A 253185-nucleotide genomic window follows, 5' to 3' on the forward strand; every position below is an offset into this window, starting at 1 on the left:
GGGTCTTTCTTCCCTCTGCATATTCTTTCCAGGGAGACAGCCCCCTGGACAAGGTCACTCTCTAGATGTGTCACACACACAAAGCTGCCCTCACAATGGCCTTCTGACTCAGGCACACCCAGGCACACCCAGCACAGGAACTCAGAGACCCAGAGACCCGGAGGAGCCCCGGGCCCCGCCAGCCCCGGGTCTGGAGAGCACTGTGAGGAGGTACAAATGAAGGAAATGGAACTCTGCCTTGCGAAACCAGCCAACAGAGCAGCTTGAAGACATCTAGGGGGGAGTGAGTGAGAGAAAATACTAGAACGGGGAAAACAACCAGATACTGACACACATCATCAGCTGTGCAAGACTATGAACGTCCAGCTCACCGATGTTGCTCGGTGAGGAGAACCCACTGGGCTTGTTTAAGAGGGCTTTGCTCTAAAGGGAAGGGAACAAACATATTAGGCACCTACTGTGTGCCAGGCGTGTTCAAATATGTGCTCTTTAGTGTCATCGCCCAACAAAGCTGTGATGTAAGTTCATCAATGCTGAGGAACAAGGCTCTGAGAGGTCAAGTAACTTGCCCGAGATCACACAGCTGGGAAGTGACAGGCCCATCTGTCTGCTTGACTATAATGCAACTCCACTCCCCACTATGTCAGACCGCTGAAATGGCAGAATTTCAGCAAAATTTCAAGGAAGAGGAAAAATATCCCAAGTTTGGGGGAAAAGGAGCAGGGGCATGGCTCAGGGAAGAGGAGTGGAGTGTTGAGTCAACTGACTTAACCAGAGCCTGGTTTGCCTACTTGGAAAACCACAATGGAGAAATAATTGCCCAGATTTGCTGATTTTTTTTTAAAAAAATCGTGACCAAGATAGTGTCTAATTCCTGCTGCCACCTCCACCTCTGGGTACCTTTCTCCTGTGCTCCCCAGTGCAAACCAACCTGTACCTGCCACAGATAGTTTCATTTGTTTCCCCCCAGATATAGACTCTGAGACAAATCCAGCAGGAAGAGAAGGCAGGGGCAACAGCACGAGCCAGCAGGTGTTTCACGCACACATGCCGCTCTGAGCACATTACCTAATTGACGACTTGCCCTGAAAGCTGCGGCTGGCACCACCATCCCCTGCCCACAGCTGGAACAAGAGAAGCATTTTGCCAGGGACACAGGGGTGACAAGTGGCAGGGACTAGAATCCAGGCAAGCTGTCTCCAGAAGCCTCTCCTAACCTCCACGCTCTGCCTCCATGGCTAACAGACATTGTCTGAGCAAGACTTGGCCTGGCACTCTGCTGGGCCTTCCGCACATTATTTCACTCCAGCAGGGAAGGAAGAGGTGGAGTCTCAGCTCCGGTGCAGCCAGGAGGCCTTTCACTAGGCCCACTCTGCGATTTGGACGCTTCACTCATGTGGACCAATATTGCCGTCTGGGGCCCCTCCGTTTTCACCCTGACTTTGCAGGACAGCATCAGAAGGTCCCTATCCACCTGCCACATTCGGCCCGCCCTGACCAGGCCTCACACTAAAGGGACTTGCTGGGGGCTCCAGCAAAATGGCAAAATTACCCCAACCCCTATACACACGATGGGGAGGAGGAGACATCTACAGAAATGTAATCGTTAGCCCTACTGAGACAATGGCGTTGCCACTGCTATTCGAAGTTTAGGGCAAGCTGGAGAGCTAAAGGGTGTGAACAAACCATCTTGATGACCCAGGAAACTGACGCCAAGGAAATCAAATGGTCTAGGGCCACAGAGGGATGTGGCCGATGGACGAGCTCTTGGAAAGATGTGCTGGTCCTCCCAGGATCCCTGCTGTTAACATGCATCAAGGGGACTGTTCTCTCTGTTTAGGGTCATCCTGAACATTAGGACACAGTGTTTAAGGGCGCTCCTCCAGGAGAACATAGCAATGACTCCATACTTCACTTTATAACCTGGTCTTAGGCTGCTGGGTGAGCACTGACCCACCCCACCCCCGCCTAAGCCACGTCACACAGCATCCCCATTATCTGACAACGTTGCTTCTGTCTGATCACCAGTCTTTCCCAGAACACAATATTCACCCTCCCAGGGGAAGGTCTGCCTGGAATGTCATCCAGTGACTGGCCTGAACTAACCTGGCCACACAGAGGGGATTCCCCCTCCTTTCTGTTTCTTTTAAGAATCTTGCAAGATTAGAGGGATAAATAGGTGCATGCTGCATTAAAATAGAGTTCCTAATTTGCCATCCTTACTTGGTCATGTGTGTAAAATGCTGTCTGTGCCCTCAAGAGGTTACAGCCTGGAGTGGGAGGTTGAACGTGGAAAAAAGGCAATAATACAAAGTGTTGCTTATTAATTACCGAACACAGGCTACAGGAAAGTGCTAAGGGAATTAGAGAAGGAAGAAGAGTTCCATGACAGGAAAATAAAATGATACCCAAAAATGAAATAACAGAAATAACGTGTTCCCCTCATTACAGTAACTCACTCCTTTACTGACACACACAGCCTGTCCAAGGCTGCTTTTAGACGGCGTTCCAGTGAGTTCTTTTACTGTTTTTTAACACTTGTAAGGCCTGGTCCGCTCCGTTACCATCTTCATGTTTAAAAAAAACAAAACAAAACAAAACACTATTTTTGAAGCAAAGCCTTCTTCCTGGGATACAACTTTCCTTCACTGGCTCTTGCTTTTGAAGCCTCAGGTACCCTTCTCTGAGCCAGCCCCCTTCTCAGGTCTCTTACAGGCTGGAGGCCTGTCGGGGGTCAGGGTGCCTTGCCAGTTTTCAGATAAACCCCTCCAGCTGAAGCGGAGTAAACGGCTTCAGCAAGTTTATCTTCCAAAGAGTCAATCTTATTTTGAACGAAAACAGAAAGCAACTCAACTGACAACACACAGAAAGTAAATAAACACATCTGTTTGTGGATTTACCTGAAAAATTACAAGGGCAAAGCAAGACGCAGAGGGCCCACAGGGCTTCCAGGGAGGCGAAGGGGATGTCTTTCAGTTTCCCCCCAGCGATGGGCAGGTGGATGTGGCGAAGAAATGGCAGCACAAACCCATGTCCTGGCCTCAGGGTGGTCAAGACTGGACTCAGGCCTGGGAAGGTTCTGCCTCTTCCGCTTCCGGGCCCAGGATTAGGGCGGGCTGATGAGAAAGCACCCATTTCACCTGCTGTCTCCTGCCTCCTCCTCCTCGCCTGCTACCCACATGGGGCCTGGAAGGGTGTCTGGCCCAAATGGTTGTGGCATCGGAGACTGGGAAGGGCGACGCTCACTCCTCAGGCCCTCGCAGGCTGACACCTCCTGGGTGGGGGTCAGCGGGTGACCCACCTGGACACTGGCACTTGCGCCTGTCCCAGCCTCATTTGCCAGCTTCACCCTCTGGGGAAGGAGCGCTCTTGAGAAGCACATCACCCCAGGGGCCAAGTCCTTATCATTGGGACTAAAGGGGCTGACACTCTGCTTGCTGTCTGGGGACTAAATTGGAGGTTATAACAGAGGGTGGCTTAAAGCCATTTTCTTTGGCCCAGGAGGTATTTTTAAAACAATTTTGTGGGTTGAAAATGGTGAAATATCAGAAGATGTCACAGAAAAATCCAGATTTACAGCTTCTCCGGAAGAGTTGGGATATCTGGTGGTACTTAGTGGCCCCGCCCATAATTCTTATCCCATGGAACAAGCCTGCTACAGACCCTCTGAAGGCTCTCGGACACCCTCCTCTCTCCTCGCCACGCCTGTGTGTCCTGGGGCGCCGCTCCGGGGGCTGCCGAGGGCATGGAACTGTCCATGGGCTCGCTCTTGCTCGTGGGGGTGTCCCTGCAGCCTCTGAAGCCCCAGCCAGACAACTCCCTGCCCTGGCCAGTCCCAAGCAGTGGCCCAGAGGGGCCTCTCTCTGACTCCGAGGGGAAGAACAAACCATTTTAATAAGAGCCAAGACAACTGAAGTTCTAGGAAGCGCAGACTTGTGGGAAAGCATGAACACTCACAATTAGCCCACCCCTTTACCGTGCTTCTGTGCAGAGCCAGAGTTCTGGGGCAGAAGGGCCAGAGAGGGGCCTCGCTGCTGAGTTGGAGACAGTGCCCTTGGCCCCGCTCAGCTGCTCCTAGCGCCTGCTGTCACTGTGCCTTCGGCCGCCATCACTCAGTGCAGGGGGAACTCCAGCGGCAAAACCCATGCACCCCCACCTATATGTAGATCACACTGTTTTGCTCATCGGTGGTCAGTGCAAACTTTGCATAGGCAAATGCCACACGGTGGTGTTCCTGGCAGACGTGACCTTGGGCCGCCCCATGGTGATGGCTCACTTGCTCGTGACTGTCCAGGATGGCCCTGGGCTATGAGCAGGAAAGGAGAGGTAGTTTTAGAGGAATAAGTAACTGAGCAGGACTCTGAGGAGAGACTCTTCGATGATGTCACATTCGTGAAGTTGGCACCCACCCAGCTCGGATGATCGTCTTCCTGGAAACATTTATGTTTCAGGTCTCCAGTCCTTAACACATTCATTCAACATGGACATTCTGAACCTTGGTACTATTAAACATATGCTCTTCTTGTCTTCGTGAATGGACTGTGAGCTCCCTGAGGACAGAGATGGTGACATATTTCTTCAGGCCTCCCTACAGCCTATAAATCTATGCTTTCCAACATCCCTGGTGACCAAAATGACTGCTTATGGACAAATGCCAAAAGTGCAAATGGTTTAATACATATAGACAGAGATAATGTAGATAATTAAATTTCTACAATCAACACTCATGAAATTCTAGGGTGTGTCTGAACTAAGTTTTTTTTTTAAAGAAGTATTTTTTTTCTTATTTTTTACTGAAGGGTGGTCGATTTACAATTTAGTTTCAGGTGTACAGTAAAGTGATTCAGTTATATATATACATTTACAAGAAATTACATTACAAGAAATTGAATATAGTTTCCTGTGCTATACATATATTGTTGTTTACATATTTTATATGTATATAATGTATGTATATCTGTTAATTGAACAAAGTTTACAAATAGTATTACTATTTTATTTCTTTGAAAAAAAAGAAAAGAAAAATCCACTTGCAATCACCTGTCTTCCTGAATGCCCTTCCCCTCCTTCCCCCGACTCCCATCCAAAGTCAGAGCATCGCAGCTACACGCTCTCCTCCAAAGGAGCCCATCACCTCCTCAGGATTCTATACGCACAAGCTCCTGCCTAGAGGCACCTACTGGGTAGGTGACAGACAGTCCAATCACTCTGGCCTACGTAAGCCATTTTGCACTCTGTAGCAGTGACCACTGAGGACAGTCCCACTTGGGAACACCCAGAAGTGTTATAAACCATCCCTGACACTACTAGCACCTTGAAGCACAGGAGAAGGCACACAGAAGACAGTGCTGGGCACGTGGCGGGTGCCGATTCTGAGTGCACAGGAGGCTGATGTATGGGGACCCAGAGGCTGCACCGGCCAGGAAACACCACTTAGATTAGAACCTAATTCTTGTGTAGACTCTTCTAACTGATGTGGATAAAAGACTGCTTTTTGGTGCAGTTAATGAATATGTGGTTTAAGATGTTGCAGGAAGGTGTCCATCTCCAGAAAAAAAAAAAAACAACTCAGAGAGGCTAAAGGGGGTCTTTACATTTCAAGTAAGAGGGGAGTCAACTCTTGAACCCAGGTCCGGCCACCCATCTGGCGTTCTCTCAGCTGCCTGGAGAAGACAGGCTGTCTGTGGTCCCAGGCCTTGTGCCAGTTGTATGGGGCTCCCCAACTCTTGCTCTAGGTCTCTGAGTTCTAGCATCCTGCACGCGTCCATTTTTCCTTTCTATTCACTGCCCTCCAGCTCACCTGCCCATGGATGTGAGCAGCCCAGCTCCCTGAGGATTCACAAGGGTGACTGTTTGCTCTGCTCCAACTTTGTCCCAAGTCATCCAGCCCTGCTGCGGTGTCTCAGGCTGCCCTGGGCTTCCCCAGGCTTCCCCCACGCCTCCCCACACCTGGCCTAGACCTGCCACCTCATGCCTTGTTTTTCCTTGTGGATCTTCTCTCTTCCCTCTCCCTGGGAGCCTGCACCCTGTGCATCCCTCACTAAGGCCCCCCCACCCACCTCTGTCTCTGCTCCCAAGTGCCCTCACCAGCAAGGGCCCTGCCCTCTGCAATTGGCCCATCCTCTCTCTCTCAGAGGTCTGGCTGGGTTCCTACCCCTCGGGGCGGCCTTCCTTGGGCTCCCCACCCCAAACCCTGTCTTTTGGGGCAGCTGTGGGGTACAGTGGAACTAGTGTGGGCTCTCGGGGGCAGATACGCCTGCATCTGGATCCTGATGCCGCTCCGCAGGCAGGTCACGCCTTACTCTCTGCATCTACAAAATGAGAAGGTAAGTCCAACCCGCATGGTTGTTACAAGAGTTATATTGAAACACATGACACCTGGAACAGCGCTCGGTACACAGTAAACGCTCAGTAGCCGTTCTCCTTCCTTCCTCTGACGCGGCAGGTGCTGCCCTTTCAAGCCTCTCAGCCTCGTAGAAGGGCTCCTGAGCCACCTGGGCCAGGCCCATCCTGGGCTCACAGGTGAGAGGCTGTGCTGATGGGGATGTAGGAACCTGGTGCTGCCAGGGTCGGAGCCCCACACCCAGTGCCAGGGTGCTAAGTCACCCCACGGAGTCTCACCAGGGCTGGTGGGGGCTGCTCAGGCTGGGGCCCTGATTCACCACCTGCCCCCCACAGACATATGAAGGGCCACCTTCTGAGGACAGAGGGTGGGGTCTGGAGCGCAGAGCCAAACCTCTGCCTCCACTGCAGCCTTCACATCACAGAAAAAAAACACTTTAGGGGGAAAGGGCTGATCCAGAAGTACCAGGAAGGACCAGGACAGGCTGGGGAGGGCCACCTCACAGCCTCACTTACCTCCACCAAGTACGTGCACACCCCTCCCTGGGGAATAACTGCTCTCAGTGGGTGAGGCAGTTTTTTTTCAAGCCTCTGAAACACCAAGGTCTTGCCCAGCTTTTGCTCCTAGGGAGCAGAGAGCCCTCCCAGGACAACGTATCCTTCGCTGGAGATCCCGGCTTTGCACACATCACATTTAGAATGAGGGAGGGTTCTCTGCGGAATGAGAAGAATCTGCCTCATTCATTCACTTAACAAATATTTATTGAGCACCTGCTAGTGCCAGACCTACTCCAAGCCCTGGGGATGCAGTAAAGAAGGAGATAGGGTGCCCGCCTCACCTGCTCCCAAGTGCCGTCACCAGCAAGGGCCCTGCCCTCTGCGATGGGCCCATCCTCTCTCCCCTAGAGGCCTATCTCCTTCTAGTGCAGGAGACTGTGTGATGTCAGGAGGTGGTAAATGCTCGGGGGAAATGCGTGGTGGAAGTTTAGAGAGTGAGTCATGGGGGGAGGGCAGTGTGTGAGCTCTTCAGGGCGCTGGGTCTCTGCCTCTACTTTTTAGGTGAAGAAAGAGCAAACACACAATGATACTTGGCAGGAAATTCCCCTGGTAGGTCTCCAGGTGAGAACAAACTCTCTTGCCTTCACCGTTTATGACGCTCTGGGTCATGTCCCACCATTACCAGCTACCTCGGCCAGACTCTCCCAGCAGCAAATCCAGCCTGGGACTAACACCTTCCTTCCTCCTTTTTCTCTCCTCCTTCCCTCTGCAGTTTACACCTGGGGCCTGGACTCCAGGTCTTTGTTTCACATGCCAGGTGGTTATTTATTTGTTTTGCCAGTCCTTTTTGGCCACCTTCTCTAGTGACAAAGTTTCCAGTCCCTTCATCATATCCAGTCCCAGAAGATGGCTTTCTATCTACAACAAGAAGAGAATATTACGGAAGTTACACACTTTCCAGTGCTTTCTCCACACTGACCAGACAGGAGGCCAGGTAGCCCCACCTCAGCTGGCCCAGCCCTCAAACAACCTCCAAACACTTTCTACTCCTCCTTGGCTTCCCCACCTTCATAAAGGAGCCTACCAGGTCTGAAATGAGATCAATTTAACTTCAGTAAGTGCTCTTTGGGGGAGTGGCTCTGCTGAGCCTGTACTCAATACACTTCCTCGGAACTCCATGCTCCTCTCCCAAAGCACTGGCCACTTTTCATTTACTGCCACAAAGGAGTTTTTAAATTTGCCGTGAGTGTTTGATTGCTGATTCGTGTCTGTGAGCTACTTGAGGGGAGGGCCCAGGTCTCTTTCGTTCATGGTGACTGTTTTGACACAGTGCAAAACCCTGCCCATCGCCTGCCAGAAAGTGGAAACTTAACAGGTGTCAGATGTGCAAATAAAATACACCCACAAGTACAATTATATTGGTATACACACAACAGTCAAAGACTAAGGAAACATGAAAAAAAGACATAGTTAAGGCTGAGTGGTAGACCCTAAACTTAAGTTCCCTTACAAACGATATCTAAGAATTTTTCCTGGTGTTCATTTATTAGGTATCTCATAAAGGTATGAAAAATGGAAACTCAGTTAATTGTAAAGAATAAAATAACATCACACATACACCTTCAGTAATTGTAAAACCTATCTCACACACACACTCTTCCCAACAAACATCTCAAACACGCACACGCACACGCACGCGCACACGCACACTCTCTTCCTCCCGCGTAGCTCAGGCGAATTTAACTGGGTGCTCTCCGTAAGACCTGCTCTGCGCACGGAAAGAAAGCAAAACCAAACCCAACCAATCAGAAGTCAGCACCTCCAAGGCCCCGCCCCTTCCACATGGGTGACAGACAGCATGCTCCGCCCTAGGCCAGCGCCACCTGGAGGTCAAGGCGAGCAAATGCGACGCCTGCCGAGAGACTTCTCCGGCAGGCGGAGCGCGCTGAGCTGGCTGGGGTCTCAGTGGCTGGTAGAGATGCGACCCCCGCCTCCGCACCATTCAGGGGGCTCCTGTGGGGTCATTGATGGAGGAGCGGCTGAGGAGTTGTCAACAGGCCTTTAACCTGTTCAGTCAAGAGATTTCCCCCACTTTCCACTACGTTCTGTTGTAACTTATCCCTTCTAGACCAGAAGAATGGGTTTGATGAGGAAAAGTGGCTCAGAAAAGTGACACAATAGTGGTTGTAAATGCTTCAATAGCATCTCTTTTGGGCTTAACCTCCCTTAAGCAGAGTGGACCCAGAGAGGGAGTGGCACCTTCTCCCTGGTCCCTACTCATTGGGGTGCAGAGGCTGCCCTCCTCCAGCTGGTGGCCTGGACATCCCAGGGGGAGCCCAGACTGCGGCACTGCACCCAGACCTCAAGGTCCGACAGCCAGCATGTCTTCAGCTCCCCTCCCCAACCATGGGCTGACTGGGTGGTGGTCAGCCCTGCCCCCCTCACCTGATCAGGGCACAGAACTAAAATAATTATTATTCATCTCATGTTCATTGTTCCTGATTGGAAAGGAGGGCTGAGTTCACAGTAAAGTAGCCTGTGCTGGGGGTAAACTGAGAGAGGGACTGCTGGTGCCCCTGAGAAATATTCTTTCCCTCTCTTGTGTAGCCTAACACCTAACTGCCTCTATTTCCCCTCCTAGTTCCAATTTCCTCCTAGTTCCCTTGTCCCTGGGAACATGCAAAACCCCAGTTTTGGTCTGAAAAATTGGCTCCCATGGCCCAGGTTCTCCCCCACTCCAAGCCTCTTTTTCCCTCTCCATGGCTCTCCCACTCCATTCATAGCCCCCAATATTCCCAGGGCCGTAGGTCATGTTCAGCTCCTGGGAATTTATTAATTGTAGAATATAAGGCTTGGTCTCCTGTAAAGAGATTTCAAGATTTCTGGGGGCAAGTGGGTTTTCTAAATGCTCTTTGAATGCTGGGAACCTGGGGTGCTGTTGGGGGAGGATACTGAGAGGGATGGACTAGGGTTAGGCCACCAGGGGACAGAGTTGTGAGCCCAAAGTCTCACACTCAGCAGATGAGGAGCCTGAGTCCACTGCCTCAACCATCCTCACGTGCTCGGAGGATCCCTGGCCCCCTGGGAATCTCCACGTGGGCACAGAGTGGGGCTGGGAGCCGAGATCTGGCCCTGCTAGGTCACTGAGCTGCCAAGAGACCTTGGAGCCTCACTGGCCTCATCCTTAAAACTGGCATAACAATCGCTGGCCTGAGTGCCCTTGGGATTGTAATTAGGATCTAACAAGAATTTGATGTGAAAGCCCATCTCAACCATTATGTCCTATTAAGGGTGTTGTCCTCATTCTTCTCTCGCCTTAGGAGGCAAGGGATAGAGAGAAGTGGGGAGGCAACTGGTAAAAGTAGTTAGCTGGCTTTGCTTGCTCACTCTGACGAAGCCAGCTGCCATCTTGTGAGCTGCCATCTTGGAGAGGCCCATGAGGCAAGGAACTGGGGACAGCCTCTGGCCAACAGCCGGCGTTGACCTGAAGCCCTCAGACCAATAACACATGAGAAATTGAATCCTGTCAGTGACCATGTGAGTAAGCATGGAAGTGGACCCTTCCCCATCAAACCTCGGGATGACTGCAGCCAGACACCTTGATCGCAGCCTATGAGAGACCCTGAGCTGGAGGACCCCACCAAGCCACCCACAGATTCCTGACACGCAGAAACTGTGAGGTAATACATGTTGTTGAAGCCAGTAAGATTTGGGTTAGTTTGTTCAGCAGTGTAGATAGCAAATATACTCCTTTCTCCTCAACCCTGTTGCCTGGTCAGTGCTGTCTCTTTGTTCTTGGCCTTCATTCACTCCTCTGGTTCTCTCCTTGCCTCCTTGAGGCTCCTCTTCCCTTTGCCATTTTTTTCTCCCACTCCCTAACTGTGGTCTCCCCCAGCATCTCTGTCTCCACTCTCTCCAGAGAGCCCCTCACTCATGGCTTCAATAATGAGTAAGTATTGTGTCTTTAGCAATATCCTTCCAGTCATTTCCCCAACCCTCCTGCTCGTCTGCATTCAGTTCCATTTCCCCTCTGGCCCCTGAATATATATTTTATCTGGATGTTACTATAACAACCCAGATCAGTTAATATGTCCCTCCTCGTCATCTCTGTTTTCAGTCAGCAATAGATGTTCCCTTGGGAAGGTGGCTCAGCGCTTCCCTGTATCCTCTGCCAAGTGCAAATCTCACTTCTGGGCTGCCTTTCTCTAATTGAGATTCACCTTCTTTACACATGACTTTCAAGACATCAGGTCATCAATCACTCTCAAGTCTCCATGCTTCCCATTGAACCTGCCTGGTGTTTCCCACCAATAGCCTTATGTGGCTCATGCAAATGGCCCAGGGCTCACACCACACACCAGTTCTCCCATATTCTGCTTGTGTGCCCCATGCAAGTTGGTTCACCTCCCTGGCCTCAGTTTTCTAGCTTGTAGCTAAAAACTAAAAATACCCGAGATGTACTTCAATAGGTAACTGGTTTAACTTGTACAGCTGTGCCATGGACTACTACTCAGTGATAAAAAAATGAAGGCACTATTGATACACACAACAGCTGGGATGAATCGCCAGAGAATTGTGTTGAGTGGGAAAAAGCCAATCCCCAAAAGTTACAATAATGTATGTCTCCATTTATAGAACACTGTTGAAATGAGAAAACTATAGAAATGAAGAACAGATGAGTAGTTGCCCAGATGAGTAGTTGGAGTGGGAAGAGGCAGCGAAGTAGGTGTGACCATGCAAAGGCATCAGGAGGAACCCTGGGCTGATGGAGATGCTCTGTACCTTGACCATGTCAGTGTCAATAACCCGGTTGTGATATTACAGTTAGGTTTTGAGAGATTGGGGAAAAGTGGTAAAGGGTGCAGGGGGTTTCTCTGTAGTAGTTCTCACAATGGCATGTGAATCTAAACTGATCTTGAAAGAAAATGTTTAGTTAAGAAAAGACACCCCATTTAATGAACTGCATGGAACTTAACTCATAACCTAGAAGGTACACGGCCTAAAAAAAGAGTATGAATGAAAAAAAATCATTGCTTTTTACCCACTGAAATGTTGGTATTTGAAAAGTAGTAACAGAACCACAGGTTTCTAATCTTGTACTTTGACCTCGAGTGGCATCCCTACAGAAAGCTTGGTGGACTGCAGGGTGGCCCTCCATGCTGCTCTGAGACCACGAGATCTGGTTCAGTAGGTGGCAGCTCCGTTCCTCTTCTCTCTGGGGGAGCATGAAAGGCAGGAAGAACTCAGGAAAGGGAGGCTGCTGCAGAGTCAGGAAAGTTCTCTAAGGCAGGGTAACTGGGTCTCAGGGTGTGGACTAGTGACAGAGGGAGAGAGATTAGGGGAAGTCACCACGGGAAGGTCAAGTTCTCACCCTCACTGTGCCTCCCCTCTCAGCCCGGGATGCCCTCGATGACCAAAACCAAACTCCAGCCCTGGCTCAGCTCCCATTTCCTCAAGGACTCCTTCGCTCCAGCCCAGAATCCTTGTTTGAGCCTCACGATTATCTGGCTAACATTGGTCTGGATTGTGTTGTGTTTAAACTTCTCACAGGCAGAGACCATCTCTCCAGGCTCCTCTACATAATGCTAGGCATAGAATACACTGTACAAAAATAACTCGGCTTGTAACACAGTCAAAGGGGCAACCTCCATAATTCGTGAAAAGGTCATCAAAATCAGGAGGAAAGAGACCCACAACCTGATAGAAAAGTCATCAAAAGACAAACTGAGAGTTCTGTTTATAAATGCAAATGGCCCTTAAATGTACAAAAAGAAGATTCAACTTCTCATAAGAAGAGAAATGCAAAACAAAAAGTATTAGAGAGATCACTGCTCACCCAACAGAAGGGGTAAAAATCCAAGAGTTTCACAACATACTCAGTTGACAACATTCTTTTTCATATGTATTCCTGGTGAGAAGACAACATGTTACAAACCCCTGGGGGTAATTTTTAAAACTTTTAATTTTAAAACAATTTTCAAACTAACAGAAAAGACGCAAGTGTGGTAAAATGAATGTATTTTTTTCCAAACCATTTGTAAATGTGTCAGCACAGTGCCCAATTACCCCCCAGAAACTTTAGTATAGGATGTATTTCTTTCTCCTATACTAGAAATATATTCTTACAAATAAGGGCAGTCTCTTTTGTAACTGCATTTCAGACATCAAAACCAGGAATGTAACATTGATCCAGTACTACCATCTAATCCTCAGAGCCCACTTTCATTTCTCTAGTTGTTCCAATAATGTCCTTTATAGCAAAAATATCCAGAATCACACATTTACTTGTCACGTCTCTAGTTTCTTTCCTTCAGTCTGAAACAGTTCCTCAACTTTCCCTGACTTTCATGATGTTGACACTCTTGGAAAATACAAGTCAGCTGTTTCATAGAATAGCCCTCATTTTGGGTTTGCCGTAGTTGTGTCGTCTCAAAATTCAGAGGTTGAAAGCTATCCCCCAAGATGATGGTATTAGGAGGTGGAGCCTTTGGGGATGATTAGGTCATTCAGGCAGAGCCCTCATGGCTGAGATTAGTGCCCTTATAAAAGAGACACCAGAAAGCTGGCTTGTCCCTTCCATCATGTGAAGACACATAGAAAAGATGGTTGGCTGTGAACCAGGAAGTGTCACCAATCATCGAGTCTGCTGGAGTCTTCATCTTGAACTTCCCAGCCTCCAGAACTGTGAGAAGTATCTGTTGTTTATAAACCACTCAGTCTATGGTAATTTGTTATTGCGGCCAAATGAATTAAGACAGGGTTTGTCTGATGTCTTCTCTAGATCAGACCCAGGTGGTACATTTTTGGCTGGAATATATATCACAGAAATGATGCCCTGCCATTCTCACTGCATCCAGTTAGGTGTTTTACCATTTCAATTTGGTCTATCACTGACATGTTAACTTTGATCACTTGATTAGAATGCTTTTCTGTAGTAAAGTTACTCTTGTTTTTTTTCTTTTTCCATCTTAACCATTTTTAAGTATACAGTTCAGTAGTGTTAAATATATTTACACTGTTGTGAAACAGATCTCCAGAGATTTTCATCTTGCAAACCGAAACCCGATACCCATTAAACAACCACACCCCTTCTCCCCTTCCCCCACCTCCCAGCCCCTGGTATCCACCATTCTACTTTTTGTTTCTGTGATTCTGACTATTCTAGGTATCTCGTATAAGTGAAATCTAAAGTTACTCCTTTCCCCCTTTGTAATTAGTAAGTATTTTGCTGGGAAGTACTTTGAGACTATATAAATATCTCATTCTTTATTTTTTCTCATTCCTTACAAAACTTACAATTTATTCATTTCTTTGTTTCTAGCACTGTGGCTCATGGATTCCTATTTTATGCAGCGGGATTATAATCTGTTGCTATCAGTATTTATTTTGGTTCTCAAATTTTCCCATATTTCACCAGCGGGAGCCCCTTCTGTGTCCCATCATTCTTTGAGCACTTCCTTAATTTTTAAATGTGACATGTTCTGGGCTCATCTTGTTCCTTGCTTGACCCAGCTCTGGAATCTGACATTTTTCCAAGAAGGTCCAGTTCCTTTTAGTAAAGAATGGTATTTAGAAACCAAGATCTGGGCATGAGGTGTACTCATCGCTCTTGAGGTTCCATTGCTTGCACGTGCTCTCAGTGGACAGGAAAAGGGAATACATATACATATATAAAAACGTAAGACACTCAAATATACACACATACATTTTACATCTATATTTATTTCTATATCTGTCACTATACAGGGTGAGGCTCATGCTGGAGTGAGAGGCAGAGGCTGAGGTGTCTCCTGGAGGAGGGGACTGAATCAGCATCTAGAAATAGGGACGATTTGGCAGTTGCTGTGGGAAATCCAATAAGAGGGTAAAAAGAATTGAACAAAAGGACTGTGTACTGGCACATGTAAAAGCATACAGAATGAATTTGTGTCTTTATGAATTTCTCCATGAGTGAGGATAATGGCATTTTACGGGTTACAAAGCACTTTTATTTCCACTCTTTGTTTTAACACTCAAAACTTGTATGGTGGGCCTGCAGAGCAGTCTACTCAGCAGCTCTGGGTCTTTACAGGGGCTAGTTGCTAGTACCTGGAGTTCCTAGGAAATGAGCTGACTGGCAGCTGGCTAAGGTTTTAAGGAAGTGATATCGCAATCCACAGACCCATGGGTTGCCCAACCTCTGAAGGAATCCCCAGGAAGCCATGACCATGCCAATGGGGAGCTGGCCTTCCCGAAAGGGGACTTCTGCCCTGTAGGCTCTAAGGCACAGCCATGGAGGACAGTGAACCAGGGAGATTCTCCCAGGAAGTCACACCAGGACTTGGCTCCATCTTGGGGAAGTGACTCCTGGCTGCCCTGCCAGCAGGGTGGACAAGCTACCCCCTGTACTCTTTCCCTTCTCTCCTCCAAAGTGAATCCTCATTGTGGATATTCTAGTGTATCTCCACTATCATCGATCTGGTGTCTTTATGGTGGTTAAATTATAACTTAGCCACTGTTCCAGGTAATAAGAAGCCACATATAGACCGTGGAGAGGAATGCACATTACCTGGATCCTGATTATCTTCCTTTGGAAAGAGGAATAAGTGGAATTTGAGTTGTAGATGGTGAGGGTTCTTAATTTTAGTAGAAACATTTTTTAAAGTAATCTCTTTATTGAGGTGAAATTCATAGAACATCAAATTAACTGTTTGAAAATATACAATTCAGTAGCATTTAGTACATTCACAATTTTGTGCCACCACCACCTCTATCAAGTAGCAAGAGCATTTTTGAAAGTGCACTGATGGGGAAAAGAAGGTGTACATGGATGCTGGGCGGCCACTGGGTGGAGCGCGGTGCGTTTGCCCCACACCCCTTGCTTTGGGGAACAACCCTGCCCCTTCTCCATGGGCTGCTGGCTGGATCAGTCAGTCCTGATAACCACCTCCTGCACCCACTTTTGGGCATATGACTCACGCTATCCCACAGGCTGTAGAACCTGGTCAAAGTGGGCTTGTGACCATAATCAGAACAACTGAAGTAACCCTCGGGACTCTTCTGCTAGGGATTGCACTGTGAGTGAGGGTGACACTGAAAAACAAAGCAGGACAATCGTGTCTCAGACCTTGAGGCTCAGGGGTTGGGGAGGGAGTGTTGTTAAAGCACATGGAGCCTCATGTTCTAGAAGCATACGGGGGCTTCTTGAAGGAAAAGAATCTATGTTCTTCCACTGGGATTCTAAGTTGGGAGAGTGTGAACCTGAGACTGCTGCCCACCATCTTGGAGTTGTTTAAAGTAGGGGAAAGTGCCAATGCAGTGGGAAGCAGGCAAGAGTCACGGAGAGAGAGCTAGCTCTGGAGCTGGCATTTGAGTCCCTGGATCTACCTATTCCTGAATCCCCAGCCCTGGTCTTCTCAATTGTCTCAACCCTAAACTAATTAATCCTTTTGTTTGTTTAAGGTGGTCTAGGTAGGATTCTGTCACTCGGTTGTTACTGCAGGATAACCTAGCATAACCTGACTGATACTTTTCCTCACCCCAGATGATCTAGGGTCAACCAGGATACCGATCAGGTCACAATGGGGCAGACACAAATGAGGGGGCTGTAGGAGCCCAAAAGCTAAATCAATCTGAGCTGGATCCAGTGTAATGTGTAGTGAGGCGGGCCCAGTAGGGTTAGTTAGCACTGACAAGTCTCTTCTCAGGACAACCTGGAGGGTGGTTCTCAGGCCAAAGACGTCAGGAACAGGCACTGGAACCAACCATGGTTGCTTCTTACTGGACATAAACAAACCCCCTAACATAGTCACCTTGGGCCTCTTGACACCAACAACACAGACACCCAAGGTCACACACATCATGGGCTCCCAGTGATTTCATCGTGAACAGTTCTACTGAATAGAAACTTAGAGCTTCCCATCTTGATTCTCAGAATTTCATCTTGTTAAGGGTAACTATAATGTTTTAAAGGAACTCTAATGATTTCCCAGTCAGATGAACCACACTTTGAATCCTAGCTCTGCCACTTCCCTACTGTGTGGCTTTGACTGAGCCTCAATTTTCTCATCTGTAGAGTGAGAATAATACAAACTACCACAGAGGGTTGGTAAGGACTGAGGGAAAAGTGCCAACCTGGTGCCTGGTGCACAAGAGACATTCAGTGAGCTGTCAATGCTATTTGGGGGCAGTATTGTATAAGCCCTTAAGGAATAGAGCCGTATGGCAGCCATCTTTCTAAACACAATCTTTCCTTTAGCCAAGCTTTAGCATGCCTGTAGATGCCCAGCTTGATGTCGAAAGCGAAGTGGCAAGAAGCCTACAATGCACAGATTCATTCAACCAAAGTTTACTGAGAACCTACTATGTGCCAAATGCTGGGCTACAGAGATGACAGAGGTGGTCTCTGTCTTCATGGAAGGATCATCATCTCTGAAACTGGCCAGGTGGAGACCATGGATAGCAGGGCCTATCATCAGTGGCATGGGGTGACCACCTGACTGAGGGTGACACTGAAAAAGACCAGGACAACTGTGTAGAGAGTGACCTCTGACCTTGAGGTACGGGGAGTGGGCAGATTGAAGGACCTGAAAGCATTAGAGGGCTTCCAGAAGGAAAATCTCTTGGATGAAAGATCAGCTCCATGTCCCAGAATTAGGTATCTCTGTTCCTGTGACCCTTGAAGGGGTGAAGTTGGAGGAGGGGGACGGAAATGTAGGACTGGTCTCAGTGGTGAGGGATTGGGTGTCCACAAAGGGATGACAGGTGCCTGGGGAAGGGAGCATACCATGTCCTGGCACAGGGAAGGTGAAGTAGGAGACGACCGGTGGAGGTACAGGTAGAATAGGGGAGCCAGGGTGGGGAGTAGGGAGCCCAGCACCAAGCCCTAGGTGTGGCAGCTGAGAGAGTGATAAGCAGAGGGTGGCTGTGCTGACGAAAGTAGATGCCCCAAGTCAGAAATCTGGAGCCCTGGGAACTCTATAGGAAATGAGAACAACCCCCACAGCAAAGGGGTGAGTAAGCATGAGGGTGGAATGTAGGTGTGCACAGAATCTTCGAGTTGGAAGGGATCTTCAGTGTCATTTAGTTCCACCTCCAACCCATGAAATCTTCCAGTCTTCCACTGACCAACTGAGGGCACTCAACTCTACTTGGACACCTCCAGGTATGGGGAGCTCACTCCCTTTAAGGGGGCTCATCCTATAGAGGTGCTCGAGCCTCCAAGACGGCCTAAGATGGGCCTGGCGCCCCGACTTTGGCTCTGCTGAGTGGACTGGCGTCCACTCGGCGGCGGCACCTGGCTGGGGTGGCGGGTGGCGTGGGGGTTGCGGCGCGGATGGGCCGGCGCTGCTGTCCCCAGCCCCAGTGCTGAGGCAGGCAGAGTGCAGTGGGCTCTGGTGGAGGTCCGGAGAACTGCAGGGCGAAGGCCGCCGGGGGCTCCGCGGGCTGCCAGGGGGGAGGCACTTGACACCGGCCCGGGGAGAGGAGGGGCCGCTGTCCCTGCGGCCAGTGCTGGATGCGGGGACCCAGCGCAGAGGCAGTGCCAGGTAGCGGGGCGCCCCGTGGAGGGGAGGGCTGTCGCAGGCCCCCGGCGGAGTGGCCCGGAGCGCGGCCGAGGCGGGGTGCCCGGGCCCAGCGCGGGGTCGGGGCGCCGCGGGTTCTGGTCCTCCGTCCCGCAGCGTGCGGGGACCCCCAGCGGGGCAGCAGGGGCCGGGAAGTCGGGCCGAGGGCGCTAGGACCGGCCGCGCGCCCAGGCCGCTCCCGCCGCGGCGCCCCGGGGCCCCCCAGTCGGCGCTGCCTCCCGGGCCGGCTCCGCAGCGCCGGGGCCGGGGCCAGCGCGGCCGCGGGGGGCGAGCAGCGGGCGGAGGCCTGGGCCCGCGGGCGGCCGGAGGGAGGGAAGGAGGAAGGCGGAGAGAAGGGGTGGGAGGGGGGGACCCGGCGGAGGAGGCGGAGAGAGGGAGCGCGACAGCGAGCGGAGGGAGGGAGCGAGCGAGCGAGGCAGGCAGGCGGGCCGGGAGGGAGGGAGGGAGGGCGCGCGGGCGGCGGCGGCGGCGGCGGCGGCGGCGGCGAGAGCAGAGGACGAGCCGGGACGCGGCGCCGCGGCACTAGGGCGCGCAGCCGGGCCGGCCCGACCCCACCGGCCACACGGTAATGAGCGCCGCTGCTGGCGGCCCGGGAGGCCGGCCCGGAGGCGGGTGGGGAGGAGGGGAGACGGGCGGGGGGCACGGCGGCGGGCAGTACCCGGCTCGGGGCACGCTCTCGGACCCCCGCAACTCGGCGACGGGCGCTCGCGGGGCCAGGGCTGCGGGCGGCGACGGCGGGCCGGGCTGGCCGGGGCGGCGCGGGGGATTTGAGGGTTTGTTTATGTCCCCGCGGGCTCGGCAGGCGCCCCCTCCCGTCCCGCCCGCTCCCGGCGCGGAGCCCCCTCCGCGCCCCCGCCCGGCTCCGGGCTCAAGTTCAAGTCTATACAATGCCGCGGGGGGCCCCCTCCGCCACCCGCCTCAGCCGCGGTGCCCGGCTCGGCGCTGCCGCAGGGGCCCCGGCCTGGCCGCCCCCGCCTTCCGGGCCCTGCCCGAGTCCCGGGGCCCCGCCTGGGGCCTGCGGCCGGGGCGCTGGAGGGCGCAGACCCCGACCCGGAATAATCGGCTCCCGCCGCGGCCCGCAGGGAGCGGGGGAGGGGGGCGGGGGCCGGGCCCCGCGCAGGCTCCGCGGCGGCGGCAGAAAATGGCAGCCTGGCACGACCCGGCCCCCCGCCCCTCCCCCCGGCTCCCGGCCCTCCTCGGCCCGGCGGGGCGGGGGACCCGGGAGGCCCCCGGGGGCGGGCCGAGGGGTGATCCGGGGGCCGGGCCGGGGAGCGCTTCGCAGCGATCCTCCTCCGGCCACCTGTGGCTGGGGGTGCGGGGTGCCAGCGGATCAGGGAGGGGCGGCGGGGGTGGGGAGAGTGCCACTTGGGGGGCACACCTATCCGCGGAGAGCCGGGCGGCGCGCGGGGGGGACATCGTGCCTGGCTCCTCCCTGCCCCCGCCGTGGGCCGTGGGAGCCGGGGCGGCGGCGGCGGCGGCGGCGGCGGTGGCGGCGCCGCAGTGTGGGGGCGGGGCGGGGGCGGGCGAAGATCCCGGGCCCGGGCCGCGGGGGCCGGAAAACGCAGGGGTGGTAGCCGCGGGGCCGGGGCCCAGAGCGGTACGGGGTTGGGGGGCGCCCGGGGTCGCCCCCTGCAGCAGCACCCAGCCTCCCCCCCGTACACACTCACACGCACGCGGACACACTCACGCACACGCACCCCCGCTGGGCCGGTGCAGACGTGTCCTTGAAAGCTTCGCATCTGCACGGTGAAGGACGAGGCCTCACCAAGGCTGCGGATGGGGGTCTTCGGCCCCATGTCCCTGCGCCCCGGGAGACCCTAAGCTTCGGAGCCGCAGGCTGCCTCGGTCCGTGTCCCGCCCTCACCCCGGCTCCCCTCCCCCAGGCCGCCCTGCCCTCCCTCCTCCTCAGCTCGGACCGAGCTGGCAGGGGTCCAGGGCCCGCCCCCGGCCTCCCCCAGCCCCCCATCGCTGGGGCCCGCGGCCCTCCGGCTGCCAAACTGCATTTCGCTTTCCTGGAGCCTCCCTTCTTGGGGGCACCCACTCCCTTCCCTGCCCCTTTCTGTTATTTCCCCCTTTTCTCTCCATCCCCTCCGTCCTTCCTCCTCTCTCTACTGCGAAGCCAGTTGAGTAGGTGTTGGCGCACTAGGTGGGGAGTGAGGGGCTCTCTGGTTCTCAGGGGCTCTCTTCCCCAGTTGGAGAGGGGAGCCCCCTGTGGCTGCACCTTGACCCAAGATGGCGTCCTGCACCCAGCTGGGCAGCTCAGGCCTGCGTCAGGCGGGGGAGGAAGGGCCTGGGCCCCAGAGCCACACAACTCGCCCCCTCCCAAACCAGCAGGGACAGGAGCTTTCGGGAGAAGAGCCTGCTGCCCTGTGACCCAGCTTGCCCCTCGCTGCCGTGCCCAGAGACTGCCATCAGCATCCCTGGGGGACTGTTCAGTCTTCATGTTTCACCCTGGGCTGCCAGCGGCTGAACCAGCCTCCTGGGCTGGCGGGCTGCGAAGGGATCCTGGGATCAGGTGCTGCTCCACTGTGCCTCCTCCCTCCCAGGCAGATGTGACAGCTGCAGCCAGGGAAGCTTTTCTCCTTAGGCGTTGCTGCAGTGTTAGGACTGGCCTGTGGGATTTGGGGAGCCCAGCTGTCAGACCCTTTTTGGGCTGTCCCCTCTGCTGGCAGGGGCCCTCTCCTGGGGGTTTCCTGAGGCTACGTGGGTTTGGAGGCATGGGTTAGGAGTTCCTGCTAAGTTTCTGGGATGAGGTGGTCCTCCTCTGCCTCCAGGTCCCATTGAAGCCCTGGTTGGGCTGTTTGACAGGCAACTCTGTGAAAGTGTGAGTCTGTGTGCATGTGTGCACATGTGCTGCACGCCGGCAGGGGCCCAGGCAAACTTGCGCAGCGGGTCTGGCACCTGCCCGCCTCCCTTCCCGGCCCCACTTCTCCGGGCCCTGGCTCCCTCTCCAGCCTCTTGTCCAGCTCCTTGGTGCTTGTCTTCAGCTACTCATGAAAAGCACGGCCCCTGGCTCCGGCGGACCAAGGCTCTCCCTCCCAGGCTTGTGGGCCTGCAGTAGGAAGCCGACCTTAAAAAAGGTGAATTCCTTCTAGACTCAAGGAGTGACAGGTCCGTGGTTTAAGGGCTGTCCCCTGAGCACCAGAGAAGCGTAGGAGAGGACAGCCACGGCCATCTGTCAGGGTGTCTGTGGACAGGATTCCTCTGTGGGGTGGGGGTTGGACTGCAGCTTCAAGTCCATTCCAACATCTAAATTCTATGGCTCTGATTCTAGTGGTGGAATTTCAGACCCAAGAATGGGGGTGGCGTGGTCTTTTTTTCACCACATAGTGATAGTCAGGAGTAGCTTCTGAGGACGGGAGGTTTGAGAGAGAGCAGGGCCTCCTGGGGGATGGGCCTTTGAAAGGAGAAGGTGGTATGAGGTCAGGGGGCCCTTCAGGAGACAAGTTTGTCACATCTGACTCCATTGAGGGTTTAAAAGTACAGCTTCCGGTTAAGCCGTCACATGTGTGTGTCCTTCTGTAGGTTTATGTGTAAATTCGAGTGTGTGCATAATTTCTGAGATTTCCTTCCCGAGTCTAATTCACAGTGAGCTCCTGAGTCTCTTAGGGATATTTTACTATCACAGTCACATGTCATTGCCGTTGGTCCTCCCAGAAAGCCCTCAAAGAAGACAGGATAAGCTATAAAATACTTTCCCTGGGTGACCTGGCTGGAAGGAAGTGGGGCCAGGCCTGCTCCCTGGGGAACTTAGACTGTCCCCTGCGACAGCTCTCCTGGGCTCCTGCACTGCATGTCAGTCTTTCCTCTCTGTGGTCTCCACAGGACAGGGACCTTGCCCTGGCCGCCTCTGGGTCCCGCATCCGACATTTAGCTCGGCTTCTGTGAGCGTCTGCTGAGTGGCGGGAAGCTGGCTGCACATCTGTGTTTTCTGTCCCTGTCCTCTTCCCAGCGGCAGGTTTAGTGGCTGGGCTCTCTTCTGCTTGCCGCTGCTGTGGCCGTCGCATACTTACAGACCAGTTCCTTAGGCTCCAGCCCTTCTGAAAGACCCAAATTCTTCCCTAGTGTGAGCCTGGACTCCATCAAGCCTCCTTTTTTTGGGAACCAGATAGAAAGGGGACTCGGGAGCAGTCTTGCCAGCTCTCTAATGGGTGAGTTAAAAATAGACCACCCTCTCCCCATCCTTGGGCCTCAAATGTTACCATTAGAATCCAAGCCCTAGAATTTAGGGTTGAAAGAGAACCTGAAGCTCTGAGAACCCCTAGCTCTGGAGCTAGGTGGGGGCTGTTTGGGTGTGGGGCCAGGCCCAGTTTCTTCCAGGGTTGGAAGTACTGCTCAGAGCCCGAGGCCAGAAAGGCCAAGTGTGTGCCTGTCACATGCTCCCCTCCCCTCGGCGCTTCCTGCCGCCTTCCACTTTCTGGAGCCTGGGGTCCCTGACTTGGTGCCTATGTCATCTTCCCTCATCCTGTGCTCCATTGATGGTGAAGTGTGTCTCTGGCCTCTAACTTGAGAACAGGCAAAAGTTAGGGCCAGAGAATGGCCCATGGGACTTGTTTCCACTTCCATTTTGGTGTCTAATGGATAGTAGAGCTGGTCAGCATCCCGCCTGCCCTTTGAGGCTGGGCGGCTCTGTGGGCCTGTGTGCTTTGCTGTGCCTGAGCAAGGCTTATTAAGTAAACAAAAGGTGCCAGATTCCTTTCCACTCAAATTTTGAGGGCTTGTCTTCAGTCATTTCCCTCCCTGACTCTTTTTCCCAAAAAAAAAAACCCTCCCAAATCTGAGATCCATGCAGTGTTGCGGATTTGCATGTGTGTCCAAGCCTGCGTCCCCTTGGCTGAGTGTGTGGGCAAGACAGGGTGTGGTGCACGTGTCTCCGTGCTGATTTCTATGTACATGGTGTGCAGTGCAGCCGCGTGGGGATAGGTGGGACTTGCTTGGATATGAGCCTTTCTCGAGGCAGCCGAAGTGAGGGCGCTGGAGTTGGAAGGAGCAGCATTCTGACCCTTCTCAGCTGTGGGATGTGGAGTGGCAAACTCAGTTTCTCTGAGCCTCCGTTTCCTCGCCTGTACCACGGAAATAAGACTAGGCTCTACTTGTAGTTTGTTGTAAGAATTAAACGGGAATGTGCCTTATCTCTTGGCGGAACGCAGATGCTCAGTGTTAGCTGGCCTGGTTATCGTCATCATTGGGACGGTTCACATGGACTGGTGCTGCAGGAAGTGCTCTGAGAAGGCTTGTCCATCTTCCTGCCTCTTTTGCAAAATCTTAGGCAGATGAGTAAAGTGCTGATTCTGATTGAGAAACCTTCAGAGGTGGGAGGCTCCTCAGCACTGCTTAGCAATCTGTCCCAGAGTTGAGCAAATCACACTGTCAACAGGTTGTCGTTGTATCCACCTTAAATCCCTCACGCTGTGGTTTCAGCTCTTAATTTGGATTCTGTCCTGAGTGCAGCCTTTTTGCTTCTATTTACCAGAGATTTGCTGAGCATTTCCTGTGGGCAAGACCCTGTGTTGTACTTTGAGGGGACACAGAGTGAGTTTAGGATGTGCCCAACTAATTAATGACCGCAGACCAAGGTTGCAGTAGAGGGAGGAATAAAACTCTTAAAAGACAGTGAGGTCACAACCCACTGAGGGGATCAGGGGAGGCTTCTTGGAGGAGGTGGCACCTGACATGGGCCTTGAAGCACAGAGATGCGGCTTCTAGGCCAAGGGAAAGAAGCCAGGCTGTCAGGGATGCCATGGCTGGAGTGTGGGGGAGACTCGGGAGAGACTCTGGGGAGGTGGAACAGGGCATCCGTGTACTGGGGACCAGCCATTGATTTGAGGAGAGCAGGCCCCTGCACTCTGTAACTCCTGTGTGGCCCGTGGAGAATTGCTCAGAATTTTCCTGCTTGTGGTGGCTGTAGGGGGTGGGGTGGGGAGAAGACAGAGGGAAGAAAGGGAGGGCAGGGAAGGGGCCAGCTGAGCTCATTTGGTATAGGATCTTGATGATTCCTTTATATTCCGTAGACTAGAGCTTAAGAGCTCAGACTTGGAGGGAAACAGAGCAGGGTTTAAATTACACCAACCCCAGGGGGTCATGGCGATTAAGGGGAACACCAGCCGGGGGCGAGGTCTCTGTCGGTGATGGCAGTCATGATGTGAATGGGCAGCAGGAGTGTCCTTGGCCTGGCCTCCCAGAGGTCTGTGTGTCCCCTTTTGCATCCCCTCCCTCAGGCTGAGGCACCCCAGCATTCAGAGAAAGTGGGAGGTGGGGCGCAGCAGACCCTGACTGCACCCTGCCCTCTCCCCTCCCTCCTCCGCGTGCAGCAGAACTGAGCCCCCACCGTGGAGGGGAGGTGCCCTGGGCTGGCCTGGCAGCTGTGCCCCCAAGTGTGGCCGCAGGTGTCTGGCAGTCCCTGGCAAGGACAGCCAGCAGGCTGGGCCGCCAGGCCGTGTCTCCCTTGCTGGTCACATCGCAGGCCTGTCTGGAGAACAGCGACAGCGGGGGAGTTGTGGGGAGGGCGGTCAGAGAGGATGCCTGGGGCTCTGCTAGCAGAATCCTAGCAGGGAGTGGAATTTTTTTTTCAACCATAGCTCTGCACTGCCCACTCCCATCCTACTGTGGTCCCCTCTGACCCCCAAGGCTTCCTAGCCTTATTTATGTCTATAACCAGGTTCCTATTTCCTCTTTCCTGCGGTCATGGCCCTGCTCACTGTCATCCCTATTGATCTTCCCTCTCTGTTTCTATTTCAAATGTCAAGGTCATTTTTAATTCTGAGCCGGTTGTTAGCTGTCCCGTCTGGGTGCACAGAGTTGGACGGAGGACCATCTCTCACAGCTAGTAACTGGAGGGCTGGAACTTGGGTCCTGACTCCTAGTCTTGTGCTCTTCCTGCTGTGCTACCATGTAGGTGGATCTGGGGATCAGTGCAGAAGATGTTCTAGACCTAATAGATCAGCTCGATCCCAGTATGCCAGCGGTCCTTACTTGAAAATGTTAAAAGATGCTCAGAGGACGATGGGGTCAGATCTGTGGTTTACTGAGCCGTAGGTTGGACGTAGGGCCTGTCTTGGTGAATGTTTGGAAATGCCTGGGCTGGGAGGCTAGGAAGCCGAGGGGCCCTGGGAGCATACCTCCCCCTCAGAGGTTCCCCAGAGGACCCTGGGAGGAGCAGGTGAGGGCGCTTGGGCCCAGGCCAGGTGACCGGGGTCCTCCAGCACTCCAGGAAACAGAACCTGTTGGCACGGGGCTTCTTGAGGGAATGGTCTTGTATGATTAATTTTACAGATTCTGAAAGGATGCCTAAAGTTATGGATAAAGAGGAATCTAATAGACGCCCATAATATGGTATGGGTTTACCCCAAAAGCAGTGTGAAGAGTGTAATCTCATTTTTTAAATTCCTTTAAAATTTATACCAATATGCACATTTATAGGTCTGTACATGCTTAGAAAAAGTCATTCTGGAAGGATAACCCAGCAAACGTGTCGGCAGAGTCTTTGCCATTTTATTCACTTTTGTAACCTTCGAAAAAATGTAAAGGTACATGCATTCCTTTCTTAATGACAACAACAAAAATAAAACTGCACTTTTTAAAGCTTCTGGATAAGAACTTGAAAAAAATTTGAGTCACCCTTGGGCTGGAAGGGTGGACTCTTTTATAATGGATATGAAATTGGCTTGAGGACTGACAGTAAAGGGTGGGGCTGTTCAGGTACTTTGGAGTCTTTTCTGGAAAGGTTGCAGGGAGATTTATTGCAGACCCTGAGGTCTCTAAGCGAAGGCCTAGGCGGGAAGGGATTGCATGAGAGTGGAAAACAGGCAGCTGGCTGCATCCTCGTACATGCTGGGGGCCGTGGACCAAGTTAGCTTTACAGGATGGTGACTGGAAACTCAGTTCTGACACAGGATGGGACACAAATCCTTGAGGATCTTCCCTGAAGGCTTTGATCTGGTCGCCCTTGTGACCTGGTACAGCCAGGGCCTAGTCCCCGCATGGAGCTCGGGTGACCCAGCCCTGGCGTAGCCTGGGAGCCATGTGCAGGGAGGACAGCATGGGGCTTTAGGAGGCCCCGCCAGGGATGGAGGGGATGCCTGCTTGTCTGGCATGTGGGCTCAAGCTGTGCCCGACTGTGATCTGGAGGCCCAGGAGCAGGTGGCAGTGACCCGGTGACAGGGCGGAGAGGTGAGGAGGGGTGATACAAATTCCTCTGTCTGTTGCTTGGCAACAGCGCCCACCTCCCATTTTCATCCGCCCATGGGTGCCCTCTTGGAGGTTGCTTTGGCTTCTGAGGCTGCCCCTGGTAAAGATGACATAAGAAAGGGCATGTGGACTTCTCCAGGCCTGCTCCGCCCCCCCCCCCCCCCCGGAGTAAGGCAGGAAGATCAAGGGCAGCAGCAAGTCCTCTGGGGACCACCCGCAGCCCCAGGCCGGTGGGGGACAGATGTGCAGGGAAAAGAAGCGACCAGGAGGTGGGTGGATCCTGATTTGTGTCTCAGCCCTACTGCTACCACAGCTACTGCAAGATCTAAAGTCTCTGAGCTGTGGGTTTTTCATCCGTGAATCAGGGATAAGAAGAGCGCCCGCACTTCACCAGTGTTGCTTGAATCCAATGAAATACTGTATGAAAACAGTCAGCACTGCACCTGGCACTTAGCAGGTGCTCAGGAGGTGTGAGTTCCTTTTCTGTAAGTGGGGTCATGACAGGGCTGCATGAGGGTGACTCTGGGGATGAGGCAAGGAGACCTCATGCAGGCCCCTTTGTGTTCTAAGACCCCCCCCCACCCCCTACAAATGTTGCTTGTCACTCTTATCACCACTTAGGGGTCGTGGGGCCTCCATTTCCTCGGCCATCTGATCTCTGGACCTTTCATTTTGATGTCCTTCCATCAGTCTCTTCAGAGCCCATGCCCACTGGGGACCCAGCAGGTCCCTCCAGCCCTGGGCCCTCTCCCTCCCTGCCCTCTGGTCTCTTTAGGCCCAGAGCAGGCAGTGGCCTTTCCTCTGGTTGCTGAGCCTGCTGGCAGGGTTGACTCTGTCCCTGGCCCACAGGCAGGGGAGGGTCTAGACCACAACCAGGCCTGGCAGCTGGCGCCCAGCAATGGTTCCTAATGGTTTGGTTACCAGCAGTGATGTGGTATTTGTTGCCATCCTCTCACAGGCCGGGATTCCCGGCTCAACTAGTGGTGGCCTGTGGGACTGCCTGGTACTGGAAGCTCAGCCAGGAAGCCCACTGAGGGAGACGATTGCCTCTGCATTTTCTTTCGTCAACACTCTCGTGCAGCCTGGACTCTGACAGTCTGGTGAGGGGCGGGGGCCCCAAGTTGGCAGGCCTGGCAGTTCTTGCGTTTTCTCTCCAGAGGACCCTTGCTTCAGAGCCACAAATAACACTTATCTCTTCATTTATTAAAGACCTACTATGTGTCGGGCACTGGCTATAAAGATAGAAGAGACTGCGCTGGTCCTTCAGGAGCCTGCAGCGGAGGTGAGAGTCTGGCAAGGTGGCCATCACACCGTAGGCGGGTGGAGAGAGCTCTGCAGTGTGTGCTTGGGGCTCCTAGGGGCTCAGAGAAGGGATATCTCATTCAAGGGAGGAGGGACAGTCGGGAAAAGTTTCTAAAAGTGAGGGTTAAGAAGAATCTCAAAGGATGGGGAGCAGTTAGCCAGGTGGTCAAAGGCGTTTCCTCACCTGGTGTGGCGGGAGTGATGGGGTCCGAGGACTGACGGGATGTGAGGCCGCAGGGCCAGGCCAGAGCTGGACCAACGAAGGCCAGGATGTTACCTGTTGACAGCTGTTGGGCTTGGAGTAACATGCCTATATTTGTATCTGACAAAAAGATCACCCTGGGGCATCAAGGAGGGGAAATTGGACAGGTGAGGCTGCGGCCAGGGAGCCCGGGCAGAAGGCAGGTGTAGAAATGGAGAGGAGCAGCCGTGTAGGCATGGAGGGGGCTGCTTTGTGAGGCATTTGGGGAGGAATGGCTGGGTGATGAGAGGGTGTGGGGAGCAGAAGTGACTGGTTTCTGGCTCAGCCAGCTGCGTGGTAGAGATGCCGTCCATTGAGAGGGCACGTGTCAGAGGGAGTCTGGAGAGATCTGGGGGCGTTTCACATGGGAGGCAGGACCGGGGCTGGGACTGAGGGTGCTTAGGATTTGCACAAGTGGGCCAGGCTTGCAGAAGGAGAGAGCACCTGTGTCACCAGGCCCAGATGTGGGGGCCCCAGGGAAGGGCAGGGTCCAGGTGATGGATTCGAAAGGTAGGCACATTTTATTCCCAAACTGGTAGCAATCCCTATAGATTTTTCAGGAGGAAAGTGACTTAACCAGGTGTTCAGACCACGTGCATTGGGGATACTGAAGTTTGGGGGCTTGAGTGGGGCTTCTGCTTCTCTGGATCTCCCCCAAAAGATGAGCCACAAGGCCAAGACCCTGTTCCTCAATTCCTCGACCACAGCACCCCAGGTCGGTCTCATCACCCTCTGACAGTGGTGTGTACATTGCAAAGCTGACATCCACCTTCCATTCAGAGGCAGGTCTCCCAAGGTAGGTGGGGATAAGCTGGGGAGAGCAGTTTGGGTAAGCAAAGAGAAAAGAAACAAAAACTGTTTCTCTAAAGTAGAAATATGAGTCTTTTGTGTGTAACAGGAAGGGCTGTTTCCAGAGAATTTCTAGAAAAATGATGTGAGCCAGGTCAGCATCGCTGAATCCAGGCAGAGGCCACGAGACTCAGTACTGAACAGACAGTGGTTTCCCCTCAGTGTTGCCACCTCCTACCCAAGTCCTCAGGCAGATAACTTAACCTCTCTTAGCCTCAGTTTTGCCACCTGCAAAATTGAGACACCTTCACAGGCTTGGGTTGTCATTTGTTTGTTTGTTTCAAACACTGCTTCTTGTCCTAAACTTGGATATTTTATGTCACTTGTGTTTTAAAAGAATCCTTCTGCCGTTGGTCTCACAGGTGTTTGAGGATTAAAATTCAGCGGAGCCTGGTCCCTGCCTGGCTCCGAGGAGACACAGACCCCCGGGCTCGCCCTTCTCCCTTCTCACTTGCTGAGCCTCTTCTTGCTCTGTGCCTCCCGGGAGGCCGGTCCTGCCTGTCCCCCTGTCAGCTTTGAGTTCCTGGTTCCTGGGAAGCTCCACTTACCATGTTCCACTGACTCCCTTGTTTCCCAAACCTGGGTCACCCCAGTGTATTTGAAGAGCATCTGCTAAGCTAAATGGGAATTGGGGTGGGGCCAGTTCCTTTTCTCATTTTAATGAAGGGAGGAGGGGGTCAGCGCAAGGTGGCCATGGCTGTGTGGGGAGCAGAGGGCGAGGGAGGGAGGGGCTCTGACCCGTCCAGGGCCTGGGCGGACCACAGCTGGGACCTTGCCCAGTAGCTGGCTCCATGTGCTAGGGAAAGGGGTGCAGGGCCCTGGTGGAGTCTGAGACATGAGTTCCGGGTGACTTTGGTCTGGATGGTGAGGCTAGCTTCCTCTGTGAGCGGGCACCCATGGTGGCCATTGGGCTGTTTCCTGGTCCCTGCGACGACATGCAGCCACACCGACGGGGAGACTTTTGAAGCATCTCTGCCTTTCAAAGGAGGCTCTGGTGGGAAGATGGCTTCTCAGCAGGGGCGTCTGTGGTGGTGACGTTGGCAAGAAAGCCTGGGCCCGAGTCAGGCTGTCTCTGGCTGGGGTGGGTGTGGTGGACGGGGACCACTGTCAACTTGAGTTTGGAAGCCAGTGTTTCTCTGGTTGCTACAGACCTGCGCATGTCCCCTGGTCACAGAGGCAGCCCTCTGGAAGCTGGGCATACGTGGACTGAGGGTGTGGGGGTGTAATCACACGAAACGTACAGCCTAATTAATCTGGCATACCCTTAATGGTATGCATAATTGTGCTGCATGGTAATTAGGTGTAAATGGCAAGCAGTTCACATAAATGTTTTTGTAATTGGTATTAATTTTGCAGAGGCAAACTAAGTTTATGTGGTTTTTCTCTTCTTGCTCTGTTAGTTTTCTAGCACAGGCGATTCCTAGCTCTTGGAGAAATTCTATTGCAAATGTTTGTTTATAGGGCAATGTTTTGTATTTTCTCTCAGAACAATGTTACGAATGGTTATGAGGTTCCCAAGCTGGTTTCCAAATGCCTCTTTGGCCCACACTTTAGGTGAAATGTGCGACGCATGTGTGGGGAGGCCTCGCCGGGAGTCCTCCTGCTCCAGGATCCCGGGGCCTGGTGTGTGAGAGAGCGTGTGTCCCCACATGTGTGAGCGCGTCTGTGTCTTTGTCTGTGAGTCTATATGTGTGTGCATACGTGCCTTTCTGTGTGTGTCTGTGTCTGTGTGAGTGCATCTGTGTGGGCCGATGTGTGTGTCTGTAGGTGCCTGACCCCTAAGGCCACTGTGGCAGGTTAAGGGTGCAGGTGAAGAGGTCCTTTATTCTGGTTGCAGAGGCCCTTGGGCTGGGGATTAGGGGAAGCCTCGCGGCATTAGCTGCAGAGAGGACACTGGGTCATGCCACAACAGCCGCACCTGGGAGCCAGTGAGAGCCATTCCTGGGTGTGGTCTTAAGCTAGAGGCTAGGTTTCCTAAGGACACTTTACCAGCCTTTCGCCCTGATTAATGATGTAATACTTTTTAAAAAAATTAATATTTTTTGAATGCCTACTATGTGCCAGGCACCATGCTAAACACATGACTCAGATTCTTTTGTATCTTAAAATAGATGTAGGAGGTAGGGCTCTTATTCACCCCATTGTACAGATTGGTAAAGTGAGTGGCAGACCCAGGGTTTGAGGTGGATTCCCTTTGAACCCTCTTAGGGCTGAAGGGGTGGATGAACTGCACCAGGGCTGCTGGGTCAGGGGCTAGTGATTCTGGGATGTGCTGCCCAGAATCCTGGGCTTTTCTCCTCTCGACCTCATCCCCACCCCCTGCAACAATAGGTTTGGTTTCGGTTGGCACAGAAGGTGAGGAGAAAGCAAACCAGGGACAAGTGGGTAGTTCTGACAGCAGTGGGCTCTTTCCTGCTTTCGTGGGTGGGGAGGGGCTGTGCTCCAGCAGCAGCTCCCAGACCCTGAAGCCCCTCTGGGGGAACCTCCTGGTTTGGACCTGGGAGGGGGTCAACTGGATGGTCTCGGAGGACTGTGAAAAAGTGCAGGTGCGGAAGCATTGTGTGAATGGTGTGGGAAGAGAGTGGTCACAGGCAAGCCGGGGACCAGCCCCGAAGGGCCCGGGCTGGTGGGAGGCCAGCTCCCCCTGCTTCCTATGGCTCACATGCACCCTGACCTAGGACCCTCATGACCCCCTTGGCCCTGAGCATCTGGGGGCTGGTGGGGCCCTCAAACCCCATAGCAGGTGTACGTCCTGGCCCAGGGAAGGTGGAACAGGGGCCTTCCCGTTGGCACAGTGCCTTGGGGAACTCTGCCAAGCGACCCCTAGAATGGGGGTTGTGGGGGGTCACTCTAGGCACCGCAGCACTGTGCTGGGGATGTTGCAGCTGCCTGGGAGTGATTTCACACAGTCCTCTCTGCCTCCAGAGTCACCCAGAACAGGGAGGAGAGAGAGGGGCGGGTGGCAGAAGAGCAAGGTGCAGGACAAGAACTCTGACGTCATCTGTTTGGGAAAACAGACGCATCCATATGCATGTGAAAAGCTAGATAACCACACAACAGACACTGATTACAGACCCCTGGATGGGTGGTGGAGGAGAAGCAATAGGGGTTAGGGGATGCTGAGAGCTGGGGAGAGGGGAGCTGGGAGGTCCTTTGGGAGGAGCTCTCCTCTTGGAGGAGAGAATGGTGTGAGTGGAGACACAAGTGTGGGAACAGGGGATGTGAGCTGGGGGCCAGTGACTGGCCCTGGAATGATGGAGTCTGCTGGGAGAGGTGGGGGCCAGGTCAGAACAATAGGCTGAGGCCATACTTTTCGAGCCATCGGTGTAGGACAGAGCAGAGTGTAGGTTTTACAGTGTGGGAAAATCACTGGCATCATAGGGATTTTTAAGATAACAGCTTTATTGAGATATAATTCACATACCATACAGTTCACTCATTTAAAGTGTGCAATTTGGCGGTTTTTAATATGTTCATGGAGTTGTGCAACCATCACAATGAATTTCAGAACATTTTCATCAGGCATCAGAGGTTTTGATTAAGAAAGCCTTGTGTAGAAGATCTTTGCTGAGAAGCTGGGGTGAGAGGTTGAGATACCAGAGGCAGGGAAACGTGTTACGGAATACCTGCCAGGGTCTAGACCTGTGGTGCTGAGAGCCTGGAGGGCAGGGGTGGAGAACAGAGGCCCGAGGATCAGGCGCCTGGTGACTGAAGTGGGGGGTGGGACCTCAGTTCTCTCCGGGGTTTGGGGCACTGGCAGCTGAGGGGAGGGTGCTGCCACTTCCACACACAGGAGCTAGAGGAAACATTCTGGTTCTAGAAGAGTAGGATTTTAGGTAACTGCAAGTCATCCAGGTGGGGATGTCCAGAGGATAAAGATGGAAGCCTTGCAATAGAAGTCTGCATTCGTTTAAGCCCAGGTGTCTGAGCAGAGAAGAACTTAGAGTACAGCTGAAGCAGCGTGCGACCAGAGAGGGGTACCCACTGTGCAGTAAGTAGTGGGAGCAAGACCCCAGTCAGCCCAGGAGACAGCGGAGGGGGCTGAGGGGTGGGAGAGGACCCAGAGCATGGTGCCAAGTAGGGAGACAGCCAGAGAATCCCCTTGCTTATGGACTTGCAAAAGCAAGGGTCACCTGTCACCCCAGTGCCCAGCTCTGCGGTGGCACTCAGTAAATGATTGCTGAGTGAGTGCTTGAAGCAGGAAATGATTAGCTGGCAAGGAGGCGGAATTGAGCTCAAGGACGGTAAGGATGGAAAAAGGCCCTTTGAGGCCGTGGGTGACTGTATCAGTCAGGGTCAATTCAGGAGACAGAAACCACATAGTGATGTGAACAGGAAAAGTTTAATATAAAGACTTATTAACGATAACGGGGGATTGGAGTATTGAGAGATTGGCTGGTAAGAAGTAAAAGAACTGTGAAGAATACAGAAATAGCATATATGAGAGCAGCCACTGCTCCTAGGGTTGCCATGGAGAGCTCAAGGAAGAGGCCCTGCGGCTGAGGTCCTGACCTTGATGGAGAGGGCTTGGTCATGGCTCCCTGGATGACAGAGAAGTCAATTGGTGCCATGTTGGCAGGAAACCTGCCTCCTGGAACTCACTGGAAATCCATCCTTTTGGGTCCCAAGGAGAGTTGTTCATCAAGAATTTTCTTGCTGGAGGCACAGTGCTACTAAACTACCCATGGGGAGTGTTGGGTGAAGCGGCTGGCTGCTGTTGACAGTCATGCACTGCTCGAGCTGGGTGCTGGAGAAGTACCTTTGCTGCAGGAGCTGGGCACTGGGAAGTTGCATGCTGCAGGAGCTGCGTGCTAGAGAAGCTGTGACAGGACAGGATTGGGCACTAGGGAAGCCAGAGGGGCAGCAGGATCTGGCTGCTGAAGTTGTATGCAGAACAATGCAGGAGTTCTTCCAGAGAGTACATCGGTTCTAGGAAAGGAAACACCACCTTCAGTGTCTCTCTGCTGCCCTCTACTGACAGAGCATGATGTCACACCACCTGGCCAAAGGAGAAATACTTAAAGGGCCTAGCTCAATTTTCACAGAGCAGGTGATGAAGGGTGAATAAATTAACTGGCACAATCTGCTACTTTGGCTACCCAGCGTCCATCTGCACCCTTTTACACACATTTGTGCTCCGCTGCAACAATATAGTTGTACTTTTACCTATCAAGACACAGCTATCCTGCTTGTTCTCACCCTTTCTTCCAAAGGAGGAGTCCCAGCACTCACTGTATCAACACTGCCTACACAGATAACATCTCAAATTCAATCTCAGCCCCATTAAGTATTCTGTTACCTAAAGACTAAATTATAAAGCTAACTTCCAACAACTTGTATGTAAAGTGATGGGAAGAAGGAGAAAAAAGAAGAAAATGGTTACCATGTACAAATAAACACACATATATATCAAGTAAACAGAAAATATACAAAACTACTACGGTTCTCATTTCTATATTTGTTCACAAGGCCACGTCTAATACCCGGCTTCCTTCTCTCGCTTCCCATCCTGTATTTCCTCTGCACTCAGCTGGAACCTCAGCAGGGCGGGCTTTCTACCTGGTGGAGTGACCCAAGCCTTGATTCTTGAAGGATCTGAATCCTTGGCTGTCCTGCCCTTTTTTTGGTTTGTTTTGTTACTGTAGTTTTTCATTAACTCTTACTTTTGGGTGTGGAAGTTCTAAGAGGTACCTGAGAGAATCCTCTGTGTTCCAGGAATTATCTTCCTGCCCTCTACTCTGTACCAGCGAGCCAGTTTCTCCTTGGCAACTAGGATCAATGACTCCAGCTCTTGGAGTAACTCCTTTTTTTTTTTTTGTCTGTTGGTTCAGTGGCATAAGGGGGTCCCCAAAAGCCAGGTAGATGACTTGTCTTCTAGTAGAATCCTTGTGGTGTCCACTTGAGGGATTACAAAATTTAGTGCCCCAAGAGTGCCTCAGGGATATGGGGAGGGGGGGAACCAAACACAGGGATCAAGGGGAGAGTGAGCGAAGAGGCTCTGGAGCTGGAAGTGTGGACCATTCTTTAGAGTAGGCTTGTAAAGCTGAGAATCACACAGGTGTGGGCCGTGGGCCCCCTGGGGTGGGGGAGGGGGAGATCACAATCAGCCAGACTCGTGGCTTCTCAGACAGCAGACCCCACCGGGGCCCACGTGGTTGATTCTCACATGGACTTGCAGCCTGGCCACCCTGCGCGCTGCCTCCCGGGGTGTGGGAAGCCCATCCGACTGCCTAGGCACACATGACCCCCAGTAGGGCTTCTTCTGACTCACCACGGTCGGAAATGCGTGCTCCTATATGGAACTCTATACCAGCTCATTTTGGCTCCCAAGAGCAACTTCAGCTCCTTACCAGCATCTATTTCAGGCACAAACCTTTTTTTTTTATCCCTGCTTTTGGGGCTGTGTCATGGTAACATGAGTATGAGCAGAGGAGTCTGATTCAACCCATCTCTGCCCATGTGGCCACCACCGTAGCAGCATTTGGGTGATCATAAATGCTCGTGCTGGTAGCACCCTGGCCTCGAGGGTGGTGTGAGAGCCGTAAGTCATCTTTTTGTGACTCCAAAAGCCAGACAGATGGGCTTTGAAGTGGGGAACAGGGTGGCAGGACTGTTGGCCTGTTGCCGCGGTGGCTTTTGGTATTCTCCGGGCAGCTGGTGGTTTGGGTGGGAGGGGTGTTTCTGGAAGTCAGAGTGATGGCATGATGACGTGCATCTCCCTCGTGTTGAAATGGAATGACCAACAGAGGGTGGCACTGGGACCTCCCCTCCTCCGGATCCAGCCCAGTCTTGTGACCCAGAGAGGCTGTAGCGGGTGGGGGGAAACTTGGCAGATAAACATCTCCGTCTAGGAGGCCGTGATGTCTCCCCCAGCTTTCTGCCGGCCCCCAGCTTACCAAGCTTATCAGCACCCTGGCAGATGATTGGGCGGGTGTGGGGCACACAAGACACTCTCCTGTCTTCTGTCACCCACAGGACTCACTTGTACCTCCTCCCGAACTCAAGTAGGAAATCCAGCCATGAGGCTGTTGTCTGTGGGCTGTGGGCTGTTATCACGGGGGCACAGATTGCTGATCGGGGGTCTGTGCTTATGCTCATCCGTGACTGGGTGTCGCCGTGTTGGTGAGGACTCTCAAATTACATGGACCTGAATTCAGAATCCTGCCCTGGGACTTTGTACCCGCGCTACCCAAGGGAGGTAATAAATGTCTCCAAGCCTCAGTTTCTTTTTCTATAAAATGGAAATAATAATAGAACTGACTTCATGGGATTGTTGATGAGGATGAGACAGGACAATGCACGGCCCTTAGCACAGTACCTGACACACAGTAGGTGCTCAGTAAACAGTGGAAGGAATAAATGAATGCATGACTCCCACATTGGGCAGGGCACTGAATATGGTGATTAGAAGGTTGCACTGCCTGCTCCCACCCCTCCCCCTGCCCTCACAGTGGACAGGCCTTACCAGGGAAGGGAGACTAACAGGAAACTTTGCTGAAAGTTAGTATGTCTGCAGCAGTCCCGTGCTAACTGGAAGAGCTCGTGTTGGAGTAGGAACCAGGGGGCTTCAGCCGGGGAAGGGTTTGTGTCTGGCTGCACCACTCACGAACTGTGTGACCTTTGGCAGCTTTGTTAACCTACACCTCATTCTTCTCATCGAGAGACTGGGGGTAAAAACAGTCTCCACTTCAAAGGGTTGGAGTGAGGCATGAGGATGAACAAGATGTTGAAACTGTAAAGTACTGTGCACAGGGCATGTTGTCAGAACACAGTCAGTTCACGCCCCGTTTGAAATCCTGTTTGAGTAAAGTACACTCATGGGATTTCAAGAAAGGAGAGAAAACTGTGGTCTGGATTAGTCAGGGACTAATAATCGTTAATGTTTATTGAGTATTTTCTTTGTGCCAGGCACTCTTGTAAGCATTTTTACCACATCTCATGTTAACTCTCACAATAGGCCCGTGAAGTGGCTACTGTTACTTTCCCCGTTTTACAGGTGAGAAAACTGAGGCACAGTGATGCCTCAGGTCAGACAGACAATACTAATAAGGCTAGGATTTGAACCCACGCAGCCGGGCCTTCCAGGGAAGACTTCTGGAGGTCGAGATTAGCATATGAGTCAGGGCTGTCAGCCGCAGGCACAGACTCACTCACACCAAAGTCAGGAAAGACTCACATTACCCGAAGGTTCAGAGATGCCCTACCTCCAGGTACAGCTGGATCCAGGGGCCCAGACGGTGACTCAGTGTTCCATCCCTCTGTCTCCATCCCTTTGTGCTCAGCCAGCAGCTCCTGACTCACATCCTATTATCTTAGCATCTTTCCTTTGCACCAAAACATTCCTGGGAGGCCTCTGATTGGCCCTGCCTGAACACATGCTCACTCTGTGACTTGGGTGAGGGGTGGGGTCAGTGCAGACACCACAAGCCCCCACTGGAAAGGAGGGAAATGTAACTAGAAAGAATGAAACCAGCAAAGCCCACCACGAGAAAAGCAGTCTTCAGATAGAGGGGTAAAGAGGGACCTGGTCCAGAGATGGTCAGATATTTTTCAGCAATTCAAGTAGAGGACTTGAGATGGAGCAGGAGGGGTTCTTATGGTGGTAACATTAGGGTTGCTTTTGATGGAGAGAGGATTTGGGTCTGTGGGCAATTACGGTTTTGTTTCTGTAAGAGGATAATTCCACATGGGCCCTTGTGGAGGTGAGACCGTGGGGTGACACTCTAGTTGGCGCTGGTTGGAGCAGGCTTGGAGGTGAGACTTTGGGGTTATTCGTTCAGGGGGTGCTGATGGGGTTGGGGTTGGGGAGGAGGGTAGGAATGGTACTGGGGATGGTGTGGTGGCAGAGGTGGGCGTTGATACAGCCGGGACGGTCTGGAGGCTCCAGGAGATGGTTGAATTGTGGGTCTTGGGTCTGAGATGTGCTGATGAGTGAGCCGGGGCTGTGGTTAGGGATGTGGGCAGTGATGGCATGGGGTACAGTTTGGGAGGAATGTAGGGGAGGCACACCACGCTGTGCATGGGCTGGACTTGGTGGAAATGATGTATTGGGAGAATTAGCATTTCGTGAGGGGCGTGGTGGGGGTGAGGAGGGAGGTACCACTTTTATAGCTGGTGATGGATGGAACTCTGTGTGGGTGTGAAGAGATGATGATGGTTATTATGTGGAACGTGATGGTTTCATAGAGTTAGAGAGATGGAGGGACTTAGCTGCACTCTTACGGAGGAGGGTGGAGGGTGCAGCCAATGGTTGCAGCTGGGATGTAAGCCCTTATTCCCAGACCCATTCTCTCTTTTTAAAAATTATTTTTTGTTTTCTCACAGTAATGCATATGATTTAAGAAGTCAGATAGGACTAACGTCTCTTCACCAAATACAGTTGTTCCTTGCCTGTTCCCACCTTCTTCTTCTAGAGGAAACCACTTTTAGCTGTTCCTTCTAGTAACTTTATATCTCATGGATCTGAGTAATGTGCGTATTTTTGACTCTTCCACTGTAGACATTTTCCATTGATTTCCTATTTAGTAAATAAGGATTTAGCTCTCTCATATGGCCGACCATGGCTCTCTGCCCAGCCACCCTCCTAAGTCATTCTCCTGGTAGGCATACTATTAACAGTACCTTACCAGGGTTTTTGGAAAATGTTTTATGCATTTAGCAATATCTGCATATGTATGCATGTAGCAGGCAGGGTAATGGCCCCCCTAAGATGGCCATGTCCTAATCCCCTGTCCCTGTGAATGTGTCACCTTCTGTAGCAAGAGAGACCTTGCAGAGGTGATTAAGTTAAGGATCTTGAGATGGGGAGGGAGGTTTATCCTGCCTGAATCATCTGGGTGGGCTCTGTGTCATCACAGGGTCCTTAGAAGTCAGTGACAGAGGCAGGAGAGTCAGAGTAACGCAATGGGAGAAAGACTGGCAAAGGGAGAAAAACTGGCCGTTGTTGGCGTTGAGGATGGAGCGGGGCCAGGAGCCCAGGAATGTGAGCAGCCTCCCGAAGCTGAAAAGTCAAGGAAATGGATTCTCCCCAGGGCTTCCAGAAAAGAACACAGCCTGCCAACACCTTGATTTCAGCCCAGTGACGAGAACCATTTTGGACTTTTGACTTCCGGAACCGCAAGACACAAATCTGTGTTGCTTTAAGCCATTAATTTGTGGTAACTCGTAACGGCAGCAATAGGAAATTAATACAGTACATAATCTATACACATCCACACGCGTACGTGTGTGTGTGTGATATATACAGCGTTATTTTTTAAATCAACGAATGCAGCTATTCACAGCTGAATCTTACGTTGTCCTAGAAAAGTTTCCTTTTTCTCCCCCCTTGAAATGAACAATTACCTCGTTTCCTCCCCTGCCTTATTTTCTTTATACCTTTCGCTAATTCCTGCCACACCTTCTAATAGCTGTCTGTGTGGCTTTCCACAAGGGCAGTCACAGCAAGTGTTATGTTTCAGTTCCATTTTTTGAGTTCTCCACTCTCTTGCTCTCTGGGCGTGGGGCACGTTGTAGCTGCCGTTCTGGGATGTCTTACGTGGGCATCCTCAGCATTCCCTTCCCCTTCCTCCTGGTTGGAGTTCTTGTTTTCTGGAGCTCACGTTGTCTTCTTGCTTGGTTAACGCTCTTGTTTGGAGCCCACTGCCTGGGACAGATACCTATCTTTATTCAAATCCATTCAGTTCCTGAGTTCAGACAGCAGACTAAGAACAGCGAGTTGACACCAGTAGTTTTGTCAGGTTCAAAAGCCGGTTGGTGGCAGAGGACCTGGCTGTGACAGCACTCCACGTGCCTGAGTCCCAAGCCCTGTGGCCATACATCTGAACAGTGACCTTCTATGACTTCACCTGGACTCTGTGCACCTCATCCCAGAGCCTCCCTTCCCTTGTCTGCTGTGTCTTAAAGGACATCTTCCCCTGCTTCTTGAGAGAGGAATATCTGAAAATACCTTTATTCTCCTCTCACACTGAAACGATCATTAGGCTGGGTTAAGAGTTCTAACTGGAGAATTGTTTTAAGAATTGAAAGGGTATTGGTCCTCTGTCTTCAGGCTTTCAGTATGAACACTGAGCAGTCTGAAGCCATTCTGATTCCTGAAACTTTATACGTCATTTTTTTCTCCCTTTAGAAACTTGTAGGATCTTCTCTTTGTCCCAGTGTTCTGCAGTTTCACTGTGATGTGTCTCGTGCGGGTCTGTTTTCGTCTGTTTGGGGGCAGTCAGGGGGCCTTTTTGATTAGGTAGCTCATGTCTTCCAGTTCTGGAAAGTTCTCTTGAATTATTATTTCATTGGTAACTTTCTCCTCTCTCTCCCTCTTTTTTTCCTTTCTGTAACTCCTATTTTACTGATGTGGAAACGTATAGACCAACTCTCTCATTCTCTTTTCTTATTTTCTATTTTTTTTTGGATATACCCCCTCTGTTGACTTGTGTATTTCTACTAGCATGATTTTTATTTCTAGGAGTTGTTTTTTTGCTCTCTGCCTTTTTTTTTTTTTTTTTAATAGCATCGCATTCGTAGTATCCTTCTCTGTGTGTAAAGTTTGTTTCCCACAGTTGTGTTTGGTTTTTATTTTGGTTGATTTGTTCTGGTCTCTGTCTTCTAAGTTCAAGGCTTCCCTTGGATGTCTAGTGGTCCTTGGTTGTCCTTTCAGGATTAAGAACAGGGAGCTAAAAAGCTGATTGGAAGCTTTGAACACGAAGGTGGGGGCTGGCTGACTTGCAGATCCACCTTGGTTGACCATTTGGACATCATTTGGATTCTGGGGTCAATATCTGTATCCTTAGGACTTTCCTCTTGCACTAATTAGATTCTCCAGAGAAGATAAAGGTCTCTGAGCCCAGTGGGGAAGATCGCCAAGGGGGCTCAACATTAGCATTTGAAATAACCTTCATCTCTTTGGGTTTGGTTTATTACTCTTGCTCATAACTGTACTAGTTGACTCTCTATGCACAGACCCTCTGGTTTGCACTCTCCAGAGAGGAAACTTTCAGACTTCTGGGGGAGGTGGACCTAGGAACTTTACTTCTTTTCTTTAAGTCCTTTTTAATTTCACACGTGCATCCTCTTCACCCCTTGTCCCAGAGACACGTGGTGCTGTCATGCCAAGTGTCCTTAAAGGACTCTGTTAGAAATCACTTTGCATGTGCTGTCTGAAATTTGCCTGTCACCAGTCTGCTTCCCAGACCCCTAAATTTTGTTGCTGGTGTCTCTTCTCTGTTCAGCACAATCTTGTGACTTTATGTCTTCTTAAAAACAAACAAACAATTTTTTGCTAAATTGGATTTAGAATGTAGCCAAATTGGGTGTATATATTCAAATCCCAGTCCTTTTGCACAACAGTTTTGTAACTGAAGCAGTGATGATGGTGACCATGTCAGTTATAATACCAGGACATTTTCATGATAGGAGTCCTCAAAAAAATTTTTTAAGTTGTTTTAAACCTCATCCATGGCCACTGTGGACGTTAGAACTATAAAGGAGAAAACAAAAGCTAGTTAAAAGTATAGAGGAAAAACTAAAAGCTGCCTGTCAAGGTGGTAGGGTTCTTGGCAAGGGTGTTTATTTGGTGGTGGTTTTGTGGTGAAGCCCTTGGCGTGGGTGAGGACGATGCCTTGGTGCCAGGAGCAGCAGGGCTGTGCTTGGCGTAGGACCGCTATGGTAGACATATGCTGCTGTGTTGGGACTGTGGGCCCAGGAGCAGGTCTCTCCCCTTGGCATGGCTGCTTGGAAGAAGAAGGATGCTTCTAAGGGCAGGCGGGAAGCACTGTGTCCAGGCCTGGACCTTGGCCATGACAGTGGGCACTGGAGCTGTGCAGTGCATGGCCTGCCTGGATGGTGCTGGATGGTTTTAGATGACGCTGGGTGACTTTGAGGGACACTTACTGACAAGTCTGATTGATTGAGTCACATACACAATGGAACCTAGAGACTGACCTGGGTCAGCTGCATTTGTTGTGAGGACAGTGCATGCTGCTCGTATCAGGGGGTAAGTGGAGGGAGGGGAGGAGGAAAGAGCATTTCCTTTCCTCTCCTTTTCTTTCCGGGGCGTCTGCCCTCAGGGTCAACACCCTGTGACGTTCTGGTTTTCCCTCCTGTTTCCTTCCTCTTCTCACTAGCAACCAGAGGTTCTCTGAAAGTGTTTTTTCCTACAGAAGCCCCTGGATGTTTCTAGGCCTCAGGGCAGCATTGAGACAAGGATCCTTATCTGCCTCTGACTTTGTGCAGGGCTCTCCAGGGGCTCCTGAAGTCGGCCCAGCCTTGTCTGCTCCTGCCCTTTGCCCTTGGGGCCTCCAAAAGTGAAAAGCTTGGCTGGGCAGAACTAGAAGACATTCTTGAGCATCATCTAGTCCAACTCTCCCATTTTATGGTTGAGGAAGCTGAGGGCCAGAGATGCCAGAGTCAGGATGAGAACTCACATCTGCTGACTCCGGCTTCAGTGTTCTTCCCAACCAGGCTCTGCCTCTCTCAGCTTCTGCATCCTTTTGAAGGTTTTGATGTGGGGGTGACCGGGGAGGTCTGTGCTCACAAATGGGGAGGGGCTTTGAGGGGGAATCGCTGACCGAGGGTGGACAGAGGCCTCGTGGAGTTCTTGGGTGGGACTGGCTCTCTGGTGGGCTCTCGGGAGTTGTCTCTGTGGGGTGGTGTGAGGGTGTAAGTCGGGGATGCTGCTTCGTAGTGACCCCCTCAGAGCTTTAGAGTTGAGAGATCTGGATTCAGCCCTCTGCTTTGACCCTGGAACATGGACAAGTCCTAGACTTTTTGAGCCTTAGATTCAACAGTAGAGAGTAGGAATGCTAGTAGCTGCCCAGAGGAGGAAGGCCCACCACATGCTTCACACAGCGGCTGACCCAGGGGGCTGCTCTCAGTCTTGCTGTCTACTCACCTGTGTATTCGGGCAACAAATTAGAAACAGCTGTGCTGAGCTTAGACGCGTGCATTACACCTGCGATTTCTGTAGGGCTCACCTGTGGGGCAGGGAGCAGCATCAGCCTGTCCCGGGCTTTAACTGATGCCCACCCCACCCCCCACCCCCCGTGTCCTGTCCCCAAGGAGGCTCCTCCCAGCTCCAGCTCCCCATCCACACCTGCGGCAGAGCTGGGACTGGGGCCCCCGCCTCTGGGGCCCCTGGGGAGGGGCCGAGCCCGTGAGAGACCCGAGCCTGTGTCTTCTCCGGCTCCTGGTTTTCCAGGGAGCCCTGGCTGGAGGGGGATGGGAGAAGAAGTCCAGGAGGGAGGGGGAGCAGGGAAGCAGAACCGGGAACTGGAAGGGGAAGGGTGTGGGTGGGCCCAGATCCAGCCTGCCTCCCTCTTTCCTCCTCCTGCCAGTCCCCTCCCCGTTCTGGCTGGCGCACTGGAGGCGGGGGCTTGGCCTGGGCTTCTCCTAGGGGGTGGGGAGCAGGAGAACTCTGTGTCTCCGAGTGACGGGGGTTGAAGCCACAACACCCCCACCCCCAGCTGAGGCCTGCGGCATGGGCTTTGTTAGTTCACTGGCTTGCGGCCCATACCTGAAGCGGGGAGGCTGAAAAGCCCCTAAAATTCAGCCCTGTGTGTACGCAGGGCCCCCTCGAGCCCACCAGGTTCCCAGGGCAGATGGGGCTGGTTCATGGGGTTGCGGAGAGAGTGGCCTGGCATCCTCTCCCGGCCAGGGCGTCCCCTCAACAGCCCTGCAAACCTAGGCCTTCAGCCCGAGTTCAGCCGCAGCCCGAGTTCAGCCGCAGCCCGAGTTCAGCCTCAGCTTTCTCTGGGCCCAGACGCTGGTCCTAAAGTGAGGTGACATTCATTTCACTACATCCTGTGACTGCGGCTCACTTCCTCCACGTGGTGGGAGCGGTGTGGGGGTGGGGGGTGTGGGGAGGACAGATTAGAAGGAAAACGTAGCTGGGCTGGGGACCTCTGGGATTTCCCAGGGGGGTGGTTGGGGTGGGAGGGAGGGTGCGGGAAGCTTTCAAAGGAAAGAACAGACGTGAATGAAGAGAAGGGAGGAGGCGGGAGGCAGCTGGAGGTCCCAGAAGTGGCGCCCACTGTGCCACAGCAACGTGGAGGCTGAGGGAGGCAGGAGGCAGCCCTGAGGGAAGCCAGGCGGGACAGTGCACCCAGCTGGCCTCAGTTTCTCCACTCCCGGGGGTGCTGGGCTGCCCGTGAGCCTGGGAAAAGGAGTCAGGTCAGAGGAGCAGGCCTCACAGGCCAGTGTGGCCCTGGGGCTGAGGGCCTGGCCCCAGGAGGGATTGGGGGGTGCCAGGTGGAGCCTGGGTTGGGGTGCTCTGCCCTGCTGACCCCTCTTCTCTTCCCCCACAGGTGGAGCCATCGGAAGCCCAACCCCACAGGCAGCCTGAGGCCGAGTTTCACCAGTTTCACTCTGCACTCACCACACTGGGATCTATGTCTAAGTTTTAACTCCTGCTGACCAAGACCACGATAATTCCTCCCCCAAAGCCAAGCAGCCCCCCAGCCCCACACAGCCCCAGCCTGCCTCCCACCGCCCAGCTGCCCGCGATGCCCGCGATGCCAGCCAGCGGCCCCGGGGACACCAGCGGCTCCGCTCCGGAGCGGGAGGAGGACCGCAAGGTGAGCAGCCGGCTCTACTGGGGACCCTCCAGCCGAGCCTGGGAAGGGAGGGGAGGGCAGGGCCCATCCCCAAGAAACACAGCTCTGGGGAGCACTGGGGGCCGTTCAGTCTTCACACAGGGCTGTAGGGAGGATGGGCCTCCTTGTGTCAATGAGCAAACTGAGGCTTGGAGAGGTTATGTCCTGGTGGTCGGGCCCCAGGACGCAGGCTTTTAACCCTTGTAGTGCTTGAGCAGAGCTTCCAACCCCAAGTCTGTGCAGTTGTTAGGGGTTGGCCTGGCAGAGTCCCCAAAACTGTCTTCCTTTCTGCGTCAGCCTCTTATTACTTGTGTATCCTTAGGTGAGTCACCTTACCTGGTTTAGCTGCCTGTTTCCCCAGGGTGTTTGGTAGCTTCTGGGAGGCCAAAGACAAGTTTGGGGGCTCTTGATGTTAGGCCCCTTGAGGGCTCCCTCTGCCGTACAGACAGGCAGGCAGGCTCACTCAGTGCTCTGTGTGCTCAGGGCTCCCCCGTCACCATCACCGTCACCGTCACCGAGGAGACGGTGATTTCCCGCCCCCACCCCAGGCTCCAAGCAAGTGTCACTTCCTGGCCATGGAGCCAGTGATCTCCGGCCCTGTCAGGGATGACCTCTTCACACTTCTGCCGAACTCCAGTATGGGCCTAAATCAGCTCAAGGAGATCACAGCAGACATAGGAGTCCCTGCCGGGTCCCAACGGGTGGCCTTGGAACCTCAACAAACAGTGTCCATCTGTAGGCGAAGGCCCTCAAATCCCCAGCACTTGGACTCTGTTTCCCCTCTGTTAGTGGAATGATAAACCCCACCTGCTGATCCTGGTCTCCACAGTTCTGTCTGCCTGCTCCCCTTTCCCTGAGCAGGGGAGTGGGGTATGATGCTTGGTGGTATCTGGGAGTAGCTGGGCATGCTCATGGGTCACACTATGTCTCTTTGGAACCAGAGTGGACCCCTGGCACCAGGTGTGGGGCCTCTGAGCACTCAGAGGAGTGTCCGCTCTGCTGACCCACCATCAGGGCAGTTCCCAGATCTGCTCCCTGCTTACCCTCCCCCAATGCATGCTCCACTCCTTTTGGGCTTGCTCATTCATAGAGCCAGTTTCTGTTTTCTGGGAGGTTTCCATCTATTTGGTCCTTGAGGACAACCCTTGAAACAAGTGGGGCAAGGACAGATGGCCATGGTTCGCAGACAAGGAAGCTGAGCCTGGCTACTCAGCAGTGGGTCCAGATGAGAGCCTGGTCTCCTGCATCAGAGCCTTTCCACTGCTCCACTTGTGTGGGTCCTGGCTTGGACACACACATACACACAGGCAGGCATGAAGGCCAGACACCTGCCTTCTCAGCCCAGAATTCTGCAGAGTGCCACGGGATGGGGGCCACTGGGCAGGGCTCCTAGGAGTTACAGGTCAGTCCCCTTCTTTCTGATCCCACAGCCCTCTGGGCTACTCCCACCTAGGACTCAGGCAGCAGCAGACCCAGACCCTGCCGCCACAGAGTCGGGGCCACCTGCAGCCGCCTGTGCTCTTGAGTGGCAGCTGTGGCTATAGATAATGCCCTCCCCTTCTTGGGCCTGGCTTTGCTCCTTTGTTAGATTAGGTGACCCTGACCCCTCTCCCCCTGTCTGATGTCCTGACTGGTGCTGACACAGCTCCGTGTTCATGCACTTGCAGTTGGTGGTCAGCTTACCCGCCTCCCCCTGGTGGGGGCGGTGAAGACAGCTGGGTCACATTCCTCCTGTTACTGAGTAGGGCTTTCCTAGGCTACAGAGCCCCCAGCTCCTCCCCTGGGGAGCAGCAGACAGGCTCTCTATCACAGCAGTTCAGGACATAGAAAAAGCACTGGACGGAGAGTCACAAGTCCCGGGCCCAAGGCCTGAGTGTGTCACTTACTGGAGATGTGACTTCAGGCCCTCCAGGCTTGCGTTTGCTCAGCTGTAAAATGGGGATAGTAACTCTAGCCATGCCTGTTTTATGGGGTGGTTGTGGAAGTCAGATGAGGTCATGGGCATGGAGTGCCCTGCAAACAGCAAAGTCTGGTCCAATTATGAGGGATTACGATTGCTATTATTATCCACCCATAGTAACTGCTCTGGCTCGAGAGGCAGCACACGCACACCCAGGCCCTGAGCTGGGTGCTGATGGAGGGAGCTGATAGACAGGGGCGGGTGCCCCTCCCCGGCCTGCACGCTGGCTCACCTGGCACACCTCCCTGGCACCTCTGGGCTGGCTCCCGCAGCTCCAGGGAGCCGCCCTGGGAGGGCGGGCAGAGGCGCTGACAGCCACCCACTGCAGCCTGCGAAAGCCAGGCCTGGGGCAGGGGTGCTGCGTGGCTGCAGAGGGGAAGATGGGCTTGGGCTGCGGCCCAAGGAGCCTGGCGGAGTTTCCCAGGGCACCTGGCACAAAGGAACTGTTGGGTGAGCCAGAGGAAGGGGTGTGGCTGCCCAGTGGCCCCTTCACCACCGGCCCCACGTGCCCTTCCCGCCGCCCTCCCGGCCACGCCTCGTGTACCTTTCACTCCAGGGCTTCCTGGAGCTGCCAGGCCTTTGTTTATGCTGCGTCCTCTGCCTGGTATGCCCTTTCCCTGATTTTCTTTCCTCCTGTCTGATCAAAGGCCTGGCTTCAGTCTGCCTTGAATCACAGAGAGAACCAGCGGTTCTCCAAATGTGATCCCTAGACCAGCAGTACCAGTGGTACCTGGAAGGGCTAGACATGCCACAGCCCGGGCCCCACCCCGGCCTGCTGAGTCAGGAACCTGGGGACAAGACCCAGCAGTCCTTGTTCTCACCGGCCCTCACAGAGACTTGAGAAGTACAGTGTGGCTAACATCCAGCCCCGTGCTGCCCCTGGAGGGCAGGGCCCCAGCCACTGCCGTCTGACTCCTCAGGCCTGACTAGCACAGAGTAGGTGCTCAGGATGTGTTTTGTGGCTTGGATAGAAAGGAAGTTGAGAGTGATAAGACCTCTCCACAGGAGGACAATCCCAGAACCCGGATCAAGCCGGCAGGGGGAGGCGGCCATGCTTGTAGCCGGGACTGTAGACGTCTGGGTATGACGTCCTCTGGTGTCGGGCCAGCATCCCTTCTCCCTGCAGCCTCCCCCACCCTACCATGCATACGTTGGGCAGGGAGGGCTGAGCTCTGGGGCTCTGGCTGGGGAGGGTCAGCTGGGTAAATGTGGCCACAGAAAAGGGAGGGGGAGCCGGGCAGGGAGGTGAGCAGCAGGGAGGCCAGGAGCCTTGGTCCTGACTCAGAGGGGATCATGGAGCTAGGGTGCCAGGCCTCGTGCGGAGGAGGGAGAGGGGAGAGGGAGCAGGAAAAGGGACCAGGAGCACTCGAAGCCTTGGGGCTGGTAGGGCGTCCTCAGATGCCCAAATGTGAATCAGTGCCTGGCCATGAGGGCAGGCCCCGGGCTGGGCCCCTGATCTTAAACTCCCCCTTCCCTCTGGCCTCAGAAACAACAGATGCAGTGAGTGCTGACTATCTGCCAGGTGCTCTTCTAAGCTCTGTATTTGCATCATCTTATTTCATCCTTACAATTTCTCCATAAGGTAGGCTCTATTATTTTTATCACTCTATCCTATCAAAGACTAAACTGATGCTCAGAGAGGTTGGGTCATTTGTCTAAGGCCACACAGCTAGCAAGTGGTGATGGTCCTGGAATTGAAACCCAGGCTTCTGTGCCTTTCAGGCTGCCTACTGTGTGGAGGGGGATAGAGTGGACGGTGCCTCCCAGCTGTGAGGTTCCATAGTCCAATCCACGTTCTTCTGCTGAAGGTTCAAGAAAGTGTATGTAAACAAAAAGTCAGGATGGTTGGAGAAAGCTTTTCTCTGCGTAGCTGTGCTCTTACATGAGGTGGAGGTTGGGAGCACTTCATCTCCAGCAGGGGTTCACGTACACCGGCTTACATGCGTGACCGTGGGTGCATGTGCACACTTGCATGCACACACACACAAGATACACACTTTTCCCTGAAGACACAGCTGGGACACATTGCTTCTTTCTCTTTCTCCTTTCCTCTCTGTACACATAGCTTCTCTTTCCTCCTCTTCAGACTTAGGTACCTTTCCAGGTACCTGGTACACAGTAGGGCTCCACAAATCTGTTGGATGAACAGAATAAACATTGCTGGAGGACCTAGTAAAGGGAAGGGGATAGGAAGATACAAGGATGAGTAAGCCATGCCTGGAGGAGGGAGGTCCTCCTTTGTGCAGGGGGAGCACAGCAAGTGTGCCCATGTGCGTGTGTGTGTGTGTGTGTACATGTGTGTATGCACCCATGTACAGCCAGCGCTGTGGCTGGGGCTCTTCCCTCTTCACCTAAGTCCAACCCAGAGGCTTGGCGTGTACTGATTTCCCTTGGGTGCCGACCACTTCCTGTGCTCTGGTTCTCAAGCTCAAGGGCATCCTTGGGTGGGTTCCCCCTGGCTCCACTCTCAGCTGTTCCTCCTGGCCCACAGATCCGGTGCCCGCCCCTGGGCATGCTCTGCCTTTAGTGCACTCAGATGCCCACACTTGGCCACTCAGGGCCTGCTCTTTGCTTTATAATCATCACTATGGGGGTCATTGAAATAGCATCCCTCTGATGCACTTAAACAGTTCCAGAAAAGGTAGTTCTGCCCTCACCTCTTCAGGAACACAGCTGGTAATAACGGCGCATCCATTTTCAGCTCAGTGGAGTCGATCACATGCTCCAGTGTGGAGAGCAGACAGTGATGTAAGTAGTGCCCACTCCCAAGCTGACCAGGACCTGTATTTTAAGCTTCAGTTTCTCTAACCTTCTCTAAGTTAGATGCTCTTACATGTCAAGTTTTACTTTGCAGTCAGTGCAGCCTTGAGTGGGGGTCACTTGGACTCTGGAGACAGACCTGTGTTTGAATATGGACTCAGCTGCATGACTGCTGAGCAGGGAAATGAGAGGTTTACCCGAGACAGCATGTGAGAGTGGTTAACACAGGGACCTGGCACAGCTGAAGTTAGTCTTAGAATTTATTTTGGACAATTAACTAGTTGTCTATCTACCAACCTATCAACACACTTGCGGTGAAGATGCACTGTGGCCCCAGAGACTGCAGGGCGTGGAGAAGAGTGGGGAAAATGCAGGTGAGAGTGCGAATGGTGTGGGTTTCAAGTCCCCTGAGAAGCTGGCATGTGGAAGAAGGTTACTCGTCCCAGTGTTTGCAGGCACAGCAGGCCTGTGGGCCCCTCTTCCCTTTACCCTCGAACAGGAGCGAAACTGAGGCCAGTTGCAAGATGACCTCACTCCTGATGGCAGGGGCTGTGGCCACCTTCAGAGGCCTGTGTGAGGGGCCACAGCTGGGCTCCAGGTCCCTCAGGTCCCTCATCCCCGACCAGGCTGGGGATGGGGCCCATCCTGGCCAGGAAGCTGGTGCCCCAGGGCCTAGGTGGGGAAGCTGAGCTCAGCTCTGCAGAGGGAACTGGGCTGGAGTGGGTGTCCCAGGACAACTGAGAAATGGGGGGATGCCCTTCCTTTCTGGCACCTGGGTTGAGCACTGGGCCAGGTCTTGCCCTGCAGCTGCCTCTGTGCGAAGCCACAGGGCAATTAGGGCTATTACTTATAATCACCCCACTTAACATCTAAGGGAGTTTCCTTTGTCCGACAGTTACCTCACGTAATCTTCACAATAACTCGAGGCACCCACTGTCATTATCCCCATTTCACAGATGAGGAGTTGAGGCTTCGAAAGGTTGAGAAACTTGGCAAAGGTCACATGGCTATGAAGTAGTTTAGTCTGGATTCTTTCCCTCTAGGTTGCCTAGTGAGGTGGGGATGAGACGTGGGGCTGCACAGAGCCTGATGGGCTGCTGAAGAAGCGAATGAGGGTGGGTTTGGGGGCCACGGAGGCGGCTGCAAGCAGAGTGGGTGTACTCTATCCCGACCCTCAGCACAGCGTCAGGCACTTGTGTGTCTCTGTGGTGTCTCTCCTTCTGAATGAAGTTCTCTATTTGCTTGTCTTTATATCCAGTACACAGTAGGTGTTCAGTAAATATTTTGGGGCATACCCGCGGGCCTGGCCTCATGGTGGACCTAGGGCCACAAAGGTGGGCACAGCTGGGCTGTGCTGGCCTGGCTGCATGCTTGGGGAACTCTGGAAGGCAGTAGGGCCCCTGCATGGTGCACAGGGCCTGGGAAAACCTACATGTGCAGGTACCTGGGAGCTGGGGGGGCCTTGGAGAGGCCGCTGCTCTTCAGGAGAGTGACCTTTTGGAAGGGATGGGAGACCTTCATCAATAATTATAATACAAAACTCACCAAGCAGTCAGTGAATACTTGTTGAATAATGTTGATTTGTTGAAACAAAGTCCTGGTGAGCTTTGGGAGGTGACGGAGAGCACAAAAGGCAGGGGCTTTGGGGGGCTGTGTGGAAGCCCCTGCATCCCCAGCGGCTCCTGGTGCCCCTGCCCCGCCCGCCTGTCTTCCTGCAGCAAGCCCTGGGGTGCAGCCCTCTGAGAGCCTGGCCTGGGTGCACCGGTCTGTGCGTGTGTGAGCGCGGTGTGGTCTGCAGGTCCTGTGTGCCCGTGCCCCTGTGTGCCTGGTGCTCAGGCGGCCCAGAGGGGGCCTCCGCCTACCAGAGAAGCCAGTTTGTTTTCACTGAATTCCACGACCACAGACAGGCCCTGGGAGGCCGGCCAGCCAGCTGGCAAAGGCTGTACGTGCTTCTTGTCCCAGGGGGCCCGGGCAAGTGGCTGACTAGATCCGGCAAGTTCATCCCCTCGACTCACACACCAACTTGAGACATCTGCTCAACGGATGCTGGGTCCGGAGCATCCGGTGTATGTTCTGAAGGGAGCACGTACGTCTAGCTGTCTGTCTCTGGGTGAGGGCCTTGGGGGACGTGTCTCTCTTAGGGGGTGGGTCCCTGTCTAGGCATGAGGCCCCTGAGACACTCTGTGTGGATGTGTGCATGTGAATGCCAGTGTAACCTTTACCGTCGCTTGCCTGCCTGCTCATGGTCTCTGTGTGTGTGTGTGTGTCTATGTCTGTGTCTACGCGTGCACACACCTATGTCAGTAGCATACGGTGTAGTGGCATGTTGCTGTGGAAAGACCCCTGGGCTAGGAATCGAAGGACTTAAAATTGGGTTCTAAAGGCCTCCCTTCCTGGCTCTCTGATCTCTGAAAGTTAGATAATCACTCTGAGTTTCAGATTTCCCGCCTGGGTAATGGGAAAAAATAATGCCAGCTCTGCTTTCTGTAAAGTGTTAAGAATGAAATGAAATAACGTATGTGAAAATGCTTTGTTAATTACCACATACTGTACAAATGAGAGATTATTATCGTCATGGCCCAGCTCATCAGAATGAGAAGTTGTATGTGGCTTAAAATAATCCATCCAGTGAGCTGTGTTAAAATGTAGGTCAAATCATAGCCTCAGAAGTTGAGAGAGGCTGATGGTAACTACCTAATCTAACAGGCCACCAAATGTGAAGGGGCTTTGAAAGCTGTAAAAAGTTACATAAATGTAAAGTGACATGATTATGTTTAAGCCTAGAAGATACATTTTAGTCATCCTGTTTCCTGATTTGGAGTTTTAAAGATCTGAGCAGCACTGGAGTCTCCTACCTGGTTGTACTGGTGCAGGTTTGTTGATTTTTACAGGTTGCCTCTCTCTGTGTGTATGGACACGTTTACTGAGCACCTACTATGTGACAGTCACTCATCAAGTATTTTGAGTGCCTGCCCTGTGCCAGAGCCTCCCTCTAGGCACTAGGGATGAATGCCAAAGTGAATAAGACATAGTCTCTTCCCTCGAGGGGCTTGTAGCCTGGCTAGAATGATCGCTGGCGGTTTCAGCACTGGATTGTGGGCACTTGGATTGTGGGCGCTACAGGAGAGGGAGGACACATGGACTCCGTCTAGGTAGGATATGGGAGGAGGGACCCAGGGGAAGGGAAGTGAGGTTGGAAAAGTCAGGGCTTGCTGGCCAACCTGAGGAGATGGTAGTCAGGGCAGAAGGAAGGGTCTATGCCAAGGTCCCAGGGAGGGAAGCAGCCTGCTTTTGCACCTGGCATGGTCAGTTTGCGATGGGTTGCAGGGCAGCCGGCCAGATCTTAGGGGCTTCCTTCACCGGGGCTAAGGAGCTTGGCTTGATCCTGCAGGGCCCTGGGAGCCCCCTCAGCAAGGGCTTAAGCTCTGCAGAGTGACATAATCAGCTTTGCATTTTGGAAAGACCATGGAGCCCCAGTGTTCCCGAGTATCTCACTGCAGCGGGACCAGCCAGATGTTGGGGTTTGTCTGTAGCCGTGAGTGATGGCTGCACATGCGGGGCGGTGAGCTGGGATCTGCCTAGGGACAGGGAGGGAGGCTGGGGAGGGAGGGAGCAGAGGAAGTTAACAATTCTTGAGTGACTCTCACGTGTCAGCTTTCCACATATTACTTCATTTAATTGTTATAGCATTACTGTGAAGTAGATATTACCCTCCCCGTTTTATAGGTGAGGAAAGCGAGACTCAGAGAGGTTCAGTAGCTGGAAGGGACTAGTGAGTAAAGAGCAGAGTGAAAGCTCAGCCTGCCCCCACCCTCTCCAAAGCCCATCTCACTAGACTTTCTGCCCCATGCCTGCCGCCACCCACTGGAAGGACTGACTAATTCAGTCCCCTCACTTGACAGATTAGGAAACCAACCTGGTCTCAAATCTGTTCCTGCTAAATTTGTTACTGTTTTCCAGCTGCTCCAAGTCACTGTGGATCAGATTCTTCCCTTTCAGAGTATTAGTGACGCCTCCTAGCTCAGTGCTACTTGCAGATTTGATAAGCATATTTTACATTCCTTTGCTCAACCCATCAGCAAAGATATTGAATGAAATAGGCCCCGTGACAGATGCGAGAATGAACCCCTCGATACGCCTCCTTGAGGGGCACGGCCCTGAGCCATCTGCTCACCCTGCTCAGTGTATCATCCCTCTCACTCATGGGTGTGAACGTAGGCAGGCCCAGAGCAGAAGGTATTGCCGCCTTCCTTCGCCCTGCATGGCACTACACCTTGGAAGAATGACATGTTGGCAAAAAAGAACGTGCATTTCACAAAGTTGTGCTTTAGGACTGGATGGAAAGTGTTGGCTGGAGTCGCTCAGACTTGGGTGCGTGTCCTGACCTGAGCTCTCATGGAGAGTTGGTTTCCTAAGCACACCCCAGGGTACCTGAGACCCGGGTGCTGAACTGGGCATTGAGTGCTGTGCCCCACACACACCCCCCAACCCCCTGGCCTGAGGAACAGGCTAAGTGTGCGGCCCTGGGGGCTCCCTGTTCTCAACTTGCCAGGACCTGGATAGGTGGTGTGGTGTCAGGGCCCTCCACCCCTTCCTCCTGAGAGTGCCGCACTGAATTAAGTTCAACAGGGAAGATGTGCTGAGCATCTCCTGTGCAGAATACATGTGTGGCTTAAGGTGAGGAATGACAGCGAGTCTCCAGATGGCACAGGGGTGGCCTATCAGGGCCCTCAAAGACTTTCTCCATATGCCAGTGGAAGATGGGGCTTGCTGGGCAGGTATCTTGGTTTTAGTGTGGCCTAATAACCATGCTTCCTTAGTGCTGATCTGTGGCTTTGATTGGCTTTCATGTCTCTGATTAGTTCAGAGTAAAAGTTAGAAAAGCAAGTGGATCTCTCTGTAAGAAATGCAGTTCATTAAAGAAATAGTTCATAGCCCAGAATTTCTGGGTGGTAGGAATCTTTCCAGACTCCATGGCTGCCCCAACTGGTCCTGACCCACCTCAGCACCCCTCTGGGCTGCAGCCCCGTGCATTATGGTCCCATGGGCCCAACCACCAGGAACAGTCAGAGGCTCAGCCAGGTCTGGCCTAGTGCTCTCTGGGCAAGCATAGGTAGGAGGTGAGCCTCCTGCCCCTGGGGAATATGTAAGTCCTCTCATCTGGGGACATGTGGAAAACCCTCTAAGTGCTGGGCCTGCTCTTGGCTCTGGGAATTCAGCAGTGAACAAAACAGACAAAGGGATAAACCATTTGTTCATCTGTCTTCTTAAAAACCTGAGAAGCAGGCAGAAAAAAAAAAAAAAATCACCTTCATACCCCCATTTTACAGATGAGGAAATTGAGGCTCCGAGAGAACAGTCCTGGATCTAGCACATGGACAAGCCAGTCTCATACCTATTTCAGTTTGCTCTAAGCCCTGTGCCTTTCCACAACTTCCCATGGCCTCCAACTGTCTTATAAATGCTGAGTTACCTGGTCAGCATGATTAAGGTGGCGTCCTTTTAGCCACGGTAGAATCAGACCAAAAGCACCATCTCAGCCTGAAATTCACCTGCACTTGTGTAGATACAGTCAGGACCTTCACAGATATTAAGCTGCATTAATTATCAGAGAAATGCAAATCAAAACTACAATGAGGTAGCCCCTAACACCAGTTAGAATGACCATCATTAAAACTTCCACAAATGACAGGACATTTTTCACAGAACTAGAACAAATAATCCTAAACTTTATATGGAATCACAAAAGATCCAGAATTGCCAAACCAATACTGAAGGAAAAAAATGAAGCTGGAGGAATGACCTTCTCAGACTTCAGACAATATTACAGAGCTACAGTAGTCAAAACAGTGTGGTATTGGCAGAATAACAGACATATTGATCAATGGAACAGAATAGGGAGCGCAGAAATAAACCCACAGACCTACAGTCAATTAATCTTCGACAAAGGAGGCAAGGATATACAATGGAGAAAAGAAAGTGTCGTTAGTAAGTGATGTTGGGAAAACTGGACAGCTGCATGTAAATTAAGTTAGAACACTCCCTCACACCATACATAAAAATAAACTCAAAATGGCTTAAAGACAAATATAAGACAAGACACTATAACCTCCTAGAAGAAAACATTGGCAAAGCATTTTCTGACAGAAATCTTAGCAGTGTTCTAGGGCAGTCTACCAAGGCAATGGAAATAAAAGTAAAAATAAACAAATGGGACCTAATCAAATTTATAAGTTTTTGTTCAGGAAAATCATAAGCAAAATGACAATTTGTGGGGAGGGTATAGCTCAGTGGTAGTGCATGCGTAGCATGCATGAGGCCCTGGGTTCAATCTCCAGGACCACCATTAAAATCAACAAACAAACAAGCAAACAAACAAACAAACCCAATCCCCCTAAAAAAAAACAATAAAATATTTTAATTAAAAAAAATGAAAACCTACGGAATGGGAGAAAATCTTTGCAAATGATCAACTGACAAATATTTAACTTCCAGAATATATAAACAGCTCATATAACTCAATAGTGAAAAAACAAACAACCCAATCCAAAAATGGGCAGAAGACCTAAACAAGCAGTTCTTCAATGAAGACACACAGATGGCCAATAGGCACATGGAAAAATGCTCAGTACTGCTAATTATCAGAGAAATGCAAATCAGAACTACAATCAATGAGGTATCACCTCACACCAGTCAGAATGGCCATCATTAAAAAGTCCATAAATAATAAATGCTGGAGAGGGTGTGGAGAAAAGGGAACCCTCCTACACTGTTGGTGGGAATGTAGTTTGGTACAGCTGTTATGGAAAACAGTACGAAGAGTCCTCAAAAAAGTAAAAATAGACTTACCATATGATCCAGCAATCCCATTCCTGGACATATACTCAGAGGGAACTCAAATTTGAAAAGATACATGCACCCCAATATTCACAGTAGCACTACTTAACAATAGCCAAGACATGGAAACAACCTAAATGACCATTGACAGAGGATTGGATAAAGAAGCTTTGGTATATATATACAATGGAATACTACTTGGCCATAAAGACAATATAATAATGCCATTTGCAGCAACACTGATGGATCTGGAGATTGTTATTCTACGTGAAGTAAGCCAGAAAGAGAAAGAAAAATACCATATGATATCACTTATATCTGGAATCTAAAAAAAAAAGAAGATACTAATGAGCTCAACTACAAAACAGAAACGGACTCACAGACAGTAAACAAACTTATTGTTACTGAGGGGAAAGGGGGTGGGAAGGGATAAATTGGGAGTTCAAGATGTGCAGATACTAACTACTATGTATAAAACAGATTAAAGACAAATTTCTTCTGTATAGCACAGGGAATTATATTCAATATCTTGTAGTAACCTATAATGAAAAATATGAAAATGAATATATGTATGTATATGTGTGACTGAAACAATTGACACGTTGTAACTGACTATACTTCAATTAAAACAAAAAAATCCACAAAGGATAAATGCTGAAGTGGGTGTGGAGTAAAGGGAACTTTCCTACACTGTTCCTGGGAACGTAATTTGGTGCAGCCACTATGGAAAACAGGATGGAGAATCCTTAAAAAACTAAAAATAGAGTTACCATATGATCTAGCAATCCCATTCCTGGGCATTTATCTGAAGAAAATTCTAATTCGAAAAGATACATGCTTCCCAATGTTCATAGCAGCACTATTTACAATAGCCAAGATATGGAAACAGCCTAAATGTCCATCAACAGATGAACAGATAAAGAAGATGTGGTATAAATATACAATGGAATATTACTCAGTGATAAAAAGAATGAAATAATGCCATTGTAGCACCATGGATGGACCTAGAAATTATCACACTAAGTGAAGTAAGTCAGAGAAAGACAAATATCATATCTTATCACTTTTATGTGGAATCTAAAAAAGTGTCACAAATATAGTTATATATGAAATAAAAACGGACTCACAGACATAGAAAACAAACCTACGGTTACCAAAGGGGAAAGGGGAGGGGAGGGTAAATTAGGAATTGGGTATTAGCAGATACAAACTACTGTATATAAAATAGATCAACAACAAGGTCCTGCTGTATAGCACAGGGAACTATATTCAATAGCTTGTAATAACCTATAATGAAAAAGAATCTATCTATATCTATAACTGAATCGCTATGCTGTACACCATAAACTAAGACAATGTTGTAAATCAACTATACTTGAATTTTAAAAAATTAAGCTGTCTTGGTAGTATTTCCTCTCTGTATGATCCCAGTGATTGTTTCTTAAATGGGGGTTATCTGTGGGGTCTCAGAAGGCAGCTCGGCACCAGCAAGCCTGGCCTTACATGGGGCGTATGGCCCTGGGCTCCCCAGGTCTCTCATGGAGGCCTCCCCACCCTTGGCTGTCCCCCACCTCAGCCTTTCTGCCCTCACAGCTTCTCTGCCGTGTCTTCCTGAAAAGAGTTTCTCAAGGGTCTCTGGTCACAGGGCAGCCTTTCTCTCTCCACCCAGGACCCTGCTCTCTTGTCCACATCCGGCTCTGGGCTCCCTGTCCTTGGCTTTTCCTTCAGACTTTTCTCAGCTGGGCTCCTTAAGTGGTCTTTTTAGCCCCTCCCCAGCCATTCGGTCCTCACTGCCATGCCATTCTGCACAGCTTATCTCTAAGGCAGACCATTTCCATCCCTAACCAAATCACTTTGTTTTCAACAACTTTGCCTCTGGGGTTGGCAGCTCCCTTTATTTCTTGCACACACAATACACTGGTGTCCTCTTCCTGCTCCTCTGAACACGCTCTCCAACTCCAACTTGACTGTAGCTTCCCCTCGGTGCTAAGGCCTTGTGCCTCTGTCTTACATGTCTTTGGAGGACTGGGAACCGCAGCTAAACCCTGAGTCTCCCTTCTGGGTGGGTGTGTCCCAGACATGCCTTGAGTGGATGGATGGACAGAGGGGGCCAGTGTTTCTCTTGCCATTGGTCTAACGTCTACAATTGGTGACAGTAGGTTTCCATCTGCGTGTCCCACCATCACTTGAAAATTAATGTGGCAAACCACAAGCTATTTTGAAATCACAAAAAATGAAAGTCGAGTGGGACTTTGAGGGCCATCGTGATTAAATCCCCTGGGAATCTGTGCACCTTCCCTGCTTTTCCATGGCACCAGCACGGCTCTGGGCTGGCCTCTCCGCAGGAGGACATGAAGCCATCTGTGGCGCCTGGCATCATGCAGGGCATGACTATGGGTCCTCTACTGGGTCAGGGTCTTTTTCTCTCTCCTTCCCCAACACGCTTTTTGCTCGTGATTAGTCATGCTGGAGCCCGCTGAGTCAGAAGCGACTTGTGGGTGGTTTGTGGCCAGGCTGGAGCAGTGAGGCACGAGGACTTTCTAGGTTTATGTGTCTGCCCCATGAGACAAGCACAGCAGAGCCCGTCCCTGGCAGGTGCCAGGTGAAATGTGGTGACAAAACCAAACTTCTGGTCCAGAATTCAATGAAGGAGGGGCATCAAGATGAACCAAGATGTGATGGTCCCTGAGATGCTCCTGTGGGGTGACAGGAACATGCAGTGTCAGCACCACATGGCAAGTGCCTCCGGGCAGATCTACATACAGCGGCTCTAACGCCCTCCAGGTCCGTGACAGGCTTCCTTCCAAGGGCTGCATGTACTTCCAACATACACCGCTAAATTTCGTATTTCCCTTCATGTGATTTTCTTTTCAATAAAAGCAATTCATTCAGTATATAATTAATTTCATTTTTGTACTTGTGTAAGTTTTTTTGTATAAATAAACTTATATTCAGAGACAAATTCTTTGTCGGAGCATGTGTTATGATTCTGTGGTTCAGAAAATGTGTCCACCAGGAGGGAGAGCTGTGTGTCCTGCTGGGGCGGGGTCGGCCCTGAAGTTCCCCGAGGCTAGACTTAAATGCGGCCCTCAGGGCGGCTCAGTTCCTCACCAGGCAGGAAGCGAGGTGGGGGGAAAACCATCCCTGCCAGGGACACCTGCGTGGCACAGCCCTGGAAGTGCGGCTGCCCCAGGGGTGGGATGGTGGGCAGGGCTCTGGGGTCCAGCCCTGGCTTCACAGGCTGTGTCTGTGCCCACAGGAGGGAGAGGAGCAGGAGGAGGCTCGTGGCAAGGAGGAGCGGCAGGAGCCCAGCACGACTGCACGGAAGGTGGGGCGGCCTGGGAGGAAGCGCAAGCACCCCCCGGTGAGTGGTGGTGTCCCCGCAGCACGCATGCGCACGCGCGTGCTCTTAAATGCCAGTGATGTGTGTCCTGCAGGGACCTGGGGACGCTAAGACCAGGTGATGTGGTGCGCCCTTCTAGCTGCAGAGCCCAGTTTATTCCCCATTCTCTAGATCCCACAAGCACCCCCACAACTTTCTATTTTCTGTATTGAACTGGAGGCCCTTAGAGGCTAGGGGTCTTGTGCTGTGGGTCTTGTGGGACTTGAACCAGACCCCTGACTCCCGGCTTCTTTCTGGAAGGGCAGCAGGAGGGCAGGACGTTTCTCCCTCGCTTGCCTGCAGGGGCTCCTCCCTCCGCAACCAGACACCCACTCTCTCTGCCCTACCTGAGAGCTTGGGGAAGGGAACTGAGAGGTCTGGGAGTCTGATCAAAGTGAACAGGCAAGAGATGCAGGCTGATGAGACCCTTTCTAAGAGAGGAGGAGGTCTGGGCGCTGTTTAGATCTAGTAGAAGTGTAGGCCCCAGGGCTGGCCCACGAGCCCCAGGCTTCTGGGGACCATTGTCTCTGAACCTGGGGAATGGGGCTCTGGGGTTGCCCACGACGGAGAGTACTCCAGAGGGCAAGGCCTGTGGGCTGTAGAAGCCTGCAGCCTTATGTCTTAAACTCAGAGGCAGAACAATAATTTGCCGGCACCAGAGACAGCTGGTCCCTTTCTTTTAAACCCTTCCAGCTGTGAATGGGAAACTTGGAGCAAGAAGGTAAGGACAAGCCAGGAGCCCTTCAAGGAAATGTTCTCAGTAAGGCAGGATTTTCTCCCTTGGGGCAGAGAGTCCAGGTGAACAGTGGCCACAGTGAAAGAGGACAGCGGAGGGCGGGAGGGAGGGCTGCACCAGCTGAAGGAGACGGGGTGGTTCTTAGAGCCAAGAGGTTTGGGAATCTGGAGGGTACTAAAGTGCACTGCTGCCAATTCTGCTTGGAGATTTGGAGGGGAAGGGGGGCAGAAGTTAAGTCATTTAACTGGTAAGTAATTTTAAGCATTTTAATATGAAAGCAAACACGGATATTTCATGGCCCGGAATGAAAAATTCACATGCAGTTGAAAGATAAAATGGGAGACTTCAAAGGAATTTCAAGCTTGCAGCAGACTCCAGGCTGCACTCCCAGATTGCCAGGGCATCCCTCCACTCTCCTCCCTGCATTGGGCAGCTTGTGGGAGAAAGTGGAGGGGCGCAGTGCAGGCTGGAGTGGGAGGGGGAGCCAGGCTGAGTCAGAGCCCACTGGTAATTCCATATCTGATCTGCATGTGTGTCCATGATCTGCAGGGCAAACTCCGCCTTCCCTGGTTTAGGTGCTAGGGACGGGAGCCACTACCTGTAGCCAGTGAGCCCTGGCAACCCTCTGACCCATCTTTTTGAGTCCCTGGAACCAGAGGGAGGGCACATCACTGAGAGGTGGTGTGAGGCCCCAGGGACAGAGGGTTCAAGGAAATTAGAGGCAGGTATGTGGAAGTGTGTCCAGAGACAGACAGATGAGAAGGAAGAGGGGCATGGCCCAGTGGGCGAAGGGTCAGTGCGTCATACACCCCTGGCCTGAAGCAGGGCCCAGCTGGAAGGAAAAGCACAGTCTTTAGAATCCAACAGAACTGGGTTTAAATCCCACCTCCAACACTGACCACCTGTGTGGCTTGAAAAAGTCATTGCCTGAACCTCGGGTTCCTCTTCTGAAAAAGAGAGATAATAAAGGAGCATTCCTCCTAGACCCCTGTGAAAATTGAATGGATGAAAACACCAAAGAGCCGGTGGTCAGCAATGACTGGCCCTGCCCTTACCCGAAACAGAAGCAGCAGCACTGGATTTACTGCTTCCCAGCTGTGTGACCTTAGCAAGTTACTGAACCTCTCTGAACTTTTGCTTCCTCATTGGTAAAATATAGCTGCCAATAATACCTGCCCTGTCCACCTCCAGGGGTGCTTTGCAAACAGCAAAGAGGAGTCTAAATGCACAGGGCTGGCAGTGTCATAAACCTGCCCCCCTATAGGGGCCAGTGGACCAGGGTCTATAAGGCCTTTCAATGAGAGTTTGGCATCAGCCTCTCATCAGCTCCAGTGGGAGTGCACATCCCATGCAGGTCAGTCTGGATGTGGTCCAGCCCATGTCCTAAGTGACACCTGAAGCCACCTGGACTTTTGAGAGAGGTCCTGGGTTGGGAGAGAGAGCATGGGGAAGGCAGTGCTGACTGGGGAGGCAGGGGGCCGAGACAACTGTTGTGAAAGGAACCCCTTGCACACTGAGGGGAACAGAGAAAACAGCCTGCAGGTCTTCTCTGGCAGCAGGCTCCCAGGCCCCTAAGGGAGCCCATGGGGGAGGGAGGGTGGGACGTCGTGCTGCAGCTCAGGGCCAGCCCACAGTCCCCCGGGCCTCAGGCCACCTGGTTTACTCGTGGAACAGGTGCTTGCCCAGGCCTCCTCCCTTCCCCAGCAGAGGAGAACAGCAGGGAGGGCTTCTGGGGACTTGGTCCAGCTGTGGCCCTGGGAACAGATTGACCAGGGAGCTTTAAAGCAGCTGAGTGTGTGTCATCGAGCTAAGCCTGGAAAGGCGAGGAGCTTGGCTCAGATCCTGGCAGGTGGAACAGAGGGGGCAGCCCTGGGAAGCAAGAGAGGAAAACCTGGCTGCAGTCCGGGCTCTTGATTTGTGCAAACGTTGCACATCTCATGCTGGACGAGGAGGGACAAGGTACATCCAGTGGTGTCCTCACCACCCCCTGGCCCAAGGCTATGAAATCGTCTCTCTGCAACTTTTGCTTCCAAGGCCTGTCTGTCCCTGGGTACCTTTCACTTGCTCCTGCATCAGCCTCCTGGCTGCACCCTCACCCAGACCAGATCCCACCTGCCCCCAGCATCTCTCTAGACTCCCACCCCAGCCCTTCTTTTTTCAATGATAAACACATTACACCTACTGAGCACCTGCCAAATAAATAAGACTTATTTCAACCTGGTGTGCTAGAGAGGAGGCCACAATAATTATACTAAATACAGCCCATGGCATGTCTCTGCTCAAGGATCTCCAGGGGTTCCATTTCTCATGGGACGAGACCGGGAACACTCCATTTGGCTCCTCACCACATGCTGTCTCCTGCCTCTGCACTGGTGCTCAGTGTCATCTCTTTACCAAAGAAACCTCGTCTTCTTGCTGCTCCCTGAATACCACAAGCATGTTTGTCCTACTGCCTCATAAGCTGTTCTGCTGCCTTCGCATCTCTCTGCCTACCCAGTGTCACAGCCCACCAAAGCCTGTCTTGCAAGTGAAGCCTAGTGCAGCCATCGTGACCCACACTGGCTCTCCCTTTTGAACTGTTTGTAAAATTAAAATGAACACTAAGCGGGGAGGCTGCAGCTCAGTGGTAGACTGCATGCTTAACATGCATGAGGTCCTGGGTTCAATCCCTAGGACCTTCATTTAAATAAACAAACCTAATTACTACCCCCCAAATATTTTTTTAGTTAAAAAAAAATAACATGAACACTGAGAAGTAAGACAGGATATCAGCCCACCAGTCCCGGGCTTGGGTCTTCACACCTGACCTTGAGAAGCACCAGTCTGCGAACTGTTTGTTACTCATCTGTGTAGAACTTGTGAATAAGTATTTAGAAACTTTTATATCAATTTGATACTGTTGCCGCATCCATGTGCATGATTTTGTATTTTACAAAAGTATCATTTCCTGGTGGATTGAGAATCTAAAAAACTAAAACCAGAGCCTGGCTTTTCACCCAGATAGTAGGAAAAGCCAGTGGAGAGAGCATGTCTCCTCCATTAGATCTGCTGTTTATGCCACCCTACATTGCGCTGTCCACCCACTCGCTGAGGACAGAGACCGTGAAGAAAGGCTGAGAGTGGTGCAGCACTCGATTGCCTGCAGAGGTCTTCTACAACCATGACTTCATTTGATGCTGACAATAAACTTGTGTGGGGTAGATGGGGGCTGCTGTCATTGCCGTCCTCACATTCAGATGAAGAGACTGAGGTTCAGAGAGGACTGGGCTTGGACTCCATGCCTCCCAACTGCAAAGCCCACAGTGCTCATTGCTCCTTGCCATTCCAGCAGCACCATCTGGAAGACTGGGTATCTAAAATTCCCTTTAAGTTAATACATGAATGCAAGGCTGTTGGAAAGTGTGTGGACCTGGTCCAGAAAGCATCTAGAGAAAATAGAACTGAACAGGGTGACTGACCCAAATACCAGGGAGCCTGTGGGTAAGTGGGGAAGGCTGCGGTCTGAGGAGTGAGAGGTGGGCCCGTTTAAACCCGGCGGCAGCGTGTTGGCCTGCGGCACTGGCCTCAGAGCCAGGATGCTCACAGCCAGAGCCGGCAACAGGAAACAGGAAGCTGGCTGCAGGGCTGGGCGGGGCCTAGGAGGGGAGCTGGCACCTGGGCTCAGGGCCTGTGGGCTGGCCAGTGCCCATGGCCGGAGGAGGGGACAGTGGCGTGCCGGGCTGGTCTCTGCTGGCTGGAGGGTGTGAGCCTGTGTGTGGGTGTGAGTGTCAGGCTGGGAGGAAGAGGCATCTTCCTGTTCACCAGCTCTGAGGACGTTGCAGAGTAACAAGTGAGGGTGTCCAAAGCTGGTTCCTGCCTGGTCACAGGCCCAGAAAACCCTGCGACTGCCTTTGTCCTTCGCGCTGGTTGTAGCTGGGGCTCTAGGAGGGACAGTTTCTGCCCTTGTTCACCAGACCCTGGGGGGGACCAGCCCTTTAGGACTCCCTGCCCTGTTTACTAGGTATATGTCTTTATTCATTGAAGATTTATACTCATCAACTTCCTCCAGGGTTATTTTTGCTCAGTGGGAGCACTTTGAGGTCACCTCTTGCTAAGAATAACCCAGAAAGGGAGGGAGGGGGAGGGGGAGGAGGGGGCTGGGAGCAGGCGCTGAGCTCAGCCAGACCGGCCCAAAGCCAGCGTTACTCACTCCACGTTGGAGGCTGAACCTCCAACGCATTGCATGAGTGAGTGAGTTCACGAGGGCGAAAGTGCCCCACTTCAGAGCAAAAGACTCGGGGTGTAAGCTGTGTGAAACTGGGGAACCTTCTGCTGAAGCTTAAGCCAGCTGGGTACCGTTTAACTCAGCTGTTGGGAATTTGCAGTATTGCCTCATTTGATTTTTTGATTCTTAAGACAGAGCTCAAATTCCCTCTTTGGGTCCCGGTCAGAAGGGCTCCTTCACTAACTCTTGGAATCTTGACTCAGTGTCCCCTTGTTTTTATGTGCAGAACTTCCTGGAAGGGTATCTCCCATTCCTGGGCCCCAGCCCCTCTGGGAGCTTCCTGCCTGTGAGCCTGCATCCACACCCTGCTGCCCGCACCCCAGGCTTCTCATGCTTTTGAAGGTGTGAGGAAAACAGGGCTGTCATACCTCTCATGAGAATAGAGACTTTCCTTGTAACTCTGCCCAGCAGACTTACGTGTAGTGGGGAGACCGGGCTGTGGGCAGACTGGCTTGGCTGAGTGGATGAGGGTTTCATTTAAGAATGCATGTGATCTTGGTTGGAGAGGTGGCTTGCAGGAAACCTGAGGATTTATACCTTATTCTCTCAAAAATGTGCTGTGTTCATCTGGAAGGTTTTGGAGAGGGTAGGGGGCGTGAAGTGATGGGAGTCGTGTTCTGGGAAGCTTGCTCTGGCATCTGGGAGCATGACTGTTGAACGCAGGGAGATAGGGTAGGGTGGGTGGTGCCAGAAGATACCCCAAAGCCTATTAGGGGGCGGCTGTGGTGGGACAGGATTGGCAGGGCCTACACTGCTTGCTGCCATAGACCAGGGAGAGGAAGGAAGGTGCTGCAGGCCCCAGGGACGGCGGCAGTGTTATTGTCAGAGACTGAGACTTCTGGACAGGAGCTAGAAGGGTTTGGCAGGGGCCCTTTCAGAGGCTGCTCGGATAGCTGCTCTTATTGGGGGAGCATCTAAATGAAATCCCAGAACCTCCATTTTGTTTTTCCAAAAATCCATTTATTTTCATCCCTCCCTGGCCGCTTCCCCAGAGCCACATGTTCCAGGCCACCTCCAGTGAGAGGCCTTCACTCCCTCTGGTGCCGGCCCCCATAGGCTTCCTAGGACCCAGTGGGCTTCTCCGGAGCCCGAGCTGCACCTGCACCACTCCTGCCCCTGCAGGGACCCGCCACACACACATCTGGGCAGAGTTGTTGACGTTGGTCTGCTTTCATCATCCTCACCTAGAGAATTTTGTGCGTTTCATTTTGGCCACCCCAAGAAAGATTTAACCGGCTGGAAATGCTCCAGAGGAGGGCAGCTGAACAGATCAAGGGGAAGGCCAGGCTGCCAAATGAGGACAGACTAAAGAGATTACGGCTCCTCAGTCTAGAGAGACAAAGACTGAGAGGGGATGTGATTAAAGCTGTGAAATCACCTCGTAGGGTGGGGCAGGGTGAGCACGCCCCAGCGGGGGTGGGTGGGGGCGGGGAGACACCCATCAGAAACTTTAGAAAGGTACATGAAGCACAGACAAGAAAGCACCGTTTTCTACAGTGGGCCCCCAGCTCACCAAACCTGTCACTCTGGGCCTGGATGGTGGAGGTTGAAAACAGAAATAACTTCAAAAGAGGTTTACTTAAATGCTACATGGGTCTTCTCTACATAATGGCTTTTTCAAGGGAGCCTCCAGCTCACCCTGAAATCCTTTGAGGTTGACTTCAAAGAGCACCGCCAGGCCTTCTTCCAGGGGGACAGGTATCCCTGCTGGAAGTGGAGCCCTGGTGGGCTGGTCACTCACCAGGAATGTTCGTTCTTGCATCCATTTGCCACAGCCAGCAGGAGCCCCGACCGAGTGACCTCTAAGACTTCACCAAGCCCTGAGGTTCTGTCCTCAGTCTCAAGTCACACACACACACACACACACACACACACACACACACACACACACATCCTGGAGAGATCTCTGGTGTGAGGGAGACGGTGGGACCTAGAAGTTGTACCCAAGCTGGGGTCAGACTTTCCATAGTTGGCCGTCTTTGGTCTCTGGTCCTCCTGTCCCCTGACCCCACTAGTGGCACTTTTAGCCACTCCATAAGGAATAAGGAAATTGGAAGGGTCAGAGTCCCAGTTTCAATGTCTTGGGGCCTGACTCCATTCACACCAAGAAGGCTGAGCAGGGAGGCATGTGGGGCCTCTCTCGGGAGTGGGCTCCCTGCCTCAAGGCCACTTCTAGCCAATCAGATCAGAAGGCTGCCCAGGGAAGGGGCTGCAGGAAGGCCTGGAGCAGAGGAGTAGGGGAGCCTGGGCCCAGTGCCAACACTTAGGGGACAGGGCTGCCCTGCTTACGTGAACATTCAGCTGTTTCCTGAAACTGGAATCAACCTGGGAAAATTCAAGGCTTGGTAGGGAGCTTGATGGACTTGCAGGAGCGGAGGGACTGGAATGAATGGCAGGGGTGGGTGGAGGGGGACTGTGTGTGTGTAGTTGTTATTGACATCACTGTGCGGCATCTGAGCACATCTCTGGCCGGTGAGCGGATGTCTCTGGGCCGTGTGCACCGCTTGTGTGTCTGCCCATGTGATTGTGTCTGTGTGTCTTTAACCAAGAGTCCATAGCTGGCCGGATGCCAGGGTTCCCGGCTGGCACAGAGCTGAGTGCTGCCAAGGGCCTTAAAGGCACAACGGCAGTGGGGGGCTGGGGGTGGGGAAGGCTGAGGAGGCTGAGGTAAGGCCTGGGGGAAGGGGAGGCCACTCCCACATCTGCCAGCCTCTGGTCCTCCCCAGAGGTGCCCTGGGATCTAGGGGAGCAGACCCCTTTCAGTAGCAGCTCCTGGCATGGGAGGAGAGGTTGAGTCAGGTGCCCAGAGCCAGGCAGGGACCTGGCTCTGACCCCCAGGGGATTCTAGTGGGAGAGGCAGGGTCCCCGGGTCTCACCCCTCCACACCTGGGCCCAGGTAAACCTGCATACAGGGCTGCCCTGGAGTGCTGGGCCCTGGGCCCTATCTCCTTTGTATCATTTCCTTCATCTCTTATTTGCCAGGTTTTTATTTTTTGTGTGTAAATACTATAACTAAAAAAAAAAAAAGGCCTCAAAAATCACTTCCCTATTTGGAGCCTCAGCACTCTGCCCCACCTTGGGAGACAAGACCTCACCTCCTAAGGAAGGATGAGAGTTCTGGAGTCTAGTCCAGGCTTCCAGAAAAGGGGGAGGGTGATGCGGGGGGGGGGGGGGCTGGGGAATTGGCTTTGGCCCGGACAGGTTCCCTGCAGAAGGTTCCTTCTTGCTTTGCCTCTGGCTTTTCGTTGTGGTGGCTGCTGCCAGGGAAACAGCCTCGGCCTTTCCCTGGCCCTGCTGAGGCACATCAAAGCCTCCTTTTCCTCCTTGGAACCCTAGGGATTTGAGGTTGGGCTTTTCCGGAGACTCAACCCAGAGGGGGAGCCAGCTTTCAAATGCCTCTCCGATACCTGGGTCATTCTGGAAGCTTCACCACTTAGAAGGTGTATGACCTGAGGCAAGCCTTGTAGCCCTTTTCCTTGGAAAAGTGAGAGTAGCACGACCCATCGGGATAATTGTGATAATTAAGTTTATTAATGGTATAAGCATATTTAGGCTGGGTCCTGTGCTTGGTACTAGGGAGCTGTCGGTGGAGTGGTTGGAAGGAAGAGAAATAAAAAGATAAGTAAGGCAAAGCTCACAGTCTAGGAGGGAGACACATAGTAAACAAATAATTAGGTACCGTGTGAGGAGTGCTCTAATGAGATAGGGTGTGAAAGCGCTTTGTAAACAAATGTGGAGTGTGGTGGGCTGAGGGGGTGTGAGTGAACGCTGGAGTGGACTTCACCCTCACTCCTCGCGGCCAGGCCAGACCAGCTGCCTGCCAGCGCCACAGGGGCTTCTGGGGTGGGGGTGGGTTGCGGGGATCGGGGTGGGGACAAGGCTGAGAGCTCCAAAGACCAGGGCCTGGCACAAATACCTGCCAGGAGTGTGTGTGTGTGTGACAGACAGACAGACAGACTTTAGGAGACAGAAAGTGGAATAGTGGTTGCCAGGGACTGGGAGAGAGGAAGGGGGAGTTTTTGTTTAATAAGTACAAAGTTTCAGTTTGGGATGATGAAAGTTTTGAGGATGGATGGTGGTGATGACTGTACAACAATGTGAGTGCGCTTAATGTCGCTGACTGGTACACTTGAAAGTGGTAAAAATGGGAAATTACCACAATTAAAAAAAAAATTTGTTTTTAAATCATCGTTAGAGAAAGACAGTCCCTGGTCAGTGCCCATGCCCTCAGCCCAGGGCTTTTCAACAACAGCACCATCCACATTTGGGCTGAACAATTCTGTGCCGTGGGCCTTGTCCTGCAGCGTGTAGGGTGTTTAGCAGCATCCTGGGCCCCTACCCACTAGAAGCCAGCATTCTGCCCCCCTCACCCCACAGTGCAGCGATCAGAAATGTCTCAGACACATTGCCAAATGTCCTCTGGGGGCAAAATCGCCCCAGTGGAGAACCACTGCCTTCACTGCTTGGAATAAGCCGCTCCCAGGAGAGGCCCAAGGAGCAGGTGGGCAACAGAGAAGCAGGCAGTTGTCCTGGAGTGGAGGGGTCTTACCAGGAAGGAAAGCAAAGGTCAGCAAACTCTGAGGGACCCCAGGAGGTGGTGGGCAGGATTTGAAGACCAAGAGTGAGGCATACTGGGCGGGGGCAGGTGCACAGTGCAGTTAGGCTATACTCAAATCTGTTGCACCCACCCACCCTGGGGGGAGAAATGAGGGGGCTCACAGCTGCCATTCCCATTCTGCCACCAATCCTGGCCCCTCCCCCATCCCCACAGGTGAGACGCAGAGGAAGCGGAAATTGTCACTACAGCTGTTGGTGGTGCCTTCTAAAAGGGCTGGGGGCTCCTGCTGCTACTCCCCCCACCACCATGGGAAAAATGAGTGTCTCAGGGCACACTGTCTCCTTTCAAGGCAACTGTAAAGAATAAAAGCAAATAGAAACAGAATTTTTAACAGTTACATCTAACATGCGACAAAGTTGAAAGTCCCCCTTGAATGGGATGCTCTCACTATTAACCTAGTCTTTGGCATTAAGGAATCGATTATGGATACTGAACACCTGCCAGGTGCCCTACTCCATGCTGAGTCTAACACAATAAAGCAAAGTCCCTGCCTCCAGGAAGCCACAGGCTGGTGGTGACAGGGGAGAGGAGGGAGCTGGAAGGAAGGTGTGGAGGTGGAGGCAGAAGGTGCAGGCCTGGCTGGGGTAGCCTCTTCTAGTGGCTTCCAGGTGTGGATTACACTGCTCTCACCCGAGATGCCCTTTTAGGGAGCATCCAGCTCCTTCCTGGTGATTTAAAGTTGCTTCAGTCCACTTGCCTATGGGCCTCCTTCCTTCCTCTCGGTGGTTTCTTCTAGGTGGGTATGACCCTGGGCCCCAGAGAGAGGGCCAGTGAGGGGCCACTACTGGCTTTGGGTGGGAGTTCTTGATGGGTAAGATAGATCAAGAGTTGACCGTGGTAAGAGTCAGTGGCTCCCCTAAGCCTAGAGCCTTGGGTGCCTCAGGCTCATGCAGGACCAGAGAGGGTGGGCAATGGAGGGTGGCCTGGTCGGGAAGAGAGGAGGGTGAGGACTGGTGAGAACAGGGCAGATTTCAGCCTGCTGAGCTAGCCCCGGGGTGCAGTGCTCCCCCACCCCCCCTCCACCCACCTCTGGAAGGATGGTGCACCTCACGCTTCTGCTGCCACCGCTGCAGACCAGGATCGTCAGGGGCCAGCCTTGGAGGGGTGCTCGATCAGGGGGTGTCGGGACCCTGGGGCTGGGTTGGGTCTCAGAGCAGGTCCTCCTTGTTCTCTATGCTATGGAGCTGGCAGTCAACAGGAAGTGAGTCCCAGGGTGAGAAGAGGTTGTGTGGTCCCAGGGCAGGAAGTGAGTGACAGCCCAGTTGTCTGAGCAGCTTTGTGGGGCTGGGAGCCTGCCCTAACTTGAAGTGTCTGTGGGGAAGCAAGTAGCTAGAGGAAAGGAGGACATGGCCATGGTAAGAAATTAGTGTTTACCTAACCCTCTCAGCCCAAGTGGGCCAGCCAGACCCCCACACCCACCTCCCTGGGAGTGCCATGTTTGGGGTTCTGTGGCGCCTGGCAGAGCTAGACCTGAGGGTGGCAGTGGGGGCCCAGGTGCACCCCACTCTGCAGGCTGCCTGGGCCATGTGACTCTCATGCACACGAGCCTTGAGGGGTGAGAGGATTTACACCAGGGAGGGCACTCTAGGCCAGGGAGCTCACTGGCTTGAGAGGGAGGTAGCAAAGAGCTTCTGAGTCCTGGACAGAGTGTGTGGGTCCTGACACATGGGCCTGCTTGCTCCACTGGATGGCCTGTGTTTGGCCTCCGGGCTCTGCTGGCTTCGGCCCCAAGCGCCCAGGCCTCGTGGAGGATGTCTCCCTTCCGCCGGAGGCCAGGGGCCTCCTCTTCCTCTTGCTGCGGCCCCCGCCCCCGCTGCTGGGGAGCACGCACACTTGTAGCTTTCAGTGGGCGGTTTTCTTCCTGGAAGCAGGCCTGCCCCAAGCCGCCCCGCGCAGCCAGGGGCAGCAGCTTGGCAAGGCCTCTGGAGTCCCCTCTGCTCACCCTCGGGCTGTTCTGCGGAGGGAGCTTCACCCAGGGAGGTCTGGTTTTTATTTTTGTTTTCTCCTAAGGCTCCCATCCCTGTTTGCCACCTCTAGGGGTTCCTCACCATACGTAAAAGTTGAGATCGTAAAAGTTGAGATCCGCAGACTCTTGGAGCAGAAGCAGCCTTGGGGGTTGCTGGGCTGTGTGACAAGGATCTGGGGAAAGAAGCACTCTCTCAGGCTTTGGGGTATGCTTCAAGGGTACGACTTTCTGGAGGAAATTTGGCAGGGTCTACTTACGCTTAGAGGGCCAAGTCCACTTCTGGGACTCTGGCCTGCAGAAATCCACACGTGCACAGCACTATCAATGCAAGGGGGTCAATGCAGCAAAAAGCAAACCAGCCCAAAGGCCCACCATTAGGGAACGGGTTGAATAAATTCTGGACTGTCCATTCAGTAGACATTGAATGAGACACAGAATGAGCCAAAATGAGCCAGATCCACATGGAGAGATGCCCGCTGTGCTTGTTAAGTGAAAAAGCAAGATGCAGAACAGTATGAGTAGTATGAGCCCCCTTTAAGGAGAAAAGAAAATGAGGATCTGGATGTGCGTATAAATACATATGTGTAAACATGGAACTTACACGTGATTGTAGATACATAAAGAAAAAGTCTAGAAAAGATACTCGTCAAGCTATTAATAATGATTCACCTGCAGGGAGTGATTTTGGATATAAGGAATTGAAGTAGGAGCTTTAACCTTTTAACACTACATTTTTGTGTGGTTTGGGTTTTTTGTTTGTTTTTGAGGGAGGAGGTAATTAGGTTTATTTATTTATTTATGTTTAGAGGAGGTACTGGGGATCAGACCCAGGACCTCGTGCGTGCAAAGCATGCGCTCTACCACTTGAGCTATTCCCTCCCCTCCATTTTTGTGTGGTTTGAATTTTTACTTGTGTTTGACTTTTTAAATAGGAAAAAAAAAAAAAAGCACTTAAACAGAAAGAAACCCTCCTTTGGTCTTGCCTAGTCATCTGGCCTCACAGGTGGGGAAACTGAGGCGCCCTCTTGAATGGCACCTTCCTGAGGTGTTTGCTGAGCGCATGCAGCTCCCGCCCTTCTCCAGGCAGGCATTCTGCAGGGGAGCTGGCGGGCAGGTTGCTGGGGATGGCCTGGTGCCCACAGGGGTGGCAGAGCTCCAAGCACGATGTCTCTTGCCTTTTTTCACCCCAAGCAGACACCTCTGTTCCTTCTGAGATGTCCTGGCCTAACTGTCCCCAGATGGCCAAGGACCAAGTGCTCCTTGGATTCTGTCTTTACAGAGTATGTGACCTCAAGGAAGTCACAGAACTCCCCAAGGAGGTGGAGCCACTCTGAAGGGGCAATGCGTGAGAAGTTTTGCCCACCGTGCAGTGACACGTAGGAAGGACAGTCGTGACTACTCTCAATGTGATTCTGGTAGCAAGCTCAGTTCTGAGGCTCCTGAGGACAAAGCAGTACACTCCCTCTTAGAGGGGGATTGTGGGACCACGTGCTGGGGAGGGCTGGCTACAGAGACTGCGGGTTGCTGGCTGGGGCCTTGGCTCTCCTGGGGTCTGAGCGCCCTGAAGAGGTTGTGGGGTCAAAGCTGAGGGACCGAATGGCACTAGGCTTTGGGGCCCAGAGGAGGCCCCCTTTCATCCTCACACTCCACTCACCAGGCAGCAGCCCAGGAGACCAAGAGGATAGCCAGGAGGGCTCCAACAGAGAAGTCAGATCAGCCCGGTATTACTAGTCTTCTGAGGAGGGGTGCTGGCTGTGAGGAGGGCTAGCGTGAGGAGTATTTGTTTTCAGCAGGGGCCACAGAGGAGGCTTGGGGACCCTATGTCACCTCAGTGAGTGGGAATTGCGTGGGGGTGAGTGCAGCTGGCAGTGGAACCAGGCTGTCAAACCTGCTTGGATTTTTCTCCTGTTTCTGAAGCTGGAGCCCACAGACCCCTTGACTTGAGGGGGTCAGGCCCAGGAACTTATAATCTGAGAGAAAAACCGTGAGTGTATTTGCCTACATGAACCTTCGTGAACAATCTTCTGGACAGAGGGTGTGTAAGTCTCACCAGAATCTCAGACAGGTCAGTGATCCTAAAGCAGCTAAAACCACTGGTCTAAGGCTCCCTTTGTGTTTCTTTCTCTTTCCAGGTGGAAAGCGGTGACACTCCAAAGGACCCTGCGGTGACCTCCAAGTCCCCGGCCATGGCCCAAGACTCAGGGCCCTCAGAACTGTTACCCAATGGGGACTTGGAGAAGCGGAGTGAGCCTCAGCCAGAGGAGGGGAGCCCCGCTGGGGGGCAGAAGGGCGGGGCCCCAGCAGAGGGAGAGGGTGCAGCTGAGACCCCGCCTGAAGCCTCCAGAGCCGTGGAGAATGGCTGCTGCACCCCGAAGGATGGCCGGGGAGCCCCCGCGGAAGAGGGTGAGTCCCAGGCACACGGGGTAGCCTCTGCTGGGCTGGTGGGGACTCCCCTGAGGGCTGGACCCTCCCGGCCCAGCAGGTCCCAGGAGGCCCCGGCCGGGCGTGGTCTCTGAAGGTCTCCTTGCTAAGGCTGTGCCCTGCAGGCTCCTGGCTAGATACAGCCTGCACACATGCTTTATTTGGCCCACATAGTGCTTTAAACATTTAAAAAAATTAGTTGCCAGTATTTAAAAATCAAGAAATTTCACATAAAAATCTGGAGTTTTGGCTTCTCACGGAAAAAAAAAAAGCTGTATCTGGCAACAGTGGGTTTGCAGAGTGCCAGTGGTTGCTGGACTGGGGTGATGACTGTCCCCCCACAGGCTGGTTGTACGCCTCGTTTCCCTCAGCCTTTACCTGGCCTGCTTACTCTTCCACAAGATCTATGGCTCTTAGAGGTCGATGCGTTGGTAGCCCCTGGCCTGGGCAGCAGATGTCCTGTGGCTGTTAAAAGCCCAGTCAGCCTTCCCCAGTGCAGATGTCCTGAGCGCACTACAGTTTAGTGGACTTGACTAAAGTTTGGTGGTGACAGAGTTGGGGAGAGGAGGGGCAGGCGGGGGTGGCTGTACGCAGCTCAGCCCAGGCCTTGTCCTCTGGGGACTTTTTGGCCTAGCCCTGGGGTCCTGGAAAGTTGCCCACTTTTCTCTTTCAGGTTAAGCCAGGGATTTCAGGGCCAACTGAGCTGTAAACATGTTAGTAATGAGGACAACTAGCATTTGTACAGGGCTTCACAGTTTACAAAGCGCTTCCTCATACATTATCACGTTTGATCCTCCCAGGGCCCTGCCAGCTTGTTTTACATATGTGCATTTTAATTTCAGAAATTCCTCCTTCCAAGTGTACATGATGGAATGAGTCAATCGATTAATTGGTGTAACTTAACTTCACATGCATCCAAACCTAATATTTGTGCAGAGAGCATCTCCAGAAAAGAGATTTCCAAATTTATTTAAAAATACATTTCATTCATTTATTACTCAACTAATATTCACAACGCTCCCACCATGTGCAAAGTGCTTTCTGAGATACTCTGCATTCGTTGTTTTATTTACTCTTCCAAACAATCTTCTTCAAGAGGTATTATTATCCCTGTTATAAAGTAGAAAAAAAGTGAGGCTTAATGAGATGAAGTGACGTCCTCAGGGACCCCAAACCTGTAAGTGACAGATCCAGGATTCATTCTGCCTCATTCTGTCTTGGTCTCTAGCTTCAGAGTCTGTGTGCCCTTCCAATATCCCCTGCTGTTCTGGAATGGGGCTTGGGGCCGGCTGGTCCTGAACTGAGCACTTCCGGGGGTGTGTCCTGACTCTTGGTGGGAGTGGCCAAGGGGCCTGAGTGGAGTGAAACAGGAGGAGAGGGAGAAGGCGCCATCCTTCTGTTACCGAGGCCACATGTGCAGGAGAGGAACCTGAGAACCCGTCAGCTCTTCCCACCAAATAGGCAGCTCCTGGGACCCAACCATGGCTGGCACCCAGTTGCTGCCCAAGGCCTGGGCAGCCCTTCCTGCCTGGCGGGATGGAGCAGCGCTCCAAGGCTGCTCTTAACCCATGCGGGTTTGCTTTCAGTTTGGCATTTCCCTGTCTCCCTTTCTGTCCGTTCTCAGGAGTGACTCCTTCAGTCAGTCAACAGGGGCTTATTAAACACCCATGTGGTGTGTGCCAGGATCTGGGGAACAAAAACCTGGTTCTTGCCTTGGAGGACCTCACAGTCTGCTGGAAAGGCAGACATTAATGAGAAACGCACACTTAAAAAGTGTGTGATTCCTCACGGAGATAAGTTCTCTAAGGAAAAATAAACAAGTTTCTCTGAGGAGATGTAACAGAGGGACCCCAGCCAGCCTGTTCCGCCTCAGCTGAAGGATGAGCTCGGGTTCACCGGGGTGGGGAGGTACAGGGAGGGGTGAGAGCGGGGCATCCAGGGACCCGGCAGAAACCCATGAGTCAGGAGTGGGGGGAGGAAGGGAGAAGGGCATGAGGTAGCAACCAGCACAGCTCCAAGGCTGCCCTCTCAGGGGGTGACATGATCCGCTTTGCGTTTTGAAAAGATCCCTTTGCCATCTGGATCCTGGAATGGAACCGAGGGGCCGGGAAGCAGGATGAGCGGTTAGGAGGGAGGATCTGGAGAGCGGTGAGTGAGTGCCAGGGACATGAGGGGGTGGGGAGAGATGGTTCAAGGGTGACTCCTGGGTTTGGGACTTTCACACATTGAGTGGATCTTTCTCAGAATCTAGTGCAAAGTGCAGCAGGCAAAAACACTTCAAGCATCCTTGATTTCCAAAATTTGGCCTTGGAGCATTCCTGTGTGGCCCCAGCTATCCGGGCAGTGGAGATGCTGGCAGGGATCAGAGCTGGGATCCCTGAAGGTCGCCGTGAATCTCCTGGATGCTGAGACTGGTGAGGTGTTACCTTGAGGGGTGGGCAGTGGCCTTTTGGAGGCTTGGCCACTGGTCCAGCAGTCAGCCGCACAGAACGCATACTCAGCTGCTTGGTTCCAAGGAGAAAGGAGACTTGGCCCCGGGGGAGGAAGTGACTTGGCCGTGGTCTCCTTTCAGTTCCTCTCGTTCCAGAGCTCTTTTCAGAGGCCCCGCACATCTCTCCCGGAACCCCTCTCATTCATTCCTATGCAGGAAAAATGGAGGACTTTAAGGCAGCCTTGGCCTGGGCACCTTTCTGTGTACACGTAGGAGCCCCAGATTCTGATAGTACAGCCAGGAGAAAGGAGGGACAGGGGAGATGATGAGTAATAAGGGCAAGAGCCACCTGGACAGGCAGGTGGCGGCCTTGGAACTGCTCCTACACTCCTAGCATTAGGGCCATCATGATGAGGGTAGTAACGATGGTAATGTGGCCTTCTTTTACTGAATATTGACTACGCGTTGAGTGTTCTATATCCTTGCTACTCAAAATGGTCCATCAACCAGCAGCATCACCTGGCATCACCTGGGATGTTAGAAATGCAGAATCTCAGGCCCCATCCTAGACCTACTGAGTTAGAACGTGCATTTGAAAGAGATCCTCATGATTTCGATGCACATTAAACTTTGAGAAGTCCTGCTCTTTATGTAACTCTCTTATTTAATCCTTGTAATCATTTGAGAAAGACATATTATCCCCATTTTTCAGATGGGACTGAGGGTTCAGAGAGGTTAAGTTATTCACCCAAGACTGTACAAATAGTGAAGGACCAGATTAGGATCAACACAAATCCCCTCTCTGCTCAGACTGAGCACACAGTACTGGGCTAGTGACTGTCCTCTGGGATAAGCCTGGCCTCCGCCCTGTCATTGAGATCTGGGTTCATTTTAGAGGGAATCCGGGGTGACCCCTGAAGGAGTATAGCCTCAGACCAACAGGTAAGTGTTAGAAGCACCCTGGCCTGGCCTGCCCTGCCCCCAGGACCTGAGATGCCCTAGGGTCATGTCCAAGCCTGCCAGGGCCACCCTGGAAGGCACATAGCCACCTGGCCAGCCTGTGACCCTGGGTCTGGGCCAGGAGCAGATGGACCACAGAGGGAGTGTCGAGAGAGCAGCTGACCCTCCTTGACTCATGACAAAGTGCTGCATTCTGAGGCAGCCCAGTTTGTTGTTTTGCTGGGCCTGGCTGGAAAGTGTGTGTGTGATGTCACTCAAGTGGGCTTGCGCAGAGTCTGTCTGGAAGAAAATTCCAGAAGGATGCTAGTTAGAAACCACACGAGGAAAAGTAATTCTGTTTGGGGGAATATGGGGGCCGGGTATAAGGAAGGGGTTGGGGACATCAGGGTGGTGCAGTGTAAAATGAGTTAGCTGCCTGGGGAGTCAGGTGCCCTGGAATCTGCTCTCAGCTCTGGTAGTAAGTCACACGGCACCCCAGCCTCTATTTCTCTGTCAAAGGGCTGGACAAATACCCCATCAGCAAAACTTAAGGGCTGGACGAGTACTCTGTCCTCGCCACAGTTCCCTTCATCCCTGATATTCTTTCATTCTAATGAATAAATGAATCCCCATAAACCAACTGCCTGTAGGTCCCCTGTAGGAAACGGCTGAGGTCCAGGAGACCTCTGGGCTGCTGCGTGATCTGAGGGTGGGCGCCCCCTCCTGGCAGCCCAAAGCCTCACCGGGTGGAACGTGGGGGTCTGAGAGGAGGGAGGACCCCCGGGAAGGAGGGAGGCCCTGAGAGGGCAGGAGGGGGAGTCGGGCTCCAGGGGGCCGGAGAAAAAGTTGGGAGCTGGCTGTAGTGAATCAAGAGGACCTAAAGGAAGCTCAAAGGAAGAGACAAAGTCCGGTGAGACATACCTTAAAAGGCATGTCGCGTACACAGCGTTGGCGAGTATGCACCCCCACTTCCTCCCTGCCCGCGGGGTCCACACCTCCCTGCCGACCATCCTGCAGCTGCTGGCCCTGCCTTCTCCGACCCCACTCCGGGGCTCCGGGTCGCAAAAACCCAGTGCAGAGCCCCAGGTGAGAGAGGAGAAAGAAACATCCTCTCTGGGGGCTGAGGATTCAGAGACCTTCAATGCTGTGGCTGGTTTCCGCCTCAGAGCCAGGAGATGCAGGAGGGGCTGTTTTTTCCGTTCTGGGCTCTTTGTCTCCCCCTCACACCCCCACCCCCACCCCCAAAGCTACCCTGAGCCAGCCTTAGTGACCTTCCTGCTTTGGGCCCAAGCTCAATACTCTTGGCTTCAGACAAAAGAGTTCTGGGGCCCAGGTGAGAGGAGGTTCACCCGCCCTGTCCTCCAACAGAAAGCTTGAAGGTCTAATTAACCCAACCCACAGGCCAGGCCAGGGCTGTGTTGGGCCTGGGAGGGGCATCCAAGAGATGAGGACCCTGAGATGCAGAGGACCCTGGTAGGAGCGCGGGAGTGTTCTGGAGTGTGACTGCCCTCCTGCTTGGGGCCTGGAGAAGGATGGAGAGTTCAGGCCCCCTTTAAAGGCAGTACTGCTGGGGCTCAGCCCCCAGGGGAGCCTTCCCTTCCAGGAACTGGAATCAGGGCCCATTAAGGAGCTATTGGGAAAAGGAGCAGGGAGATGCTGTCTTAGGGAAGGGGAACAAAACTCACTATATGCCAAGCCCTGCTCTGGGCACTTAATGTTCTCAGTAACCTTAAGATTTTAGAAGGGTTATCTACATTGAGTCAGTGAGGAAAAGACCAGGGGAAGTTACCCAGGTCACATGGAGACGGCTGGAATCCAAGTCTTCTAGGATAAAGGCTGAACTCAGGGACCTGAGAATGGGGTGCAGAGGCAGATAATTCATGCTAGAACCACAGCTCCAGCAGCACTTTAGACACCATCTCCAGCATCTTTATTTTCGAGATGAGGAGACAGTCTCCTGGAAACGAAGTTGTTTCAGCAGAGTCCTACTCCAGTCGCCTGATGCCCCACCGCCCCCCAGATCATCTTGGCCACACCCCACACATAGAAGGCAGCACTCCCTTCCAGGGCTGGAAGGGCTGTGCAGTCTGGCCTCTCCTCTGGGAAGGGGGTTCTGTTGACTGGGAGCAGCCGAGAGGGGCTATGTCTAGACCTCCTTCTGTGTGGCTGAGGCACTCAGTGGGCCAGCAACCACAGCCTTGGCTTTTCTGTTCTTTCGGATTCGGGCCTCCAACCCTGCCCTCGTCCTGTCTCTGCCCTGGCTGTGCTCTTGAGTCCTCAGGGCCAGCGTGGTGTCTGGCGTGCGGTGGGCATCAGGTTTGACTCAGGGACAGCTCAAAACAGTTGGAGAAGCTCTGTCCCTGAGACAGGGAGCCCAGGCACCAGGCGAGGCCCCCGAGCCATCCCTGTAACTCTGCGACGGTCCCTTTGTTCTTCCCTCTCCACAGGCAAAGAGCAGAAGGAGACCAACATCGAGTCCATGAAAATGGAGGCAAGTGTTTTCCTCAACCCCCAGGGGCTCTGTGGATCCTGATTCTAGGAGAAGAAAGCCACCGCTCTGACCGACTGTGGCGAGTGTGTGTGTGTGTGAGGGGAGCCCGAGGTGGCCCCCGTCCCCTTCTTTATGTGTCATGCTGTGAGGAGCAGAGGAAGTGGGTGTGGAGGTTGGAAGTACCCCAGCAAGGCAGCTGGCTTGGTCCCCCTCCAGGACCGAGCACCTCCCCTTCTGGTTTATGTCCTGCCCCCCGTCCCACCATCCATCCCTCACTTTTCCAGCCCAGACAGGGGCCTGGCCCTCACTTGCAGGGCTGGCATCTCTGGCCAGGAGTCAGAGCTCCTGTGTTCTGTTCGAGGTGAGTGCCTCCTCAGTTTCCCCTCCAGGAGGAGCAAACCCTGCAGCGGGCTGTCTGTGCCCACCTTAATGCTGGTGTGTCTCTGTGATCTCTGTCCTAGGGCTCCCGGGGCCGGCTGCGGGGTGGCCTGGGCTGGGAGTCCAGCCTCCGCCAGCGGCCCATGCCGCGGCTCACCTTCCAGGCGGGGGACCCCTACTACATCAGCAAGCGCAAGCGGGACGAGTGGCTGGCACGCTGGAAAAGGGAGGTGAGGTGCCTTCTGGCCTGGGCCCCAGCCCGTCCCATGGACCCAAAAAACTGGAAGTTAGCTTCAGCCGCTGTCTGCGGCTGTTGTCAGGCCCTGGCTGGGCCTCGGTTTCCCCTTCAGTTTCACCTTTCGCACTTACAGGGAACTGCTGGATCAGTTTCCAGCAGTAACTAGTTCCTTTGTTCTTTCAACAAACATTTATTGAACACTTACTGTGTAACCAGACAGTGTCCCAGGCTCTGTGCATGTATAATCCCTGCCCTCATGGAGCTGACATTCTTATGGGGAAGACAGATAGAAAACAAGTCAACAAGGGGCTGAAATAGAGGGTAACAGAGGCCTGCTTTAGGTAGGGTGGTCAGGAGAGGCTTCTTGGAGGAGGTGGCATTTAAGTTGAGACCTACAGAAATAGAAGAGCTGGCTCTGTGAATTGTAGGGTCGGGGAGACTATTTGAGGCAGAGGAAACAGCACAAGCAAGGCCCTGAGTTCAGTCTGAGATGCTGAGGTGCCTGGAGCTTGGGGCACAGGGAGGTCCAGGCTACAGATACAAAAGTGGGAGGGCGTCAGAAGCAGAACCTGGCTTGTAAAGTCCACGAACACTGCTGAGCTCACCTAGGAGACAGGGATAGAGCAGAGACAGAGTCCCAGGATTACATCCACAGAAACCAAACATTTATGGCTAAGTGGAGAGAGGGAGCAGCAGCAGTGGGACTGAGAAAGGGCCTGGGAGGAAGATGAGGGAAGAAGAGCCATGTCTCAGAAAGGAGAGAGTGGCCACCCAGCCATGCATGTGGAGGCTGAATTGAGACATGCTATTGTACCTGGAGGTAGCACGCTTCCGTGTGGATCTGGAGGGAGGGTGGATGCCAGCCCGTGGAGGGCTTCAGCAGTGAGAGGAGGTCGGTGAAACCAGTCCATTGAGCACCATTGTGGGGCTGCTCGCCTGTATGTTTGACTAGTAGAGAGAAGGCATGTTGACCTACTGGCACCAGGAAGGGAGGGCGACGAGGTCACTGTCTGTTGCCACCACCTGGGGCATTCCACCTTCACTCTCACTTGTCTCTACCCCAGGCCTGCAGAGGAAGGCGTTACCCTGTTTGCATTGTGTGAGAGCTTGCTCTAGAGAAAGTTCAGAACAAGGCAGGGGTTTGGCTACTTGATTGTTCCCAGTTCCTTTGGGATCTAGGAAAGCAGAAATTTCTCTCCTGGAAGAGCCTGGAAAAGGGACAGCCTGTCCAAGGTCTAGGAGAAGAGAGGCACTTGACTCTGAGCATTAAGTGTGGTCTTTGGGATGGAAATAAGATGACCTGGGGCTGTTCTCTCCTTCCTCTGCCCCTGTTTCGCTCACTCTCTGCACCTCCTTCCCCTGTAGCCTGTGGGAAGGGCTTTGCTTTTTGACCTCTTGTTAATGTGTGGTCTGTGTTTCTGCTCTCCCTTAGCCAGAAGTTAGATGTAATGACTTTTAACCTTGAAAAGCTTCTAGAAATCTGGTGATCCTCAGACTGTGCTCCCTTGAAGAAGCAATAGGGAGGACTACCCTCAGCTGCAATAAAAAAAGAGCAGTCTTTTCTCAGCTTACAGGGAAAAGTAAGATAATAGGTACATTTTCTCAATTTAAAATTTAAAAAGACTTAAAAAAAAAAAAGTAAACCCATTCTGACACAGACTGACAGACTAGTATAGTGAACCACCAGCTACCTATTGCCAAGCTTCAACAACCATTAAAAGCTTTTCTAGGGAAAAAAAAAACCTTTATGAGGGAAGGGTGTAGCTCAAGTGGTAGGGCGCATGCTTAGCATGCATGAGGTCCTGGGTTCAATCCCCAGTACCTCCTCTAAGAATAAATAAAAAAACCTAATTACTCCTCCCCCCCCCAAAAGAAAAGAAAAGAAAAAAGATACCTTTGGTATCTGCTTCCCCCAACCAATAAAAGTCATCAATGAGCATGAGAACAGGAAAAAAAATTTTAAGGTGATTTAGTTAAAATGTTTTAGGGATGTGTGACTTGAGATGTAGAGACTTGTACACGGAATATATTTTCTGCTAGTAGACTGTTCCTTATTCGCATGATACAACTCAAGAATTCCACGGCTTCTGGTACAATCACTACAACCCCTGAGCCTCTTACTTCAGACTCAGGGGCTGGGGCCGCTGAGTCACGTTCTGGCCTCGAGCTCACCCAGGGAACAGGAAAGGGGCTGGAATGGGATTTGAATTCAGACTCCTACTGCCATGTGGGGCCTGGCCCCAAAGACCACAGTCACCTCTCTTGGGCTCTGCTAAGGTGCTAGGGAGGACTAGCTGCACGTAAACAGAATATTGGATAAACGCAGGTGGCTTTCAAGATTCCCAAGTCCCCATCAGGCTAAAGAGCAGTAACCTTCGTCATCAGGCTGTTTTCTAGGTGGCTTACCAAGGGGACAGAAATCCGTCCTCCTTTTGCAGTCTCCTGTTAGTTGCCTTCAGCGGCCTTCCTGAGCTTGTCCCCAAGGTTCTTCCCCATTTCCTCCAACTGCATCTTCTCAGGATCCTCCTCTGTCCCTTAACTGTGTCACTCCCAGATCTCTGCCCCCGGCCCTCGGTCAGTCTTGATCCCCTTAACCACTTACGTGTTCTCATAGATCCTACTGCCCGCCCTCCTCCCAAAAAAGACACGTCCTCTTCTGCCGAATCCAAGCTGTTTCCCAGGCAATGCTACTGGGAGGTCCTCCCAGCATTTCCAAACCTCAGAATGTAAGACCTGCCCTTTAAAGTTGCTGCAGGCATGTCACTGAGCTGACTGCCAGAACCCTCCCTGCCTGAGCACCATATAAGAAACTAGAGCTACCGGAAGCCTAGGGGATTCCCGGTTGTCCCATGATAGGGCAAAGAGTTGGGCACCTCCCGAAGATCATCACCAAGGAGTTTAGAATAATTCTGCCTGGGGTCATCTGCACATCAGCAAGGAGTGACTTTTGGCTTTTAAGGGATGAACTTGAATTTAGGAAAAGGGGGAAGGGCATTACAGAAAGAGACACACAGCATGTGCAAAGGTTTGGAGGCACAAGAAAACATGGCCTTTTCATGAATGGAAGTTCATGGTGGCAGATGATGGAGCGCAGGGTGTGAGTGCAGCCCTCAGAGCAGCAGGAAGGTGGCTGGGAGGGTGCGTGGGGCCAGGGCGGGGCCTGAGGGCTTGTGTGCCCTGCTGTGGGGCTTCACCAGACTCCAGTCTGCACCTTTCCCTTCCCTGGTCCACATGCCTCACCTGTCTTCCCTCAAAACCTCCCCCTCAGCTTAATTCCCTTTTCCTGTGACCACCTTGTCAGTCAGTCCACAGTTACTGAGTGAGGTCTGCTCTTTACGCTTCTGTCCATCTGAGATTACCTCCCTCCCCAGGCTTTTCAAAAAAAAAAAAATTAAGAAGACTTAGAATATCATAAAATAGATGAAATTTAAAATAAGTGGATGAGGAAATAGGGCATTTCCTCCTTCTCCGAGGCTGAAGTGAGAATTCCTGCTGCAGCTGGGACGCTATCATGAGTCTGTTCCATCTCCTATTCTCTGCGCCTCTTTACTAGTCCTTTTAAGGATTAAACTCTGCTTCAGTCATGACCAGGCCCTGCTATAGAACCAGCAATAGCTCTAAATTGTCTCCCCATCATGTCAGAAATCCTCTGTTTCTCAAGGCTTTGACCCTCACTGTGACTTCCACAATGGCCCCACCCCACTTCTCTACCATCCTCTAATAGGAAGGTCCCCTGTGAGGTACCAGTTTCCCTTTATACTTCCTTCCTCCCTGCCTTTGTTCTTGATATGCTTTCCCCTATCCATTCTTCGAGGTTGAATCTAAGAGCTGCTGCCTCCTCCAGGAAGCTCTCCAGAATTTCTCCAGGCCACATTGCCCTCTTCCCTTCTCTGCACCCCTTTAGTCCTTACTATTAACATTGTTAGGTTTAGCACTCAATTATATTTTGTAGAATATTTTCCACAAACTCTTTATTACACATTATGTCTTCTCCCATGATACCCAGTATGATACTGGGCAGGGAGAGCAGGCTCAACAAATACCTGTTGGTTGGCTAAGCAGTTGGGAGGTAGGTGAATATGGGATCCCTTCTCAGGGAGCTTGGGCCCAAGCCCTTGGTTTCCAGGGGTGCTGACAGGCGTACCTGGAGAATAGCATGGGGCCGGGGAACTGGGCAAGCTCCTCTGGGTAAGGCAGTGCTCGAGTCTTCTCTACCCTGTTCTCCTGCTGCTCCCACTGGGCCTCTGCTGTGCTTGAGCCAAGGAGAACCTTACTTGGTCTGGCAGGGCTGGCCCAGGCCTGGGTGGCGGGGATGGCAGAGGCGAGGCATCTCTCCTGCCAAAGGAGGGCAGTTCCAGCTCCTCTTTCTAACTATTTTCAGAACAAAATGACCCTGTGGGAGCACTTTAGGCTTAGGAGGGGTTTCTCACGGGTGTTATTGCATTAACCCTCAGCATGGCGAGGCAGAAGGCAAGGCAGAAGAAGGCGTGCGGAGGCCAAACAGCTGAAACAGTCATGGAGCCAGACGGCCTGCAGATTCCCAGTGTGTATCACTGCTTGTGGTTTTAGGACTCAGTTATGGCTGGGTGATGTTATGACTCTCATTAATCTCTTCACCCAACCGAGTGTAAATTACTTCAGGGCAAGGGTCCCATGTCCTGCTGGTCCTTTTCCTGGCTCCCAACCCAAAGGGAGGGACTTATGCATCCTTAGACTTATTAGATGCTCCATACATCTGATAACTGATAAATACTGATAACAAGTAATCTGAGGTCCAAATATCACAGCCTCTCCTTCCCTCCACTCTCCCTCCTGCACTCAGACCCCCTCCCCTCCCCAGAGGCTGCCCAGCAGACAGCATAGCCTTCTCTTAATTGGTAGTGAGATGCTGACTCAATCACTTGCTGGTTATGGCCCCTTCGGCATCACTTACCCTCCCCAAGCTGAGGTCCCTGCACTGTGGCTAGACCTGGCTGTGCTCTGCTCTCCTGTGCGTGTCTCATCTTCATGAGAGTAGCACTCACCAGTTCATTTTCTGCTTCTGCCCAACCTGAGCTTGTTCAGTGCAGGCCCTCTAGACACCTCCTCAATGGCAATTCAGGAGGTACTTGGTAAAGGTTTGCTGAATGAATGAATGAATAATTCTAATCTCAGAGTTGTGTGGGTTAATAAGGTATACGTAACATTTAGAGCACAGGGCTAGCATGTAAGAGGACATGGATGCTTTTTTTCCTTTTTTTTAACTTTTCTTTGGTTGGGGGGAGGTAATTAGGTTTACTTGTTTATTTGTTTATTTTTAGAGGAGGTACTGGGAATTGAACCCAGGGCCTTGTATATGCTAAGCATGTGCTCTACCACTTGAGCTATACCCTCCCCCAAGACATGGATACTTTCTGAAAACTGATTTTACACAAATACGTTCTGGAAAAAAAACCCAAAACATAAACTATCCCTCCCTCAATGATCTTAATTCCTCCACCGGAGGTACCTGATGCTGTCAGTTTGGTGTATATACAACATGGTTTTCTCTATCCATCTATGTGTGTGTGTAAAGATATAATTTTGCTTCACAGTTGCTTTTTTTTTCTTTTCCTTTTTTATATAAATAGAACCACACTGTAGTTTTATTTTACAGCTTGGTTTTTCACTTACAATAAGTCTGGGCAATCAAGCCACGTAATTACTGTTTTATTCTACCATATGGATTACCACAATTTTATTTAACCATTCTCTTATTGGTGGACATTTGTGTGGTTTACAGTATTTTACTGCACAAGCACTGCACAGCGAACATCCTTGGTCATGCCTCTTTGTACATCTGTTTCTCTAAGATAGATACCTAGAAAGAGAAACACTGTGTTGAAAAGAATGCGTATTTTGCATTTTATACAACCTGCCAAATTGCCCTCCAAAAAAGGCAGCGCCAATTTAGGCTCCCATGAACGGGGTATGAGATTTCCACCTTTGCCAACATCAATATTGTGCTAATGTAATGGGTGGGAAACGGTACCTTGTTATGATTTTAAGTGACATTTCCCAGATAATAAGTGAGGCTGGACATCTTTTCATATGTTTGTTGGCCGTTTGTGCTGCTGCTTCTGTGAGATGAGCAAATGTTGCTTCCTCTTGCTCTATAACCCTGCAGTCTCTACAGCCCATGCTTCCTGTCAGCCTGGGAAGGACAGCCTGTAAATGTCCGGAGGGTCATCTCCTGCTGCGCTAAATTCCTTCCATTAAACAAGCAATCCCTAAGCACCTACTGTGTCAGGGGGCCTTGTGCTGGGGGTTTTGGGAAGAAGGAGATGAATTAAGCGTGATCTCCTGGGTTTTAAGTACAGGAGACGTGAGAAACGGCAACGCAAAGTAGACCAATGAGGACTAAAACCAAATTATTAGCAAACTATCTGCGTAGCAATTTTCGGGGATTCCAACTGGCAGACATTCCTTGTTTATTCACCATATATAAACTAATGAAAACCTGAACTCTTGCAGGACAGCGTCAGTAACAACATCCCCCTTCAAGGAAATGATGCCATTTGGAGCAGGCACAACAAGTTTACTTTGCCAAAAGGCTGAACACATTTTAAAGGGACTCCTCTGACAGCCTGTAATCAGCAGTGACTTCCAGGGCTGGTAGTTAGGACAGGCTGTGAAATTGTCATCATAGAGGTGCCCCATTGTCTCTCAAATGGACTGGCTGTTTGCACACTCCATCTTGGGGGTGCAGAGAGAACAACTCTTACTTCAACCCCAACTTTTTAGCAGTGAGAAAATGGTGGCGGGCTGGGCGGTAGTAACTTGCCCTGAATTCAGCAGCAGCCATGGCCAAGCCTGGACTAGGCCAAAGTGGTGGGACTTTACTGAGCACCAGGCACTGTGCTGGGAGCATTTACTTTCACCGCAATCCTAAGAGATGATAAATTTGTGTTATCAGGATTCACAAAATGGAGGCCACCCCAGTGGCCCGGCCCACATCACAAATCTAAACCTAGGTCAGTCTGCAGTATAGGAATCCTGCCAAGGAATCCTAACATCCATCAGTCATGATCCTCCAACTCTGTGTAGTTAGCTCATCTTCCCCTAGGAAACAGGACCTGCTGCCTTATAAGGAAACCCCATATCTCCTAGCCAGTCACGGCCTGTTTCTGCAGTGCGTCTTCTAGCATTCTCTGTAGCTCACTCTTGCCCAAAATCCCTGGAGCCCAAAGAGTGCTCCTCTGCCTGTGAGGCACTATACTCCCCAGTCCATGGATTGTTCTCCCTTGAATAAATGACATCAAACTTGTTACTAAATTATTTTTGTCATTTGACAGGTGTATTATCCACAGTTCCTATGACAACTACTTTTTATCCCTATTTTATTACTAGGAAGCTAAGATACCCCTAGGTAAGCAGGTAAGAGCCATGTGGATATCCTTGTAGAGAAACCTTTGGGCAAAACTGGACTCCAGATCCCATGCTGCTTCTGTTTTGCACCTAAATGGCTCCACTAGAACCGGGTCTTCCTGGTTTCCAGTTTTGGCTTCCCCTGGAAATACAGTATAGGGTGGGAGGGAGCCGGCTGGCCCAGCCCTCAGCCAGGCCAGCGCCACCTTGCCCCACCTCTGCGGCTGCAGGTGTTCAGGCTTCTGGTCTTGCCAGGTTTGGGTCCTTTTCACCGTGGGGACCCTTCCCCCACTTCCTCCCGCTCCACTCATCTGGTCCTGAGCCCTTGCCCTTGAATTACTGTTTTCTCATGATCGTACGTTTGATGTTGTGAAATTGGATTAAATGAAAGGAATGAGATTCAGGAGGCCTGCTTGCTGGGCTCAGCCTCTGCCCCTGATCAATTTGAGGAGGCCTTTCTCCTCTCTACGCTTAAGTTTCCTTGTTCATAATGTGACACAAATAGACCAGACGACCCCCAAAATTCTGAAATTTCATGATTTGGGGGAAGGAGGACTGGAACCATGATCTGTAGCTCCTTTTGTCTCCTATACGACCTCCTACGTTCATTCTACAGTAAATATTTGAATGCATTCTCAGGCTTCCCATATATACTTTTTTTTTAAGAGGCACATACATAAAGCATCCTGATAAAGATTCTTTAAAAAAAAAACTTTCATAAAATTCACATGTCTTGTGCTTGAGTCTAGCTTTCATTTCCTCTCCATGATGGCCCCCTTTTCTTCCTCTGTCATTTTCTGCCAGGATCAGAAAGATGGTTGCTCATCTTTAGACACGAGGCCTAGGTGAGTGAGGGGCTTGAATTCATCTCTAAAAAGATGATATTGCAAATACACCCCAGTCTGACATGCACGTCTTCCTGGGGCATTTCCTTAGCTCAGGAACTCACTTCCCTGCCGTGGTTTCATCATCTTCCTAGGTCTGCTCTTTACCACCGGTTTCCTTTTCATCAATCACATACTCATTTGTTCATTATTTTAGAGAGTTACAAAGTATTTGCTCAGTCTTTCAGAAAACTCCCTATGCATCTGGGTCTCTACTGTGTACCTACATTTTCTAGAAACTAAAAAAACACATCTAAAGGAAAGTCAGAGTCCCACCCTGGGATGCCACCCTCCTCTGCGAGAGGTAGGCAGGTGAGTGCTGCAACCCAGTAAGAGCTGTGATAAAAATATGAGGAGAGGGGCCGTGGGAGCAGTGAACTAGCCCTGCCCAAGGACCCCAGGAAGGCTGGCCAAAGAAGGGACATCTTGCAGGCCCACCACCACTGGGACAGGAGTTTGTCCAACAGGGACAGTAGAGGAAGGGCATTGAGTGGGATCCTGAGGTAGGTGGTCCAAGAAATCCTCTGGGAGCTTGAGGTCTAGAGCACATCAAGATTTCCTGCATATTTAATTCAACTTTTAGAGGCCCTTGTGTTCTCAAAGCCCTTGGCTGAGGCAGACAGAGAAGATACAATGGTGCTGTTCTCTCTGCTTCATGTGTTAAGGAGGTCCCAGGGTTGCTCAGGCACGGGGGGTCAGCTGGATTCTGCGACTCTGTGACTCTGTTAAGGAGCCAGTGCTCTAGATGGAGGAGTTCACAGGCTTGAACTAGTATTTACTAAATACACACAGCACCGTGCTGGTGCTGGAGGAGACAGCTGGACATAGTCCCTGTTCCAGGGGCACACATGGTCTAGTGGAGGAGGCGGGGGGATTCCTGTGACCTTTCATGCCACTGGAGCATGGGGCTTGTTCTGGGCTCCCGGCATCAAGAGTCTGGTGAGCACAAAGGAGGGCGAGGGAATTTCTGGGGGAACTCCTGGAAATGTTCCTGGAGGAGGTGTCCTTTGAGAAACCCAGTAGGGATAAATAAGGAAGGTATTTCAGGGAAAAGAACCACTGAGGGCCAAGTGAAGGAGGCATGAAGCTTCTGGATTGTTTAGGGAACAGCAAGAGATCTGGTCACCATGTATGGGAGTTGGGGAGGAAGTGTAAAAAGAGAGAAAACTGCAAAGGAAGGTGGTCCGATCAGATCATCCAAGGCCTTCCTGTCATAGTGAGAAATGGAGGCTTCATTGTGCTGTAGGGAGCTGGAATATGAGAGACTTGGATGTGTATCTTGGGAAAATAACCCTGGCAGCATTGTCAGGGGGCCCAGAGCTGGGAGGGTTAGAAGGACCAATTAGGAGGGCATTACATCTGGTTTCGATGGAGGGTCCAAGTCATGCAAGGCAGACTTGATAGAGCTGATGCAGCTTGTGTCTGGTTGGAGGCAAGGGAGACACCTGCCCGGTATTTGGGGGGAGGGCTCATTATCAGAGGTAGGGAATCCTGGAGGAAGAGCAGGTTTGGGGCAGGAAGGTGGTATGGACTTTCGATCTTCTTAAGGATGTATTTTGATGAGCAGAAGCTTTTGATTTTAATAAAGTCCAATTTAACCGCATTTTTCTTTTATTGGTTAGTGTGTGTGATCTCTAATAGTTCTCTGCCTACCTCAAGGACATGGACATATTCTCTTCAGAGGAATGGACATTTGAGTTAGGTTTTGGACAAGCTGCTTTTGAGAAGGCAGCAAGGTGGCTGTCCTTGAGGACAGGGTTAGTGGGCATGCAGGAGTCATCCACCAGGAGGGCAAGTGCAGGCTGGAGAGCAGGGAGGGAAGAGCCCAAGGCATGGAGGGCAGCCCTGGATTGAAAGGACCAGGGCAGGGAGGGACAGGGACGTAGGGCTTCTGGGAGCAGCTGGCAACCAGGAAGGAGTTCCAGAACCAACTGGAGGACCACTAAAGGCCCCCTTTTCACCTATTTCTGGAGCCCTTTCTAACTCCCATCAGGTCTCTGGCCACCCTGGTCCTCCATGTCTCAATTTACACTCTCCCATGCCAACTGCATGCCATGTGTTTGTGTGTGTGTGTGTGTGTGTGTGTGTGTTTTACTATTTTTCTGACTTGCCATTCTTGAATAACAACTTTTCACAGATGCCATTTGACTCTTTAGTCAATGAATGGGGGGGCAGTATATTTTAATTTTTCACATCCAACTCTGATGGATTAAACAAAAATAGGGATAAAACAGTGCAGTCTCCTGTATATTTGAATCTAGATACTGTTTAAAAGGCAACTTTATGGGGCAAACAAAAAACAAATTGAGTTGGACCTGCTTCATACATACTAAGGATGCTATTAGAGTTCAGTTTCTTATTGGGTGGGTTTGTATATTACTCCATTAGAATCACCAGTGCATTGAAAAGGCACCTTCCCAGGTCCTATTCTGAACCTAAAGGCAGAAACTTTGGGGTGATCTCTAAGAAATCTGATTTTCTAGTCAGGTCCCCAGATGGTTCTGGGGCTTGTGAAAATTTGAGAACCACTAAGCTTTGGATGATTCGAAGTAAACCAAATCTGACACAGAAGAGATACCCCCAAAGATGCATTTATCGTATCACCTACCACCTCGTCACCCACATCCAGGGTCTCCCTGCACATTCGGATCACCTGGGTGTTTTGTTTTTAACCTCCGCTGCCTGGGCCCCTCGCTCTGGATTCATTACATCTGGAATTTAGTGATGGGTCATTTTTAAAGCTCTCCAAGTGATTCTAAAATACAGCGTTGAGGGGTTGAGACTCTCAGATCTTGAACACAGAGCTGAGGAAGAGGCCAGGGCTCTAAGGCTGGCTGAGCTAAAGGACCATTTCCAAACATGGGTGGGGGGAGAAGACCGGAAAGGACTTGGTACAGGAATTCAAATTTTTCCTTTGGGATGGAGATGGTAGGCGTTCCTGCTGTTTTCAGCAATGGTTTATGGCAATGCTTGTCCGCTGGGCTCCTCCTGGGTCTTCTCTTTGGACCCTGAAACTTGAGAGGGTCTGCATGCCTGAATCTGAATGGTGGTCCCTGAGGCCCCTCCCTTTGACCCCTGGAGCCTGGAGATGGGGTGGGGGAGGAGGGGAGAAAGCAACCCTGGCCGTTCAGGTTTACCTGGTTCCTTCTGACCCACACCCCCTAGGTATAAAATTAACATTTCTCTCCAGAGTCAAGTTTCTAAAGCAGAGTGACAATATAGACATGTGCTTAAGCAAACTTGCCATAAGGTTCTTTCCACCTCTCAAATGATACGCCCTCCTGACTTCCTTTGATCTTATCTGTAATATTCAGCAGATATTTGTGGTCCCATTAGACTGATTAAGAAACTAAGATCCAAAGAAGCTAGGCGCTTACTGAAAGTCTTGTCATCAGCTGTGATCCTCGACTCACATCCTGCCCCTTCTGTTCTTTTTCCTGGCAAGGGGCAAGTGAGGTCTGGGAACCTGCAGCCACCGCCACCACCACCCTTGCTCCCTGCCCAGACCCCGCACACTACTCACAGGTGGAGCTGGGCACCCGGCAGCCCGGGGTTAGGGGATGAAAGTGATGAGGGGAGGGGGAGGGAGATGGGTTTGTGAAGAAGCCTTCCCCTTAGGAGCAGACCCGGAGCTGCAGGGAAAGAGAAGGCAGATAAGCGCAGTCAGGAAGGAGATAGCAGCTCAACCTGCAGGAGCCTAAATGGCAGATCTGGCAGGGTAGGGCTTCCAAGCATACCCCATAACGGAAGTGTAACAAGGACGGGGAGAGAATGGCAGAGCCAGGGAGGAACAAGGGCTGCTTGACATAGAGGCTTGCAGAGATGGAGAAACGAAGCGGCAGCTAGGAGGTGGCTCCTGGAGCCTGCATTTTACTCTCTGGGTCAGAAGAATGTTTGTGAGTGAGTGGATCATAGAGCAGGCCGCAGGCAGCGCCCCTCCCTAACAAGTGTGCGTGCAGCTGTGCTTGTGCTTCTGTTGGGAAGCTAATGCGATTGCAGATGCCCCCAAAGAGCTGGCCATTCCCGCCTGAGAAACCCGGGAGGTTGGGCCCAGTGCTGGTTCACCCTCGCTCAGCCTCCCTCGTGTCTTCCTGTCTTTACTGATCCCGCCACCTCGGATTTCCTTCAGCACGTGGAGAAAGCATCTCTACCACATAATTTACCATCTAATTGCATGCTGTCTTGAATGAGGGCTGTGGTTTCGTGTGCGGTGGGTCTTGGGCACACGATTAGGCTGTGCGTAACAGAAGGGTGGAGGCCATCTCCTCCACCATCTCCTCCCCCTCCTCAATGTCCTCCCCAGCCTCGTGCTGCAGGTGCTCAGGACTCCGAGTGCGCCTGGATCCAAGGGTGGAAGTGTGTTTCAGGCAGACTCAGAGGTCGGCTTCAGGGTAAAGCACAGCTTCTTTACAGTTCTCAAACCAGACTGGCGGCAGTTGGGGCTGGGGGGGCTGCCCCTGCCCCATGACGTTTGCCTAAAGCTACGCCTCTCTTGGGCCCAGGTTTGGGGATGGCACAGAGCCCAAGCGGGCTGGCATGCTGCAGTTGCCATGGTGACCCTTTTGCTTTCCTTCCAAAGGAGGATGGATTTCTCTTTCAGCCCAGATCATCTGCCTGGGCTGCCACCATTCTGCACACTCCGGGCAACAGACTGCCCAGCCCCACTACCTTCCGCTTTCTGCCGTCTGTTGAGAGGCTCCGTTTTCAATCATAGTCCAGTATCAGAAACAGCGTGTTCTGGTTTGAAGGGGAAGCAGGAGATGAGGCAGCTCACCGCAGACATGTGCGCTGAGGAGCTCCCTCTGTGTCTCCTTCTACCTTCTCCTCCTCCTCCCTCCAGAAGACTTCCTCTTCAGTCAGTGGCTCTGACATTTTGGGTGGGCTCAGACCCCTGTAGGCCTGTTTCCTCATTTGTAACAGGGACAGCCAGGGCCCCTGGTGGTCTCCACACCTGGCTGGTATCAGAATTACCTAGGGAGGTTTTAACTGGTTCCCGGGCCCTACCCTAAGTCAGCTGATCTCCATAGGTGGAGCCCAAGAATCTGTATTTTTAAAAACCTCTTTGGGTGATCCTGATACAAATGAACTCAAGTGAATTTGGGATTCTCCTGGCAAGATGACCTGTGAGGCCCTTAGGGGGAGGAAAGGAAGCTCTACCCTGTGCTTAGGACTGACTGCCCTTCTGGGGTCCCGGGAGCTTCCGAAGAGCCCCGTGTAGGTCACTCTTGTCAGGAAGCCGGTGTTTCCTGGTCATGCTGCCTAAGCCAAGACCTGGCCCCCACCTTTTCCCCACAGGAGAAGCCAGGAGAGAGAGAATGACAGGGTGGGGGGGGGATGTTGCCATAACAACCAGCTCCAGGCAGAGGCCTCCCTTCCAGGGGCTGGTACTTCACCCCAGCAATGGTGGTTTCCATGGAGATGGGTTACTGAGGGACGGGGGAACATTTGCCCCACTTAGAGCATTAGTCAGGAGCTGCCAGAAGGCAGAACATCTCTAGGTGGGATCCTTGGACCCCTGTCAACTTTGAGGGCCCCCCTCCCACCATGGCCTCTGCTCTCTGGGTGCAGGTCTGACGCTTTCTCCCTGCTTGGTTGCTCTCTCTGCGACGGTCTCCCTAGCAACAAGTCCTGCTAACTCCTTTCTGTTGGCTCCATGGCTATTTTTAGCTTCACTGCCAGCAGCCCAGTCCTGGTCATTTGCTTGCAACCTCCATGTGGATTGCAGGGGAATAGGAAAACAAAGATTCTGGCCTCTTTCAGGAACCTTAGACCTGGACCTCTTAGCACCTATTAGAATTTTGCTGTGGAAAGTTATGTGTCCCCATCTGGGAACTTGGTCAGTGGACTCTGGACGAAGCTCCTGAGACACTGTTGAATTCAGTTCAGCAACCACAGCTTTCTTTAATCCTCTACAGTGTGCGAGGGGCTCTGGTCCACACGGCTTCCATGTGAACCTGAGTAAGATGCAGGCCATGCCCTCTAGGGGTTTTTAATGCCATGGAGGAGAAAGATGAGTACATGATCACCTAGGTACAGGCAGGGTGCTAAGAGAAGATTACAAAGTGCTGTGGGACTGTGAAGGATGAGGAGGTACGGGGTGATTTTTCAGTGGGGAAAGATAAGGGCGAGGGGCTGCAGCAGCATGTCTGGTAGAATGTTCTGTAATGACAGAAATGTTCTACAAGCTGCCGTTCAGGACAGTGGCCCCTAACCCACTTGGGCTCTTGGACACTTGGGATGTGACCAGTACAAGTGAGGAACTGAATTTTACTTTGAACTTGATTTTAATGAATTAAATGGCACACGCAGCCAGTGGCTACCTGATTGGCCAGTTCAGGTCCAGAGAAACCTTCATGGTGGAGGTGACTGGTGAACTGGGCCTAGAAGGATAGGTAGGATTTGGGCCGGTGGAAGTTGAAGGGGAGGAACAAGGGACAGCATGAGCAAAGGCCCCAGAAGCAGGGAAAGGGCGTATCTGGGGAATAGCAAGTAGGCGGCAGATTGTGGGCCGTGTGATGTAAGCGCTGCAGATTGCGGGGGGCCTTGAACGCCACGCAAGGAGCACGACTGCAAGCAGCAGGCAGGCAGAGGTCTGTGTAGCACTGAGGCTTTCGAGCTGTAGGTATACGGGCAGGATCAGAAGAGACATCCATCTTGATCTCATGGCCTCTGTCTGGATAAGGTCTCACTGGTCTTGGGGTTAGTGGGAATGTTTGTGTGGCAGGAAATGCGCAGCGTCCTCCCAATATATGGCTTTGTAGATGGCTTCCTAGGGACTGTGGCTTCTCTGATTTTGAGTAAAGGGACTCAGGTGGTAAATGTCCTGTTTGATTGAAGCAACGTGACCTCCCCACATCCCGCCAGCACTGGATTTTCTGACAGAGCATGCCACAGAACACTCAACTTTGAGTTAAAATCAATCAGGCAGGCGTGGCATTCCCACCTGGGCCTGTGGGAGTTACTGCTCTTGGGTGGAGAATCACGACTTAGTGTCTCATCTCAGTTCCCTGAGCTGGAAAGTCAAATTAACAGCACTTCTTGTGATCATGGTCTTCAGGGACACAGGAGGGTGATGTGTACCAGGATGTTAAATGTACAGATTTGTAATAGGACTTGTCCTTTCAATGCAGATCCCAGTGCTTGTCCTGATGCTTTCTGGTAACTTCCTGGTATCAGAGTCAGTGGAAAATGTAATTAAAATTAGAAGTTTGCTTGATGAATACAGGATCAGTCCTGAGAGAGTCAGCTGTCCTTAAGAGGTGTTTTCATCAGGCCTATTGGAACACTGCTATGTGCCTGCCAAACAGGAAATGTGCCCTCTTTTTTAGGTCAGCCCTGTCTTTTGGACCATGTTGGATACTTCCTCGCTAACACTTCTTTTAGGCTCTTGACATCCACCAGATCTTCTTTTCATCCAGGGGTTCCTCCTTTCAACATACTTTTAGAACGTTTCCAAGAACCTGGCTCATTTTACGTGACCCTGCTATTTTAGATTGACTATCTTTATCTTAATCAAAAGACCTATCCCAGTAACCACCTTGGGAGGGTTACTTTGGAAGGTCGAGGACATATATGACCTGAGGATCCTCGAAGGCGGCCCTAGTTTTTTCCTGACCTTTGGCTAAAGTCACCTCTTTTCCTAGATCTTGGGGTCTCTTTTGCTTTGAGGTCTCTCTCTGCCTACTGAGTACAAAGAAGACATGAATCTCTGTCCGAGTGACTCACGGTATAAAAAGGGTAAACTTTCCTGTCTGTACAGCTATAGGAGAGGGGCAGTGCCCTAGGTAGCGAGGGGACAACTTTGAGTTTGGGCTTCTTTTTGCTTAAGTTGGGAGCTATGTGGAAGAGGTAAGCTTTAAGCTTAATTTTATTTTGAATTTTTTTATTGAGGTATAGCTGATTTATAATATTATATAAGTTTCAGGTGTACCACATAGTGATTCACAATTTTTAAAGATCATATTCCATTTATAGTTATTATAAAATATTGGGTATATTCCTCGTGCTATACACTACATCCTTGTAGCTTATTTATACGTAGTAGTTTATACCTCTTAGTCCCCTACACTTACCTTGTCCCTCCCCCCAACTTGAGCTTAATTTTAAAGAATGGGAATTAGGAATTTGGGCAGCCACAGGGAGAGGCTACTTTATAAGTAGGCCAAGAGAAAGTGAAACTGATGGCCCTGGTCTGTTCTGACACTTTGAATCCTGGCTGCATGCAGAGGCATCATTACCTACTGAACAAGTCCCAAGACCACAGAGTGTAGAGTCTAAGGTATTTAGCCATCTAATAATGGAAAAGGAGATGTCATAGATGAGAGAGAGTGTCTCTTTAAAAAGAGCCAGCCAAGCCAGATCAGAAACTTCATTTTGAGAAGAGGCCTGGGGTAAGGTCTAAAGCGGCCTGTTAACAGGGCCTGGGCCTGGATGCCGGGGAGGCATCAGTGAGAGAAGCCAAGCAAGTCATATTACATTCCTTAAAGGGTGGAAGCAGGCAAGAGGTATAAACTCATGGCTTCTCAGCTCTACTTGGGGAAGTCCTGAAAAACTATACCAAGCAGATACCTTCACTGGTTTGAAAGATGGGTTGGAGCAGAACAGGGCCTGTGTTTTGTAGAATGGCTCCTTCTCCTTGGTGTATGGATTCTGGGTCTCAGTTGGTGTTGGGAGAGGAAGTTTGTACTCTCTAATGGCTCTCTGATTTGGAGTCCTCTCCCCTTTTTAGGGCCCGCTTGTTCTTATGGCCCCCAGAAGGGTGCTGAGCCCAGGAAGGATGGTGGGCTCTCCTTCACAGCACATCTTTTGACCTCATTATACCAGCACCTGTTCCAGCTGGTTTGTTCCCACTGACTGGCTGGAAGCCAGGCATCTGGGGCATTATCTCCTTAAGAGATGCTGGTATTCAGGGGCCTAAGAGGGCAGATGTCATCACTCCTGTTTTGCAAGTGAAAAAACAGACTTTTTGGAGTTAAGTGGCTTGTTCAAGGTCACGCTGATAGAACTAGAACCCCAGTTCAAATCGTCCAATGAGTGCTGCTGGTCAAACAGCCCTCCCCCTGCTGGGAGCATTTACCCTCAGTTCCTATGCTCTTCTTTCTAATTCATCTTGCAAACTGAAACCAGGCTAATCTTTCCAAAATACTCATTCACCTCATCTTGTCAGAAAACCTACGGTTATTCATCACCATGATGGATGTATCCACTGACATCTCTCATTGCACCCTTTAGCTTTAGTTGTATTGGGGGTTGGGAGGTGGAGATGGATAAGGGTTTTCCTCCCTCTCCAGCCTAACATCTCTTATTTTCTACTTATCCAGCCTCATTCCCAGTCTGATGCATCCTCCAGGTTCAATCTCTGCTCCTCACTAACCTCCTTAACCTCACTTACCACTCATACTACCCATTTTTGGTTGGCTTCTAAGCCATCCTGGCCCATCTGGCTTGGTATCTGTGATAGAGATGTTATCTTTAAAGACGTTTTTCAATGATCTTTTCCAATCTCTCCAAGTCTAGTTGAATTTGTCAGCTCCTTGAGGGCAGGGCCAACAGTGTCTGTTTCTCCATCTGAAGTGGGTATTGACACACGTGTGTGTGTGTGTGTGTGTGTGTGTGTGTGTTCTCTTTGGGGGAGGGGCCTCTGCTCAGGAGGAGGGAGCTTGAAATGGTTGAAGCTGCACCTGGAGGCTCCACCTGGAGGCTCCAGAGGAGGAACGTAGTCTTCTTGAGCTGCAGATGTTTGCGCCTGGGAATGAAGGAACTGCTACTTTTGTACAACTCCTCCTCACCCCCGCCCCACCGGGCACCTCGCAAACAGGAAAACAGACATCTAAGGCAGACCCAGAGTGACCTAGAGGACCCAGGGACTTGGCCAGGAAGAGATTTTCAAAGCCCGAACTCCTCAAGCCAGGCTGTTTAAGGCACCGCTCTCTATCCACCTGTAGTGAGAAGAGGAGAGCCCCCCCACCCCCTCGCCCCGTTCTCGGTCTGGAGCGCTCCCAGTTCTGTGCGGGTGCCTTCTGTCCATCTCTGTGCTTAGCGTTTTCCTGCAGCCTCCCGGGCCTCATCGCTCATCTGTAAGCTTTTTCTTTCTTCCTTTTTTTTTTTTTTTTTTTCTTTTTTGGCTGTGCTGCCGAGAGACTCACTTTTAACAACTTTCTCCTGGCTCTCCCAGACGGTCCGAGAGCTCCTCTCTCCTTCTGACTGCTCCCCTGGCTCTCTCGGCGCTTGCAGCTCACCTCCGCAGCTGGGGAACAGCCCCTTGCCTCCCGGCTCCCCGCCTGCCCTCCCTGCGCTGCCCGCGGGGTCCCCGCCTCGCCCACCGGCTCTGCGCGGCGCTCTGGCCCAGTTGGGGGAGAAGGGGCGGGGAAGGCTGCCCGGTTGGAGGGGGCGGGCGCCGCCTCCAGCCTGGCCTGGGCGGGGCCCTGGGAACGGGCGGAGGCCCAGCCGCGCCCCCAGGCCCCAGCGCCGGCCCGCGCCCCTCGGACCGGAGGAGAGGGGCTGGCCCACTGCCAGCGTCTGAGAGCCGGCCCCCTCCCCCGGCCCGCTTGCAGCCAACCAGGCACTCCAGCGGGGCCCACGTGACCTGGAGTTCTAGACAAAGAAAATGTTCAATCCCTCCCCCCCACATCCCCCTCCCCCTCTCTCTGGCCCCCTCCGCCCCCCAGCCCCATCGCCCCCTTCCCCTCCCCCAAGACGGGCAGCTACTTACAGAGCTTCAGGGCCGGGGCTCACACCTGAGCCGGACCACAGAGGGGCTGCACCTGGCCTTATGGGTAGGTTCCTGGACGGAGCCCTGGGGAAACTGGGGGCGGGGAGGCGGCAGGGGCCGGTGGGAGGATCTCTGGGCCTGCAGCCCTCTGGGTTTCAGAAGAGTCAAGTCTGCCTACCCGGCCCGCAGGAGCTGGCTCCTCTGCCCGGCCTGAGTTCTGGAGATGCTGAGTTACTGCTGTCCCACCCACTCCCTCCTCTGGAACCCCAAGCCCCACTCCTCCCTGCGCTCAGGTGGGACCTGGCCGTTCAGGGACCTGGTGGAGCAGCCCTGGTGTGAGCCTGGGGCAGTGGTCAATGAAGGCTGGGGGGCAGGCCCCGGCAGTGGAGTTGGGCTGGAAGCAGCAGTTTTGCTGAGCTGGTTGGCAGATGGGTTTTTGGCATTTCCTTGCTGACCTGTGTTCCTGGCTGGTGGACTACGCTGTCCTCAGGCCGTGCCAACCTTGCGGCTTCTTGAGAGGGACAGTTTCCTCTCCTGCGTGTTCCTGGGAACCACCATCAGGCCACCAGAAAGAAGCGGTGTTGGGGTAGAAGGGAGCAGTGCAACCCTGACAGGGGGCTGTGGCACTTAAGCGGGTGCCGTGGGGCACAGCCTGATGCCGGCCTGTGATGGGAGAGATGCCTGGGACAGCCCGAGATCTGCTGCACCAGCGGGAGTCCGCGTGGGTCCCTGGACCTCTGACCTTTGGAACGGGAAGCAGCCTGAGTCGCAGAGGGAGGTGGAGGCGGGACAGCTGCCTAAAGAGATGAGACTGGATGGGAAGGCCTTGCCTCCATCAGAGTGGAGTTACCAGTGGCTTTCCAATCTGAACAAACTGCAGACCAAGTGGCCTCCTTGAGCCGCCGTAGTGGGGGCTGGTGTAGTGTCTTCCCGATCCTGCCCAATCTCTTGGCTCCTGTGGGGTGGGACCTTCTGAACTGAGATAGGGGGTAAGAGCCTTTAGCCCAAAAGCCCAAGCCCAGAGTTAACCCTTTCTTCTCCTATTGTCTGCCCAGGGAGGAGGGTTGGCGTGAAAGTGGAAAAAGGCTTTCCCGCACTGCCCTAGGCAAGACTATTCTAATGAGCCCCTCCCCCACCCAGCCACCCTCTCTGCCCCTTCTTCCCCTTTCCTCTTGCCTCCTGCTGCTAACCCACCCCCTTCTTCCTTCCCCCACCCCTGCTGGCCTAGTCCCGATGGAGGCCCCTTCCTCCTCCTCCGCCTGCCAAAACCGTGCTGGGTGCGTGTTCTCTTGCACCTACTGGGTTGGGGGTGCTTAACAGCCATCAGCAGCAGCACCTGACAAGCTGGGGAAAGTTGTGGGGGAAGAATAATGTTCAGGAACTCACTGTGGAGGGGTTGAGAAGAGAGACAAAGGGGCTGAGGGGGAGTAAGGAGGGTGGTGTCAAGCACGACTCCCTCCTAGACTGAGGGAGGCTGGGGGGAGCCCGGCACCCACCTGATGCTGCTTGCTGTGGAAGTGACTTCAACTCCTTTCCCCAGAAGGCTCCTCGCCCCCTCTGCCCTCTGCCACCTACACACCTTGCTCTGGCTGCAGGGGCGCATCACCCTTGGAGATGGAGTCTTTGGGTCATCCAGAGCAACACCCTGGTCTCTATCCTTAACCATGCCTGAAGTTCGCAGAGGCATGGTGGAAGGAAGGGAGCAGAGACTGCTAGGCATGGCGTGTCTCTGAGTGGGTCTGGCACTGAGACAGTGCTGCTGCAGCTGACAACCCTCCTCTCCTCTACGGGGTAGAGTGGACACCTAGACGCACCTAGGGAGGAGGTGGTAGATAATTGATTTTAGGAAGGGGTGGAGCATAGTCCCCCAGGTGAGAGTGGGGCTTGGAAGGAGGAGCAATTACTCTGCATTCTTCCGCTCCCGGCCTCCCTGGCCTCCTGGAGCTCATTCTCCCAGCTGTTTGTGGGCTGGGGGAAAAGAATGTATTAACCCATTTTAGAATTTGTTGATTCAGAGAAAGAACTGGGACTTCCATCCTCAGTGTTTTAGGAATCGGCTCAAGAAGTAGATTTGGTCTGCGGCTAGGATGCAGACTTGAAGATTGAACAAAGTAAAATGAAGCTACAAGACAGGAGACCATTGAGCTTAAAGGTTCTTAACCTGGGACCCTGGGATCCGAGGGCGCATTGACAGGCTTTGTAAAGTCCTTGGAATTCTTGGAACGTATATACATTAGATTCTTAAACCAGTCAGAAAAAGTTAACAGAAATCCTTCAGATCAAACACCTTTTTAGGTTGGAGCAACTTGGAAGAGAGGGGACTGCTCCAAAGTCAGCAGTAATTAGTTGCAAGACTAAGACAGGAATGTAGTTTAATTTTGAGGTTGGGTTTATAGTCACGGTTGTAGGCTCCAGGGGAAAACTTCATGCTGAAAGGCATGTTGAAGGTGAGACTTTTCTCCCCTCTGAATCTGGTGTGCTGCAAACCGCTGCGGAGCCTTGAAGTTTGAGGGCCATGGGTCCTCAATTCAGTAGCCGGGGTGAAATGAGGGTGAGATTAGGTTGAATGGCCCTCTGAGCTACGTATCAAGGCTTTTATTCTCCTCAGTAGGGTGATAGCAATTCTGGAGCAAGTTTTGAGAAGGAATGGGCATGCGGGTCATAGTCATAGACTGAAAGATGAGGGGGAGGTGTGAAAGGATGGAGGCTGTTCAGGTGGGAGCATGCTTGGGTCTAAATTAATTTGTCAGTGGGATGGCAGAGAGGATGCTTGGCTATACCATGGCCTTAGTAAATAACTGTTGAGAGAATAAATGTATTTATGGGTCTGGAAGATGCACGTAGAAAGAAGGAGTTTAATCTGGGGACAGCTTACGTTAGATATGATCCTAAGAACTCCAAAACGGCACATGAGCATGGGAGCAGGCAAGCTCTTGTGGGGCGTTTGGTGGTGGTTGAGCAGGTGGGGAAGGAACTGTGCTCTTTAAATACAAAATAGTGATTTCATCATTAGGTATCACAACAAAACTAGAATTGTGGTCCGGAACTTAGGAATAGAAAGGGTTGATTGCCCAGGGAAACTGGAGAAACAGATGAGAGGATCCATTTCTAGAATGGGGAGTAAGACAGGACAGGATAGAGCCAAGGTCTGTGTCTAACCTAGGGTGCGTGACTAGTGTCTGGATAGAATGAATCTTTCCTTATCAGAGGGTGGGCAACTGATGATGCTGACAATTAAGGAAGATTACCTAAGAGGCAGAAGAGAAGGCTGGAACTGAGCCAAGTGATTTGAGTTCACCTCTCAACTTCAAATCTTTCTGTTTTCTGAGGCAAGCACTTGGGTTGATGAGGGAAGAATTCTTCTCTCCAGCCCCTTACCTTCTCTCACTGTCTCCAACCACAGAGAGACTGAGAAGAGCCCCCTGAGTGTCAGGCCAAGGTAACTTCTGTTCCTTGTTTCCCCAGGCTGAGAAGAAAGCCAAGGTGATTGCAGTAATGAATGCTGTTGAAGAAAACCAGGGGTCCACCGAGTCTCAGAAGGTGGAGGAGGCCAGTCCTCCCGCTGTGCAGCAGCCCACCGACCCTGCGTCCCCCACTGTGGCCACCACACCTGAGCCCGTGGGGGCCGATGCCGGGGACAAGAATGCCACCAAAGCAGCTGACGATGAGCCAGAGTACGAGGTGAGCAGCTGGCTTCTGCAACTGCCTCGTCCAGCTCCTCCCGACCCCAGGCCTCTTTTTCTCTCCAGTCTTGCTCTGTCTGTGCAGATGGAGCCCCCTCCCGGCTGTCCTGACCCTCAGATGCCCAGGGCTGGGGTTGCTTTGGGGGGAATCCGGGCGGCAGGGTCTCGTGACCACCGTGTAATGACTTCTGCTCCTTGGGGCTCCAGGACGGCCGGGGCTTTGGCATTGGGGAGCTGGTGTGGGGGAAACTGCGGGGCTTCTCCTGGTGGCCAGGCCGCATCGTGTCTTGGTGGATGACGGGCCGGAGCCGAGCAGCGGAAGGCACCCGATGGGTCATGTGGTTCGGAGACGGCAAGTTCTCAGTGGTGAGTTATGGGGGTTTGGCGATAGCTTGACATGGGGAGGAAGGGGTTCTGGTCCCAGGGCCTCTGGTTTCGGCTGGGGGCAGGTTTAGAATTGGGCTGGTAGAAAGGGGCTCCGCTTGCCCCCACTCTGTGTATGTGTGATTGGAAGAAGCCCTGGAGAGAATGAGGTTCCGCTCAGAGAGTTAGGATGCCTGCCGAGTTAGTTTTGCCTTCTGGGAGCCCCATACTCAGAAACCCTTCCCACCTGCGTGCAGGTCCTCCCCCACACTTGGGCAGGACTCCTTCTTTGCATTATATAATTATGTATCAGTGTGTCCGGTTTTCTCAAGGGCATAGGCTGGGTCTTAATGCCCTGGCCCCTGACCGTGCCAGGCCTGTGGTGGGTGCTTGATGTGTGTGGAAGGAGGCGCAAACGAGGGTGGGGTTGTGCCTCCAGGTGTGTGTGGAGAAGCTGATGCCGCTGAGCTCCTTCTGCAGTGCTTTCCACCAGGCCACCTACAACAAGCAGCCCATGTACCGCAAGGCCATCTACGAAGTCCTGCAGGTGAGTGCCCCTCTGAGGGACTCAGAAGCGGGAGCTTAGATGGAAGGGACCACTGTTGGTCTTATAGCTGGAGTGCAGGGGTTAGGCCTGGGCAGAGGATCTGCCTGCAAGGCCCTTTGCCTCCTTTTCCCCTTACTTGACCCCTTCCTGCACCTTCTCCCACCTCCTGCCTGAGCCCACCTTTGCTCCTCTTGGAGTCTGCCCTCTGGCCTGTCCTGACAGCCTCCATGTGTCGCCCTCCAGGTGGCCAGCAGCCGCGCGGGGAAGCTGTTCCCGGTGTGCCATGACAACGACGAGAGCGACACTGCCAAGGCCGTGGAGGTGCAGAACAAACAGATGATCGAGTGGGCCCTGGGGGGGTTCCAGCCCTCTGGCCCCAAGGGCCTGGAGCCACCAGAAGGTAAATGCAGGTGCACCAGCAGCTCCGTGCCCGGGCTGGGAGAGCCATGCTGACCGAGAGCTGCCACGGCCTCCAGCCAGGTGCCCAGTGGGGTTGGCCTCAGTCTCCTTCTCCCTGGGGTCGCGGTAGGGGCAGTGCACCTCTGGGACTCTGAATAACCTGCTCCCCGTTGGCGTGCTGGCACCGGAGAGGTGGGCGCTAGGAACAAGTTGGGCACCCGGCCGCACCCTGTTGTAGGTAGATGGTACGGGGGAGGGAGCTGGGATTCCTTGTCAACCGGTAACTGTGACCTCATCACCTGCTTTCCTGATCCAGAGGAGAAGAACCCCTACAAAGAAGTTTACACAGACATGTGGGTTGAACCCGAGGCAGCTGCCTATGCACCACCCCCACCAGCCAAAAAGCCCCGAAAGAGCACAACTGAGAAGCCCAAGGTCAAGGAGATCATTGATGAACGCACAAGAGGTAGTTGGCCTGGCTCTGGAGAGAGTGGCAGGCGAGACCAGCATTCAGAGGACAGGGCGTGACCCTTGAGGCCTCCTCTGATGCTGGGCTCTCCTCCCCCCGCAGAGCGGCTGGTGTACGAGGTGCGGCAGAAGTGCCGGAACATCGAGGGTGAGTCCCGAGGGGGCAGCTGGGCGTTGACCCTGGGAAGTCAGTAGTCTTGCCCATAGGGCGGGTGTGAGGGCTTGGCCCCTAATGTGGTGGCTGGCAGAGGAGTACAGGTACTGAGAAAGGTGTGATGATGTGGGACGTCAGTACCCGGTGACAGGGCCTGCCCTGCATGTCCCACCACCTCCAGCTGGCTTCACGCACATCTGTCTTGCTCGTGCCACTATCTTCCCTAACAATGGTGTGGGCTCTCAGTAGGGTTTGGGACACTCCAGTGGGTCAGAGAAGGGTGGCCCCTTTTGGATTTGATAGAACTTGGCCTTTTACCTTTCCTCACCTGCCCTCATTTGGTGGTCCTTACCTCATCCCATGTGTCTCCCTTACCCGGTGATGGTGTGTCCAGCTCAGGGCTTTCTGGGCCGGGAAGGATGGGGGCAGGGGCCCAGGACTTAAGGGCTGTCTGCCCAGGGACATCTCCAGAGTAACTCAGGGTCAGGGCCCCATTCTTACCGCGGGTTCCTGTCCTTGGATCAGGCCTTTCCTGGCAGGCTTCATTGCCGCTCTGGGAGATGAGTGGGCTCCTGAGAAGGGGGCCAGGCTGCCTCCCTGTTCCTTGGGGCGCCTCCCAGACTCCTTCCCACCTTCTCTTCTGGCTGCTTCTCCAGCAGGCCCCTTTTTATAACTTTTCTGAAGCTGGCCTTTGGCCTGAGGTGGTGGTGGGGGCCTTGAGTGACACTCTGCTTCTTCTGCTTTCCAGACATCTGTATCTCTTGTGGCAGCCTCAATGTCACCCTGGAACACCCTCTTTTCATCGGAGGAATGTGCCAAAACTGCAAGGTAGGGGCACACCCAGCGCCCCTGGAGACAAGGCTGAGGGTGAACCTGGGCCCTGGGTGACCATACCTCCTGGCCTCTGGGCTTCAGGCACCTGGGGTAGCTGTGAGGTTGACTCCAAGGTTTGCTCTTGAAGCAAAGTCCGATAAAATGGACCCTTGGGTTCCAAGCATTTGGCTTGCTGTTATTTCTCCTCTGAGAGATCCTTGCCCCCTTCTCGTCACCAGGGGTGGGCTCACAACGTCACGGCCAGTAGTGTGAAGTGAGGGGAGACAGGCTGCCTGATGGGTGGGTTGCTGTGCTCTGGGTGCGGGGGGGGGGGTCACCAGGTGGCGCAGGCCACCTCAGTTCTATCCACGGCAGTGGGTCGGGGGACATGGTGTCCCCTTCCCAGATCCGTGGTCTGGGCTGTACCCTGGCTGGATGGGTGGCAATGTCGTGTTACCAGGGCTGTGTCAAGGTCCCAAGGCGAGAGCCCAGAAGCTGGGTTCAAAGCCTGCCTTCACCCTGGCAGGCCTGGGTGCTGCCTGGTGGTCTCTGAGCCTCCGCCCTGCTCCCTAGAACTGCTTCCTGGAGTGTGCGTACCAGTATGATGACGACGGCTACCAGTCCTACTGCACCATCTGCTGCGGGGGGCGCGAGGTGCTCATGTGCGGGAACAACAATTGCTGCAGGTGAGGGGCCCCACCCTGGAGCACAGCCGCCCACCCTCCTTGCCCAGTTCCGGGGTTCTCGCTGCCCGTTCAGCCCTGTGCTGTGGCCGCAGCCTTGCTCCATCCAGACTGACCCAGGACTGAGAGGCCCCTCTGCTCTGCTGGGCTTCCTTCCAGGTGCTTTTGCGTGGAGTGTGTGGATCTCTTGGTGGGGCCGGGAGCTGCCCAGGCAGCCATTAAGGAAGACCCCTGGAACTGCTACATGTGCGGGCACAAGGGTACCTATGGGCTGCTGCGGCGGCGGGACGACTGGCCCTCTCGGCTCCAGATGTTCTTCGCCAATAACCACGACCAGGAATTTGTGAGTGCTGGGTGCCGGGCCCAGAGCATCTTTCCAGAACCAGAGAAGAGTGTCCCCAGAAGTGGGAGTGCTTCAGTTGGTCGGGGGCCCAGACCAGGGACGGCAGGGCCTGAGCTGCGGGTGGGGTGTGCACTCACAGGTGGATGGGAGGCCGGCTCCGGGTGCAGGTCTGGAGGACACTCCTGCACACTCACCCGGCCTGTTGTGCTCCCTGCCCAGGACCCTCCGAAGGTTTACCCACCTGTCCCAGCCGAGAAGAGGAAGCCTATCCGGGTGCTGTCTCTATTTGATGGAATCGCTACAGGTGAGAGTCACTGACATCCTGTCCTGGGACGTGGGAGCTCTGTTTGGGGGGCTGTGTGTGCATGACTCTGGCAAAGCAAAACAACAGTTAACATTGCAACTATTAAAATATCACCCCAAGAAGGAAACTTTTGTGTTCAATGAAAAGTAAAATAAGTGGTAAACCAGCACGTCCAGTGGGCACTTTCGTTAATGGGGTCGCACGGGAGGTGGTGGGGAGGCTTTCCAGCAGCGGATGGAGCGGTCCGTAGTCAGAGATTACTGAAGATTTTCACAAAACCTCAAAGGACAGACTTGGCAACCAAGACAAAAACATAGGCAGTTCTAAGTCGCAGTGAAAAACAAACTATAAACAAGAGAGTTTAAAGAATATTTAAATCACCCATAATCCTATAATTAGTGTTTTGGTGTATGTCTTTTTACATTTTTAAATTTTAGATTTTTTTTCTGTGCGCTTGTGTTTAATCATACGTAGATAAATAAAAGAATAGTAAAATGCATACTGTCTTATAACTTGCCTTTTCATTTATGATATTATGGGTACTTTTTCATGTCAATCAACATAGAATTACATTATTTATAAATGCTGCATAGGATTCTGTGGCGTGAAAGCACCATAATGTATTTAATGAACCCCCTATTGGGTTGTTTACTTTTCCCCCACTGTTACGAGCAGTGCTGTGACAAGCATCCTTACATTCATCTTAGTGTACTTAAACCATCAGCTTTTAGAGAATACTGGATCACTGTGTAGCCAGTTTTTTTTAACTTCATGTAGTTCTTGACGTGAATACTGACTTACGTCCACCCCTCTGCCCTACCCTGAGGCTGAGGCTTCTCAGTCCTTAGGAAAGGAGTAGCCTTCCTCAGAACTTGTCTCCAGGAGACCAGAGGGAGATGGGCAGGCTGGGCCTGGAGACCTTGGTCCAAGGGCCAGGGTGGGGATGGCACCCGGGCCAGAGGTCTGTCTTCTGTTCCCAGCTCAGTGCTAATGCCCTAGAGAAGTTAACGTACAGCTTTGGTTTCCCAGGCTAGAACCTCAAAGCCTTCTTAAGCCACTTCACACCCCAAGAAGCCGTACAAGCTCCTTGTTGGGAGGTCTGTTGGGAGCAGTGGGAATGGCTCTCTCAGGGTTTGTTCTGTTTCCTTGACTCAATTCAGCAAGCGTTCGTGGAGGGGTCTTGGTCAGGAAGGGTGAGTAGTTAGCTTAGGAGGAAACACATTGAATGTGACCACCCACTCTGTCCTGAAGACATTTGCAACCCAGGAGAAGGGCTGGGTTAGGCCTGCGTGCTGCTCTGAGGTGGAGTGGGTGCTGAGTGTTGGGGTTCTCAGAGGAGGGGAGGCCATCTTAGAGGTGGTGGGCTGAGGTGGGGTGGGCACTGATGGAACCTTTTTAGAGCAGGCGGCATTTACATTGAGTCTTGATGGATGATGGTTGAGTTGCAGCAGGAGGTGACATAAGGGGTAACGGAAGGACGAGTGTATTCAAGATGTAGAAAGAGCAAAAGTCACCTGTTCTCCCTGCCTCCAGAAACCCCCTGCTATCCTGTCTTGACCACCTTCTGAGTAGATCAAACTAGGTGTGAAACAGCCTAGATGTAACAACCTTGATGTCTTTGTTACTGATATTCCAGTTTATCCAGAAGTTTCCTGCAGCTTTCTAGGCAGGGTAGGGCTTGGGCCTGTCACTGACCCATGTGTCCAGCTGGCCAGAGGGATCCCCTGCAAAGACCAGGGTGCCGGGGAGGTGACCCAGTGACTGTGCTTTTTGCTGGCTGGCACAGGGCTTCTGGTGCTGAAGGACTTGGGCATTCAGGTGGATCGCTACATCGCCTCCGAGGTGTGCGAGGACTCCATCACCGTGGGCATGGTGCGGCACCAGGGGAAGATCATGTACGTCGGGGACGTCCGCAGCGTCACGCAGAAGCATGTATGTCAGCGCTGCGGGCCCCATCCCACCCTCTATTCTTCCCTCCCTTCCATTTCCCTGCTTGTTTCGAGAGGGTCGGGACAGATTCCAGCGGGAACTGGGGAGCCAGGCTTTTCGGGCTCAGGCTGCTCCCTGGCTGGTTTCCAGGCCCTCTTGAGTGGAGGGCCATGGGCTACAGTGAGGTTCCCATCTGCCCCCCAGTACTGCTGGCAACAGCTTTGCCAGCCTCCATTTCTGGGGTGCTCTGGCGGGGTCCGACCTGAGGGGCCTCTTGCCCTTCCAGTTATCCACGTCTGCGCCAAGGGCATTTGGAGAGGTTCAGATGGCACAGACGCCCCGCCCAAGGTGCACAGGGCACGAAATACCTTCCATTTAGCTGCCCAGCCTGGGCCGCTGTTCCCCTGAGTGGCTGTTTTTCCTGCTGGGAGCACACTGGTTTCTCTGCTGGCCTCAGAGTGTCCAGTTCAGGCCCTTCACTTTATTATTTAGGAAGCTGAGCCCAGGGAGCCTCGGTGACTCGCCCGTGGCCACACAGTGTGTGTGTAGCATGGATGTCTGGATACACATGTGAAAGTGTGTGTGGTGAGCGTACAGAGCAGCTGGGTCTCTCCCATGCCAAAGTACTTTTTTTGCCAAATTCACAGATAATTTCTCTCTTCCTTTCTGCCTGTCCCTGGACGTCAGGCCCATCACATTACCTTTGTCCTCCCAGATCCAGGAGTGGGGCCCGTTCGATCTGGTGATTGGGGGCAGTCCCTGCAACGATCTCTCCATCGTCAACCCTGCCCGCAAAGGGCTCTATGGTAGGTGCTGTGCTTGCCCCTCCGCCTGCTGAGCTGGTGCTTCCGCACGTCAGTTTCCTACTTGGATATTTCTGCCCTGGGACGGCTACTCCCCATGACCCTGTCCTCCCTTGCCCTCCCCATGCCCGAGCCACACCACTGTCTCGTGCAGACAGCCCCAGCTGATGGCTTTCTCTTCCGACCTCTCAGAGGGCACTGGCCGGCTCTTCTTTGAGTTCTACCGCCTCCTGCATGATGCGCGGCCCAAGGAGGGAGATGATCGCCCCTTCTTCTGGCTCTTTGAGAATGTGGTGGCCATGGGCGTTAGTGACAAGAGGGACATCTCGCGATTTCTCGAGGTATAGCCGGCAACCTTGGTTTGGCCAGCTCACTAATGGCTTCTACCTTGGACTGCTGCTTTATCCCTGTCTCATCTGCATTGTGGAGCTGGGGACTGGTGACTTCTGCTTTGCAAGGGGCCCGTTTGGGAAGCTCTGAACTTCCCAAGTAGACAGGGAGGAAGCCCACCCCGGAAAAAACCCATGGCCTCACTCTAAGAGGTGGTATGTGGTTGTGGGCCTCAGCGCCGGGAGGACCTGACTGTCACAAATAGCGTGGAGTGCCAGACTCCTGGGCCTGGGCTTCTGTGTGGTGTTTTGCTGGGGGAACCTTTGAGATGCCAAAATCAATTTTCCCAACCAGAATGGCTTGTCCTCGCTCCCTGGCACCGTGATGGATGCCTTATGGCACCTGGGAAGAAAACATGGCTTATCTCAGTTCTTATTCCCTGTGCTGTGGGTCCCAACTTGGCTCTGAGCCTGGTTTGGGCCATGCACAGAGGATTTCTGCAGCCAGAGTCATGCTCGGGGTGGGCGATCTGGAAGCCCCAGCCTGTTCTCCTGAGTCTTGAGGTCAGTAACACCTCAAGCTGGTGTTCTGGCTAAATTCAAGCAGGCGTCTATTTGGCTCATAATCTGGATATACAGTGAGGATATCCACACTCGTTGGAACTTTCTCAAAGCCTCCAGGTGAGCTAGAGTCGTGTTATCCAGTGTGGTGGGCATCCACCACATACAGTATTTAAATTAACATTCCTCAGGAACACCAGCCTCCTTTCAAGTACTCGTCAGCCATCTGCAGCTGGTGGGCTGGCGGCTTCTACATGGAACGGTGCAGACAGAACATTTCCATCATTGCAGCGTGTTCAGTTGGATTGTGCTGGTCTAGAATGTTCCAGTGAGAGCATGTGGAAGTAGCTAGGTTTAATTCTGGCTTTTCTTGGGGGCTTCAGGCTGTCCCAGTGTGCGGCCTCCTGAGAGAGAAGTAAGAGGCTTTAAGGCTCTGACCTAAAGCATTTCCTGGCACGCTAATATTCCTCTCTCGCTCATCTTCAATCTCTCTCCTGTTTTATAGTCCAACCCTGTGATGATTGATGCCAAAGAAGTGTCAGCTGCACACAGGGCCCGCTACTTCTGGGGGAACCTTCCTGGTATGAACAGGTTGGTGAGAGCTCCGTGCCCGGGGTGGCGGCGAGTTGGTGTCTGCAGGCAGGATGGCTGGAAGAGGGGGACCAGCCCCCCCCCGCCCCCCACTGGCCAGCTTGCTGTGTTGCCGTGTTCTTTGTTTCCTTTTCCTTGGGAAGAAGGGGAATCAAGGTGTAGAAAATACTTGTCTGAGAAGCTGAGAACTAGTGGTCCGAAATAGGACCTTTAAAAAGTACTCTCTTTCCACGGAAAGACTCATCAAGCCGCTGAGTTATATAGTTGGTTCTCCTATATTGGTGATGTATCTAGAGTCAGCTGGTCCTCAGTCTCCTGAGGTAAAGCTGTGGAGGATGTGTCTGGGGATGGGAAAGAGGGTGGAGGCCGGACCACATCCTGCTCCAGGAGAGAGGACCTTGAAGCAGCGGGCACCGTGCAGGTTTGAGGGTGCTGCTCCACTTACTTTCCACACACCTGTTGGCTTCAGGTCCTTTTTTAGAAGGATGCTCTTTGTTTAAGTGATACGGGAGATTTTTAAGTCCAAGAATGAGGAAAATTTTATTTCTTCAGTGTAGTAATTGCACTATAAAAAGGTCGATGAGGAGAAAGGAATTCTGGTTGAGAGTTAGCAGTTCAGAAGCAGGGGGCGACCCTCCCAATCTAGACATCCACTATGAAGAGGAATATTTTCCAGAATGTTTCGAGCGTGTATTTTTAAACCTTGGTAGACCCTTAATTAGGAACATCATGTAATTTGGCTTCAGTCATCTAATCTGCCCCCCTGCCATTAGCAGGAAGTTTCAGGAACTTCCCCAGCATCATACCTGTTTGGCAAAGCTGCTGTCTTTTGCGAGGGCTTGTTGATGGGAAGGAGATGGGTCAGTGGAGTAGCTGACCTGGAAACTGTCAGTATCCCCCTAATGTTCCCCAAATGTCTGTGCATATTGTAAAAATGGACTGGCGAGTATTTTCATGGAGCCACTGACTCAGTGTCTCCTGACAGACCTTGGTCCTGTGGGATTGTTCTTAACTATTTCTTCTAACTCTAAAATTCTAGACCTCCGAGCTTCTAGGAAGAGCAAAGTTACCTGGTGGGACCAATTAGTGTGTCTGTCTATGTGCGTAAACAGGCAAGAGTCTGGAGGTGTGATTTGACCACGGGCCCAGGTGGTTCCCTCGCAGAGACGGTAGACTGCTATGTGAAACCTTTCTTCAGTAGTCCTAAATGTCAGAAAAGGCCAGCACAGAGGGTGGTATTTCGTGATCTCGTCTGCCCACTGAGAAGTGTGACACGTTTAGTGTCACAAAATTTTAGTCTTCTGGGGACTGTGCAGAATTTAAGTCTTGTTAACTGTACATTTAAGGTGTACAGTTCAGTGAATTTCATCCAGTGTATACATCCATGTAACCATCACCATAGTTGAAATACAGAACATTCTGTCATGCCAAAACTCACTTTGTCAATTTTTAAGTAAAAGATATAAAAATAATTGGATTTTCCCCTTTCTCAGCATATGTTATCTGTTTATTTGTAGCTTGAGACCATGTTTGAATTTACCTTTAAGGATTAATGCTGGGTGGACTTATGTCTGTGTACGGCTGCAGTGTATGTGCGTGTGTTTGAAGGGGTTTTCAATGTGTGTGGGTGACAGGGGGCCTCTTTTTGCTTCCCGATGTGAGGCAGAGGGCTGCTGGGTCAGTGCCCTGGGAGCATCTCTGCTCTTCTGGTTTGTTGTTACCCTCTCTCTTCTGCCTCCTAGGCCGTTGGCATCCACTGTGAATGATAAGCTGGAGCTGCAGGAGTGTCTGGAGCATGGCAGAATAGCCAAGGTTAGCCCCAGCGTCAAAGCCCTCTGCTGGGGGTAAGGAGAAAGGGCAGAGGCAGGATGAGCTGGAGCAGCCCTGGGGCTGTGTCCCACCTGTGGTGAATGCAACTTAGGGGGTTGTGCATCCAGTTAGCCAGAAGGGGAGGGTCCAAGGGAAAGCCTGGAGGGCAGGGAGAGGGGTCAGGAATCCTTGCTGGCCTGCAGCCCTTCCTGGTTGAAAATTGTCTGCTGGTCCTGTGGGAGGCAGACACTAAGAAGTCTTTCCCAAGGTCCCTGGGATCTTTTAGGGCTTTTGAATTATTTGGCCGGGACCTACTGCATGAGTCTTCAGAGCAGAGATTTTCCTGTGATTTGCAAGCTCCTTTTCTCTCTGGAGAAATCTCCCAGGACTGCTGGCACCCCAGAGGTGTCTTTGCACCCCTGAGTAAGTTGGCATCCTTTTGCCTGCAAGTCACTACACCTGGGGAACAAACAGTTCTTAGAAGACTTAGGATGGACAGTGGCTGGAGCTGCTATCTCTCAAGTCCTTGGCCAGTGGGATTGGACCAAGGATGGCCAGGTGACCTCAAAGTAGGAAGGAGAGCAAAGCAGTGGGGTCTGTGGGAGGCTCACGACTGGAGCCTGACCCCGGTCCCTGGCAGGTGCCTGGCAGGAGCGGATGGCTGCTCATTTCTCTTTTCCTCTCCTCATCTTCTAGTTCAGCAAAGTGAGGACCATTACTACTAGGTCGAACTCCATAAAGCAGGGCAAAGACCAGCATTTCCCCGTCTTCATGAATGAGAAAGAGGACATCTTATGGTGCACTGAAATGGAAAGGTACCCATTCGTGCTGGTGTTGGGGCTGTGTGCTGCGTTCTGATTGCCGTCTTGGAGGAGGGATCTCTGCCTCTCCGTACCAGGCTCGGATTCCCTGCAGATACCCCATGAGCAGTGGGTTTTCCCAAACATTTCCCAAGATGGCAGATTCCTGGGGAGGATTCCTGTGCATTATAAGGCTGGTTTAAATTAAGAGATATCTAGGAACCAACCCATGATGCCTTGGCTCCCCATGGTCCTGCTAAACTCCAAGGAAACATTGCAGTTACTCATTTTAGGTACTTTGCAAACCAGGTCAGTGTGGGGCCAGGTGGGCCTTACAGCCTCAGCTCCCTGACTTGGTGCAGACTGGACTCACAGGCTAGATAGACTCTTCATTCTCGGGGTGACTGCGATTTAGCCAGACAAAGGGACTGTTCACACAAATAGCTGGCACAAGCAGGAACTTCTGACGTCAGGCAAGAGTCAGGCCCTCTTGCAGACAGAGTTCTCCCTCCTCTTAGGCGGAAGATGCTAGGGATGTATATTTATTACACACAGACTCGAAATGCCGCTGTGGGTCTCAGTCTCAGGCAGACTGTGTCGTGGGGGTGTTTTTCCACAAACGCTAACTTTGCTTCTACTGTGTGGTACGTCTCTAGGCAGCGGTCATGTTAACTTACCTTCAAACCCACAGAAAGTAGCTGGGCGCCCGAGCCTGGACTTTGTTATTAAGGACAGAAGATGCGGCGGATTCGCCGGGGCCAGCGTTCACCCCTGCCCTCTGCCTTTTCTCCCCAGGGTGTTTGGCTTCCCTGTCCACTATACCGATGTCTCCAACATGAGCCGCTTGGCGAGGCAGAGACTGCTGGGCCGGTCGTGGAGCGTGCCGGTCATCCGCCACCTCTTCGCTCCGCTGAAGGAATATTTTGCTTGTGTGTAAGGGACATGAGGGCAAACCGAGGTAGTGACGCAAAGCTAAACAAACAAACAAACAAACAAAACACAGCAAAACACATGAGGATGGAGAGAAGTATCAGCACCCAGAAGAGAAAAAGGAATTTAAAACAACAAAAAAACCCACAGAGGCGGATATTCCGGAGGGCTTTGCCTTGCAAAAAGGGTTGGACATCATCTCCTGATTTTTCAATGTTAATCTTCAGTCCTATTTAAAAACAAAACCATGCTCCCCCCCACCCTCCCCACCCCCTTTTTTTCGGTCAAACCTTTTGTTTTCTACTCTTTTCAGAGGGGTTTTCTGTTTGTTTGGGTTTTTGTTTCTTGCTGTGACTGAAACAAGAGGGTTTATTGCAGCAAAAAAAAAAAATCAGTAACAAAAAATAGTAACCATACCTTGCAGAGGAAAGATGGGAGAGAAGGAAAAAAGGAAATTCTATAGAAATCTATATATTGGATTTTTTTTTTTTTTTTTTTTTTTTTTTTTACTATGTATCTTTTTTTGTTGTTGTCTCTAGCCTGATCAGATAGGAGCACAAACAGGGGACAGAATATAGACACTCAGGTGGCAGAGTTCCCTCCCAGCCACTGAGCTGTCTTGCCAGCACCATTCCTGGTCATGCAAAACACAACCCAACTAGCAGCAGAGAGACGAGAACACCACACAAGACCCTTTTATACAGTATTCAGGTGCCTACCACACAGGAAACCTTGAAGAAAATCAGTTTCTAGAAGCCGCTGTTACCTCTTGTTTACAGTTTATATATATATGATAGATATGAGATATATATATAAAAGGTACTGTTAACTACTGTACAACCCGACTTCATAATGGTGCTTTACAACAGCGAGATGAGTAAAAACATCAGCTTCCACGTTGCCTTATGTGCAAAGGGTTTTAACCAAGGATGGAGAAAGGGAGACAGCTTGGAGGTGAACGGTGACCATGGTGGAGTATTTTCTTCCCCTTGGTGTTTAACCAGGTGAAGGAGGGGAATTTGGGAAGAGCGTGCTCCCGCTTCTCCCTGCCAAAAAAGGGGGTGAGATTCGGTGGTCGGGACCGTGGAAAGCTGAGAGTGGGGTCCATCCAGGCTCACGCAATAACCTTTTGATTTTTTTTTCGAAAAGGAGACTCCCTCGGCAAGATGGCAGGATGAGGGGTCTTCATTCCCAATTTCTCACATTAGCCGATTCGAGGGCTCCTTGCGGTGGGATCAGAAAAAAATCCAGAGTGCGGGCAAGTGACAGTTCAAACCCCACCTGGAGCAAATAAAAAAACATACAAAACGTACTGGTGCTTTCCTGTCTAAGTCGCTTTTTGTGTGTTCTTTTATGAGGCCCCCACCATCCACCCTCTGTGCACAAGGCGGCTTCCGGCCCCTGGAACGTGATGTTTTTGGTCATCTCCAAAGGCTGCAGTTTTATACTGGGAGGCTGATGACACCTTTTGTTATAATTATTCTTATGGTTCTGGTTATAATTATGTTTGTTTTCAGATTTTCTTTAAGAAAACAAAAACCCAACCCCCCCTCCCTTTAGGTTTCAAACCAAGGTGCGGGGAGCAGGGTGCTTCTAAGTTAGTGGTGGCCCTGGTGCCCTGGCTCCCCACCCCTCGGGCCAGGTGGGCCACCGGGCGCAGCGGACAGCTGGAGTCCCCAAGGCCGGCCTTCCGGACGCGTCCCTCTTCTCTTCTGCTTCCCTCCTCTCGAGTCACGTGTGTCAGGGCTAGAGGGAGGACCAGGCCGTCTCTCTCCTCGTGTGTGTGATTGGAGTGGTGTGTATTTCTTTTCTAGTACTTGGTCTGATGATAGCTGTGCTCTTACCTCGAGTCAGCAGCACCTGGAGCCCCAAGTGCACGACACTTGGTTCCGCTTCCCACTGAGGCAGGCAGCCTGACGTTGGCGGTAGGCAAGGGCAGCGTGGGTGGCTCCAGGGTGAGGGCCCAACGGGCAGATGCCTGCCTGGACAGATGGGGTGTAGATATGTGGCATATAGAGATATATATTTTATAATGGGAGGGGGGAATGGCACCTCCTGGGACTGGCAGGGCTGGGAGGTGTGCTGTCAAGCACATGGTCCCACGTTCGCATCCCTAGAAAGATAGGGCCTATGGTGATAGGCACTATATAAATACATAGATAGGGTTATGTATAAGAAATATTATGGAGTGGGGAGCGGGGGAAGGAGGCTCAGAATACTGAGTCTTGGACCCCACCGCAGACAAGCCCCACACCAATCAATCAATCCCACACACACACACAGGAACATGTTTCTCTACGATGCATAACAGATGCGTGTGCGTGCACACACACATACACGCACACACACACGCACACATACACAGACACAGCCAGGGAGCTCCCAGCGCTATTCTCCCCAGGATCCAGGACTTTGCGGAGTCGGCCCTGCAGCTCTTTACCTCTGTTGCCCTGATTGCAGGTAGACTGTCAATCCCAGAAGTTGCTAGGTGCTGAAGGCAGGAAAAGGAGGAGGTTTTCTTTTAGCAGGTGCTCTCCTCTAGCAGGTAGCGTTCTATCTCTTTTGCCCCTGGTGATGTCACAAGATTCTTCTGTTAGCAACCTGTGACACTGACCTGCAACCCTAGGCACCGTCAAGTCCGCCCTCGACTCCCCCTACCTATTCTCCCCCGACCAAAATGAAATTGATGTCCAGGGCTGTCTTGGCTAGGGGGCTTCCATTGGAAAAAGAAATGGGACAGTGAACCTCACCTTTTGAATAAATCAAATTGGTAATTGTGACAAAACTAAACCAAGCTTTGAATCCCTTGCTCATTGCTCAGGAATAAGTTCACAGCTGGTGGCCATGGTCTCCTGCTCCTGTTAAGGGGGCTTAGTCCCAGATCCCAAGCTTCTCATTTCCTTGTCAGATTGGTTTTTAAGATCATACCCAGTTGCTTCCTGCCAGCTCCGTGCTGTGATGGCAGGTGGTGCCGGTGGGCCCCCCAGGGTTGGAGCAGCTTGGGGGATCCCGCTACCCCTCCCTTGTTGGAGTCTGTACCTAATTGTGGTGCTCACCCTGCCCCCTCCTCCAGCCCAGCTCCATCTTCCTGGGGAGCCCACTGGCACCACTCTAGGAGGGCTGGGGGAGGAGGACTGCCACAGGCAGTCCAAGGTGCTCCCTCCCCTGCCGGCCAGCGCTAAGGTCTTCCCAGCCCCAGTGTCAGGACAGAGCCTCTTCCTCTGCAAACAGACCTCCCAGCTCTTCTGGCTCTCCTAGGCCTTTGTCCACTGCATGTGTGCAGGAGTTTGTCTTTCCCCGTGGCCCAAGCTCCACCCAGGGGGTTGGTGTGGGGAAGAAACTTGGTAGCCAAGGATGTGGTAAGCCTGAGGGGTCAGTGTGGGTCTGCCAGCTTGCTCAGAGGAGGCCTGGTTGTTGGCGACTAATACACGTTCCTCCAGGTCCAGCAACCTGACTAGGCCCCAGAACGGACCAGATGCACCCTCGTAGGGATGAGAGTTAACAATCACCAGCTTTTCCTCCAGCCACACCCGTGGGCTTGGTCCCACAGTGGAACTTGGTAGGGTGCAGGGGGCCTCGGGAATGTGCCAGCGTGGCCATGCTGGGGTGTTCTTAACCTACTTCCAACCCTGGGGGGCTTCTGGGGACAGGAATCTGGTCACCTTCTAAAAGGGAGCTGTGCTTCAACAGGCTGAGGCAAGATCGTGCTAAGATTCAGGTGGAAGATTCTGTGTGTGAGGCTGAAGGTAGAGGCAGTGGGGCAGGAGAAACCAAGAAGGCCTAGGGAAAAATCAGGAGTGTGTTCCCAGTGGGGCGTTCTTTCTAAAGAGCAGGCCCATTTACAAATCCCTGAGAATGAGGGCCTGAGGATGATGCCCCCATCTGCCTACAGGTGCCAAGTGGAGTTCGGTGCCAAAGAGATCTGTGGCTCTTGTCTGGGGGAGGTAGCCGGGGGCTCAGGTGGGTTGCACAGCCCTGGGTCACCTGCCCGAGGAGGAAGCTAGTCTCCAGCTGGCTGGTGCTGACCCCCTTCCCCAGCGAATGACTGAAGAGCAGTAGGCTGGGAGGCAGCGGGTGACGACGGTCTTGCAGTTGGTGGATGACAGCCTGGGTGTGCACTGTCCGCTTTTCTTTCTAGACCCCAGAACCTTCCTGCTATTGAACGTTCTACCAGGAAGCAAACTTCCCAAAAGAGCATCCAGGACTGCTTAGCTTTTGAGACAGGCCTGGGAGTGGCTGGCTGGCAAAGGTGCCTGTGTGAGTTTTTGGTGAGTCACTAGGGTGCAGATTGGGACAGGCAGACCCGGCAGGGAGGTGGTGGGCTGGTGGACACTGAACTTGTCTAATGAGGACCAGCTCCCCATACTTGCCACTTAGCCGGCAATTCTGGGGACGTCTTGATGGGGATAACTCACCATATCCAGCGTGGGAAGGTCTGTAACAGGAGCAAGGGAGGGACCATCTCAGCAGAGCCATCTGGGGAAGGTTCTTTGGGAAAACTGCCATGGGTAGTCTTCGTCTCTCTGATGATACAAGTATATAAAGTGGGTCTCAAAGGCAGTTTTGAATTCCTGTTGCTGCTCCGCTTTGTGCAGAGATGCTGTGGCACTGGTGTCGTTCAGAGGTGTCGTTCTCAGGAAGCTTGCATGGTTAGGGCCATGGGGCCTGCCTGGCACCATGAGGGCTGGTCGTTTCCTGTGGTCAAAGTAGCAGCCGAGCCAAGGTGCTGGTGAGAACTGGGTTTCTAGCCAGGCCCCGTTTCGATCCCAGGAGGGGAGGAATCTGAACTGGTCATCAGGTTTGGTCTCATCTGGACGTGTCCAGCACTTGTGATTAGAGGTGACACTGGAGTTGTCCTGCCCTCTGGCAGGAGGCAGCTGAAGCCTTTCTTCCACCTCTGGAGGGATGGCGTGGAGCTGGGATGGCCTTCCCGGCCGTTCCCTGCTGAGACAGGGACTAACCGCGAGTGTTTGGAGGAAACGATAGATTTCTATCAAGGATGGACTCCGCCGTTGTAGCAGAAGCTCTCAAATCTTTACGTTTTGGTAAAGGAAGGCTGGGGTCTTCGGGAAGTGAGGGCAGCCCCTCCTGTCCCTGTTTCAGAGATCCACCCAGCTGAGTGGGGCTGTGGTTGGTGACCACCTGCTCACCGCTGACTCTTGGCAGTAGCGTTTGGGGAGAGGGAGAAACAAGCAGGTCAAAAGCAGGGAGGACAAGGATGGAAGGTCCCTTGGCTAGTGACCGGCTAAATTGCCCAGACGGATGCCCGCAGACTCCTGTAACTCCAGTAACTGGAAAACTCCCCCAATCTCTCCCCCGCAAGGGACGTGGGAGGGCGGCTTCCTCAACCTCCAGTCTCTGGCCTCCAGCCCCGGCTTGAGGACATGAGCAGGGATCCGAAAGCATCACCCGAGTCCCATTTCACTTCACAGACTGATTTGGTTGCACAGCCCTAGAATCCAACCAACCACAAAAATGCCGAAATTCCTTAGAATACGCAGAGGGAGGAGGTGACTCAACAAGGTGCTAAAACATTTTATTAAAAATATATATTGTTAAATTAAGTCTGCTGTCTGGACAATGACTGTTTGTTTTGTTTTCTTGTAGTGGAGTTTAAAAGAGACTATTATTTTACTCTGATATATTATTATTAAAAAGGCATTTTAACTTTGTACTTGAAAACTAAATGAGCGATTTCATGTGTTTTAGCTGAGGCATTGAAGTAGCGGGTGCTTACTTATTTGTGGGAAATCATGTATTCATACTGAAGAATAAACTCCGTAGCTGATTTGGTAATAACTTTTACTGTTACAGACGATTTCGCTTTGACCCCGGCGGGAGAACACTTTTACTGCACATTCCACGCAGCTAAATGCAGGACTTACTCCCCGGACCCTTCCCTCCCCAGCCCTCTTTCCTTTCTCTTCAGTTCCTCTTCTCTTTGTTGTTGCTGGGTTGTTTTTTTTTTTGTTTGTTTGTTTGTTTTTTTTCCTTCCTGGTTCCAGCATCCTTTCACCACTGTATTTTTTTTAGGGTTGCTTCTCTATTTATTGACAATAATAATGTACATTTCACAGTCTGGTTCTGGGACATCAGGGAGGGGCGTGTGCGAGAGGGCCCTGCGCGGGTCCCCACCCCTGTGCCCCGGTGCTCTGTTGTATCTCTGTGTAAGTGATGCTTGTGACATAGCTGTTTATGAAATAATTATAAAGAGGTCAATGCGTACAGCAGATGTAGAAAGTCTGTCAGTTCCGCCTTCATCACATTTTTTTTTTTTTTTGTGCCCAGAAGAATATAATAAAGCTCCTTTCTAATGTACTTGTGCTGGAGAACACTTGAATAAATGGACTGTTTTTGTGCAAAAAGAAAAACGGAAAAAAGCACCGTAATAATGTCCTTTTGTCTTGCGTCTCCTTTCCCCTGACATGACTGTCTGCAGCCTTCTTCAGAGGGGGTAAGTGCCCAGATCGGGTCTAGACAACGCGGTTCCTCCCTTAAGACATCACCTGCCTGAACATTCAACAGGGACTGTGAAGTGGGAGGGTGGTTTATTGGCTTGAAACTCACAGATCAGTCAGAGTGCGGCAAGGTTGCTGGAAAAGCAGATTCTGTCCAGGGCTGAGCAAGAGAAACGTACAGACTAGAGCGGAGAGAGGAGAGGGCTGGGTGCCAGTGTCAGACGAGCCAGAGGGCTTTCATTATGGGCACAGTTCCCCTCTGTAGGGGGAGGTTTCTCCAACACAAGAAGGACATCCAGAGGAGAGCAGCAGGGTGGTGGGCAGCCTGGACTGTGCAAGGGACCCAGGCATTTGGCCGAAAAAAGGGAGACTTGATAGATGTTTGCAGACAGTGACAGGGTGAGCCCAAAGGGCGGGGACGATTCTAAGTAGTTCCATGTGGCAGGCGGAAGGGGGCCAGGTGGCAGAAGGTGGCCTGTTTCAGCTCCACAAAAGGAAGTCCCTTTTCCGCCCCTGACCAGCAGTGCAGGTGCCACCCTGAGGACAGGGGAGTCCTGGTCAGTTAGAGGCACTGGACAACTACTGCTAACCCTCCTCTGAACCCCAGGTCTGCCGCCTGCTGGCTGACCTGCCCCTCCTTGGTACCATCTTGCAAGTGGACGGTGCCTTGTGGTTGAAAGAGCCCATTTACACACCACATCCCCTTTGTCCTCGTAATTCTTGGCCAGAAAGTCACTAGTTCCCTGTCCTCCCATCTAAGAGACTGATCCGAACACAGAAGAGTTGGGCTTTTCCCATCACGTCTCCTCTCTGAGCCCCCCGGCATTCCACGCTACGTTTCCACTTCCTAAGTGCCAAGCGGGTCCGGCCAATGGTGTTTTATCTTCAGGGAGGGTTATTCAAGGCTTCTTTCGTACATTAGACTTTGGGGGAGGTTTAGGGCTACATCACTTTGCTGGCAGCTTTGGAAGAAATTATAAGGGGAAATTTTGAGAAAAAGGAGAAAATAACAGGCTTCTTTTTTTTCCCCATGGGCACTTTTAATTTTCTTTACAAAATTGTAAATGTATATTTAACTTTTATCCTACTTTTTTCTCAGTACTTTTCAGTGTTGATGTAGAATTCTTTTTTAAAAAAATGGCTGCATGGCATTTTCTTGTTGGATGTTTGTTTCTATATATATGCATTTTATTTTAGCTATAAATAGAGCTGCAATAAATATCTTTATGTGTTGGCTTTCCCCCCTATATTTCGTATTTTTTTCCTTAAGATACGTTCCCAGAAATGATACTTACTGGGGCAAAGTGCATGAACATTTTGATCGGGTCCTGACGTACTTGCCTGATTTCCTCCCAGAGGTTGGCAGACAGAACTTCAGCTCTGAGGCTCTCAGTTCAGAAGGAAACAAATGGCATCTTTAGTTTACCAGTTCAGAAATGTGTTCATCTCAGTGGGAAAGTAAAGACTCAAGACATTTTATGTGTGTGTGAAGCTAGAAATCTGTATCAAGAAGCCAGAGGTAGAAGCAGCACTGGTCCCTGAATTTTGAAAATTAGCTCACCTGGAGTCCATACCTGGAGTGAGCCTGGTTGGGGGTAGAATCCAGACGGAATCTCTGAGACTCTAGCTCCCAGGCTAAGGAGAAATGGGAGGGTGTCTTTGGTGCCCTCTGGCTCTGAAAGCCAAGGCTGAACACCCAGTGTCATCAGAGCTGGGGGTGGGGGTTCTGGCCGGAGCTTATGGAAGGGAGCTACTGGGGCCATCTTGTTAATGAAAACCATCCTGTGAAGTTCCTGGATTTAAACATTTGATGGTGGAGTGGTTGGGAGAGACAGGGAAGAGTCAGGGCTGGGCAGGGGTCAAGGTAGTAGGGAAATGAGAGGATCCGCAGCCCACTAGGACTGCCCTGGGGGGTGGGCTCCGGTGGGGGGGAAGGAGATGACACACACCCCCGGGCCCAGGCTTACTGGTTCAAGAGAAACTTTCTTGGCTTAAAAACTTCAGCTCGGTGGATTTGGAGTGGAATAGAGGAGGGAGGGCAAGGAGAGGCTGCCTGGGGGCTGGCTGGTTGTGGAGCCAAAGCCGCATACAGCAGGGCCAGAGGTGCAGGTGTGGGCAGTGGGTATACTTCCTGGGGGTGTGGGTGTTAGGGGAGGGGTTGCAGTGAGGGGAAGAAAGTATGTGTTGGAGGTGGGGGCACAGGGAAGTCACATCCAAGGGGACAGGGCTCCCCTAGGACAGTCTCCTGGCATCACCCTCAAAGCTCCCTTTCTCTTTAGTTCCAGCACATTTTAAAAGGTCATGGCCCACCCATTGCAGTGGTACCTTTTCCTCCCCTCACACATCCTGTGAGGGTGTGCGGCTGGGTTGAGAAGAAGTGCCTGGGGGTTTGGGAGCCAAGTCCTCTGAGAGGTAGGCAACTAAAACAGCAATTTTCGGAGTTGATTCAAATCTCAGAGAGCAAGACTGCCAATCCCTGCCCGTCAACCCCAAAGTCCTAGGTGCCCTGAACTGTGTCAGAAAAAGGCCACCATTTTAGAACCTGCAGTTCTGGACCCTGTGTGAACTCAGGCAGGTTAGCTTAAGCTTGGGTCTTCCCATTGGAAACCTGGGTTTTGTCTTCTCATCAAGCCCGTGGCCTCCGGTGCCCCCACCCCCAGCCCAGGTGTGGGGATAGCGGTGAGCACCAGGGCAGGGAGGGTCCCTGCCTTTGGAGACACGCCACCGCATGGCCCCCCTGAGCCCAAGGCTTTAGCCAAAGTTGGTGGACTTTGGTTGAGGGAGGGAGCCCAGAGCCTCCAGGAAGCTTTGATCCTGATGGAATCACAAGGCCTGGACTCCGCCCGAGAAAAGGGAAAAAACAGCATTGAGAAATATACCCCCAGCTCTCAGGTAGTGTCCATCCCTTGCCTGGCCCTGACATGGCCCCTATAACAGCGGCGTGAGCCTTATCCATCACCTAAATCTTGCCTGGCCCAGGGTGAGGACTTCATTCTCTCCCTGTCCTTCTCCCCACACCTGCCCCTTTGGACTGTCTCCAGAGAGAGCTGCCCTGCCCTGCTCCACCACCTCCCTCCACCCGGCTCCAAATCCCACTCTGCCCTCTTCTCCTGCCATGGTTCCCTCTGTCTTCTCCTTTTCTTTAATGGCCCCTCATCCACCTCAAATACACACACACACACTGTCCTCTGCCCCCCATCCAGATGCCCTAATTCTCTGCTCTATTTTACAGCAAACATTGAAAGCACTCCAGCATTTGCCAGCTCTGCTTTCTCACTCCCTGTTCCCCTCCACCCACTGGCAGCGGTGGTGGGGCCTTCACCCGCCCCAGCAACCCCCACCCCATTCCCCTGACCTGTCAGGAGCTGGAACCCATTCTCCCAGGGCTCCTGACATCACACTCCGTGTCTTCCCACCGGACTGAGCCCTTTCCTCTTCCTGTTCTCTGCATGTGCGAGGGGTCTGAGGCTCCCACATCCCCCTTACCCCACCCAATGACTTCTCTCAGGCCCAGGTTCTCATATCCAACTGTCTGCTCAACCCCTTCCCCAACCTGGAGGTTAAACAGGCACCTCGAAAGTGACCTGTCAACACTCGGAATTCTTGGTCTCCTCCCAGCTGGCTCCTAGTCTTCTACGTCTTAGTAATGGCACTTAATTGGCGTCAAAACCTTGGGTCTTCTCCTTTCTTTCACTTCCTACATCCAAGTCACAGCTTGTTCTAACAGGCCTCACCTTTCACTAGATCCTCTATTCAGCCACCTTTCACTATCTTACTTCTGCAGCTTTAGCCCAAGTCCCTGTCATCTTTTCCCTAACTGGCCTCTGTCCCCATCATACCACAAGTCTTGTTGCCTCTGATTCTGTCCCTTCCAGCCTATTCAATACACAGAATGATCTCATTAAAAATCAAACCCTTAAAAAAAGACCCATCAGTTTTGATTTTGCAACAAGAACAAACCCTTCTCACTCTGGCCTCCAAAGTCGTCAGCCTCTGATGGCACTCCAGCCACACTGGCCTTCTCTGTGAACATGCCAAGCTCTTTATCATCACAGGGCCTTTGCACAAGCTGCACCCTCTACTGGGAAAGCTTGATCATCTCCCTCCTTTGTCTGTTTCCCCTTATTCAGGTCTCAGTGCAGAGGAACACTCCCTAATTTCTCTCTATCTCAAGAAGTCTTGTTCCCACTCCTTCCTATTTTCTTCATTATCTTCATAGCTATCACCCTCTGAAATTCTTACTCATTATTTTGGCTTCCCTATTTATTGTCTATCTTCCCCACTATGATGAAAGCTCTGCAAGAGCAGGGACTTGTCCTTGTCTCTGCAGTATCCGCAGGGCCCATTCTGTAGTTATTATAATCAGTTATCACTAACATGCATTGAGTGCTCACTATGTACCAGAAATCATTCTGTACTAATTTGTCTTCACAACCCTCTGTGCTAGGTATTGTTATTCCATTTTACAGATGGGACACATACTCTGCCATGATCAAAAGGCTCATAATGACAACACCCGAATTTCGAAACCCGTCTGCACACACTTCAAGGCTGCAGGTTGCAGCCCGTTACCTGCCCCCACTTCACCTCTCACATGTCTTGGGCTGGTCTCCGAAGGTCTCCATGGCAGATCCCCGCTCCCTCCTCCAGGGTGTGTAGGCATGGCCCCTCACCCTTCCCTGCTCCTTCTCCATTCACCACCCCAGGGGGCTGGCTCTTTGGAGTTGGGGGGGCATGCAGGAGCTGGAAACCAGGGCACAGGAGAACCCCAGTAAGAGATTTCCTATTTTGTAGCTCCTACTGTGTGCAGACACTTTCACTGGTACCGCTTCCCCAAGAAAGGCTACCCTGGATCAGATTTGGATCCCCTCCCTGTTAATTTTCTGTTCAGCCCCTTGTTTGTTTCCATTGTGGTTCTTATCATACACAATGGATAATCATTTTGTTTACTCATTTATTGTGTCTCCCTCACTAAGATGGAAATCCAGGAGGATAAGCACAGACTCCGTCTTGTCCTTTACTGTATCCCCAGAAGCACAGTACATGTTTGTAGAATGAGTAACAACACCCAGCCCGACACATGTGGGGACCTCACAGTCTCAGAAGTCTCTTGCTGGGCTGAGCAGGTTCAGGGAGTTATTCCCAATGTCTGGGGCCTCTGTTAGTTGCAATTCAGCTGCATAAATGCCCAGGTTATGTCGAGAAGAGAAGCAATGTTCATTACTGAGTCCACTATATACAAGGAAACCCACCCTGCAGTTGCCAACGGTGACTGAAATTCCCATGGCTCCAGCTTTGTGCCAAGTCCTTTACATGCATTATCTCATTTAATTTCCACACAAAGACTTTGCACCCAGGTCATTTTGCCCATTTTACAGATGTGAAAATTGAGGCTTACAAAAAACCTCCCTGTAACTTCCCAGGTAGAAGATGGACAGAGGTGCTGTCTGACATCCCAGCCCACCAGACTGTTTCCACCCTCCAGGCTTGCTTAGAAGCAGCACCTGCCCAATGAAAGGGTCACCTGTGCCCTCAGAGCAACCTCTATCTCTACCCCTAGAGAGTGGACCGTGGGCTTTTTAAAAAATTAATACAACACGATCCTTTTTCTCCTCCAGCCCTAAAGTTATGCTGATTGAACCAAATTTTTAAATAACCAAAAAAGGGGAAAAGCAAAAAATCATTCATCAACCCACCTCCCAGAGATAACTGCTGTTGGAGTTTGTTTCTCTATTTTTCTTTTGCATTAGATACATACGCATTTTACTAATTTAAAACTGTATTATTCACTAACATACTGTTTTGTAGTAATTACTAACATTTATTGAGAACTCACTGTGTGCCAGATTTTATTTTTCTGTTAACATTCTATTGTGAACATTTTCCCACAATGCTAAATATTCTTTGAAAACATCATTTTTAATGGCTACATACTATTCCACCCCATCGTCGTAGCATGATTTATTTAACCCATCCTCTGGGGACATTTAGATTATTTTCTTGTCTTTATTTTGGAGGGTGCTAATTATCAAACTATATTGAAGTGAGCAAGAGGTCTATCGTGTTCCTTCACTAATCATCGTTCTTTTACATATATTTTTGTAAAGCAAACAAAAAACAGCATAGGAGAAAAGCAGCAGAGAAGAGTATGATGGAAAGGGTGCGGTGTGCTCAGGTATTCACAGCTTGGCTGGATTGGGGGGGGGGGTCCTCAGGGTCTCACAACAGACTGGCAGCTTTGCCTCCAGAGGGTCCCGGCCGCCTCCCCCAGCAGCCTGGGGACTTGGGGGAGGGGTTGGCCTCCGCCCTGCGCGCATGCGCGCACGTCCTCCATCCGCTGCCCTAGCGGCGCTGTCCTTTCCTCGCTGGGGTTTCCTTGGGCGCAGGGAGGTCCCTTCGTACCTGCGCGGGGCCTGGCCTCCTCATCTGCTCTGACGACCTGGGTCCCCCTATGACCGAGACACACTTCTGCCTGGAAGGGGCACACAGTCTGGTGGGATTGTGTTCAGCCTGGTGTCCATACCTGGCCGTTTTCCAGCGAAACGTCTGAAGTGTAATTTCAGGTGAAAGGGCTCTGGTCTTATATTAGCGAACTGGCCCCTGAAAGATTGTAGGCTCCCACCTGAGGAGAGTCGGGGTGCGAGAGGGCTAGCCTCGGGATTTGTGTGACGGGCTGAGAGCAGCTGAGGAAAGGGCAGAGGCGTCAGGGGCCCCCTTTCCCTGGGGAACCTTGGAGGTGTCTCTACGCAGTTCTCCGAGGAAGCACTCTTGGATGACGCAGCGTGAGGTGGTGGGGACTGGGACTGTTGGGTGGTGGCCAGTGGCAGGAGTGTAGTGAGTAGGGGCCCTGGAGGATCTGGGTTGCAACCCTGGTCCTAGGAAAGTAATTTCACACTCTGAGCCTCAGTTTCCTCTCTTAGGAAAATGGGGGCAATAATGAGGTTATTGTGAGAATTACAGGTGACACTGTTGTGTAAATGGTCAGCACAGGGCTGGGCTGGCCTACACTGGAGCACAATAAATGCTGTATATACCAGTGGGGTGTGTGTGTGTGTGTGCATGTGTGCATGTGTGCGTGTGTGTGTGTGTGTGGTAGGGTCCAGGAATGGACACAGGTTTGGGATACGCACAAGGTCGCCCTGGCCCACAGCCTCCTCCCAGGGTAGACTGAGGCTGTGAATAGCCTCACGTTTTTGGTGCATTTTCCTCTGCATTTGTCCTCAACACCTGCGTTTCCAGGTTAACTGAGTCAGAGGAGGGGGCCTTGATGACTCCTGGGAGTGCAGCACCCCCAGGACTCAGCTGTGGTGGGATCTCTCCCTGGAAGTGGAGAGGGCATGTGGGGTGGGGGGCTGAGGGGTGCTGCTCTCCCTGTCCTAGCTCACCATGGAGCAGAGTTCTGGCAGCGCTGGGGACCAGGGCAGGAGGTGGGTCCTGCTGGTAGGTGCTCACCCTTTCTGATTGTGGGTGAGGCGCTGGTAGTTCCCAGAAAGAGTAGGCCTCCTGATACGGGCCAGCTTTCACCATCCCCCTCCTGAGTCAAATTGGTAGCTAGAGGGAAGGGGCTGTTGTCCTTGAGGGCTGGGCTTTCGGGCTGCTGTGCCTAACCAGGCCGCTGCACTGCCTGTAGCTCGGAGGAGCCAGGGACCCCTGGACACCTGGAGGAGGTTCAGTTGGGCTCCCCACACCTAGCTGAGTATGACGCATGGAAAGAGGGCTGGACTCCGGGTCTGAGACCATCCCTTACTGGTTCTGACTCTTCACTTAGTGGACTTGTTACTTGACCTCTCTGAGCTTCAGTTTATTCATCCAAAATTGTCTTAATGTTCTGCTTTAACCAGATCCTCAGGGAGTGGCTGTGGGGAGCCCTCGGGGGTGATGGTTATTGAAACCCACGGTCAACTTACCCTAAGGACTGGCCTCAGCAAGCGTGCAGGACCAGAGACCTAGGACTCCTTTCTCTTTCTCTCCCTCCCTCTCTGTCTCCCTCCCTCTCTCTCTCTCACAGTACATGCTTTTATCCAATTACTCAAGCCACACTTGTCCACTGAATTAAAAACATTAGAAATTAAAGGCACAAGGGAGAAAATTGAAATATCATTTGGCAATTACATGGATGTATATTTTTGTTAAAACTCATTTAACTGTACTCTTAAATACAGTGCAGTTTCTTGTATGTAAACTACATCTCAATAAAGTTTTTATTTTTAAAAATCCCACCATTATTGGCATTTTAGTATATTTACTTCTAAATTTTTATTTGTATATAGTAAATATTCTATTATATATACATATGTAAACGTGTGTGTATAAATGTATGTATACAAACTCTAAACAACTCTCAAAGTATATGTGCGTGTATGTGTGTGTGTGTATTTGCTTTTTAAATAAAAATGGACCATGAAGTGTGTGTCCTTCATGAAGAGCAGCTTTCGTGGACGTGGCCAGCAGCGTGCGCTTTCCACCTTTGGGAGGTCTTACCTACCGTCGCTATGGAACTGGGTAGGCTGTGCACACTGGGGCCCCAGCCATGCCACAGAGCTTCGGGAACCAGAGTCCCTCCAGGTGGGGAGAGCCTGCCTGCTGAGAGCAGCATGCCCTGGGCTCAGCCAGGCCTCTCTCGTCAATGTCTCTGGAAGGGGCTCTCAGGCCCTGTGAGCCCCCACAGAGGAGGCACTAGGCCTGTGGACCAGCCTAGGGAAGGAGGGACTTTGAGGTGAGAACGTCCAGGAACGTGGGGAGGGCATGGGCAGGGAGGGAGGCCCACTTGAGGGAGGAGGGGTAGTGATGGCGTGGGCTAGGTCACAAGAGGTGTGAGAAGGAACACAGAGCCCTATCTGGCTGACAGAAGGGGGCTGGCAGAGCTTGGAGGAGGTATGAGGGTTGAGGGATGGGAGGGGAAATGCCTGGATCGATGTGGGGTTTATGAGAGAGGCAGGGCCCCAAGAACTGCAGTCCAGATTTCTGTATGGCTGGGGCCTACACTGGGAAGGTCTGATAGGTGTGCAGGGTCTCCAGGCCTGGCTGTGTAGGACATACCATCCAGCCCAAGGGGCAGAAAGAGTGGGCAGACTGAACAACGGGGCAGTGCCACAGGGGCTGTCTTGATTCCAACAAGGAGATGTGGCCAGCTGTCACCCAGAGAGAAGACTTTCTAATCAGCTCATCCTCCACCCCCTTGAACCCCATGTGGTAAATCTTACTGTCTCTGTCAGGGTGACATATTACAGAATCACATGCTTAACAAAAAGGAAACAGGCCCTCTCAGAGTGAGGAAGGATGCGGGGTTGATTATTCACAGAATTGAACAGACCTCAGGACCCAGCCCCAGGCCTTGGTGCCTCGGCTCTCTCTCCCTCTTCTGGTCTCTCTCTTTTGCTTTCTCTCTCCTTGACACTCTGGCTCTCTCAAGCTCTCTCCACTTCTATCTTTTCTTTTCGTCTGGCTCTGTCTGGCTTCCTTCTGTAAACAGACTGATTTCAATGAGGGGAAAGATGGCCACTGACAGCCCTGAATTTACATGTTTTTGGCTGACAGCCCCAGTGGAATTCTCCCAAAAGCCTTATATCTAGCTCAGGGAAGAATTCTGATTGGTCCTGCTTACTCTGGTACCATCTCATTACCGGGTACAGTCGCTGTCTCCAAAGAAGCTGGGTACCCTGATTGGTCAGGCCAGAGTGATACAGCTAAAGGGTGGTGATGGAGTGGGGCAGCCCCTGCTTCCAGAATGAAATGCAGTTGAAAGGGGCTGGTCAACCCAAAACAATAGCAACCAGATGCCATCACACATGGTTTCCAGGATGAAGACAGCAGAGGGCCTGCATCACAGAGCACACAGTCTATTCAGGGAGACCGGAACACAGCAGAGGTCAATAAAAAATACTCGTGACTGGTGATCCTCAGACCCTGGGAGGCTGCTCAGCTTTTGGAAAAATTAGAATAGAAATGCTGACACCCCTGTCCTGCAACTGACTGACTCATATTTCCAGGGCCACAGCAGCTTGAGGAATCAACTCTAGAAATATGGATCTAATATAGTAAGTGTGCAGTGTGGCAAAGCAGAAGCAGCAGGCAGACCAGAGTTTGAATCCAGCTCTCTACTAGCTGTGTGATCATCAACTTAACTTCAAAGGCTCCATTTCCACACCTGTAAAAGGGGAACAACCAATAGCCAACTTCCTAGGGTTGTTGTGAGGATTAAGACATGTAGGTCAGGTGTGCAACAGAGCACACACATGCGTACTCAGTCAACAAGTGCTCACATTATGGTACTAGTCTTTGGCCCATGCTGCCACCAGTGAAATTGCTGGAATCCCAGCTCCCTCCTTCTCATCTGGGGGATCCTTCCTTCCCAGAAGTCACCCCAGGTGCCTTCCTTGGGCAGAAGTAAGGCCTCTGAGCCCTAGATGGCAGGTGGGACCTCCTTGGATGGGAGAAAGTACTTTGAAGACCTACTTTGGGTTGGTCCGTCCTGCCTTCCTGGTGAGTCTGCCCCTGGGCAGCTGCTTTGGCTGCAAGGCCCAGAAACCCTAAGCTACTTATACCAAGGAGGGCTTGGCATCAGCAGTCACGCACTTCAGGACACTCAGCTGGAGGAGGCAGAGCAGGGGTCACAGTAAGGAGGGACACCCAGACAGCTGCTCGCTCCAGCATGCCATCTCTGGGGCCATGTGCATGCTGCCTGTGGCTCTTCTTGATCATCTGTCCCTTTCCCTTGCCTCTGCCATGGCCCCTCTAAAGGGCTTGTGTCCCAGCCTTCCTAACCTGCTGTCCAGGGACCTGCCCCAGCTGACCCAGCCTCTCACGCCACACCAGGTTTCTGAGACAGAATCTGATTGGCCAGTGTGGATGGGGGTCACCGCCAGTCCAATGAGCTGGGATGGAGAATGGCTCTTGTGGTGCTGAAGCCTTTCTTTCTCTCTTTCTCTCTTTCTTCCTTTCTTTCTTTCTTTCCTTTCTTTCCTTTCTTTCTGGTGTGGCCAGCTCTCAGAGGCACTGGCAGCAGGGAGGTCTGGTCCCTGGGGGAAAAGTCCAGACAGCCCTTGCCCCAGGCTCCCGACTCAGTCACCTACTCATGTCTGTGCTAAACCCCAAGCCTGCCTTGTGTTCTAGCTTCACTAATGACTCATGAAGAAGTATTTGGTGACACATGAGCACCATATGAAATTCAAATGTCAGCACAATATTAGCTTCCTAGGGCTGCCATAAGAAAGTGCCACAAACTGGGTGGCTTACAACCACCCAAACTTACTGCCTCATGTCCCGGAGACTTAGGTGCTGGCAGCACCACACTCCCTCTGAAGCCTTTAAGGGGGATCCTTGTGTCTTCCAGCTTCTGGTAGCCCTAGGCATTCCTTGGCTTGTGGCAGCATCACTCCGTCTCTGCCTCCCTATTCACATGGTCATCTTCTCTCTGTGTCTTCAAATGGCACTCTCTGTGTATGTGTCTGTATCCAATGTTCCTCTTCTTATAAGGACACCAGTCACTGGATTAGGGCCCACCTTAACGACCTCAACTTAACCTAATGGTATCTGCAAAGACGCTATTTCTAAATAAGGTCATATTCACAGATACTGGGACAGTGGGGGTGGGTGGTTAGGACTTCAACCTACCTTGTGAGGGATACAGTTCAACCCGTAACAATCATCTGTAAATAAAAATGTAATGGGCTCACCACCGCATGCATTCTGTGGCTAGCTGTGACAGAGACCATATTTGAAGGGTAAAATACTTACTATCTGGCCCTTTACAGAAAATATTTTCTGTCCCGTGACTTAAAGGATAGGATAAGAATTCAAAGGAGGAGAAGGCTGGGGGTGGGGGTGGGGGGGTGCATCCTGGGCTGAGGGGACAGCAAGGCTAACCACAGTGACGGTCGGGATGTATCTGAGGAACTATGACCCTGGGGTTCTCTCAAACAAGGCATTTCATGAGCTAGACTTAAAACACAGAGCATCTTGTGTTGAAACACCGTCAGAAGCACACCTTGGGGTTTTCTTCCAGGTGGAGAGTCCTATTCTAGACACAAGGCCTCTTCAGCTGGAAACATCTGGAAAGCCCTTTGTCATGTCTCTTGCCTGGTGGAGAGAGGGAGGGCGGCGAGGTCTCCCCTTTTGGTAGCAGCAGGGCTCCCCACCCCAGGGCTCATCTTCCCGCCAGGCTGGGGAACTGACTGTGCTCAGGGCCTGGATGACACTGCCCAAGTTCAGCAAAAGCGACATTGAAGCAGCCCCGTTAGAGAGAGAGGGCCGGCAATGAGCCCTACCTGACCATTGAAGACTGCACCTCAAGGGATTGTCCTTGATTTGCTAAGATCACTCAGCTAGGCCGGGCCCGGCTGGGCGGGCCCCTCGGCCTTCTGCGGCCGTGGTCTGGGCCCCTCTCCTCTCTTGACCTGCCTCTGTTGCCCATGCCTTCCTCCTCTTCTAATTGATAACACAGCAATATTAAAGAGAAACATTTAAAAGAAAATCTCTCAAATCCTACCAACTTAACACATTTCTACACACACACATGAGTTCTTTAAAAAACCATTCCAATGAGATAAAATTGTACAGAACTAAACACACACAGAGAGGAGTGTAATAAAACTGGGAGAAATCTGAATGAGGTCAGTGGATTTTATCACTGTCAATATCCTTGTTTTGCAAGATGTTAACCATCAGGGATACAGTAAAAGTGGGAGCTCTCTGTATTATTTCTTACAACTGCATGTGAAGCCACAATTAGCTAAATAAAACAGCAATTTAAAAAAAGCAATCTAAGGAGCTGTAAGCCATGAGTATGTACCATTTCATTTTAAACCATTTTACACTAAGATGATATTGTAAACATTCCCTGTGTTTCTGCAGCTCTGGCAATAGTCACTTACCTGCTACACAGCGCTCCATCTTGGGGGTGTGAAATCGTTTACGTAACCATTCTCCTTACTAGATCTTTTGAGCCATTGTCAATAATGCCATAAATGAACATTATTATGCATATAGCACTTTTTTCTTTTGAACTATTTCATTAGAATAAATTCCCAGGGAGTGGGAGTACTGGGCGTAAGGTTGGAGCACTGTAGCTATATTGTGTGTTATTAATTTAATGTTATGATACCTTTATTATGGCCTTTTCCAGCGTAGACTGGCTTTTCCCGAACCTAGCGAAAATTGTCTGCTGTGCCTTTCAGCATTCAGATCTGTAGGAAAAACCAAGGACACCCCCACCTGTTTCTACCTACACAATGTCACCTGGGATTTGAGTGGCAGAACGCAAGGGCAGCAAAGTTCAGCGAGAGGCGCTGTCAACCGCGTCACCCTCCCCCGAGCCTTGGCGGGCGTCCCGGGACCTCGCTGCCCCGGCGGGCGCCCACGACCTTCTCCCCAGCGAGACAAGGCGGCAGAGGCGAGGAGGGGCGTGCGACTTTCCGGGAAACAGAGCGGCACTTGCTCACTCTTCGGCGCTCCTTTCGGAGCGGCAGAAAGCCGTTTCTAGAACACACTGGATTCGGTTTAAAAAGCGCCTGACAAAGCGCGGCGTCCTTCGGGCGCCGGGTGGGGAGGGCCCTGGGTGATAGGCCCCCACTTCTCCGGGGAGATCGCCGCCCGGGAGGCGCGGCAGGGTGGTCCCGGGGCAGCGGCTCTTCCAGAGCTTTCTGCAGGCCCCGGGCCACTGTCCCGGAGTGAGCGGCCGCCGCGCGGAGCCTCAGGTGAGCGCTTCCAGGGCCGGAGACGCCACCGCCGGCCGGCTGGACGGCCTGCGGGCGCTAGGGGCCGCCTTCGCCCGCCGGGGGTGTAGTGTTTTATATTTTATTTTATTCTGTTTGTATCTTATTTTATTAATTTATTTTATTATTAAAAAAACCTTAACGTTTACTTTTATTTTTTGTTTTATATTTTTATCAATTTTTATTTTGCATTTTATTTTTTATTCCAAATTCTATCATTTTTTCAAGTGTTTTTTTTCTGTTTTTACGCTTATCTTTTTTTAAAAACTCTTTTTTGGAGGGGAGGTAATTAGGTTTATTTATTTATTTTTATTATTATTATTTTTTAATGGAGGTGCAGGAGCTTGAACCCAGGACCTCATTCGTTCATGCTAAGCATGCACTCTACCACTGAGCTATACCCTCCCCCTGTATTTTAAATTTTTACATCTTATTTTATATTATTTAAAAAATAATTTTATTTTACTTTGATATTTTAATTTTTTGTTTAATTTTATTCTTAATTTAACTAAAATTTTTATTTAATTTCATTAAAACTTTTTTTTTTTTTTGCAGTTAAGATGTCCAGATAATGTACAGGATGCCCAGTTAAATTTGAGGTTCAGATAAGCAACAGGTAATTTTTCAGCATATGTATATACCCTGTTTGGTATGTCCTGTTTAGTATATGTATGTCCCAAATATTGTCTTGCATTTTAATTTAAATCTGGCAACTCTATTTGTGGTTGAATGCCTTTCTTTGGAGGAAATCTGACTGAGAACCCCAGTATCTAGCAGACAAAGCAAGGTGGTTCGTGTCAACTGGGAGTAGGCAGGAGTGTGTGTCACCCAGTCTCCCAGGTACTGAGCAGGCTCCTACCAGGTGTTGCGGCTTGTACCTGTGAAGGTGTCTTGTACCTGGACAACCAAATGTCTCTCCACAAGCCACTGACAGCCCCTGCGGTCAGTTCACTCCACTGCAGCCCGAGTGATCTTAAAACAACAACAACAACAACAACAGCAAGGACACAATTTGGCACTATTGCAAAAGTTAATACACGCTTATTATAAAACCTCAAATCGTGAAGGTGGACATAAGGTGAAAAGTCCGAGACAGAACCCTCTCTCCCTCATTGGCACCCACCAGGCCTACTTCCCAGAGGTAACCAATTTTTCTGCCTACTTCCATTTTTTTTTCAAAGCATATCAGTGCTTTTACATATATGTGTGTGTATATAGTTGCATATACATATACGTGTGTATGTGTGCAACCTCAAGAAACAAACAACGCAGACATCGGCACATGCACTTTTCACTTGCAAGTGTGCACTGGAGCTCTTTCCCTACTGCCAGAGCCAGCGCCCAGCGCCCTGCGCCCTGGTGTTCCCAGTGATTTGCTCTTGTAAATAATGCTGCAGTGCAATCAATTCCTAGACGTGGAATTGCTGGTTTAATGGGGACGTGCAATTAATATGTTGATAGCTGCCGGCAGTGCCTCTCAGAAAGGCCTTCCAATTTCCATTTCCACAGTCTGCTCGTTCTCCTTGCCCTCACCAACACGGCCTGTCTCTTTGTCACTCTGATAGGTAAAAACTGGCAACTTATTTTGATTTGTATCTTTTAAATTATGCGTTAGGCTGAGTTTTGAATATAGCTGTTATCCACACACATCTCTTTTTTCTTCTGAGTTGCTCTGCCTTCTCTTTCTGCGGGATTCTTTATCTTTGGCTTTTGAATTCTGAGCATTCTTTGTGTTTAAGGAAATTGGAACATTGTCTCTCATATTGTTGCAAATACTTCTCCCAATTTTCCAGTTGTCCTTAGACTTTCTATATTTTTGCCATGAGAGAGTTTTATGCTTTTTAGAATCAAATTAATTAATCTTATCCTTCTTGGCTTATGGAATTATTATCATAATTTTCTACTCTACAGTTACAAAAGAAATATGTTCATGCTTTCATGGTTCGATTTTTGCCTTTAGAGCTTTGAATCACCTGCAGTTTATTTTGATGTGAAGGAGAAAAGTATGGATCCGCATTTGTTTTCCAAGTGGCTAGCCATTTTCCTAGTACTGTTTACCAAGTAATCCGTTTCCCCAACTCGTGGAATGCCACCTTCATCACAGTCTACATTTCCACATATAGTTGGGTGTATTTCTGGATTCTCTATTGTGTTCTATTGATCTTTCTGCCTATTCTTCTATGTGTGCCAAGTCACTTTATTTACTCCAGCTTTATAATATATATATTGTTACCTTTTAAGATTATTTTCAGAAACTTACTATTTTCACTTATATATTTTACCAGTAATAGGTAGGCAGCCTGAAATATGTAATCACAAAAATAATTTAATCAGTTTTTTTTTTTAACTTGTTTTGTTCACAGCCATTGCCTGGAACGGTGCCTGGGACAAGGTGGGCACTCTGATAAAACTTGATTGAATGAAAGAACTAGGCATAAAACTGGCATAAGAGTGGAAGTTCTAGTAGCATCAAGTGTATTACTTTTTATTCCCTTATTTTCTGTCTTCCCTGTTGTCTCTTGTGGAGTCAGGCAACTTGTAGAATGAAAAAAATGTTTTCCTTAAGTTTTTGGTTAGTTTTTCCATGATGGCACTGCACTAAGTGGCCACCAGAGGGCAGGGCTGCCCTACTGTAGGGGATTGCAACCACCAAACCAGTTTTCTTCTGAAGACTTTGTCACATGGAGGTTTAGTTACATGCTTGGGGACCTTCCCGGTGACAGGAATCAATCCCATTTCTCCCTCACCCAGATCTCAGCTCCCCAGATTGAAGGCAACAGCTTTTGTGTGAAGAACACAACCCGTCCCATTGGGCTGTGCACCTTCTCTGAACCAACTTTTTATTTATTGAGTACTGAGCCCCTTCTGAGTACCTTCTCAGTGAATGGGACTCGGTTCCCATCCTCACAGAGTTTGTGCCAGACCTGCTAACCTTCAGAGTCACACAGGCAAACTCAGGCCTAGAAAGATGCCTAGCTTGGCAGCAACAACAACAACAAAATTTAAATTTAGCTTGATTTCAGAACCTGTCTTATTTATTTGTCTATTCAGAAAGCAAGCGGTCCTGGTCTGTGTGGCTGGGGCTTATGGGAGGATCCATCCATTCTCCCCAGATATGCACCAAGGGCCTCTTCTGCACAGGCATTGCTCCAGGCACTGGGAAAACAGCAGACCCTATCCTCGTGAAGCTCACAGTTCGGTGGTGGTGATGACTGAGTGGAGTAGAGGAGACAAATAAGTACAGCATGAAGGTGTTGATGAGCTCTGTGAAGAAAAACAAGCAGGATAAGGGGATTAGGAGTGACGGACCGTGGTGCTATTTTGTATAAAGAGGTCAGGGAAATCTCCAATGAGGTTAATTTTGAGCAGAGATCTTAGTAAAGTGAAGGAGCAGAACTATTGGTCATCTGGGAGAAAGCAGAGGGGACAGGATGTGCCAAGGACCTGAGGCAAGAGTGTGCTCAGTTGGGAATGTATGTGTGTAGTTGGGGGTGTGGGTCCCTTAGGGATGCAAGATCCCACAGACCCTATGGGAGGTGATAGGCTTTGCCTTTTGCTCTGAATTGCTGCATTGAGACTAGTCTGTAGAGGTGCAAGGTGGCTGCAGGGAGACAGGTCATCCAGGTAAATTGATGGTGGTCTTACACCTGGGACCCTCAGTTAATGCTTGCTGAATTGATCTAAGCTGTTCTGGTCAGAACCTGCTTGAAATCATGACCACCTGACCCATGACAGAGATTGGCAAAAGTACCACAGGAACAAAACTTCCAAAGGAAAAACTGCCCTGATTTTGGTGGTTGGGATAAAAAGGAAGATTTATTCTTATTCTTCAACAGGAACGAGAGTTCTAAAGAGGGAAAGGCTCCTGGATAGACATTGAACTTGGCAGAAGAGCTGTCTGAAGCCCAGGATGGCGAGGTGACTCATCCAAGGTCACACAGCAGCTTGGTGGCCACCTGGGATTCCGGAGTGAGGACTCTTGCCCTGCATTGTGTATCTCTTGCTGCTTTGTTCCTTTCCCCGGGATCTCAGTTGGGCCGTCTCTGTCCCCACAGTACAAATCACCCCTTGCCTAGGGTTCTGCCGAGCTCCTTGAGTAACTCTGGCTACTTGCCAGCTCCGTCAGGTCACGCCCAGCAACCACAACCTTGCGGTGTTCTCCCGGGACCCTGAGCCAGCTCCGGTCCTCTTTCCATTTGGCAGGCTCCCTGGTTCTCTCACTCCTGATTCAGGACAGAAAGAGATTTGGTCTGTGACTGATGCTTTCATGCAGTGTTAGTGAGAGGGAGAATTTGAAGTATCCATCACAGTTACAAATGCCTATGCCCTTTGACCTAGAAGTTCCACCTCTAGGATCTTTCTTGTAGAGACACACAGAATCACTGCCGAGGGCACCGTGGTTTAAAATAGCCAGATTTGAAGGGACCCTGCAGCCTGGGGCTCTACCCTGTCCTGGTTCCCTCCCTCTCTGGCCCCTCCTCTGCCACCCAAGCTTTAAATGTGGCTCTTTCTCCAGGCACTAGGCCTCCACTGCCTCTCCCCTCTGTGTGCTGTCTGGGTGTGACTCTTCGTTTCCTTGGTTTTAAACGTCGTCTCTATGCTGACTCTCCCTCCATTAAGCCTGCAGCTCTGACCCCTCAATGGCTCCAGTCTCATTCAGCCAACTCCTTTTTTTATTTGTAAGATATAGTTCACGTACCATAAAATTTGCCATTTTAAAGTGTGTATGTCAGTGGTTTTTAGTATATTCACAAGGTTGCACACCTATCACCACTGTGTAATTCTAGAATGTTTTCATCACTCCCAAAAAGGCACCCTGTACCCATGAGCAGTCACTCCCTGTTACCCTCTCCCCTCAGCCCTTGGCAGCCACTAATCTATTTTCTGTCTGTTTGGATTTGCCTATTCTGTACATTTCCTGTGAATGGAATCATACAGCAGATAGCCTTTTGTGTCTGACTTCTTTCATGTAGCATCGTGTTTTTCAGGTGCATCCATGTTATAGTGTGTATCAGTATGTCATTCCTTTTTGTGTCCAAATAAAATTTCATTGTATACCATAAATATAAACCACATTTTGTTTATCACTGGATGGATATTTCATCAATGGACGGACATTTGGATTATTTTCATTTTGGGGCTATTATGAGTGATGTTGCTGTGAACATTCGTGTGTAAGTGTTTGTATGACTATGTTTTCACTTCCCCTGGATATGTACTTAGGATTGGAATTACTGGGTCATTTGGTAACTCTCTGCTTTGTTTTTTGAGCAACTACCAAACTGTTTTCCAAGGCAGCTGCACCATTTTACATTCTAGCAGTGTGTGAGGATTTCAACCCATGGTCTCTTGAGGTTCCCCCCAAGGGGCTCAGAGGGCTCTCACACTCAATGTGTCAATATCTGAGCACACGCTCTCCTTTGTTGTAATAAATGGCACACCATTGTGCAGGCCAGACACTCGGGGACCACACATCAAGCTGTCTACGTTCTTGACCCCTTCAGCCAATAAGTGCTCTCAATTCTACCCCCTAAATAAATCTCAGGCCTGACAGTCTCTCAACTGCCCACACCCTGTCCACCAACATTACTCACTTGAATGGCCTACATAGTCTCCTGTTGAGGTCCCCACCTCCAGTCTTTTCTCTAGCAGAGTTATTTCTTTAAAATAAATTTTAAAAATAGAAGTAAAAGTTATACAGATACATGGTAAAAAGAATCAACTATTACCAGAAGATACAATGACCCACAAGGCCCTCCCTGATCTGACTGCCAGTTATCTGCCTGGCCTCATCTTCCACTTCTCTCCCCTGGCACACTCCAGTCCAGCCTCGCAAGTCTCCTTTCTGTTCTTCAGACCCACCAGGAACACTCCTACGACAGGGCCTTTGCACTTGCTGTTCCCACTGCTTGGTAAATTCTCTCCTTTGCCTCCTTCACCACTTTAGCCGTGTCACTAAGTGACGTCATCTCTGGCTCATCTGTCTAAAACTGTAACCTTCCCACCCTCATCCCATCTTTCTCTTCTGCTTTTTTTTTTTTTCTCCTAGCACATACCACTCTGTATCCTACTTTGGATTTTACTTATTTTATTTTTTCTTACTTATTTTACTTTTTTTTTCTCTCTTTCTAGAATACAAACTCCATTTTTCGGTTGTTTTGTGTACTTCTGTATCCCTAATGCCTTGGAAAAGGCCTGGCATCAAAGTAGCTCAGTAAAAAAGTGTTGACTAAATCAATGAATGAAAATCAATGAAGGAAAAACAATGGTTTCTCATCTCTTTCCCCACCTCCAGCCCTCTAACCCAGGGGCAACCCCTCTCCACTGCTTTCTCTGGTAGTTAACTCAGTTTCTCTAAATAAGATGCCTCTGATGCTGTTTTTGATTAATCTAATTTTTAAACATCTACCGACTCCCTCTGACCCTACTACCTCTTTGGGGATAATGGAATCCCCAAACTGATACTTTACAGTTAGTTAAATCATTAGGACTATGGCAATGTTGTTCACTGAGAAGACAAATTTGCACTCTAATTATATTTCCTTCCTCAAACAGCCTTTTGCTTTTCCTCGAGCTTCTAATTGCCTGTGTCATTCCCTGTGATGTTTATTATTATCATCATCATAATCCTGATAATTTTTGTGTTGCCCCAAATTAGAGATTCTTAGGAATTTTTCTTTTCCTCCATGGTACTTACCACAATTTGCAGTTATGCATTTACGTGATTGCTTACTTTCTTAAATAACTGTCTCTCTTTGGAACAAAAGCTTCTAGAACAAAGGCTGCTCTGTTTACCAGAGCATTTCCAGCACCTGGCACCTTGCTCTGTGCCTGGCACATAATAGATCCTCAATACATATTTATTGAATAAATGAGCAGTAGAAACTGCAACATATACAGCCATTGGTAGCTGGGTAGTCAGGCGAATTGTGGATTATCTCTATAATGGAACAGTATTCACCGTTTGGAAACAATGAACTATAAAGCCTGAATACTCCTCTCTAGCATCATTGTTTGGGTTCTTACTGCTGAGTCCTCCAAAGTTTGCAATGGCAAAGTAACCACATTATTATGCTCAAGGATTCCATAGGTCAGGAATTTACCTCCGCGTTAATTGTTGTTAAAACTTAACTTTGTGTTTTGTCTTATAAGATGTACATGGTTATCACAGAAAAGTCAGAAAATGTAAAAAATGCAAATAGAAGAGCCTCCATCATCTAACTCATCTAGCAGTCAGCACTATGAATATCTCCAGCGGGTTCTTTACAGACCTTTTGTATTTCTTTTCTTATAAACCCTCCCAGACTTAAACAAATGCATATGCAAATCCATCGTGCTGGGCTGTGACCCGTGTTTTCTACTCAGCAATATACTGTAACTGCCTCTGGATACTCGGAGTACCAGACCTCAGCCTCTTTCCTCCAGAATGCTTTACCACATCATTTTATGTTTGTTTATTTGTACCTTCCTTCAGTGAACAAACACCTGCCACGTGCCGGACTCCGTCCTGCATGTCGGGTGTTCAGGGTTGACGCAGCAGATGCTGGCTCTGCCCTCTTGGGGCTTATCATCACTCGAGCACAGGGAAGCACCGTGACTTAATCAGCCAACCTCTAGTTGATGGGTATTTAGGTTGCTTCTATTTTTTAACTCTTACAAACACAAAAGCCTTCCTTCGTATATCTTCGTGCATCTTTTCGTGCATTTTCTTAGGATAAAATCCTAGAAACGAGGCTGCTGTGGTAAAGGGCAGGCACATTGACAATATGGAGATGAAAATTCAGGGGGTGGGTAGAGCTCAGTGTTAGAGAACATACTGAGCATGCACGAGGTCCTGGGTTCAATCCTCAGTACCCTCATTAAAAAAAAAAAAGAAAAGAAAATTCAGATTGCTGCTCACTCATTCCAAGCTGCAAATGAGAGTCAACTTCTTAGCATCCCCCCAGCCCTGGGTATCAGCACACTTACACATCTCTGTGGATCTGAAAGGAGGGAAATGATTATCGTTGACATAAACAAATTTTTTTTAATTGTTCCCATTGTGTCCTGCGTGGGATGCTGGGATGTGGTGGCCAGGACTCCTGAGGCATTTTATTTTGGATGCGGTAGGTATGTTTTGTTACGGTTTTTGTTTCTTGTTTCCTTCTTGCTGGTGCCCCCCGGTGCTTTGGTCTCTCTGAATGGAGTTAACCATCCGGCCCTGCTGGGGAACAGGCTGTCTCTCCGACCCCTTTCCTGGTCTTTACAGAGAGAGAGCCTGACAGCGTTAAACATGCAGCTCCTTCTTTGCATCGGACTCCCCTCTGCCCTTCTGTCCTCCCTGCTCTGCATTTGTCACCAGCAAGTCAGAATTTCACCTTCCTGTAGGGCTTAGTGTCACCTCTAGCCTTGAAGGGCTGATATCATTTGGTGCCCTCTTTTCAAGGTCATAGATGAGAGTGTTTCCAGAGACCAGTCCTTGCTCAGACCTCTGAGCCTGACCACCGAGGCGAAGTCTTTCTTGCTGTCACGCCGGGTTCCTGTCTTGTCTGTAACCCCACACTGCCTCTCACACGGTGACACATTTTCTCTGAAGCACCTCTGGTGGAGAAGCCACACGTCAAAGTCCCAAAGTATGACGAGATGGGACTCAACTCACCTACATGGTACCCTCAAGGCCCCATCCTTTACTCCTTAAGACAAGGCCTTGACCGAAAGGGTTATTTTGCGATAGGACGGTTTCAGATACCATGGCAGGATGTAAAAGAGGGAGCTTTGTATTTATTTTGTTATCATTCATTTAAAATTTATTATTAATAAAATTGTTTTCTTGCAGAGGGACTACGTACTTATTTTAGAGCATTTGGAAAATTTAGAGACAAATGGAAAAGAAAAAAACAAAAATTCCCGGGACCCCCTGGGTAAGCATTGTTAGAATGTGGCACACTTGCTCCAGGGCTACTAATCTCTTCTGTATGCTCTGTTACAACTGTGAAAATGGGGTCAGACCTTAGATACTGATTTACCACTTGCTGTTTATCACTTGATAAACAGCGTGAACATCTTTCCACGTCATTACACATTTTTCAACTTAATTTGGTCAATTACTAGATCTTCCCTGAGGGAGAGACTGCTGGGTGCTCAGGTCCACAGTGACCCTCTCATCCCCGTGGGCGCCCTGGCCCTGCCTTGCCCTCTGGGGGTGGCAGAGAGGAGAACCCTTCTGGGCCGTAGGCTCCAGCTAGTCTCAGGATGGGGGTGGGGGCGGGGGGGGGACGGGGTGCGTCCTTGCCCTCCTTTGTCACATGGGCGAGCCCTGGGGCTTTGAGTCTGTTATTTCAGATGGCCCAGCTGGCCCCTGAGTGGACAGCAGTGGAGGTCAGTTGTGGAAGAGAGACTCCAGGGCCCCTGAGAACTTCTGAGAGCACCCCCAGCCCCATCTCCCTCCTCCTGCGCACACCCCACACACCCCCCATTCCCCGACACCACCCCCCCCCGGCTGTTCACATCCCATTACCCCTGGCTGACCGTCATTAGTGTCTAAAAACGTATGTGGGGCCGAGAGTCACTGGGCTCTGGGGCCTTTGTCATCTGCCCACTTCAGCGGAGTGCCGTGGGCTGAAGGCCGTGGGCACAATGGCAGATAGCTCCCAGCCTGGGCTGGCCTGAAAGCCTCTCCCCTCCCCAGCTCATTTCCCCACCGGCGCCATCTGCTAACCTTGCCTTTTCAACCCGAGATGCTTTTTAAAAGCAGAAAGGGAAGATGGAGATGTGACTGCCCCTTTTGTCTCCCCTCCCCACCATCCCCCTCCCCAGTTAGGCCTGTGGAAGGGAGGCGGCAGTGGCCCAACTAGAGGCTAGGGCTTTGTTAGGGGAAGAGGGGCCAGCAGACCCTCTCCCACTGGCTGCAGCTGAAAAGCCAGGGTCCCCTGATGACATTTGTTTCCTTTTAATGACTGTCCCAGGGTTCTCAAGTCCAGGCCACCAGCAGCCCTGGGGACCAGTCATCACAGATGGAGCTGGGGCAGGGGCCGTAGCACGTGCCACTGGAGCGGCTGGATGTGTGGGGACAGCTGCCCTGCTCTGTCGGACCGCTGAAGAAATTCATAGACTCCTTCGGGGCAAACGTAGCCACCATTCTCTCCTCTTTTTTCAATCGGGATATAGTCTACCTAGAGTGAGTTGTGTGTGTGCAGTGAGAATACCTTCTGTTCGCTTTTGACAAATGCATACACCTTTGTAACCCATGAGCATTTTCTCACCCCAGAAAGTTCCCTCTGGTCTCTTCCTAGTCAACCCTCTCACCACCCCCAGGGGCAACTGCTCATCCGATTTCTCTCACCCTAGATGAGCTTTGTTATCATCAACAGAACCATACATACTGTGAAAACTCTCCTGGAGTATTTCACTCAATATAACGATTTTGAGGTTCATCCATGTTGTTACATTTATCAGTAGTTTGTTCCTTTTTTATTGCTGAGTGGTATTTCGTTCTATGACTATATCACAAGTTTTAATTGATTTTCCTCACAAATCACCCCATCCTTTTTTTTTTTTTGATGTATGTTTCTTTATACAGCACCAAATTGTTTTCTAAAAATTTATTTATTTTATTTTAATTTATTTTTTAAAGGGGGGAGGTAATTAGGTTTATTTCTTTACTTACTTATTATTATTATTATTTTTTAACGGAGGTAATGGAGATTGAACTGAGGACCTTATGCATGCTAAACACGCGCTCTACCACTGAGCTGTGCCCTCCCCACCACCAAATTGTTTTTTTAACCTTGAAAATATTTTCATTTTTTTAATTTTATTTTTTATTTATTTGTTGGAGGGGGAGGTAATTAGGTTTACCTAATTATTTACTTTTAGAGGGACTACTGGGGATTGAACCCAGGACCTCATGCATGCTAAGCATGCGCTCTACCACTGGAGCTATACCCTCCCACCGAAATATTTTTCTTTATAGATGATTTAAGTCCACTTACACATATGAATATGATTTACTTGGTCCTGGTTTGTCAAATTGCTTTGCATTTCACACATTACATTAAATACATACTATTTGCCAATCCATTTTTTCACTAGACGGACTCTTTTTGTTCTTTTTCTTCTTGTGGCATTTTGGAAGATGCATAGTATGGTTCTAGTGATTATTACTGATGGGTACTTTTATTGCAGAATACCTTTAGTTATCTCTCTATTTAGATATTTAAATATTGTCTCCTAACTTCCTAATATGATCCCATACTGACATTAGTTATGAATTACTTCTCTCTCTCTCCTTTGCCCATTAATTTGTTGCTCAGGGTTTTACCTCTGTAATCTGAAATAAGCATCATTTGATTTTTCAATTTCAAGTGACACTGTTTATTGTCACCTCATAACCAGAGGCCGTCAGAGACCTTATTCTATTTTGTGCTATTGCCTTTCTGGTTCTCCCATGTTTAGTTAGTTGAATTATTTCTACCCTGTCACAGCATCTGACACTATATAGCTTCGTCTCTCTTTGCTCATCTTTTATAGTTTTCAGTTCTTTACATTTAATGTCAACCCTCCCCCTGCCCACCACAGCCACAGACTTATGCTGAAGCTTCAGAACAATTCTGTAATTGCCTTAAACTTGGTCTGTGGTAAGTGCCTGCATGTTCAAATCTGGTTGTGGCCTTTCTACTCGAACAGTAGTTTAGCTAAAGATTAAATCCTTGGTTCACAATTTTCCGTGAGGGTGATGCTTCAATTAAAATATTGCTGCCAAGAAGTCTGATGCCAGTCTGATTTTCTATTGCTTTTTTTTGATTCATACTGGATTTGGACTTTTTGCATTATGCTCAAAGAATATTTTCCTTGTAATTAGAGCCCAATGATTGTATTGGAATATTTGTCAGTATTTAACATTTTGAGTCAATTTTTCAAGTTATGGAATGCCCTTTTAATGTAAGCATTACAACATATGGATATCCATATTTTAAAGCCTTTTATTACAGCAGTGTTTCCTTGAATTACGGTTTTAAATATTCATTTGTTCCATTGCCTTGGTATTCTTTTCTGGAGACGTCAATAAAACATGTCTCTGATCTCCCTTGTCTAGCTTCTTTATCATTTTCTCTAGAACCCTTTTCTTTCTTTTTTTCTATGTGATTTTTCTTTTACCTATGTCTTTTCACACTTTATTCTTTCGCTATGTTTGTAATTATGTGTTTGTGTTAACTTGTTCTTGTATTTCTTCTGGCTTAGTCTTTATCTCTGAAACATCACCTTTTCCTAATACATTTTTAAATTCAATAAGCATTCTTTCACATCTTCCTGTCCCTAACACCCACCCCCACCCCCACCCCCTGAAATGACTCCTTAAGGTGTTATATCATACCCCCTTATTCTTTCGCCTGTTTAGATGGGATGGGGTTTCCTAGACCACCATAGGAGGGGCCCATGGAACGGTGTGAGATAGTAGAAAAAATACGTATGTTGGCTTCTGCCCCTGTTCCTGGCACAGAGCTCCTGAAACCCTTGTAATTTCCTAAGTGATAAGAACACTAAGAACATCCCTTGTTCCACCGAGGTGACTCTGGGTGGGCTCCTGGATAGGGCTGGTCCCCAGAAAGACCAAGCCCTGATGAGAAGCTAGGAATTTTCAGCCCCACCCTTCATCCTCCATAGAGGGGAGAGGCGCTGGAAATGCAGTTTCCTGCCTACGTGAGGAAACCTCTGTAAAAACCCAACAGTGCAGGGTTTGGGGAGCTCCCTTCCAAGTGGGTGAGCACATTCACACCGGGAGGGGGTGCACCCCAACTCCGCCGGGACAGAGGCTCCTGCGCTCAGGACCCTCCCAGACCCCACCCTACGTATCCCTTCCCCTGGCTGTGCTTCTGTGGCCTTTACCTTATCCTTTAATAAAGTGGCAAATGTTAGTGTTTCCCTGAGTTCTGTGAGTGGCTCTAGCAAATTAATCACACCTGAGGAGGAGGTCATGGGAACCTGACCAATTTTTAGCCAAATTGGACAGAAGTTGTGGGAAACCTGGGGACCTAAGGCTTGTAACTAATCTGAAGTGGGGAGCAGCAGTCTGGTGGGACTGAGCCCATAGCCTGTGGGATCTGACACTGTCTCCAGGTAGATAGTGTCAGAACTGAATTACTTTGTAGGACACCCAGCTGGTGCCGTAGAGAATTCCTGGGGTGGGGAAAACCCCACATGTGTTCAGTGAGCAGAAGCATTGGAAGTGAAATGTCCAGTGTGAACATTAAAGAAGACACACAGGAAAGGAAGAGATGGGAGGAAGAACTGGGTGGCATTTCTTGCACAAAGGGGTAAAAGGTCACATCCTTGTGTCTGGAGGACTCTCTCCTCTTTTGTTACGCTGAAAGACACACATGGCTTTCTCTCTAGTCATTTCTTTCTCAAAAAATCACCCCTTTTTAAATAACAGTCATATTGAAAATGATGCGTATACCATACAATTCATCCATTTAAAGTATACAAGAAAATGAGGGGAGAGGGTACAGTTCAAGTGACAGAGTGAATGCTTAGCATACACAAGTCCTGGGTTCAGTCCCCAGCACCTCCTCCAAAAATAAATGAATAGTAAACCTGATTACTCCCCCTTCCAAATTTTTTTTTTAAATTAAAGAAAATAAAATGTACAAGAAAATGACACTTGTAATATTCACAGAGCTGTGCACCCATCACCACAATCAATCTTGGAACCTTTTCATCACTCTAAAAAGAACTTCATACCCATTAGTGGTCACTCCCCTTTTTCCCCAACACCCCTGGCCCCTGGCAACCAGGAATCTACTTTCTGTCTCTAGGGATTTGCCTCTTCTGGGCATTTCATATAAGTGGAATCATATAGGATGTAGCCTTTTGAGTCTGGCTTCTTCCAATTAGTGTAATGTTTTAAGTATTCATCCATGTTGTAGCATCTGTCTGTACTTCATTATTTTATTGCTGAATAATATTCCATTGTATGGATATATCGCATTTTGCTTTTTTACTCATCAATTGATGGACATTTGGGTTGTTTCCACTTTTGGGTATTATAAATAATGCTGTGATGGACATTCATGTAGAAGTTTTGGGGAATACACCTAGGAGTGGACTTGCTGGGTCATATGGTAACTCTATGTTGTTAAAAGATAAACTGAGGCATAGTAAAATTTTTAAGAGTTTATGTGCACAAAATTGATTCAATCAGGCAGAATTCAATCTAGCAGACAGAGAAGTACTCCGAGGAGCTGTCCAAAATGAAAGAATTTTATAGGCAGAAAGGACTGGGAACAAGGAAGTTACATTAGCAAAAAGCAGGTTGGTTATTGCAAAGTTACTTTCCTTTAGGGGATGACAGGGGTCTGTCAGATTATCTAACTAGAGCTGATTAGGCCATTCCTGATTTCCTGCCTGACTGGTTTAAGATCCCATTTCTGGGAGAGCCAAAACTAATTAAGCCTTGGTTTGGTGACATGGGGCTTAGCATAAGCAACTCCATGTTGTGCCTGTTGTCTTGTTTTTAACAATTTTAACTTTTTGAAGAGCTGCAAACTATTTTCCAAAGCAGATACATTATTTTACATCCCAATCAGCTGCAAATCTCCCCTTTAAGAGCAGCTGTTCTCCAAGATCTTATTTACTATCTTGAAATGAAATTTATACATAAGATAAACTCCCCACACCCATCATGAATAGAAAATATTTCAGTATAAAGATCTAACTATAGTATAAAGGAGAACTAAAAGGAACATAATTGACACAGTTTTTAAAAAATGTGACCCTGGAGTCAGAAGACTGGCCTCCTCAAATGACTTAGAAACTGGTCTTAGAGGCGGCTCTCCCAGAGGGGTCTGTCGAATGTTGCAGCTCCGGCCCCACCACTGGCACCAATGATGCCTGCCCAGGGGGCGCTTTGAAGGACGTCACTTTCATCTGACATAAAGGTTTTGGCCATTTTGTTAAAAACCAAACTACTTTCCAGATGTCCTTGCACCGCTCACATCACATGCACACACGCGTGCCAGGCGCATACGCAGAGGAATGGGCTTTGGAGCTGCTGCACAGCAGGTCACTGTGCACCGGCTGCCCAGGCCAGGGCAACAGGACATGAGGGCACGGCATGGGCTCTCTGGGCCTCAGGTCGGCTGCTGGGTTTCGCTGTCCGAGCCGCTCTGAGGAAGGCATGAAAATGGAAGTCAGGCACCCAACAGGCGGGGGTCAGAGATGGCACTGAGCTGAGTGCCTGTAAAAAGGCCACTTCAGGTCCCCTCCATGCAGTCATTGTTGGGTCTGGAGGAAGGAGGACCATTCCGGGGCTTCTGAATGCCTCTCCTGCGATGCACTAATGGATGTACATTATCAGCGTCCTTCCTGGCCCCCACGTCACTCTTCCCCACCTCCACCCCTGGCTGGAGAACTCTGCATTCTTTTGGAAAAGCGGCTGTCATGCCGGAGGTTCTAACAAAGGCATTTCCCCACAGAAAGACCATTATGATAACAACTGCATCAGACGGTGGCTGCTGGTGCCTGGACTCTGGAGAGTCTGCTATGTTCTTAATGTCCATGACATCTTCAGCAAGATCCCACCTCCAGGAATTCTGTTCTGATTACACAGGAATAAACCCTCCATTTGAAAAAGAGGAATTAGGATAAGGCAGTGGCTCTGAATGAACACTCACTTGGTTCCATGTGGCCACACACACATACAGAGCACAAAGGCGGAGAGCCTGTCATTTCTGATGCAGGACTGTAAGCACCAACTCACAGGCCTCTCACCTGGGGTGTTGCACCCAAATTGGACCTGTGTGGCGAAGCAATCACAGGGGCTCTTTGCCTGGGATTGGCCTCCTTCAGGCCTCCTGGACCCCCGAGGTAGCTGCCTGCAAGATTCTTCTCAGTAGAAAAAAAGACAATTAGTCAAGCGACCCCATTGGCTTCCTCTGGAATTTGGAGGGGAGAGAACAGAGAACTGGCTGGCCCAAGAGAGGGGCCTCAAGCAGAAAATTCAGAGAAAAACAGGGCATGAGAAAGGCCCAAGAGACTGATGGACAGAGAGGGCATAGCTCCTCAGCCCAGTGGGCTCTGCTGTCCCCAGTCCAGGTCACACTCTGTGAGACTAGTTATTTTCTACCACAGAGTTTGACTCCAGATCCGATCTTCAAACCATAGGACATCAGGCTTGGAAGGGACCCAGGGGCCATCTAGTCTACATCCCCTCTCCCATCCACTGTCCGGATGAGGAGACTGAGGCCTGGGGGGGGCGGTGCTGGCTGGGGTCCCAAGGCCACCCAGCAACAGGGCAGGGTCTGGGGCTGGAACCCAGGTCGGCTCTTCCTGCTCTCTTGACTCTGCTTTGGACCCTAAGGGGGCTGCAGACCAGTTCCTGGGAGGGGCGTGGACTTGGGTTCCTGGGCCCTTCTGCACCCCCTCCCACCCCACCCCGCCTCCAGGGCATGCAGATGGAGGCAGGGTTGTTGCACTGGGGCCCGCATTAGCGGATAAAAGCAGCCTCAAGGGTCTCTTCATAAGGCCCCTTTGGCTGTAATAAAGCAAATTAAAACCCTATTCAAAGGTCAGTTGAAATCTCTTCCATTTCAACTCTGCACAAATTGATTCCTCTTTGCCCTTGGGGTCAAACTGAAGGCTGTTGAAGTGGCCCAGCCACTGTGCTGAATGGAGCCAGCAGTGAAAGAAACCGCAAATGGGAGTGTGTGTTGCAGGGGATAGAGGAGGGCAGGGGTGCCCTCCCCCATTTCATGGGCCGTCTGGGGAGCCACAGACCTTTGCCTCCATGGTGCTCCAGGTTTCAGGGTCCCTTTTTGGAGACTAGCTCTACCTCTGTCACCCAACGCCCATCAGGCTCCCCTTCAGAGGAATTCATAACTGCTGTTTCTATTGACAAGAATCTAATGGTAGTTAGGGTTTCTCGCACCTTCTCCTGAGTCTTAACAAGAATCCTCTTAAGCACTGTCAGCTGGGGCTTTGGCGGTCCCCAGAGGAACTCAGAGAAATTAGGTAACTTGCCCAAGGTCACAGAGCTCATGGTTTCCTCCTCCAAACCCAGCTGCCTCCCCAACCTCCAGTCTTCCCCAGACCACTGACTGGCACCCGCCCCACCCCCAGCTGCTCAAACCAGAACTCCAGAACCATCCTTAACCACCCCTCATTTTGCTTCACTTCCACATCTTCAAGTCCTATTGATTCTGACTCCTAAAAAGAGGCTGTTGGTTGCTTGCCCTCTGATTGGTTCTCCAGACAGCAGCCAGAGCCCCTTTTCAAGGGATTGGATCCTGTTACTCCATTGCTTAAAACCCAGCAATGACTTCCCTCTGCACTTGGCATAAAATCTAAACTGTCGTCTAACAACCTTCTCAGCCTCCAAGGCCTGGTCCCTCTTGTCCCTCAAATCAAGGACTGCTCCCCGGCCACCTGCTTCCACTCCAGCAGTCCCTGGAACCTCTTATCTTCTCTGCCCCAGGGCCTTTGCACTTTCTCCCTTCTGCTAAGAAGCCTTTCCCCTCCCCTCTCCCACTCTGTTTCCTTCATTGTATTTATCACAACTTGTAATTATTTGCTGACTACTTTTAGCAGTTTCCCTAGAGCTGAAGGAAGCCCCCTTGGGAGCACAGACCAGATCTGACCTGGCACATGTAGGGTCAATAAGCATTTGTTGAGTGAGTGAGTGAGTGAGTGAGTGGGTGATAGAACCAGATCTTCGCCCTACAAACCTGCCCCTCCCCTTCCCTGCACCTAGCAGCCTCCGGGCAAGTCCTGAGTGAGCAGCCCCCCTGGGGTCCTGGCACTGGGCAGAAGGCACACTGAACTGCAGCTGCTTCAAAGTCAATGTGTCTCAGCAATTCCCCAACCCCCCTTTCTAGTCCTCCCTTCTAGTCCTCCCAGTCTGTCCCCCTAGCCCCACGCCTAAATCCTGCCCGAGTTCTCTCTCTCTCCCCCCAGCATCCAGTCAGACCCCAAAGCCTGAGCATGGCCCTTTATTGACCCATCATCCTCCCCAGGTCCCTCAGCTTGTCTGCCCCCCCCCCCAGTCTCCACACCTGCTCTGCTCTCTTACTGGGATGCCCTTCTCCCTGGCACCCACATCACATTGGTCAGGAGGCTCCCCCTGTAGAAGGACACTCAGCATCCTCTCTTCTTACCTCTGGAAAGGGAGGTGCCTGGAAGGGGAGAAGCCTGCAGTGACTTAGGTTGGGGTCGTGGGGGCTAGCACCACTCCAAAGCTGCCTGTAGCCCCTGGGCTGCTGCAATCAGGTTGGGTTGAGCTTCTCCCCATCCCATCCCCGCCATCCCCACCAGACACACACATACAGGAGCAGGTGCTGGGCTATTTCTAATTCAGACACAGGAGGAGGAAGATCACCTCTTTGTTTTAGCTTCATATATCCTACAGAGGAGGTTTAGAGTTTTAGAGGATCACGAGCTTCTGCAAACTGAGGCTTCAGAGGGGCTCCCTTCCTCAGTTACTCCCTCCAATCCTCTCTCTGTAAATACTTCTCGAGCACGAGTTCTGTACCAGGCACCTTGCCAGAACTTCTCATACACTGACTTGGAAACTGTCCCCTTGCAGATGAGGTGCATCATCTGAGCAGCCCTGAGGCCCCCGTGACACAGACACTATCAGAAATGAAGTGCTCCCTCCAGCAGAAGCCCAGGCTCTGCCCAAGGAGCTCTGAGAAGGGACAGTTGTTCTGACCTGAAGCAGGGCTGGCAGCCTCCCCAGCTTGTCCACAAAGACTTGGAGCATAAGCTAAGAAGGGCGGCCAGGATGGGGCTGGGATTCCCTCCCACCATCCCTCACACCGACCCTCAAGGCCTAAGTTGGTGCTTGTCCCAGAGTCTGCGAAAATGCAGGCAGATGGCAGCCTCGTCCCTAAGTCGTCTCTTCCCCCAGTGAAATGTCCCCCGTGGTCTGGCCCCAGGGCTTGGAGGCTGAGGGCAAGGCTGCCCTCCTTGTGTTCCCCCACCCCACCCCCACAACAGGTTCTCAGCACCTCGTCCTTGTTGCTGTCCGCCCAGCACTTCCTCCCCTCGCAGAGGCTGCCTCCACACCTGTCTTCCTAACGCGCTCACACCCTGGTGACATCGCTTTTCCAATTAAACCCTCAAAGGTGAAAAGCTGGGGTGACGAGAGCGGCCCTGGCCCAGCACCCACAGCCAGGTGTGAGTGCGTCACCTCAGCCCCAGGATTCCTCACAGTCAACCCCCCACCCCACCAACGAAGCATCAGCTCTCTGTCCAAAGATTCCTGTCTGTTCCCGTCTTCTCCTTCCCCTTCTTCCCTCCCTCCCTCCTCTCCTTCCCACCTTCCTTCCACTCCAGGAGGCTCTCTTGGGACCAGCACTTCCGTCACCGTCACCGTAAGGATAAGGGCTAACCAGAGGCCAGGCCCTGCTCTAAGATCTTTACAGTTTCACCTCCCTTCCTCCACCCGGCAGCCACGTAGACTGGTGCAGTCGTTTCCCTCATCTCACAGATGGGACGACTCATACAGAGAAGCTGGGAATCTGTGCAGAGTCACACAGCAGGGCAGTGGTTGAGCAAGGTTAGGACCAGGCTGTCTGGCCCCAGAGCTGTGCTCCTAACCGTGACGCCACGTTGTGCCAGCCATGCAGCCATGTCTACCTCAGACTGGGGCATGTCCGTGACTCCTTCCCCAACACTGATGCTGCCTCTTTAGTATTTCATGAAACTGCCTCTGTCTCGTCTTCCATGTCACTGCTCCCACCGCTGGCTGGACTGGCCTCCAGGCCCTGGAGCAGAGCACTGGGCCTCTGACCACCCCTGCTGTCTCCAGGCTCCACCTCTGATCATCCTCCTCACTGCCGCAGAAAGCTGGTCCTGGGGCTCCTCTAACTCAGTCCCTAAATGGTCCCCACCTCCTCCCCTCTTCCCTTGACTCTTTCCAGTCTTCTTTCTCCCCTTCTACCACCTGCACCAGCATTCCATGAACATAAGGTTTTTCCTGTCTTGAGCCCTTTGCAAATGCTGTTCCTTCTGCCTGGAATGCCTTTCCTCTCTTCCTCCTGGTGCCCTTTTTTATCAAGGCTCAGCCCAACTCAGCATCCCCTTCTCTGGGAAGCCCTTGTTAACCACCCACCCCCTCCACCTGGCAGAGCTAATCACCCCCAGATGGAAGCGTGCGAGGCCTAAGCCTGTGTGTAAGCTGTCTAGCTCCCCTAAGGCCACCATGCTGAAGAGGTCACGTGGCAAGGCTGCACAGAGATACAAGCATCTGAGGACAAGTGTCCCAGTCTTCTTGCCCCCAGCTGAGTCTTCCCAGACCAGGAACCAGTCATGTGAGTGAGTGGCTTCAGATAATTAAAGGTGCCAGCCTTTGAGCTGCCCGAGCTGATGCTAAGTAGGGCAGGGATGTGTTGGCTCTGCCAAACCTTGCCTGTACTGCAGGTGCATGAGCAAAACAAGTGTTGTTTAGGATTTCTGGTCAAGATGGCGGAGCAGTAGGACCACGAGCTCGCCTCTCCTCGCAGCTACAACAAAACCACAATTGACTCCTGCACAACCATTGAAAAAAAGACTGGAATCTAGCAAAATAAGTGCTATTGTTTAAAACCACCACGTTTCTGGGGTAGTCTGTGATAGTATTAAATAACCAGAACAGCCATTATTAACACTTTGGTATCTTTTTTCCTCTATTCTTATTTCTCTCTCTATCTGCATTTACAGTCATCCCTCTGAATATGCGGAAGATTGGTTTCAAGGCTCATCACAGATACTAGAATTCCCAGATGCTCAAGACCCACAGTTGGTGGGCCTTCCCTATCCTCAGTCCCACACCCATGGTCTAACCATGATCACATAGTACTGTACCACACATTTATTGAAAAAACTCCGAGTATAAGTGGTTCCATGCAGTTCAAGGGTTAACTGTGTATCTATGTTTTATCATATTTCCTTCCTTTAACAAACACAGTGGACATTTTTTTATGTCAAAAAATAAACATTTACATTATTTTGAATGGCTGCAAAGTATTCTGTTGATTAGCTTTATCATAATTTTAATAAGTACACTCTATTGCTTTTATAATTACACCCTAGATGTTTAGTGGATTTCATTTTACTGCTACTATAAACAATGTTGTATGAGTGATCTTGAACTATGTTTATAATAACTGCTAAATATTTCCTCAGGATAATCCCCAGAAAATTCTGGGTTTAAAGTTAAAGGCTTTGGTACAGACAGAAGTCACTCATCTTACCATGGCTTATCCTACAAGTCTCCTGTGTCTGCACCTCCTTTATTGGAAGAGGAAGGCCCTCCACTGTTTGGAAGCCAGGTTCTTCCTCTGGACCCCATTTCAGTTCTAAAGACTTGGGTTATTTGGTTTTTCCCACTCCCATCTGCAACATCGATTTCCCCTCTTCCACTGGATTATTCCCGTCAGCATCCTATTCCCATCATGCTCCAGCACCATTCTGCTGTCTTTATCCTGGGTCCTCTGTTACCTTCCACCACTGCCCTACATTTACCGTTGGATTTCTGTAAAGAGTTATTTTTATGCCAGAACCAAAGTGAGGAGTAGCTAAATTCACAAAATAATGTGGAAATTTAAAAAACGTACATCTATATTAGTAACTAATAGAATAAGATGACAATCAGAGAGGATATAGGTATAGAAAATATACAGAATATTTGAGCAATCATAGAATATATATTCTTTTGACATGTACTTAAAACATTAATCAAAATGGACCATATGTTCATCCTTTAAACAGTCCCTCAAAATTTCAAAGGACTAAAATCAAAAAGAGTGTGTTCAACAAACTTATTTACAAAACAAAAACAGACTCACAGACATAGAAAACAAACTTACGGTTACCAGGGGAGGAAGAGGATGGGAAGGGATAGACTGGGAGTTTGAGATTTTCAGACTAACTAATATATATAAAATAGATAAACAATAAATTTATAGTATATAGCACAGGGAACTATATCCAGTATCTTGTAGTAACTTATGGTGAAAAAGAATATGAAAACAAATATATGTATGTTCCTACGTGACTGATGTATTGTGCTGTACACCAGAAATTGACACAGTGTAAACTGACTATACTTAAATTAAAAAAAAGAGAGTATGTTCTTTGACCACAGAGGAATTATGCTAAACTTTAGTTTCAAAACATAACTAGAAAATCCCCAAAGTTTGAAAATAGAACACTTCCCAATAACCCACAGGTCAATGAAGGCATCTCAATGAAAACAAGAAGATAATTTAAACTAAATGATAAAAAAATATATATAACATATCAAAACTTATGAGATGCAACTGGAACTATATTTAGAAAGGAATTTATAGCATTAAATACACATGTCAAAAGGATAAAGGTCAAATATTAATTATCTGAGTAAAAGCATTTACTTAATATCCAACTCAAGAGAATAGAAGAATAGCTAATGAGAAATTAGAAGGCAAGAAATAATAATAAGAGTAGAAATTTAAGAAATAGAAAAAAGTGTGCATGCTGTAAAGAAAAATCAACAAAATCAAAATTCTTTTTTAATTGAAGTATAGCCAGTTGTGTCAATTTCTGGTGTACAGCATAAGAGTTCAGGCATATATATATACATATATACATATATTCGTTTTCATATTCTTTTTCACTATAGGTATGTATGCTACATTTCATATTCTATTTCATTGTAGTATATCATTACTACAAGATATTGAATATAGTTTCCTGTGCTATACAGTGTAAACTTGTTGTTTATCTATTTTATATATAGTAGATAATATCTGCAAATCTGGAACTCCAATTTATCCCTTCCCACCTTCTTCTTCCCCTGGTAACCATAAGTTTTTTTTCTATGTCTGAGTCTGTTTCTGTTTTATAAATAAGTTCATTTGTCTTTTTTTTAGATTCCATATATAAGGGATATCATATGGTATTTTTCTTTCTCTTTCTGGATTACTTCATTTAGAATGACAATCTCCAGGTCCATCCATGTTGCTGCAAAATGGCATTGTTTTATTATTTTTTGTGACTGACTAGTTTTCAATTGTACACATATACCATAAATGCTTTATCCAGTCATCTGTCGATGGACATTTTGGTTGTCTCCATGCCTGGCTATTGCATATAGTGCTGCTATGAACATTGGAGTACATGTATCTTTTCGAATTCAAAATTCATTTTTAAAAAAATATTAATAAAACTGATAAACCCCTGAGAAAAACTAGTCAAGAAAAAAGAGAGAGAACATAAACTACCAACATCAGAGATACAAGAGGACCATACATACAGATTCCACAGATGCTAAGAAGATAAGATATAATAAACAATTTTAAGCCAATAAATTGAAAAATTGAGATAAAATGGACAAATTCCTAGAAATATATATCTTACTAAAATTGACACAAGAAGAAATAGACAATTGAAATAGTGCTATTAAGTAACTGAATCTGTAATTTAAAACCATTAACAAGCAAACAACCATAAAGACCAAATGGCATCGCTAACGTATCATCTTAAACATTTAAGGAAGCAATAAACACCACTGCATACAAATTCTTCTACTAAATTATGAAAAAAAAAAATAGGATTAGGCAGAAGGATTTCAAACTTGTTTTATGAAGACAGCATAATTTTGATACCAAAATCTAACAGGAATTCTACAAGAAAGGAAAATTACAGGCCGAGTTCATAAGCATGGATGCAAAAATATTAAATATTAGCAAATCGAACCCAATGCTATATAATGATAGCATATCACAATCAAATCGGGCTCAATTCAGGAATGCATGGTAGCTGTAACACTAAAAATCAGCAGTGTATTTCACCACATTATCAGAATAAAGGGGAAAATCATATTATCATGTCAGACAATCAGAGGCACCGGCTCCAAGCTTTCAAAGAGGAGCTAGTGATACAAGGAAGCAAGGGCAGTGGTCAGTCCTTTCTGGTGATATTAGCCAAAGTGGGAACGGCAACCTCCCAACCTGGGGATAGAAGTGACATCTATGTCCAGTGCCTGTGGTGTTGACAGTGTGACTTGTGACCTCTTGTTCCCAGTGGTGGTTTGGTTTTCTTTCTCATTGAATCCAATCAGTGATTTGATTTTGGCCATGATTCCAGCCACCTTTTATTTCTGCCCACTTTTGGATCCTGGTTGCCAACCTGCCCAGTGATTCTAAATGTGATCAATGGCTTTTCAGTTCACACTGGCCCAAGTTGGTTCTACTGCATATAACTAAGAACTCAGCTGACAGAAGAGGACAGAAGCTGGGTCAGTCTGAGCTTTTCCTGGTGGGGCTTTTCTGGTACCATCAGCTGCCTCTTAGAGTTATACAAATAATACAGAGAAAAATGAGATAAAATCACAATCTGATTGAGAGGGCTCTTAAGCCTGGTAGTGGTAGAGGCAGGAGTGAGTGGAAGAGGGAAGATGGAAGACAGAGTGGAATTGGTTCCAGCAGTGAACATCATGTAAACAGATAAGATGGGAATGGGGTTCCTGGCAAAACAGAGAAGGATGAGTTTTATGCCCTGGTAGGACCAGTGACCAAAAAGGGCATTGGGGAACAGGTGATGACAGATGAGCCAAATCTTAATGTAAGAGTTTAATTTTCCCAGGTGCCTGGAAGGAGGAAGGGTGTTTTTGTTGGTGGAATAACATAGACAAAGAGATGGAGACTCTAGAAAATAGTGTTCATGGGAATGTGAATGTTGTGGATGGTTGAAATGCCAGGATGCAAGACAGAGAGGTGGGAGATGACCCTGGAGAGAGGCAAGGCCAGGTAGTAAAGTACCTTGTTTGCTGTTAAGGAGCTTGAATTTCTCCTGTGGCCCGAAAGGAAAGGATTGCTGAATATAAAGCCAATGTCACCAATCAGAAATTCTCAAGGGAGTCTTGGAGTCCAAAAGAACTTCTGATTGGGAATAAGGAAAGTTCCTGCAAGTGATAGATTAAACAAGAACCTTGATTTGAAGTTCAGTTTAGTGCCAGCACTCCCTCCCACCCCCACCACTCGTCACAATTTACTTTTGCTTCTTTACTCTTCCATTGCAGGTATGAGTCCTGTCCTCTCCTCCCTGTCCTGACATGTGGGACTAGAGCCAAGCCAGAACTCCAAGAGCAGACTTGGAGAAGATTGAGAGTCCCCACACCACTCTGCCAGCTCACTGGCACAGGGAGGGATCAGAGGCCCCAGGCAAAATACTTCAGCTGCTCTACACAGAGGACTCCCTCTTCCCCCCATTAATATGCTAAGGTTAACAGCACTTTTTCCTTGGGGTGTGCAGCAGAGGAGGGAGCCTGCCGTGGACTAGGCCCTTCACACCCTCAAGAAGGCAATCTGTCCTTGCCCTCAACTGAATGACTCCTGACCTTCTCTGCCCCCGGCCCCTTCAACCTGTAACAGAGGGATTATGATTCCCTGTGACATTTTCACATCACAATTTCCAGACATTGGGGAAATCTGAGGCATTACAGGTGTACTCCGTTGGCAGCGATATTTACGGACAAATGTGAAGGAGGCAGATGCCAGCTCAAGTTCACACATAGGTAACTTCACTCTCTCCTCAACGACCTCAGCAGACGTACTAGGCCTGCCCCACACAGGGGTGCTAAGACTCCCGCTCGTCCTAACTGGAGTCCCCAAATCATCCTTAATTAAATTCTTTCCAGATGGCTACCAGGTGTGCCCTTCAGCAGGACAGTGTTAATTCCAGCCTCCGGGGGCATAGATTCAGCCTCTTTCCGGGCATGTCTGCCCTTGCGCTCAGCCCCTACCTGGAAACCCCCCTCCTGCGCCCCACGGCCCCCCTTTCCACGGACGGGGGAGTTGCCTGTCACGCTGCAGCTGCCGGGAACTTCACGTCCAGCGCCCCTCAAGTATATAAGGACCGAGGAGAGGGAGCAGGACAAGGCAGCGCGAAGGAAGAGAAAGAGGGAAGGAAAAGTGACCGAGAGGTCACCGAGAATCCTCACCCTGGTGCAGCGGGAATCGCCCCGAGAGCAGCCTCCCCGCGAAAGGTAAGGGCGCAACGGCGCGGAACCTCGTCTTATCTCCGGAATCCCTGCTCCAGGGCCTCGGGATGCTCTTCCCCAGCTTCCATCGCTGACTTGAGGCGCCTTTGGCTAGTGCGGTCTTTAGTTCTTTGAAAACTCTGTACTGGAGAAGAAGCCGGCAGCGGAGCGCCGAGCGCCAGCCTCCGGACGGTGGGAGAGCGTCTGTGACCGTGAAAGTGATGCCTTCCAGGGGCTGGCGGCCGCATCTCCCCGGGGAAGGGCGGCTGCTAGGACCCCTGAGAGTCCTATCGCCTTCTGGGGAGATCTCGGGAGACCGTCTTTCGGGTCTTCTTCTGATTTTCTGGGTAGATGTCACTTCTTAAAAGATACCGTATACTCTAGCTTAAATTAATGTTGGAAATGGGGGCAGAAGAGAAAAGGCTAAAAGTCACAATAAACTCCCTGCTTTCCAGACTTTTTTGGATTCAGATCCCCGAATCCTCGTTTCCCTGACCACCTTAGCGCACCCGACCTGGCTGCGCTGTGATACTGACAGTCTCCATTACGAGACCAGCGGGTGTTAAAAAGAGGTAGCCCGCATGGGAACTGTCCACGGTCCTGAACCACCCTGACACTGCCCTCCATAGGACCGCAGAATGAACTTTCTGTCCCACAGACCCTAGACAGCAGGTCAGAAGCAGCTGCAGGAGCTGATGGAGGCTCAGGCGAAGTAGGGGTGGGGTGAGTTCCCAGTAAGGCAGGGAGAGTCAGCAGAGCATGTAGATCTCCCAAATTCTTCATGTATAAATGGGGAAGTGGCTCTCACAGAACAGTTGGAAGAAGCAAGGAAAGTAAAAGTGTGCATTTGTTGTGTCCATTGTTAAGATATGTACAGATTATGGCTTATTTAATGACTTAATATTCCTTTGACATTTTGTTTTGGGACTTGATGCATGTGTATCATGGTGCAAGGACAAAACCCTGCACCTCTGCTCTTCTAATCTTTATGGAAGGGCATGGTCGATGTGTAATTTTAGAGTAACAAACAAAACGTTTTGTTTAGCTCATAGAGAATTCACCTACACATATGAAGTTCTAATAAGTGTATATAAAGTTAATGTCAAGATTGGCAAATAACAAATTTCTATTTATTTTTCCAGTCTTTCAATTATTGGTCACTCTACTTACAAAAAGCACACTTGACATCTCCCCATTACTTTATTGCTTTAAAAAAAAAAAGACACAAGGTAATATTTGTTTATTGTAGAAAAATAGAAAATACACATAAGCAGAAAGAAAACAAGTTACTTTCAGGAAGCTATCTAGCTTTTTAGCAGGAGAATGCAGCTCTAAGAGGGAGGGGAGTAAGAATGTTACCATGTTGTACAACTTAGCCAATGGGGAGGAGAGAAAATGCTCTCTGAGGCTTTTCAGGAAGGCCTGAAATCATGAGGTAGGTTTTTAGGAAATGGAAATCATTCCAGAATGGCCAACTTTGAGGAGAATTGAAATATAGTTGAGGGGACTGTCAGACCTGTATGATTTTACTACTTTCTCTAGTAATATGTTAGTTTACACTTGCCTACAGTGATAAAAAGCTACCCTTCTTCTGCTTCTCTTGAAAATCTTGGCTTTTTTTTTTTTCTCACTGAAATGTGCTGTGTGGTCTCAGAGCTTTAATATAAATTGCTTTGGCCACCAAATTCATGCTTCATACTTGAACTGGAGCACTTAAAGTCTACAACGGGAGCAGCCTCTCCCTGGTCACTAGGTTGACCAATGCTCCCCCAGTGGCCCCTTCGAGATGCTGATGGGCTGGCTCCCTGGCTGCCAGCACCACCTAATGGCTGCTCCAAAAACAGACAGTGCCTGGCAACCATTCAGAAGGGAGCCTTGAGCTGGCAAAGGAGTGGGGTGGGACAGAGAGAAGGAAGTGACTTCCTGAAGTAAACAATGAGAGCCAGGGGAAACTTTCACTTCCAAAGCCTTCCCTATAAAACAGATTTGGCCCCTGCTTCCACAAATATGAGACTTCTTTAGGCAAATATTTTTAAACTAGGAGAGACAATTAGTCATCTACACCTTAATGTGAATTACTTTTCTTATCTAATTAGATTTCTTCCTAACAGCTGGTTGAAAAGATCTTAAATCCAAAATGATTGTGGGGTTGGTTGTGAGGGGATGACAGAACTCAGGGTCATTTCAGAGGGCTGATCTGCACGAGGGTAGACATGGCAGTGTGACAGCTGAAGGGCTGGGGAAAGGGTTGGGCACAGGGTGCAAAAGGCAGCATTTATCTTCCCCTCTTTACTGTATCCTGACGTCTTGAGCTCAGTATCTGTCCACAGGTACTTCCTGACTTCTCTGAGAAAGTATTTTTGGTAGGTGTCCACAGTGAGAGGTACTTTCCTTCTGCTCTGTGTGACCATCACTTCCTTTCCATCCCTTCAAGTCCAGCTATTTCAGACTACATTTGAGTGACTTAGAGAACAAGAGGAGGTCTGACATGTAATGTGTTCAGAAGATGAGCCAGTTTTAAAAGAATAGGGATCTGCTTTAAAAATAAGTATCTCCAAGGTTACAGGGGTCTGGGAAATAGTGATCTCCTGAGTGATTTGTGTACAGGACATCAAGCTGGGGTTGGCTGATGTTTTGGCTAAATTGGCCAGAGGTTTTATTTGCCTTTACACAAAACTACAATTCATAGGAAATGAATTTCTGAGGAATAATAGAATCATGGTAGAGGAGAAGCAGATCATCTTGAGCAGGAGTTTCAGAGTCCTTTGTCTTTCCCAAGTTATTCCTTAGATCTAGAGTGTTAGAACTATAGCTTCCTGAAGATGATGAAATGGAAAAGCTCTGTGCTGGAAACAGGAGAACTTAGCCTACCTCATCATAAACACCCAAGTCATTGTCTCTCTCTGGGCCTCAGTTTCCTCATCTCTCAATTAGGCGGCCAGAGCAAATGACCCCTAAAATAGTCTTCAGCCCTAATATCCTTTGGGGTCTGATTTTTCATAGGTGATAAAGGGGGAAATTGGACATAATTTACCCAGGTCCCACTGCCCTCCTCTCTACCACAACTCACACAACCACCCTGCACACCAAGCTGCTCCTTGAGCCGCTCTTGTCCTCAAAAACCCTTGAGCTCCACAAGTGAGTGTATTGTTAATGTTGGCTCAGGGTCCTTCCTGATGAGTGGCCAACATTGTTCTGCTCCTAGCAGGGGTCCCACTAATCTTGTTTGCCTCTGTAGAGCCTCAGCCTGCCTGGAAGATGCTGAGATTGTGCAGGAGCCGCTCGGGGGCCCTGCTGCTGACTTTGCTGCTTCAGGCCTCCATGGAAGTGCGTGGCTGGTGCCTGGAGAGCAGCCAGTGTCAGGACCTCACCACGGAAAGTAACCTGCTGGTATGTGGGCCATGGCCGCCATCTTGGTTTGGGCATAAGATGGGACTGGGGCTGGGGCTGGGGCAGCACAAAGAAAGAGGTATGGGGAAGGGGAACTTCATTCCCAGAGATAAGGGTAACTCAACCCAGGGCAGGAAAAGGCCTCTAGTCTGAATTCAGAATTGGGCTGAGGAAGGGAGGAAGCAGCTTCAGGGAGATGGGTCTGGACCTCAATTTCTGCTTGATTATCTTTACTTCCTGCCCTGTCTTCTTGTATAGAGACCCACTCCATTTAACCTATTTAGAGATAATCCTATTAAAATAAACACTAATAATTGCTCTCTCAATTGATCCTACATTTTCAATCTTTTCGCCCCCATATTATTTGTTTTAAAATAACTTCATATCACTTGCCATATCCATTCCATTTTTTCTTCCCTTTCTCCCTCCTACCAGTTACAAAGCCAGCTAGGTAGTACCAAAAACCCTCTTTAAAGGGAGAAGGAAAAACCCAGGTGCCACGTTCCTCTGACTGGTGCCCAATGTCTCATGCTTCTTTTGGAGGACTGACCTTCTGCAGCCTTTCCAGAAGCATATAAAGGCCCTTGTGCCAGGCTGGAACTCCCTCCCGGTCACCACTGTGTGTGTATGTGTGTGTATTTGTATTAGAAGGCATAAATGAGAAACAATACCAACTCAAGGCTGAGAGACACACTGCGGGAGCCCAGGACTGAGTTCCATCCTGCTGCCTGTATCTGCCTGATGAGGGTGGAATATAAGTCACTACATTCTGTGTGTTTTGTCAGTAGAGAAGCTGAGTTAAGGTGAAGAGAGAGACTTTCTCAAAAACAGAACAGATTGCATGTGGAATATAATATAGAAACAAAGAACCCAGGGAATTCTGTGAGCCCTAGAGCAGAGAGACCCAACAGGCTTTTTTTAAAAAAAACTTTTTCAGTAACTAGGTTTATTTATTTATCTTTTTTTTTTTTTAATAGAGGTACTGGGGATTGAACCTAGGACCTTGTACATGCTAGAAACATACTCTACCACTGAGCTATACGCTCCCCCTCCAAGAGACTCCTAAATAGAGACACCCACTGCCCAGCCTTTCCTGTTGAAAGCTCACCAGGGAAGGAGCACTGGCCATGGTGAGAGATCATGGGTTCTAGTCCCAGCTCTGACACCAATAGGCTGTGGAACCTTGTCAAGTTCCTTTGTCCTCTCTGAGCTCTTGTTTCATCATATGCCCAGGGGAGAGGAGTATGAGATAATTTATTCCCACTGTTAATATTCTGCAATGTTATACTTCTAAATTCCCGGAGTATGAAATTCCAACTCAACAGAGTGAGTGGGATCCTTCTGTTTCCTTCTTTGCTGTCCCAAGTAACTGAAAACTAAGGCTGCAGCCTAGAGGTCATTTTCCTAAGCAAATGTGTACCACAGTTGAGTTGTCTAGTTACAGGGAGCAGAGGCACAGGTTCCATGATCCCTACAATGGAAATAATCCCGACTTTCTGCCCTTCCACGCAGTTAGAATGAGGTGACAGGGAAGTGAACCACTCCCTCTCAAAGCTCACTCATTGGGGAAAGTACAGGATTAGCTCAGAAGACTTGAAAGAACCAGAGAAAGTACCAGATGTGTGAAGTTTTGAGGGAGATGGCTGGGGTAGGGCATGAGACAGGTCTGCAGACCACTGGGGGAAGGCTGAGGCATTATTGAAAATACAGGCCCTAAAACTCAGACTTCTACTTTTCTCACCTGTGGAGATTCTCCCCTAAATTTCAACCCAGTGCTCTTCCCAGACTCGAACTGAACCCTATTTATGTATTCAGTATTCATTATTGCCACCCACCTGCCATTTATTGATGAATTCCTTTATATCTGGCATATAATGATTAAGACGTTGGCCCTGCCCACAAAGCCACGAGACAAGTAAACCGCCAAGTGGAAAGGGGATTTTGTTGTAGCTGCCGGGCACAGAAATCAGGGGTCCAGGAGACAAAACAGGCGCTGGCCGAGCTGTGTCCGGGACGTCTGTGGGTGCCAAGGAGCGGGGGTGGACGGACGTCCTCGGCAGGGAAGCTACAGCGCAGAGGCGCCGCGTTCGCGGTCCGCACGTGCGGAGGGCGCGGAAGGCAGACGCGCCGCGGGGAGGGGGCGGCGGGCCGCGGGGCCTGATGTGATCGCCGCTCTCCCGCAGGCGTGCATCCTGGCCTGCAAGCCCGACCTATCGGCCGAGACGCCCGTGTTCCCCGGCAACGGCGACGAGCAGCCGCTGACCGAGAACGCCCGGAAGTACGTCATGGGCCACTTCCGCTGGGACCGCTTCGGCAATCGGAACGGCAGCAGCGGCGGCGGCGCAGGCCAGAAGCGCGAGGAGGAAGTGGCGGCGGGCGCCGGCCCCGGGCCCCGCGGCGATGGCGCCGAGCCGGGCCCGCGCGAGGGCAAGCGCTCCTACTCCATGGAGCACTTCCGCTGGGGCAAGCCGGTGGGCAAGAAGCGGCGCCCGGTGAAGGTGTATCCCAACGGCGTCGAGGACGAGTCAGCCGAGGCCTTCCCCCTCGAGTTCAAGAGGGAGCTGGCCGGGGAGCGGCCCGAGGCGGCGCTCGGCCCCGAGGCCCCGGCCGAGGGCGCGACCGCCCAGGCCGAGCTGGAGTATGGCCTGGTGGCGGAGGCCGAGGGGGCCGAGAAGAAGGACGGGGGCCCCTATAAGATGCAGCACTTCCGCTGGGGCAGCCCGCCCAAGGACAAACGCTACGGGGGCTTCATGACCTCGGAGAAGAGCCAGACGCCCCTGGTGACCCTGTTCAAAAACGCCATCATCAAGAACGCCCACAAGAAGGGCCAGTGAGGGCGCCGCGGGCCAGGGGCTTCTCTTCCTGGGAAGTCAACCCTAAAGCTCCTCTCCTTTCCTTCCTTCCTGCCACGTCGCAGCCTAGGTGTGGAGTTGCCCAGGCGGTGATGGTGGCAGGTATTCTGTCTCTTAAAGCTGTCTGTAGCTAGGAAATAAAACCTTTCAAGTTTCACTTCCTACTCCGACTTTGAATATTGATTGGGTGAATAAAATAGAAAAACATATCCATCAAAGAGCAGCACACATTGGAGGAGAGCTCGTGGTTTCCATGTGACCAAGTGGTAGTATGTTTCATAGGATATAGGGGAAATGAAAAGAAAATGTACTTTCTTCCCCACTCCTAATAAATGGGTCTTCAAGGGACCAAACGGTTTGGGTGATGCCTCAAGGTGGCTGCACTTCCCCTTCTCCACTGGATGGGAAAAGACTGCTCAGTTAGCAGGTGCGTCAAAAGGCAGGATTTCTCCAAGGTGAGAAGCTGTGGAAATGCCTCCCATACGGCTTCTAGCTATCTGTGGGGCCTTAGGCAAGTCTCTGAACTTTTCCAAGATTTAGTTCTCTCATTTACCCTTTCCTTCCTACTGTAAGAGCTATCGTGAGGATTAATGAGAAAATGGGTATGATCTTTTTATCACCGAGAGGCTTAAGTGTGAGAGCTGAGGGTTGGTATCCCTTCATATTTGACTGCCCTCCCAGCCTACACACACACATACTCTCCTACACAGGGTCTCATCCACATAGATACACACCCATGGAGCCACGTCTGCATAAATACAATGCAATATGCACGGATGCTTCTTCCAGTCGCTGGGGCTCAAGCTATGAGGTTTATCTTTCACCAGTGTCGTGGTCATGCCCAAGCTCTCTCCTCCCCATGTGGCCCAGCCGCAGCCTTCTCTTCATCCTCGGTGCTCCTAGCTCAGGCCTTGACTATCCTAACGGCTTCCTAACCAACTGGTGTCCTCGTCTCCAGTTGTCTTCCTCCCCAACCCATTGTACAAATTCTTCACATCAGTGTATACAAAAACTTGCTTTTTCCACACTCCCTGACCCAAGAGACAAAAAAGTCGCCCCATCCCACTTTTCCATCAATTCCAAACTACTGGGCATGGCACATGCAGGGCCATTGTGGGTCAGGTTCGCTCTCCTTATCAAACCCCATTTCTGTGGTGTTCTCACTCTTCTCCCGATCTCTGTCACCCTCTGCTGGGAATTCCCCACCATCCCCTGCCGTTTTGAACGTTACCTTTTTTTTCACATGAACCCAGGCTCAAGTCCACTTCTGCTGGGAAAGTTGGGATCTCTTCCAGCCAAGCCTGCTCATTTTCAGCATTGCTGCAGTCAGCCAGCCCCCCTGTACTGGAGGGAATTCAGTCCAGCTCAGATGGCAAGTTTCTTCCTGCACGTATGTCTTGTGCTCTTTTCCCAGGGAAACTCTAAGCTCCACAAGGGTGGAGGCCAGGGGTTGTGCTTCTTCTGTATGTCCCCATGGTGTTTTCACAATGTTGGGGCCACAGGTTTGTAGCCACACACATTTACAATTCACAAGAGACTCATGGACACTTGATACACAGACAGGCACACTTCCACGTCAACTGCATCAGACCCACCAGTGGATGATACAGATCAAAGCCGGCTGGGGAATATTTCTGTATGGCCCTCCCATATTTTGATGCTCTAGGGGTTCACAATTAAAGAAAACTGGAATGCAGCTGGGGAGTCCTGGTATAAGGGGAAACAGAAAGCCAGAATCTCCCCCCAGTGTGGGTTACACGCAATGGGACTAGATTCTAGTCACTAATGAAGAAATGGCCCTGGCCTTCCCATCTGAGGATGCTCCCTTTTTGGGAATCCTGGGCCTTGTGTGTACATCTTGATAGCACACTCTCCTTTACCCTCCTTCCTTTTGAGGCAAGTAATGGTAGGTGGGAGTGGTTAATGCTGGCGATATTTTCAGATCCTGTTCGCATCTCAAAAAACCATTTACTTTAAAGAAATCAAATAGACAACCGTGGAGTGACAACATTAACATTTATTTGAAAAGGGCATTGTGACGGCTCATTGGGAAACCACGACTAATAGTCCTAAAGAATAATCTTGCTAAGAGTCCTTCTTCCTCCACCCTCCCCCCACTCTTCCTTCCCCTTCCTTAAAATTAAACTAATTTGATTCAATGAGTTTAAAATACAGAAAACTGCCACAGACACTAAATCTGCACTCACATATAAATACATCAGCTATTATATACACACATCGTCAGCTATGAACTACATTACACACACATGCACACACATGGGCACACACACCCTCAGCCAGGTTGTGAAGGTCTGGATGGACATGGACATGTTACAATGTCCGTGTAATGCTGCAGCATTTATGGATTTACAACTCTGCACTCTATAGGCCAGAACCAACAGCCACAGAGGAAGAGCCCAAAAGGGGAAGGTGATGGGCTAAAACCCCAAAGTCCCCTGAAGGAGAAAAGACCTGGTCAACCTGGCTGGTGCTAAAGGAGAACACAGAAAACTGCCTTCTGGCCCTAACAGGCCACAGAGCCCCTCCCACAAGCCTGTGTCCCCTCCTCACTTCCCCAGCTGGCAGGCCCCATCATGACCATTCTTCTGCCAGCTTCAAACATAGGCCAGATTTGGGATAAGGGGTACTTTAACTAGAAGATTTCTAGGGCTCGTGAAATGAAGAAGTATCACACTGCTTTAAGCCTTCTCCCCAGATGTAAGGAAGATGCCTTGTTTCAGCACAAAATTAGATTTCAGCTTAATTTACCATTTAATTGTCTGTTCCAGTTAAGGCTCACCTTAAACTTTCTGATTCTGAAGCATATTTGGCCAGAATCTAGATTCTACTCCATGTCACTAGGCAACCTCATATTCTACTGAGTTTAACTTTAAACTGAAACTGTGAAGAGGGGCACTCAAAATTTGGCCAGGTCTCCAAAAGAAGCACATGTTTGCTAGGGAGTGGTGATGTAAAGAGAAAGCTGCTTTGGACAGGCACAGAGGAAACAGCACTGGAGTGTATGAAGAATGGGAATCCTGCACCTTTTTCTTCCCTCTAGTCCCCGGGTGGGGATGAGGGAGAGACAGCTGAGTGGCCCTGGAGGTCTCTGGTTCTAGTGCGGGCTCTAACAAGAGGCTTCAGGAATGACTTCCAAGTCCCAGAACCAGGGCCCTCGGGCAGTGCTCAGGCTGCAGGTGCCATGGGGTGGACCCTAAAGTCAGACAGACACGAGGGAGAAACAGGGTTTCTCACCCAATCTAAGTAGGGGAGAAAGACAGGACAATCCAGTGAATAAAGACATATTTGTGGCTCAAGATTTAGATTTTCTGTAAAGTTTCTTCCAAAGGTTATTGGTCTTTACGCTTGTTTCTAGTTATTTTAAATTTGCTTTCTTAATAAACAGATATTAAGGTAAAGAGAAATCTCAGTTCATGCTTATAAAGTTGAGTTGGCATTAGCCAAAAGCCATAGAGCAGAGCCAAAGCCGTGGGGGGGGCAGAAGCCCTGCAATCGTGTAGCCCATCCAGAAGCCACAGGCTCACAGCACAGAGGCAGTGACCAAGGGGGGAAACTATAGGAACGAGGGTCAGACAGCCCCCCTGCCCAAGAAATGTATTGCACATGTAATGGGAAAGTACATATGTTGAGATACTCCTGCTTTGGGCAAATACACCTCTCTGTCCTGATAAGCAGGCTCTCAGTGCATCTGTGCAGGGCCACGTATGTGGGTGTGACCCGAGGGTGTCCCGAGAAGACTGCCCTCCCTGTAGCAGAAACAGCCTGCTTCCAACCCTACCCGATGCTGCGTAAAGTTGTGCCCTACAAAGGGGTTCCTTTGGATCAAGAAATCTACTCACCCTCCCTCTTTTCAAAAGCAAATTCTCCAGGGAGGAGACCATTCTCACTTCACTGTGAGTCATATTGGCTCAGGAAAGTCAAGGGAAGTTTTGACTGGAAAAGAAGAAAAGGGCTATTTTGGGTCACAGGTGCTGCCACAGGCAGAGGCCCAGGTGAGGCTGGGCCAGAGGTGGCTCTGGAGGCACAAAGGCCCCGGAGGGAGGGAAGGGACTGGGAGTGGGTAGAGTGGGGGATGGAGAACACAGCAAACTTGGCCGTCAAGCTCTGCACTAGCTCCTGCCCCACACAGATGTGCAGGTGGCACTCAGGGAAAACAGAAACTCAGAACCCAAAGGGGTCTACACTGCCTCTCCCCAGGCCTCCAGCTTTGCTAGCTGCGCTGACGTCCAGACTCTGTGACTGGAGTGAAAAAATCACTCCAGTATTAGGTGCTGGATCCTTCTTTCCCCGAATGAAACATCTAAAAGGTTGACTTCTGATATCCTTGAGCCCCAAAGAGCTACTCCCTCCACTCACCTCCCTTCCCATCCTCCCAGCCAGGCTGGGAGCCTCCTCTAGAGGAGGTGATGTAGGCAGGCCTAGAGCCCCCACTGTCCCTCCTCCTTTTGAGTCGTCTAGAACCAAATTATATTGTTCTGCCCTCCCCTAGCCCCAGAGGCTGTAGAAACACATTGGGATCCTCAGGAAGAAAGGCATCAAAGAGAAAGAACTCAACTCAGAAGAACATCCAGAAGAGAGAGAACCACGGGAGGGCCAAGCAAGCTCCCTCAGTACAGAGGAGGGGAGATGCTACAGATGGCCGTGGATGTGCCCACTTCTGCCTGCTACTGCTCTACAGGAGAGGGGACCATGCTTCTGCTCCCTGGTCCTGCCACCCAGCCTGTGGAGAGCAGCCCCCTCTATCAGTGGGCTGCTGGCCCTTCATTTACCCTTAGTTGCCCCCCATGGTGTCTCTACCCCAGCCCCTGCTATAAGAACTCAATATTACTTAATGATAGAATCATGGAGAAGCAACCGGTAGGGTGAGCAGGAGAGTGGAAGAGACACCAGAGTGTCAAGGGCCTTAGAATCCTCAAATGGGGAAGGAGGAAGGGGATGCTCTGAAGGAGATCAGGGCCCCTCTTCTGGCTGGCTCCCTGCCGCTTTACAGGAGGAGCCAGCCTTGCTTCCTCTTTATTGTAGTCTAAGGCTTCCTTTGAACAACGGTGTCTCCATCTGGTTCCCTCCTGGGGAACTGGCAGCTGTGCCCCACCCAGGCCCACCCCCATGAAAGCCCTTCACTTACTACACAAGCAGGAGCTTCCTGGGATCTCAGCCTCTCTCTGGAGACCCCCACAACTCTCAGTCCCAGGCGGACACAAAGGAGGAGACAAAGGGCACAGGTGAGATGCTTATTGGCCCCAGAGGAGCAGGTAGCCGGAGCTCCCTCGGGGAAGACAAAGAGGAAGCATGGAGGCTGAGAGGGGGCAAGACGGGATCCGCCTTGCTCAGCTGGGGAAGTGCCTTTTCTCTGAGAGCCCAGTTAGATTTCCGTGCTGTAGGGGTAGGTGTGAAGGCAAGCCCCTCCTTCTAACCCCATCCCTCAGAGAAGCCTGTGTCTTGGAATTCAGTATACACACAGATCAGGAAACTTCATCTCATAGACAGGGATGGAGTGGTTCTGAGGCTGGCCGTAGGCTGCAGTGATGGTTCCTGAAGGGCTTGGTGGGGGCCTGGGGCAGAAACACATGGAGGAGAGGGCATGAGGAGGGGGTTCTGGGGTTCCTCCCATGCAACCAACAGAGCAGCTGATTGGGATTTCTCTTTGAATAGGGACCAGTGACTTTGTCACCCCATGGGGTCCCAGGTTTCAAGCCGTTCTAGAATCTACAGCTTGAAATCAAGCTTCATTGCAGCTTCTACAGTGACTCTGTTGCTTTCGAAAGTGAAGTACCAGCCTGGGACACAAGGACTCCCAGCTCTTTTCCAGGGTTCACTGAACTGTCTCTTTCTCCCTTCAGTCTCTGTCTCCTTTTCTGGAGAGAGTTGGTACAACTCCAGCCCTGGAGACAGAGGCTGAAGTCAGGGAGGGCTGAAAACAGGTGCGAGAGTAGGACTTGGGGGAAGGGGGGAGTCCCTATGCTGAGCCACAGAGGTGGGGGTCCCTTGCCCAGGGCTGCCACTTACCGGATGGTGATTTCAAAGATCTGATTGAGTTTGCTCTGCAGCAGTGATGCCTAGACATAAACAGAGGGAACGTGAGCTGGGGTCTCCCCGCATCCCTGCCAGCTGACTCCCAAGCCCACCTGTCCAGAGCATGCACTGCAGGTGCAGGGCAGTGAGCTTTAGGAAACAAACTGGTGGGAGCTCGTTTCCAGCACTTCTCTGTGGACCCTGGCAATGGGTTCAGATCAGGCAAAGCTGCCCAGCAAAGGCCTGCTGGGGACAGCACAGAGGCCAGGAGCGCCAGGAACGACTTCAGCAACAGTTCTGGAAGGACCCTGGGCAGGGGGTCAGGAGGCTCAGAGCTCCTTAACTCCCACAGAGCAGCTGTGCAAAGCTGGTGTGTTAGGGAAGATGCTCTCTGGTTTAGTCCATGTGCGCAGAGAATGAGACTGAGTGTGTGTTCAGTAACTGGGCCTCAACTCTGAGCTCATGAAATAGGCAGCATCTACCTCTCGAGATGGAACAAAACGTTACCAGAATGTAGGCTCAGAAAAATCTATATTATACTTACACGTATTTATATATATATTATTATAATTCTATTACTATATATAATTACTATAAAATATGAGAAGTATATATATTAGAAACATTTAACAGGAAAGAAAATTACATGTACTTTTATTGAGGGGGAAAAAGTACAATAAAATATCAGTTATTTGTAGATTTTGGACGTTTACAGTTACGTTTCATTGTTACTAAGATGGACACTGGGACTAACCAATCCTGGCATATCATTTTGTGCTCTTCCCGAAATTACAGACACAGTCCTTCTTTCTACTTGTCTGGTACTCTCTCTTTCAAACCTCTTTTTCAAGAGGTTCCATTCCACCCACCAGGGTCGCCCCGTTGAAAATGGGCCCTTTTGCAAACGCTGGCCACCTTTCCTGTGACCCGGCCCCTTCCCATCACTCGGGAATCTGAGGATCCTAATGGCAACGTCCTTGCAGAGTTGTCACGAGAAGGAAATAAACTGATAAATGTAAGACTCTCCGGTGCAGAGTGAGAGCTATTTCCGTAAACTTGCTCTGACGATTATAATTATTATAATCTGTCTGCTTGGCCCTGGAGATCCTGAGTTCAGGACTTCCTTATATGAAAACTGTGATGTCTGGAGGGGTGTATGACTGATAGCTTTTGGTTCTGGGGGAAACAATATAGTGCCAGGGCATTTTGGGGATCAAACTCTAATTTCTGGATGACAACCAAGATCTCCTACAAACTCAGTCCTGGCCTGGACCCACATCCAGTGTCTGGTCCCGGGATCGGCCCTGTTACGCTTCACTTACCCGGGCCCCGCAGTGCGCTGCAATCTCCTCAAAGGGTGCCTTCTGGAACTTCTCCACCACCTGTCGCCGCCGTTCACGCTCCTGCTCCTCGACCGCTACACTGTCCACTGGGGCAGAGACCCGGGTCAACCCATGGATGTGGTCTGCGATTGCAGCCCTGCTCTCCCCTCTGCTGATGAGGGGCTTGGGGCATGGAGGGTGCGGTGCCATCACTTGGCCTCAGGGAAGGCCAGACCCTTTCCCGATTCTGCCTGAAGGTTCAGCCCCTTGCCTTGCCTATGAGTTTGAAAACTAGTTAAGTGGACCCTTAGGCAAGGCTAAAGCCCCATGTAGCTGCCCTGCCACTGGGACTCAAACATGAGTTCCTGGAACAGGAAGTACTCAGGGTAATTTGAAAAGGGACATCAACAATAGGAAAGTCAGACAGACCACAAAGGCCAGCACAGAGCCCCTACAGCAGAGCAGTCTGAGGCCATTTAGTTTAAGGCTTCTACATACTCTACTTCTTATCCAAAATGAATAAAAAAGGCGGGGGGAGGGGGAGGGCATCAAATAGATTCATCGCGCCTAGCTTAAGGAGGCAGAGCAGTGGGGACGTTCAGAAAGAGTACCATCAGTGACGACAGAAATAAAAAAGGTTTGACATTTTGAAGGCATGATTTGTCATCAGTTATCAGAAAAATCCTCTAATTCAGGATACTTCACAGACCAATAATCCAGATGAGGTAATACCGCATCTCAAAATCTATTGCCATTATTAAATAAATATTGCTATGGTTTGTTCTTAATAGCTTTCATTGGTCAACTTGTTCTTTGTGTATCACATGCCACCAAAAAATTGTCAAAGTATTTATACCAAATAAAATTGCTTTTTACCTGTCTGACTGGTCAGGACCCTCAACTGACTGCTCTTACCAGCAGCCATCAATAGAAAGAGGGTTCCTGAGATAGAAAACTGACCCCTGTGAGGAGAGGGGGACTTTTAATTGCAGGTTTGGTAGCTGTGAGGCTTTTAGAGGAAGCCACCAGCCTCTGCCCTCATGTCTGTGCTGAATCTTACTTGGAGGCAGCAGATGGGGAGCTGCACACGCACCCACCTCCCCAGGACCCAGCCCCGCCCTCCCCTCCTTGGGGGCCCCCCACTTACCAATGGCTTTCTTTAGCGTCTCATAGGTGATCTCCTCGGCAGGCACTCGCTGAGGAGAGGGGAAGAAATGCTCAGAAAAGTGGAATGGGGGCGGGAAGAAGGCAGCTTTGGCTTCCTTAGTTACCTGGCAGTCCTTCCATTTCTCAGAAGGATGTCCTGATGGGCAGAAACTCCCTCGGGACACCCATATTCTCACCAGTGTCTCCAGAATCTCCCCGAGCAGTCACAGAGCTTCCAGTTGAAGGAGAGCAGTGAGATGTGGACTTGGGGAGGCTGAGACCCCATCAGTCACAAGTCCCACCTAAAAGAACTCACTGCCCTCTTCTTCTCCCCTCCCTCCAGCTGGTCCCATTAAGCCCTGGGGTGGCGGTGGGGGGTGGGGTGGGGACTGGGACACTGTAATGCAAACAAAACTTTAGAGAAGGTAACAGAAAATATTCAAAGCAACAGAAGGTAGTTAGCAAATATAATCTCAAATGAAAATTTCAAGAACTGATTAACATTTTTGAAGACTTCTGATTTTAAATTATCCACCAAGGTGATCCAAGTATTCAATAAAGGTAAGACACACTGAGGCTGGTCCAAGCTCTGGGTCACAGGATCTCAGTCCTCTGCAGAACCCATAAAAGGAGGTAGGAAATAATAAAACCCAAAGAAGGGTGCTCCATGGATGTGCTGCTTAGGTCAGATACTGAAACTAGTGAAGGAATTTGGACTAAATTCCAGGAATTCCCACTAGACTATGAATTCCTTGAGGTAAGACCTGTGATTTACTCATATTCCATCACTTAAAAGTAATATTAAGTGAAAGAAGCAGACAAGCAGAGAATTATTTCACTGATACAAATTTCAAGAAGTGACATAAGTCAGGCTAGTGGCTGCCTTTGGGAAGGGGGTGCAGAGGCAGGAGGCAAGGCAACGTCCTAGTCCCTGATCCAGGTGTGAGTACATGAGCATATTCACTTTGGGAAAATTCACTGAGCTTGGCATTCCACAAATGCTTGCTTGAGCAGGAATGGACAGAAGTGTAGGTATGGGACAGTCATTCAACAAATTCTAAGTGAGCACCCACTATGTGTAGGATTCTTGGCTAGTCACTCAGTTAAAATGGTAAAATTTGTTATTGTAAGAATTACACGCAAGAGAGAGCTGTACTGAGCATCATTCACTCTGAAGATTCATCTTCTGTATGTACATCCACCCATCCATCCACTGTCAGCACTGACCAACATCAGATATTCACAGGTAACCATGTGGTGATGAGAGAAAAAAAGGAAGATAGATCACTGGATGAAGGCAGGTAGACAGAAGCTGATGGAGGAGATGGACCACAAGGTGGGCTTTAAAGAATGGGCGATTCACGAAAGCAGAGGTGGAGAGGAAGGGTGATTCCAACATGAGATTCCATACTAGCAAACACGTGGAGATGGATGAGAGAACATGGGGGAGACAGCAGACCAGCCAGCGTGGGGCTGTGGATGTGCACCAGAGAGGAGGGGGAGAGGAAGTGAAATGGTAGGGCATTCCTGATAAATGGCTCTGAATGCCAGGCGTTGGGTTTGGAATTTGACCAAACCAGCATTAATTAATCACCTGCTATAAGCCTAGCATTAGCATTTGAGGCTACAGGGAGCCACCATGGGATTCCAGAGGGGTGGGCATGGGGCACGGTGGGCTGGAAGTGGAGAGAAGTGTAGTACAGCAGAAGGGTGGAGACCCCCACACCCCTGCTTTAGCCCTGGGCTAAGCCGAATCTCGAAAAGGGGAAGGAACCCATGTTGGACCTAGGAGGCCACGAGGGAGCAGGTGGCTGTGTCCCCAGGTAAGCACTTCTCCTCCTCCTTCTGCTTCACTTTACTTACCAATTCCTGAGGGTCTCTCAATTCTTGGGAAGGGAGAATTACAACAATGGAGTGGACAACAACCAACTCAAGCTGTGACCCTAACACATGTGAGGTTCCCAGTCTTGCAGGGCTGGAAGGGCCTTGGAGGACACCTGGCTCAACCTCATTTCACTTCTCCAATTAGCTTGAGTCTGAGCTTCCTTCTTTCCATGGGAAGGTTCCAGACCAAGGAGCTGTGGGAATGGCTGAGGGCGTTTAGAGGGAGGCTTGATCTTGACCTAACTGACTTCTTGCTCCAGGCTCATTTGCGGCAAGACTGGGTGTCCAGGCTCTTCTCCATGGCTGTGCCAGGCTGTCTAGACCCAAGGACCCCGAAAGTGTTCTAGTCCCAGTCCCACCCAGATGTGCATCCTCCTCACTTCTTGTTAAGTTTCCCCACATCTCCATCAATTCCCTTAATTGGCAGAGTCACCATTAAAAACAAGCATATTAGAGGGGACGGTACGGCTCAGTGGTGGAGCACATGCCTAGCATGCATGAGGTCCTGGGTTCATCACCAGTACCTCCATTCAGTAACTAAATACATAATTACCCCCCCCCCAAAAAAACCAAGCATCATGCATCTTGAGGACTCCCTTGTTACTGCGACACTCACCTCCTCCTTCTCTGGGCTGTTCCTGGATTCCACCTCCACCTGCAGGGAAATGGTTTCTCCAATGCTCTTCCTCTTGGATAAGCGATCCTCATCTGGGAAACGAGAAACCCAGAAGCTAGAGCTGCTGGCCCTTGGAGAGAGAGCCAGGATCACGCCTCCAGCACCATCTCCCAACCCCTCTGCCTCTGCCTGGTCTGCAGTCCTCCGAGGGCTCAGTACACACTGAGGATACAGCTGGGGTTTATGGAAGCACCTTTCTCTGCCCATCTTAGAGTGGTGAATTTTGCTCTTTGGGGCTAAGATTTTGAAATCATTGATGGTCACAAAAAAGCTGCTTATGACCTCAACTTGCACACATGCCATCTGCTGACGGCACCAGAGGCTGTCATTTGTGTAGCATCTATACGTGCGTTTGCCTCTACCCTTTAGGGCAGGTGCTGTTAATATCCCTATTTTACGGTCAAGGGAACTGAGACTCAGGAGATGCCAAGGGAATTGAGACTCAAGGGATGCCAAGGGACTCATCTAAGATTTTTCAGGGAGTCAGTTGCAGAGAACTGGGTCTCTGATTCCAGAGCCCACGTGTGCTCTTTCCGGCACAGTGGGGCCTCTCCCGTGCATGGGCCAGGCTACCCCATGGGCTGGCTACTCCAAAGGGTCCTGCACTGAGGAGGAGTGGTGGGGAAGTCAAGAAGATCTCACCATAGATTTGCACTGTGTCTTTCAGCTCTTGTATGACATCCAAGGTACCATGGAAGGCGACCGAAGGACTCTCAAGTCCCTGACATTCAGGCCCTTGCCTGGCCAAGAAAAGCCAGAGGCAGGGTTGGATGTCCTCGAGCAGAGCTCATACCTGTCAGCTGAGGGACGTAGGGCAGGCAGAGCCTGTCTGAATTGTAACCACTGCCCCCCAGGACTTCACTGATCTTGCTCTGGCGGAAGAGAAACTCAATCACCACTCCATCGAGGTTTTGAGACAGCCTGGAGGACAAAGGAGGGAGGAAGCAAGTGAGAACCATGGGTGGTGAGAATGATTTCCTAATGACTTTCTTTATTATAAAAGTAACGTCCATTATACAAAATGACAGAGAAGCAAAAGGAAAAAAAATCACCCACAGTCCGACTTTCTTTCTTTTTTCCTTTCTTTCTTTTTTAATGGATTTACTGAGGATTGAACCCAGGACCTCGTGCATGCTAAGCATGTGTTCTACCACTGAGCTATTTCCCTCCCTCTTTACAGTCTCACTTTCCAGGGAGAATTGCATTCACATTTTGTGCAGAATCGCTCAGTCACACACACGGATGCACACACACAAACACAGCCCTGTCCCTCACAGTCCTGTTACAGGATCTATTTTTTTTCTCCTATTATATAGTGAATATTTCACATGGACTATTCTTCCAGAACACTGTGGATGGGCTACCAGTTGTCAATGGTGTGGATGGGCCATAATTTATAAAGCCATTTCCTATTGTGGGATTTGTGGGATATTTTGTTTTTTTCAGAGTGTCTTTTCCTTGAGTTCCTCTGATGCCGAAATGATACCGGCCCACAGAATACAGTCTGAGAAGGCCACTTGGATTGATGGCAGTGTCTTATCAGGAAGGACTCCTCCAGGATGTGTTCCCATGGCCTTCGCCAAAGTTCCCAGAGGATGTATCCCATACTCTACGGTACAACATGCCAGGAAGGCCTAAGGCATGGATTACAGTCATGTAAGGGGAACCAGGATGTCCTGGCCACAGGAAGGGTCCACTTACTGCTCCTGAGTCCCTGGCCTCCCACTGCCCGCCTTCTTGCTCAGCTGCCTTGGGTGCCTTTGACCATGTCCCCGGGGTGCTCCTCACCTGGGCCTCTCCACAAACACGTCCTCAGGGAGCATGTATGGAGCCTCTTTCTTCCTGGTCTCTATCACCTGAGGTTTGGGAGGAGTCACAGGAAGAGCTGGGTTCAGCAGGGAGAGGGAGTTCGGAGCAGGAAATGAAGGAGCTCCCACCCACTAAGGGCTTCCTCCCTCCCACAAACTCCCGGCAGAGCACCGACAGCTGGGCTTCTGAGGGAGCAACTCAGACCAACAGGGACCCTCAGGGCAGCCTAAGAAACCCTGCTCAAGCTGTCCCCAGGGACACACATGCGTTAAGGTCCTCCCCATGCAGAGGTCTTAGCTCCCAAGAAAGTTCTGTTTCTTGCTCCTGTGCTCTATTTTCTTGTTGAAACACGAAAATGAGAGCATAGGTCACACTGTTCCCCAAACCCAGGGGCGCTGCAAAACATCCTGATGAAGAGTGACATGCTGAGTTTCCCTCAACATCCTTTGCAAATTTTTGACAAGAAAGGTGACAGCTATTAAGATGGTGAGAAGTGGCAGGACAGCTGGCATGCAAATTCGTGCAGGAGGTGAGTAAGCCTCGATGCTACTACTTTTAATGAGGAGGATGTCGGGGCATTGCCTGTCCTGCCCTCCTGTATCAGCCCAGCGACCGGGGATTCCCTGCCTCGCTCAGGATGGTCTCGGGCAGGGCGATATCTCACCTTCCTCCGTGACCCGAGGCCAGGCCAGGCCAGCTGAGACTTGGGCTTCCTTGTTTAGTTTTATTTTGTTTTGCTGGTGTATTTTAACATTAATCCTACACATTATATGATTCCACTTATATATAGTTTGGTGTGTTTTAAGATGTCTTTTTGCAACAACTAAGAACATCTGATTGCAGACTGGGTACAAGATAACAACACCAAGGGATAACTGATCATTTAATTAGGCATGTAAATCACATGGAAATTATGTAGGAAGGTGTCCATGTTTTTTTAGCCACGAATACTGATATATATAGGGGTGAAATGACATGATAGCTGAGGCTTGTTTGAACACATGTCAGCAAAGGAAAAGCAAAAGAAAAGGAGACAGATGAAGCAAATGTGCAAAGTCTTCCTAACTGCTTAATCTGTGTGATAGCTGTGCAGATGTTTATTGTTTTACCCATGCAGCTTTTGTGATATTTGAAAACTTTCATAACAAAATCTTTTTTTAAAGTAGCTTTAGTCCCAGACGACCTGAGGGTGTGTGCATATGCACTTCCAGGAGCGGGGGAAGCACAGAGGGGCAGGAAGTAGAGGGGGGCAGGTAGCAGGTGGGGAAGGGGTACAGGATACCGCCCTGTGCTGTGTCATCTCCTATAGGAGGAGATGCCAGCTCTTTCTCACTATCATTAGTTCGCACGCCTAGACCATGCACAGGGCTCATGCAATTAAGGAAAAGCTGTTCTGGGGAAACCCCAAGTCAAGGGCCCCCCGAGCTCTCTGGGTAGCCAACCTCATGGATGTGCTGGCAGAAGGCAGGCACGGTTGTGAGCTGGCTGATGAGGTTCAGGTAGGCGGCGCCCAACGCATAGAGAGCACAGCGGTTGTAAACAGGCAAGTTCTCTTCGTTGACCTGGGCCACGTCCTGTGGCGACACATTGAAAACCTATACTGGTGCCCCACCCTCAGCACCCCAATTCCCAGCACCCTGGAAAGTCTAAAGGCCTATCTAGCGCCATGCTGGCTCCCTAAGACTCAATGAGGGGGGCTTGTTGAGTCTCCAGGTCCCTAAGCTTGGGGACAGAACTCCAAATACATATTTTAAATAAGTGCTCAAGGCAATTCGAAGCACAGCCAGGTTTGGGAACGAGATGATCTTTAGACAAACAAGTTTGTTTCGGGATCACTCCGGGCTTACAGGTACCCTCTCAGTGATTCCCGGAGTCTCATTCAGAACCTTGCAAGAGACCTGAAATACTAGGGGTGAAAGGATGTTTTTAAAAGACACTATTTCCTGGGTCTCCTTTAGTCTGAAGATGAGGCAAAGTCGTGAATGAAGCACTCTTCGGTGGGTCCCTAAACAGGACCCTGGTTTGTGGTCTTTATGGAGGAATGGCCAACCAGGGTGTGACATTCCTGGGCTCCAAAACAACTGTTAAGGGGTGGCTACCTGGCACTCAGTAGTGCTTGGCCAACACAGGTCCCCTCCCCCGACCCCAAGCTCTATGTCCTGCCCACACCAGACCCCACCTGAACGGCCAGCACTAGGCGGATGAGGTCTACCACCACCTCCTCGTTGGCCAGCTCAATGCTGATGAGCGCCAGCAAGCCGTAGAGCGCCTCGTAGTGCTTCTGTATGTTCGTTTCCTCCTTACAGCTCAGGTAGATGTGTCTGTAGAGCTGCTGGGAGTGCTGGAGATGGGGCAAAAGTGGGGGCAAGGCCATGGCGGGCGGGATGGGGACAGGAGGGGCACGAGAATAGGAAGATCAGTCCTATTAGGAAGGAGTGGCACAGCTGTGTGTAACCCACCTCCACCTCAGGGAGAGGATGCCCTTAAAGCAGACCGCGGTAGAAGCCAGGACATGCAGGAGGACATGTTTAGGGAAGGGCGGGTCCAGTGAAACCAGCAACAAGAGCTGCTGCTGAAATCTGGTTTTAGGAGAACACAGTCAAGGGGTGGTCCTCACTCTGGCTCTAAATATGACCCGGGAGCTTGATCCCCTAGTGGGGTCGGCTTGTTGTCTGGACTAAGCATAGTCAAAGGGCAGTGTGGAGAGTATAGCTCAGTGGTGGAGTGTGTGCCTAGCACACACGAGGTCCTGGGTTCAATCCCCAGTACCTCCACTAAAAAAAGAAAAAGAAAGAGGAGGGAGCAGGCTTTGGGGGCCTAGTCTGGGGTGATCTGGGGGCTGGAAGGCTGGGATCCATAGGGCCTGGCCCACCCAGGGTTTACTATGTCTTGAGGTCACACTTGCTAACCTTCTTCATGAAAATGGTGTCCTGTCGGGAGCACTTGTCCACTTTCAGCTTCAGGACAGAGATGTCACTGAGGGTACTGCGAGGGGACGAGAGGCCACCTTAGCCCTTGTATGAGGCCAGCTAGAGCATCACGTGGCATTGGTTGTTCCAACGCCTCCCAGTGTTCCTCCAGCCCTGGTTCTTAGCCTGATCTCCACTTTCTCCCAAGTTCTCAAGTGCCTGTCTCTTTTTCTTAAATACTGATCCAGATTACTCTCTCCTTCGTCTCTTTCCTCCTTTTAAGCTCCCCTCCCCCAGTCTCTACTGATAATCCTGCATCCCCTTCTTTCCTCCCCACCTGAGAGCTCCTTTTGGTACCTGCTCTGTGTCTCTCAAATTTCCAGTCCCTCCCTCTGCTTCCTCCCCGCCAGGTGGAAGAGCCCTTCCAGTCTCTCCTTCCCTTGCAGGGCCTCAGGGTCCATATCCATGATCAGCTCCCTGGTGGGTCCCACTGAAGATCTGAATTGTCCTTCCACCTAGGTGTGAGGTCCTAACAGGAGTCTTCTCCCTCATCACACATCAGCTGGAGGGGAGACTCCAAGTTCACCTGATGGTAGAGAACTTGTGGCGGTTGCCATGACGATCAATGAAACTGATGAGAATCTCTAGAACGAAGAGACGGATCTCTGCATCCTCCATGAGGGCGGTGGAGAGAAGGCGGTCAAGGAAGTTGCTGGGCAGAGCTGACATCATGTTGTTGCACTGGAAACCAGTGGATACCTGCAAGGGAGCCCAGGAGAGTGTGCTTAGGAACCTTCTTGGCAGCAGCGAGGAGATGGAGGAGCAGCCAGCAGAAGTTGGGTCTGAAGCATCCATCCTCTCTAAACACCTCCCATCCCAGCTCCCCACATCCTCCACCTTAGGCAACTTTTTTGAACCCTCCAACATCTACCCAGGCAACCTGCTCAGCTCAGTTTAGCTGACCTGGGGGGGGGGTGGGACAGTATGCAGAAACATTACGTTGTTAAAAGCAAGCAAATGATGAGCACAAGAGGCGGGCAGAGGCCAGGGAGCTTCAGAACCTAATGTTCCAGGCCATTAGGGCACAACTGACGAATATTCACCACAAACACGCCTCATTAGGAGCACGGACAGTCACAAAGAAATGGAGAGACAGCGGGAGAACTTATAGCTGGGCCAAGGAATCAGAACCCACGCACAAGGCAACAGCCAAAGCACGCACACAGCACTTGCTTACACCTCTTCCAGCCTGGCCATGATGCGGGGCTTCTAATTAAAGCCAGTTGGCACAGACACTTCATCCATGATGTTGTCAAAGCAGTCAAAAGCAGCAAAAAATATTTACTGTTAAGTCCATATTGCAAAACAATGCCTTTGATGATCTAACAGGCCGCTGAGGCTCTAGTAAAGCCTAGTGGCATCAAGAGTAAACATCAATGTTCACTGAAGGGGGACGTATGTGTGTGTGTGCTGCAAACTGTCACGTTGGTGACATGCTGGGCACAAATTAATGAGGGCAAACTCAGCAAAGAAATGGTAGGAGTACATAGACCCACAAGGTAACCAGATATGTGAGCACAAAGAGCCTTTATAAAAATAAAGTGATGCTGAGCGGTGGGAGCAGCTCAGTGGTAGAGCGCATGCTTAGCATGCATGAGGTCCTGGGTTCAATCCCCAGTACTTCCACTAAAAAAAAAAAAAAAGAGTGATGTGAACAGTGGGGCTGGGTAGAGGGAATAGAGGGAAGGGAAGGCATGAGGGAAAGAGGGGGCGGTCAGAGTGGCATGGTTAGAGCAGAGACGGGCTAGGCGTGATGTAGGGGAGTCCAAGGAGGGAAAAGTGACTGGGGACCTTCAAATTCAGTCTGAGAAGTTTGAAATCTGAATGCACATCAGTTAGAACCTGAGACTTACTCTTTAACAAGGAGCAGCATGTGGGGGACAGCATTTCTAGAAAATTCTTCTTGGTTGTATTTATGATAGGTGAGGAGAGGTGGAGCAACTATGAGAATAACAGTTGGGAGATATCCAGAGTTGAGGCCAAGGCTGTGCCTAAGAACACCTGGGGAGCTTGTTACAAACACACATTCTAGGACCTCACCCTGACAGTGCAAAATCTCTAGAGAATCCATATATTAAATAAGTTGGTTATATGAATAGCATTTGAGAACAGTAAATCTAGGCTCCATTGATGGCTGCAAAGAAGGAAAGAAGATGAATGTAAGGGGGGAGGGTATATAGCTCAGTGGTAGAGCACGTGCCTAGCATGCACAAGGTCCTGGATTCAGTCCCCAGCACCTCCATTAAAAATAAATAAAAACCTAATTACCTCCACCCAAAATAAAATAAGAAGATTAATGTAAAAAAACTAATAAAGGATACACGTATAACTGAATCACTATGCTGTACACCAGAAATTAATACAATATTGTAAGCCAACTATGCTTCAATAAAAAAAATTAAATTAAAAATACTAATAAAGGGAAAGATGGTAGCTGGGAGACTGAGGTGGGCACAGGTGCCAAGGGAGAAACAGGTGGAAGGGACCTGGGGAGGTCCTTGGAGGGAAAAGGGGCAAGAACCAATAGATTCCATCTCAATACAGAGATAACATTTGGGTGACAAGGCCATCAGTAGCTGAGAAGGTACCTCTGTGAAAGTTAGAAAGAGGTGTCCTGCCTGTTTTGGATAATCCAGCCCTGTGAGTACCCAGCCTGGCTAGTGAGTGGAACACAGGTTGGATTTCAGCCCCCACTCACCCCTTTGGCCGGGCATATTTGTGCAGTGTGCCACCTGCACAACTGTATGTGGTAGCCTTCTCTTGGTCCCTTGGAAGGAGCTGCCTCCTGCAGAGGCAGAGCAGGAATGGGGACAGGAGGCTCACCTGAAGGAGGGATTTCAGCAGCATAATCTGGGTCAGCCGGTTTCTGTTCTCCCTATAGACCAGAGACACAAATACTCACCAGGATGGTGATTATGGGTGAGTGAAGACCCCACACTTGCCTGCCCAGTTCTCTCTCGTGATTAGATTCTCTATGAGGCTTATCTTGTTGGGTTACCCTGGACAGTGACCTCCAGAGCCAGGATGCAGACTAGGGAATTACTGGCTCCCCTCCTTATTGGCGGGACAGCCTGAGGAACTGTTGTGGGATCCAAAGGCCCACGAAAGCCTGCTGAGGGATCTGAGAGTAGAATGAGAGAAGACAGTGAGGGCAGCACCAGGAAAGTTGAGGTGCAGAAAGGAGAGAGCTGGAAAATGTGCAAAGGGGAGTCTGGGGTGGAATCTAGGCTGGGAGAGGAAGAGGGAGAAAAGTGTGGTAGACTCACCCTGTCCTCCCCGTCTCCACGGGGTGATGCAGGGAAGGCAGCGGGACCTTGCTCATGATGAAGAGGATCACCTCGGAGCGCTGGTACGTGGGCAACGTGCTGGCAAAGGAGCCTGGGGGAGCAGGGAGGGCAGAGGGAAGGGAGGAGAGGGTTGGCCCAGGTAAGGCCGCCAGCTGCCAGGGTCTCAGCTCAGCCTTTCAGCTGAACAAACTACTGCAAAGAGTGCAGGCTGCTTCTCTAGAGAGACGATTAAGACTCAGAGGGAGACACCTAGGTAACTGCAGAGGACTCTTCCCGGCTCCCGTTCCTTCACTTGTTATTTCTGAGACTGGTTAAGGTCTCCGGGATGGAGAGGGGAAGCTCCAGTGACACAAGGACAGGAAGGATCTGAAAGTGATGGGCCCTTACGTGCACGCGGGGGCTTTACAGCCCTCTTCCACATCCACGTGCTTATCCACGGCCTTCTCCCTTTCCTATTCTCTTCTTTTTCTCTTCCTCACTCCCACCTCCCCTCCAATTACTCCACTGTGGAAGCATCAGGCAGGCCTAATAGGGACTGGGGTGCAGGAAGAGTTCGCCTCTCTTAGCCTCTGATCTGAAGTCCAGGCTGAGAAACCCAGGGAGATTGTTCTGTGCACTCACTCAAGTCAGGCCCAGGCCACTCTGTACGCTGTGCGCACAGCGGATTAACTCTATTTTCCGCAGTGTTCGTGAGTAACACAATGTGAGTGGATGACAATCCTACGCGGCCCTGCCGCCCCTCTGTCCCATCCTCCGCGGGTCCAGGCCAGGGCCCCGCCCCCGCCCCGCCTGGGCCCCGCCCCTCGCCCAGGCCCCGCCCCTCCCCAGGACCCACCTATGGTCTTGATGACTGCCTCCTGGAACATGCGCTCTTCGTGCTCCTTGATGATCTTGGTGCCTAGGCTGATCGCCCCATCGTAGCTCCCGGTCAGGGCGTAGTCGATGCTGAGCCGCAGCTGCCTCAGCAGAGTGTTGAACATCTCCAGCACTGTGGGTCCTGAGCGCAGCGGGGTGGGAGACCCGAAACCCCGGGCTGGCACCCCTCACTCATTCTCCCCTGCCCGGTATTACCCGGCAAGCCTGGGCCCACTTCTAGCCAGGGTCTTCCTCTGCCTGTCGACCTTCCCTGGCTGATATCTCCTCTTGAGGAAAACCGGCTTTGACCCCTCCCTATGGTGCCTTGCCCTTTTCTGGAAGGGGAGGCAGCCTACTACTAAGGGCAATTCTTTTCCTTGGTGGGGGGGGGTGTCCCCAGCCCCCACTCCTTCACTGAGGACCCCTCTTACCCACAGAGCCGGTGGCGGCGATGACGGCGGCTTCCGACAGGACCTCCACGATGCCAGCCCGCACCGTGGCCGCACTGCGGCTGTTGGCATCCAGGTGGCTCAGGAGCTGCTGGATAACCAGGTGGGAGTGCTGCGGCTGGGGGGAGGAAGATGTGCTGGTCCCCAAACAGCAACCTCCACATGGCCTCTGAGCCAGGGCCGCCCTCGACGGGGACCCAGAGCAGGGTGGACAAAAGGCAGGTCCCAAAGCTAGTATGTAGGCATTGGAAGAGGCCCAGATACCCTGGTTTCTTTTCCTGAGTCCTTCCCCCAACCTTGGTCCAACAAGAAGTTGAGTCAAATCCTAGTGAAGACCTGGATTTCCACTTTTTTCTTGGGCCCTTTCACTTCAAATGGATCAAAAGTCAATTTTAAAATACTGTCTTCCTTCTCATTTTTCCCGGGTCCCAGGTTTTATTGGTAAGGGCCACGAGAGGCCACGTGGCTTAGTCCAGTGCTGCTCAAAGGGTGGCCTGTGGTCTGCTGCCAATTCAAGATCTGTCTGAGCCTGTTTACATTGAGCTAACTGCAGAAATTGAGAGTAAGTGTTTAGTAAGCTATCTGACAAAGCCATGGCAGCCAGTTATGGTCTATGGGCTTGTATTTTGTGTGAGTTTTTCATTTACTTTTCCTAGGAGTTCTTTGTAATTGTGTTTTATAAAGTATGGATCTGTGACGTATTAGAACTAAAAATTAAACTGGTCCTTCTCCACAGCTAGGTTAGGCAGCGCCGTTTTGGAAAACTAGGGGCTTAGGAGCCACAGAGGACAGCTGGCTTTCTCCAGCTATGCACCATCCCGCTCCCAGAGGTGCCCTTGGCCAGGGGGACCAGGGGAGCCACCGTACCTGAATTGAGTACATGATGATTTTAAAGCAACGGATGGCGAACACCTTGGGTTCCCAAAGAGAATGGTTATCCAGATGGCTGTGAGGAAGAAGATATGGGGAGTGACTATGCAATGCAAGTGATGTTAGGGAGGAGAAGTTTGGTGGGAGAATGACACCTCCCGAGACATCAGGCCCCTCTCAAAGCTCCCAGGGGCATAGCAAGGGCTTTCAGGGGTAGGTGAGAGAAGGGAAGCATGAGGGACCCCAGAGCCCTCCCAGCCCCAGAGTTGGAGGGTTCCGTAGCTGTGGACCCAGGAATGAAGTCAGGTACCTTCCTTCAGCCTCAGGGGCTCTTCTGCCCACTTCTCTCCCCCAGACTGCACTGGGCCACCATGTGGTAGCTTTTGATGCCACAATGCAGGGCACACAGGCACAGAGAAGGGACCAACTTGGCCACAGCACCACAACCATAACACCTCCTCCCCAAGGAGGTTCCAGACCCGAAACAGTTCAAAGCTGAAGGCTGGTGGTGGTGGGGCACTCACATGAGAACAGGCTTGATGGCATTTTTGATGTTGCCAAAGGCAGCCCGGCCCAGCAGTTCCCGCAGGCACCTCTCAGCCAGTTCTGCCGGGTTCTCCTTTTCCTTCTCTGGTGCTTGGAGGGGTGAAGGGGACCGGCTGTGGGAACACACAGCACACAGGTGAAAGAGGGAATGCAGAGCTGGGAGGCAGCTTTGTGCAGGCCTGGGTTTCTGTGCTTCACTCATGCAAATGGTCACAGTAGGACAAGCCGGAATTTGATGTAGGCTGCACTCAGTCATGGGGACGGGGGAGCAGTCTATGCTGTCTGAAGTTAAATGGGGTAAGGAAGCCCAGAGAGGAGGAAGATTGTGGGAGGCAGGATAAAGTTCTTTTTATGGAAATCCTTAGGGATAGGCCTGATGTGCTTCTGTGGGAAAGATAGCTACCCTGAGCTCCATGGGCCTGGGTTGGGGCGGGGCACAGACCGAGAGTGTCTCCATGCCCCCAAGGCTTTGGAAAGAAAGAGAGATGAGATCAGAAGAGATGGAGGCAGATAGTCGGAGAAAACAAAAGAAAGGGGGAGAAAGGAAGAAGCAGAGAGAGTGAGAGGGAAAAAGGAAGGCATGGGGGTTGGCTGAAGTGTGACTCAGTGGCACTCAAGTCACGGGAGGTGAGCCCAGATCTGGACAGAAGGAGCCCCAGGATTCCTCATCCTGAGACCGCTCTAGACCTCCGAGGATATGGTATTCCAGGAACAACCACCAGAGGGCACACTAACTTTCCCACCGTCTGTAGCAGCACTGGCTCAACTGAAAGTAGGGAAACCAGTGCATCTTTTGAGTGGCCACAGGCTGGCCAAGCAGGCATGTTGAAGGCCCTGAAACACCATTAGGAAGTGAGGCGGAAGAAAGGAAGGGTCCTCATCAGCAACTGGAACCATGAAAGGCATTAAAAACCTCCTTGGCCTGCTGCTTCCTCTAGAAGACCCAGGAGACCCGACTCTTGGTTCTTACCCCAGGGAGCCCCGCACCTTCAGGAATACAGACCTTAGGAAGGTACAGTGGCTGGTAGAACGCCAGATCCAAGGCTCCTAGGGAACCAGCTTTGGACTCACTGTAGAGCAAGTCACAAAAACTGGGATCCCTGGCCTCTGAGCTGGGTTCACCAACCAGCCCCAGCCGCGTGGTTGCCAAGCACCCAGGGGGGCTGCACGCAGCCACTGTACAAGCTCCTCCCTCACCTGCTTACCTCTCAGCCTCCTCCACGTGTTGCAGATTGAAAAGCAGTGATGGGACGATCTTGTCCATGTGCTGTGGGTCCCAGATATTGGCCTGCAATTCGTCATTCACTGTCTTTCTTACCACCCCTTGTAGACCTTTGATGCCCGACATTCGGATTCTGTAGGGAAAAGGGAGACATGGGGCCAAAAGTCCCCAAGCCCTGACAAGTCCAGCTCCAGTGATAAGAAGAGGCGCACAGCATGGGGAGTAGGGATGCATTCAGCCATCAAGAGGCAGAACCGAGCCCAGCTTCTCCTCTTCGTGTGACTTGGCCTCCTGGCTGGTCAGCTTCTTGTGCTGGTGAACATGAGCCTGAAGGCTGTGCCTTCTGGTCGTCTCGGAAGTTCCCAGACTGCCCTTGCCTGTATCACCCAGGCTTCATCCCCAGGGTGCCAGACTCTTTAGTACCCAGCTGGGTTTTCTCCAGCCTGAGCCCAAGGTTTAAGAGCCCAAAGTGCTGCCAAGAACTGACGAGGCAGAATCTAGGGCTGTGAGCAGCTTAGAGGGGGAGGGTGGCAGGAGGGGGAGGCACAGAGCTCAGGCTCTCAGGCACAAGGGGGTCTCAGCTGGGACTAAGCCGGTTGAGAAACCAGAGGGGAAATGAGTAACAGCACAGAGGGGACCCCTTTTACACACCCCCAGTCCTCACTGCACTCACCAAGTCAGCATGGCCCTGCAGGAGGGGGCCCTTTTTACTGGCTATTTATTTTAGTCTGAAGTTCCTTTTTAAAATCTAATTATAAAATAATACATGCTAATTATAGAGAAGTGTAAAGATGATTTACCCCTGCCACCACCACTTGAAGATAATTATGGCATTTTAGTGTCTTTCTTTTATATAATATATAACAGAATTAAGAACCTATTGCATACATAATTCCCCCCCCCCATAGCATTCTATCACAAGCATTTTTCCACAACATTAACTCACAAACATGTTGAATAGTTGCCTGATACACTGTCAGATAAACTTTCTAAACTACTCTCCTATTGGGCATTTAAGTCATTTCTAAAGTTTTTGCTTCTGGAATAGTGCTACGATGGACATCACTGTACAAAGTGCTTTACTACATTTCAGATCATTGCCATGAATCAAAAGGTAAGAAATGAAAAGCTCCCAATATTCCCTGATTCCTCTCCCCACCCCCAATGCACAAGCCGCAGGAGACCGCCATCCTCACTGTTCCCGCCTCAGCACTGGGGATCTTATTTTAAACATCTGCTCTAATTTTGTGGCTCAGAAAAATCCTCACATCTTGGAGCTATTTCAGTTCATATCCTTTTGATGATTATTGTTTGTTTGTTTTTTTAATGGAGGTACTGGGGATTGAACCCAGGACCCCATGCATGCTAAGCATGCTCTCTACCACTGAGTTATTTTCCTCCCCAACTTTTTTTGTGGGGGGAGATAATTCGGTTTGTTTGTTTGTTTGTTTGTTTGTTTGTTTTTTATTTAATGAAAGTACTGGGGATCGAACCCATGACCTCATGCATGCTAAGCTCCTGCTCTACCACTGAGCTATACCCTCCTCGACCCCCTTTTGATGATTATTGGAGTTGAGCTGTTTTTCTAAATATTTCATTGCCATTTGTCTTTTCAGCTTCAGTTTTCAGTGCCGTTACCAGGGCTACTCTGGGCTTTCCCCAGCGACCATGACTGGGTGCTGGGAGGTGCCTAAGGCACCAAGATCCCCTGGCCCAGGACCAGTTAGGGCTGCTGGCAAAGAACAAGGATTCCCTGGGCAAACACTCCGCTACTTTGATCTTGACCCCCAGTCAACACCCAGAGCCTGGGGCTGTCCAGACTTGAGAACAAAGTAACTGGAAAACAATTCTGCTAACTATTCTTGGCTCCAGGTTAAAAGGTGTTCCCTAGTGCTCTGTTGAAATCAATCCCAAACGTGCTGGACTCATACATTCCACCCAAGAGAGCCTGGCTGGCAGGAAACCAAGCCCGGGGAGTGGAAAACTTTCTACCCAGGGCTTCCATATGTGTGGCTGTGAATTAATTTTTCCTCTCTCTTTCCATCTCCCCAGAAACCCTTCTACATATAACCCCTTCCTGGTTAAACATTTCATTCCATGACGCCCAGAGCTGACCGACCCTTTCAAAATAAATTTGGAAGATCAGGCCTGGGGGAGAAGAAGCCTCTTACTGCTCCTTGGAATGAGCTCAGTGGGGGCCTGCCCATATGCAAGGGACCTGGGGAGTCTCTGAACCCAAGGGGACCACACAAACACACACACACCCCGCACACACCTATTTACAAGACCCAAGGGTAGTCCTTGGAAAGGAGCTCTGGGTTCTGCAAAGGCTGTGAATGGACAGGGCGGGGGTAGGGGGGGTGGCGGCGCTCAGGGAGAAGCGGTACAGCGAGGGTATGGAAAAGAGACCACAAGAGAAGCCTGATGCAAAACTCCTCCCACTCAGCCGCCTTCCTTTCATGGGCGGCAGGGGCCACCCTGTGGGTGCTGTTGGCACTGCCTTGTTGCCAGAGCAAGCCTCAGCACCCTTCTCTTGGCCTTCAGTCCACTCTCCATGCTGTCAGGACAGTGTGACCGTGTTTGCTTCTGAGCCTTCTCCCCTCCTACCGTGGATTGTGCGTGTGTATCTGTGTGTGTGTGTGTGAGAGTGTATGTGATTGTGTGCATGTGTGTGGTTGTGCATGTCATTGTACTGGTGTGTGGTTTGTATGGATTGTATATGTGTGTGTGTGCAATTGTGTATATATGTGAGAGTGTGTGAGAGTGTGTGTGTGTGTCTGTAGAGTGGCATGAGGAGTGTCCCCTCCCAAAAGCGTGGCACCACCTGCATGGTCAGCACCCATTACAGCCACACCTGGTTACAGTCCTGCACCTTCCCCATCACCTGCTTCTGGACCCTTCTGCCACCTTCTCCAGCCCCTCCTCGGCCTCTTCATAGCCATCTGGAGTGAGGCTGCTGCTGAGGGAACCAACACTAGGGGAAGATAAGGGGCTCCTTTCTCCCACGACCCACACTGGCCTCATCAGAGGCACTGCAGCAGCATAGCCCCAGGGGACCCCTGACTCGTTCAAGAAAGGGGAGACTGGGGAGGCCAGGACATCTCCCATCAGTCATGTGGGGTCCTGCCCTGAGCCATTCATTGGCTTGGAAGCTTTGGGAACCAGCAACCAGGGGGATGGAACGGTTCACTTCCTGTTCCTCCAATGTAGACCATCATCTGTGGCCAGCAAGCACCCGACCCTGCTGTTGTACATCATGTGGCACTCGGGCCCCCACAAGGTGCTGACGTGATGCAGGAAGGAGCCGTCGGATGAGCTCCAGAACAAACCCTTGGACAGCTGGCCTCCTGTGGGCACGCTGGGCCCCCAGCCCCTTCCTTCTCTGACTCCTGCAGCTTTAGTTGATAAGGACAGCTCAGCCCTTCTGCCTCCTTCCTTCTCCTCTCCCTCTGATCACATTCTCTGGTTTCACATCGCCTCCCCAGGGGGCTAATGCACTCTCTGTAGGCAGGAGTTTACTTCTCATCCTTTGCACCTTATAGTTCTAAGGACGATGCTTGACACAAAACACCGCTTTACTGCTTCACCAGCCTGATGCAATGGTTGTGTTTTATTTGTGTGGATTTCTTTGTGATTATATTTGAGGGCTTTTATTTCTATGTCAATGAGTGTATTTCTGTGAGTTAAGTATTTTTTACAAGTGTGAATACTATGTGTGTGTAAACGTGTGTTCTTGTAATTCAAGATGTTTATCTGAAAAGCATTCATGGCATCATTCACTTACTCAACAAGTATTTATTGAGAGCCTGCTGCTCTCCAGGAAATGTTGTAGCACTTGGGATGCATCAGTGAACAAAACAACAATTCCTGCCCTCACAGAGCTTACATTCTAAGTGAGGAAAGACGGACGATGAATGAGAAACATAAGTAAATTATGAAACATGTTTGAAGGGGATACATGCTATGGGGAAATGAAACAGAGCAGGGTGAGGGAGAAGGCGAGGGGGTGTGTGGGGATGTTCAGGGGATGGCACTGTTGACAAGGGGACATTTGAGCAAAAGCCTGAAGGAGGTGAAGGAGTGAGCAGTACCGATCCACAGAGGAAGCATTCCAGGCACAGGTGCAGATTGTGCAAAGGCCCTGTGGCAGGAATGTTCCCATGTGCTTCCAAGACAGCAAGAAGGCCTGTGTAGCTGAAGGGGAATGAGCAGGGGAGAGAGGGGAGGAGATGAAGTCAGGAAGGCAGCAGGGATCGGCAAATGTGAGATCTTTGGCTTTTTATTTGTGGGTGTATAGTTTGATGGAGAGTGGTGAGTGGGAGTGTTTCTAGGGTGTATAAATGCATGAATTTCTGAACAAGAGAGCTTGGGTGGGTGCACATGTGTGTGCTGTCCCTGGCTCAGCAGACCATTATCCTATATCTCACCCTGTTTTCTGTCCCTAGAGGCGGTCCCTTTAGAAAGCACATGCTGGGCACCCAGCTCTGCCTATGCACTCACCGAAGTCCCGCTAGGTACTCTTTCCCCACCGCAACGTCAGAGCGGAGGCAAACACCAGTGACATCAGACACGCAATCCAGACTGGGAGCCCTGCAGGACCCACTGATGCTTCTGTCATTAGAGGCGCAGCCTTCCCGCCTTGCCTTATACTCACTTAGTCTTGATCTCCAAGTCCTCATGGCTGGAGTGGCACATTTCACTGAAGCGAGACACGAAGAAATCGTAGCTCCGATGGTAGGATGGGGTGTCCTCCTCAATGTTGGCGAACTTGACAAACTATGTGGGAGGAGAGAGGGAAATGCACTGAGAGGTGACCCACCGTGCCCCTTGCCTTTGCGCTCTGGGACTTGGCCTTCCCAGATCCTTTGCCGTAGTAAAGCCACAAGAAAACACACCTTGGGAACCATGCATCCCAGATCTACCTCCCAGAGCACACTCAGGAGCTCTAAGTTCCAAATCCTGCTCCCCTTTCCCACCTACACAATAAGACTGGAACCCCTGGCCCTTCTCAGCCCTTCCCTGCTGGGTGAGCAGAGGATGGAGAAGAGAAAATGAAGAGGGCCCGTTAAGCTCTTGCACCCTCTTACATTCAGAGCTGCACCACACACTCAGGCTGAAAAGTTGTTAGGAGTAACCCTGACACTGAGCGAAAGCCAATGCCAAAGCATATAGCACCGCCCTCAAATGCGTTCTGGGAAATCAGTACAAATCTGAAATTTGATTTTAAAACAATTACATTAAAATTTTGAGTGCATTTTAAAGGTACTGCCATTTCAGTTCAGTTCATCTCGCTCAGCATCCTCAGCTGCTGGATCCTTTCTGCCATCACTGTGCTAGGGACTCGATTTCAACCAAGTCCCGCAGAGAAGCAGGAATCACAGACTGAGTGGAGTTAAATTACTAAAAGTGCAATATAATTCTTCTAGGTTATTTTGTTTACTGTTGTAAATTTAATACCACAAACAACTCTAAACAGACTAGACCTTGAATAGATTCTCCATTATTCTGCCTCGTTATTATTATGTAGTTTTTACAAATCTTTTTTGGTTCAAAAAGGATACAGAGTTATTCCTAAAGTATCTCGTTAGTGCACTCTCATCTTATTCATTGTCAACTGTCAATCTACAGCCCCATCTATTTAAAAGTTGCTCATAACTTTTTGTGGATGAAAATTAGCCACTTCCACAAACATCATTAGTTATTGTAGTGTTTTGTTCTTGCAGTAATAAGTATGCATTTGTTTGCTGCTGACTCACAGAATCCCAACATGCAGAACAGATGAGGAAATCTTGCCTTCTGAGGCATACCTAAAATGCGTGCATGTATTTGGACAGGAGTATTCTGATATTAGCAATAAATCCAGATGACATCGCTTGCATTATTGATGTGGTTACGTAGACAAGGCTAGTGGTAATCCATGCGATCACAGGATAGTTGATTAGACACAAAACTCAGGAGTTCCAGAAACAGTAAGAGGGCTGGCCGTTGGCTACGTGACCTCCTAAGCCCCACAGGCTCGAACACGGACTTAGGCTGATGCTGGGGCCGATGCTAAATTTGGGTGCATCGCTGCTTGTAACCACTGACAGGATGTTCCCAGGCTGCACTCACCACGGCCGAGGTCTGGCTTGGTCGGTCTACTGAGATGGGTCATGCAGCTCCGGGCTTCTAACTGCAGATCTACCTCTGACTGGCGGGGCGAGCTCTGAGTGGGACATTTGACTTCTCTCATGTTTTGGTTTTCCCATGTGTGGACTGAGCTGCCCAGTCTTCAGTCACTACATCTTTTATTTATACTGTATCCACTTCAAATATGATGAGGCAGCTTAAGATAAGCCTACGTATATGCAAGAGTGCATGCATTACAGAATAATTAAAACAAGAATGAAAATGAAAAGAGGCCAGTAATAAAGAGGGAGAAACAATCAAAGACTTTGCCCCTTGATATTCAGTGACTGTGTAGACCCAAATGCATGGCAGGAGAATGAATAACCAAACTTCATGTTCAGTGGCGTAGGAGCTTCTGGGCTAATAGCAGTGGTGTTTAGAACATTCGCGTATCAGGTACTACCCTAAGCATTTTACATACATCAGCTCTTTCATTTCTTAAAATGACACTAAGTGACAGAGATACTGTTCTTCTCATTTAACAGACAAAGAGACCGAGACCTGCAGATGTTATGTAATTGCCTGGGGTCCTGCAGGGGGAACCTGGGCCTCACACACAGCAGGCCTGAGCTCTGCCCAGAAAACCTCCTGGCTTTCCTCCTGCTCTTTGCTTCCTCCTGTGCCTCAGACCAAAGGACCCAGGAGAGTTGCTCTGGGGATGGGGGCGGTGGATACTGTCAGAGAGAACAAACAGAGGATGAAGAAGCCACCGGGGGTGGTGGGGGGACCTTACTTTGGCCTTATCAAGAGGGCTGGAAGAGTGAAGGCGCTGGTTTCCAAACCCTACGGTACAGAGAGTCCAGGGGGCTCCATAACGCAGATTTCTGCCTCCAGCCCCAGACATGCTGGGCCAGCCTTGGAGGAGGCCCGGGGGTTCGCCAGCTAGATGGTCTGAGGCTCACACTGGAGAAACACAGCAGGATCGCCGGCGGGCAGCCTGGCCACCTCCCCTCCCCTCCAGCCCCTCTCCCTGCCCTGAGGCCTCTCTGAACCGACTCCTCATCTCTGCAGATGTGACAGCCAGTCGTCTTCACATTCAGCTCTGACTTTCCTCTTCCTCCCGTCCGTCCTGGGAGCCACGAGCAGGGCTGGCGGCCAGTCAGGCGTGGCCAGAGCCACATTCGGGCCCAGTCTGTTCTGACCGGCTGTTAGCCATGCTGTCCAGGCCGCTCAGTATTTCGACTAGGGCCCCCTGGCTGTGAGGTTAAAATTGAGATTACAAACACTGTTTAAAAGCAGAAAATTCTGTGACAGCCACGGAGGTAACGCAGGGTAGAATACATGCATGGAGACTCCTTTTCTAGAACCACAGAGGTTTTTTCTAGATTAGCCCAGCAGTCGCTTCTGAGTCTCTCCCAGCCGGGCCAGTCCCAGCAGGTAAGCTCACTGGAAAATTCCCTCACTCTTTTCTTCTGTGACTCTGTGCATCCTTGGAGTGTCACTCTTCTTCCCCGGAAATTTAGTTTTGAGTCTCCTTCTCAAATTTCGATTTTAACATGATGGCTCTTAAGAGTCCACGTAAATGTCTACTTAAATATAGACTGCGCCCCCTGCATCTGCTGGGCTCACTGACACCCATCTCCTGGCTCTGCCTCTGGTCCTTTGTGCGGCTGGGGAGGTCATGTAACTTCCGAGCCACTATTTCCTCATCTGTAAAATGGGGATGATAGGGCCTATGCCACGGGGTGGTCACCAGGGTCAATGAGGGGATGTGTGCAGTGCCTGGCGTACAACCTGCCTGGAGGAATGCCCCTCACTGCGCTGTCCACCCCACTTCGCCAGAAAAACAGCTTCAAACATGGTCACTGGGCAGCACGTTTGCTTTGTTTTGATTCATACCTTGTTCTGTTGGAAGCTTTCAAAACATTCAAAAGACCCAGGTCCTTGAGGAAGTTATTTAGAGACACAGGACTTTGCGTCAGGAGGAGCCAATGCCCCATCTTTAACACTGGGATGGCAGCAACACGCGAAAGAGGGAGTTAACACCTATTTTCTGAGTAATGACAGCATTAAACGTTTCTGTGGCTCCTGCAGTTCACGCACCCTGTTAGTCTCCCCAGCCTGCATCACTCCAATCTCTGCCTCCGTATTCACATCGTTTCCTCCCTTGGGGCAAATCTCCCTCTGCTTCTCTCTTACAAGACCCTTGAGATGGCACGTAGGATCCTCCTGGATGATCCAGGATAATCTCCCCATATCAAGATCTTTAACTTGATCACCTCTGCAGAGACCCTGTTTCCACAGAAGGTGATGTTCGCAGGTTTGGGACATATTTGGAGGGGCCATTTTTCAGCTTACCAAAACATCCATTATCTGATGTAACTTTTGGCAAGCCAGGGAGTTTAGTAGGATCTGCATATACTGCTCCCATTGTGAAGAGGAGGAAACTGAGGCTCGGAGGGAGAAACTGAATTATTTCAGTTTAACCAGAGTTGTGACAGGCGGAGCTGGGCCTTGCACTCGGGGATTCCGATACTCTGATGCTCTTCGCCCTCCACCAGTGGTTTTTCAGTTTTAATGTGCAGCAGAATGACCTGGGAAGCTTGTGGAAAGTGCAGACTTTGGAGCCACCCCAGGCCTGTTGGACAAGACTCTCAGAGGGTAGGACCGAGGCATCTGCATTCTGAACAACACCCTCCACCCCAAGTCCCACCCTGCAGGTTCTGGGGCAGGGCATCTAAGACCACAAGTCCTTTGTCTCTCTACTGGTAAGCTGGACTAGTTGCTATGAAAATGACCCAAAGCAGGCTAAGGGGGAGAAACATAAGCAGTATGTTGGCAAAGTGTGGGAAACCATGTCCTGGATAATCGAGGCCACCCAAGGCTGAAGAGATGGCCACCTCCTTTGAACTGGGGTGGTTTGGGGTTGAACCAAGGGTCAGATGGCTGGCCCTGCCATGGCTCCATCTCTGAGGCCCAGAACTGCAGCCTCCAGGCTCATTCCATTGCCTCGCTCTGTAAGATGCTTGCTCTATTATGAGGCCTGGTGATGAAACCGCCACTCAGAGGGTGTGTCCCTCATTTATTACCTCCCAGGTGGTGCCAGGGCTAATAAAACAGGCACCTTTTGGTACCAGGATCTCTGAACATCTTTGGGGACCCTGGGTTTGATAGCTTGATGGGAGGAGCTTCCCTTCCCTGAGTCTGGAAGTGCAACAGCACAGATTACCCGCCCAGATGACCTGGTCACAGAACGTTGGCCTGCAGTGTCCCCACTGGGGCAGCTCTGAGGGAGAGCCCACCACAAGCTGCTCCTGAGTTCTCCAGGGCTGCAGGAGGAGGCCCAAATGGAAACTTTGGTAATTGTGGATCAGAGGATCAAATTGGGCTGCTTCATGGGGACCCTGCTCAAGGGACCACACCCCCTGCGGGAGTCCACCTGAGAAATGCACTAAAACCTGGCTGAGATGGAGGTGAGGCTCTAGGGCTTAAAGTAGAGACTTCATCTCTCGTGTTAGAGGCAGAATAGTGTTACGATTATGAGAAGAGGTCTGGAGCCAGGCTGCGTTTCTGAATCCAAACTCCCACTTAGTAGGAGGCTGATCTAGGGCAGGTTACTTCAGCTCCCTGTGCCTCAATCACCCCACCTCTAAAATGGGGCTGACAAGAGCAGCTGCCTTGTAGGGTTGGGATGACCAGCCCATTACAGTGAAGAGTTGCCACCTCATTTTTCCCCCAGTGGATTTGTGGCTTGCTGTCAACACTCCATGAGTTTTCACTGGGCCCATTTACCTGTGTGACTCACTAATGTTTTTAAATGCTTGATACAGCAGGAACTTCCTGTCTACATCACCCCTACCATTGCCAGTTCATACCTTACAAATGGCTTTTGTTAAAATGCTACTTGCCTCATGCACGAGATTGTGAAATAATAAAGTTGAGGGGTTTTATTTTTTTTTAAAGATAGCATAATGATGAGGAAGGTCTCCATAGCAACAAACTGAAGACTGTGACGATGTGACATTTCAAAGGCCATGGGCTCCGCGAGGGCCACCCTTTCAAGATCAAAGTTGCAGCTTTTTGTCCACAACAAAGGTGCCAAGCTTGCTGAAGGAGATCGCCAACCCTCCGGCACAGGCAGGAAGGAGCCATAGTTCTGTGAAAACTGAGGGTTACGAAGGGGCTGGGTCAACAGAGAGAAAGCCAGCTCCAAATATTGACATTGCAAAACCAGCTCTCCCCCGGTCTGGAAAATGGAAACTGAGCTGGTCAGCCTCACTTCAGCGCTAGCCAAGTCTCCCCAGGCAGGAGTCAGCCTTTCCCTCTTTGGTAGGTGGGCGTCCTGAGCCACATGACTTCCTGCCATCAACTACAGAACCACAGCTGAAAATCCTGGGCCTAGAGCGAACTCCAGCTCTCTCATGGATGTAGGGCTGCAGGCCTTTTCGCTGTGTTTGCCTACAGCAGGAGAAAGGGGAACTGCTGTTTTGCTGCACCAAGTGGAACCCTAGCTGGGATAGAGCCTGTAAAGCTCGTAACTTTGACTTTAACACCCCTGCCCTGTTCTCCCAGCTACTCTTGTTTATAGTGATTCCCGAGGGCATTTTTTACTCAAGTCAGAGGAACAGTCCTGCAGGGACAGGATCATGCCCTGCAGATCTCCTGGCGGCCAGCCAAGGCGCAGCAGTTCCCTAGACCTAGGATGTCCTCTCCCATCTATCCATATTATGCCCTCCCTCCTTCAAGACTCTTTGCGAAACTGACCGTGGTTTTAAAAACCCCTGGGAAAGCCCAGTCTTGCTGCCTGAGAAGGTGATCCCTCTGGTCCCAGGTAGCCCCATGTACTAGCCACTAAGGCCTGCACTTGGGAAGTGCGGACCTAGGGAAGCACCGGCTGCCTCTGCTCTAAGATCCCATCGTTTGCTGATGACCCCCACTGGCCTCTCAGTTCTACCCTAACCTCCCTTCACGGAACCCACCTCTAGCCTGCTGGTCTCCAGTAGTGCTGATTTCCACACTGGGGTGGGAGATGGGAGAATTTCTACTCTATAGATGACAGTTAAAACCACAAGAGTTGATGAAATTGCCCAGAGGGAGCATACAGGAGAGGATGGAGCCCTGACCTTGGAGACCACAGACATTTCGGGGTGCATAAAGGAAGACAGTCATTGCAGGAAACCATATTAGTTTCCTATTGCTGCCGTAATCAATTACCACAATTTAGTGGCCTAAAACAACACAATTTTATTCTTTTCTTTTCTTTTACTTTATTTTATTTTATATTACCTTACAGTTCTGGAGAGCTAAAATGGGTCTGCAGGGTTGCTTTCCTTCTGGATGCTTCCAGGGAAGCAAGTCTCCTTGACTTTTCTAGCTTCTAGAAGCCACCTACATCCTTTGGCTCATGGCCCCTCCTCCATCTTCATGCCCAGCAGAGGAGCATCTTCAAATCTCCTTCTCTCTATCCTTACCTTCTGTCTGACTCTGATCTTCCTGCCTCCTTCTTATAAAGATCCTTGTGAGTACAGAGGGTCCACCTGGATGATCCAGGATCATCTCTTCTCAACATCCTCAACATGATCATAATCTCAAAGTCCCTTCTGTCCTATAAGGTGACATTCATAGGTTCCAGGGATCAGAATGTGGACATATTTGGGGGACCATTATTCAGCTAACCATAGAAACTCAGAAGGATGAACCAGGTGGGAAGGGCTGGGTGACAAGGCCAGGACGTCAAGGAAGTATGAAGAAGGTGCAATCAACAGGGAGCAATGCCACCAAAGATAAAGACATCAGCTAAAAAATGAGTGCAGAATGGGTTTTTTGCATGGTTTCCACAGATTTCTAACTGCAAAGACCAAAAAGTATATTTACAATGGAGAGAGTTGGCTGTCACCCCTTGAACCTGGCATCATCACACTTAGCATCCAGAAAAGTGGGCACCAGACACTTGCACTCCTGTTTTGACGCTCAGCGTGGTACCCAGCACCGCCCTGGAAGTGTTACGGCCCAAAGTATTTAACTGCATCCAATCACACCTTCAGATCAGATTCCAGGTTGCAGGAAGTACAGAAGACAGGAGAGCAAAACGAAGGGCACCACAAGGAAACAACCAGACACAGCCAGTGACCCTGTCTCTTCAAAAGGTCAATGTCACAAAAAACAAAGAGGGGCAGGAGAGGGGTTGGGTCTGGTTAAGAGACATAAGAGACACAGAAGACCAAGTAAACACATGGTCTTTACTGAATCCTGATTTGAAGGACAGCAGTAAAAGACAATGTGGGACTATTGGGGAAATCTGAATTTGAACCAAATATTAAAAAAGAAAATCAGGGAATGATTGTTAGTTTTGTCAGGTGAGCTAAGGGTATTTTGCAGTTATGAAGACTAACTTTCTTTGTTGTTTGTTTCTTTTTTCTTTCTTTTTACAGCGGAAGAGACCTGAACTTTTATTTAGACTGAGGGAACCAGAGAGGGAGAAAGGGCAGAGGCACGGAGAAGGAAATAAGGGCTGTAGGGAAGTTCCTGAGGAGGAAGGAGCCTTTCTGGGGAAGGATGCTTGCAGCAAGGTGAGGGACCCCTAGCTGACAGCCCCTGTTTTCTCAGTGGGCAGAAGAAGGCCAGGCTACCTCTGAGACTGAAGAAGCAGATCTGCAAAGGCACTTGAGAAAACAGAAGGTTTGCAGGGACCACTGAAAGGGTGAGAGAGGGTGTGGCCAATGAATGGAGAGGGAGCTGCCCTGAAAGCCCCAATACAAACGTAAAGCATGGAGCTGTGGTGGCCCCAGCTTCACGATGTGTGGTTCTGGGGCGGTTCTCTGAGCAGAGTGATGGGGCAGAGAAGGCGGGCATGGCTGCGGCGGGACCAGGAGGTGAAGGCAGGTGGACACAGAGTATGGTTCCCACTGGGTCCGGGGTGGGGAAGCCAGGAAGGGCACCTCAGTGGGAGCTGAACCTGGGAGATAACAGAAGGCATCTGGGGAGGTGAGGTCTCAATGAGACAAGAGGGGAGAGAGGACAAGAGGGGAAGGACAGAGCCTTTGGCCAGTCACCCCAGGAAGGAGAGCCCCAGGACCCCCTCTCACCCCAGCGTGCTGCAGGAAGCTGCCCTCCCCTCCTCAGGGACTCACTGTGGCACCGTCTCTGAGCGTGCTGGACTTGAAGCTGTGGTGCAGCACAAACATGATGCCTGTATGTCAGTGGGCTACTCTGAGATCAAAAGGCCATTTTTTGAAATCGGGGTAAAAGTCACAAAACAGAAAATCAACCCTTTTAAAGTACACATTTAATACCTGCACAATGTTTTCCAACTAAAGCATTTTCATCACCCTAAAAGGAAACCCACTTATTAGTCATGAATCAGTTGCTTTCCATTCCTCTCTCCCCAAGTCCCTGGCAAACACTCATCTGTTCTCATCTCTATGGATTCACCCGTTTTGGATATCTCACATAAATGGAATCATACAATATGTGACCTTCTGGGCTGTTTCCACTTTTGGGCTATTGTGAATAGCGCTGCTCTAAGCATTAGTGTCCAAGTGTTTGAGTATCTGTTTTCAGTTCTTTTGGGTATGTATCTAGGGAGAACTGCTGAGTCATATGGTAATTCTATATGTTTAACTCGTGGAGAAACCACTGAACTGTTTTCCACAGAGTCTACACCATTTACATTTCCACTAGCAATGTACAAGTGCTCCAACTTTATCCATACTCACCAAGACCTGTCATTTTATAGGAATTTTTTTAGTACAGCCATCAGTGGGTGTAAAGTGGCATCTCATTGTGGATTTGATTTGCATTTCCTTACTGATTAGTGATGCTGAGCATCGATTCATGTTCTTGTTGGCCATCTGTGTAACTTCTTTGGAGAAATGTCTATTCAAGTCCTTTGCACGTTTTTAATTGGGTTGCCTTTTTGTTGTTAAGTTGCAGGAATTTCTCACATATTCTGGTTACTGGACCCTTAGTAGATATATGGTTTGTAAATGTTTCCTCCCATTCTGTGGTTGTCTTTTCAGTTTGATAGTGTCCTTTGATGCACCAAAGTTTTCAATGTTGACGAAGTCAAATTTACTTATTTTTTCTTTTGTTGCTTTTGTTTTCACTGTTATATCTAAGAATCCATCGCCAAGGTCAAGATCAAAAAGATATACACTTAAAGTTTCTTTTAAGAGTTCTATAGATTTAGCTCTTATATTTAGGTCTTTGATCTATTTTGAGTTAATTTTTACATAAGTTGTGATAAGTTAAGTTTTACATAAGTAGGGATGAAAGCGCAAACTTTAAATCCATGACCCTTTGTGATATTTTATGATTAACTCTAGGCTGATATAATAGATTGTTTATGTAAAAGGCCTTGGCATTCTCAAAATGAGTATTTTCAGTTATCTTTAGCGAATGACTTCAAAAGGTCAGGACACACGGTCATTGCACTGTCCTGAAACACACACTTGGACCCGTCAGGCAGCGAGTCAGGTGTCCAGAAGCAAATCCCTAAGCAAATAACTGAGCTTATTTGGCCTTGGCTCCCCATCTTCTCCTGACTTTCCTGGTCCCAAAGTGTTATCCAGGTTCAGATATTCTCACTAGACTTGAAAGTGTCACTTAAATTCTAAAAATTATACTTTACTGCATATAATGTGCAGGAATGGTATTAACAAAATAGACTTTTTGTGACAAGTCTCAGCACAGTCTCAGTCCTTGGGGTGGCCAAGTACAAGTTGGAGAAATATCCATTAAGGATGAAGAAAGAGAGAGAGGAAGAAAGAAAAGAAAGGAAGAAAGAAGGAAAGAAGGAAAAGAAGGAAAGAAAGAAAGGAAGGAAGGAAGGAAGAAAGAAGGGAAGGAAGAAAGAAAGAGGCAGGGAGGGAGGGAGGGAGAGAAGAGAGAAAGATAGAAGGTCCCAGGCTTAGAGGACTGGAAAGAGCAGCTGGTTGAGAGACGCCACTAGCAAAGGCTGCCTCCAAAGCTGGACTCTGAATCTCATGCAATTATCTATTGACTCAACTTACTTATAATCACCTGTCCTTATGTTGTCCCCGCTGTCTGCAGTACAGTAATCATTAATCAACTCGCCCTCTTGCTAATGCAGTGATTCACTGCTCTGGGGACTCTAGGAATTTGCAGGATGCTGAATTTTCAAGGCTGTAGCTAACAAAACGCCTTCCTGGGCCAGGATGTGCCGTAGGGAAAGCAAGAGCTGGCAGCCGCCTGCCTCTGTGTCCCCCCTAGGGAGGTGCCCTCTGGCCGCATGAAGACTGGTTTATTTTCCATTCAGATGTTCTCTTCTAGACTATAGTTATCTTAAACAGGGCAAGTGAAACAGTATCTGAAACCGTTGCCAGGGCAACCTGACAAAAGACTTTACCCTCGGTGACAGTATATGTAATTTGTCAAAGGCAGCTGGCTCAGGGAGAGAGGAAGGAGAGAGGAATAGGTCGTTACTTCTGGTCTTTGAAAGGAAAGCTGAAATACTATCTTCAGGTTAAATCAACTGAAGCAGAACAGGAAAGCAATTGTGACCTGTGCAATAAACACTCAGAAAAGTCAGTTTGGGAAGGCTGAGAGGCAAACCTTAAACCTTTTTTTCCCTGATGATCTCTGTAGAATCGTTGCATGTCAGGGCTTTTAAAACCAAGTGGCTTGAAGACCTGGAGCTGAAAGTAAGCTCCAAAGAGGAGAGAACAGGAGAGAGGGCAAGAAATTGAAGAAAGCAATCAGGATGTTCAAGTACATTAGATGCATGGAAGCTGGGAGTTCTTGACACATCTGCTAGCTCTTCTCTCCCCAGACCATAGCCCCCTTCATGAGAGCAGCCACTTGTACTGAGACCAGCATCACAGAGCTTGGACCAGCTTCAATCTGCTCATGGTATCACTGAAAAGACAGGCCCATGAAAGATAACCGGCTCGAGGTTACCCAGCTAGGAAAGGGCAGAACTAAGCCCAAAGCCCTGTCTCCTGCTTCCCCGTGATCTTTCCACTTATCTGATGCCTCTGTCCTGCGAACATCAGTTTATTCTATCTTTGAAAGAAGCATAACCTGGACAGCTTTCAAAGTATGCCCCATGGAGACAGGGGCCGAGCTTGGAGGGCACCGGGCATCCCTTGCTCTCAAAGGTATACCTCCCTTTCTGTTTTTATATCTATGGGGGCCCCACTGAAAATTATTTAAGGGAAAATCATTTTTAAAAATCAGAAACCAAGAAACTTTTTCCCTCACCTATAATGAATAGTGTCATAATAAATAATTTCTATGTGTTAAAAAAAGAAATCGGAAACCAAATTGGAATGGATCACAACAATGCTGACTCAGAGGTTCTACCCGCCTCTCCCCACCACTCCCACCTCCAGAGCCCCTTGGGCCTCCTTACCGAGTTGGTGCCCAGGATCTGCAGGTTGGGTTTCTCCGACTCAAGCAGCTTGGCCACCATCTTGAGGAAACTCTCCACGAAGAGGTTGATGCTCTGGCAGTGGCAGGCCATGAGCAGCTGGTCCAGGGCCTCCATGGCGATGCACACGTACCTGGGGAAAGTAGCACCATGGCCATCACTCCGCCTCACGCCCACGCCACCCCCGCTGCACCAGCTGGGCAGCGTCCAGGTAACGCAGCTCTTCCACAGGTTGTCAATGTCTGGAGAGCTGTTCCAACAAGTGCCCACTCCAGCCCAGCACAGAGAATCAGAATGAATCAGAGCTGGAAGGAAGCCTAGAGGCCAATTTATTCAGCCCTTTATTTTATAGATGAACATGAGGACAGACAAGGTATACCATTTCATGAGTAAATACAAGCAGAGAGGATTGATGCCCTGAAGAGCAACTTCTGAACCCAAACCCAGTGGGATCAGAGAACTACTCAATCTAAGTCATGAAGTGTTTGTTGAGCGTCTGCTGAGGAAAAGCTCTGTCCTAGTCAGTGCAGGGGTGCAGGTGTGAAGAAGTCCTTCAACTTAAGGAGTCTGGAGCTGGATGGATACACGGATGTCTCTTCTAAAGGGAAAATAGGAAATGCTACAAGAAAACCACGCACGATGTCCCACGAGGGTTCCAAAGAAGGAAGGAGGCTCCAGTGGGGAGGGAATGAAGAACTTTCTGCAGAAAGTGTGAAGTGGCCTGGGTGAGCAGACTGCAAAGGCTAAGGAACATCAAACTGCAAGTTTTGCACTTGAAGCCCTCAGAAGTTCTGCAGTGAAGCACTGCGCAAACAGAATGGTTGACAGCACTACCGTATCTGGTGACACTTACCCGGGGAGCATTTTTTCCTCTGGAGGATGAGATAGACACAGAATAAAAATTCTTTTCTCCTTATGAAGAAGGTACTCTGTGTCAACTCTGAGTCCCAAAATACTTAATTCTTCTAAAGTCTAAAACCTGAGGGAATACGTTCAGAAACTGGGAAGACAAAACACCCAACGGAGAATAGCTTACCAGTTACATCTGCCCATCCCATTTTTTGACAACCAAATAAAAACTTCTTCACATTTCAAGCAAACCCTAATAATCTCTATCCTAATTCACAATTTTACTTTTAGAAGCAGTGAAAAAGAGGGCTGAACCCTTTTCCTACCTGCCAGCCCTTCAACCACTGGGAAACAACTATCTTATTTTCCTTGTCCTTGTCTTCTCCATGCTAAAAAGACCCAGTCCTTTCCAGACCAGCCTTTGCAGGACAGCTCCCAAGTATCGTCTTCGCCAACACCTCTCTTAAATCCCGAGGAAAATGCCACAAATCAAATTCCTACTGAGAATTAGGAATGCACGTCTAAGCTCAAACCCAATATATGTCCCATGGCAGTGACCTAACAGGCATACGGTCAGGTAAGGTGCACCCCACCAGTTACAAAGCATCTGCAGTCTAAAGAGAACTAGGTAGACAGACACAGAAAAAGGTTACCTTACATAACTTCTAATAAGGGAGCCTCTGCAAAACTGCTCTCGTTAAAATTTTTATAGTTTTCATTAAGGAGTTAGGTGTCTGGGGCAGAATGCTAGATGTCTCTCCAGGAATCTATTCCCCCCCCCCCTTTTCCCTAGTAATTTAGAAGTTTTGCCTAGCTGTGGCTGCTCAGTGGGAACATCCCCCAGCTTCTCGTGCTGCTAGTTGAGGCCACGTGATTTAAATGTTGCCATTAAAAGGAGCAGAGTAGGGGAGTGAGGTGAGCAACACCAGCCCTCCTCGTCCTCTCTTCCTGCTGGCTGCAGGGTGGCAGCAACTGGACAGTCAGAGGTGAAAGCACCTGGGTGACCTCATGGAGCAGAGCCCACTGATCCTGCCTGGACTATTGCACGAGAGAGAGAAAAAAAACACTTCCATACTGCTGGAGCCACCATGCCTTTTTATACCCTAAATAACCCACGTATCTGATAAGCAGGTTGCGGAGTGCTTTAGAAACCCGAGGGTACAAATAAAAGTGAATCCTGAGCAATCCAAAGCAACTCAAGTAACTGCCCTCACAGGAGAGAGAAGTCAGGCTGAAGATGCCTCCATCCTGCCAGAGGAGAGACTGCTGCAAGACTTCCTGGACATGGGGTGAGGCTCATGTGCCCATCACAGGAGATACCTGGGTTGCTAAGGAGTCAGACTGATGCCTCTAAGTCAAAGCAGTAGCAAAAGACTACTCTTAAAGAAGACGGTAGAGCTGTCACTATGGGCTTTTCCAATGTTAAAGCTGCCCGATGCTCTAAAGCCAGGTTCATGTGCCACGTACACCAAAGAGGATGAATGAAAAGATTTGCTCTTCTCTGTGTCTTGACCCAAATCATGTCTATCGTCAAAGGTGAGGCAGATAGCACAAAATTCTTGATTAGCTCATCTTTGTCTTTTTTTTGTCTTTGCTTTTTTTTTTTAAACAAAGTTTGGTTAAATAAAAAAGAAAGCACAGAAAGCATGACGACAGGACAATTTCTGGAGATACAAGGTCATGACTCAGGCTTCACAACACAGCTTGCAGCAGCCACTCAATTTCAGACACTGTGTCTCCAAACTGCCTCGCACAAGAGCCAGCTTTGCAAATTTAAATGTATAACATAACAGCAGTCGAGATGTTTTCTAAATGCCTTTTTTTTTTTTTTTTTAAAGACATCAGATACTATTTTTTAGGGACCTCTGGGCTAACTTCTCTACCAAGAAACCATTAAAAAACAGCCTTTCTACTCTGAAATTTTCCTTTCTACTTCGGTAAAATGTTTATTTTGTTTACCTAAAGGAACCAAATCAACTATTATTAAATTAAAAAATTTAAAATATTATTAAATAGCTGTCTCTGGGCATATTCACAAATGGATCTGGTCACAATCATGTTCTTGTCTACAGAGTGTCTTTCAAATACAAAGACTACACTGGGTCTCTGGGCTCTTTTGGTGAACTGGAGTCATGGTCCTCCTGCTCTGGAGGGCCGGCCAGTCCTGCTTCACGATGGCCTTGCCCTTCACAGGCTGTCCTGGTCCCCGTCCAGGGTATCTACTGTGCTTTGCAGACCCAGTCCCAGCATGTTTCTGGTCCTCTGTGCAGGCTGTGAAGCGGACTGACTCCTGCAGGTTTGGGGAAGCAGCCTGGGCCAGGGCCCTTGCAAAGGGACAGGTTTTCCCTGCAGAGGAACCCGGACACTTTCCGGCAACCAAACACGGCGGGTGGGAAATGAGAACAGGCACTGTGGAATTCTCTTCTTTTAGGAATCATCCCAGCACCCTTCTGTAGGAAGGGTTTCACCATTATTTTACAGAGTTTAAATGAGGGAAAGGAAGGGGTGGGTGGGGCTTGGCAAGAGAAGAAACTAGAAGGCCCCCCCAAACCCCAGAGCTTAGATTGCTGCTTTTCCTTTTCCTGAAAAAATTCCCAGAATATCCTGATAAGGAAAACCATCCTTTCCTAGCCAGAGGGGGGAAAATTGGCTTCTGACCAGGAGTGGAAATTTTGATGGAAAATGAAAACTATGGTAGACGTGAAACTGAGAAGTAACAAAGTTTAAGGCCTGCTTCTTGAATACACTCTCCTTCAACCCCCATCTTTGATCCCAGCAGTAAGGATGGAAGGATTGTAATTATGAACTTGAACTTTTCAAAGTATCTTAGAAGGTTGGAAATCAATGGGACCTTGGACCCTTCTAGTCCAGTGCTTGCTGCATTGGTCCATCTTACCATAATCTCCCTGGGCACGTCTTCTCTGTGAAGTCTGTACTCCCAAAGGGAATAGAGCACAGGCTTCTTGGGGTATATCCACTGGGCTTGGTGACCTGAAAGGGGTCAAATGTCATAACAGGTCTGAGAAACTGGCCTGACTGGGTTGTTGGAGCAGGATGGGTCAGGAAGTCGCTGGTCAGGACTGGCCCACTGCAGGGGCCCAAGGGAGAAGGCAAGAGCAGGTGACGGACCACAGCAGAAAATGACAACCAAGAGTTCTGGGTCCACTCATAAAGCTTCACCCAGCAGGTGAAGAAGGCAGAACCCAAGGGATATGGGATGGACCGGGATCCGTGGGCTGCAACCAAGGTCAGGCCAGGACATTGGGCAGGTTATAACAATAGGAACTCAGGGTCATGGGCCAACCAAGGTAGAAGGTGAGGAAAATACACAGGGGGCCTGATGCTTAGGAGTGAGGCAGGAAGTACCTTGTACTGAATCCCAGAATAGGCTGCTGGTTCTGCTTGAACACCGTTCACTCAGTCAGGAGTGGCCCTAGGACCCTGCAGGAAAGGGGACCCAGACTTCACTGGAGAGGAAAGGCAGATCCAGGGTCAGAGATGGGGACCAGCAGGCAGAGAAAGGGGGCAGCTTTAGTGGGGCCAGTCATTACCCAAGAATCCCTCACAGAGCAGCAGACAAAAAACCTCTTATTCTGGGCAATTTGAACATATTTAGTCATGTCCCCACTGCTGGACAGAATCTTCTGGGTTTTAGGAGCCCAGAAGTAGAGGCTGACCTAAGCCAAGTGGGGAAGGATGAACCCCCTCATCTAGTAGGAACCTGTGATACCTCTTTCTGAAGGGTCAGCTCCATCCTACCAGGTTCAGGATCCTTCTGGGGACTGTGCATCCCTCGGGAGCCCCACCAGGTGAGCTCCAGGGCCAGGCTCCTTGCGGAGTAGCCCATCCCATTTTGGCATGGGCGTCTCCTTCCTCCACAGTTTCAGGCACTGGGGAACCTGACAGGTTCTAACGTGGCCTACTGTACGTGGTCACTGCTCTGTGGTCACTGTCCGCTGACCCTGAGTCTCACCCAGCACTGCCGTTACCTCCCCTGTCCTTGAGTTTCTAGGGGTGCTTTAGCAGCTGGGCTGAACTGGAAGGGAAGAGGGCAAAGAGGAAGAAGAAAAATATCAGGAATTCTTGCTTTTTGTTGCTCTGCACATGACTGTCCATCAGAGTCACACAGAGCACCAACACCGTGGGAAACCTGCATCTTATCCTCTCTCTGCCCACATTTGCTTTTCACCCCTGATGCTAAACACAAATGAGCAGAGTTCACATACATCTGGAATGGGGCAATTCTGCAGGGAGACAATGGGGCAGAGGAGGGTAGATCTGCCACTGGGTCCAACACCCAAGGTTCATGCCCACATGGTCAAACCATAAACACAGACGCCTGCAAAAGCAAGGAGACAGCTTCTCAGGTTGCCTGTGTGTCAATATTTCGCTCCTCCAAAGCCGCCATCAGTGACGAGGAAGGTGATGACGACTGTGGCGTCGGGTAAGGAAAGACGAGGAGGGAGAGGAGAGAGAATAGGAGAACAGATCTAACAGATTTTTCTTCTCCAAGCGTTTATGATTAGAGCCCCCTGTGAGGCTGTTAAGACTTTAAATACTTAGACGCTGCAATGGTTATTTTTAACAGAACGATACCAATTTTGAATTGCAGTTGTAAGGGCAGTGGAATGTTTCCAAGCGGCTACAGGACATTTTTACTGAGAGAACCATCGCTGCAGATAGGGCAGGCAAAATTAGCATTTAATGTTTAATGTTATTGTTTGCATATTAGTTTCAGGTTCAGTCTAGGATAAAGTCATTTTAACGTGCTTAAGCCTGCTTTATAATATGTCAAGGCGATTTATATAATCAGCATGTACAGTATACTCATGCCCTTTTTATTGCACGTGTAACCTAATTTTATTATATAAAGGGATCGTAGAGATGAAGTGTTTGGGGTCCTGCTTTTACACCCGGGATAGCTTGCTGTAAGCGTGGCTGGTGGGTCCTGTCGAGGTGTGGACCTCTAGATCTTGTCAGCACAATGCAGACTTTTACACTCTGGTTCTCACTCTACCTTCCTCATCAGGCGGAAGGAGCCTTGGAGGGCGATGGGGCTGCTGGGTGGTAGGCGTGGGGTGGTGCTGAAAGGGCTCCAGGGGAGAGAGTGCCGCAAAGGCTCAGAGGCCAGAAAGCCAAGGAGGGGTCGTCAGCTAGTCCGTCTGGAGCGGGTCTAGGGCAGGCACGGCAGGTGAGGTGGGCAGGGCTAGGGGAAGGCAAGTTAGGGGTAGGTAGTGGAGGACCCCAGAAATCAAGATGACAATCTTGAATTGTATTCTGAAGGAGCCAGGAAAGTGTAGCTTTGGGTCGGTGTTGTAAAGATCACGGCTACCAGAATTATCTGGAAGGACTAGACCAGGAAAGACGGGAAGCAGGGAAACAACTTGAAGACTACCGCCATAATCCAGAGTCTGTACCAGGAGAAAGGCAGGAGCAGAGGAAAGTAGAGGATGGATATAAAAGGCTTCATGGAGAATAGAACGAGTGGGACTTAGAAACATCTGCCATAAATCTACTCTTCCGTCTGCCCCATCAGCAGTGCCGCCAGGGACGTCTTGAGTTCTCTCCTCATCCAGTCCCTGCCCAAACTGTGGTGTGACGGGAGGGCAGCAAACACGGTAAGACCCGCGCTTCACTGGTTTCACTGTGGACATAACCATGCTCAATAGATAATATTTAGGAAACACACAAAAAAGGTAGATGGAAAACGAAAAAAAAAAAGCAAGAACTCCAGCCACACTGCTCACAAACAAGTACTCTTAGTATTTTGGCATATTTGTTTTTACTATATTTTCTAGTCATTGAGATTTGTTGTTGTTTTTAACTTGATTTAAACACTGTGTTTGAATTATGAATTCTGTTTTTCATTTACTCAAGGCAGTTTCCATATTATATGTGAAGTATGTTTATAAACACCATTTTCATTGACTAGATGGTATTTCCCCAAGTGATAAACACCAAAATTTACTAAATTATTCACCTCTTATTAGACATTTATTTCTACTTTTTCAGTGCTCTTCATTACACAATGAACATCTCTGTGGGTAAAGTTAGATTACATTTAAGATTGATTCTTAGGGCTACATGAATAGAAATAGAATTATTGGATCAAAGGGCATAAGTGTTTTTGAAGCTCTTGACATATACTTCAAAATTACTTTCTAGAAAGGCTCAATCAATTTGCACTCATTCTAGAAAAGTATGACAATGCTTCTAATTTTGCCATCCCTGGGTTAATCCTGGGAATTAGATATACTTGAAAAAAATCAGTTTGATAAGTGAATGTGGCATCTTAGTTTTTCAATCCTCATATTGGATTATAGGTTTGTTAAATATTATCCCATGTTTGTAATCAGTTCAAGCTCCTCTTCTGTAAGTTAGTTATTTGGGGCTCTTGCCTCAAACCATTTCGAGTCTCAGTAGCCCACACTATTCCTTATGTGCTATATGCTACTAATATAAGAGTTCGAATCTTTTTACTTTTTAAAAATATTTCTTTTGGTTGTTCATCTTTTACATTTTGATGGTTTCTCTTTTATATCAAAATATTTAAAATTTTAAACCATTAAATCTCTTGGTCAGTCATTTTCTTTAAGATTCCTTCTCTCTTCTAAACATAGCAAGTCCTTCCCTCTTAGAAGATTGATGACTATTTCACTTAAGTGTATTTTTGATGGACAAATTACTAACTGTGTCTTCTCACTAGAATGTAGATGGTTCCTTCTTGGGTTTTAAGACAGTGAGTTGAATGAGGCAGGAAGAGTCTGATGAGGATAACGGCACATTCTGAGCTAGACAAACTTTTTAAGGCCCCAGATGGTGTGCGAGGGCTTCTGGATGGAGACGTGGGGGATAAAGGGATGCTCAGAGAGGTGCTCCTAGGAAGCCAACACCCCCTTCTTCCTGAATCTTAGCAAAGCATCGCGTTGGACCTTTTGGAAGAGCACAGGAACGCACTCCTCAGTGACAGCCCCCATTTTCTCAAGCTGTTCAATAGTCTGATCTATTATATTCCTAAAAGGATCCTACATTTTGCCCTAAAAATATAATATTATATAGTTTCTGAAAATCTCTCTCCCCCTCCCATACCACGTACCCATATCGATGACGACCCACGTCGCGGATGAGCCTCTCGGAGAGGTAGGCGCCAATACGATCGAGCTTTTCTGGGGCGGAGAGGGCGTAGAAGGTCAGCTTCTCCATGTTGGTCTTCACCAGGCCATCCTAGAAGACAGACCAGGCTCTCGGTGGCCATGCAATGGCTAGAAGAGTTCAAGTCTCAAGGGAAATGATCATTCAATTTAACCAGCATTCAACAGAGTGCCTATCATATATGTGACAGACATATGTGGCATGATTTCAGGGATACAGAGATGATTAAAACCTAGTTCCTGCTCACCAGGAACTCACAACTTAGCCCAAAGTGTGCTATCTATAAATAAAAATAGTGGATATAAATGTACATATGTGTGTGTGTGCATACTACAGGGATTTACACATGTATGTGTATATGTACATGAATGTGTAGATATGTATGCATGTGTGTATAGGGAGGGCCGTGTGTGTGTGTGTGTGTGTGTGTGTGTGTGTGTGTGTGTGTGTGTGTGAATGGATGACAAGGCTTCAATGAAAGCAACTGGGAATTAAGATGTATTGGATATATGACACCAACACACGAGCAGGAAGAAGGCAGCTCTGCAGCTCTCAGGGAGCTGTCCAGGGGATGCTGGAAATGGGACTCTCCACTACCCATCAAGGAGCGGTCATTGATTCCCCAAGAGCAAGTCAAGTACATCAGACCCCAACATTTTTGAACCACACAACCCATAATGCAGCGGGACTGTGGAGTGGTGCCTTGGAAGCCAAGAAGCCTGGTGTCCTGTGTGCACACCCGACACCTGGCAGACACCAGAGGGAGCATGGAGCAGACGTGGGCTCCAGAGCCAAAACCCAAGAAGGGAAGTGCTCACACTTAACAGCCAGGAAAGAGTACCATCAAGAGAGCTGGCTGCTCAAGGAACTATCACCCAGAGAGACATGAGTGAGAAGGATGTTCAGCAGCAGCACAAAGCATGCCAAGACAAACTTCCAGAGCCCTCTGCAGATTCTGACTTCAGAGTGGTCCAAAAAGCTTCTCAGTCTTCAGGCTCCCAACAGCTTCTGGCCATTGACCAGGGCTGTGGCCACAGTTTCGGTTCCTCTGAGTGGGTCCTGGGGTGGGGGGGGGGGCCTGCCTCCCGTTGCAGCAGCCCCCAGGGCCCTGTGTGGGGTGAGAAGGTGAGAGGCACGATGATGGCAGGAGATGTGACCCACCTCAGGATCCTCTGGGAAGATGTTGTCAACCAGCCTTTTGTACCTGGGGCGCAGGGCTCCGCAGCAGCCACACACACCTGGAACAGCAATGAGAAAAACCTGTGAGCCAAGCCTCCCTGGTCAGGCTGAGGGGACCAGGCCCCCCGCTTGTTAGAAACCAAACCCAAGCTGGAAACAGAATGGTCCCTCCCTCAGAGTGCCAGGGCCTTATCCTTCCAGGGCCTCATCCTTCCACAGCTTCCCCACCCCCACCTCCACCCCCATTCCAAGATGTGTCTTTCCTTCTTGGTGTCTTTTGCTTAGGGATCATGCACAAGTGCCAGCAGACCAGCATTTGTTCAGGAAGCCAGGGCATAGAGCACACACATGCATGCACACACGTATGCACACAGGTACACACATGTACACACACACACACAAGCATGCGCGCTCTGGGACAAGACTATATATAAAAGTGCCTCCTGCAGCCTAAGAATCTCCCGCGGTGTCCTGGGAGACAGATGCGGCTTGGAAGAGCGGTCGCTCTACCTACCCTGCCCCCTCACTGGCTCCCACTTCTTTTCTACTCCAGTCCTCAATCTCCTTTACCATCCTCTCCCCTGGGGCCATTTCCATTATAGAATGTTATGTGAAACTATGACAAATTAACATGGCCATTAATTATTCACATCTGAAAATACATCTTTACTGCTGCGAGACCATGGTGTTTGAAAACTGTGGTGTTTGGGAGCTGGAGGGCCCGGTGGGGGGACGGGCACCAGTCGATGGTTCTCAGTGCCAGCCCTCCCCCACCTCATGAAGTTTTCACCAGTCTGGGGCAAAATGAAAAACTGAGTATAATGTGGTACATTTCTAGAAAGCTGAACCTATTCTATTTAGAAGACTAACACGACCTCCTTCTTTGTATTCTGGTGCTGTGAAACGACGGTGTAGGAAATCAATGATAATAAGACAAACTTTGGGAAAATAAAAAGTGGACAAGCCTAGGTCCCACCATAAAAAGTCTTCAGTTGGAACCACTGTTCTTCCTCAACTGTTCCTCCCGATGCAGACACTCCCCGCCTGGCACATCCCAGCCGCACACTCACTATGTGTGTTGAGGTGGGGGGGACAGTGTGCCTTGGGGAAGGGAAGAAGGTGGCAGGGAAGAGTCTGGGAGCCTGGGAAAGTCCACCCCCTCAAAAAAAATAATTGGCTTCTCATTCTACCAATTAATGCTTAATTCTGTTTGTACAAACAGTCTACTTGAAAAGCAAATGGATCCTGGAAGGATCAAGCCTATGGATCATTCAAAAAAGAATGAATTACTTTAATGGGAATTACTTTAATCACACAAAGAGCTTTACTGTGGCCAGAAAAGCTGCTCTCAGGGACTGGGCAGGGGTGTGAGGCAGCAATGCCAGGAGGAGGAAGGACCTCAATCTGGGCTCCAGGGGACACTCGGGTGTTAGGGAACGAGTGTGTCCTGGGGGGCGCCCTGAGGGCAGCTTATCAGATTCATGATATCTAGGGACCCCCGGGGTCCCACCCACTCTGGGCACGGGGAGGATGGCCAAACAGGTCCACGGCTGCAGACCGGCCTCTAGGTTCAGTCTCCTGGGCTGGCCCGGCACTGGCGTCTCCTTATCTCCTCCCTGCCCCTGGCTGGCATCCAGGATTATTTCTCATGACGGGACAGCTCCCTGGGGTCACGTTGCTCCTCTTGGGCCTCAAGGCCCAGGATTTAAACTTGCCCTCCTGCCCTCTGCCCAGGACAGCCGCCAGCTGCCCTCCCCTCTGCATCCGCCAGGCCCAGGCGAGCTGAGTCTTTGCACAATTGCTAGCTGGTCGATGCTCGCCGGTACATCTTACTGCGGCTTCCCCACTGACCACTTACTCAGCAATGGCAACCAAGGCCAAAGGAGGGCCAAAGGCCTAAGAAGTGAGAATCCCAGAACGTTCCTTCAGAAGATCAACCCTCCCTGGCTTGTGGGTCCAGGATAATAACTTGACCTCAACTCCTAGTCACTGCCCAGCCGCCTTCTCCAAGCTAGTGTCCCTGAAGCTTCCTGACTCAATGCAAATGTGACACATCACGAGTGCACACAGCAGACCAGAGTCAAATGCTGTCAAGAGATAACGTAAGAGGCTCACTGGAGAGGATCCACAGGACTGGCCACTGGAGGGTGGCCAGGAGAGCGCCATCGTGTGTAACTAACAAGCATTCCTCACGAAAGGGTCTGAGGACAAACCTATGAAATCAGATACACCAAGTCTTCCTATTTCAAATTTGCAGGCATATTAGCTTATTAAAGCCCCTGAAAACTCCTAAGGTAAGGAAATTGACTTAAATTTGTTCAAATCAACATCTCCCCACTTTTCTCTGTTATAAATACCACTGCAATGAATACTTTTAATCTTCTTTTTTCAAGGTATATGTATTGCCTACTATGTGGGAATGGAAAGGTACACAATACTGTAAATGTAGTACATTGGAAGCAGTGCTAATTTTAGAGTTTAAGAAGTCCTAGGTTCAAGTCCTGTTTCTCCCATTTGATCTTTGAGACTCAGTTTCCTCATCAATATTATGAGAAGATTTTCCCTAAGGTACAATTCCATAATTGAAGTCCCAGGCCATTTGACATAGAATCTAGAAAGGGAGAAATCACCTTGAGTTCTGATGGTTGGGGGAAGGCTTCCCAGGAGAGGAGGGACAAGAAGATGGGGGCAGGATTCATGGAGGTGAAAAGGACAGTGGACACTTTACTCCTGTGCCAGGCGCTGGGCTAAAATACTTTATAGGCATCAACTCGTCCAATCCTTACAACAACCCTATGGGATAGGTTTTGTTTTTATCCCCATTTTACAGATGTGGAAGCTGAGGCACCAAAAGGTTAACCTGGCTAGAGCCTCACAGCTAATAAGTGGCGGACTAGGATTTGAACCCCCCAGGTCTACCTCTAGAGGCCACGATGTTCTTCACTACTATACCAGGGAAGGCATGCGCTAGCGCTCATCGAATTAGGGAAGGCTTATACCGAAGAGGAAGGACCACCAAGGCAGTGCATCTTGAAAAAAGACAGAATATGTCACCCCAAAATATGCCTCTTTGACATAAAGATTATCTCCAGCTGAAGTCAATTAAGCAGCAGCAAAAGGCAGAAAAAGCTCTCCCTTTTCTGCCTAAAGATGGGAAATAAATTCTCCTTTTACTGGAGACAAGAAGATTCTTCCTTTTAAGAAGTCACCAGAGGAATCTGCAAACAAACCTTGTGAAACTAACTCTTACCTTCCTAGTCATTTCTTCACCATTTACTACCCGTAGCCCAAACACCTTTGTCTGGTCAATTCTTCACAAATATTTTGTTTCTTTGTCTAAAAGGTATAAAAGCTTCCTTCTCTGGTCACTTCTTTGGGTTATCCTCTTGTAAAGGCTCCCACACACACGCGAAAATTTAATCAGATTTGGATGCTTTTCTCCTGTTACTCTGTCTTTGCAGTTTAATTTTCAGACCCAGCCAGGGACACTAAGAGGGCCGAGGAAAACTTTTTCTTCCCTTACAGTTTCAAACTGTAACTGTACACTTGTCAACTGGGGAGCTTATTAAAACGCAGATTCTGTTCAGAAGATCAGGGTCAGGGCCTGAGACTCTGCATTCCCACCAGGCCCCAGGTGATGCTCATGGCCCTGGTCCAGGGACCACACTTTGGGTTTGCAAAACACCAGAGCACAGTAGCTAAGAATTTGGGCTCTGGGGTCAGACAGGCTTAGATTGAAATCCCAGCCCTTCCTATTTCTTACTGTTTGATCTTGAATAAGTTACTTAACCTAAATCGAAGTTCCCTCATATGAAAAACGAAGATGGTAATGGTTCCTTCCCAGGGGCTGTGGTGAGGATTAAATGATAACATCTCCCCAGCTCATCCTTTTCTAACTCCCTTGAAGCAAAGATACAGAAGACCAGGCTGAGGCCAGACTGAGGACAGCTTTGAACAACAGGCTGAAGAGTTTAGGTTTTGCCTAAGTTAACTGGGAGCTTTGGGAACCTCGTGAGCAGTGGGTGACGTCAAAGATCAGTCCAGAGGTGGCATGAAGGATGGGATTGGACATAGAAATTTGAGACAGAAGTGTGTGAATGAATCACCCCTGGTTGGGGGCAAACACCCGAACTGAGTGATGTTATCCAGACAGGAGAGGAAGGGGCAGAATCAGCAAGACCTGAGGGGTTCTGTGAGGAGGAAGAGGAGGAAAGTACGAAAGATGACTGTGGGCTTTCCTGAACAAGGACCAGAGGCCAGCAACCCCTATGACTGAAATGGAGGAGACAGAGGTGTCTGGGGCTGGGGGAGTGGGGACACCTAGGTGGGAACATCCAGGTAGTCGTGAGGCGGGCTCCAGCTCATGGGAGAGACCAGGGCTGGAGCTGGTCACTGGCCCTCAGTGACCACTGGTGCTGTGAGAGAGGACCTGATTGCTCCAGGCAAAAAGGGACGGGAGGAGCAGAGCCCCCCGAAGATGGCTGCCTTGTCCACTCCCTCTACCACTTTCTTCCTATTTCCCCACCCACTACTTTTCTATAAAGCCTTTTCCCTCTCTTTTTCTCATTTCTCTGCCCGTTTCTTAAGGCCCTACTGGGAACTTCATGCTGCCCACATGATTCCAGAAACATGCCCTTATTAGCACCCCCCCTAAAAATCAAAATTCCCTGTCTCAGTGATCTGATTATTTAATTCACAAGATGCTAGTAGCTGATCGATAGTCTTCTGAAGGGTATATGCATCTTTTAAATGTTATAGATAAACAAAATAATCTCTAACAGTTGAACCTTAGAGACATTTGGGTTGGGGGAGGGTATTTACATGAGAAAACCAGTATACAAATGTCTGCAAACTGTTCTGCTATGTTGGGCTCTGGAGCTTGTTTGCTTGCTTGTTTTTAACTCTTTACACACTCAGTTTTAAGGAAAATAAGGTAGGGAAGCAAAATTAATAGCCTTGTTTTTTTGTTTTTTGGGGGGTATCAGGGGGAGTACAGAAAAAGTTAATAGCTTTTTTGTTTGTTTTTAAGCAACCACACTAACTTTCAAAAGAAGATGGGGCAGACAACTATGAAGCCACATAACTGACAATGTCCTAATTTAAGGAAAGAAACACAAGAAAGGATTATTAGGGAAAATAAAGCCAAAGCTATTTACCATCTTATCTGCTCTACTTTAAAAGAAATGGATCATATAACTAAAGAGATTTTTTGTAATCTCAGCCAGAAGGCAGAATACCTTGAGAACCACTCCACACTTCCTGGGTAGGTAATCAAAGCAGCAGATAAAGGTCTGCTCTCTGATAAGGCATAGAGGGCTTGGTCGGGAGCTCCCGCTCTGCGTGCCAAAGTATCTGCTGAATGAAGAATGAGTGTGTGATTGAGAGGAAAGCAATCCGCATTTAGCAGAAGATCTCCAGGTGCTTGCAATTCTCCTAGGAGGACTCAGGGGAATGTTCCCTTTCTTCATATATATAAATAATGTTACATTTTATTTTATTTTTCAAAATGAAGGTACTGGGGATTAAACCCAGGACCTGATGCTTGCTAAGCATGTGCCCTACCACTGAGCTATACCTTCCCCTGGGAATGTTTCTATTGGAGAACCGTTGGCTTGAGTTCCTGAATCCTGCTCAGCCTGTCTTCTGGGGTTGCCACCACCTGTGGCTCTTGAAGCCAGGCTCACTAGGGCCAGTCTCCCTCTAAGTATGTGTATGGGGGATGGGGAGTGGGTAGCCTGGGGTCAGGGTTCCTTCTGCCCTGCCCCTGCCTCACTCCGGCCCGCTGCTGACCAGCCCCAAACCCCCCAAGCCCCGCTTGCTGGCTCCTGACTTGGCCTGATTGCTTATCAGAATCACCCTTGAGTCTCTGAGGAGGGGCCAGAGGTGATCCTCTGATTCTGACGCACAGCCAGGGTGAGAAGCACTGGCCCAGCTCTCTGCCTGGCAGCAGGTGATAACAGACCTCATGGCTGCTGGCAGCCTCCATGGACTCTGGACTGCTCATCTGGCAGCAAGGGTGTCCTCATGACTTCTACATACTGCAGCCCTGCTTCTCTTTTGCTCTGCTTGCCTGATCCTATTTCCTCGACTGATCTGTCCCCTTGATCACAGCTGCCCACTACATAGGGTGATTGGAGGTCTGAAAAAAGCAAAAAATTCTCAAACACTAAACACATCATGCTTTTCAACATCTAGGCCCACTTCCTCCCAACTCCCTATTTCGAACTCAGCATCATCTCCCAGGACCCCTGAGATACATTGTTACTTCATTTAGATATAGATTCCTTCCTCTTCCTCATCACTGCTCCATCCCCTGTCATGCTGATCTTTAATATCTAAAAAATGCAAGGGTTTACCACCTCCTCTACGCAAAGCACTTGGCCAAGCACTTCACAAATATTTTGTATAATATTCATAGTAATGCACTAAGGTATGTACCATTATTCTCATTTTATAAAGAAGCAGGATCCGAGAGGTTAGGTGCCCTGCCCAAGGTCACACAGCATGTGATTTTCTGCCATAAGGCTCCCCTAATTCTCCCATCACTTTCCCCAAAATATATCCTCAATAATTTCTCAGGTTCATCCTGTGCTCTCATCTGCCACAGCCACCTTGCCAGAACACCTACTTGACACCTAATATCCAGTCCTTATAAATGTCACTTGGCCAGTTTCCTTGCTTCAATTCATTCTCTAGGTAGTTTTGAGGCAAATCTTTGCTTTATTTAGTTTGCTTCACAGCCAAGCTGTTTGTATGGCTCACGGTTACATTAAATGTCAACCCTTCCACTTAGCATTCAACAGGAGCTGTCCTGAAACAGTGGGGTCATTCTGTCTTCATATCCTTCCTCCTGGCACAGCCCCTGTCCAGCCGCCAGAGGCCACATCAGAGTCCAACTGTGAGGAGGGCTGGGCAATCTGAGGGGCAGAGTAGGGTAACCATCCAGCCATGGACAGCCCCACAGCTGCAGATGAGAGGACATTCAGGTGACAAGGAAGCTAGAGATGGTGATGGAGCCTGAGAGTCAGAGCCATGATCCTGGAGGCCTTGAAGTCATCACACTGAGTATGGGGTGAGGGGGGATGCTGGCATACCCTGGCACCTGCTGAGTCCTCCTTGGAAGACCTTCATTAATAACTCTCAGCATTACTTTCCCCTCTGCCACCTAACTTCTGTATATCCTTTGCACTATATGAGCTGACACAGTCTTCCACCACTGCTTGCTCAGACTAAGTTATTTCAGGGACTCGTATTTTCTCCCCCCAGATAAACTGTAAATTCCTCAGGTCTCATTTCCTTCTAACTTCGGTACAGTATTCTGAGCCCAGCAGGACTTGAGGAAAGCTGTCATGACGTGTGATGCCTTTGATCAGCGTGAGATCCAGGGAAGTCACCTCCTCTCCTAGACCTTGGTTTCCTTTTTATAAACATCAATGCCAGTATCCCCATTCACCAAGAAAAATGCCTTTTTGCTCAAAATAGTTCATATTTATTTTCTTAGCTTTACAATTCCTTTGTAAAGGCAAGGGTTGGGCTTGTGTATCCCTACCAAAGCAAACTGAATTCTTTTTAAACAATTTACAATAAAATTTAACCAACAGCTAATGGCACAGACACTCCTTTCAAATGAATTGGAGGAAACAGAACAAAGTTCAGAGAGAAAGGGGTGTTAGATTCAAGTACCTCCTGTGAGGACCAGGTCTTGTGTCCAGCTGATGTTAACTGAACCTCAGCACTTTGTACAGTACTTGCTGGGTGGAGTGGGGAACAGGAGGAAGTTTAAAATATACAGGTTCTGCCATCAGAAAACTTACTCTCTGGTTGAGACGCATCCACATTTAAAGTTGATGATGTATCACAATGAGACTAAGAAGTCCATAAAACTGAAGAAATCTCTTGGAGTTTGATGAGTCCAGGAAGGCTTCCTGGAAGAGGCAAGACTGAGCTGGATCTCTAGGGGTGGAGAGAGCTGGTAAGAGCTGGTAAGTACTGGTGAATCCATGAAAGGAAAAATCAACAGCATTTCAAAGGGGAAAAATTTAAGAAAACCAAAAAGGTTTCCTTTGCTCTCTTTCCCTTTTTCCTTATTCCTGATTTTAAAAGGAATACATGCTTGTGTATATGTTTGTAAAATAGGAAAAAATTAAAAGGAATATAAACATCACTTATAATCACACTATTCATGATTAACTGTCAAAATTTTAATGTATTTGTTTTAGTTTTTATTTCTGTGTTTATCCATATTTTTTAAATATACACATAAAATTGGGATCATACAGTATAGTGTTAAAACCCATTTTCTTCTTATCTTGTGAGCATCTATCATCTCACTAAATATTTTTCAGAACCTCATTTTAATGGTTATTTACTATTCCATCTTTTGCCCAGGCCCTGATCTAATCATTTCTCATTGCTGTTTCCAATTTTTCATTATTCTGAATGATGCAGCAATTTGCCCTTGGTAATTACAGCCAGGAATTGTACAGGGAGAGCCTGGTTCAGTTTTATCCGTGGTAAGGAAATGATATGGTGCCATGTGGCTGCAGGGCCAGTAGTGCCGGGGAGGTGGCATCTGCTGGGGCCAGGACCTGGCTCTTGTTGTCCAGGGAAGAGTCGAGATTGAAAGACCAGGAGGAGGTGCTGACGCAAATGTGCTTGGAGAAGGAGGCAGAGTCCGAGTTTCTAGACAGATTTTATTGGAAATGGAATTAAACAGCAGCTGAATTCTCCCTGGGGAGACAGTTTGGACCAGACTATGTCTGAATTCACAGACAACAGTAGCTGTCTGTAGCCCAACCTTTTGGAACCCCCTCGCTTCCAATACGCTCAATGCTTTCTGGCCAATCTTGGTTAATCTGATTGCCACCTTAATTGAGGATGGGGATTTAAAAACAGAGAAATGTGCCCAATTGATTTAATGTCAGGGCTTCTATTCTTTACTAACTGTGAGCTTCCCTGGGCTTGAGTAACAGAGAAAAATGAACAGAATGTTTTCCCATTTCTTGTCTCTTGGAACCGCTAACAGCAGGAAAAAAATGTATCCCAACTTTTATCAGAAACCAGACAACCTGACTTCCAACCCCAGTTCCAGCTCTCATAAGCTGTGTAAATTTAGGCAAGGCTCTCTGTGCCTCGGGCTACTCATCTGCAAAACGGGCACAACAGAACTGACTTCATAAGGCTGTGGTGAAGGCTGTGGTGAAGATTAGATAAATTAACACAAGTGAAGTTCTTAGGACTTCTTGGCATATAATAAGCACTCAAAGAACATTAGCAGTTGTCATCATTGATATTATTATGATAATAATTATTAAAATCTTCCCTAACTTAGGAGACAGAGGGCAGGATAGAATAAAATGGAATTTCAGAGCAAGAATGATCCTTAAAGGCTTTTGGTTTTATTTTATACTTGTAGTGTGAAGCACAAATAGCACAACATTGTAAATCAACTATGCTTCAATTAAAAAAAAAATAAATCTAAATCCAAATCCAGGTAGACATACATCCCCTCTCGGATGCTCAGAGACGAATCTCTGAGTAGAAACACAACTGAGCAGGTGTCACCATGACCACCAGCAGCAGCTACGGTGTTTCCAGTTTGTCTGTGCCAGGCACCAGGCTGTTTCACCTGCGTTCATTCATTTACTCCTTACAGAAAGTCTGTGAAACCCCTACTGTATAGCACAGGGAACTACAATTTCTTGTAATAAGCTATAATGGAAAAGAATCTGAAAAATACATATGTATATCTATAACTGAACTGCTTTGCTGTACACCTGGAACTAGCATTGTAAATCATCTACACTTCAATAAAAGATAAAATTAAAAAAATAAAGTTAATGATAGAGTAGATCTGAACAGTTCTCATTACAAGGGAAAAAATGTTTTTCTTTGTAATTGTATAAGGAGATGGATGTTTAAACTTATTGTGGTAATCAATTTGCAATAGATATAAGTCAAGTCATTATGCTATACCCCTCAGACTTGTGCAGAGCTGTATGTCAATTATATCTCAATAAATCTGGGGAAAAGGAGGGGAAAAGTCCATGAGGCCGATACAATTAACCTCGTTTTGCAGTTGGCACCAAACCTAGGCTCTTATCTAATTTGTTGACGTGTAGAAACTAAAGCATGGAGGTCTTAGCCCTCAAATACCTCGCACTGTTGAGAGGCAAAAATAGAAACGAAAGTACACGCAACAAGAATGTGGAACATTCAATCAGGATCATTCTAATTAAATGTTACATGTCCACAGAATGGGATTGCTGAGGTAACTAGAGATGGGATGGGAACTTGTCAGAGGAGACTAATTTTGAACGTTATTTATAAGAGAAGGATTCCATTCAATTGTGAGAAAGAGGGCTTCCCAGGTAGCAAGAGGGAAGAAGGAAAACACAGATATTTCCTGAGAGCCTATTACATTATATGCCTAACCTAAGCACAGTTTTTAAAAAATCTCATGAGGTGTTGTCACTTTTCAGGTGAGAAAACCAAAGCTCAGAGAGGCTTGTTAATTTGCCCAAGATCACGCAGGGAGCAAGGAACAGGGCCAGGAACAGACAAGGAAGGCCCTCTGACTTTGGAGCAATGGTGTGTATAGAGATTTGAAGTGAGAGTAAATATGTCAGGCAGGGGATATAAAGCAAAAGAAAATTAGAAAAAGCTTAAGTAGAAAAAAAATTCCTAAGATAGATGATTAAAAAAAAGTTATGTATAATTGATGATGAAATCTGAACCAGGTCTGTGGATTGTACCAATGTTGATTTCCTGGTATTGATACTGAGGGAGGCTGGGGGAGAAGGGTGCAGGGGCCCTTCCTGTACATTTCTTTGCAGTAACCTGTGAGTCTGTATTTCAAAATAAGAAGTTTTTTAGAAGGTGGCATATAACAAGGCAGAGTAGACCTCCTCTGAGTGGAGGTGGTACCTGGCAGAGGACCTTGACGTAGGACTCTGCCTGCTCCTGAGGGCACAAGAGCCAGTGTCATGCCAGAGCCTTCCCACAACCCCTTTCGGGGCTCTTACAGCCTAGCTGGACAGAAAAGACACAATCAGCAAATAAAATATAAGCCGGCCTGGGTGCACTGATGTTTCTCAAGGAAAGTTTCATGTGTTACAGCGACTCAAAGGGAAGTACATGCTCCTTAGGCTGGGTTGGTTAAGGAAGACTTCTCAGGGGCAGTAGAATTTAGGCAGAGCCTTTAAGGATGTGTCAGGGAGGAGGAGGTGCAGTCCAGGCAAGAGAAACCGTTCAGTAAAGGATTATGTGTAGACGTAGTTGTGGAACTCAAGCTTGCCTGGGAGCTCTTTGGCATCTAGCTATCAGTGTAGAATGGGCATTCAATAAAACTGTTGAATAGTTTAAAAAATATTCACAGGAAACAGTTTTTAAAGATTCATCCTCAGTATTGTCAGTCCAAATAGGAATTATATCACAATGTAGATACAGTTTTGTGTTCTATAGCACAGAAAGAACACACTTTGGAATTAAGCAAAACTGGGACTATGGGCTGTGTGACCTCAGATCCAAGCCCTCTGCTGGTTTCCTCATCTGTAGGAAATGAGCAAAGCACCTACTGTGAGCTGGCACACAGCAGGTGCTCCATATATGTGAACGCTCTGGTCTCTTCATCTACTTCATAAGTATTTTTCCTGTTGCTGAATTGTCATCATAATTATCACTGTTAATGTGGCTTAAAATTCCATGGAGAAGACCTATAATCATTTCCTGAATGGCTTCTGTATTATTTGACACTCATCTTGTTTATACTTTCATGCTATTAAAAATAACGTTGAAATGAGTGTGTATACATTACAGCTTTTTTCACTTTCTGGATTATTTCCTTAGGATAGATTTCCAAAAACTGAGTCAAGAGGTATGAATATTTTTAAGGCTCAAGAATTTGAACAGCCTCTTCAGGGACAGGAATGGCTCAGGGTAGATGGAGAGGAGGTTCCAAGCAGAAGTCTTGCGAGTCCTTAGGGCACAAGAAGCTCTGACCTCCTGGGGAAGGACTCCGGACTTTATCTTGCAGGTGAGGGACAGCTGTTTGAAGGTTTGTTGAAAAGGAGGGGTGATGGACATAGAAAACAAACTGTGGTTACCAGGGGGAATGGGTTTGGGAGGGATAGATTGGGAGTTTGGGATTAACAGATACAGATTACCATATATAAAATAGGAACTATACTCGATTTCTTGTAATGAGCCATAATGGAAAATAAACAGAAAATATATACACGTATATATATGTTTATGTATAACTGAATTGCTTTGCTGTACACCTGAAACTAACATTCTAAATTGACCACACTTCAATAAAAAATAAGAAAACAAAGTCTATCATCTCAAAAAAAAAAAAGAAAGAAAGAAAAGAAAAGGAGGTGTGAAAGGATGCAACTAGTGTATTCTAGGAAGACCCATCAAGAGTAATGGGGGACGAGAGTATAGCTTCAGTGGTAGAGTGTGTGCTTAGCATACACGAGGTCCTGGGTTCAATCCCCAGTACTTCCATTTAAATAAATAAAGAAACCTAATTACCTCCCCTCACCAAAGACAAACAAAAAAGACTAATTGGGCCATTTGAACCTGAGTTTAGAGACAACAGAAGAAGGAAAGCCATCAAGAAAAGGAGCTGGCACCAAGACACAGGGAAATGCAGGCAGTGGGAAATGAAAGAGAAAGGAAGAGCCAGATGGGCCAAACCTGCGTAAGAACAGCCCGTGGCTGTGACTGACAGCACAGAGAGGGGGCAGGAGTCCAGAGCTCCGAACTAGTGATGGAGATGGGGATGCTTTCCCACCCCTCAACCCCACCCCACCCCAACCCCCGTCCGTGGTGACACACTAACCACACTCGTCCTGGAAATGGGATTAGAAGCTCTTCCCACCACTGTGGGATGACAGTATCAGTAATATCACATCACCCTAGAGATGTGCAAGGCTTGGGACCAGCCAAGAGAAAGAAGGTAGGTTGGGGCCAGAGTCTGAACATTGCCCAGTAAAATCAGTGCACCGAAGGCTGATTACAAACCTGGAGGGCAAATAACGGAAGAAGCCTTCCAGCATCCGCACTGTACTGTCAGATGTCTAGTAATCACAGGCCCAGGATACACTACCACCATGACGTCTGTAAACAAAGGAACCTAGAGAAACTTCGCCAGCTGGCTGAAATGCATGTGAATAAATAATTTAAGTGCTAACCTCATTGGCATACTTTTAAAGACTAGGTGACAGCATGGAAAAAATTTCTAGGATGAAGTGTTTAATGAGAACGGTATATATGTGGATATACTAAACTATATCCACATCACGGCCCTAAGCTATGATAATTATGATTAAATTAGGACAGGGTACAAGGAGAAAACAGTTTGAGCTGTTGAAGTATCAAACCACCATCAGTTTTCTCCTTGTCTTCATTTTCATGAACGCTGTATGGATATTTGCAACCCCTCTACCCCGACTTTGCTTGTCTACAAGCCTGGTGAGCAGGGTCTGTTCCCCCTGAGCCTCTGGCCCCCTTACCTGTGCTCACTTCTCTCCTCTCCCATTTCCCCAGTTCTCTGCTGCTCACTGGCCGCTTTCTGCTCCTGGCTGTGGTGGGACATTTCTAATTCAAAGGATGCTATGGGCTGTTCACCACTTCCATCCTCGATTTTCTGTCCCAGCTCAGCCATCATTAACGCCCCCAGGGTTGAATTTTAAATCACCATTGGGAAAAAACTTGGGGTGGAATCTTTAATAATTTTTACTTAAGCATGCTTTGAAATTGGTGGGGGAAAGAACTGCGTAAGGCCACTGCATACTGTGGCCACCAGAAGCAGGCAAGCACTTTTCTCCTCACGTTAATTTACACTGACTCCCAGCCATTCCCAAGGCCTGGGCTTCCTTTTTCTCATTTAGACAGTGACTCAGGTACAGATCATACAATGAAACTTTGCTTTACTTTGCTCCACACTCAGGAGCAAATGCTCACAAATACATGGACCTTTAAACCCAGTTATCTTATATTTGTGCCCCAAGATGGGTCTAATGAACATGGTTCCAGAAATCTAACTCACATGTGGGGCACTCAGCATTACAGATTGCCCTCAAGTCGGCACTGAACTCAGCTCGCAGATGAATGCTGTCTGTGTCTGTCATCTTTCAGCTGTTATTAATGTCTTAGTATATTCAGAGCTCATCACAGCCTGTTTGATAAAAATCTAGGTTTCAGCTTCTCAGCATGGGGAGTGAAAACAGAGATCGGAATAGAATACAGCTGCCAGCTTCCTACAAAATGACAGTAATAATAATAACAGGTCCCCTTCACTGTCCCAGACGCGGGGGCTGGGAGGGCATGTCGGCCCGGACCCTACATGCTCGGGCTGGGAGAACCAGGGCTGGGAGGACCACAGTGGAATATCAGTACTTTTCCTCTCCTTGGTTCAGAAATCCTGTTCTCAGTACCTGCACCTGCTCATATGCATAGAGAAGCACATAAGAATGGATTGGTGACTTTGTTTGGAAACAACCTAAACATTTATCAGTAGAGGACTGATAACTAGACCAGGGACTATCCATGCAATGGACACTGCAGCAGCTGAAATGCATAAAGCAGAGCTAAGGGCATCACTCTGACAGCTCTTCAAACACATTGTTAATTTAAAAGCAGGCTGCAGAACCTCTATGGAAAACAGAATGGAGGTTCCTTAAAACACTAAAAATAGAATTACCGTATGATGCAGCAATCCCACTTATGAGCATATATTTGAAGAAAACTCTAACTCAGAAAGACACATGTACCTCAATGTTCATAGCAGCACTATATACAATAGCCAAGACATGGAAGCAACCTAAATGTCCAACAACAGATGAATAGATAAAGAAAACGTGGTATATTTATACAATGGAATATCACTCAGTCATTAAAAAAGAATGAAATAATGCCATTTGCAGCAACATGGATGGACCTAGAGATTATCATACCAAATGAGGTAAATCAGACAGAGAAAGGCAAATACCATATATCACTTATACATAGAATCTAAAATATGATACAAATGAACTTATTTACAAAACAGAAACAGATTTAAGACATAGAAAACAAATTTATGGTTACCAAAGGGGAAAGTGGGGTGGGGGAGGGATAAATTAGGAGTTTGGGATTAGCAGATATAAACTATTATTTATAAAATAGATTAACAACAAAATCCTACGGTACAACATAGGAAGCTATTTGACATCCTATGATAAACCATAATGGAAAAGAATATAAAAAAGAATACATACATAATTGAATTGCTTTGCTGTATACCAGAAACTAGTAACACAATATTGTAAATCAACTATACTTTAATAAAAATTTGTTTAAGAAGGAGGCTGCCGAACACACATGGCATGATGCCATTTGTGTGCAACACTCACTGGCCAGACTTGGCGCTTATGTAAGTATGTGTGTAAAATAGGCTGTAACTGCACAGAGACCTGTAAGAACACACAGCACAGGGTGATCAGTGGTTACCTCTAGCATGGGGCCCGGACCGGGAGGCCTAGGGATGAGACAGCAAGGTAGCCACCAGTTACTCATTGATATTTAAATTAAATAAAATTTAAAATTTAGCTCCTCGGACACACTAGCCACATAGTACATGTCCAAGAGCCACAGCTGGCTAGTGGCCACCTTATTGGACAGCACAGATATAGAATATTTGCATCTTTGCAGAAAGTTCCTTGGATGGCTCTGACTTAGAGCTTTAGTTTTTATTTGAATTTTCTCCCCCCAACAGAAATGTTTTATGTACTCCTCATTTAATTTAAAATAAATATAATTTTTAATGTTTCTCTCATTTTCTCTTCAGGATGAAATGCCTCACAAAATCTAACAGGAACAATTTTCTGCTGAAAGATTTGGAATCCAAGAATTTCAAACACACACACACACACACACACACACACACACACACACACACACACACACAGAGGGACTGTTTTCTGTACTTGCTCAGCTCAACTTGGGCCTTGCTGGAGCTGATTAAAGACTGAAGAGTCATCTCATTTATTCATGCACACATGCTGGCATGCAACACAAATGCATCGAGTCCATTAGACATAGATAAAAAAAAATCTGGAATGCGTGATTCCCCCTCCCCTTGGGAATGTGCTCAAGCCACAATAACAAAAGGATGAGTGTCACTTGAGTCAGAGAGGCGCGTGCTGGGACATCAGCGGGGGAGGTGTCATTTCCGTTTAGATGCTTCTCAGTAGAAATGAGGTAGAGACAACATGTTCACAAAGAGAAGGGAGGGCTTTCCAGGCAGTGGGAACAGCATCAGCAAAAGCTCGGAGGAGCCAAGTCCAAGGGAGCATTCGGAGAGCAGTCAGTGGTCCAGTTTGTCCAGGCAGTGCGAGGGAAGCTGGGGAGTTAGGGAAAGGCCAGGTGCTGAGATGCCCTCAGATGCCAGACCAAGATCAGAGAACCATCATTATACTAAATAACAACCACGGTCACCTTTCATTGTGACTTAGAATGTGTAAGGAACCTACTGCCGGGGGATAGATGGGTAGGGCATGGCCAGGAGGCTATGGAGAATGTGACTGTCCTGGCAGAAGAGCTAGACAAGTCCCTGAACCTGAGGTCCAGCTGGAGGTGTGGAGAACTCGGGGGAGTCACACTGGGTGGGTGTGGAACATCAGTGGGCAGAGCATATTCAGTCTCTAGCCCGCAGTGAAGTGGAAATCAGTGGAAGGGGAAGTCAGGAAGGAGCAGAGGCTTCTGACTTGTGCCTCACCGGCCCCAGAGCCAAGTGATGACATGTGGGATCAGAGGACAGAGATGGGGTGGGCTGAGTGCAGGCTGACCTTGGCATGTCTCCCTCCCTTTACTCGTGAGGCCACCAGAGCTGACAGCGAAGGAGGAGTGGAGGGGCTTTCCAGGGGAGACATTAGAGGCAACAACAGCAGCCTGACAGCATCTGCACACACAGCGCCCACAGTCACAGAGGGAGGCGAGGACCCGGAGGGCACGTTGTCACGGCAGTTTGAGGGGGCAGGTGGGTTTCAAGAAGTGAGGCGGTTAGGAGAGGGAAAAACAGCGAGAACTAAGAAGGCGAAGGCAAACAGCTCAGCACTTAGACCTCCACTGGTGACCTTCTGGGCTGGTTTCAGTAGAGAAATGATCTTGAAATCTCAACTAGAGGGAGTCAAGCGGGGAATGACTATTAAGGGAAGAGGAGAGGCGTCATCTCAGTTTCCATGACTGCTGGTTCAGAAGCATCAGAAAATAGTATATGAAACACTGATTTAAAAACAACCAGCAACCCCGGCAGCGCTTGGTCGGCCTCGGCACTGAGGCAGGGGTCACGTGGCTTTGGCAGGCTCGGCCCTGCACGTGTGAATAATGGAGCAACTCCGGGCTGCTTCCCATATCAGAAGCAGCACAGACCCCCAGGCCGGGGTGAGCTCCAGCCCTGAAACCTTCTGCTTCCAGAGTGGCCTTAGGACCCTGGAGGTATTCTGTAGCTTCAATGATAGAATTACCCTTAACAGTTAGAGCATCGTTGGGACCTTATAATTTAATGGATACTCACTTCATAAACACTGCTTATCAGTATAAGCAGTGTACTGGTTACATATATGGAAGGAAGTCCTTTACAACCCAAGGAAATCCGAATAAACTGATCAAGTTTGTGGTGGGTAGGGGGTAGTTAATGCTTATGTGCACAGCTGTCCGTCAGGTGTTTTGAGCTCATGGTGAGAATTCATTCATCTGAAATTTATCCGTCTGACTACCTAATACTTGGCACTTTGAGGCATTTGACATATTTTTTTAAGAGCGTATGAAGCATGGGGGAATAAGAAGGTTTCCAATGGATAACTCTTGCCCTCAACAAGTTTGCAGCACAGAGAATAGAATCCACCACATGAAAACAATACAGTGTTAGAAATTTCACTGGTGATTTGGTTTAAGTTTGGAGCTAAGAACTAGAAATCAGGACTTAGGATTTCCAACACATTGATGCTTTCCCCCTTCCCATAATATGTCCGGTTTCCTACTGCGATCACCAGGCAGCCTATAAAAAGCAGGGTTACTCACCTCTAGCTCTCCAAATGAACACAGTGTCAAATATAGAAACTGGAGGAAGCTTCATTGTTATGGAGCCAAAATGATTGAGAGCAAGTGTGAGGGCTGTAAATATACAGATGAACTAACAGATTTAAGAAGCAGACTCTTAAAGGCTAAGATTCCAAGATCAATCATTCAAAAGTCCAAATATATAATCAGAGCGTCTGTCACAGTGGGAGCAGTGGTGCCGGAACACAAAACAGGCACCATGCCCAGGGCTGCTAAAAGATAAAGCCAGGGCCCTGGTGACCACAGTGCCAGAGGGAAGTTTCAGAAGAATCACTTTTGAGATGCAAAACAGAATTAGGAGCAAGCACCAGAATTCTGCAAAAGAAAAAAAAAAAAAAGCAAAACAAGTGCTAGGTTGAGCCACACTAAAAAACTCCAAGTAAGCAGCAGGCCAGGCACAGCCAAGACCCATTTTTAAGGAGGCAGTTTCAGCATGCATGGGCATTCTGGGCATACCTGCACGGGGGAGGAAGTCCCTCCAGCAGGTCCTGCCCACGTTGCAAGAAGCAAAAAGCAGATAGACTGAGAAAGCAGCTAAGCACAGTGGATCTCTGAACGCAGAAACCCAGCTGGCCAGGGATAGCTCCTTAAAGAGCTCTAACTTGAGGCGTGGAGACTGCTTCCTCCAAAGCAGATCCTCAGCCTCTGGGGAGGGTGGCTCTGTTACCACTCTGTCATCATTAAAAAGGATCTGCTGGTAGTAAAGTACGTATTATGACCTCTCCCCCACTAACGTCAACATCAGCTAACAATAAGCTCTCCTTATGCGTCAGGAATTGTAGAGAGGTTTGAATGCATTGTTTAATTTAATCTTCCCAGCAGCACTAAGGTGGGGTCTAGGTCCCCATTTTACCGATGAGGAAAATGAGGCTTAGTGCAGTTAAAAAACTCATCCAAAGTCACACAACTGTTCCCTGGGATAGTGGGATTCAAACCCAGGTCTATCTGACTCTAGGGTCTTCACACTTAACTCTGGGGCTGCAAAGGAGACACTCAGATTTACTCGTTTCCATGTGCTATCAGGAAAAAAAAAAGTCCATTTTTCATTAGGGAGATGTAGGTCTTTGTGCAGAGATGTCACAAGCCAGCACATTATTAAGAAACAGGTGAATAATAAGGCCATTAAAGGCTATGAATCCTTCGGAGAACGTCATCACTGCCAGGTCACAAAAGCCCCAAGAAGGAAATGGAAATCAATCCTGCACACGTACCTGGACCTGCTCAGCCATCAGCCGTGACTCTGCTGGTACTGAGGCGAGGCTGAAAGCCTGGTCAAACCGAGCTTTGCTCTGTCCAACGAGAGTCAGCAATGCCAAAGGCAGTGCTCAAAAGGCCTTACACCAGATGGCCCTCTTTATGCGCCCTCTGCCCACTGCCCTGCCAGCACCATCAACCTCCCAGCTGCTGACGCCAGGCTGGACTTCCTGGGTCAGCCTCCTCCACTCTCTGCTCAGCACATAAGTTTTCTAGCAGCATGCGCCCTGAGCAGCAGCTCTCAATGAGCTCTTTTACTGGGGTGCTGGGGACAGTGTTGGGCTTCGGGTAAGAGCCCTGGTGCTGGCTGGCACAGGTCCCTGGCTGGCTTCTGGCACACCGGCTGCCAGAGATGCAAAACAGACCCGTGATTGTTTGCATGCATGTTTTCCCCTTTCCCTGGGTTTCCTGCTGTCTTATCACAATATAATTAACGTGCAGTAGATGCACAGATCTTACCAGTTCAGTGCCTTGAGTATTGGCAACTGTTTATACACTTGTGTAACCAGCACTCAAAAAGACAGAACGTTTGGGATGCCCTCAAAGAGTTCCCCTTTCCAGTCACTCCCCTCACACAGCCACTACCTGATTTCTCATTTTTATCAGCAGAGTTGTTTTTGCATGTCTTCTTGCCTAATCATGTCTAAAACATAATTAGAAGATGTTAGATAACCATCCACAGATCTTGGACGATGAAAAACACTTTTTCATCGTCTTTTGATTATATTTATGTTCTGCCATTAAAACATATGCTCACTCTACAAAATGTGAAAAATAACCAAATAGTTTTTAAAAGAAAAATTTTAAATCATCTGTGATCCTATCACCCAGAAATAACCACTGTCATTGTTCTAGTGGGCTCGTTTCAGGATAGTACACACACATTGATGATAGGCTGGCTCTCTGGTGTGGCATTAGCTTTTTTTGTAAATAAATAAAGCATGTTGCTGCTGACCTCAGTTAGCCATTCAGAGCTGCCTATGTGAGAGGCAGCTCCATTAAAAATCAACCTGCAATTTCAAGCACCAACCCTTGTGGTTCCTTTGGGGCTGAATTTCTGAGTTCACCATTTTGTTTTCTGCAGTGGAATATGTCTGGCAGTCCTTTTCCCACTGGCAGTCACATGGACCTCTCCTGGTACCCCAGTTTCACTGCTCAGAAGGACAGCGGCTAGCTCCTTGAGACGCACCTCCCCCTGCAAGGTGAATGATGCATTTGCCATTAAATCAGACCATCTGTAACATAACCTCCAAACTTGATCATCATTCCTCCAGCCACTTTCACAAAAATGTAGTAACAGACATGCCCTCATACATAAAATCTTACATAAAATTTCCTTCTTTGGGGGGAGGGTATAGCTTAAGTGGTAGAGTGCATGCTTAGCATGCACAAGGTCCTGGGTTCAATCCCCAGCACCTCCATTAAAAATAAATAAATAAACCTAATTACCTCCCCCTCACCCAAAAAAATTCTAAAAAAAAAAATTTTCTTTCTTTGAAAAATGTCATTTTAATGACATTCTTAATTTAAGTTGGGATTCTAAAGATCCCAAGAATATGATGAGGTCTGTTTCTGGGTCTCCTTTTATCCACACCCCAAGCAATAAGGTGACTGAGAGGTCATCAGCCCAGCCTGATTTATGCTCTAGAACTCTTTTCATCTTGCAAAACTGACACTCTGTACCAATTAAATAACTCCCCACACCCATCCCCTCAGTCCCTGGTAACTTCTATTCTACCTTCTATGAATTTGACTACTCCAGGTACCTCATATAAGTGAAATCATACAGGTTCTGTCATTTTTGTAACATTTTTGTAATATTTCATTTAGCATAACATCCCCAGGGTTCATCCATTTTGTGGCATGTGTCAGGATTCCCTTCTTCTTTAAGGCTGAGTAATATTCCGCTGGGTGTATATCCCACAGTTTGTTTACCCATTCATCTGTCAATATATATGCTTAGGTAGTTTCCACTTTTGGCTATTTTGAATAATGGAAGTATGTGTGCAAATATCTTTTTGAGGTCCTGCTTTCACTTCTTTTGATATAAATTCAGAGACAGGATTACTGGATCATATGATAATTTTGCTTTTAATTTTTTGAGAAACTGCCATTCTGTTTTGCATAGTGGCTGCACCATTTTACATTCCAACCAGCAGTATATAAGGGTTCCAATTTCTCCACACCCTTGCACACTCTTGTTATTTCCTGTTTTTTTGTTTCTTTGTTTTGTGTTTTTGGCGGGGGAGTGGCAATTATGTTTGTTTATTTATTTTTAATGGAGGTACTGGGAATTGAACCCAGGAACTCGTGCATGCTAGGCTTACACTCTACACTGAGTTATGCCCTCCCTGCCCCATTTCCTGGTTTCTTGATAATAGCCATCTTAATTGGTGTGAAATTGTATATCACTGTGATTTTGATTTGCATTTCCCTGGTAATTAGTGATGTTGAGAATCTTTTCATGTACTTCTTGGCCATTTGTATGTTGTCTTTGAAGAAATGTCTATTCAAGTCCTTTGCCCATTTTTAAATCGAGCTGTTTCTCTTTTGTCGAGTTGTAGGCTTTCTTTATATACTCCGTATAAAAACGTGATTTGCAAATATTCTCTGGGTTGCCATTCCAAGGGTTGCCTTTTCACTCTGTTGATAGTGTCCTTTCATGCACAAAAGTTTTAAGTTTTGATGTAGTTCAAGTAATAACGGTGTTTTACATGAGTCCATTTGGAATAGAAATGAATAGTGTTGGGAGAAAAAAAAACCCAGACCTGGTTCTTTTCTTAGTTATGCCATTTAATGAGCTGGATGATCTCAGACAAGGCATTTAATTTCTCTGAACTTTATTATCCTTATCTGAAAATGGGAGCGGGGAAAAGAGTACCTACCACACAGGCTTTTGTGAAATGTGAATGTAAGTGAGCAAGAATCTGGTGCCCAGCACCTGGAAGGCACATGCCTCTCACCAAAGCTTGCCTGGCGTACTTGTCAGTGTGCATCATTCCATTCAAGGACCCCAGCACATTTGGAATGAACAAAGGGATCATCACCCCGGTCTTATCAGTGAGGAAATGGATGCATGGCGAGGTTACATGAAGAACCGAGACCACAGTGCCCGCATTACCACCTAGATTTTTGGGAAACTCCTGCTGTGGATGCACCCCCCAGTCCCTGCTGTTTTACCCACGGGATAGACCAGTCACCCCAACCCATTTGCAGACGTAAGAACTGGGAAACCCTTAAAGACCGTCCAGTCCAGCTCTCCCAACTTAAGGATGGTGAACACAAATGAGACGGAGGTTGAGAATCTTGCCCCAATTCACACAGCAACAGAGCCTGAGTCAGCCCTGATGGCCCGCCTTCCCCCTCCAGCGCAGAAGTGAATGTCCTTGAGAAAGCAGACGGGAGGCGCTGTACGCCGTCCAGCACCGCCCACTCCTCTCCGGAACACTCAGCCCTGTTCTCCTCCAGGCGCATTGTCGGGGGAGAGGAGCGCATTCCCAGCAGCGCTGGGGAATAGCTGTGGGCTGAAACTTCTCAAGACAGTTGGAAGGTCAGATGTGTTTACTATATTCAGCAGCCATGGGGCCCAGTACTGCTGGGAGGACCAGGCCCTCCCAGGGCTTTGAGGGAAGCAAACGGATGACCCTGGTAGTTTTTCTCTTTTCTACTCTGTCGGTATCCGCCGAGGTCACATACTTGCTATTCCATACGGTGCCCACAAATGGAAGGCACACAAGGCTGCAGGGTCCTTTATCCAGGCATGTTCAGCCAGGTGCTTCCAAGTAACGAGAAACAGACATTTCATTGCCTTTGCCTCAAACCTTTTCATCTTTCTTGTTTTGTGAAAGAATAGTGTACAAACGATATGAATGGAAGTCAAAATAAAGATTTACCCATAATTACGCCACTAAGTGACCTTCCTTTTCAAAGAACATGATTGTAGCATTTATTCTGAGCCCCACAAAACAAGAAGGGAATACGTAAGAATGACTCTCTAACTGCCCAGTCTCACCAGTAGGCAAAGTGGCTGTTGTCATGATGAACACATTAAAGTCTGGAGGAAAAGCCAAATGGTTATATTCTGGCATATTCTTTATTCTATACAAAATTACGATCAATGTGGGAAGGCAGAGCAAGATGATGAAAAAGTATTGTCACTCTAGGATTCTCTCTGGCCTTAAAGAGATTCCCCAGCCTGTCATCACTGGTACCCTGGAAAAATGGGCTGCTAGGCATGTATATATGGTTGGGTGAATGATACATACAATTATTTTTTTAATGGAGGTGCTGGGGATTGAACCCAGGACCTTGTGCATGTTAAGCATCACTCTACTGCTGGCCTATAGCCACCCTCCCATATAATTACAGTTCAGTACAAACACCTGAGCTCTTACTACAACCCAAAGATCTCTCCTAGATGCTAGGAAAAACAACGATGACAACAGAGGTTGTGCCCTCAAGAGGTTCACAGATTTAGTCTGCAAAGAAGTAAGTGACATTCCGTGTGACAAATAAATGACAAAAATAACAGCAAAGTGTAAGAAACAGTGGGGACACAAAGAAGGCTTGGCAAAGGCTGCAGAGCTCCAGATTTTTTCAGCATCCATCCTGTGTGATCCTGCTCTAGAAGCACACCTCCTGCACAAGTAGTGAGAAGCCAGGAGGCGCTGGGAATGCATGGCTTTATTACAAGCCATTCCTTTCGAAGAGATCTTCACCCAAGGTTCTACAAGTGTTCTTGTAACTTAGGGATTCTTTATCGTATTATTTATAAATGTTATTTCAAGTATTAGTCACCTGAAAAGGAAGTTGGAACATGGAGAGAAGTCTCTCTGAATGGTTATGACGAAGCTTGGAGCCCTGCCAAGCTAAGAATCTAAGACTCCTGGTTCCCATATGCTTGAATGTATTTGGGTCCTTCTGTAGGGTAATGAGAAAGTTAGCATTTGAACCCAGGAATCCTAATTCTCAGATTTACAGGCAGACTGCAGGACATGCATTAGGTCACTGAGCTTCACAGTCCTCATCAGTACCCATATTCCTAGATGTAAAGCCACAACTAAACTATGTGAAAGCTACTAAAATATTCAGTTTGGAATTCTTCTCTTGTGGTAAAGCTTGCTGTTTGACATAAGGCACTTACAACTGCCATTAGGTACAAAAGCAGTGGGGTTTATGCTATGTCTTTTTTTTTTTTTAATTAAGTCTAGCTGGTCTACAATGTTGTGTTAGTTTCTGATATATAGCATAGTGGTTCGGTTATATATATATGTGTGTGTGTGTATTCTTTTTCATATTCTTTTTCATTATAAGCTATTACAAGGTATTGAATACAATTCCCTGTGCTATACAGTAGGACTTTGTTGTCTATTTTATATACAGTAGTTGGTATCTGCAAATCCCAAACTCCGAATTTATCCCCCCACCTCCCCCAACTTTCCTTCCTGGTAACCATAAGCAGTGTTTTAATCTCACACAAAGCTCTGTGAACACTTGCTTAGGAGACAATGGAGAGAATGAACTTCAACCAGCTGCATGACCCTGGGCAAATTATTGGTCTTTTGAATCTGTGTCCCCAGTTCAACCAGAGACATAATGACATCGACCACCAAAGGGTTGTTCTGAGTGGAGGTAATAAATAGAATGACACACAATAAACATCGCTAAGTTTTAGTAACTTATAAGAATTTAGCATGATCTAAGGATTTAGATAAAGATGTCACCTCTGTCCTCTTTGTGGTCTAAAGAGACTTTCTCATCTTTCTGGCATGGGGATGAGAGGGACACAGTCATGGACAGCCAATTTGCAGATTGTTCTCTAGGAGACAAGAAAGTGCTCAACAGAATCAGTGTCAGGGCTTCCACTCACAGGGCCCCTGTGTGGCGGGCAGACTTCCCAGGGGCAGGGACCCACCTAGCCAAAATTGCAGCATCTCTCTGGTTTGATGTTCTTATTACCAGACCCTTCTGTCTAAGGATTTTAACAAACATAGTCTAAATATGACATACGCATCCTCGTCAGCAGGGATTGCCACTGTTTCTGGAGAGGGCGTGGCCATGCCCCAGAAACATCCATAAGAATTGCTTAGAGAGTGATAATATCCCCTTTCGTAGGTATAGTGTTCTGTAATGCAAATAATGTATGTGGACATTTTCTCATTTGACCCCCTCACCACACGAAGCAAGCTAATTATCCCCTTTTTATAGGGGAAGGAATGGGCTGAGAGAGAGAGGAACTAACTGCCCAGGGCCCTATGGCTAGAAGGTGGCCACTGGGGACTTGGACCACTGTCCCTCTCACATGCAGTCCAGTCCTAACCACCCTTCTCAGAGGCAGGAATCACTGCCTCCAGATTGCCTGGATCTGAAGATGCAGGGAAGGGGTTTTAATTCACAAACTATCAGAAAAATAGAAGCTGCTCCTATGAACAAAGGTCCCAGTCTCTGGGGTCCTTTGTGGTCCTCCAGGCCAACCAGTGACTATGGACCACGTTCTTAAGAGCAATGCCAATCAGGCATGTGTGTGACTCAGCGCTAGCTGCGACAGCCCCCCTCCGCTTGCCTGTCCCCACTCCCCACCCCGCCCCGAGCTGCATGCCCATGCTTCCTTGATTTTCGTGCCATCACTGGCTTTGCGTTCTGTCTCCCAGCCTCACCACCCTACTCTCCTGACTTCTCTCTTACTTACCTTTCCTCTTCTAGGTCCCGCAGACACTTCTGAGGCCCTTTCTCTCTCTAACAAAGCAAAACAATGATAAAGGAGGTGGGAATGGCGCCAAGAGGCAGAGGCTCCAACCAGAAGTGAGACCTCCCAGCCTTCCTGTTGACATGCCTGGGGCCAAAGAGAAGGCACGTCCTCCTCAGGAGTTCACACGACTGTGCACCCTCCTCTCTTTCTAAATTAACACGTGCAAGTCTGTGCGGTACAGTGAGCTTTGCAAAGAAAAGACCTGTATTCTCTGAAATACTCTGAATACTCTAGGGACAGCAGTGTAGAAGGGAGGGTGAGTCCACACTCCAGAGCTGGAATGCCTAGGTTCAATCCAGCCCGATCACGTAACTGTGCAGCCACAAGCTCATCACTAAAACTCCCAGCACCTCAGTTTTCTCATTTCTAAAATGAGAATAATAATTCCCAATTCACAGAATTTGAGGAGGATTAAAGCAATAAATACCTAAAAAGTGCTTAGACTAGTGGTTAGCTTATTGTGGTACCCAAGGAATGGAAACGAAATACTAGTAATTATACTGTTATTCAAAACACAGTTGAGGCTGAAATGTGCAGAAGGTCAGAAGTTATAAAGAGGTAAATTTTAGAAACACTATCTAGCTCAGGCTTCATCCATGCAACAAGGTTTCTGAGCACCTAACCTGTACCAGGCAGTGCTCTTGCGTTTAAAGATGTGGTAGGGACCAAGAGAAGTGAGCTCCCTGCTTTCATGGAGCTGATGGTCGAGTGCGGAACATGGACAAGAGAATTACTAGATTGTGGTCAATGGCTGTGCAGTGAATTAAAATAAGGCACATGAATGAGAGGGACAGACACCCCCCCTGGGTTATGGAGGCAGGAACAGCTTCTCAAGGGAGCAAACTCTCAAAAGACTCACATTCATTCGTGGAAAGAGAAATAACAACCACAGCTGGAAGAAGGGGCAAGAGTCTCAGCAAGTCCTGGCTGACGGCAAACCAGGAAGGAAGCTGAGAGCAGAGTCAGTGGTAATTTCAGAGCAGAAAGGAATCAGAACCCACAAACTTGCTTTTGGACCAGTTTTCACTGTCTACTAACTGGGATACGGACAACAAAGGAACTATATTTTCAAAAGAAAATTCTAATTTAGACCAATATTTATGAAATACCTGCTCTTTATGGGGGAACTCGGGGAGGAATTACTTTCAGATCTCAGCATCTCAGAAAGCTGTATTTGTCCTAGGCAACTGCATTTTAAAAAAATTTTTATAGATGCCATAAGTCTTGCAAATGACTTTTCTCCTCTATTTTGGCCTACAGGAAGCTCAAAAATGAATTTGCAACAGGCCTCTTGGTAGGTTTGTGTTTTTTTCCTGATATACCTTTATTTTTGGCTTTGTATTTTTTCTACTTAACTCTTAGATTTTCTTTGCATTGATCTCTTTATTTATTATAGCACAGGTGTGTGTGTGTGTGTATATAAAATATATGCTCCAAATCCTCTCTAGAACTAGTTATAGTTAGATCATAATACGTTTACTGCTCTAGGTAATTTAGCACCTATTTCAAAATAAACTATCTTTTATATCTGCTTATATAACCCACATTTTATGTACCATGAGATTTTTTTTTTTAAGTTTTAATTCACCTTATCCCCACCCACACCCCTCCCACCCACCCAGTCCTACTGCTTTTTTTTTTTTAAGGGGCAAACATCTTCCACAGCATATGCACAATTATAACTGGTCCAGAGATTTCTCACTTCTTAGGCTACCGCCTGTGGCTGCAGCATCAATTTCCTCCTCTTTCCTTCATTTTCCCATCACATACCCCCACCCCCCACAACCATTCTGCACATTGGTCCCCAGTTTCATTTCTTTAAAACATCAATTGAGCAAATCAGCCATTTGACAGTTTTAAACTCTTCACCGGCTCCTACTGCTCACAGGCGTCAGTGAAAAATCCTTATCATGACAAAATTTCCTTCTCCATCACATAATTCTCCACCTACCTGCCCAAATCCAGGTAGGCAGCTCCCCTGACTGTCCCCAGACAGGTCTTCTCTTTCTCCTGCTCCATCCACTTACACTGGTGAGTACCTACCTGGCATGCCCTTCCCCCCAACCATCCCGCCTCAGAATCCCACACAAATGCCTGCTCTCCTTTGAAGCTCTCCCAATGGCTCCACCTCCCAGTGGCCTCTTCCACGTCAAGGTACTACTGGCTGATCATTTGAAGAGTAACTCCACTCCACCTTGCAAAACCGCAATTTTACTGAAACTGTCTTTGTATAATTTAACTCATTTGCCCACTGAAACTGGAATCTTCTTGATAGAAGGAACTTTTATACATTTGTTTATCCCCCATGATGCCCTATATCGTATCATACATAGTTGACACCCACAAATACTGGGTGGTTTATGTCTATTTCCCTTCAAAGCACAAAGCATCAAGCAAATGACAGGCAAGTGGTTAATATCCTCAATAAATAAAGCACTCAGATGCATATGACAATTCACTAAAATGCAAAAGGTTAGAAAAATAGGAAATGTTTAACTTCACTAGTAATAAAGAATACAAGTTAAAATGTTATAATTTTTCTATCAAATCAGCAAAGATTAGGAAAAATTCTAACTTTTAGACAGGTACTCTCATAACTGCTAGTGGGAGTGTAATCAATACAAATTGAAAAAATTTGACAATATGTAACAAATCTTTTAAAATATCTATATACCTTCATCAATCCATTTAGAGGGCTATAACCTAGGGATATTCCAAAGTTCAGAGAAAGCTTTGGGTACCAGGTACTCCTCCCAGGGTTATAGTACTGAATCTTTGTGAACAACTTAAAATATACCATAAGGAAATTGGACATCCATTCTGTGCACTGTTACAAAGCATTAAAATGGTATTAAAAATGGCAGCCAGTGAGTTTGTACTAATTTTGGGGGGGATGTTTATATTCTAAGGTTAAGTAGAAAAAAGTAGAATACCAAATTATGTAAAATGAGTAATTCTAACCACATAAAGAAATTCATGGAAAGAAAGATTAAAACAGTAAAAACAATTAGTTATATTTGTTTATGGTTTACTGTGCTGTCCAGATTTTCTAGGATTGGCTGACTCCCAGAAAAAAAAAAAGATGCTTTTCAAAGTAGATTTTTCTTTTGTTTATACCAGGAACAGTATCACAAGCACTGTTTATTAAGATTATGTGACATAAGTTTTTGTTTACTTTTATTTTTATCCCTTTTTAAAAATTAAGAAATGGCGAGAAGAGAGAGTTGAAGAAAGAGAAGGAGAAAGTAGGGGCGGCTCTCTTATCTTGATTAATCCCTGCCATGAGGTAGGCGTTGTCATCTTGGAGAGCCAGGAAACAGGCTCGAAAGTCAAGCCCAAGGTTACCTGAGGGGCAGAGCCACCATCACGACCAAGGTAACACACCAGAATCAGGCAACAAAGAGACACAAAAGGGCAAAAGCAGGCGAGCACAAAATCCTAGGGGTAATTTATACAACAGGAGAAAACGTTGGTTCTAGAGGGTAGGGTTGTGGATGGTTTTTTCCCTCCTCCCTTCTCCAGATTTTCCATAAGGTGGTATTAACTTTTTATTTTTATTTGTGCACAAGATGAAAACTGCAACCGTTTGAATTCCCTGAACTGTGAGCAGCAAGAGAGAGAAACGAGCTCTACTCACCCCTGACCCCTCCTAGGGGAATACAGTCGGGAGGAGAAAGGTAGGGGGACAGGCCACCCAGCTTCCACCTGAACTAGCCACACACTGCACCACGCGGCTGTCTTAAGATGTGGGGGAAGAGGTCGGAGCGTGCGTGCGTGCGTGTGCGTGCGCATGCGTGAGCGTGCGTGTGGTGGGAGGCACCTGTGATGAGAGCAGCAGGATCTATCGAGCTTTCTGCAAAGGTGAGTCTCTGTCCCGCAGCCCCACCCCCCGTTTCTCCACACCGCCCAACACAGCCCCCCCCCCCGCTCCACACGTGTGCTCTGTAACGCGCATTTATAGAAAGTTGTGCGCCACTACTGTTTTCCCTACAGTCAGCTTTCTTAACCGCAAATCATGAAGAAAGGCATCCGTTGGGGCTGAGGCAGCACGTAGAAGTGAGGAAGGTCGTCAGAACAGCATTTGTGTTCGTGGGATTGGGCTACACAGACAGTGGTTCCGGGGAAATCCCTCCCAGTCGTCTTTGTGGCCGGCTGCCCTAAATCTGGAGGCTTGTATTTCTTAGAGAGCTCGGCCTCACCTTGGTGGGTAAGGGGGATGCTCTCAGGCGGGACCACCATGGCTCCATCCCAGGGGAGAGGAATAGGAAAACTTTCAGTTATGTAATTCTAACACACACACACGCACGCACACAAAACCTAGTGGGAATCCATTTTTTTTTGCAGAGAATTTGCGCACAATCTTCCTCCTCCGGTACAAAGTGCTTTTATTTTTCCAGGTCCCTTGTCAATCTATGTTCATAAGTATAAACAAGAATGTGGAGAGTCACCTGTATCCTTTTGGAGAGCCATTTCTAGAAAGTGACTGGGGTTGAGGGGTGAGTAAGTAAGTGGTGAGGAGGCAGCTGGGTGAGTTTGGTGAAGGGAAGTCGTTCAGTGGCTTGAGTGGCTAGGTAAGTCAAGGTGGTTTGTGTGTTTAAGCTGGGGTGAAAGGGGATGCAACAGGCATCTTCAGGAGCCAGTAGAGAGGAAGAGAGAAGGGGAAAGGCCCAAGAGGACCTGAAGGGCATAGGCTCTTGAGCAGTTGGTCTTGTGTGTGCAGAATCTCTTAAAATGCACTGTCACATACAGTGTCCAGTGCTGAGGCTCACAAAGACCTGGGCAGTAGATGGGCCACTCATTATTTTATATAGAGATATAATTCCACTTGTCTGAGGTGAAATAGCTGCAAACTGGCTCTAGGTTGAGATGGGCTGACCCCAGATCTAGGATCCTTTCTGTTCCAGATGGAATTGCGTCCTCTCACAGAGAGAGGGGGGCCTTATTCTCCCACAGACTGAAGGAAAAGATGGGGGAGACTGAGGACACAGGAAGGCTGAGTTGCTGGGGGCAGAGGTAAGGTGAGGAGGAGACAGAGGGGAGTTGAAGATCCGTCCAGGAGCATCAAGCAGCTGAGAAGTGGCAGTGGGAGTGAGATTAGACACATTTATAATGGATCCAGTAACCAAGGTGAGTGGTCAAGGGACACCTGTACTTAAAGCTCTTAGGTGACTCTTGGTTCTACATGGGGGCCTCACTGTCCATCAGTTAATAAAATCCCTGGTGGCATTTTCCTGATGAGCATTTACCCAAGGCATCAGGGGAGGGGAAGCGCACTGGGCTAGGAAGCCCCAGTTTTGCTTTTGCCTTATTCCATCAAACTGTGTCACCTTGGATAAATCACTTGGAAAATAAGAACCAAATATAAAAAGTCTATGATTCTATGCCTTCCTAACCTCCCTATCCACATCTTTTTTCATCACTCTGTTGTCTCTGAAAAGGGAATGATAGTAAGTATGACATGGACCATTTCTTTTCATGAAAGTCAAGAAAATACTAAAATCCAGGCCAATGAGCTCTCCCCTTGGAGAGTGGGCACCTCTCACACCAACAAAGACAAGGCTTTGCACTAAGCAAGAAATTATCATCACCCAGCCAGCACTGGCGTGACTTTGCTGCAGGCAACTGCCCAGAGGATTCCTTCTTTGTAATCTTTCTATGAATGATTCAGGGGTAAAGTACCATCTCTTTGCATCTGGAGGCATAAGAACGTATTACAAAGGAGAACTGAAAATCTGTGGTGTATCCAAAAATAGCACCCAGATATGTCAGCTTCCTGGTTCACCTTTCTGTACCATCCAACTCTTCGTTGACTTGCTTCATACAATAGAGGCAGAGTGGGACCCCCCACCCTCACCCCAATGCTCAGGTATCCTGGGATCAGTTATCCAGTGGTGTCAGACTAAATGCTTCGAGGTGACCCAGCAGAACTAGGGTTCCTAACTCTTCCTCATTCTGATGGGCCTTGTCCCAACTCCTTCCCCACTGCAGGTGCCCCTGCAGTCACATGCTTTTGTCAAGTGATCTGCAGCTTTAGGCTGCTCACTCTGCAGAAAAGAATGGGGGAAAACAGAGAGTAAGAAAATATAGCTCTCTCCTGGGAACCTCACAACCTCCTCCTAGCTTATAAAATACAACCTCCTTGTTACCTTCCTGCAGAGTCCCCACTGGCCACCAGAACATGCTCTGAAGTCAAGCTCCCCTCCCACCCCACTCCCCAGCTTTGGCGCATCCAAGAGAAATGATACTTGCTGAAGGGACCTGCTGATGTTTCGACCTGTTCAGAAATGCACATGTGACCAAGGGGGTAGGAAAGGAAGCTCATTAAAAGGCTGAGTGTCTCTAAATAGTGAGGCCCACCGACTGCTAAGCCTTTGCACCGTGTTCACAGCTTCCTGTGCCTCCAACAAACTTCGTGACTCACCAGTCTGTCTGCAGAGTTAGGCAGCTGAGCAGCCTCAGCGATGGGTTAAATTGGGGGAATGTGCTTTTCTTCTGACACTCACCCTTCAGGTGCGGCCTGAGCCCCTACCTGGCAGTAAGGGTGGAAACTGAGCACAGCTCTAGCTCTTTTGCTGGTCCTATAGAGCTGCCAGAGCCCGAGTTCTGATGGACTTAAATCCATAAGGATCCTCTCTCTCCTGTCTGTCTGTCTGTCTGTCTCTCTCTCTCTCTCTCTCTCACACACACACACCAGCTCAGAGCATCTGGAGGCTCTGTAATGCAGTTGATTTCTAGACTGGTCGGGGTCTCCAGTGTTCCATTCGTCAGAGCTGCAATCTGGGACCCAAAGTGCTCTTTTCTTCACCCACACTGCCTCCAAAACCAGAGGAATTCCTGGAAATTTTAAAAGCAGAACAGTGCACCATGAGGGTCTGGCTAACTGTTGCACATCAGTTAAAGGGACAGACGGGGAAGGGGGCAAGAGGTGTCAGGGGACAACAAGAGATGGCTACCCAGAGCTGCGCGGCACCCTCAGCAGCATCTCCCCCTTTCATCGCAGCGGAGGGCATATCTGGAAGTTCGGGAGCCTGGGTCCCACGGGCGGCAGAGGCAGGCGGAGGCCAGGTCCATCCATGGGCGGCGAGACCATACACCCAGAACTGGCTCGCTGTCCAGCCCTCTGCACCGCGGGCGCCACCTCCCACATCCTCGGGGCCGGCACAAGGCAGGCAGCGAGCGTCTCCCTGCAATCCCGGACCAGCTTCCCGCATAAAACTCCCCAGCACAACCCGCTTTGTTAATTCTGCGAATGCTGTCACACGACCACCTCCACCAACACTCCCTGTCTGCTCGGCTCCAAGGGAGACTCGCTCTCCCCAGAACCCAGCCGCTCCGGATCCCTCTAGGCCCCCGCCCCCTGACGGACCACCGCCCACCGGCCCCAGCGCTTGCAAACCAGCGACCCGAAAGACCTCGAAGACCCCAGGGTCCCCGGCCGTGAGCATCTTTGTCCTCTCAGCGCAGAAGCGCGCGCACAGAACCACAGAAAGAGCCTAGCTGGGCACCGCGTTCGCGCCCCCTGGCCTCGCCGGGGCCCCACAAGGGGACAAAGGTCCGCGTCCCGCAAGTTTGCGAGCCTGGAGGCAGAGCCCTCCTTACCGTACATCTTGGCGGGGCGAGCGCCTCCCGGGAGGCCACGTCGCCTGCAGCCAGTCCCCGGCGGCGCCGGCCTTTCATTCACAGCCGAGGCGGCGGATGGCGGCAGCCGGCGGAGGCCCGGGCGGGGCGGGAGCGGGAGCTGAAGCACGGGCTGGACGCGGGAGGGCCGGGGCCGGGAGCCGCGCGCCCATTCAGCAGCCAGGGCTGAGCGCGGCCGGCCTCCGCTCGGGTTTCTGGGCAGGGCTGCGCCGAGAGGGGCGGTGACTATGCTAATTAAGGTCCCTCCCCCCGGGGCTCGGCCACTGCCTGGCCGCCCCGCCCACGTCCCGCCCCGCCCCGCCCAGCCTCGCCCCCCCGCAATTCCCCACCTCGGGTAAACCCAAATCCCTAGATGCGCTCTTCTCAGGCTTTCAACCCTAGGTGCTGGGTGGCGCGTTTTCCAACCGCAACGTCCCCCGGAGGAAGTGATCCACCCGAACTCCCTGCTCCGGTTGGAACGCTCAGGCCCGCAGCTGAGATCTCCCATAACCCGCGGGCCCCAAGAGTTGGAAGGGACACTGAAATCTGCGGAGGTACCCACTCCCCCAGATTTATCCAGGATGAGTTGGGCGCCAGGAAGAGGAATTGGGGGAATAAGCCTCCGCTCTCCCTTGACCTCCTTAATAACCCCCTTCCCTAATTAAGCGCTCAGTTGTGGCCCTCCCTGTCACTCTTGGCCAAGTGCCGGCTACCAAAGCGCGTCCTCCCTGAGTCAGGTACGCAGGAAACGCAGCCCTTCCCACCCCTCAAGCGCTACAGGAAGTCAGCTTGCTTTTCTTCTCCCAGATTCACAAGTGCAAATCACAAGCTTTGCAGCCAGAATCCTCTCTACCGGTGCCCCAGGGCCGACTTCACCTTCTGTGACCGTGTGACAAACAGACACAGATGGACAGAAGGCTCACGCCTGAAGACATCTTCTAGCCCAGCTCTGAGCTTCTCTAAGGCGTCTCACTCAGACTCTACATTTCACACATTTCTGTGCTTTTAACATCTATTCCTTAGTTTCTTCCTTGGCCCATGATTGAGGGGTTTTGTCCTCAAAATATTCTACTAGTAGAAGTTGGGGAGAGGAGAACCTTAAAGATGGTGTAATGTCTCCCATTTTAATGAAGAGAAAACTGAGGCTGTGAGAGATTAATTTATGTTCTTTTTCCTTAGATACACTGAGCTGTGTGTCTATAGGCCAGTCATCTCCCTCTCTGAACCTCAGCTTCCTGCAGGACTGTTGGGAAATTTATGTAAAACCTATATGAGTGTACACAGTGGGCATTCAGTGTATTTATTTTCTTTCCTTCCTCACCCAAGGCAGGGACAGAGCCAAAGAGAGAATGCTGGACTTTCGGATCAGTGCTCTTTTCTGTTGTACCCCAAACCCAAGCTTCCTATTTCTCTCTGGCTTCACCACCTCTTCCCGCTCCCTTGAGGTTCCTTTTGTTCCTTTTGCTTTAACCCTTTACCTCTCTTAGCAGACAGACAAGTCCTAGAGGCCCCATGAAAAACTCTGGGAAGGTTTCTGGAGCTCATATGTAGCCTATACCCTCGGATGACATACAAAGAGTCTCTGCTTTCTACTCTCCAGTTCTAGAACCAGGTCAGGGGACTTTGAGATTTACTGAGAGTCACTTTTGCCCTTGAATCAGGGCAGTGGGGAGAATTTGGAGTCTAATTTGGTCTGGACACCTAGAGATATCCCTACCCCAACAATCTGTGCAACACAAAATATACTCATTAAACACTGCAGTCTGCAGCACAGTGGGAAATGCAGTGTCTGTCTTCACAGAAATCTCTAGGAGGGAGTACAAGACAAATACTAATAAAAACATTGCATGACAATGAAGAATATGGTGAATTGTGCATGAGAAGCACAGACCTCTGTTTAGACCTTCAGAGAGCTGATAGGCTAATTCATTCTTTTTATCAAATATTTACTGCTCTCTTCATACTATGTGCTAGACCCTGTGGAAGGTGCTCAGGAGAGGGGAGACATGCAAAAACTACAATAACGTTTGATAATTACTATGGTGGAGGCCCATAGAAGAGGCAGAGTAGAGCTTCATGAAGAAAAAACATTCAAAATGGGTTTTGAAGAATGGGCAGGATTTCTAGATGTAAAGATAACGTGAATAATTCCAGCCAGAGGGAATACAATTTGCTACGGTCAGAATGGTAGAGGATGGAGAGTCTTATCTGGCTGGAATAGGGTTGAGGACGGGGAGCAGAAGTAGGAAGGGAAGCTGGGAACGTAGTCTGGGGCCATGTTGGGAGGGCCTTGAGCACCCAATCCAAAGGCTTTCCTGTTAAATCTAGGGCTGCCAGATTTAGCAAATAAAAATATAGAATGACCAATTAAATTTGAATTTGAATAAATAAAGCATAATTTTGAGTGTATGTCCCATATTATACTAAAAATTTTTTTGTTTAGCTGAAATTCAGATTCAACCCATGTTTTATCTGGCAGCTTTAGTTAGTGCCATCCTTTGCAAGGGTGTTTCTGGATCCTTATGACTGAACCAGATCTGGAGTTTTTCTCCCCCTCCACCATTGGCATATGGTCCCTAAGGGCACCAGGATGGGGTCACTCTGGCCAGTCTGCATCCTTTGCCATAGGTGCTTTGGCCCAAAGATTCTGGCCCCCCTGGGTCTATACATTCAGTGGTGAAGGAATCTGACCCAGACCCAGCTTCTCTGAGGTCTAGTTGAGATGTTTAGATAAAATATGTGCAGGAAGTGGTACTGTATAAGTCCAGGGAGTGCTATTACTCACACACGAGGAAGCTGAGACTTGAGGGGAACACAATCTTCTGGCTCACAGTTTAAAACAAAAGAGTACAACCCAAGGGCCCCAATATCCAGAATAGTGCACCCATGGAAAAATGCCAAGCAGATATCAGCTATTTAGGAGAACTAGGGAAAGGAGGGAAAGTCAGAATTAGGATTCCCACCCTAACTAGGTCTTACTTTATCTGCAGAAATCCAAAACATGGGATGGCTATGACAGAAAGGAAAGTGGAGAAGAAATAACATTTAGTGCATGCCCACTGAGCCACAGGTTCTGTGCTAGCACCTTACACGGGTTGTCTGATGCAGCGCTCCCAGTGGCCTTGCAAGGTCCGTACTAATATTCCCATTTTACAGCTGGGAAATGGAGGCTCAGCGGGGTGGGAGAACTCTCTAGTAAATGAAATGGAATTCATTTCTGGACCCCCCCCCCCCCGGCTGTGCCCTACATACTCTCTACCCTCTACCTTCCTGACTTTGCAAATTGTATTTCCTCTGGCTGGAATTATTATTATTTAAATAAATTTTTTTTGGTGGGTGGAGGTAATTATGTTTATTTTTTGATGGAGGTACTGGGGGTTCTACCCAGGACCTCATGCATGCCAGACACAGACTCTACCACTGAGCTATACCCTCCTCTCTGGCTGGAATTATTTACATTATGTCCACATCAAGAAATCCTACCCATTCTTCAAAGCTCATCTTGAATGGTTTTTTTCTTCACAAGCCTCTGCTCTGCTTCTTCTATGGGCCTCCTCCATAGTAACTGGGATTCTAGAAAGTGAGCAGGAACACAAGCCCAGGAAACTCTCCCCAAGACCCATTTCTTACCACCACACCATGATGCCTTAAATAACCACTGCACTTTAAATTGAGCTGTTCTTCCTAACGATTCCTAAGGTGGTCTAAAGCACAATTCCCCGTTCCCTTGCTTTGCCTGCATTTGCTCCTCTTCCTCACCTGTGTTTCACTCTGCCACTACATGGGTTTGGAGGGAATAGATTAGAGAGCGTCTCAGGCTATCCAGATCAAAGTGGTGCTCTAATTTCCA

General features: G+C 49.7%; 4 protein-coding genes and 1 long non-coding RNA gene across 10 annotated transcripts; 3 read left to right on the forward strand and 2 right to left on the reverse strand.

Moving 5' to 3' along the window:
* Positions 1–18048: 18048 nt before the first annotated feature.
* Positions 18049–20197, reverse strand: LOC116157548 (basic proline-rich protein). The gene is made up of 2 exons (XM_064494209.1): positions 19315–20197; positions 18049–19145 (listed from the first exon to the last, which is right to left on the reverse strand). The coding sequence occupies exons 1-2, from the start codon at positions 20195–20197 to the stop codon at positions 18049–18051; spliced, it is 1980 nt and encodes a 659-aa protein (XP_064350279.1).
* DNMT3A (DNA methyltransferase 3 alpha) lies at positions 18855–115787 on the forward strand. Of its 2 annotated transcripts, XM_064494693.1 has the most exons (23): positions 18855–18966; positions 44277–44546; positions 59381–59485; positions 73220–73490; positions 79326–79369; positions 79831–79977; positions 102432–102647; positions 102857–103015; positions 103452–103559; positions 103803–103959; positions 104275–104424; positions 104530–104574; positions 105329–105408; positions 105967–106079; positions 106236–106419; positions 106639–106723; positions 108510–108655; positions 109368–109458; positions 109648–109796; positions 110851–110936; positions 112679–112748; positions 113442–113560; positions 114341–115787. In XM_064494693.1, the coding sequence occupies exons 2-23, from the start codon at positions 44475–44477 to the stop codon at positions 114480–114482; spliced, it is 2739 nt and encodes a 912-aa protein (XP_064350763.1). In that variant the 5' UTR covers positions 18855–18966; positions 44277–44474; the 3' UTR covers positions 114483–115787. The 2 variants fall into 2 exon arrangements, with proteins under 2 accessions (XP_064350763.1, XP_010991259.1); XM_010992957.3 differs by lacking the exons at positions 18855–18966; positions 44277–44546; positions 59381–59485; ... (1 more) ...; positions 79326–79369; positions 79831–79977 and adding an exon at positions 99011–99030.
* Positions 115788–134369: 18582 nt separating this feature from the next.
* On the forward strand, positions 134370–139861 carry LOC116157431 (uncharacterized). Its single transcript, XR_004141474.2, has 3 exons — positions 134370–134627; positions 135201–135261; positions 138482–139861. It is a non-coding gene; the product is annotated as an uncharacterized LOC116157431 (long non-coding RNA).
* Positions 139862–160506: 20645 nt separating this feature from the next.
* On the forward strand, positions 160507–167019 carry POMC (proopiomelanocortin). The gene is made up of 3 exons (XM_031466685.2): positions 160507–160626; positions 163859–164010; positions 166194–167019. The coding sequence occupies exons 2-3, from the start codon at positions 163879–163881 to the stop codon at positions 166842–166844; spliced, it is 783 nt and encodes a 260-aa protein (XP_031322545.2). The 5' UTR covers positions 160507–160626; positions 163859–163878; the 3' UTR covers positions 166845–167019.
* A 1840-nt stretch (positions 167020–168859) lies between these two features.
* Positions 168860–249547, reverse strand: EFR3B (EFR3 homolog B). 5 transcript variants are annotated; one of them, XM_010992954.3, is made up of 23 exons: positions 249318–249547; positions 215591–215667; positions 214374–214501; positions 206411–206561; positions 194585–194706; positions 189914–190063; positions 188687–188821; positions 188160–188238; positions 187275–187410; positions 186824–186985; positions 185968–186079; positions 185525–185576; positions 183228–183400; positions 182642–182717; positions 181912–182073; positions 181175–181306; positions 179712–179779; positions 178717–178844; positions 177864–177955; positions 175365–175413; positions 174218–174324; positions 172890–172939; positions 168860–172435 (listed from the first exon to the last, which is right to left on the reverse strand). In XM_010992954.3, the coding sequence occupies exons 1-23, from the start codon at positions 249322–249324 to the stop codon at positions 172330–172332; spliced, it is 2454 nt and encodes an 817-aa protein (XP_010991256.1). In that variant the 5' UTR covers positions 249325–249547; the 3' UTR covers positions 168860–172329. The 5 variants fall into 5 exon arrangements, with proteins under 5 accessions (XP_010991256.1, XP_031322542.1, XP_010991258.1 ...); XM_031466682.2 differs by having other exon boundaries at positions 187275–187380; positions 249318–249431; XM_010992956.3 differs by having other exon boundaries at positions 187275–187383; positions 249318–249431.
* Between the last annotated feature and the right edge of the window lie 3638 nt (positions 249548–253185).

This window comes from Camelus dromedarius, chromosome 15 (genome assembly GCF_036321535.1).
Source record: "Camelus dromedarius isolate mCamDro1 chromosome 15, mCamDro1.pat, whole genome shotgun sequence".
Taxonomy (NCBI): Eukaryota; Metazoa; Chordata; class Mammalia; order Artiodactyla; family Camelidae; genus Camelus; species Camelus dromedarius.

What these genes read in the sequence shown, in the direction of transcription:
- POMC (XM_031466685.2), top strand. Translation starts at nt 163,879, where the DNA reads ATGCTGAGATTGTGCAGGAGCCGCTCGGGGGCCCTGCTGCTGACTTTG. An exon ending in CCACGGAAAGTAACCTGCTG is followed by an intron (nt 164,011 to 166,193) that starts GTATGTGGGCCA and finishes GCTCTCCCGCAG; the next exon opens with GCGTGCATCCTGGCCTGCAA.
- DNMT3A (XM_064494693.1), top strand. Translation starts at nt 44,475, where the DNA reads ATGCCCGCGATGCCAGCCAGCGGCCCCGGGGACACCAGCGGCTCCGCT. An exon ending in TGGCACGCTGGAAAAGGGAG is followed by an intron (nt 79,978 to 102,431) that starts GTGAGGTGCCTT and finishes TTGTTTCCCCAG; the next exon opens with GCTGAGAAGAAAGCCAAGGT. An exon ending in GAATGTGCCAAAACTGCAAG is followed by an intron (nt 105,409 to 105,966) that starts GTAGGGGCACAC and finishes CCTGCTCCCTAG; the next exon opens with AACTGCTTCCTGGAGTGTGC.
- EFR3B (XM_010992954.3), bottom strand. An exon ending in TCTTCCCAGAGGATCCTGAG is followed by an intron (nt 214,502 to 215,590) that starts GTGGGTCACATC and finishes TCTGTCTTCTAG; the next exon opens with GATGGCCTGGTGAAGACCAA. An exon ending in CACAAGTTCTCTACCATCAG is followed by an intron (nt 182,718 to 183,227) that starts GTGAACTTGGAG and finishes GTCCCCTCGCAG; the next exon opens with TACCCTCAGTGACATCTCTG.
- LOC116157548 (XM_064494209.1), bottom strand. Translation starts at nt 20,197, where the DNA reads ATGGGGCCGAAGACCCCCATCCGCAGCCTTGGTGAGGCCTCGTCCTTC. An exon ending in GGGCACCGCGGCTGAGGCGG is followed by an intron (nt 19,146 to 19,314) that starts GTGGCGGAGGGG and finishes CGCCCCGGCCAG; the next exon opens with CCCGGCCCGCCGTCGCCGCC.